This window comes from Natrix helvetica, assembly GCF_964273705.1.
Source record: "Natrix helvetica genome assembly, chromosome: 3".
Lineage (NCBI taxonomy): Eukaryota > Metazoa > Chordata > Lepidosauria > Squamata > Natricidae > Natrix > Natrix helvetica.
The window spans coordinates 32,186,134-32,474,491 of NC_138549.1; the positions used below are offsets into that span (position 1 = coordinate 32,186,134).

At 39.3% G+C, this 288,358-nt stretch overlaps 4 protein-coding genes across 9 annotated transcripts; all 4 read right to left on the reverse strand.

Annotated features, from left to right (window-relative positions):
* Nucleotides 1-21,238: 21,238 nt before the first annotated feature.
* On the reverse strand, nucleotides 21,239-51,109 carry CCDC138 (coiled-coil domain containing 138). The gene is made up of 15 exons (XM_081947085.1): nucleotides 50,917-51,109; nucleotides 50,330-50,390; nucleotides 48,697-48,826; nucleotides 48,409-48,527; nucleotides 45,501-45,679; nucleotides 45,233-45,391; nucleotides 44,045-44,164; nucleotides 42,353-42,430; nucleotides 42,159-42,263; nucleotides 39,604-39,768; nucleotides 38,167-38,283; nucleotides 37,319-37,511; nucleotides 28,011-28,187; nucleotides 23,495-23,633; nucleotides 21,239-22,855 (listed from the first exon to the last, which is right to left on the reverse strand). Exons 1-15 carry the CDS (start codon nucleotides 50,980-50,982, stop codon nucleotides 22,684-22,686), a joined length of 1,980 nt encoding a protein of 659 aa, XP_081803211.1. The 5' UTR covers nucleotides 50,983-51,109; the 3' UTR covers nucleotides 21,239-22,683.
* A 1,037-nt stretch (nucleotides 51,110-52,146) lies between these two features.
* RGPD4 (RANBP2 like and GRIP domain containing 4) lies at nucleotides 52,147-94,118 on the reverse strand. The gene is made up of 29 exons (XM_081946005.1): nucleotides 93,847-94,118; nucleotides 90,941-91,008; nucleotides 90,030-90,141; nucleotides 89,679-89,831; nucleotides 88,936-89,166; nucleotides 87,908-88,053; nucleotides 87,449-87,641; nucleotides 83,815-83,905; nucleotides 83,259-83,468; nucleotides 82,909-83,087; nucleotides 82,639-82,814; nucleotides 81,993-82,116; nucleotides 81,515-81,676; nucleotides 80,186-80,323; nucleotides 79,958-80,104; nucleotides 78,795-78,971; nucleotides 78,630-78,713; nucleotides 76,703-76,838; nucleotides 74,017-74,114; nucleotides 69,302-73,802; nucleotides 64,483-64,647; nucleotides 60,393-60,479; nucleotides 59,326-59,528; nucleotides 58,402-58,669; nucleotides 57,659-57,751; nucleotides 57,382-57,527; nucleotides 53,852-54,125; nucleotides 53,422-53,756; nucleotides 52,147-52,651 (listed from the first exon to the last, which is right to left on the reverse strand). Exons 1-29 carry the CDS (start codon nucleotides 93,919-93,921, stop codon nucleotides 52,346-52,348), a joined length of 9,078 nt encoding a protein of 3,025 aa, XP_081802131.1. The 5' UTR covers nucleotides 93,922-94,118; the 3' UTR covers nucleotides 52,147-52,345.
* A 4,932-nt stretch (nucleotides 94,119-99,050) lies between these two features.
* Nucleotides 99,051-198,417, reverse strand: LIMS1 (LIM zinc finger domain containing 1). Of its 6 annotated transcripts, none has more exons than XM_081948952.1 (11): nucleotides 197,913-198,417; nucleotides 119,777-119,936; nucleotides 116,447-116,513; nucleotides 113,533-113,653; nucleotides 111,855-112,004; nucleotides 109,859-110,009; nucleotides 107,883-107,975; nucleotides 107,499-107,547; nucleotides 104,178-104,253; nucleotides 102,848-103,041; nucleotides 99,051-100,622 (listed from the first exon to the last, which is right to left on the reverse strand). In XM_081948952.1, the coding sequence occupies exons 1-10, from the start codon at nucleotides 197,945-197,947 to the stop codon at nucleotides 102,894-102,896; spliced, it is 1,050 nt and encodes a 349-aa protein (XP_081805078.1). In that variant the 5' UTR covers nucleotides 197,948-198,417; the 3' UTR covers nucleotides 99,051-100,622; nucleotides 102,848-102,893. The 6 variants fall into 6 exon arrangements, with proteins under 6 accessions (XP_081805078.1, XP_081805076.1, XP_081805074.1 ...); XM_081948950.1 differs by lacking the exon at nucleotides 197,913-198,417 and adding an exon at nucleotides 147,636-147,862; XM_081948948.1 differs by lacking the exon at nucleotides 197,913-198,417 and adding an exon at nucleotides 121,900-122,188.
* A 13,271-nt stretch (nucleotides 198,418-211,688) lies between these two features.
* Nucleotides 211,689-241,201, reverse strand: GCC2 (GRIP and coiled-coil domain containing 2). The gene is made up of 23 exons (XM_081947086.1): nucleotides 241,052-241,201; nucleotides 238,144-238,206; nucleotides 236,295-236,379; nucleotides 235,966-236,033; nucleotides 234,619-234,723; nucleotides 230,440-232,920; nucleotides 229,052-229,112; nucleotides 227,895-227,995; nucleotides 226,146-226,244; nucleotides 225,458-225,577; nucleotides 224,741-224,905; nucleotides 224,555-224,659; nucleotides 224,170-224,332; nucleotides 223,584-223,684; nucleotides 223,404-223,481; nucleotides 222,455-222,592; nucleotides 219,793-219,908; nucleotides 218,546-218,722; nucleotides 218,066-218,283; nucleotides 216,772-216,966; nucleotides 215,761-215,900; nucleotides 214,165-214,366; nucleotides 211,689-212,284 (listed from the first exon to the last, which is right to left on the reverse strand). Exons 1-23 carry the CDS (start codon nucleotides 241,055-241,057, stop codon nucleotides 212,214-212,216), a joined length of 5,058 nt encoding a protein of 1,685 aa, XP_081803212.1. The 5' UTR covers nucleotides 241,058-241,201; the 3' UTR covers nucleotides 211,689-212,213.
* Nucleotides 241,202-288,358: the final 47,157 nt, after the last annotated feature.

The following is a 288,358-nucleotide window of genomic DNA, read 5'->3' on the forward strand; positions in this document are numbered from 1 at the left end:
AAGGGGCGGAAGTAACTTTGGGTTTTATTCTAAGCCTCCATGGCCTATAATTTAGTGCACAGTATGACTGTTCTGGTGGATGCTCAGTGGAAACCCAAGCAATCCCCCGTGGAATTAATATTTGCAAATACCACAGCTTAACCATTACATCATAAGATGTTCTACGGCAGAAGAAGGTTGCCCACTGTGACCTTCTCAACATCTGCTCTAAGGCAATTATCCAGAGGTAGGAGGCAACTGTCATAGCAGGTGGCATGATCTAGGCCAAGCTTGACTGATCTTCAATAGGCTAAGCAGAGTTGGGCCTTCTAGATCGTAAATAATAATAGGCGGATAAAAATGCCATAATAAGACTTTGACAAGCTGGTTGTGTACTGTTGCTAAGAAAACAAGATAAATGTATCAAGTATACATGCATTAGAGTAGAACTGAGGCACACTATCTTTTCCTTTTTTTAAGATGGTGACATAATAAAGTAATCCCATAGGTTCATTGTTGCGAACTGGATTTAGTTTTTATTCCATCTTTGTAGGATTAGGTTTGGTAGAATTCACAAGCACTTTAAAAAAGAAAGAAAGAAATACCTTTGGGTCATAATTTTGGGATTATAACATGCAAGAATTTTCTATTGCTTCTTCTGCATCTCCACATAAATGCAGCTCCAAGCTATAAATAATAATTCAGATCCCCATTTCCTACTGACAAAGTTATCTTGGAGAACTGAAAAATTGCCATTAGATTTGTTTTGGTAATTGTTTAAAAATACATATTTTATGTCTGGGGAATATCAAGGCTTTGAAATCCACAGTACCAATGTGAACAGAGGAATATTTAATATTTTGATTAAAATAGAAAGAAGCTTTTTACTGTAATTTAAAAAGCAGCAAAAGGCAAGATTAGTCTTGCTTTCTTAATAAATATTGTAACAATTTTGTGTAATTTTGTATATATAACTTATTGTTGCACATTATGACAAATAAATATGATAAAAACATAAAGCAACATGTGTGTTCTAATAATTTAGATGGCACCATTTTTTTTTATAAAACAGGCAAGTTTTGAAGAGTCCAATCTCCTTTGCCAAAAGTTAACATAAGTATGGTTACATTTTTAAAACATGTATTATCTTAAGGTAACGGTACAGGTTCCCGTCCCACATCTGTGCTAGTCATTCCCAACTCTAGGGGGCGGTGCTCATCTCCATTTCAAAGCCGAAGAGCCAGTGCTGTCCGAAGATGTCTCTGTGGTCATGTGGCCGGCATGATGAAATGCTGAAGGCACACAGAACGCTATTACCTTCTCACCAAAAGTGGTTCCTATTTTTCTACTTTCATTTTTACATGCTTTCAAACTGTTAGGTTGGCAGAAGTTGGGACAAGTAACAGGAGCTCACTCCTTACACAAAACTACAGACCTATCAGCCTAACCTCAATACCAGGAAAGATTCTGGAAAAAATAATCAAGCAACGAATTTGCGAACACCTAGAAGCAAACAAAGTAATAGCCAAAAGCCAACATGGATTTGTCAAAAACAGATCATGCCAGACTAATCTTATTGCATTCTTTGATAATGTGACAAAATTAGTGGACCAGAGGAATGCCGTTGATATAGTTTACTTGGACTTCAGTAAGGCTTTTGATAAGGTAGACCATAACCTACTACTAGATAAAGTAGAAGAATGTGGGTTAGACAGCATCACCACCAGATGGATTGGTAACTGGCTGACCAACCGCACTCAACGTGTAGTTCTCAATGGAACTGCATCTACATGGAGGGAAGTATGCAGTGGAGTACCCCAAGGCTCTGTTTTAGGCCCAGTACTCTTCAACATCTTCATCAATGATTTGGATGAGGGAATAAATGGGGAACTCATCAAATTTGCAGATGATACCAAGCTGGCAGGAATAGCCAACACTCCAGAAGATAGGCTTAAGATACAGAAGGATCTTGACAAACTTGAACATTGGGCACTATCTAATAAAATGAAATTCAATGGTGAAAAGAGTAAGGTTCTACATTTAGGCAACAAAAACGGAATGCACAGATACAGTATAGGTGATACCTTACTCAGTAGTAGTAACTGTGAAAGGGATCTTGGAGTCCTAGTGGACAACCATTTAAATATGAGCCAGCAGTGTGCAGCAGCTGCCAAAAAAGCCAACACAGTTCTAGGCTGCATCAACAGAGGGATAGAATCAAGATCACGTGAAGTGTTAATACCACTTTATAATGCCTTGGTAAGGCCACACTTGGAATACTGCATTCAGTTCTGGTCGCCATGATGTAAAAAAGATGTGGAGACTCTAGAAAGAGTGCAGAGAAGAGCAACAAAGATGATTAGGGGACTGGAGACTAAAACATATGAAGAACGGTTGCAGGAACTGGGTATGTTTAGCTTAAGAGAAAGAAGGACTAGGGGAGACATGATAGCATTATTCCAATATCTCAGAGGTTGCCACAAAGAAGAGGGAGTCAAACTATTCTCCAAAGCACCTGAGGGTAGAACAAGAAGCAATGGGTGGAAACTAATCAAGGAGAGAAGCAACTTAGAACTGAGGAGAAATTTCCTGACAGTGAGAACAATTAATCAGTGGAACAGCTTGCCTCCAGAAGTTGTGAATGCCCCAACACTGGAAGTCTTTAAGAAGATGTTGGATAGCTATTTGTCTGAAACGGTATAGGGTTTCCTGCCTAGGCAGGGGGTTGGACTAGAAGACCTCCAAGGTCCCTTCCAACTCTACTATTGTATTGTATTGTATTGTTACTAGGGATTCGAACTGCCAAACTGCTGACTTTTCTGATCGACATGCTCAGCGTCTTAGCCACTGAGCCGCTGCGTCACTTTATGTATTAGCTTAGTTTCATATAATATTGATATTTTATGTAATATTAAGTAATTTATCATTACCTGATAATAAAACATCAGTTCTAGCTGAAGTTCCCATATATTTGTTTTAAATAATTAGCTGTCAGCATCAGAGGTAGTTCTGTTTCAAGTCTGTTTCACTACCTACCAAAAGAATATCATCCCATGTTGTTTCCAGGGCATATTATGTGAAACCTTTAACAAAGGAATTTAACTATGTGGTTAACTTATGAACCACTTTTATTCTGATTAAATAATTGACCAGTCAATTTTGGTGCTGTCTATGGAGTGGATTTTCTTGTACAAGAAAGAGATTTCCCCCCCCCCCCCAATTTAAAGCTCCATGGACCCAATTTAAGATCTTAAGATCTGTACCATTTGTGACTAAGGGACGTAGTGGCTCAGTGGCTAAGACACTGAGCTTGTCGATGAGAAAGGTTGGCAGTTTGGTGGTTCAAATCCCTAGTGCCGCGTAATGGAGTGAGCTCCCGTTACTTGTCCCAGCTTCTGCCAAACTTGCATTTCGAAAGCAGGTAAAAACGTAAGTAGAAAAATAGGGACCATTTCAGTGTGAAGGTGCAAAGTGTTCCGTGCACCTTCGGTATTTAGTCATGCCGGCCACATGACCACGGAGATGTCTTCGGACAGGGCTGGGTCTTTGGCTTTGAAACGGAGATAAACACTGCCCCTTAGAGTCGGGAACAACTAGCACATACGTGCGAGGGAAAGCTTTACCTTTACCTTACCATTTGTGAACTATTTCTTCTCTAGAACAGGGGTATCCAACCCCTGGACCATGGACTAGTACTGATCGTTGGCCTGTTTGGAACCGGGCCACACAGCTGGAGGTGAGCAGTGGATGAGTGAGTAAACTGAAGCCAAGCCCAACCATGTCCATGGAAAAAATTGTCTTCCGAGAAACTGGTTCCTGGTGCCAAAAAGATTGGGGATCACTGCCATAGGAATCTTGATTTTTTTCCCCCAATAATTTTACTTGACTCACTACCTAATTTCTTTCAAGAGTCACCCATCTTTATTGTGCCTTTATGACAGCTACATTCCTTCAGATGGGTCTAAATTAAAGATGGTAAGTGCAGCATATGCCATTCTTACCGGACTATTAAGTCAGAACATTTTTGAGAGAATTGAATATCACGCTTAAGCTGAGCATTCCCCGTCATGCTCCATAAAAAATGGATCTCAGTTTTGTTTAAAAACAGTGAATATATGCATCAAACTGTGTGCTACGTTTTTTTACTAAGCTCTGTGGCTTCACTTCAATTGCTAATTGATGTTGAGATTCCCCTTGTCCATTGTTAATTTTTCACGTGTTCCAATATGAGATGCCTCAGTTGTGTATGTACGTGATTTTAAGAATTGCTTTGCCACTAAATGTTGACAGAACTTCATGTGGACCCCACTAATATAGAAGAGAAGCAAACAATACCCAAATATGGTGCTTGTTTCAGATTGTTGGGGGCAATATGCTGATTCTGTAAACCACTTAGAGAGGGCTGCTGTAAAGCACTATGAAATGGTATGTAAGTGCTATAATGCTATTTATTTCACGAACAAATAATTCAGAATATAACATCTTAGTATGAACATTAATATTGACCTCAATTCAATAGTTTAAATTAAAGGATTAACTATGGGCAATTCTTTTTGTGTTGCATTAAACAATAAGGGCTGTTTTGGGTCACTCGTGGTTACAAAGTTTTGTTTCACTCATCGTAGTGAATAGGACAATATTCAAGAAAGATGACATACCCACTGCATTTAAAAAAGGCATTAATACCTATCAGTTTGCAGAAGATTACAACACAATTTCTGAAGCTCTGGATGTCTCCAATTCAGTCAGATATGTACTCTTGAAATTGAGACCATTTGCGATAATACTGAGCTTTTCCAAGAGTGTTCATCTTATCAAAATCACTGTACGAATAGAGCATAAAATAGCCAAGGACAATCTATGGATCTGCAGGTCAATCTCATCTTGGTTAAAGTTCATGACTCGCTTTCAGAAAAAAATTCAGAGTAGAAATGGGATTCGTGGAAGAGTAGCAAGGCAGATGCCACATCAATGTTCACACAATTTGTGTGCATGAACCATAAACAATCACAAATGAACTCTTCTTCTTCTTTTTTTCTTCTTTTCTCCCAGAGATTAGTGACCATCAACAATATTTGCTCTTTTGCTGTTACTAAACAAGGAAATGCATTTTTGTCAAACAATACATATCGTTTTTTCAACTAGGATTGATGCCATCTGCCAGTGCTATGTTTTCTTGAATCTTTTCTTTATATTTCTGATTGCTTACCCTGTGTGCTTAATATTTTACTGTCCTTTTGGTGATGGTAGGCACAGTGTCCAAGCAGAGGATTTATTTGTCTTTGGAGGACCATCTCATTTTGTTTATATGCACACTATGATATTTTATGTAGCCTTCTATAAAATCCACATTTCAAAGTTTTCTAGTCTCTTTGCTGTCACACGAGTCATTGTATGCTTCTACCTTACAACTAAGAATGGCAAAAATGTAATGGCAGATGCTGGCAATTTTGCCTCAAAACACTCAGTGAACTCACTTCCATATTGCAAGCATTTATTAACCAACTCTTTAAAAACATACATGTGAAATCCAGTTGCGGTTTGTCTTAAACGTACAATATGTGCTACTATTAATGAATTGGAGTCTTTCTGATGAAGAACAACAACTGAAAGTGCAAGCTCTTTCTCTAGACTTTGAGAAAGGGTGAAGCTACCAGATTTGGACTGGTGATATTTGCACAGTTGCTAGATGGCAGCAAAGAGTTGAGGTTCTGTGTGTTTCTTTGTTGCCATCTAGTGATTGTTCAGATTTTTGCAGCCCTGATCTGGTAACACTAGGATGAAGGATCCCTGTTCTAAATCTAAGGTGAGGATTTGTCACCATCTATGGTCATTTTCTACTCATTTCATTCAATAGAGCACAATGGATTTCTTGGGATGTTGACAGATTTAAATTTTTGCTTTGAAAACAAGCAAACATTTGTTTGTGTGGTATTGCACAAACAACAACACTTTATGCTACAAGAGGTACTTCCCCACATATGTATCTTTATATCACAAGCATAAAGTAGCTGCATGCATTTGCAATCTCATGTCATCACTTGAATGTGATGAGTTAAACTGAGCTAATTTTCTTTAATTGTTGTTGTTCTGTCTCAGTTTGTGTCAAGAATTGCAGAAGAGGCATTTTTGTTGTTTGCAACACTAAAATTAGCTGAAGATGCCTTGTGGATAGGTCTCTTCCACACTGGTGGGCACTTCCCATGTTTCAGCCTAATCTCTGGCTTCTAACACCAAACAGGGATCATTCCCTCCGCCCCTTGTGCCAAGCAAGCTTTAGTATCCTGTTACTCATCTTTGGTGCTGGCAGTTTATTTTATTTCCATTCTGTTCGGAAGGCAGGGAAGGAGATGCACAATAGGATGTTGCACTTTAAGTTGAGTAATTGAACGGGAGGTGTTTCTATTCTCTCCTGCTGGGGAGCAGAAGGTGGAGGCTGATAGATTTGCGTTGTCTCTATATACTCAGCATTTCATGACATGCAGGGTGGCTTCCAATTTCTTTAGAGAATTTGGAAAGATGGGGGGGGGATGCTCTTAAATCCCCACCCCATCAATCAATCAGTTGGTCTTTTCCCTTCCTTTTTTTGCTGCATGTATATGTTTTAAAAGCATATTTCATACAAAAGAGAATAGAATAGAATAGACATTCTTTATTGGCCAAGTGTGATTGGACACTCGAGAAATTTGTCTTTGGTGCATATGCTCTCAGTGTACATAAAGAAAAATAAAATAGAACACATTCATCAAGAATCATAAGATACAACAATTAGAGATAGTCATAGGTTGCTAAAAGCAATCAAATCATACTAGGAAACAAATCAAACGATATAAATTTGAAAGATACAAGCAACATGGTTATAGTCATAAGTGGGAAGAGACCTAGGTACTAGGAACGAAGCGAGGAAGAATAGTAGTGCAGTCTTAGTAAATTATTTGACAGTGTTGTGGGAATTAGTTGTTTAGCAGAGAATTCGGGGGGAAATTGTCCTTGTGTCTAGTTGTTCTGGTGTGCAGGGCCTTATAGCGTCATTTTGAGGGTAGAAGTTGAAACAATTTGTATCCACGATATGAGGGTCTGTAGATATTTTCACATCCCTCTTTCTGACTCGTGCAGTATACAGGTCCTCAATGGAAGGCAGCTTGGTAGCAATTGTTTTTTCTGCAGTTCTAATTATCCGTTGAAGTCTGTGTCTGTCTTGTTTGGTTGCAGAGCCAAACTAGATAGTTACAGGGGTACAGATGACGGACACATCCAGGAACTTTTTCTTTCATACCAACTGAAATGAAAATTTACCAATTGTCTCCTTGCATATCCCTTTTGTCAAGAAAAAAACCTATCCTTCTTTGCTCAGCTTCCCTAAAAACCTGCAGCATCATCATGTTACCACCTAATGGGACCTCAGAGACACATCTGACTGGCGGTCGCCCATGATGGATTGTTGGGAGTCACATAGAATTATGGTGTGAGATAGGTGAACATATATATATCCTGTACATAAATTATATGAACAGGTAGTCCTTGAGTTACGACTACAATTGAGCCTTACATTTACGTTGCTAAGTATAACATTTGTCAAGTGAGATTTGCCCCATTTCACAACCTTTTTTTGCCACACTGCTGTTATTAAGTTAGTAACACTGTTGCTAAGTGAATCTGGCTTCCCCATCGACTTTGTTTGTCTTGTCAGAAAGTCACAAAGGATGATCACATCTTCCCTTTCCTCTGGAGGTTCTGGGGTAGATGGGAGATATCTGCCTCTCCTTGCTTTATCATTACAACTTTCTGAAGTAGATTTCAGTTAAAGACAATCAGGAACCAATAACTTCCCAAAGTCCAACAATTTTGGCATACAATGTATAAATGAAACAAATGTTAAAGGTGAATTTCTCTTTTCAACCTATTTTTTAATTAAACATTACCAGGGTTGGGCTTCAAAGATTTCAGCAATAGGTTCTCTACCCAGTTGCAGGGTGCGCGTGCCTCCTGCACCATGGTAGGGGAGTGTTTTCACCTTCCCCAAGCTCGGGGGGCTTTCCTCGAGCCTCTGGGAGGGCGAAACTGCCTCCCCGGGGCTCAGGAGGCCTTCCTGGAGGCCTGTTTTATCCTCTCCACGAACCTCCATGCGGGCCCTACGCTCACCTTGCATCCAAAAGGAGCTGCATGGAGACTCCTGGAAGGACAGAGGTGGGGAGGGCGGGCCAGCCAGGGGTGGGATTTGGAGGTTCTCTGAACTGGCCATAACGTTAGCTATGGGTTCTTCTGAGCCTGGGCGAACCTGTCGCAGCCCATCCCCTGAATTACTAACATTACATTCCTACAAGGTGTACAGAACTGGCTTTGGACAAGATAACAGCTATGATTCCTTATACTTCTTATACTGAGAATTATGAAGTAAACCCTTTTATAATGGAATGGCAATGCCTTTGGGACCTTCCATCTGAATTACTTGCAACACACTCTACATGGGGCTGTCCTTGAAGAGCATCTGGCAGCTTCAACAAGTGCAGAATGCAGCTGCATAGATAGTCAAAAGTGTGGGATATTTGATGCGTGGAAGGCCAATGCTTCGTGAACTGCATTATCTGTCAGTGTGTTTCTGCCTGTATTTCAAGATGCTGATTGTCACCATTAAAGCCCTTTCTGGCTTGGAATCTGTTTACCAGAAGGACTGTCTTTTCTATCCAATCCAGTCTGGCTGACAGGAGGACATATACTCCAGGTCACTTCAGCTAAGGCGTGTCAGCTGGTGAAGACTAGGAGGTGTGCCTTCTGTTTTGTAGCCCCTGCCCTCTGCAATATTCTCTCTCCAGAAATTAGGATGATTCTGACTTGGTTGGCCTTTCATAAAGCTTTGAAGACCTGGTTATGTGCCTGTGCCCCCGAGTGTGTTAAGGGTCTGTTTCCTGGTTATTTTAACTTCTGTGCTTTTGATTTCTCCGACTGCGATAGAAATTGAATAAATAAATGTAAATAAACTGTTGTTATGGGAATATGCATCCATATCAACTTTAACTTCTTATCTGAAAAACGAATCTGATTGAGAGTTTGCAATGCAATGTAGAAAACATTTTGGACTGCATTTTTATAAATGGGATAATACCACATCCAAATTTTGGGTTTCCTAACATAAGATTATAATATTTCATTGTTTTATGATTTGTTAAACTCATTAATTGTTTTAATGAGACAGAAATTAGTGTAACCCCTTTATCTTGGTTTGTACTTTATAATTTGAGCCATATTGGTCATAATGTTAATATTGACTTTAACGTTCATAGCGATGTAAGGCATTTCAGTATACAGATATCAATCATTGCTATTTTGGGATTTTATGGCTGTCAGGTCCACCATAGTATTCTGGTGTCCTGTAATTGTGCTGGGGAGAATTTGTAAAAGCAATAAATTATAAAGATAAAGAAAGAACCGGTTTCCAACTGATAGATGTAATTAATTGTCTTTCTTGTATCTTTTACCCCTAAAGAGTTGTTTTTAAGTAAAGAAAATACTAATTAAATCAACTGTTTGCCCGTGAGTTCATTTTGGTGTGATTATATTCTAAACCAAAGATGAATTTTTTATTAAAGAAATCAGCGCTGGAGCTGTGCCACTTCCTCTGTAGTTGATTTTGGAGAAGTGATTCTTCCCATTAAGCATTTGTCTCTAATCACCAAATTCCTGTAAAATGGAAAGGATGTTTAATTAACTGCTATTGGCCTGAAACATATAAACTTTCCATTTGAATAGATTCATATTATGTTCTGATTCTTGAGTCAGGAATAAAATGCCTTTTTACCTGTTCAGTTGATTGTTATCTTAGCTCCCCCCCCCCCCCAAATATATGGTATTACTTCCAAATTCACACACATCTGGTACTGCTAGATTAAATTTAGATGACTCATCACTGAAAGATGTTTTTATTTGTCCTTGGAAACTCTAACAGGCTGGTGTAATGTTATGGGCACATTTTAGCAGAGCAACTTAAAATGGTATGAATAATATGAATTCACATGTACTTGTGAATGTTTCCTTTCAAAACCTATCAACTAACCTCTAATAGGGATCGGACTTGTTCTCAATAAATCTTGAAAAGTTAACGTATTTCTGAAAAAATGAACTCCAGCAATTTCTCATGAACACTGATGTCTTTGAAATATCACAAGATTCTTGTAACTGTGATATGGGAAAGGCTGCCTTTGAAGACTGGAAGTTGAAATTGGGGTAAAAGAGTGAAATGCCAAGGGCATATTATATCTCTGCTCTGGTTCTGTAAGATCTGATGGTCCGAGAAGTCACTTGTAATGCTCCTCATAAGAAACTGAGTTTCTGCATGCTCCTTCGCCCCATGGAACTGGAATTCTAGTTCATGCTTTTTAGAAAGTATCCTTAGAACATTAAAAGTTTTTAATCATTATTACGCATAGAATAAGACAAAATTCAAAGTAAACTTTTGGCAATCAAAGAACTATCATGACATGTTTAATATCACTTCTTCTACTTCTTCTTCTGTTACTAATGAGCATCAGTCCCCAGGAAGTAAGATTTAATTTCCAGAAGGCCATTAATCTTCTTTCCCCAGCTGTTGCTATATTCAGGACACCAGTGACTGCTTTCTAATGGTAATTGTGTTTCTGACTCACTGAAAAGCTAACTCTACCCAACAGGCTTAACCTGCATTATTTAGAATACAAATATTAGTAAAGTTATCATTCATATTTCCCATTGTAGACCCTTCTCCTGCAGTTGAGCAAAGCATTCCCACTTCTTCAGAATGCTGTATTGTGAACAAATATATGTGGAGATTCTCAGTCATCCATGTCAGAGGTGGTATTCAGCAGGTTCTGACCAGTTCTGGAGAACCGGTAGCGGAATTTTTGAGTAGTTTGGAGAACCGGTAAACACCACCTCTGACTGGTCCCTTCCTCATCTATTCTCTGCCTCCCGAGTCCCAGCTGATCTGGAGGGAATGGGGATTTTGCAGTAACCTTCCCCTGGAGTGGGGCAGGAATGGAGATTTTACAGTACCCTTCCCCTGTCACGCCCAACAAGCCACACCCACAGAACCAGTGGTAAAATCTTTTGAAGCTCACCACTGATCCAGGTCAAGGCAACTGGATTTTCTTTGTTTTTCCTTGAAGACGTTTCACTTCTTATCCAAAAAGCTTCTGAATGGTGGAGAATGGAAGGATTTATATTCCTTGCAGGCATTTGCTCCTTAGCAATCTCTTTTGAGAGTTGTTGAGGCCACTTGGAGGCTTAGCTGTGGTCTCAGGGACACCTGAATAGTGCAAATGAGTGTGGCATCTTCTAGGAATTGCTGAAAGGACTGTGTTACAAACAGGAGATAGGTGGTATTGTATCCCCTCCCCCAATGTTGAGATGTGAGATAAACCATAATTAATAACAGGTCCTTCTGAACATTTATTATCATTTTTAGTAGTGAGGTGAACTTTCCTGCAGTTTTGGTTTGGCTTCAAATCTTGGTTAGAGAAATGATTTTGAATTAAAAAGTTTTTCCGAAGAGTGTAATAAATTAATGAATTTCTAGTAAAAGAAGGAAATGTCCTTTTAGATCTTTGAAACAGAGAAGTTCCAAGTTTCCTTAGTCTAGAAAGCATATGAGATGTTTCTTCATCTAGTTGAGAATACAATTGGTTCTCTCTCATTTCATATTGCCACAAGAAAGAAAGATAATTTTCCACTTAATTCACAAAAAAATGTTAAAATTGCCTGCTTAGGCAAACTCTGCAAGAGAAGATGAAAGGAGATGCATCATTTTCTAAGGGGATAAAAACAGAGGAAGAAATAAAAGAAAACCATCTCCTAAGGGTGTGGAAAGCTACTCAATTTATCAAAGCTGCCCTGTAGCAACTATGAATTATGAGCTCTTCTCACAACTCTTCTTTAATTTGAACTGATAAATTATATCATTCCAGATCATGACATGTAATATGAATGAAAACTCTTAAGGGTGAGAGGAGAAGATCGCCAGGGGCATACTTCCTATCCTTCAGTTAAAGGATCTTCTAACACTCTTTCCATTAATTTATTCTTTAAAGCAAGCTATGAAACATGGAAGAAAAGGAGCACCATCCTAAACTAAAAGCGGAATTGCTAGCTGGAGAGTTTACAACAATTGTTTTGTGAATTGGTTATATTGTCTTAAATTAAATGTGATGAATTGTTAAGACTGTTGCTGGAATCTGATGGTCTAGAGCAGTGGCACTCAAACGTTTTGGTCTTAGTTCAGGACCCATTCTGATTCTTAAAAATGATTGATTGCATTAGAAATTAAAACTGGGAAATGTTACAATGCTTATTTGACTTCACAGATACCCTGACAGGGTCTTGAAAAGTCCCAGAGGTTCCGGCTTCCGGTTCCGGCTGCTGATCGCGACGGGCAGGCTCTGCTCGCCCCGCGCTCTTCTGGTGGGCCCCTCACCACTTGGGGGGCACAGGACGCCCCATAGAGGCTTCTGCCGAAGGGGCGGCGTAGCGGGGGATCCCCTGAGTCAGCGGCGGCCGGGGGGGCCCCCGCATCGCCCTAGGCACCGGGAGGCATGATGGGGAGGCGCTGTGGCGTCTTCGTGAGGAGGCAGCTGGAAGAACACACTATCTGAAGGACGCGGTTGCTGTGTGGTGAGGTGGAAACTTCCCTCCGTTCCCTTGCTTGTTTAAAAAAAAAAAGAGAGAAACTGCCAGCTGTTTTTAGAGCTGTTTTCAACTCGGCTCGGAGAAGCGTGACTGGAGGGGGATTTCCCCCCCCCCTCGGACAGGTGGCTATAAATGATTCTGCTCTCGGCCCTAGAGGAGGAGGAAGGGAGAGAGCCATGCAACGATGTCATGCTCATAACGAAGGCGGATTTTGGATTGTAATTCTACAAATGAGGTGATGATCTGAAAACTTTGGGAACTTTGAAAACTTTTTGTTATGCCCTTCAACTCCGAAGCTGGTGGGGCAAGATGGCATGCTTCCGTTGTCTATATAAACATTGAAATTTGACTCCACCCATAGAACTTCAGGCTTCCTGTCTTTGTCTCCGTGACACTCAGATAAATCTCTTGTCTGTATTGGACTCCCTTGGAACAAAGGATTTTATTACTCTATTGCCAGAAGCTGCAATTAGAAAAAAACCCCTTCTGCTTGGACTCCTTGCCTCCTGATCTCTCTTGGCGGTTTCCCTCCCTAATTGCTTCCTCTCTGTATTGACTTTGAACTCTTTCTGTTCAATATAATGCCACCTAAAAGACCATTCCCGGGGAAGCCGGGCTTTGCTGTCTCCGCCCCAACATCTACAGTATCCAGTCCTAGTGGACAACAGACTCTAACATCCCTGATGCAGCCTAAGTCTTCAGAGACAGATTTTCAACAGATGTTTCAACAAATTTTAAAGGGACAGGAGGATATAAAAAGTCAATTAAAGGAGATGAAAGAGCAGCTTAAAGAGAACCAGGACCAGACGAGCAAAAACTCACAGAGACTGGATCGTTTGGAGGGGGGATGGCTGAGATGAGGGGGGAGATGAAAGGGGTGCAGAAGGGGAACCAAGAGCTTGAGACCCACCAGATGAAAACAGAATTTGAAAGAATGTCTTTTTTCCTTAGGTTCCAAAATGTGGTTGAGGCAGATGATGAGGATTTAAGGGACATCATGACAAACATTTTGGCTGAATAAATTCAAAAAGAAAAACAACAGATGGGGTGGGAACTGGACCTGGTTTATAGAGTAAACTCAGCATATGCTAGAACACACAATGTCCCTAGGGAGGTACACATTAAATTTCTTAGAAAGACCACAAGAGATGAGATTCTGAGTGCACAAAGGGGGCAAGTTTTGAAATATCAAGATAGAGAAATAACCATTCTGAAACAGATCCCTAAGAAAGTGAGAGAGAAAAGAAAAAATTATTCGCAATTAGCGAAGAAGCTTTACCAGAAAGGGGTGTGGTTCAGATGGTTGATACCTGAAGGTATGTTAATTTTCTGGGAGGATGCTAGAGTTAGAATCAACACAACCATAGAGGCACAGGCCTTTATGGAAAAAAATAAAGCACTCCTAGATAAAACTGATGATCCTACACCAGATCTACAGGACACGGGAGGGGCCGGAGCTCTGTTGGCGGGGGGAGAAGGGGCAATACCAAGAAAACTCAGATCACAAAAATGAACAAGAAAATCTGCTTGATAAAAATTGATTGAAATTATTATCTGAATTTATATGCTGACAAAATATTGTTATTCAGTATCAAAGTTTATGTTTAAATGAATACTATGAGTACGGGGGGACGGGACACCTTCTACATATTGTAACTGCCAACATTTGTAACCCATTCCACCACCCCTTTCCTTTTTTTTCTTAAAAAAACCAATAAAATTTTGTTCAAAAAAAAAAAAACTCCCAGTTCCCAGACCACAATTTGAGAACCACTGGTCTGAAAGAGTGGTAAATCCTTATTTTTATTTTATTTTATATTTTGTTGGGCCTTCAAATCAGCTCGTCACTATTGGCAACTGCTTGAACAAGTCCCTGAAGTTTTCTTGACAGAATTTCTCCAAACTAAATTAGTTTACTATTACCAGCTTTCTAGGGCTGAGAGTATGACTGACCCAAGGTGCCTTAGGCAGGACTAGAACTCATGGTCTCATGTTTCCTAGCCTTGTGCCTTAACCACCAACAAAAGTGATATTTGTCTAAACACATAAATCGATACATCATTGTGAAACGACACAATTAAATCATGAATGAATGGCAAATTTCAGAACAATTTGTGCTCTTGAATAAAATTAGTTTGATCTCTTGATGATCAATTTGACCCAAGACTTTTTCAAAAGTCTGCTGGTATTAGAAAAATTGAAATTTTGGTAAAGAGTTAAAAAGAAAAAAAAATGAATATTTTTTAATATAAATCTTTTATATGCTTTCGCTTTACATTGTATTATGCATTTTAATCTTGTAGATCATGTTGAGCTGCAGAATCAATTAGACAAGATAAAAATATTGCAATATAATAAATCATGTAAAATGACATCAATAGTAGAAATAAGTTATTTTTAAGGTGGCAGATAGCATAAATTGAAGAGTAATAATTTGTATGATAAAGTTCCTCTTGTCAGTATAACTTGAAGAACTTAGTTGAAAATACACAGTAGTGTGGAATGCCAACATCCAACCATTATAAGCTAAACTTGCTTTAGAATTTCAGTCTTTAAAACAATGATGGATCTGTTACGTGTCACCAAGTCATTTTTGACTCTTGTAGACCATATAGATCAGTGTTTCTCAACCTTGTCAACTTGAAGATGTCTGGACTTCAACTCCCAGCATTTGCTGGCTGGGGAATTCTGGGAATTGAAGTCCAGACATCTTCAAGTTGACAAGGTTGAGAAACACTGATATAGATTGATCCCCCCCCCCATGAAATCTATACTTAACCTGGCCTTTCACATCTTCCATTGGTGCACTCATAGTCACTGTAAGTCAGGAGCTCCCAACCTGACTTGTGCTCATGTGGACACTTGCATTCGTGCCGGCAGGCACTTGCACTCGTGTGCAAGCTCCATTTGTGCAAGTGGTGGGTACTCGCACCTGCTGCTTGTGTAAATGAAGCTTGACTAGCTTCACTATCTATGCAGCTGCATTCTGCACTAGTTGAAGCTGCCAGATGCTCTTCAAGGACAGCCCCATGTAGAGTGTGTTGCAAGTAATTCAGATGGAAGGTCCCAAAGGCATTGCCATTCCATTATAAAAGGGTTTACTTCATAATTTTCAGTATAAGAAGTATAAGGAATCATAGCTGTTATCTTGTCCAAAGCCAGTTCTGTACACCTTGTAGGAATGTCATGTTAGCAATTCAGGGATGGGCTGCGACAGGTTCGCCCAGGCTCAGAAGAACCCATAGCTAACGTTATGGTTCAGAGAACTTGAGTGCCCTCTCCACCAGTCCGCAAACTGGAAAGTTTGGAGACCTCTGTTTGTACCAGTAAGTGACTCCATCTAACTTGTTGCTAGTCATTCTCTTTCTCCCTTCTCTTCTCCCTTTCCTTTTCCAGCATTAGAACCCTTGCCAGAATCCCGAGTCTTCGCGCAGTGTGTCTGAAGTAGGATAATTTGATTCTTGTGTGTGTCTCGTGTGAGAACTCTGGGTTGATTTGTTCAATGATCCATTTGTTTGTTTTGTTGGCTGTGCACAGTAACATTTTGTAAAATTAATTCAAAATAAAAGGTAAACACTTTTTTTAAAAAAATAGCTTAATTAGACTAAAATGTTAGTATATCTCCCATTTATCACCTCTAAAATGGAACAGTCATCCTGTCAAACATCTAGGGTAAATCCAGATCGTACCATATTTAGTCAATGAGCCTAGAGCCATGATAGAGCCACACGTGCCAGAGGTGGCACACAGAGCTCTCTGTGTGGGCACACACACCATTGCTAGCTGTTCTTCTGGTTTCCGGTGCACGCATGCATGCTGGCCAGCTGATCTTTGCATGTGCCAGAGCTCTGGAAACCCAAAGACCAGCTGGCCACCATGCATGCGTGCACCAGAAACCAGAAGACCAGGTGGCCGGTGTGCGCATGCGCACTGGCCAGCTGGTCTTCGAGTTTCCTGGGCTCCAGCGCGCACATACGCGTTCCAGTTTGGGCACCTGCTGTCGAAAAGGTTTGCCATCACTGGCCTAGAGACTAAATATATGTGGATACCAAATAGATCAAGCGGCTGGTGTAATTGTGTGGTTACTGCCACTGGTCGGCGAGAGGTGAGTATCTGGGTCCTTTCATTGTGAAATGTTAATATTGTAAGTTGTCCAGAGTCACCATGCATGAATTGGGGAGCCATATGCATTTGCTTATCGGTAACAAATAAATATTTAAATAAATAGGAGTTAATTATAACGTCCTTGATTTCACTGGGTTTTCTTTTAAGGATACTTGCATCTTGATTCAACCCATTTATCACCTGGCTATTTTTAGATTTTTTTTCTCTTTCAATTAAGAAGAAATCAATGGAAACATGACACGCTACCAATCAAAGCCTTAGCCTATAGAAGCATATTTACATATATGGGCTGCAGGCACCACATGCTTCGTTGGGAATAGTCCGCCTACCACTCAAGATAAAAAGTCAACTTGGGGTAGAATCTCAGTTTGCCTTCAGGTCTCAATGGGTGTTTCCGAATGAATATACATCATAGAGGTCATGTTCTATGTACAGGTAAGCCCCCGTCATCCCCATGACATGTATTTTATGAGAGCACCCAGAGTTTCCTTTATTATGCCCCTTAGCTCCAAAAATATTATCTACTAAAATAAGGCTTCTGGCAGACAGAGGACAGTCGATTAGCAAGATTCTTTGAAGTTTCTTCCAGTTCAAAAGAAAGAAGATCAGTCGTGTCTTTTGAAGGAAGAGCAGCAGGCTGTTTTTTAAAAGGAGAAAAAGAAGAGTCCTTTTTCACGAGAGAGGATGAACAGATGCCTGCTTCTTTCACAAAAGCCAACCAAGAAAACACTGCGGCATCTGAGCAACCAGTGTGACCATTCTAAAATAAAAGTAAATGAAGCACACCCACACCCATTTAACACTCTTTTATGATGCGTTGCAGCTCTTCCTAATACATGAAGACTGTAGAAATAAATGTGTCTTTCACTGGAATATGTGCTTGCAAATATTGATAATGGCAAAACAATGCCCAGTATTTGCAGAAGGTATTGGCTGGTGAACCGAAACATCCACTTTAATCCAGAGTTGGCTTTGTTTCCAAGTGAAATGAAAACAAATACTAAACCATGATTGGTAGATTTTGAAATGCTAATGTTCTAGATAGATGATATAAATAGATGATAGACAGACAGATGAGGGGAGAAAGATTTGTATGGCCACTCAACTCTACATTGTGACTACTGATGGCAAACAGTCATAACTGCAGCAGACCAATATGTATCCTTATTGATATAGAAATCCAACAAATTTCTATTCAGGATGCAACAGCAGGTGGCTATACAGAAATTCATTCCAAACACTCCACCAAGTCCTTCTGAATCATGATCTCCCACTGTTGCCGTTATAGCCCTTTTGAACCACGGTGCAATTTACCGTGAAAAAATGAGTTAAAATATTTGAATACCTTCTAGATAACAGGAGACAGGAATAAACAATGGCTTTCTTTTTTAAAATGGACATCTTTCTATTTCCGTACTATAAATATTTATGTACACTATTCACAGAACCAAAGTAACAAGCAAAAGTAGAAAATACAGCTTTAATAAAGCAAGGTCCCAAAGAAGAAAATTAATGTTATTTGGGATTTTTTTTGTTTAGAAACATGGAATTAATGAAGAGAAAACACGACAACTTTATCACTATGCCTGCTGTGTAAAAAAGCTCCACTTAGTTCAAGTTCATCTTTCATGCCCCCCCCCCAATTCATGGTGGGAGATTCATAGATAAAAGTATAAATGTGCATATATTGTATCTAAATTTAAAGGGGTAAAGATGATTCTGTCAGACCTGGAAGGCATCTTTCAAATTGGGCCTTCAGGATTGCCACATTCAATGCTGTGGTAAAATGGGAGATGGGGATTGCCGTATTTTTCGGACTATAAAACGCACCGGAGTATAAGATGCACCAAGATTTTGAAGAGGTAAATTTTTAAAAAAGCTTTCGCACTCTGCGGGCTTCCCAAACCTTCTGCATGCCTCATTTTTTTGTGAAAAACACAAAAGTTTTTGAGAGGCCTGCAAATTGCTCCTGGAGGCTGGAGAGGCAGAAACGAGCAAAAAACGAACAATAAACTGCCCATTTTTTGGCAAAAAAAATGCATATGATTTAGGAGGCTTGTAGAGTGCTCCTGGGGGCTGGGGGCAAAAAATGGCCTGTGTTTTCCTCATTTTTGCCCTCTTCAGCCCCAGGAACACTTTGCAGGCCTCCCAAAACCTATGCAGGTCCATTTTTGTGAAGGGGGCAGAGTTTTGGGAGGCCAAAAATGCTGTACTCAAGTGTATATGATACATCCAGATTTTCACCCTCTTTTTGGGGTGAAAAAGGTGCGGCGTATAGTCTGAAAAATACGGTATATGGAGTATGGGAGATATATAGTCAAAATAACATTCCTTTCCAGAGTCAAGAACATCTTGCCCTGCCCCTGGAAGGGTCTTGACTGGGAGGCATCTCCAGTTGGGACAGTGCGTGATTGGGTCATGTGACAGACATGTGGGTGCTGGGCAGGAGCTTGGGACTTTCATCTGGGTGGGGAAAACCTGGAAGCTCAGATTCGGGTTTTCTCAGATGTGCCAATATGACATCTCTAATAAAATGGAAATTTGAGGACTTTTTGGAATCTTTTTTTGTTGGGGGGGGGGGGTTACTTGGAACCCTGACAGATTCAGAGTACATGTGAATTCACACCAAAGCTACCTGTAACTACTTAAGTCAAACGCCCCTGCTGTAAAATCCAGAAGATTTAACATCTTTTAAGACATCTGGTTGGTCACTGAGGGATCAAAGCAATCTAATCCTGCACAGCTATTCCATGTGCTTAAGGAGAGGCAGAGGACCAGGGAGTGCACTTCCTATCCACTCCTCCCCTTTCATGAAGTGGTTGGAGTACTGTCTTCCATCCTGCATGCATCAATTCATTGCACACAATTTTAACGACCCTCTACTCGTTCCGCTAGGTTGCTGTCCGTGGAAGGAGATAGTCAAGTGGAATGGAACAAAGAGCCATCATAGACTCAAGAGAACATTAAACCCATCATTGATGGTCTGGTCCAGAGGGAGATGCATTCAGTTTATGCAGCCTTTGGCTTGCTCCACTAAGCTCCTCGTCTTCATCTTCCTCAGCTTCCAATCATTGGATCTTGTATGTTAAAACAAAAACAAAAACCAGGAAAGCTGATATAATTATCCAGCGGCAGTAAAGCAGCAGAAACAAGTACAGGACAGAAGCAAACCAAAGAAGGGTGTAAGTAAGACATGTGAAAGGTAGCTGAGCATTTTATCAAAAATGTCTTCAATGTTCTGTTTCTCAGTCCCAAGCTGCATGTTTGCAATACAGAAATCATGCCTGGGCATATTTGCTTCACAGGTTGAGTGACACGATTAATTTACAATTATAATGTAGACTAATATAAGGTCTCATCTCCACCCCATCTATGCATTGGTTTATCTGTTTTAATATTAATGCTTTAGCTTTTAATATCTGATGTCTTAATGTTTAAATCCTGCTAATTGTTTTATTGCTATTTGTGCTAGTGTAAGCCGCCCAGTCGCTTGGCAGAGTGATGGGCGGCATACTAAATAAAGTCCATAAGTCCCAAAAGGGCTATTGAAAAACATAGCTCCAGGCACATGTACAAAACATGTGTAATAAAAATCACTAAGACGATCCTTCGTTTTCCACGCCGACATCTTATGCAAATTGATATTCAGATACGTTCACATGACAGGTTTGAAAATTCTACTGAAGCTGACTTATTCAGGACTCTAAGATCTGTTCTTGCTTCGGTGATCGATCCATTTCTTTTTCAGAAGCCTGCTTCTAACCGAGAAGGAAAGTATGTTCTTATATGCGTTTACTGGTGAGGGTTGGCACTGAGTGAAGAAACTAGTTGGCCCTCTCCACAAAGATGAGTCAGAGAAACATGTAATCAAGTGTTTGCATACCTACCACCTATTTTTAATGCAATTTACTAAGTGCTTCAGACTAATCAAGCTGAGATTTTTTTCATCCATTCCTCCGAAACCTGTCCCTTCTCCTTACAGTTGCTTTTAGAAACTAAGATGCTATTTTCTTTCCTTTCTTTACAAGCTGACACCCCCCACCCTTAAACTAATGATTAGGGCTGTGCAAAACATTCCAAAGAAATGTATTGAAGCTGTGGCAGCTTGCATGAAGACTCCTTTTCAGATTGTTATAGCAGCTGCATCATCTGTAAGGCTTGTTTCTTTTGGTTATGTTTTTGATTGCCTACGTGTGCCCAGAAAAAGCTGCTATGTGGGTTGGGGTGTTTCTATGGAACCAAATGAGATGCGATCAAAGGATATGGGCAGAATGAGGGTTCAACCAAGATCCCTCTTTTACCCAGCAGCTTCAGGATCCTCAGGAATTTCCATGAATGGAAGAAGCCCTTCCTATTCTCGGAAAGGACAATCTAAGTTCAATTCAATATATAAACGTATCAATGAATAGACTACAATAAAAATAAAAGTCATAGTAGTTCAAAGATTTTTTTTCCCAAAGAATAACATTGCCAATATAAATAAGGATTTTAAATTGTTATTTTATTACATTAAAATGACGCCTAAGGCCATTTTAGAGTGGTCACTGTAACATGACAATAAAAAAATAAACACACATGAAGGATAAAATAAATCTTTTTGTGACCCTTATAAGACCCAGCCTACTGTATAGAAAATATCAGAAAAAACAAATTAAGACTACGTTCAAAAACTGGGCTTTTTCTAACATAAAGAAATCAGGAAAAAAAATTAAGTGTTGTGTTCAATAATGATTCCAAAAAGGTTCTTTGGAATGCATTATAGCTAAGGCACAGAATCTCTTTAAAGCAGCTGTGTCTTTTAATGTCCTCCTTAAAGCAGCTGCGTGTTTTCAGGTTCTTTATGAAGATATACCTTAAATACTTGTGCATTGAAGGATGTATTTAAAATAATTTTTGAAAGTTGCACATTTCTATTATTGTGTAATCTGAAATGTTCTGGAGAAAAGAAGGCTTCTTCCAAGGATGTCTCACATAGCAACAATCTTCAGGTACTTCACATTCAGGTTTGGGATATTTCTAACACTGACAAAAGAGCTCTTGGAAACTCAGCTAAGAATCAATGCTTTCTTTTCATAGGCCAACACCAATCTTCTCAGCTACTAATAGCCTCCACAAAACAGTTAAACATGTATTTAATGAAAGGCCATACCATCAACCTCAGTGGTTATACAATATTTTCTCATTGTATTGCTGCAATAGAAGTGCTGGGAAATCTGATTCTGTCAATTACCACTGAAACCTTGGGGTCAAGCGTTATGAGGAGGAAAATGAGCATCTCTACAGAAAGCCCAGCTGCCCAGGTAAAAGAATATTATGATTCTTTCTGTACTGTCCTAGTGATCAACCTGCAGGTCATCAGACATTCAACTCCATTCCTCTGGCTCCAGTTAACTTTCAAAAATTTGTGCCATGCTTTTTTCATGGTTTCTAAACAAAGTTGGATGCATTAAACTTCTGGGAAACTCTGCAGTGCACATATTTTATCTCTTAGTTGCTCCACAAATGGACCAAGAAAATGGGCTGAAATATGGCCCCATCACTGTCATGCCTCAAACATCGTGGAAGGGAAGAAAAATCGAAGTGTGGTTTCTGCCCACAGATCACTTGCCCTGTCCTAGTGGATGCAAGTTTACTTATGCAAAATGATACTATATGATAACCAATATACTATTCAGCAGATCTCATTGCAAGAATAGTGTATTGTGCTGTCTTTTGGGCTGAAGACCAGTCTATAAAACAAGTAAAGTACTTAAAGGTAAGCAATCCAGCATTATAAAACAGACAATTCCTATTAAAGTAATTCTATCTGATGTAGTGTTCTGAAGACTGGTACAACTGAGAATGTGGCAATTCCCATTCCACATGTTGTTAATTTATGTAACACAAACAAGCCACTGGAAACAACCTTTTATAAAATGCAGTCTGCTAGTCCCTTGCATTTTCACTACTTTCAATAGGGTTGTTTTTTATTAAACCCAAATTAAAGAGAATTGAGTTGAGGTTAATGCACAAAAAAGTGTGATCTGGATGTGCTGTCCTCAGTAGTTCTTGAATCATCAGATGAAGAGTAAACAGCTCAAACATCTTCTTGTTACTCCTGCAATATATTTTGAAAAAGATGCAATTAAAAAAGTCAGTTCAGGAGGTCAATTAACGCTTGATTCTGAAATTTCAACTTTCCAAAGTGAAATAAACAGTATTTGCTGTTATTCATTGCTGTATTTTATGTGGTTATTTTTAATGATAATTTATTAAATTTATACACACTCCCAGCAATTCTAGATTTTTGCTTTTGCAACCTCTAAAATAAATTTCATAGGCTGCATTTTAACTAAAATGACTCCTAGTTGTAACACAATGATATTTGCAAGATGTAGGATTCATTATTGCAGAAAAGGGAGTAGAAAAAGAATAGGCCCAAACCAGTTAGAAAAAAAATAATAAAAAGCTATTATTTCTATAGTTTACTATTAAAACTTGCTTAGATTACATTACTGATCTTTAGCCACTAACCCTTTCTCGGTACCACCAAACTAAGTCTTTCCTTAATGGTTTGTGATTGGATCTGCCCTATTTATTTGGTTGATTGTTGTCAAGTTCAATTATTGCATCCATGTTTTTTTCTATTCGTTTTCCCACAAATCTCACAAGCTATATGGAAATCCTGGGTTGCCCCGATTCCAACAAACACATAATATCAATCCTGAGAGAAGTATTTCGAGGTTGGAAAGCTTACTTGATTTTTGAAAGTTTCTGAAGCAGAATGCTGAGTTTCTCCAGGAGCTGAATATCAAGATTAGAACTGCGAAGAAGCACTGAACAAGTCCGGAAAAAGAGTTCATTGCTACAAGTTTCCAGAAAACGATTCAAATACCCTGCAAAATAAAGTGCTCAACAACTATAAGGAGCTCAGCAATCATAATTTGTGTGTATAGTTGTAAGGCATGTTATATCCAAATGTCTTCAACCTGGGATTCTATCAAACCTTCTAAGTTAAAATTTCAGCAGATATTACAAAACTGATGATGTATTGTATTAACTGGTGTTGATTCAGGTTTTTGCTTGGAAAGCATTAGAATCCATTCCAGAAGAATTTAAATTCTCAAAGAGCAAATCTCTCATGCCCATCACTCATACATACAATTAGTTGGGGGGTGGGAGGGAGAAATGATGTACAGCACAAGTAAGTCTACAATTCTTTTCAAGTTTCATGGTCCTTAATGAATACTGAAAAATATACTCTCTTGCTCAAAGTCTTTGAAAGAACAATGGTATGGTAACTCTATCTTTAATCCCCGTCCTTTGAAGGGATGGTTCCTTAGAATATTTCACCACTATCTTGACCTGCCCAGCTCCACTTTGCTATGTAGATTTTGATATTTCAGCTGAAGAAGAAGAGGCATGAAAAAGTTCCCATCCACGTGCCTCACTTTTGACTTTAGAACACTGATCCACTGTTCTGATCAGCAGTTCACCGAGACACATTTTACAAACCAGGTCAATGATAATTCATGAAAATCTTAATCCTAAAGATTTAAAAAATATCTCTTATATTAATCTGTGCATGTAAAACATAAAAAGCTTGAATGCCTCAGCTTTCTTAATAGTGGGAGAGATGGCTACCTTGTTTAGCACAGTTCTGGGTTACAACTGCTTTCTTTAACGCAGTGCCTGCCTCCTCTCCTCCCGCCAAGGAAACACAGAGCTGGTCTGTTTGCTTTGTTGGATTTCTGATATGTATTAAGTGGAAACTTATTTTAGCTCTGAGATTTCCCAACAGTATAAATAAGGCAAAAATACCAGAAACATCCGTGTTTGCATATTCTTTGACACAATCATCAATATGGTGGTATCTTTGCAACATTATTTTTAATGAAGGAAGGTTTCATTCCTTAAGCAACTAGCTGAAGTTTCATTTTTAGCAGGAAATGTTTTTCTCTTACTATTTGTTTCCATATCCCCTCTTAAGCAGCTTGCAGCTATCACATTTATTATGCTACAACAATATATTTATGGCCTGCCTTTGTAAGCAAAATGCTGGAAAAAACTGAGCGCAGTCCATCCTGCATAAAAAGAAAAAGAAAATCCTATGAACACGTAAGAGAAAAAGAAAGATTTTGGGCATTAAATGTAGGAGCAATATTACAATCCTATTTATTTATATGCCACCCACATGCACAACTGTAGGTGGCTCATAATATACCCAGTAAAACACTATAAACATCCACTGTGCTTCCTTTAGGCTTACTCCAATCAATACACATTTTAAATATTAGCATGCAACAGTCCCAATGTCTAATGAGTTTATAAAGTGCTGTAAAGGTTTCTTATCCATGCAATTGGTGGTTTCAATGTGAGTGTAGATTTTCAAAGGAAGCATCTACAGTCTAATATTTAGTCTTATGTATACACTAAACATTGGATGTGAAAGCAAGATTCTTATTCTGCTTGTTTCCTTTGCTTCTGCTCTCCTACATAGGGTTAAGAATATCTTCTCAATTATTCTTTTTGCCCCCAATTAAAAGGGTATTGCCTTATTCAAAATAAGACTCTTTGCCTAGAAACCTCTGCTGCTCATTCTGTAGTAATATAGATGCCAATATACAAGGTACCTTAGAGTACCTTCCAGTATTACAAGATTAAGTTAGGTCAGCATCTCATCATTACTAAGTCAAAAGGCTACAGAAATAAATTGAATATCTACAGAAATATTGCAAACAGCAGAAGAAGAATCAGCAAAGGTTCAAACCCACATGTATCAGCCAATCTGGGGAATGACACACAAGCCAAAAGTAAAGGACAATAAGCAAGATGGGTGCATTCAATTTAAAAAATGATGGGTACACTATTGGGAGACCTAAAACGTGAGTTTGGAAACAGATTATTCTGAATTATCTAGCTACATGGTCCCTAAGAATCAACATAATCAGTCAATCAAATCCATTAAAAAAATCTTATCTAAATCATGCATGCCTACAGCCCACTGCTATTATTGAATTTTTCCAAGTTTAGCTTTGGTTTATTCATTGTTAGTTTTATTCCTGAATAAAGTTGCAGAGTTCAATCAAAGCCAACAGTATTTTAGTGTACTCAGAGGGGTGAATTCAGACAATTCAGTTCTGTTTTGGACTCTAAGAAGGAGCATTGCTTTAGTCATAGGCTGACCTCTGTCTTCAAATTAGAAGAAAAACACAATCCAAACCTCTCAGAGAGAACGTTACAGTCAGGGTGAGAAAGGAAAGTCTGGAACAGGAAACCTTTTTTAAAAAAGCATGCCGCTTATCCTATATAAGCTATAAAGCATTTTTTTTCATCTCTAACTTCAAATGCCTGTTTAAGATAAGTTTGCACTTGCCCTTTAAAAGAATAAAGGATGGGATGGATTAACCCTTGCAGCAGTGAACACAGCTAATGCGAAGGAGAAATCTTACTCACAAAATGAAGAATCCAATTCTTAGCCTTTAAAAAATGATGGTAAGAATGTGTAGGTTCCTTTTCAAATAGGTAAGAAACAAAAAAAGATGCATGCCAGAGGTTTAATAATTAAGAGAATGATATCTGTAGCTACATGGTGTTTAGTTTTAATTCTAGATAACTACACAGATTACAACCCTTTTAACCTTTCAACAAGAGCCACCCTGAATAAAAAGCAGCAGTTGAATTCTTGTTATCTGCTGAACCATTCGTCAGTGGCACTTTGAATTAGTTATAGATCTTAGCAGGTGAACTGCTTTTGGGTGTGAAAGATTATGCTGTTCAGCTTCCAAAGAAGCAGAGAGAAGAGAATAAAATTATTTCCAACGAATTTCATTTACCCCAACCTTTCCTCCTAGGATTTAGAATAGAAAGTCAAGTTGCAACAAACCTTAAGAGATAAAAGTCTCACAGAATCTTTTATTCTGAGAAACTTTAACACAAGTTTTATTCCCTCCACAAAACAAACACATGGGCAAGCTTTGAGGTAACTCCAGTACTTCTCTTCTGAACAGAATATTTAAATTGCAAGGGTAAAAGTCAAGTCATAGGTGAATAACTTATTTGTGATGAAGGTACAGTCCTTCAGGGACAATTTTGTGGAATGAAAGAGGGCAAGGCCAACTCTTCTCTTTACCCACTTTTCCTTTTATTTTCCTCTGCAACTTCGTTTAGTTATCTTGGGTTTAATAATTTCACATATACTACCACTTAAAGCCAAAATGTGGTAATATATAAAGCAGATCCACTGTGGTAGATGTTTAGCAAAAGTCTAAATTCAAAGCTACCACATGGATTTTTTTGTGCAACTGACATAAAAGAAACATAGTCCCGACAATGTAGTAAGTGTCAAAACAGCTCACTTAACATTAGGAGGCTAAATATTTTTTTTAAAAAGACAATTATTTCCTGGTTAAGATAAAACAGCATAATCACTCTAGGCAGAAATTGTGGGATGAATCCTTAGCAGTGATTTATCTCAGTAGAAAATCAAGCTGTCTTGTTTGTATAGGAATGCAGAGTTCTTTCTTTTAATTCCACTAACTGTGAGTTTTAAATGTAGCATGATTATTCTGTTTGGCTGGAGGCACATCTGGAGATCTTACTTAATTTGATGTTAAAATATGACCAGAGACAGGAATCGTGGCGTTCTGAGGAATGGAATCAACAGTTGCAGGACCAAAGTGTTTACATGTGAAAGTTTAAACAATTTAATCATCCAGGTATCAATTTAAGAAGCCATTAGTTAGAATTCCAATACAAGAAACAATCCACAAGACAATAATGTACACAAACCCACTGTGTACATGTTTATTTCTAGAGAGCTTACACATACTAAGTATTCAATCACCATTAGAAATCAGAAAGAATTTAAAGGCATCTTATTACTAGAATTTGTATTTACATAAACAGGTCTATGCTGAGATCTCAGAGCTTGTTGAAAAGGTCAGCCCTACAATATTTAGTTGGACATTATGCTTCCATACATCATAATTTCATGCATAAATATCCGATGGGCATAAGGCTTGAAATCCCTTCTATAAGGTATAAATGTTTTTTAAAGCATTCATTTTTTAAAACTAGCTGCCTATCATATTGAAGTACAGCAGAGGAAAACACATTTTCTTTTGAAGTATTTTCCATTCTGCCTGATAAAAATAATAGTAATCCTTCCCTTGCAATAACTTAGTGTGCAATTACCACAAAATCAAACGTGGAGGGCAAATAAAACAAGCTAAACCATGTAAAAAGTGTATGAAAAAAGGTTGATTACTTACTAGATTCTGTTGTCATCTGAAGTAAACTGTCAATGGCATTGGAAAGGAGGCCTTTCCTTGACATTCTTAGGTGAGTCAATATTATGGGCACAGCTTGGTAGTCCAAAAACAAGACTTTCCCTTCCTCTGTCTTCAGATCAATGCAAAGTGAATCAAAGGCTTGTGCCAAATAATCAGCTAAAAGATATATTTAAATTTAAATATTAGAGATGTACACCACTGTTTCTAGACATCCATACAGGGCATCACTAATGCGCATAAAATCCTGCACAATGTACTATATCAAAGTTTTTAAATTATATTGCTTACCAAATGAATTATTAAATGAATATGTTTGCTCATTATGTGTGTCAAGCAGTACCATATTAAGAAAATTGACTCGAAGCAAATTACACTCGCAAAATCCTGTTATGTTTTATTAACGACAACCTCAACAGCTATATAAACTTTATATTTACAGCATACCTAGGCTATTTTAAAATTAGAACCATCATATATAGCAACACAATCTTTGCCCACTGAAGGTGATGTTATTTACTGTATTTTTCGGCGTACAAGATGCACTCCCCCCCCCCAAAAAAAGAAGTTGAAAATCTAGGTGCGTCTTACACACTGAATACAGCATTTTTGGCCGACCGAAACCCTGCCCCCTGTGCAAAAATGGACGTGAAGAGGGTTTGGGAGGTTTGGAAAGTGCTCCTGGGGGCTGGGGAGGGCAAACATGAGCAAAATATGGTCCATTTTTGCTCGTTTTTGCTCCCCCCAGCCCCTAGGAGCATTCTACAAGCCTCCCAAAGCTCTGCATATTCCCCTCCCCCCCAATAATCGAGGTGTGCAGAGGCTTTGGGAAGCCTGCAGAGTGAAAAACTTTTTTTCAAAATTTACCTTTTCAAAATAATGGTGTGTCTTATACTCCAGTGTGTCTTAAGAGTCCAAAAAAATATGGTAGTTACTATACAGCACAAAATTTTTTTTTTTTGCTCTCTTCATAATTGGGAAAAGTTTTGAAAGACCAAATAGTCCAAATTTTAGAACTGACCAAATGAAAAATTCATCTACTTATGAAGTGGAACTCCAACTTTAGGAAAGCAACAAGCATTCTTCTATGACACACAGAACAGCATCAGCCCAAATGGTCTCGCATTTTAAGCCAACAGACTGTATGTGAAATGATTTATAATCCCAGGGTAGGCATATTGGAAACTTTGCGTACTCTGGATGAAAGAAGCCTTTACGATGTGACAGACAAAGATGACATTGCACCAAAAAAGCCACGCTATACAATCCCCAAGCTTTTAATTTTTAATTTTCGTTTTTTTAAAAATGTGCGAGCATATGTCTAAACAAAGCTAGAGCTGATGCTAGAAAATTTGGGACAGCAGGCCAATGTTTAATTTAAAATGTCTAAAGTACAGAATCAGGTAAGGAGCCTAAAAGGAGGACCTAATGGACCCTTTGCTGAATGCTCCTGGTTCACAGACCATTTAAAGAATGCTTTTTTAAAAACAATATCTTAATGACAACATTAAGATATTTGGACTTCACTCCCAAGATTGCTGGCAAATTCTGGGAGTTGAAATCCAGACATCTTCAAGTTGCAAAGGCTGAAAACACTGCATTAAAGTGATCGATGCTTAGTAATCGTCATACAGGTTTTGGGAGGGTTGCCTTCAGGTTGTCCTTCTGCCTTAGAAAAAATGCATCAGAACAAAATTGTACACAGTGGAGCTTCGAAGATGAAGGAATATAGAAAATTTTGTAGATTTCTTGTAGCATTATGATGATTCCATAGTCTATTTCTCTCCTTTCACCTTAACAACTAGGCCACTCTTTATAAACATAGATAAAGATTACCCTCGCACATATGTGCTAGTTGTTCACTACTCTAGGGGGCAGTGCTCATCTCCGTTTCAAAGCCAAAGAGCCAGCACTGTCCAAATATGTCTCCGTGGTCATGTGGCTGGCATGACTCAATGCCGAAGGTGCACGGAACACTTTTACCTTCCCACCAAAGGTAGTTCCTATTTTTTCTACTTGCAGCTTTTACATGCTTTGGAACTGCTAGGTTGGCAGAAGCTGGGAGAAGTAACGGAAGCTCACTCCGTTACGCAGCACTAGGGATTTGAACCCCTAAACTGCCGACCTTTCTGATTGACAAGCTCAGTGTCTTAGGTGCTGAGCCACCGCGTCCCTCTATAAACATATAATAGTTTAAATATGCCCCAGGATTTCCTGTTTTTTGTTTCAAGGTGGCTGGTCCTCTGGAATGGATATAATAATGTAGAAAAAAAAAATCAATAGATGTTTAGATGGTTGAAAAATACCAACACTCATCTACTCATGAAATTCATGACTATGAATTTTTCACTGGCCATTGAAACTTATTGTTGTACTGAGCTGTATTTAACCTTCAGTGAAAGAAAAAAATCATCCATACAGAAACTTGCCAACATCAATCTGAATATTTAAAGAATAACAGGAATAACAGCAAAATCCTATATTTTTAATAATAAATAATAAATAAATTGCCATAGTGTTCAGTGTAGGTTATTGGTACGTTTAAATAACCTAAAATAGTAGATAGGTAGTAACTCTACTCCCAGTAAATTTTTCACTAAAAACTCTGGCATCTTAATGCAAACTACACTTACTTTGGATATATTTCAAATACTGTAATATGTATGTAGGTTAATAATATAATAGTATTTTCCTGCAAGATTATATAACTCAGAAACTGCAAAACCTTACTTAGAGTGCCCCCTACTGTATCTTTAAAGCAACAAGTTATTTACTAATTATATAATAGTACACTTAATTTAATTTGTAATGAACACACATTTTACAATTTCATCTAAGAAAGGAATTTTGGCTTATTTTAAGGCTTTATTTTTCCTATGATGGATTGAAGGCATCCTTCACTGCTCATTCTTGCTTTAAAAGGCAGGATCATGGAGATCTTACATACATCTGTGGGAGGACTGACTGACTTCCAGTTCTGCACTTGAAAAGTAGAGAACGCAATCAGAAATATAACCTAAGAGGAGACAGTGAAAATATTCCCATTCCCCATCCTCTAATCATTTTATAGGCAACAATCTCCTGACCACACTATCCATCTACTATACAATAAGCTGGCTTCAATAAGCAATAGTCTCGTTCTCCTTAAGTGAGTTATAATAAAGCATCCTGCATTAAGAGCAGGAAGAGTGGCTGAAGGAAGACACTTTAGGAGGAATGGACAACCTATTGAAGGTTCTTCTGAAAAGAGGCTTCAAATGAAACAAAAGCAGCTAACTGAATAAAATTTAAATCATATGGCCAGTTAGATACCAAAACATGGCTCCCAAAGAACCATTGTTGGAAAAAGTACTGAAGTCTGGAACTCCCAATGGATCAACAGCCAGCAGAGGCTTTCAGCCGTAGGAGCTCACTGGGTAATCTCTAAAACCAATCTAGACTGGAAGGAGAGAACGTTATGCCCGAGGTAAAGGTGGGATAGAAATCTAAAAAGCAAATAAGCCAGAATGATATAACCCTTAATTCATCTATGGATGACTATCACCTCCCAATCTACATCTATTGAAGAAAAGTAACAAAATATGATCTGAAGATTTGTGATTCTAAGACATTAATCTGAGTTATATTTGATGCAATTGTTGAAGAGAAAACTGAGAGATTATTTAAGCATTAAGTGTAGGTTCCATGATGGAAACCTATGACTTACAGATTTGAGGTTCCTACAAAAATCTCTTTGAAAGGATTACAGGATTGGGGGGAAAAAACTTTCAAACAACCTTTCAAGGTAAACCAGCATAAAAAAACATACATGGGAGGGATTTCAGGAATGCTATTTAATAACAGAAACTAGAAACCTGTCCAAGTTTCCCCCTTATACTAAATGAAATGGTGGGGTTGAGTTTCTCTCATGCCTGCATCAGTTTTTGGACGTGTACTCTTTTCCATAGGCATCTTCTTAACTATTCTTTCAGACAGTCTTTAAGGTTATCTCTAAATTCCTTTACAATAAAGGAAATTGAGGCTAAAGCTATGTGCCAAGAATTTGGATACACCCTTTGTTCAAATATCAATGATTTTTTTTTGGGGGGGGGGGGAGGGAAAAAGGCATGAAATCTTTTACAATAATGGCAAAAAGGCCTTCAGGGAACTTTTAATATTAATTTTTTAAAGCCACCTATCTCCCCTACGAGGTGACTCTGGGCAAGGTAACTACAGGGATAAGCATCATGGATATCCTTCGAAAAGCTACAGTGATTTGGATTGTATACTTATACAACCAATTTACAATACAATACAATACTAGAGTTGGAAGGGACCTTGGAGGTCTTCTAGTCCAACCCCCTGCCTAGGCAGGAAACCCTATACCGTTTCAGACAAATAGCTATCCATCATCTTCTTAAAGACTTCCAGTGTTGGGGCATTCACAACTTCTGGAGGCAAGCTGTTCCACTGATTAATTGTTCTCACTGTCAGGAAATTTCTCCTCAGTTCTAAGTTGCTTCTCTCCTTGATTAGTTTCCACCCATTGCTTCTTGTTCTACCCTCAGGTGCTTTGGAGAATAGTTTGACTCCCTCTTCTTTGTGGCAACCTCTGAGATATTGGAATAATGCTATCATGTCTCCCCTAGTCCTTCTTTCTCTTAAGCTAAACATACCCAGTTCCTGCAATTTCATTGTAGACATGATGTACAATGACAATAAAACCTATACTATAACTTAAATCCTACAGTAGGAGCAATCCAAAACCTGTACATGTAGTTTTAAGCAGTCTGCATCTGGATGGTGAAAAGCCCAGAGGTTCTTGACAGGATGAAAGGGCCTGTGGGATTTCTATGAAAGGTTGGATTATCTCTAAAGCAAGAATCTCCAAGATGGAGTTACTAATAATTTCCTTTTGACAAAATTTGCTCCCTCTTGACAAATTTAGTACAGACCTGACCAGAAAAAGTAAAAAAAAAGCACAGGAAGATCCTTGGTCTTTTTCAAAATCAGGGTTTCCACTGATATTTGAAAATGGGATATGAACTCTCTGACATGGCGTTTAGTAGGAGCACAGAAATATTTCAATGGACTGATGAAGTGTTTTGTTCCCTAATGAACCGAGCTGAATCAGAGAACTTTTGATGTGTTCTATTGAAAATGTTTTTGCCTTGCTCAACCCATGGTTGTCTGAGAAAGCAAAACGTGTCAATCTGAAATAGAAAAGTAAAAATCCAACAATGCTATCTCCCTTATCTAAGAAGTCTATGTTGCACTTGGCTTCCTGTACATTTCAGATGTACAGTACTTAGCATGGTTGCCACGGCTGAAGGCTGACATTCAGCGGGCAGAAAATATTCCATATGGGAATATCTGTCATATTCGTTTGGAGATGCACAGCTGAGGAATCAAGCTGCAAGCCAAGTTCAAAATCAAACTTCAATGTTATTGAAAAAATAGGTTCAGCCTTGCCAGTTGGAACCATGAAGATCATTGACAGCAAGTATAAACCAAATGGAAGCAATCCGGAATGTGCTTGTAAGGAAAACACATGAATGAAGCTGAACCTCAATTAGAGCAGTTCAGCTTCATTTACACCTGCATAAGGATGAAAGAATGTTGGGTAGATATGGTATGACCACTCTAGAATTCATAACTAGAAGCACCTTTGTAGCAGCTCGAATTTTGACAGCATCTAACCTAAGATTCTAGGCAAGATTCAATAACAGCTACCATCTTTATCACATGCATATTATTTGGACTGATTGTGGGAAACTTAAGTTAGACCATTGCTACTGCTTAATCCACTGCAACTCTGCAACTCAGACAGAAACTTTGGGTGTGATTTATGACAGGCAGAGCAATTACAGTCACAGGTTTCTCTAGGTTTAAATAGCCTAGCCTGTTTTTTGTTTTTTTGCCAGTATTGAGTCAAACAGAAATTGCCTTTCTATACAGCAAGAGACAGCTGCAAATGAAAGGGCAAGTTATACAGCTCTTTAGAAAGAGAAAAACTTGGGGCGGGGGAAGGTCTCTCAGCATTAGCTTATTAAAATAGCAATAAAGTTTCAATCTCTAGAATAACTTATATTTGAACAGTAAATTTGATTTAGAATTCAACTCCATTTCAAAACCATTTGAGACTATAATTTACATTTACAATTTTCAATTTGTGAAAATTGAAAACTTGGGGTTTAGAGTTTATTTCTTGTCATTACCATATGAAATACGTATAATTCCATAGTATTGACTTAATTTATTATTCATTATCTAGTTGCTCTTTTTCCTTTTTTCTAATAATTTGAATTGTGTTAACCAAGTACTTCCAAAGTTTAATAGTTATTAGTCACATTTTGATCACTTCGGTAGAACATTTATTCTGCATCGCTTCAAAGCACCCATTCCAAATTCATGAACACAACCTTAACGATTGAAGTTTTTCTCATAAGCTTATCTTTCTCTGGTCGATGTAACTTTGAAAAGGAAACCAAACTAGTGTGTGTGAGGAATGGGGAGGTCTTTGAGCCAGCATTGATTCCTAGACAAATCCCTGTATTTTTCTGGATGAGATTTTCAGAAGTGGTTTACCACTGTTTTCTTCCTAGGGCTAAAAAGACAGTGACTGGCTGAAGGTCACCCAGCTGACTTCGTGCTTAAGCTGGGACTAGAACTCCTGGTTTCTCGGCTGGCGGATCTCTATGGTATGGATCCAGGCACACTTTTTTTTTAATCAGAGCCAGTGTCCCTTCCACTGGAAGGATGATGCGATTATTTTTGTTTGTGAACATCTCTAGGAAGGCAGGAGGAAGATTTGCCCTTGGAGTGTACTTGAGAGAGTTGCTACTTTGGTTGAGTCTTATGCCCCTTCCAATATGATCAGTTCCACTGGGGAAGGCTGGGGACCTTTTCCTTCCCAGACTCTAAATCAGGTGCTGGGCTTCTACAAGTTGTGGCTGATTACTTGACTGTATTAGAACTGCAGAATATACCCCAAAGGTCTTGTTCTTTCTGAGTTTCATCTGCACATAACTCTCAGACTGTTGGCTCCTGAATTGCAAAATCCGAACCTATCAAGCCCTCAAATTCAGATTTTTTTTTAAAAAAAATGTTTAATTACAGTAATAAAAATGAATGCAAACTAAACTCAGTGAAAGGAAAGTAAAAAGAGGGAATAAAAAGCACAAAGAAAAAAAAAGAAGTGTGAAATAAAGAAAAAGAAATATATAAAAAATTCCAATCTTCATCAAAGAAAGTACAGTACAGGTAGTCCTTGATTTACGACCACAATTGAGCCCAAAATTTATGTTGCTAAGCAAGGAAGTTGTTAAATGATTTTTGCCCCATTTTACAATCTTTCTTGCCACAGTTTTAAGTGAATAACTGCATCTGTTGCTAGTAACACAGTTAAGTGAATCTGGCTTCCCCATTGACTTTGTCAGAAGACTGCAAAAGATGATCACATGACTTCAGGGCACTGCAACCGTCATAAATAAATGCCAGCTACCAAGGATCTGAATTTTGATCCATTGGGATGCTGCGATGATTGCAAGTGTAAAAACAGTCAGAAGTCACTTTTTTTTCAGTGCCTTTGAAACTTTGAACGGTGACTAATAACTGATGGTAAATCGAGAACTATCTGTATAAACAGTAGTTGTTTACTCTCTGTAAGGTTCAACTGTTATCTCTTCATCCCAGATTCCATCCCTTATACTTTAGCTATAAGCAAATCCATAAAACATCATTTTTTTAGTTCTGGTATCAGCAAAAATTCTGTAAAGGTTTTACCAGGATTTCATAAGAACATGTCTTATTTTAACCTTGATGAAATAAAAAAAAACTTTGTATTTCTTCCTTTTACTGGTTAAAATCTTAATCTTTAATCCATTCAATTATTGTCATAGGATTTGATCTCTTGTCAATTCTTCTGTCCCATTGCATTGCTTCTTCTTGTAAAGCCAATAAAGAGACATTATCCAGGCCATTCCCTTGGTTTATTATTTGTATTTCCCTTTAAATTTGTAAAACTTCAGCTGGCTTCTTTTGGTTCAGTTACAACAGCCTGTTTGCACCACCCCCACAGTCACATGATCACAATCGGGTGCTTGGCAAACAGCTTGTGTTTATGATAGAATAAACACAGCATTTCCTTTCTTCTTTGCCAATTTTTGAAGGTTTTTTTTTTCAATTTTCAGCAAAAATGCCTATCAGGGGGAGCTGGATTTGTTTAAGAACCTGCATGATTTCATAACCACCCTAAAAATTGCCGTAAAATCAAGTCTGACTGGAATTACGATGCTATTGATTTACAATAGAAATTATGGGCCAAATTGTGGTCATAAAACAAGGATAATCTGTAAAGAATCCTCATCTGAGTCATTCTCTTATCACTTGTATTTCTACTTTAAATGCTTCCCTCTTTTATCCAATATTTCTCATTCTATTTTTTTAATCAAACAAGATTCATTTCATGTCTTTCATTTCTTTATTAAACATCCTTTAGATGTAACCTATGAAAGCAGATATTGTTACTGATATTGTTGATATTGTGGCTACTAATTTCTGGTCCTATCCTTGAAAAACTCCTTTAGTATTTCAAATGCTGTAGTGTATCATTATGCAGATCCTAATCTTCTGATGACAAGAAAAAGTATTGTATGGTCAACCAAACTACCATTTATGGTCATCAGAGATTGAGATAACAGGAAATGCATATATTATAGCCAGTATTTCCAGGGTGGTTCAGCATAACAGCTTAGACGAGTCTTTGCATGTACAACATAAAGAAGAATGGTTCTAAGTTGCACATTGTCAAGATGTAAATTGAGTTGATGTGTACACTAATGCCACTCTGTGAGATATCTCCAAGAAGGAAAAGGAAGATGGATAATGTATGCAACAATTGGAATCAAAGCTATTGGGATCCCTTTGCCTAATGAGATCACAACCATCAGAAGATATTCAAATATGTCTCTGAGAGAGGCATTTTCTGCCCTTGGCTTTCATTATGGACTTTGCTGAAAACATTGAAGAATGTAACTTTCAAAGAATTCTACAAATCAAAAATAGAATCCTAACCAGTGGTGAGTGGAACTAAGAATTTTGTGGTCCTGCCTGAAGCAGCAAGTGAGAGGAGCAAACCTAATAAAGGATAGCCTCTACCAATACTGTAGGAAAAAGACTTGCTTCTGTACCTTAAATATTTAAAATATTACTTGTAGGAACCAACAACTTTTAAAAAGTTTTCTAAAAACCCTAACAGTTTTCCTAGGTTTCTAGTATTTAATATTTTCAAAAATATTTATAAAGCTTACCTTGTGTGACCACTTTGATTATAATTAAAGTTGATACAACTCGTAAAGATGTATTACAACTTTTAAAGAAAGATGCAGGCTTGGGCTTGGAATCAGTAGCATGTTCAGAAGAATTGTGTTGACTTTCCTTAGGGACAACACCTTTAAATAAGTCTTCACCCAGTCGTCTCATGGTTGAGGTCATTGCTGCATGCTATTTATGCAAGCAATAAAAAGTAGGACATGATTATAGTATTCTGTGTTATGTATTGTCATAATATATTTATTCCATATACATTTTACTGTAATATAAATGTTATAGACAAATATTATCAATTCTGCAATCTGACCATTTAAAATATGCAAAGTACTTCCAAACAAGTGTTCTCAGAAGATAAATACTTAATGTAATAAACCATTTAATATGTTTGACACTATAGTTTATATTCAGAATTAGAACTGAACAGTTCACAATGTAGGTTTGGTTTTGGAAATGCTCCAATTTCTGTCTATTACAAATCTGTAATGAAGATACATTGTTCCATAATGATTAATTATAAGATTGATATGAACTTGCATCAAAGCAGAAAAACAAAAATTCTAGTGTTCTCAGAAGATGGATTCACAAAAGAACTGGGTCTTACAAGAAACATTGTGGAACATAACATTAATATTAAAATGATTTATCTATGATGAAATGATATTTAATCATTTCATTATTTATGCATTTATTAGATCTATGTACTGCCCATCACGTCTAGAAGCAGGTTAAAATTTAGATTAAGCAGTGCCATAAAAAGCGAGTTTTGTTTTGTTCAGAGAAACATCCTTAGTGAAAAGCGCATTTCCTGCATGAAAACATATTTTACCTGGGTACTTCCATCCAACTGCCTTACAGCCCAGTAAATGCACTTAACCACAGGGAAGTGCAGGTTAGGATTCACAAAGGGCAACCACTGAAGTTGTTCCACAACTAGAGGCAAAAGCTGCAAAACACAAACAGAAAATTGCAATTATTTTCCACATTATAGTCTTATAAATAGATTGTATTTGGAAGCTGGTTCTTGTAATATAAAATATTCACATTACGCTTGTAATATAAAAATTAAAATGATTAAAAGTTAAATATTAATACGCAGAAACGTATCTCAAACTATGAATTAGAGAAATGCAATTTAAATTTTTTTCTCACTAATTTTTCCTGCTTTTTTCCTTGCAAATCTTCCAAAACCAGCCCAGCCTTCCCAACCAACCTGTTTGGCTGATCCAGGTGCTAGGATTGTGCTGGACCTTGATTAGCTCCCCCCTCCTCCTTCCACAAATATTCATGTTTCCATATGTTTGAACTTTAAATACTTTAATTTTATTCAAGCAGTAATGAATTGCCTAAAAATGGTTAATTCTGGCTTTTTCAGTGAACATTCCAGTTTAAATGATATCAATCTAACGATCTATAACAGTCTACTTTTACTAGCAAATTCTAACCTAATGGTTTGCCATTGCCTTGAGCCCTGGAATTGGCTATGGTCACCCATCCAAGAATTAACCTGGACTGATCTGAGATCAGCCCAGATCAGCTATCACTTATCTGGGCTACAAACTGCTATTCAGGACAACATTGTAGGGACATAAATAGCACGTAGTCTTTTGGTCAGTCAGTATTTTGCATAATGAATGCCGTTTGGAACTGGATTTGTTTACGATTGCTGTTGATATAGCACTATCATTATGGAAGGTATTCCTCACGCAGGGAAGTTTTACATCCTCTTTGAGATTCCTGTACTAGGAACACAACCTGGATTGTAGTGTTAACAAAAGCCTGTTAATAACATCTGTACTGTAGCTAACACATAATTTTCGGAGAGATAGTATATTTGGCATTATGATGCCATTAACAGGTTTTAAATATTTTGGTATGCAGCTTGATTGAGAAATTAATCCCTTTTTAAAAAAAAAACTTTATTAAACTCATTCTTCTGGCATTATCACAACTTTTCTATTACAGAGCACAGGAAGAAGCTTACTTGGGCCTGTGTGGAATGGACGGTGCAAGGCTATGCATGCTGAATTAGAAACAAGTTCCACTGCAACCAATTGGGTTACTTTCAGGCAAGCATGTTTAGCACTGCAGCTAATGGACATACACGAGCACTTTTGTTTTGTAATTGTCTATCTTAAGTAACCATTATCTCTTGTTTAAGAAGAAAAAAATCATTCTATTAGCAGACCACTTTCATGTACCAGTGCTGAACATACAAATGATACCAATGTACTTTTTTATTACATTAAGTTGGAAAAAATTCTACCTTGACACATTTCTCCTGCATATAGTTTTTGCTGGAAACAAGTGTGCCTGTTAGCTTGTGAATGTTTTCTTTGTCTTCATCAACAATCAATTTGCATAGGTGCTGCTCTGAGATCCAGTTCATTAATACCGTTAATAAGTTATAAACATGTGAATTAAGTGGCAACTGCAAAAAAATAAAACACAGAAAGGAGAATCGAAAATATCTTTACTGTAAGATTATATTGACAGGACGTGCCAATTTAATTTAATTTTTAATTTAATTTAATTTGTTAGCCGCTCCCTCTCCACATGGGACTCGGGGCGGTGTACAATAAAAACATACATAAATAGATATAAACATACACATACACACATATACATACATATACGTACACGGAGGAGGTAACAATTACATATATCACAATAATAATAATAAAAATTAACCATTAAAAATACCCCATAATAAAATTACAAATTTAAAAGGACTGTCAGGAGGAAAAGATAAACTACGGTTGAGCCAGGCCAGATAATTGAAAAAGGTGGGTCTTGAGCTTTACGCGGAAGGAGCGGAGATCGGAAGTAATCCTGATGTCAAGGGGGAGGTCATTCCACAGGGCTGGGCCCATCACAGAGAAGGCCCTGCTCTTGGGTGTCGCCCCCCGACACTGTTTAGCGGACGGCACCCGGAGAAGTCCCTCCCTGTGTGAGCGGATTGGTCGTAGGGATGTATGGGGCAGGATGCGATCCCGCAGGTAACTAGGTCCTGTGCCATGGAGCGCTTTGAAGATCGTAATCAAAACCTTGAAACGCACCCGGTAGACCACAGGAAGCCAGTGCAGCTCGCGCAGGAGAGGTGTTACATGGGAGTACCTAGTCCTCCCCATAATCACCCGCGCGGCCGCATTCTGGACCAACTGCAGTCTCCGAGTGCATCTCAAGGGAAGCCCCATGTAGAGAGCATTGCAGTAGTCCAGGCGAGACGTCACCAGCGCATGGGTGACTGTGCGTAAGGCATCCCGGTCCAATTTGAATGTTTGGCTGTACAACACATACCCAGTTTGGGTCACCTGTTCCCAAAGTTCATGAAAACCATGGCTGGCACTGATAAGAAAGTGAGAAGGAAGGGAAATGTTGTTCCACCTTCATATGCATGGATAATATATCCGGTAATACTGTAAGTATTATATAGCTACAACTGGCTCTTCTTTTCCTGTGCGCAGCTGCTACTTGTATTTATGATAGCAATTGGGTGCAGAATTTATGTTGCTAAGTAATACAATCATTAAGTGTGATGCCACATGACCACATCACTTACTGACAGTAGGTCCAACAATCCCAATTGCCATTGTAACTCCAGGACTATAAAGTCTTAAAGAGGGAAGAGGCAGGAGCCCCAGGCAAGCAGGTCAGTGTATAACAGCTTGGGATGATATGTGGGAAAGACTATAGGGAGGATAGCATTTTTAGACCTGCAAGATTTTGTCAATATAGCATTACAATAAAGTAGAATTCACACATCAGATTGAGCCATTGTTTCTTTTAATTTCATACTTTAATTCTTTTTACTTTCTATTTAGAATATTCCTCAACTTACACTTATATTTCTTCTGACAAACCCAATCTTCTATACACTAAAGGGGAAATAAATGCTTATTTCTTGCAACACACCACAAACTACTTACTACTATTCAACCAGTATCTGCATGTCACAAATTCTACCACCCATTTTATTATCTTTAATACAGTCTTCCATTCATCTATTTGCTCTAATTTTAATCACTAATGAGCAATCATTCCCTCTATTCCCTTGCAAAGCACATTTATCTAAGTCTTTTGATATATTGTTTTTCATATTCATACTCTTCACTGCATCATATAAGCCTTCCCTGAAAATCATTTGAGGTGTCAGGATCAACACAAAACTATACAGATATTAACTTCCAAACCAATACACCACTAATGTAACCACAATCATTATTAGATTTTTTTAACCATCACACATCTTTGTCTCATTTCCTTCTCACTGCTGAACCATTTGTGAAGCTTTCCATGCATTATTTTAATGTTGGTTGGGACTTGGTTGCTAGAGGCAGAAGTATTTACAGATACAGCAACCAATTTTCATATTTGCAAAAGGCATTCTGTAATTTAAGAATATTCTACAAATTAATAAATGTATGCAAATATTTTAATTTCAATTTTTTTTAGTCTGTGATCTTTTTTACTTCTTTCTTCCTTGAACATATATGCATAATTAGTACATAATGTATATTAATGATTAAGATATATTTTTAAAAACTATTTAAAAAAGAAAACATCTTTCTTTTTTTTTAAATGATCACTACGAATTCTGAGAACTCGCTGATTACCTTCAGCAATACAAATGAATGTAACTCAATAACTTCTGCATACGAATAGTCAGTGTTCACAAGGCATCTCACATATAGTATAAAAAGGACAATTGTATATTCTATATGCACAGCTGCCCTGTCCGCTCTCACACAAAATAAGGTTTTCTGACTTTAAAATTCTGAGTTGGGGCATTGAGTGATTTATAGAATTTGCTTTACTTACTTTATAGGCCTTTGCTGGTGCTATTGCTCTTTCTGACTTCACAGATTTACGGTCTTGGAATGTGGCTTCTTTAGATCTCTGTACTGATAAAAATTCATGCTTTCTCTGAAATAGGGCAAAGACACAATGTGTAAGATTTCTGATGGTGGAATGGGCAGAGGACTAAGATAACAAAAGCCAAGATTCAATATTACCTGCAAATTCTCTAAACGAGCCTGTACTTTTCGAGACTGGACTTCAAGCTTTTTGTTTTGCTCAGTCACATCACTTAACTAAAAATAGGGAGAAAATGTTGAACCAAAGCTTAACATTAAATATTTCTACTATATGAAATCTTCTGTTTCCCAAGAAATGAACCCTGAACCAAAGCGCTGATTATGTATAGTTTTTTTTTCTGACATGATGAAAACTCATTTAAAGTTCTATACTCATTTAAAAAGGGCTGACTTCACACAGGCAGTTAGTCCAAAGTTTAAAATCACCTAGCTACATTTTCCATCAGTATGGAGATCAAAATCCTGCTACCAAAAAATTCTGATTTCAATCCTAAATATATTCAAAGCACATTTATCTAATGGCATGTTTTATTGAAACTGTCATGGATTTTTCAGCACTGTGGTTAAAGACTATTTCACACATATTTTCACATTTCCAAAGTTATATTGCCACAATAAATCAAACAAATCTTTATATTATAGTCATAGATTAACATAAGGGGGTGGAGTACACACATTTTTTAAAAAAGATAAAACTAAAGTGAAAAGATACATACACATAAGACATAAAAGGTATACAAATATAAAAAGTGAAAAATCTAAAAGACGTTGTAAAGAGCAAAAATGTATCAAATATAAAAACACGTATTGTCTAAACTAAAATGTATGACACATAAAAGGAAGCATTAAATGTTAGCACATGAAAGGCCATACTTGTTAGGTGACAGCACCCCAATATGGCAGACCAGGTACACCCTGAATGTAATTAATAATGCTAAGCCCTAGATCTGGCCTGACATATCTAATCATCTGACAATTTTTTGGTGCACAGAACAGAACCTGGCTGGCAATGGCTGTCTGTTGTAGCAAAGTTAGTATCTAAAAGCAATGGAATGGGGTAAAATTGTCCTTGTGCTCCAAGTAGGCTGGATGACACTAGCATGACGACCTGTAATGTACAAGCACTGGAGACGAACACATTCTGGTGCCTCTGCATGTCAAAGTCACGAGGGCACTGCTGCTCCAAGGATGGAGAGCTACTATTTTGATCTTCAAGGATGCCCGTGGGGAGGGAAGTGCATGACATTGTGTCCCAGGAAAGGGCTTTCTGAGGTTAGACAGTTTAAGGTATGGCATAGGGAAGTCAGAATAACTGTTGGAAGCTCTGGTGAGAAATCTTGGGGCCTTGGATAGGCTTGACTATCCATGTTGATTACACCTTTCCTACAGTGCTTTGAAAGCTACTTATATACCTGAAAACATCTAATAAGTAGCCACAATTCGTTAAAGTTTCCTGTGATGTGTTTAGTCCTTTTCAACTACTGCAGATGTCTCCAATCTGCAATAAAAACATGAGCACTTTTGCCCATTGCTAAAACATATTAAACTGTAACAGATTATGATAATTAGAAAACTTTAATTTTCAGACAGAAGAGCTTAAATAATGAAGACTATTAAGCTACAGTAATTCAAACGCTAATTTTTAAAAAGATACCACTATGTATTAGGGTTAAAATACATGAATCTTCCTGACAACTATATTCTTAAAACAAAATAATCTGTAGATATTTGTCACCGTCATTGTTGTAACATATTAATACTTCATATTAAAAACAACCTATTTATAGCGCTTAATGCCAGATTAATGATTCTGTTAAAACTGTTAATTGCCTGTTTTTTTAAGGTGTCATTCAGCTCCCTTAGTGTTTCAAATGATGTCTTCAGCCTTTTGTTCTCCTTTATTTTTTCTTTCAAGGAATCGGACAATTGCTTTATTTCAGCTCCATGTTGCTGCAAACCAAAGTAAGAACTTTTAAAATAAAATTAACCAGAGTTTTAAAAAAAACATTGTAAATCAAAGACCATCTCTGTATGTAAGACAGACAAGATATAAATACTATAAGGAATGAAATCATTGTACCATCCAGAGCCTGCTGTCTCAAATAAAAATCCAATCATCTCAAAATGAAAACAGAAAAAGATAAACATTCTAAAGGAAGACGAAACTTAATTTTCTTTGAGCAACCTTTCTGTCAACATTCTAAAATACAATTCTCCCTAGTGCAGGGCAGAAAAACTGGCTAAGAGACCACTGAAAGAAGGAAAAAAAGAAACAAACAAAACATAGTTACAGTATACTAAAAGAATCAATAAGATTAAACTCTTAAGCATGCATCTTAGATATATTACACTCTATAGATATACATGAGCATATACACTACGATCGCTGTATAAGCTTTACTATCAATCCCAATCTTGCTAACAGGAAAGTATTTCATTTGCTCTCCCCATAATATCTTATTTAATACCTCTATATCCCCCGATTACCCAGAGATTTGTTTTTCAGTCCACTTCCAATACTGATGCCCTATATTTAATGTTTTCTGTAAATTACCCAAGAAAAAGATTTCTTAAGGAGTGGAGAACTGATATATAACAGTGGGGCCCAAATCTCCAGCTGCACTGCTTTCACAACTGCCTGGGCAATGATGATATCTAAGAACCCTTTCTCTTATGTCCATAGGAAGGATAAATAGCAATAGCACTTAGAATTACATACCGCTTCATATTGCTTTATAGCCCTCTCTAAGCGATTGACAGAGTCAGCATATTGCCCCAAACAATCTGGGTCCTCACTTTATCGCCCTCGGAAGGATGGAAGGCTGAATCAATCTTGAGCCTGGTGAGATTCGATCTGCCAAATTGCAGGCAGAAGTAGCCTGCAGTCCTGCACCCTCACCACTGAGGCTCTATAAATCTATAAATTCACAACTTTTCTTCTGATGATATCAATACAGTCTTGTGTGTTTATTAGAATTATTTTCTCAAATTTAATAAGAATTTTGTAATTAGGGATACCTCCTTCATAATTTGAAATTTTGTATGAACTTCTTCTTCAACGCCCTTTATCTTGGTCAAAGCAGCTTCATGCCTACAAAGCTGGACTTCCCGTTCAGCTACGAAACATTCTCTCTTTTGAAGTCTCAAAGCATACTCACGCTGACTTAATTTTTCTTGCTGTACACCATAAAAGACAAAAGAAGCAAAAACAAAATATAGTAGCATTTGCTGATATTTGAAAGAAAATGAAAATGTACCCATCTCCGAACCATTATTAATATTTTACCTGTAGCTTCCGATGGATGATTGATAATTCATGGCAAATATCATTGAACTGGGGTGTTACTATGCTTTCCTCATTCAATTCTTGGGTTTCAGAAATGTCCACATTGTCTCTTACTGTATCACTGTCATTATTATAATCACAGTAAGCAGTCAATCCTAAAGTGGATGGCAGAGTAATATCTAATAGATGAAAATGGAAGCAGCATTATCAGCATTATATTCATCCATTTTATAAAAAGCCATTACAATTTTTTTTTTCATTATGGGAAGATTGTATGCTGGTTATGTGACTAGCCTCTTTTCCTGATGATGACATAAAAGGCAGAGTTTTGTCTGTCAATTAGTTCACATTATGAATCATTATCAACTATTCTCTAAACAGGGAAATCTAACATTTGGAGATAGTTCAAAAGAATTAAACAGCACAATTAAGTCTAAAAGTTTAGCCATAAATATACAGGAACCAAAGCTCCCTGCAAGGTACCTTAACATAGAAAATTAACAGAATACAGGTTAAAACATGTAACAATAGCAAAACTATGTAAAAACAGCAAAATTAAATTATTGAACATCCTAGATTTTATTAGGAAAGGAAATCATGTAGATATTGAAATTTATATTCAATTCTTTTCCCCCTAATCCCAAAGCAACGCTGGCATCTTTGTGGATCACTTTGATTTCTTAATCAGAGTGTTTGATATATGTGCATCTGACGAATGTAGAATTTTTTAGGGATGCCAGATCTTCTCTATACTTACACGGGTGCCAAATAACAACAATCTCACCTCTGAAATCTCAGATTAACATCTGAAATCTCTTAAGATTTGTGTTCTGACATGGGAGAAATTGTAAAATTTTAGTGAGATTTTTTTTAACTGGATGTAAATATGTGCAATGTAATTGTGCATGATTCAGTATGCCCATGGCTATTACATCACCTTTTAAAATTGCTACATCTTTTTACTTGGAATTACACACATTCTTGCCACAGCTTTAAAATTGCTATTAAAGAAATACATAAGAAACAAACCTTGAAAACATCAAGAATGATTTCCAGTTGCTCTTATGACTTTCTCAGAATGGAAAAAAAACACTTTTTCCCTCCCAATTCTGACAAGAATGACTGAAATTAAAAGTCCTGAATATGATCAACTAAACAACTTAAATGACTGTTTTGTTTAGACAGATAGATAAAATGAGTTATATAATCAGTATAATGAATGTGTTTTGCTACCGTGTTTCCCTGAAAATACGACCTGTCCTGATAATAAGGCCACGCCACATTTTTCTGGTGGGCAAAAATATAAGCCCTCTGCCGCAAATAAGCCCCCTGGACAACCCCCACCTCCAGCCAGGCAGAGCGCCGCTCACCAACCTAGCGGTATCCCAAAGGTGCCAAGCCGCAGGAACCGGGGGGGGGGGGGAGGCAAAGGTGGTCGCGTTGCTTGGTGCCTTTGGGATACTGTTAGGTCGGTGAGCAGCGCTGTGGCCAACTGAAAACGGGGGTTGCTGGGCGGTTGTTCTCTTGCGAGCGGGCTCCCGAAGAGCCGGGCACAGCCTCAGGGGCGAATGGCTGTGTTGCGCTGTCGCAGCAGCGCAACACAACAGCCATGAAGCAACCACGCTCACGAGCAGCCACCCGGCAAACCCCCTTTCCAGCCAGGCACAGCGCCATTCACTGACCTAGGGGTATTGCCAAGCCGCGTGAGTGCCTGTTCCCCCCCGCCCGGCTCCCGCATCTTGGTGCCTTTGAAATGCCAGTAAAAGGCGCTCTGCATGGCTGGAGAAGGGAGTTGCGTGAGCAGCTGTTCCGCTCCCGCTCGTGTGCCTCCCAGCCTCACGATACCCTGGCCCAGCTCTCCCCACAGAGCCAGAGTAACTTCACCACCGCATGGCTTTTTCGGTGGCTTCCAAATGGAGTCTTCTGGCAGTAGCTGCTCTGGGCATACGCTCTATGGTTGTGGGCCAGCTGCTGGCAGAGTGTACAACCATAGAGTGTACGTCCAGTGCGGCCACTGCCGGAAGACTCGGTTTGGAAGCCATCAAAAAGCCATGCGGCAGCGGTAGCAAAGAGAGCTGGGCCAGGGCTTCGTAAGGCTGGGAGGCGTGAGAGCGGAACAGCCACTCGCGCAACCCCCCTCTCCAGCCATGCAGAGCGCCATTCACTGGCATTTCGAAGGTGCCAAGCCGCGGGAGCCAGGTGGCGGCGAACAGGCGCTCACATGGCTTGGCGATACCCCTAGGTCAGTGAATGGAGCTGTGCCCGGCTGGAAAGGGGGTTTGCCGGGTGGCTACTTGTGAGCGTGGTCGTTTCATGGCTGCTGTGTCGTGCTCCTGCGACAGCTCAACACAGCCACTTGCCCATGAGGCTGTGCCCGGTTCTTTGGGAGCCCGCTCGCAAGAGAGCAGCCACCCAGCAACCCCAAAACAATAAATCCTCCCCTCATAATAAGGCCCAAGCCATATTTTGTGAGTAAAAAGAAGATAAGACCCTGTCTTATTTTCGGAGAAACACGGTATTCTGCAAAACACAGATTTAGTGAAGATACTTGTTAATTCAGAACACAAAATAGATACTCCACCTCACAAGATAGATACTCCACCCTCTTGTCTGGAACTAAGAGCAAACATTTCCTCCACAACGGAATAGCAACAATTTGTCATAACTAAGTCCTAGAAACCTCAATAGGGTGAAAAATGGAGTTTCCACGTGTGAAATGCAAATGTGAATTAAGACAGGGCACAAGGGAGCACTAAGAATGCAGTTCATCTTGCATAGAGTGACATTAATGTTGCAGTTAAAAGCCTAGAAAAATGTAGTAGGATCAAGCCAATGATACATTCTGCATAATTTCAGAAGTGATTATGTTATTTTGCTCAGGTTGTGTTAGAAATAAGTAATTGAATACCTGCTTCTGAATATATGCCTTCACTGTGGATTTCACCATTTCCAAGAAAATCTCCAATTGGTTCTGGCTGTATATGAAGCTGGTCTGAATCGCACAAAGAATCCAACTCATCATCTGGCCTAACAAACACAATTATCACGGTAATCACAATTATCACAGTATAAGACAATTCTAGAATTACCAGAAAATTTAGTACTTCACAGGAAGTTATTGAACTGAATTATTAAATGACCTGATAGGTTATGCATTATAAAAGGATGTATGTTTCGAAGAGTAGAGATTTCTTACCAAGCCAATTTTTTCAAAGTTTTTGAGGAGTCCAAAAATCTTCTATTATGCTTTCTTTTGCAGTACAGAAGCTTTGATTGTGAGGAATTTATAAGTATAGATGCAACTGTATCATCAAGTGAGTTATCTCCTGTGAGGAAACTTTACTTTACTTTACTGAATTACAGTTAAGAGACCATCATTAATTAGTTACAGAAGATCATCACTGCATTATGGAATGTTTTGCACTGTAATACAGCAAACAAATAAAGATAAAATGCTCAGCTATTAAATGCAGACATATACCCCAACTGTGCATATTGCTAATTTCTTTGATTTAAAGGAAATTGCCCACTTTTCCTTAATTCTTCCAAAGCAAATCTAAGAGGCACAATGTTGGGATGTTCTATCTTACCAGTATGCCACACCATCCATGGGAGATCACTATTAGTTAAAAGCCTGTTGCTTACCTCTCTGCACTATAACCAAGTAAAATATCTCCCTTCATAACATATCATGCCAGGTTTTTTGGGGAAGGTGCTGCCCCTCCTAAGTGAATAGTAAAATGCGGTGTGGAAAGGTATCTTTCTTTTCATCATTTTAGTCATTGTCTATCCACTGCAGGATGAAGGCCTCTTCTGCATATTTCCAACCAATATGGTCTTTCTCTTATTGTGGCTAAAAAGGTGCTTCCCAAACTCTTGATGATGCTTACATATTTTCTATAAAGCAACTGATTGTTTTATACAAAAACTATTATAAATCATTTTTAGATTAGTAGAAATTCTGCCATATCTAATTAAGTTCTCACATAACAGTATTGTTTAAAAATGTCAGAGTATTACTCTCTATTATGTGATATTGCAATTTTAAGGTATAGAGGAGGGCAACTAGTTTTTATTTTAATGTCTAGTTGCACAATTATGAAATTATCAATAAACCAGCCTTGGACTCTAAATGTTATGAGCATTATCCAGCCTCAAGAAATATGTTATCCTGTTACATAGGATCACCCATTTTCAAGCACACATTTCAACATTGGTATCACCATTAGGCCGAGGGCAGAGATCATAGGGCCAGGTTTTTTTTCAAACCTTCAGAGAACATGCACCACTAGGGTTCAAACCTGATGTCCTTTTTACAAGGCCATTCAAAAACACTCTACAAAAACCCTTAAATAATATTCCCTTGACCAGATTCCACTTTTCCATAGAAATATTTCATTATGTATGTGCAAAGCACCTCATGCTCAAGGCCCAGATCTAGAAGCACTTCTCAGTGACAACTGTGTAGGCCAAAAGACCTGTTTTGCATGTTTAAACTTATATACAGTCTTCATTCATAACTTTAGAGTTTGAAGCAAGTTTTCATACATTTGAAATGAGCGAGCAGGATCTCTGACAGGAAGGCATTGCTAGTAGGAACAAAATCAGTTTAGGATTCATACATTGGATGAAGTTCGGCAATTGGGTAAATTCAGTGGAATGTGCTCAGTAAACTGTTAGGTGTGTTGTGCAGACAAAGCTGCCCTTAACAAAGTGCCAATCATTACTCATTGCTTTTGATGGGGAGATACAACTAAATTTTAATAAAAGCTCTCTACTGTACCTTTTCTTGTTAACAAACTAAACGCATGTCGTTTTAAATGTCTTACCTGCCGCTTTCAGGGCCCTTCTACTTTTACTTTTGGCTTGTGTTACATCCAAAAGATAAGCCTGAAAAAGGAAGTGCATATCAGAATTAGGAGCACCATCTAGTGTTTGCTTCTTACACAGGTTTTTTTTTTAAAATGTTCGTTTGCTCTGGCATTTAATTTAAGTCTCTGCTACTCTAAACTCCTTTTAGAACCAGTTAATAGGGCCACTGAGTGGAGGAAGATTTGACTAACAGTCCAAGCCTCGAAATGAGGAACGCAAACCCGCTAGAAATCCTCTTTCCCCGAACCAAACTTGGGATAATGCTTCGAAGATGATCTGTCTTGCGCCGGGCAGGAACCCATAAGAAAAACGAGTCCGTCTGAACCCGTGGCCCGCTTTTTCCCCAACTCCCAAGTTCTATCTATGGTCACAGGCAAACCAAGGCCAGCCTTGTGTTTTAGGGCCGTGGCAAAACCGACATTTAGGAATTAAATAGCCACGTTTCTATCAAGCTCCACTCCACGCCCGGATCTCGTGAGGATGGAGCTACACGTATTCAAAGGAGCCCCTAAGCCACCCTTCCCCTCTCCTCGCGTATCCCCACCTCTCTACTCAGATAACGTCTTCTCCAACGTTCAACCGAACTGCTCAGCTCTGGGGAAGCCGCCATGGAAGAAAAGCCAGCCAGGCGAGCCTTCCCGCCGCCCTCCCGCCTGTTACAACAACCGCCTGCTAAAAGAGCGGGCCAGGCGGAGGAAGGAGGGGCAGCAGAGGAACTAATATGCGCTTGCGCGAGGTGACTGCTCCGCCCACCCCGCCTCTTCGGACGCGATCTTGTTTCCAAGACAACCGGCTAAGCCCGGTTCAGGCGGCTGGCGTTCGGTTTCGGCTACTGAAAAGCACGAAGCAGGCCGCTCTAGGCTTCCTTTCCATTTCTTCACTAAACCGCGATAGTACTAAATTCTGAACCACGATGGCCGCTCTAGGCTTCCTTTCCATTGCTTCACCAAACTGCGATAGTACTAAATTCTGAACCACGATGGCCATCCCACTCTAAGATATTTATAGATTCATATCCTTGTAAGGGTACCCTTACCCCACATATCTTATAAAATTTAACGATGAACAGAACAAACAATTCTGAATCTTGGCCCAGTCTTTTTTTCCTGATCCAACAGACAGATCACAACAGCACCAAGCTGTCATTATCTTCCCCCCTGTATTCTCTACTTTAATCAATAACCCTAGAATTTCCTGGCACTAACCAAGTACCAATCAAGGGCAAATCTGTTTATCCTTCAAACTCATTAAGTTCTACCAGATGTTGTCACCTGCAATTATAACTGATAGAGGACACGTTTCCTTTTGGTTTGAATATGATTTTGCTTTAAGCACTAGAGTTGTTATTGGCAACATGTACTGTATCTCAAATGTAAAAGCATGTACATGCCACCTATAATTTCAGGGAGTAGTCTATATTTCCAGAAAGCCCAGTTGCCTCTTAAAAAAGCACTTTTGCATCAACCATAACCTGGATGACTGAGAATCTTCATAGGCAGTAGTGTATTTTTTAAAGACATTAAATATCAAAATAAGGCAGCTAAATATTGCCACTTGAGCTACTCAAGCTGTTGCAGCATTTTATTTGCTATAGAAAATGATGTTCTAATACAAATGTATGTAGTATAGAAGTAGCAATTAAATTACCTTGTAATATTATTTGACTCATTCAGTTAAGCCAAGTAGCATACAGAAACACAGAACTCCAGACACCTGAGATTTCATTTTAAATTATTTAATACAAAATCAGGAGGAAAAAAAAGTACACCTGAAGTAGACTAGTGTTTGAACATTTATTTCACAACATGCAGGCAATTGAAACACATTTTAAAAAGTACTCAGCTATGAGCTGTAACTTTACATTTATACATCAGAAGTTGTTCATTTTTTAAACAAACAAAAAACCCTGAACATAATCTTGTCTAAATCTGCGGAAGGTTTGTTTAATCTCCAAATACGTCAGCAGAATCATTTTATTTTTGCCCACAATCTGTAATCACAATTCTTTTTGACACTGTTCCTTTGGGAGAGCCAAAAGATTCTATTTGTTTCACTATATCCATCCCATCCTTTACAAACCCAAAGACAACATGTTTAAAGTCCAACTGTTCTGCCTTTTTGAGAGTAATAAAGAATTGAGAATTGTTGGTATCTCTGCCACAATTTGCCATTGACAATAGGCCGGGACCAGTATGTTTTATTTCAAAATTTTCATCTTCAAATGAATTTCCATAAATGGACTGTCCACCTGTGCCATCATGATTAGTGATGTCACCTCCCTGGATTGGAAGAAATTGAGAATTTAGTAAAATATGCAATAGATGGAAACATCTCAAATACAACCAAAACATGTTTACCAATAATAATATATCCAGAAACATTGAGAAATCCACTCTCAATGACAATGGAATATAGGATCCTGGCTGATTTTTTTTTAAAAAATATATTCAGTTTATTCATATATCAGTAATTGGCAGCATTCAAACAAAAAAGTATGTTTTGCTTTTACATGGATTAGCCCAAAGGTTTAAACTAAAAGTTTAGATTATCTTTTAGAGTTAAGATTCAATACTGTTCAAACACAATGGCAAAGTGCAACTATAAATTTAATACTGTTCAAAGACACAGCCTAACTGCAACTATAATTTCCAGTTATATTTACTTTCATTTTTTACTGGAGGGCCTAAGAGTCACTTCAGGTGAGAAGGACAGCCATATAAATTTGACAAAATAAATAAGTAAATACTCAATGATAGAAGGTTGCTCATTATTACTAATTCAAATAAATTCTGTTATGCCACTGTTTAGAATTTCCCTTCTGCTTTTTCAATTTGTGATTATGTTTTCTGTATTGATAACCTTTTCTGCACTGGATCTAAATTGATTCCAATTTTTAAAAAAATACACGTATGAATTTGAAACAGTAACTCCACATTTTTTTCTTAGTCACAATTTCCTTAGGAACTCTGAAAATGATGCAGCAACAAGCAACAAATAAAATGGAAATTTTAATTCCTTTTGATCAGTCTCTCAATGTATTTTAACTTACCTGACAGACAAAATCTGGAATTATTCTGTGAAATCTAGAGTTTCGGAATCCAAATCCTTTTTCTCCTGTGCACAATGCCCTGAAGTTCTCAGCGGTTAGAGGAACAACATTGGAAAACAACTCTATTGTTACATGCCCTAGAGATTCATTATCAACAGAAATTTCAAGATATACTACAGGGTTAGATTCCTTTGAAAATTTTTCTGCAAGAGATACATGTCCCTTCTGTTCTTCCGACAAAATCAGTTGACACTCTTCAAATCTCCTCTTGAAGGTATCAGCCAGTTCTTGGGTTTTAAATCTAACTGCAAGCTGTTCTACTTTAGCTTCACCATCTGAAATTGAAATTCAAGTATTATAATAGCAGTGATCTTGCTGTGAAAATAGTAGATAGTGAAATTATGGGACAGCTCAAAAAAAAAAAACTCACCAGCATAATCTGTTACAGTCCAAACCATGGCATTGTTTGAAGAATTCAAGGGTTTTAAGTCTATTGTTTTTGTGATTATATGATTTGCACAGACTTTGAAAACTTGATCCCTTCTCATTAAAATTCGGTAACATTTCTTTTGCGTATGGAAGAGAATCTTTATTTCTCCAACACCACGTTCTTTCCACTGATTGACTTCTCTGTCCCATCTGTATAGTTTTGCCCTTTCCTTGAAGATAATTTCTTCATCTTCTTCTCCAGATTTTACTTCAACCTAGCAGGAATAAGTAATCATGTTGAATGTGGACACCACTGAAGCAATGTTTAATTGGAAGTATAGCATAATAAGGCCTCTTGTCACTCTATCCTTCCAGTGTTATCCCTGTGTGCATGTGTGTAATATGTGTGTGTGTTAATTACACACATGCACACAGGGATAACATTGTGAAGCTATATATATATATATATATATGTTGTAATTGTACTGATAAATAAATAAAGGGAGACTAGGATAGATCTATTTCGAGCTAATTAGCTCTCATCAGCTAGCCATACCCTTACTGGGATTAGAACCCGGGCTAATGAGAGCTAATTAGCTCGAAATAGATCTATCCTAGTCTCCCTTTATTTATTTATCAGTACAATTACAACACAAATATAAAAAGGCAACAGTAAAAATAAAAATATGGTTTTCTGCCTGCATGGTCTTCTGTGATAAGCCGAAGGACAGAAAGAGGGAGTAGTGACCTTCCTCCCATATTTAGTCATACCAGGGGTTGTAACACAAATATATTGTGTTGCCCAGGTTCAAATCCCAGTAAGGGTATGGCTAGCTGATGAGAGCTAAATAGCTTGAAATAGATCTATATTAGTCTCCCTTTATTTATTTATCAGCACAAATACAACAAACATACATACATACATACATACATACATACATACATACATATATATTTGTTTTTGTAGATTTTCACGGGTGTAGGTATGCTGGTTTTGTTGTATTCGGGTCTTTTCCCCATGTAAGATTGAGATTGTCTTTGCAACATTTTCGGCAAGATCTCACACACACACACACACACACACATATATATATATATATGTATATATATGTATATATATGTATATATATATATACACACATACACATACACATACACATACACACATACACACATACATACATACAGTGGGGCAAAAAAGTATTTAGTCAGCCACCAATTGTGCAAGTTCTCCCACTTAAAAAGATGAGAGAGGCCTGTAATTGGCATCATAGGTAGACCTCAACTATGAGAGACAAAATGTTAAAAAAAAACCAATCAATCACATTGGCTGATTTGGAAAGAATTTATTTGCAAATTATGGTGGAAAATAAGTATTTGGTCACCTACAAAAAAGCAAGATTTCTGGCTCTCACAGACCTGTACCTTCTTCTTTAAGAGGCTCCTCTGTCCTGCACTCATTACCTGTGTCAATGGCACCTGTTTGAACTTGTTATCAGTATAAAAGACACCTGTCCACAACCTCAAACAGTCACACTCCAAACTCCACTATGGTGAAGACTAAAGAGCTGTCGAAGGACACCAGAAACAAAATTGTAGACCTGCACCAGGCTGGGAAGACTGAATCTGCAATAGGCAAGCAGCTTGGTGTGAACAAATCAACTGTGGGAGCAATAATTAGAAAATGAAAGACATACAAGACCACTGATAATCTCCCTCGATCTGGGGCTCCACGCAAGATCTCACCCCATGGGGTCAAAATGATCACAAGAACGGTGAGCAAAAATCCCAGGACCACATGGGGGGACCTAGTGAATGACCTGCAGAGAGCTGGGACCAACGTAACAAAGGCTAGCATCAGTAACACACTACGCCGCCACGGACTCAGATCCTGCAGTGCCAGACGTGTCCCCTTGCTTAAGCCAGTATATGTCCAGGCCTGTCTGAAGTTTGCTAGAGAGCATTTGGATGATCCAGAAGAGGACTGAGAGAATGTCATATGGTCAGATGAAACCAAAATAGAACTGTTTAGTAGAAACACAACTCGTCGTGTTTGGAGGAGAGAGAATGCTGAGTTGCCTCCAAAGAACACCATGCCTACTGTGAAGCATGGGGGTGGCAACATCATACTTTGGGGCTGTTTCTCTGCAAAGGGACCAGGACGACTGATCCGTGTACAGGACAAAATGAATGGGGCCATGTATCATGAGATTTTGAGTGCAAACCTCCTTCCATCAGCAAGAGCATTGAAGATGAAACATGGCTGGGTCTTTCAACATGACAATGATCCCAAACATACTGCCCGGGCAATGAAGGAGTGGCTTTGTAAGAAGCATTTCAAGGTCCTGGAGTGGCCTAGCCAGTCTTCAGATCTCAACCCCATAGAAAACCTTTGGAGGGAGTTGAAAGTCCATGTTGTCCAGCGACAGCCCCAAAACATCACTGCTCTAGAGGAGATCTGCATGGAGGAATGGGCCAACATACCAGCAACAGTGTGTGCCAACCTTGTGAAGACTTACAGGAAACGTTTGACCTCTGTCATTGCCAACAAAGGATATATAACAAAGTATTGAGATGAACTTTTGATATTGACCAAATACTTATTTTCCACCATAATTTGCAAATAAATTCTTTCCAAATCAGCCAATGTGATTGTTTGGATTTTTTTTTACATTTTGTCTCTCATAGTTGAGATCTACCTATGATGCCAATTACAGGCCTCTCTCATCTTTTTAAGTGGGAGAACTTGCACAATTGGTGGCTGACTAAATACTTTTTTGCCCCACTGTATGTATGTATGTATGTATGTATGTATGTATGTATGTATGTATGTATGTATGTATATCTCCTATATGCGATCCTGCCGAAACGTTGCAAAGACAATCTCAACTTTACACGGGAAAAGACCCGAATACAACAAAACCAGCATACCTACACCCATGAAAATCTACGAAAACAAATATATATATATTTTGATCCCACGCTTGAAGATGGCAGGTGCGATCCTGCCGAAACGTTGCAAAGACAATCTCAACTTTACACGGGAAAAGACCCGAATACAACAAAACCAGCATACCTACACCCGTGAAAATCTACGAAAACATATATTATATATATATATATATATATATATATATATATATATATATATATATATATATATATATATATATATATATATATATATATATATATATATATATATATATATATATATATATATATATATATATATATATATATATATATATATATATATATATATATATATATATATAAAATCACAGAAGCAAGTCTAGTTTTTTTAAAAAAGAAATATATATCATGTAATCATGTTAGTGTTTCAGAATTCTGAACACAATAGGTTAATTGCCTCCATTCTTAATCTTGCATTTATTTCATGCAAGATCAATACTGACAAATGAAAATAATTAGGTTGACAAATCAATGGAGCAATATTGAATGTATCTTATGCCAGGAAACTGAATAAACTGATAATATTCCTGCTTAGATTCTAATTAGAAAACTTACCTCTGGCAGTGAGACTATTGGTTCAAAATGAATATCGTCACTGTGTATCACTTCTTCATCACTTGCATCATCATCACAATCTTCTTTAGCAGCTGCTTGTACTCCAAATACAGCTGCTCCTGTATTTGCCCACTTAAAATTTTTGTCTGTTTAGATGAGAAAATAAAGATATCAAAGCTTTTATACATCCACATCAGTTCACTTTTCCTATCGATTTTTAAAATAAAAACTTCAGCTAGTTTTCTCACATTGATGATAAACAAGATGTATATTTTACCTTTAGAACCAAAAGCAAAATCCCCAGAATTGCTTGAAGCCAGATCAGCAAATGACAAGCTTGATACATTATCAAAGGAAAAGGGATTATTCTCTATGAAAAAGGAAAATGTACAATTTTATCATCCACTATATACTAGAAGCCTTCTTTTTCATCTTACATTGCAACCCTAACCATATGCCAAAGTGCAGATACAGATATCCTCAACTTATGACCGGTTCATTAATGAATGTTTGAAGTTACAATGGCCTTGGGAAGGTTGCTTTACAGTTCCAGCCATCATAAAACTTCCCCTCCCCATGGTCACATGACTTCATTTTGGGTGCTTGGCGACTGAATTGCATTTATGACTGGTTGTAGCAGTCACATGACCACTTTTTGCTGATTTCCTTTGGCTTTTTTTCCCAGTGTCTATGTGATACACTTAATGACTGCTGTAAAAACAGTAGAAAATCGGGTCCACTCACATGGTGTCTCGACTTACAACCACAATGACTTACAACCAAAATTATTGTCCCAATTGTGGTCGTAAATCGAGGACTACTTAGGATACTGCTAAAGCATTAGGCATGCATAAAATCCATACTATTATCTGAACAAGCAAATTATCTCCCCATATCTTCCCCTTTGATCTCCATGTACATTGACTTTTAACAAACTTGGAATTATGTTTACAGTTAAGAGGTTGTTTTTGTTTTTGTCTAGCACAGCACATTCGACATTTCATACTTAGACAAATATACCTTGATTTACAGAGCCTTCAGAACTGGAATCACTTTCCTTCTTATTTGATAAATCAACAGGTTTGTCATCTGTTCCTAGTACATTCTGAAAGCTTTGTGTAGTTTCAGGAGTAGAGTTGCCATCTGTTCTTAATGTATCCCATGTAGTATACGTAGGGTTGGTTGTAGAATCTGATGCTTTAGTAATACTGCAGGCTACATCTGGTCCTTCTTCCTTACCGGAGCACACATTTTCAGTTGAAGTAGTTATTTCTTCCACCTGAGATTCCTGAAAATTGAAACCACATTTGTTTTTATTGGTGTTTTTTTAATGTAACATGTACCTGAAGGTTCTTTAGGTAACTTCATCAGATAACACTTGAAACACAGGCATGACTTAGGTAATGAAAGTGTGCACAAAACCAATTATCTTGGCTTCATATTACATGCCTACATTAGTAAAAAAAAAAAAAAGAATTTAAACAGTTACAAATTCCAAACTGTTATCCATAAACAATGTATTTCCACAATCAGAATAAGCCCTGAAAAATGCTGAGAATTATCTTGTGCAAATGAACCTACCCAGATGTAACAGAAGAAAGACAATATCCTAAGGATTACTGTTTCGAGCTTTTGCAAGTCACATCATAAGAATTCTCTATGCTGTTCAATGTAATATTAATAAAATGACTAATTATTGAGTTACCAGAAGAATCTGGAAGACTCTAGTTTACAGTCAACATGCCCAGGAAAAAAATATCCTGAATGCAGCCGTATGTATAGTACACATTTTTATATTGGTAGAAATGTTGTAGCACCAGAACAAAGTATAAACAGCAGATTGAGTATGGGAAAAAATGGAAAATAGAAAAGTGAAGCTAACACATCTGAATTGTGAGAAACTGACTTTGCATGGAGAGTACACCCAATTCTTCTGTTACTTACTTTTATTTCTTGAGTTTTTTTAAGTTCTATCTCAAAGTCATCTAAGTTGTCATTATCTTCATCAGTGTCACTGTTAATACCACAGAAAAAAGTTGGAGGAAACTTTAGAGCTTCTGCTTTAGCTTTTTCCTTTGGAGTTGGTTTCTTTTCCCAAACAACAATAGTTTCATTGCTAGTCTCTGGATCAGTATGTTCCACAGCACCTGAACAGATAATATATAAAATATCAGCAAAATAGAATAATAAAATAAAGCTGCTAAATATGCTAAGTAAATTGGAGAAAGCTCTTACATAAGAGTCAAGCTAACATAGTGACAAATACTTTGGAAACAATGTGAGCAGACGGGGGCATCTGGAACTTTCAGAATCACATGGAAATCAAGATGAAGCTTCTTTTAAGAACAGAAAATTTTGTGTCCAATTTATGGTAACAATTAAGAGACATTTAAGAAACAATACAGGTTCAGCCTAAGGCTGAGGCGTCAACATATTCAGTTGTAATGACCTTCAGTAACTTTAACTTTTAACTTTTATTTGATTTCTAGACCGCCCCTCTCCCAGAAGGGACTCGGGGCGGTAGCCAAACAAAACTGCCTGAAAGGTAATTTTGGAATCCAGGCCTCACAACTCCTAAGGATAACAAAGTCTAAAATACTAGTAACAGACTCCTTCTGTACTGCTACATTCTGAACAATGAAGATATTTTAAGAACTGCAATTGGTGAAGAGCTCTTGTTTCGGGATTGTCCAAATTTGAGGGTCTTTTCCCCATATAGCTCAAGAGTACAATGGAAAATCTGGCCAATTCATGGAAGTTCTGGAATTCAAACCTAACCATTCCTCTTTCTGCATCTGAAAGGATGTGGAATAAGATTCCATAAGTTTATAGCTTCCATAAGATTAAAGTTACAATAACTTTAATTTTCCCTTTTTCTTTGTTTCCAATTACCATTTCATTCTGAAAATCTGTGCTCTAGCAGAAAATTATCAGAAGAGTTCAAAATTTCTTCCCTAATTTGTTCTAAGAAACTATAAAATTAATAATTAAATTAGATTAGTATTGTTTACTTGTATTCGTTACTTCTGAGTTCTCTGTAGGTTCTTCTAAATACAATTTTCCATTAAGCCTTCTGACAGCCGTTTCATAGTCTTCATCTAAAATATGAAAACAAATAACCAGAGAATGATACAACTTGCAACTGAAATTTACATGCAAAATATCACTTAAACAAAATCAGCAACGCATAGTAGTATTTATTGTACATAAAAATGGAATCTGGAAATGTAAAAAAGAACAAGGGACCTTCTATCATATGTGGTGGACCTGCCCGGAATCACAAAAATCTTGGAAAAAAATTTGGAAGTGGGCGCAAGAAATCACAGGGGAACAAATAAAATATAAACCCGAAACCTTCTTACTGGGAATAATCAAAGGGAATTACACAAAAAAAAATTAAATATCTACTAACACATATACTAACCACAGCTAGAATAGCTTTTGCCCAATGCTGGAAGCAAAATAATACACCGCCGGACAAATTAGTGATAAAAAAAACCTTGGATTGTGCAGATGGACAAATTAATTCTAAATTTAAAGGACAAAGAAGAATCTGAATACTACGAAATTTGGAATAATTGGTATGAATGGTTGGAAAATAAGAAAAATAATTAAACCGAAAACAATATACATAAATAAACATAGAACTGTATATAAAAGTTGGTAAATATGTAAAATATCATAAAAATGTATAGATAAAATGACATAACGACTGCAATATATGGTAAAGAGAGAAAAAAGTGTATAGATAAGACGATGTAACAATGTACAAACTGTTGATATAACGATTGTAATATATGGTGAAAAGAGAAAAACAATAAAAATTATTTTTTTTAAAAAATGGAATCACAGCAACAAAGAAAGCCCAAGAACCTTGGAAAGGACAACCCACAGATATTCTCTCTTATCACTATTTGTGTTTTCCTCAGAAATAGAACAACAAAATTTGACTGGCTATAACAGATTAAGAGTTGGAAGGGACCTGGGAAGTCATCTGGTCCAATCCTCTGCCCAAGCAGAAGACTCTATACCAGTGGTCGGCAAGCCGCGGCTCGCGAGCCACATGCGGCTCTTTACACATTTTAATACGGCTCTTCTGTGTGCCGGGCGCCCGCTCCCCTCCCTCCTCTCAGGCACTTCAAAACAAGCGCCCCTTTCCCTTTTTTCTTTTCGACCCACAATGATTAGGGAGGATCCTGAAGTCGGGCAGGGACAAGAAGCGAGGAGGCAGAAAAAGAAACGGAGGCTAAGGAGCTTTCTAACCGGGGAGCCGGGCGGGCAGTAGCAAATTAGCCGATCACGCCGCATGATCGGTTAATTTGCTACTGCCCACGCGGCGTGATCGGCTAATTTGCTACTGCCCGCCCGGCTCCCCGGTTAGATTTTTGCTGGGAGGGGGCGGGGGGGAAGCTCCTTAGCCTCCGTCTCTTTTTCTCCCTCCTCGCTTCTTGGGGCTCCACCAATGGGGGAGCAAGGCCCGCCCAGCGCCAGGCTTTGGGCTAACACAGAGGTCTGCAAAGTTGGCTGTTTTAAGACTGGTGGACTTCAATTCTCAGAATTCTGGGAGTTGAAGTCCACCAGTCTTAAGAGCCAATTTTGCAGATCCCTGGGCTAATATGATTGATGCCCTTGGTGGACTTCAATTCTCAGAATTCTGGGAGTTGAAGTCCACAAGTCTTCAAGCTGTCAGGTTTGAAGACCCTGGGTTTTTTTTTTCTAAAGGGTTGGGGGTGCGAGGGTCTTGCAACTTGACAGCTTTAAGACTTGCATGCTTCAATGCCAGAGTTTCTGAGCCAACATGACTGGAGGAGGAATTCTGGGAGTTGAAGTCCACAAGTCTTAAAGCTGGCAGGTTTGAACACCCCTGGGGGTTTTTTTCCTAAAGGGTTAGGGATGCAAGGATCTTGTAACTTGACAGCTTTAAGACTTGCGTGCTTCAAATGCCAGAGTTTATTGAAACTAAAAACAGTGTACCATCCTATGTATTTTCGGTTTTAAAAATGTGGCTCTCAAAATAAATTTCAATCGTGGTTTTGGCGAGACTTGGCTCCTTTGTGATAGATGGCAGTCCATTTTATTTATTTCCTACCTTTATTACTTTTATAAATAATTCAAAGCGGTGAACATAGTCCTTCCTCCTCCAGTTTTCCTTCCCAATTACAAGCCTGTAAGGTGAACTGGGCTGAGAGACAGTTACTGGCCCAAAGTCATCCAACTGGCTTTCATTCTTAAGGCAGGACTAGAACTCACAGCCTCCTGAGTGCCTTTAATCACTAACAAAACTGACTCCATTATGTATGATATGATATATGATATTCAATGCCAAACAAATGGCAAGCTTTATAAAACAAAGTTTAAAGAGGACAAGAAACAAGGAGGGCCAAGATCAATTGAGTTAAAGACAAATTATATTGCGAATGTAGTTTTGTTTTAAAATTTTGATGGGTGGGAGAGTTTTGACATGATTTTTGCTTTTAAAAAATGAAAGTGGGGGAGGAGCCAATGTCGCGACGAAATGGATATGCGGTCTCGATGCTCCGAGACCACAGCCAATACTTTTGCCACTGGGTGGTCCAATTGGACCTAAACCGTCCCGCAGAGACGGTGAACAGGAAGAATACGTCTTGCTGTTCTCAGGGACATCACAAAGTCCCTGATCGATCCAAGAGAAGTTCTTCAAGCCGGCGACAAAAAATCTAGCCATTAGGCTGATGAAGTTGGGGTGGCTCCAAAACGGAAGGATACGGAAAGAGAAAGTGTTTCCAGCTGGTGAGGAATTTTTACAGTTTTAAAAGAGACTGCCTATAAAAAACTTAAAATTAATTTAAATTGGAGAACAGAAGAAATAAGCGGCGGAATTAAGTTTGGAATGGTTTTGGATAGTGGGTTATCTTACTTTTTAAATGCTATCTTCATGGATGGAATTTATGCAAGCCTTTTAAAACGAATGGATTAAGTTTTCTTCTTCTATTTTTTTTTCTTTTATTATTCTTTGTAACCTGTGGATTAAAATTCTCCTCTTTCATTACTGTGGGTGTTCTTCTAACTCATTCAAGAATCTGACTTTTTTAAAACTTGAAATACAAAAAAGATACAAAAAGAAACAAAGAAAATTGCACCAATTACACTGCTACTCGGAGGCTGGATGTTTGTGTATTGGAAACAAAACACTCTTACTTTTCTCACTGATTATCCTGGCTATTTTGTTATTAAATATTATAGATGTTTAGCTAGAATAGGACATAAGGATTCAGTGTTAGTGGAGGATTTTAGAAATAGTAAATGAAATGCCAGTATGTGGTTATGTATTAAATCTTGGTATATTTTATGATGAAGGACGTTTAAACAATTATAGTCAAATGAAAATGGAGGTATGATGATGTTAACATGTATAAATATCTGAGTTAAAATGAATTATGTTTGTTGACTGTGGAAGAGATGCACGAAAGCCCTTTTGTAACCAACTGATACACTTTCTACAGTATGTAAAGAAGGATGTGTTGTTTGTTTTGAAAATAAAAAAATAAAAAAATGATTAAAAAAATGAAAGGCTGGCTCTCTAACAGTTCAAAACTATTTTATGACACAGAAAGATTTCCAGACACTTCTAACATTCCTTTTCAGCTTGAGCTGCAAGGGAGGTGCATTAGCGTTCACAATCTGTATATGATCAGACTTGAAACAAGCTGATCTTCCCTCTTGAAAAGAAAGCTATTATTGTGCTATAGATCTGCACTAGCACCCAGAAAGTGCAAAGCCACAATAAATTTCAAGGATCCACAGACCTGTGGGACCAGGTTCACACTTTCTTATGCTCATCAAAGGCTGGAACTCAGGCCAACCTAGCAAATTGAATGATCAGATTCTGTTTGATGGTGTATAATTTAGAATTTGTCTTTTACCTCCTTTAAGAGAGGCAGATGAAAAATGGGGCAAGTATTATCATTTTCACCCCAAATCTTCAGATAACTTGCGTTTGAAGAACACACTGATGCAGAAAAGCACGAGAATAAATAAAACCTTGTCGAATTGGTCAATGCTTTATCTTTCTTATTCTTGGATCTTGTAAAAGACAAACGATTTTCAAGAAATCTTCCTTACCATCTTCATCTTCACTCAGATACCCAGGTTTATTCTTATAGCAGAAGAATGTTGGAGGTAATTTAAGGGATTCTGCAAGAGCTCTTTGATCAGGGGTTGGTGTTAACTCATACACGATCAATACATCATCTGATGGGATTGTATTTGGTTCCTTCTTAATCTCAACTGTAAAACAAGTTACAAATTAATTTCTTCAGCAAGTCAGAAATTACAGTACCAGCACATGTACAAATAAAAGTATACAATTAATCTGAAGACAATATATTTCATATTATTCAGAAAGGAGGGAAGCTTAGTTAATATAAGAATTTTTTTTCAGCCAGAAACATAGGACAAAATCATGCCATGCTTCTCATTAGACAACTGTATTCAAACACATGTTAATTCTCATTCATTCCTTTAAAGACAACAGAACAATTCAGCAGCATTTTGATACAGGCTGAAATCCAAAGCCTAAAAGTAATTTCATGTGACTGTACTTTGTTTCAAAACACTTCTCTAGGGATTTCAACCAAATTAAATAAATCATTCAGAGATGAAACTTGTAAAATATTAAAGCTATTACTCCACTAATTTTTATAAGACTTTTGGCACTTGTTTTAAAATCTAAAGAATGTTAACACATATAAAAACTTTAGACCATTTTATCTTCATGGACACCCCACCGCTTTTACAGCTTGATTTAGAACTGGCATATTTTCTTCTTTGGGGGAACACATGGAGAATAAGGGAGTTTTGTTTCCAAGACTTCCTGTGCTCTCTTCTTCTCTTTTCTTTTCCTAGCACCCAGCATACTGGCTCTGTTCTGTTCTTAGAGTCTGCATCTTTCCTCTCCTATGGAAAACAAGGTCTGAACTTTTTAATTTTGTGGATGTGCCTATAAAATTGTCTTCATTTGGCTATTTGGAATTCAATTTATTTTAATGAAATTTGCAATATACAAGTCACAATAAACTAACAAACAAATTTCCTGTGACAGAAGGTTTTATGGTAGAGCTCATTCTGAATTTTCAAATTGATTTTAGGTATCAATATTTTATGTATCAATTCTCAGGACCAGGACTAATTAGGGACAAGATTTGTCCAAAGATAAAATAATCCACCGATTTCTCACAGAACAGTATTAATAGAATTACAAACTAAAAAAGTAGTTTATTCAATTCAGGGACTAAAAATTGTCAGCTCTACAAGCCAGACTTGTAGTAGAATGTACTCGGGATTTTCAAGAGGGACGGTGTGCATTCCAGAAGAACAAAAGATACTGTAGTTTGTGTGGTAAGAGGAGTATTATTAATTTTCACTATTAATTTTCAGAATATATGTTTTGTATTGCAAGTAGCCTGCTTTAGTAGTTTGGCAATATTTCTATCTATAAGCGAGGCACAATAAGGGAAAAAGACTTAGAAGACCTCAGCATGTCTTTCTTAGTCTTTGGAGCCTGACAAGACCAGAGCACAAAATAGATTCCACAGAAGAGTAAAACTACTTTTATTTAAATTGTCTATAGTTGCAATCATCTGTGATATAAAAGCAAGATAAACTGGATTAATCAACTGTCTTGGCCTGTTTCCAAGCAAAACAGCACTGAAAAAAATCTGTCTCCTTTTACTTCTTTTCTTCTTGCACGTACCCCACCTACGGGTGAAGAGAAGGTGGTAAAAGGGAAAAAAAACCCACCAGTGATTAGAAACCCAGTTTGGATTAGTATTCAAAGGCAACAGACTAGAAAGCAGATACTATGATTTCTAGTCCCCCTTAGCAGGAAGGCAGTTCAATGATTTTGGGCCGGTCACTCTTAGCTTCAGGAAGAAAGCAATGGCAAAGTACTTTCATGCCTGCTTACTGGTATCAATGAGTGTGTTTCCACTAAAAATGCTAACCAAATCCTGAATAGGTGATAGGATTGAATGTTACAGAATTGTAGCAGAAATGTAGAATTAAGGATTCCAGGATGTATTTTTGTGCAAAATGCTTTAGTAAAAAGAAAACCTTAAGCGAATTAGATTCAACTTTAATAAAATCTAAGCCTATGAGCTTTTGCTTTTTAATAATTCTATTTTATAAGCTGAAAAATTAATCAAGACATGTGGCAACTTCATAATAATTTTAAAAAAAAACAATAAAATTCACTTCTGTTTCCAATTGCGTGACTCCAGAGTGCATGTATCTCTCTACTTATCTCTGCATGCAGTGCATACATGCACACACATGGGGATCGGTTGCAAGGAAGGCATAAGTTTGAAATACATGTAACTAGCATTGAAGTTTCCAAAAAGTTCTGTTCCGATAATAGAGAAAACTAGCATGAAAAAAATGGTTTCAAATAAATTTTGCAAATCTGAATGTTATCAATTTATAGAATTTTTGGATTGGATTTAAAGATCTATAAAACTCTATTTATAAGATGATTGTGAAGCAAATATTTACCAGAGGTTTCCTATGCTATTACCACCTGCTAACAATCTCCTCTGGAATATGAAGAACCTATGAAAAATAGAACAAGAAGTTACAGAAGGAAGCAGTCTCTTCCTTGCTGTTTTCTATTGTGGAGTCCTTGCTGCTTTCTGAGTTTGGTTGTTCGATGTTACCCAACTAGGTAACATCATCAATGCTACTGAGTGGGGTTTGCTTCCTGTTAATATACAGTAGCTTGCCCTATCAGTGTTCGTGGGGGTGTGGCTTTCCTCTTGAGAAGATTTCTTCCTTTCTTCACCCCAAGACAGGTAATGAAATATTGCAAGCAAATGGAGAGCACCAAAGGCTCCACAGTTCAACCCTGAACTACAGATATTCGCTTCTCTTGGTGCTCTCTTCTATCGATAACTCTTTCACTAAATAGAAAAAAATCCTTCTGTTAATCTATGGGCCAGTTTGGACTGAGGATATCATATTTGTAATGAAAATGTTTTTTTTTAACATGCCTTTTTTAATTGGATGAAAAGGCACCAGTTTTGAAATAGTAAAGAAGAAAAATAGAATTAAAAACAAAGACTGTGGACAATTAATAGTTTGGTAGTTGTGCTTGTTCATAAATAAGCCAAATCCTCTGGAAAGAATTTTGGAAAAGAGAAACCCCTTATATGTTAATACAATACACTCCATAATCAAAATTTACTTTAAAAGGATAATACAATTCTCTCAAGTTTCTTCTACCTTCCATCAAGACCAGCAAGCACCCTTGCTAAATTTCTATCATCGTAAGTCAAGCAACAATTGAAAGCCAATAGATAAGTGCATAGAAGATAAAAGAACTAAACAATCGAAACTGAGAAGTGTTTAATCAGCCTTTATATCACAAATCAATGCAATCTATTTTTCTTCAACGTGCATGTTAATCTTTCTGTTTCCATACTGTTAAAATAAGTTATTTGATGAGAATTTGAAAGCTGTCAGTGATTTCCAAGAAGTGATGCACCACTTCATTCATAGTAAATACCTTCACTACTGGATTGAGAGGGGGATGAACTCGTCCAAAAGGCCATTGGGTTAGATTTAAAAAGACTAAAATTAAATCCTAAAAAATAAATTGTATTAATATAAGTACTAAGTTACCATTACTAAAGGAGAAATGGGAGCTGATGGATAATTAAAAATGACAGTAATATTGCATGTTTACAACACTCAACAAGGATTGCATTATGTTATTTTTATATTTCTAACTGCAGTAGTTACAATCTTAAAGCAAAACTTGCAGTTCTGCAATTCTTTAATAATTTCTTCTCTATATCTTTTTTAAAGATTGTATTAAGATTTTTTTCCATTACAGTCATCATTAGAAACAACTGAATTGATTAGGTGAAAATGCTGATTCTACTTTCTATTGTCACTGAAAATAACAGCTGGAAGAACTCATATACTCTATGCCAGGGCTGTCAAACTCCCAGCCCATGGGCCGGATGCGTCACGCACTGGCCACGCCCATGCCCAGTTTAGGGAAAGGGGAAAAAAGTCGTGATGCCGCTGTGACACAATGAGATTGACACCCCTGCTCTATAGAGCTGATGCCTTTTATCAGTAAGTCATGATGATTATATTCACACACAATGCTTTGACTAAATCAAATACAATTTACTACACAACTCATGACCCGTTAGGTCAGCATTTCAGATATATTTTCTTACTAATCAGAGAAACAGATTGACCAAGAGCAAAAAAGCAGTGGAACCAACTTCTGACTTGTCTGACTGATCTAACCTTTGGGCTGAAGTGATCATAAATTCGCCAAATGTCAATTGTACAGAGTCATGGGTCCCAGATTTTGAGGTACCTTTGTTCAAAAATTGTTGCCCTATGATACATTAATAACCTCTATTCAATTTTCTGATTCTTGCCCCCACCATACTAGGCCTTTCTTGAGGCTTCTTAATCCTTAAAGGTGGCTTTTTTGGGGAATCAAATGAAAAGAATAAAGCCTGGATATAACCTAGGAATTATGTGCTAATAGATGCAATTCAATTGCATCTGTATCTCTAAAATTTAATTACAGAAAAATATCTATGAGAAATCCACATAACAAATACATTTACATTTTTAGGCCATTTCATTAATTACTTAAGGTGATTCGTCTGTTTTGATTTTTCAGGAAATAAAAAAAGCAGCAAAATATTAGCATCTAAAACCATATCCAAAGATGTAACTGTAGATATAAAAAAATCATCTAAAGACAATTATAGAAATCTATCTCTAACAGGAACATTTTAAGTTTAGCATTGCAGGTTTAGTAAAAAAAAATGTTTTGATAAGCGTCATAAATTTTTAAAGGCAGGTGATACAAAAATAAAGATACACTAAAGTAAGCTACAATTCAAGAAACGCTTACCTTTTTCTAGTAATTTGAATGAAAAGTTAGAAACTGCTTCGGCTTTTGAGGTAGCCACTGGGGATTCTCCTTGGCCTTCTGAGGGCTTCCAATTAGCAGCATTACTATTTTCTTGATGTTCTGCATGTCTGCAAACCGTAGCATCCTGCGAGCTATCTGTTTTTTTTGCACTCATGGTCTGACACACTGAATCATCAATTTCACCCTTGGGAGGGGCATTAAAACTGAAACCAAAGAGGGATCCTGTTGCTGATGTGTTTCCAAATGTAAAAGGCTTTGATTTTTTGTTATTAAATATAGTTTTAACAGACTCGGAGCCAAATACAAATTTAGGAGGGGAAACAACAGCTTTCGTTGGCATCTCGGCTGTGCCCTCAACTACTACTGAAGTCTCTGCAGCTTCGACAACTGTTTCCTCAGCCTCCTTTAAATCAGTTCTCTCCCTGGTGGTTTCTTCCAATACTGCAACAGCAATCTTTCCACAGGGAGATTCTTTTGGGGTGTTAGTACGGGAAGAGAGTGGTGTGATTAATATGTCTTTTTCTTGAGCATGTATTGCTTCCTCAAAAATGTTCTTAAATGAATCAGCAACATCCTGAAGTTTAAACCGCACAGCCAAGAGCTCCATCTTTCTTTCCCCTTCGGCAAAGTCACATGCAGTCCATACCCAGGCTCGCTCTGCTCCTTTCATTGGCTGGATGCTCATATTGGGGGTTATTCTATGGTTGGCACAAAGCTTTAACACCTGATCCCTTCTCATAACTACCCGGACCTGCTTAGTATCATAGTTCTGTAAGATCTTTATATCCCCAATGCCCTTCTCTTTCCATTGGTGAGCATCTTTATCGTATCTATACAGTTTAGCTCGGTGACTAAAGACCACTTGCTCATTTTCTTCACCACTGGTTACTTCCACAAGGTCAGGTAAAGGTACAACTGGTTCAAAGTATGGACCATCTCTTTCATCTTCTTGGGTGACATCAGACTCTTCATCTGTACCAACAGAAACCCTACTCTGATTCTGTTTGGAAGGAGATTTTGAAGGACTTAGTGCGGATTTGAAACTGAAGTTAAATCCTGTGGTAGACTCTCCAAATCTAAATAGATTTTTCCTCACAGGACTACTTGTCCGAGGCATTGAATACACTGAACTGTTGGTGTTATCATCTAGAGCTTCTCCACGCAAGTCGTAGTTGTCCCACTCTAATGTAGGTCCAGTACTTTCAGCATGTGGCTTTATAACTAGATCAGAACTGTTAGAGGAAGACACTAAAGTTTTCTCTTCGTCTGTGAGTTTAGTTTTATCGTCTGTAAGGAAGGTTTTGAGATCTTTCCATCCAGTTTTCATTTCTTCTGCTTTTTGTATCAGCTCAGCTGTCTTTCCACTGTCTACAAGTTTGTGTGGGGTTTGAAGTGGTATATCCAGCAACAGTCTTTGACATTCTTCAAATTTCAGCCTGAATTCCTCAGCCTGTTCTGAAGATTTGAATTTAGCTGCTAATTGCTCCAGCTTTGCATCCCCATCAGAGAAGTCATTAGCCAGCCACATCCATGCTTTGTCTGAGCCAGAGAGAGGTTTCAGATTCATAGTAGTTGTGATCCAGTGATTTGCACAAACCTTCAATACTTGTTCACGCCTCATGAGCATCCGGAGTTTACCATTAACTTCATTCTTAAGGATTTTCAAGTTGCCCACACCACGCTCTTTCCACTGCTTAATTTCTGCATCAAACCTGAACAGTTTCACTCTTTGTGAATACAGTGTCTTCTCATCCTCTTCCCCTGTTACAAGTTCCACTTTTTCAGGCATCTGAACAACAGGTTCGAAATGAATATCGTCACTATCTTCTGTTTTATATGCCTCATCATCTTTTTCAAGGTCAGCAGAAGTATTTAGCTTGGAAGACATTTTAGAAGCCTGAGAAGAAAAGAGTTTTTCACCTGCACCTGAGAAGCCCTTAAAATTAGGATCTTTTTGACCAAACTTAAATCCTTCACCTGATTTGGCAAGATCAGCAAAAGTGAAAGTATTGCTCTGATGACCAAAAACCAAATCACTGCTTGGTTTGTTACATGCACTGGGCAGCTCTGTTTCAGTCTCTTTCTCACCCATCTTCTCTTTATCATCAATACTTTTAAAGACATTAACTTCTTTCTTTTGTTCAGCATTTGCGGCCTCTTTACTAGAGTCCTGAATACCAAATTTAAATTCTCCTGGTGGGATAGGCATTGAAAAATTAAATCCTCCCTTTATAGCCTTTGGGTCAGTAGTAGCAGGAACCTGGAATGGAAAGGGAGACTTTTCTTGCTCTGGGGGACAGCCAAATTTAAAAGTCTTGCCTGCTATTTCACATTTAAAACCTGTCTCTTGTGGTTTGGCAGGAGATTCAGATAACTTGCTCTTGAAGCCAAAAGCAGCTGGTGGGCCACTAGCAGACAGAGGGGCAGCATCACAAGAGGGATTTGGAGACTGACAAGCTGCACAAGTTAGCAAAGAGCCTTCATTGCGTACTAAACATATGCCACAGTCCCACTGTCCTTCCTTCTTCATAAAAGCAGACCCAAAGCCACTCTGTGGAACTTTTGAAGTATCTTTTGAAGTATCTTTTGAAGTATCTTTTGAAGTATCTTTTGAAGTAGCCGTTTGGCCAAATTTGAATGTGGTTTGAGAACCAAACGCTGGAGTGCTGATTCCACTAGTATTCTTGCAGCTAATGCAATGAGAGGCACTTGCTTCATTTTTCCAAGAACAATTCTTGCATTGCCACTGGTTCTCCTCAGTAGTATGAAGAGGTCCAAATGTATTCTGTGTTCCCTCACTGCCAGGCTTTAAAGATGCAGATGATTCTTCTGGAAGGACAGCCTGGGCTTCCCAATTAGATGGGTTTGGAGACTGACATGCTACACACGTTTGTGAGGTTATATCATTCCTAACTAAACACGTGCTACATTCCCACTGGTCTTTCTTCAACATGAACTGCTCTCCAAAGCCATACGTTGTTTGTGTTCCAGGCACATCTTTCCCAAATGAAAAAGATGTTGGTGTAGTTCCACCTGATGCAACTGAGAAAGTATTCCTGGCATTGGCATTTTTTGCTGTGCTGTTAATGTCAGGACTAGGAACCTGAGAGCTACCACCGAAGGGGGTCCCCCCGCTCTTGAAGTGAAATCCAGAATTCAGGAATCCAGTTTCAACTTTACCAGGCTCTTTCCTATCCTGTGTAGCAGTTTCTCTTGATGACCTAATGTTTGGAACTACTTTCCGACCAAGGTCTGATCCAGCACCTTTCAAACTATTTTGTGCTTCCTGAAATTTATGCTTGAAAAGGATTGCTTCTTCCGGAGTTTTAAATCTAATGGCAAGTTGCTCAGGTTTTGGCGATTCATCTGCATAATCCAAAGCATGCCATACAAAAGATTTGTCTGACCCAGCATTTGGTTTCAAAGCCATATCAGGATTTATATAATGATTTGCACAAATTTTTAGCACTTGTTCTCGTCTCATAAGTAGTCGAATTTTGCCTGTTATTTTATGCCTCAGAATTTTGACATTACCAACACCTCTTTCTTTCCATTCTCGGCATTCACTGTCAAAACGGAAAAGTTTTGCTCTGTTACAGAACATCTCTTCTTCATCTTCTTCACCTGTTTTTACTTCAATCTTATCAGGCAGAGGGACAACAGGCTCAAAATGTGGGCCATCATCTTCTTCATCACCGCCACCATGGACACTGCCACCCTCTGTTTCACAACTTCTGTTTGCTCCATCTGAGTTTGGCGTCCCAAATACAGGTTTGCCAAATTCTTGACAACCGAACACATCATCCTTGCCAAATCCGGAGGGCTTGGATTGAGTATGTCCCATTTTATCTGTTAATGAAACACCGGAAGAATTTTTACCACCAAAACTGAATATGTTGCGCTGTCCTGCGACATATTCAGGAAGTGGTTTCTGTCCCAAGTATCGATCCTCTTTGATGGGTTTATCTGATGTCAAAAGACCCAATAGGCTGTCACTGTTGTTATAGTTTGCATTATGGGGCTGTCCCACAACTTGAGGCGATGAAAAAGTGAAATCTCCATCATTAGATTTGAAATTAGAATTAAATTTAAAAGTGGTTGGCTGGGTAGAAGATATTAATGAAGGTTTTGTTCCATCTGCTGTTGCAGGAGGCTGTCCAAAGTTTGACTTCCCAAATTCGATCACTTTTGTTTCTGCAGATCTGGAAACAGGAGGTGCTGTGGAAGGTTTTGTAAAGTAGCCTGGTTCGGGGAGGGGTGGATTCGTGCTTGTTGGTGGCACACTGTAATTGTAGTAGTCTTCATTGCCTCGTGGAGACAAAATTCCAGTTGCAGAAGAATCAAAACGCAGTGGTGCACCATACATATCTTGTGAAAACATACAAGCAGGGGTATTCTGCAGTGGAGGAGTATGCATGGGCTGTTGATATGGATATATATGTTGCTGGGGCGTAAGTCTATTCATGGCATAGACAGGAGCCTAAAAAAGGACAAAGCTCCATATTAGGTTTAATGCATCCTTTATCAAAACTGAATACTATTTTTATTTTAAAAATTGCTTTGTTTTCATTATTTTCTGCTAATTTCTACTGTGTTTTTGCAAACTATGCAACTGCCTCAACTTTTAAAAGATGTAATAAAGAATACAATTGGAAGCTTACCCCCCCCCCCTTTCCCGAAACACTGAACATTACCTTTGTAGGAGTCACATTGGTTGCTGCTGTTCGTAGAAGATACTGAGAATTATATGCTGGTGATGGATTGTAATAGACTGATGGTCCTGTAGTAGCAACTGAGCACACAGAAAACATCAGAGTTAGAAAATGTATACATTTCCCTGCCATTGTTACCATAATACGATGGCATAGTCTAATACTTAGAACTTATGATCATTTTTAAACCAGATTTTAAGATTAAAATATCAGTAAATTGAAACTTTCTTAAATTCCCCTTATCCCTAAATAAATTATTTTAATAAAAAACCCTTCTAAACAAACTATTATCCAATTAAAATTCCTCATTGTTGGAATGTCATTCATTATCAATCTTCAATGAAATCTTCTAAAAGTCTTTAATAATACAGGAATTTTATTCATTGTGCTATTATGGTAAAACACAATAAAGGTAAATCAAAATTAAGTATAGTATAACTCAGTATTATGATATAAATAATTTAGGCACATTATTTTTTAGAACATAATAAAGCATAAATTCAGTATTAGCCTATAATAAACAGTAAAAAACAAAAACAAAATATTTCTTCAGTTTCTCAAGGTCTTGCAAAAAGAAGCATTTTAAGAGATTTTTTAAACTGAGCTTTAAAAAAAAATTGAACCCTACAGGTTACTCAAGAGAGAAATCAATTCCAAAGAGTAGTAGTTAAATGAGTAAAAGCCCTAAAATGTGAGGTGGCAAAGTTTTCATAGAGACCAAATGACCTTGAGTACATTACCAAGCTGAGAATAATTTCTAATCAACTTTTTGATTAACAGCTATTCCTCTATGCCTGATTCAGAAGCTCAACATCAGCAATTTAAACTATCAACATTCCCAAAGGCCCATCCAACAAGGGAAAATAAGGTATGTCAGGGAGATATCAGGAGATATTCGGGGTCATTTAGATTCTTCAGTAAGATTTCTTTGATTTTTTGCTAGTCTAAACTTCATATAAACAGAACCATCAACCTCTAGCAAGTCCACTATAGCCCTAACTTTTAATACCTCAACTTTAAATAAAGCATTTAAAATTTATTAAAATTTAAAAGTATTAAAAAGTTAAAATCTTTCAGCAACACTATCATAATATGAAAAATGTAAGACTTTTTATACTAATAAATACCCATCATAAAGCTACCCATTAATGTTATTTTGAACCTCACGGAAGCATAGCCTAGAAACAATTATTTAGCTAAAAGGTACAGTGGAGACAATAGGAATATGATTACCAAGTACGATAACAATTAATTAAAAACCTAACAGTATCATTAAAACAATTATTCTAAAATGTTCAGAGCCAGCAAACAATATCTTTAATGCAAACTCTGAGGCTAATCATTAAAATTGAGCAAAAAAATCTAACTGTTCCATTAAATTTAACCTTAAGACCTCAAGGACATCTAATCCTAACAGCAAAAGAAATATATCAATGGGTTCTCTCAGAAAGCGCTGCCTGCTGAAACATGAATTTAAGTCTACCATTAACCAGAAAACTCAATGTAAAACTAACCATCAAATCAAATAAACTACAGATCTCAAGGAAGTCTAAGTTTACACTAACTTTAATGTCAAAATAAAATTTGTAAACTGGTGTCTTCTCAGATAGGATTCCCTACTGCAAGATGAATTTAAGACTGCTGATAACCATAAAAATAGATCCTAAATCTAACCTTCGCTCCAAATTTAATTGCCCACAGTTCACAGCAGCCAACATTAACCTTACTGATGCTTATTGAAAATAGATTTGTTTTCACCTCAAAGTTACCTTGGAAACATTCCCCATGAGAAGATGACTATCAGATTAGCAATACTGATAAAAACTCATTATAATAGCTTCATTAAATATAACTATGAACCTCAAAGAAAGATCTAGAGTTAGGCCATAATATGCCCTTCTAACTTCTATCAATAAAAATAACATAAAAATTTTTATAGCAAACAAAATCTATAGTAATGTGAATGCAAAGTTGCTATTTATAAACATTAATAAAAATTAATCATCTTGTAAAACTAGCTACAGATTTCAAGAAATTTTAAGGTCAATACTAATTTAACCCTAATTGCAAAGCATGTCTATCCTAAAGCTAAATTCAAATCATACCCTGATCCTACTGGCAACCATAACAAAAATACCCTTAACGGTACCCCAATAAGCAATTCCTACTATAATAGGAAACTTAAGATTACTGCTAATAAAAAAAATATCCAAGTGGTACCCATAAATAACTAAATGGAAGCTTAAACCTAAACCTAATACCAAAAGAAAATTCCTCCCAGAGTTTAAAAAGCTAGTCACTGACATTCAGTGCTGATTCTTTTACATGTGTTTAAAGTGAGAATCTTTGCATCCTTGGTTGAAAGTGAATGTGTATTACTCTTTCATTTCTGAGGGTATCTTAAGTACCTTAATAAATTATGATATTCTCCATCTAAAAATTCTAAATTGTTTATTCCACATAGCTACCAAGTGCTTCTTTAATGGTGAGAGAGGCTTATCACTGTGTTTCAACCCTCTCAAAATGACAGTCCATTTTTTTTTGTCCCCAAGATAATACTGTGTATTTCGATATTAGTCTCTCCTACCAAATAAATTGGTTGTGTTGTGGGTAAGTACACTACTGTTACTAGTCCCAGTAAAATTCTTTATTTTCATTATATACATACCAGTTAATGGTGCTCCATGGAAGTTTTGTGCTCCCTGGTACCCATCCGGCATCGTCTCTGTTGCATAGCTTTCAGCTGGCCACCGATTAGACAGATTTGTGTTAGAGTTGTTAAGTTTCATTTCTTGCATTTCATGCTATGAAAAAGCAGAGGGCTGACATCAGTGATCCTAACACTAATGTACTTTCAAAAAATCATAATACAAGAGAAAAAGGAAATCAGTGCACATATATGCTAATACATCCTTCTTTAGGGAGGTAAAATTTTCATTAATGCTGTGGTGCTGAATCATGGATCATGAAAAAATAAAAAGTGGAATTCACCACAAAATGTTGTTATTAAAAAGGTTTCTTTATATTGAAAATGTCTAGGCTGGCCAGATCAATTCAGACTTCAAAAAGAGAATTAAGGGAGACAACAGGCAACTCTTCTCCTAATCCTATCTTTGCATAGCTTTACCTTTACACTTTATAACATTTAAGGGTTCCTAGACCCAAATCTGAGCATTTTAAAGCAACAAATAAACAGGAACATGGTATACTGAGGAACATGGAAATGATGCTCTCAAGTATAATTTTGCGTGAAATATAGCCTTCCTTCCATAATTCAAGTCAGAGAGTGATCTAATCTATCAATGATATTTTATATTCATCTCATTCCCCCCATTCTAATATCTTTTGCTCATTTTTTTCAGAATTGGAGCCTCCCAAAAGAGCATGAAAACATATCTCCCTACCTTCTTCCACATCCACTCTGAATTCCTTGACTTCTTTTCTAGCCAGGCTCTCCATCCGCTAGCAAGTAACATTTTGAAACAGTGGAACTAGAATGGCTATAGATAACTCTGGATCAGCAACTTCTCCCTGCTTTTATTTCAACTAATCCAGTCACTGTTCCATAGTTCCCGTATTAGAAAGAAATTACCCATAAAATGTACCATGGGGAGCAGTGGTGGGATACGACTGGTATGCCCCGGTATGGGCATACCGGTGCCTGCTGGGAGCACCAGGTACTGTTCCGGTACGGTGTTCCGGGGGGCCTGCCCTCCTTACCTGTATTTGAGCTGATCGGGGCTTTCGCAGACATGCACCAAGCGTACAGCGCCTGTGTGACGCTTTGCCAAGCAGCTGGAGCGTCACGGAGCATTGTGGGTGGTAAGTACTCATGCACGCGCTGTGCACATGCTGCACGAGTGCACATGGTGGATGCCCGGCCCCGTTGCACCGTACCAGTTGCAACGGGATCCGGAACCCACCACTGATGGGGAGCCACCAAGCTTGCAGATATTCCTATCTCCTGAACATGGATAGTGCTGTTTCACCTGTATTGATCTAGGCAGTGGTTCTCAACCTGTGGGTCGGGACCCCTTTAGGGGTCGAACGACCCTTTCACAGGGATCGCTTAAGACCATCGGAAAACACATATTTTTGAAAAAATACAGAAAACATAAAATAATTTTATGGTTGGGGGTCACCACAACATGAAGAACTGTGTTAAAGGGTCGTGGCATTAGCGAGGTTGAGACCGACTGATCTAGGGAATCAAGTTCAGTAGCACTAATACTAATAAACCTAAGTGCACATCAATTGTTAAAAAGGATACCATAATTAGTAATTTGCCGAGCAAAGTATTTAGTCAAATTTGTTATCAAACTTTGATTACATTTTAATCAGATTAGCAAGAGCTTCTTGTTCTAAATAATTCATCTGGTAATTTTAAAATACATTTTCTTTCTTTCTTAATTTAGGAATCATTGTCCTCCAAAAATCAAATCATAAATGTTTAGTATATTATTATAATTGTTTGCATATCATCTTTTGGGATTTTTGACACCCATCTCAATTCTGCCTGATAACATTAAAGTACCATACGGCTGTTCTAGAACAAAACTTACAACTTATGCTTAGTGTACAGTTGTTTTGTTTACCTTAATGGACTCCACTTGCTGACAAATCATCTGCAGCAGAGACTTCTGATCCTCGACCCAGCGAGGGGGAGTTTTGGGAGAGAACTGAAAAAACAATTGTTAAACCAATTAAAACTAATCAAACTAATGGAAATACATGAGCTTTCAAACATGTATTTGACATACCTTGTAACTTTTACTTGGAGATAATGAAAATGCTGTGGGGGACGGAGTAGAATGTTTCACTTCTGAGTCCACATGGTGGCTCAAATTATTCGCAAGACTCCTTTCTTCTCCATTATCTCCAAGATCCTGCATTATGCCTTCCAGCATCTCCTTAACTGTTCTGATGGATACAGGTAACTAGGGAAAAAAGTATAGTATATGTCTGATTTTAGATTCATTGGACATATAACTGTGTAACTGAAGAAATTATGTTCTGCTTTTATTCAAGCATATTTGATTTTACAATTTTCTACCTCACTGCATTAATTTAGATCAGTGTTTCTCAAACTTGGCGACTTTAAGTCCTGTGGACTTCAACTCCCAGAATTCCCCAGCCAGCTATGCTATGCTGGCTGGGGGATTCTGGGAGTTGAAGTCCACAGGACTTAAAGTCGCCAAGTTTGAGAAACACTGATTTAGATGATCATAGAAACTTAAACCAGAGAGTTTTTATAGAAGTGAAAATATTCTAATTGACACCATTGAGAGTTTTTTTTTAGTATGATTTGAAACTTCTTCTAGGATAATTTATAAATCATAATTCTCACATCTCCTTGATCCAAAAATATCATCATGTGTTATTTAATGTGTGACCCACAGCAAAATGTCAAAGCATCTAGTAAATAGGGAAGTTAAGTCACCTCATAGAGTGGGTTGAGAATAGGACCACTGAACAATCTTGGAAGAGCACTGGAATTCAAGAGAAGTACAGAACTGAAAGGATGCATGTGCTTGTATAAGAAGCTCTATTAAAGTTATTTTTTTAAAAGCCTGGGATGAGCCTAAAACAGATAAGTTGACTATGTGGTCTTGGAAGGGATTATCGCAAAATGGTTCTTGTATGGTGTTGAAGAAACAAACCTGATGGGGTAAGAAGCTCTGAGAAAAATAACTGGGTGTCTTTATGGGAAATGGGCTTCCATTTGAGTAGGAAATTGAGTTCAAAGGAATATGTGTTGGGGCTCAAATGCCATCCATCTTTGTACTCAAGTTTCTTGCGTTTCCATATATTATAGCCTCTTTTAGGAAACTACAGCTATGCTTACTAAGTCGTCAAACCTAAAAAGTTTCCACATAGAGATATCCCTAAGAATTATTTTTAAAAACTAAACTAAATCATTAACCTTCTCAATGACAGATGAATCCATGCAGCTCTCATCAATTATCTTTAGGAGATAATCCCTGCTTTTTTTCAAATATTTCCTGCCTTCTTCTTGTTCTTCTGGTGACAGACCATCATTTTCTATCTCTTCAGCTTTCCTCTGGAAAATCTATCAAACCAAAAGAGATTGTCATTCTGTATGTCATTCATAAGGAAAGGGTAGAGATCCCATTTAGAAATTCATACTTACCAAAGCAAGATTCCAATATGCAACAACATTTTTAATAGCTTCAAATGCATGTGTAGCATCATCTGTTTTACCATCAACAGCATCCAAAATAGCAAATGCTATACGTGCTTCTTCTTGATATTCCTCAACCTGAGAAAGCTAAAAAAAAAACACCAATTTGTCAGTTTTACCTAAACAATTTCTCATTATACAAATGTTTTATAAATGTCAAACTATGGTAACTTGGTAATACCTAAAAAAAAAAGTCATTCCAGTGACAGAGTAGCTAAACGTGAACAGGCAGTCCTAGACTAATGACCAGTTGACCAGTCAAAATTATGACCTACCTGAAAAAAGGGACTTATAACCTGGATCTGTAATTCCAACATTGGACCCCCCCCCCCCCATCTTCTGGTCGCATGACTGCAATTCGGGTACTCAGCAAACAGTCATTTGCATCATCCTGATGGTCACCCAACTACATTTTACAATGGTTTTGTTGAAAACCAGCACTTACTTCTGGTTTGAGCAAAACCATAAAATAGTGAAGAATGGGGTCGAATGACTGCAGTGTTCGTTTTACAACTGTTGTGTTCACTTATCACTGCAAAAAACTTTGTGACCAACCTGTTTCATGACTGTTACGACTTACGACTGTAATGGTTGGGCTCCAATACTTTTGTAATTCAAGAACTTCTTTAATACATGCAGAATTATTATCAAATCTGTTTCTAATTAAGCAGAATGGAGAGTTCTTCACTTCTACTTCATTCTTTAAATACAGGGGAGGGCAGTTTACTGTCACAAAGACTTTGAAATCATGCTTACTAACATTTGGTATACTAGTACATAAATATCTGGATATGTTTTTGCCCTTTTTTATCAGTACCATGAGTTTCAGGTAAACAAAGCACTGAAATCGCTTTTGGGTAAACCACATGGAAGACACACTTAACAATACTTTATATTATCACAAGCGTATTTCACATAATACACAGGGAGAATTTTTATACCAAATTTTAATAAACTTCAAAAAAAATCCTTCTGGTTGTGAATTCTACATAGTTCTGGTACACCATTCCTTAGACAATTTAACTTTTTCAGATAATCCAGGAAAAGTTGAGAAACAATGATAAGTACTTTATGATGGGATAATAACTGAAACTCTATGCACTATGATAGTTAATTCTGTGGATATGGGCAGGGATATTTAGCTTCCAGTTCTAAAGTGTAGCAGATGACCTTTGCTTATAGGATGGAAAGTAAGCAGGTAAAATTAGAAACTGGACACATTAAAAAGGGGGTCTGCTGTAAGATGCCTAGTCCAGAAAAATTCTTAATCTTCATTACCTGGATATCTTCTCTATGAAAATGTTTGAACAATGGGTCAATAGGTTCAGAAATACTCCTCTTTTTCTTTATTGTTTCAAGCATTGGCAAAACTTTCTTCCAATAATAAACACTTCGTCCAATGTATTCCCTCTGATCATAGAAAGAATTGAGACTACAGCCCTATGGAGTAATACAACATAGATTATTCTTTATTAGTCGTAATTCTTGTTACCTAGCTCATATTTCTCATAAACATAATTCTGTCTACATTGCAGAAATATACATAATTTTTGTTCTTTTTGGTAATCATATGTAGATCTCATTAGATATTTTTTGGAATCAATCATTAGATAAATTATACTAAAACACAGTACCTATTAACTTCAAAATCTGGATTTACTCTATCAGATCTAAATATCTGTGCATTTAAATGAACGGAATTTACAAATTTAAACAATAATTTTACATTTGCTGAAAATGGCAGTAGCCTACTTACTGTTTTAAGGAGACTTTTTGCCCAGTGTACTATAAGAGATGGCTGAAGGCCATGTTTTCCTAAGGCCCGGAGGATGTTCAGTTCATGTTGAACCAGAAGTCTTACTTTTGCTGCTGTTCCAGATCTGAAAAATAATATTGATACAGAAAACATTTCAACTGAGTAATATTCAAATTGTTTTTTCTTGATTAATAAGCCAATCTATTTTAAATATAAATGACAAAGTAAAAAAAAAATCTAATAGCATAAATATATAAAAGGCAGGCTTCTCAAATTATTTATGATGTCAGACCAATAGCAATAGCACTTAGACTTATATACCACTTCATAGTGCTTTACAGCACTCGTAAGCGGATTACAAATGTCAGCATATTGCTCCCAACAATCTTGGTCTTCATTTTAACTAACCTCTCAAGGATGGATGGTTGAATCAACCTTGAGTCGGTCAGGATCGAACTCCTGGCAGTGGGTAGAGTTAGTCTGCAATACTTCAGTTTAACCACTGTGCAATACAAATCTAATATAAAATTTCTGATAAAATTAAGAACCCATTTGAATTGACCAATCTGAAAATGGTGAAGAAGCAAAATCAAATGTTGACTTCTCTGGCATATCTACAAGAACATCTACAAGCCAGGCTACTTACACTGCTTGCTTATGAATTAGTGTATAAACTGCATCCCACCAGGCTCTTTGTCTTTCAGTACAAAGTTGCTTGCATATTGGCAGTGGCAAGAATCGAGGCTGATGTAGAGTGTACTTCGTATTAAATTTCTCTTGTAATTGCAAGTTACTGGTAAATATTACCCCAAGTAGAAACACCTGTTCATAAAATATACATGTTAAATTTTATTAAAAATACAGTACATGCTCATGATATTTCAGTAAATTTAATGTAGAGAAAACATTTTCTTACTTCAAGATCCAGCATACAGATGGATTCAGGAGCATTGGTTTCAAGTCTTGATGTCTCCTGGGGCAAATGGAAAAGCTGCTTTAGCCATTTACGAATGGCTGGCACAGCTGATGCAGAATTCCACTGCAGGCCAAGCCACGTGATATGCTGGAGACTACCATCATGTGCTCTAATGGCACCTTTGAAAGAAAAATTGACTTCTGAAGACATGTGGCACAATATAAGAATACAGGGATGAAACTAGTGTTGTTGTTGTTTTAATTTAAAATACTTTGAATTCCAGTTTAATTAACTATACCTTATGTATGTAGTATACAGTAAAAATTAAGCATTCAAATCAAATATCTTACCAATATCATATCTAGCTAGTTCTACACATTCTGGAGCCTGTACACCAACATTTTTGATATCGTCTGTGCCGAGAAATGAGTTCTCTTTAGAGGAAGCATCCCCAAAGAGAGCATAAAATAAAGCAGAGTGTCCACTCTCATTTGCAAATGACTCAACAACCTCTGTTAAAAAATCCTGTTTGCCATAGCTTAGGTTTAAGAGCATATAGCCTGAAAAATGAAAAGACAGTGATTAATTACAATAATAAATTCTATTACACCAAAAACTAATTAGAACTCTATAACTTGAATTCAGATATCTTAGATTTTTTAAAAGTATCCTTAAAATTAATAAGGAATTTAAGTCTAAAAATATCTCAAATAGAAATGTGATCTATTCTCAATGAGAATAGACTATTCTCAAGATAGGTTTTTATCAATTTCTAAACCTATGAAACAATTTAATATTTTAAAATTGTAACTGTTACTTAAAATTTCTTCAACTTTCAACAATTGCATATTTTGCTTGATGATGCACTGATTAATTCAACAAAACCGCTATTTTAATTTATATTACCAGACTGGCTCTGTCGGTCACAGGCTAACATTTCCAACTTTTCTTGTTCAGCATGATCTCCTTTTATTAGTTTTGACTTTGGCTTTGGAACCTGTTAGAAAAATTATAGACAAATATAGGGAACTCTTTTGGCAGGAAAATATATGAAAAAAAAATATTTTCCCCACAAAGTTCAGATATCCTGGACAGTCATATAACCTTATTATATTACTGGATGAAAACAGCACTCATTCTGATTTTATGCTACAGCCAAGAGATTACTCTATACAGAATTATCTCAATCTCATAACAAAACCCAGTACTTAGCCCACTAAGGATTGATTTTGCACTTGAAGGCATTGACATAATATTTAAAAAATAAACGAAGAGAACCTAAAGAAAGTTTAGGATATAGGGAAAACACAGGAAATATAAACCAAGACAGACCTCTCACCCTAAATAGACTCAGGAAGAAATTCACAAAGATCCAAGAAGAGGAGAAATACAGATGAGTTACACTCTTTTATCTCTCATTCCATTATTCTCCCCATAGCATCCCCATTTAGGTTGAATTATCCTTCCACCACCAGGAGATTCCTTTGCGATAGTGGTGAATATTTGTAGCTCGACTGTAGGACGAGAGTGGAGATTCATTCTCCGAGCTTGGGGGTTGGTCTCTGAATGTTTTGTTACCAGACTAGGTAACATCTTCAGCAAGATTTAGGGGATGTCAGTGTCGGTGTTCTTCTGCTTATAAGGGCTTCATGTAGTCCAGTGGTCGGCAAGCCGCGGCTCGCGAGCCACATGCGGCTCTTTACACACTTTAATGTGGCTCTTCTGTGTGCCGGGCGCCCTCTCCCCTCCCTCCTCTCGGGCACTTCAAAACAAGCGCCTCTTTCCCTTTTTTCTTTTCAACCCACAATGATTAGGGAGGATCCTGAAGTCGGGCGGGGACGAGAAGCAAGGAGGCAGAAAAAGAAACGGAGGCTAAGGAGCTTCCCCCCCCGCCTCCTCCCAGCAAAAATCTAACCGGGGAGCCGGGCGGGCAGTAGCAAATTAGCCGATCACGCCGCGTGATCAGCTAATTTGCTACTGCCTGCCGGCTCCCTGATAAGATTTTTGCGGGGGGGGGGGGAGAAGCTCCTTGGCCTCCGTCTCTTTTTCTCCCTCCTCGCTTCCTGGGGCTCCACCAATGGGGGAGCAAGGCCCGCCCAGCTCCAGGCTTTGGGCTAACACAGAGGTCTGCAAAGTTGGCTGTTTTAAGACTGGTGGACTTCAATTCTCAGAATTCTGGGAGTTGAAGTCCACCAGTCTTAAGAGCCAATTTTGCAGATCCCTGCCTGGGCTAATATGATTGATGCCCTTGGTGGACTTCAGCTCTCAGAATTCTGGGAGTTGAAGTCCACCATTCTTAAGAGCCAATTTTGCAGATCCCTGGGCTAATATGATTGATGCCCTTGGTGGACTTCAATTCTCAGAATTCTGGGAGTTGAAGTCCACAAGTCTTCAAGCTGTCAGGTTTGAAGACCCTGGGGTTTTTTTTCTAAAGGGTTAGGGGTGCAAGGGTCTTGCAACTTGACAGCTTTAAGACTTGCATGCTTCAATGCCAGAGTTCCTGAGCCAACATGACTGGAGGAGGAATTCTGGGAGTTGAAGTCCACAAGTCTTAAAGCTGTCAGGTTTGAAGACCCCTTGGGGGGTTTTCCCAAAGGGTTAGGGATGCAAGGATCTTGTAACTTGACAGCTTTAATACTTGCGTGCTTCAAATGCCAGAGTTTATTGAAACTAAAAACAGTGTACCATCCTAAGTATTTTCGGTTTTAAAAATGTGGCTCTCAAAATAAATTTCAAACGTGGTTTTGGCGAGATTTGACTCAGTTGAAAAAAAAGGTTGCCCACCACTGATGTAGTCAATAGGTCTTGTGCTGGGAAGGTCACCTCAGGTGAGGATTTGGTATAGAAAACTATTTCTGAAAATCTATTTCCCATTTTTTCATCCTAGTCAATCGCTTAAGCACCAGAATAGAATTTATGCCTCAACTTGGGGAAAGTAGACTAGGGGGGAGGGGGGAAATCTCTTCACATGTCTAATTTTATCTCTAGAGAGGATATGAATAAGAACATATTTCTTTAATTCCTACTCTTACCGTGTTTCCCCGAAAATACGCCAGGGGCTTATTTTCTTTTGCCCCACGAAATATGCCCTTGGGTTTATTATCAGGGAGGGCTTATTGTTTTGGGGCTGCCGGGCGGCTGCTCCCTTGTGAACTGGCTCCCGAAGTGCCGGGCACAGCCTCAGGGGCAAAGCAGCCATGAGGTAATCATGCCCACGAGCAGCCACCCGGCAAATCCCCTCTCCAGCCGGGAAGAGCGCCATTCACTGACCTAGGAGGTAATCCCTAAGGTGCCAAGCCATGTGGCGCTCTGCCCGCTCCCCAGCTCCTGCGGCTTTGCACATTCGGGATACCCCCTAGGTCAGTGCATGGAGCTCTGCCCGGCTGGAGAAGGGGGTTGCGCAAGAGCCTGTTCCGCTCGCAGCTTCACCAAGCCCTTGACAGGCTCTCCCAGGCCACCGCCGCTGGCTGCTGCTGCCCGCCGCCGCCGCCCCGCTCCGCGCAACTTCAAAACTCGGGGCCGAGTCTTTCAGCATCGGCCGCTCTAGGAGTGCTCTCTATGGTGGGCTGGCTGCCGGACAGGGAGTCTTCCAGCAGCCGGCCCACCATAGAGAGCACTCCTAGAGCGGCCGATGCTGAAAGACTCGGCCCCGAGTTTTGAAGTTGCGCGGAGCGGAGCGGCGGCAGGCAGCAGCAGCCAGCGGCGGTGGCCTGGGAGAGCCTGGCAAGGGCTTGGTGAAGCTGCGAGCGGAACAGGCGCTCACGCAACCCCCTTCTCCAGCCGGGCAGAGCTCCATGCACTGACCTAGGGGGTATCCCGAATGTGCAAAGCCGCAGGAGCTGGGGAGCGGGCAGAGCGCCACATGGCTTGGCACCTTAGGGATTACCCCCTAGGTCAGTGAATGGCGCTCTTCCCGGCTGGAGAGGGGATTTGCCGGGCGGCTGCTCGTGGGCATGATTACCTCATGGCTGCTTCGCCCCTGAGGCTGTGCCCGGCTCTTCGGGAGCCATTCACAAGGGAGCAGCCGCCCGGCAACTCTCCCCTTCGGCCAGGCAGAACGCCACTCCCCAACCTAGCGGTATCCCGAAGGCAGCAAGCAACGTGAGCGCTCCCCCCCCGGCTCCTGCGACTTGGCGCTTTCGGAATAACGCTAGGTCAGTGAGCGGTGCTCTGCCTGGCCGGAGGGGGGTTTTATTTTCGGGGGTGGGCTTATATTTTTGCCCACGCGAAAAATGTGGCATGGGTTTAGTTTCGGGACAGGTTGTATTTTCGGGGAAACACGGTATTAATACTTTTCAAACTGCTGCCTTTCTATTTCTGTGGAAGAGAAATAATGGGCAGAGAAATGGGAATGCCAAAACTCTATAAAGTTGTTGAAAGATGCCTTTATGTATACCATTTTATACATATGCAATACATAACAATGTACCAACTTGGAAAATAAAATGTATGCAAAAATAAGAACTGATCCAAGCCTTATCCCTATTTCCATAGTATACCCCACACAAATCTGAACAGAGGAACATTTAAAATAGTTTACCTGAAAAGCGAGAAGATAACACAAAGCTGCTAGTTCAGAAACAGCTCTCCATTGCATCTCACTCTGCTGGGCCATTTTCAGCAGCAGAGTTCCAGCATGCATATAGAAATGTCCTCTCATCTCCAGGAAAATGACAGAAAGTTCATCACTTCCATCTGCATGTGATTTTACCAAATGAAGTGTATGATCAAAGCTACCAAAAAAAAGTAACAAGTAAAAATAGGATTTGGTCACATTACAAAAAAATAAGTTGATTCAAAATTGCAAATATGTAGAGAAGCATCCCTCCCTCTCCCCTCCCCCCCTCTCTCACACACATAGAAAGAAACATGACAAAGTGATTGATAAAATATCAGACTGGGCAAAGTGTCATTATTGAAGAGGCAGCATAGAAAGACAATGCTTCTGCATCAAAAGGGACAGAATTTAAAGTGTTCCATATGATGCAAATTGAAGTACCTTTCAAGTGATGATCTACTTTCTTCTACATCTCTAGCAGAAAGTTTCATTACTACCAGATTACAGTATGCCAGTAAAAGATCCCTTTGAATCTTTCTCCAACTAATTTTATCTGATTCAGAGTCCTCTACAGATTCCAGGTATTCCTATAGGAAATAATTCAAAATAAGAAGCAATATTGTAATACTTATTTAAACATTAGATTTTCATTACATTTCATTTCATTATGCAAGGAGAGATTGTAGTTCACTGTGAATCAATTCAATAATATTTACATAAATAGATATGCAGGTTCTAGAAATTATTTTTCAAAGGAACAGCAAAAAGCTAACTTTTGGAACACAAGCGGTGCCTCATTAATCCATTTAAATGCCTAAAAAACAAAACTAAGGTCTCGGAAGAATGTTATTCCCGACAAACTCATCTGAAACAAGGAATGCTAATATACTTTGTGCATTCCAGATGATTCCTAATATCTGCCTCAATGCCTTAAAATCAACCACAATGTAGATCATGGAAACAAATTCCACCGTAGATAGGTGGGCAGATATCCTGGATCCCAAGTATTGCCTGCAAGAAAAAATAGCTACTAGACCCATTCCACAGATGCTTCATAAATCCATTGATATTCACTTTTAGAGCTGTTTTTTATGCTTTTGCTTCAGGCTGGAGAAATGCAATATTTCTGGCTATAAATTCAATTTTTGCATAATGTTCAAGGGAGGCAGGCAATGGATGTTTTCCAGATATTTTATATTTCAGCTCCATAACTGTCCTGCCACTGGCCATACTGTTTAGAATAATTGAGTTTTAAGTTTAAAATATCTTTAGCCTACCAGGCCATTTATGAGCTGAAACAACTTCAACATATGGGAGTAACTATAAGATATTATTACCACAATAACAGCCATAACTATGTAAAACTAAGACTATCTTTATTTGCTTGCTCAAGGAAAAGGAAGAATGCATGCTATAATATTTCCTATAGAATATTTTTTCAATATCTGTCAGAACACAAGTAAACAAACCTTAAATGTTTGAACAACACAGGAACACCATTCTAAATTTGACCGTAAAGATATTTTCTTCTCTGCTTCCTGGCAATGTGCCACAGCATCGCCAAGCCTGTTATTTGATAGGTATAATTTTACTAATCTGATATTAACATATACATCATCTGGTCTAGTGTACAATTCTGTTTGAATCAAGTCAAAAAGTTGGTTCCATCCATTTTCACTTCTACAATCCAAGAAGCTTTCCTGTATCAAAAATAAAAAAGGTAAAGAGTTTAACATTTTTTAATAAGCATGACCATTTGAAAAATAAATAGTATCATTTTTGAGTTTTTTTCTAGAAAATTACAGATAAAATATGTAGATTTTAATATTGATTACAATATAAAAATTATCAAGGAAACCATTGCTGTTTGAAGATGTAATATTATTGCTAGGTAGCATTAGATTTGCTTTTCAAAATTAGTAAAAAAATCTCCAGACTATGCAAGCAATTTTGATAAACTATTAGATTATTGCCAGATTTAATTTTGATTATAACAACATCTAGAATTCCTGACCAAAACTTGTGTTTCACATTCACTATACACACAGTCATTTGTTGCCTGCTGCAATCTTGCAGCTATCAATGGATATGTTATAATCAAACCAGGAATTAGACTAAAGCAACATACAATCTGTTGCCCCCCAAAATACTGAGAATGCTTGGAGATTGTATAATGATGTTATGTTACAACCACATATACAAAAAAAATTACCTTCAACCGGAAAATTGAAGGACTTCCAGGGAAAAGTTTGGCTGCTCTCTCAACCCAATATTTTGCTCTTCCATCAGTAATATCATTGCTACATAATAGTTCCGCAATCTTCAATACAAGATCTTTCTGTGTTGGATTCAATTCCACTGAACGCTAAAGCCACAATTAAAATAATGAAATGTGTGTTCAATTAGGTTTTGAAATATACACCAAGATATTAAAGAGACATTAAAAGTATGGGAATATATGTAATTATGTTATTATAAGGGTAGAAAATAAGATTAAAATATTTAAAACATACTTTAATTACTAACAGCAATGTTGAAAAAACACCAACTCATAATTTCTTACTTTATAACAGCCCACTGCTTTTTCAATATTATTTTCAGCTTCATATAGTTGACCCAAGAATTTGTGCGCTTTGGGATCTCTTTCTTGGACACTGAGATATATAGATATATACCTTCCGAAAAACATAGCATGTTAATATTGTGGCAATTGATGACTAAATCAGATCAGTCAGGACAAATTATACCATTATTTTTCTAATATTTCTTTAAAGTAGAACTAGCAGCCTTAAGTTTTATATAAGCCCAGTTATCCAAGATCACAGTACTTGATATTAAGCAATGTATATCATTAATTTTACATATAGTAAAATGACAGCACCTTGATAGAGCTACTGCAGCAGATCATTCACCATAAAATAAATTGAAAAGTTGGAACCCTTTAAATTAAAATTAAAATCTTAAAAATACAAACAAAGCTTTAATTTAAGAGACTGATGGGAGTAAGGGATGTCTGTTAAAGATGGATGTGCATTAGCCAAGTGGTTTTTTTAAGGCACCAAACACATTCACAGATAAAAACAGAAATTCAAGTGGCAGCCAAAGGGTCCGCATGATGGAAGATAAATTTAATAAGAAATAAATGTAATAATATGAATAAATAAATTATACACAATCATTTAAGAGGCAACCAACTGGCATACCAATGACGTTACACCCATAAAAACCATGTGAAAGATGAGCATCAAATCTAAGAAACCCTGGAGTCAGAATGACCCCCACCTAGTCTTAGAGACCTGGGTAACCAGAAACCCTTTAGAAATAGTGAACCAATCAGTGTCATAGCATTAAGCATTAGACAATTTCAAGATACAATACTCTCAAGACTCAGATTTTTTCTGTTAAATATGAAGCCTCTTGAATCTAAAGTTTACTTATGTGTTAAAGCAACTATTTTGAAAAAAGATTAATTACCTTTTAGCAAGTTCATATTCCTTTGCTTCATAATATAGCTTAGCAAAAAAGAATCCTTTCATGGATTTCTAAGAAGAAACAAGCAGTTTCTATTAAAATATTGCTTTTGATGTAAAAAATGGAACATTCAGAATTCTATGCACATACTCCTATTGTAAATATTGAACACATACACATTCTACGATAAGTAATTGAAGTTCACTCCTAAAAGATATTTGAAAGAAATTACAAACACATTTAGATTAAATGTTAATTTCTGTTCATTGCTGTCTTTATCAAGTGTTTATATTGATCATATTTTCCTCTATAAAGTTTATACTTTATTAATCTTATTGAGCAGCCATTATCCATATAAAATGTGATCAGACTGGCTTTCTACATTTTAAATCTTAAATGTAAAAAAATCATATGAAAAGTGTTTGTGGCTATTCCACAAGTCCATATAAAAACTCAAACTGTAAAATCACCTATTCATCTTAAGTGAACACTTACTTAATGCCTAAGATTTATCAAACTCGTACACCTATCTCGCTCAAAGTAAATAGACATCATTCAAGCACTAAACAATCTAAACAAATATTCCAGATTAGATAGGCATTAACCAAGAGTAACAATTTTTGTACTCTTTTGCTGACATAAAAATTGATTGGATTTTAGATGTTATACCCATAAATCCATGCAAAAGATGACGATCTGCAGATTCGATAGCCCTATTGTTATTTTGAATACTTGAGTTACAAATCTCGTTTACACCATTTTAGGAATGATATATTCTGATTTAAGATCAGAAAAGTCTCATTTATTCCAAATTTTATTTTCTGTTAATTTTAAAATTTTAAATTCAGAGATTCTCCAACAATTTTGGGCTGACAGATGTTTAGAATTTTCAGAAATGGTTATGAGAAACCTCACAAAATGGCTGTATAGATTGCTGAACCAAATACCCATTATCCAAAGACAAATTTATGAGGGTGTTTCAAACTGCTACCTACTCTCTACTTTAGTATTTTTCCTTGGAAAGCCAAAGGTAGAGGTCAGGAAACAGACATCACAAGCAATATTAGAGCTCTTATTTTACTGATATGTTATAACAAACTCAAAAGTCTGTCATTTTCTCCTTCCTTCCCTCTTATACCAGAAAGTCAAGGCAAGATAATTCTGAGTTTCCTTCTCTCATCTTCCTGTTTATTCAAGTAAGTCCATGTTTTCCTAATGACTGTCACACAGTTTCAAGGAAAGCATTTGGTTGCAACCACCTACCATGTTATTGTCTAACACACAGCAATATTTTATGCTTAAATATAAACTTATGCTTTGAAGCACGATGACCCATTTTTAAAAAGGTCAATGAAACACTAAGAAGTAGATGGAATAGAGTTTTTAAAATAACTTTTTTGGGTGAGGGGGACTGCCTAATGCGAGTCTGAAATGGAGAGAAGTCTATTATCATTTGGTAATGGCAGAAGGCTATTCCAATTCTCTAGCCGTATATCACCACCTGACCTGTCCTGGTTTATATCAACCCCAAGAGAGACCCCAGAGGTTGGGTGTCATCACAGAAAGTTGGTTACAAAACTTCCTTATAATTCAAAGTTGTCTTATATTTCTATGTTGTCTCAAAACAATTTCTAGATACAAATAAAAAATGTCAAAACACAAGAGGACCTCTTCCAGAAGTTTCAAGTTTCATGTTGCAAGTAAGATGTGCAGAGGACGTGGTGGCTAAAATGCTGAGCTTGTCGATCAGAAAGGTTGACAGATCAGCAGTTCGAATCCCTAGCGCAGTGGTTCTCAACCTGTGGGTCGGGGACCCCTTTGGGGGTCGAACCATTGGAAAACACATATTTTCGCAAAAATATGGAAAACATAGAATAATTTTATGGTTGGGGGTCACACAACAGGAGAAACTGTATTAAAGGGTTGCGGCATTAGGAAGGTTGAGACTCACTGCCCTAGCGTGTTACTTGTCCCAGCTTCTGCCAACCTAGCAGTTCGAAAGCATGTAAAAATGCAAGTAGAAAAATAGGGACCACCTTGGTGGGAAGTTAACAACGTTCCATGCGCCTTTGGTATTTAGTCATGCCATCCACATGATCACAGAGATGGCTTTGGGCAGTGTTGGCTCTTCGCTTTGAAAGGGAGATGTGCACCGCCCCCTAGATTCGGGAACGACTAGCACATATATGCGGGAGGAACCTTTACCTAAGGCAGTGCCCACAAAAAACATAGCCACCTTGCAGGACTTTCTCTAGACTAAGAACTCTGAAACCCTACATCCCGTCCAAAGCCATCCTGAATGGACGGCTACCACACTGGCATCGTTAAAGTCCAGACCAGTGTTTCTCAAACTTGGCGACTTTAAGTCCTGTGGACTTCAACTCCCAGAATCCCCCAGCCATCATAGCATAGCTGGCTGGGGAATTCTGGGAGTTGAAGTCCACAGGACTTAAAGTCGCCAAGTTTGAGAAACACTGGTCCAGACCAATCAACACAATGGCATTCTTCCCTTCACTCGGAGAAATATCACCCACCAGGGTCGTTTTAGTCCTTCGTTAAAAGCTGAAACTCAAAGAATTCATTCATGAAATTTGGCTTGAACTGCTCCTGGACCGCTGCGCAGCCCGTGTTTTTGTTTTCTATTCCACAAGATATATACGCCAAGAGCCAACGGAGTTCAAAGCCCAAGCCATAAAGTCGCAATCGGCTCCTCTCCCGATTTAAGCCCCGAAAAGACATGGCACATGGGACGCTCCCGCCCCCATCTGCCTCCCGCCCCCTTCAAGAGGCGCAGCGTCCGCTCTTCCGCTCACATGCGGCAGCGTCTTCGCTAATTGGACAGCTCGAAAACGGCCGCCTTTGAACGCCTTAGGAACGAAGGCCGCCCCCACATAACTGCCCTCGCTCACCTCCTTCGGCGAAGGGGCCGAGGCCTGCAAGGAGGAAACATAGCGGTCGACTTCCGCCCTGCTGCGCCTCATCATGGTGGCGGCCCGGTGAGCGCCCGGGCCGCAGCGCCCTTCTCGGCAGCCGAGGCCGAGAGAAAGAGCCCAAAGGAGCCGGAGCTAGACTGAACGCAATCACCTCTCCCGGAATGGTGACGCCGTCAGACGCGAAAGCTCGCGCAGAACTAAATACCGCTGCTACGTCATACGGATCGCGACGGAAAGAAGAGGGAAACAAAGCGGAAGTGACCTATAATAGGCGTCGCATTTCATAAAGATTTTTTTTTTTAAAAAAAGACGGTTTGACTCGTTTTCCTGCTGTCTGGGGAATTCTGGGAGTTGAAGTCCACGCGTCTTAAAGTTGCTGAGATGGAGGCTGGCCCGGTGGGGGCGACGCTTCTGTGGTTTAGGAAGTGAAGTGAGAATTAGCGTTTGGAAACGAAAGCGAAATCCAGCTATTTCGGAATATAAGGCAGCAAGGAAAATCTGCTGCTGTTTTTTTTTTTAACCTTCCTACACCCTGGAGAAATTTAGCTATCTGGTCGCTAAGAGGCATCATTGGCTTGATAGCACAGAATTCGTAAATTATGGAACAGTTACCCATATAGAGGCAAGGAAGGGAACGTACAGTAGTGGCCATAATTGTGGAAACCTTTTGGGAAAAGTGTATTTTCTAAAACTAGCTAATAACACCACTTTTTGGGGGGAGTAGTACCATAAAGTTTTGATATATATCAATAGTTTAATCAAGAATGTAATGCAATAACTTTCATGAAGGATTTGCTATTATAATAGCATTTATAAAGAAGAAAAGTGAAACAAAATATACAAAAATTGTCACCATGTCAGTTAATACTTAGTTGGGTAACCTTTAGCATGAATTACGGCCTTACAATGTCTTCCCATGGGGTGAATCAAGTCTTTCAGTTCTGCAGCTGTTATAATGTGAAACCAAGATTGAATGATTGCTTCTATTAACTGGGTTTTATTGCTGGGTCGCTTCTGATTTAACAAGTTTCTTTAGTTTGGTCCATAGATTTTCAATTGGGTTATGGTCTGGGCTATTCTCAGGCCATTCCAGCAGTAGAATATGATTATCTTGCAACTCCAAAAGAAAGTGGTGTTATTAGTCATCAACCTCAGAAATACACTTTTCCCAAAAGGTTTCCACAATTTTGGCCACTGCTGTAGGTGATAAAGCTGCTGCAACTTTCCTACAAATCTTTTATTCATTTGTCAGAAAATGGATATTTGAATTGAAACACACAAATTTGGCTGATATTTTCTTTTCCACATATACCCGGGATGGTGAACCTGTTGCACGTGTGTCACAGGTGTCATGCGGAGCCATTTGTCAAGGCACGCAAGGCGTTCAGCCTTTTTAAAAGCCATTTTTCACCGTCCCCAGGCTTTAGAGGCTTTAGAGGCGAAAAGAGCCCCCCCCCCCCCCAGGCCCTCCAGAGGCTTCAGGAGCTTCCCTGAAGCCTCCGGAATGCAAAAAAAAAAAAAAAACCTGTGGGCAAACCGGAAGTTCGGGGACAGAGTTCTGGTTTGCTCGTAGGGTCGGTTTAAGCTCTCCGCATGCTTCAGGGAAGCCTCCTGAAGGTCCCTGAAGCCTCCAGACAGCCTCAGGGGTGGGGGGGGGAGGCTGTTTTTGCCCTCCCCAGGCTCCTATAAAGCCTCTGGAGCCTGGGGAGGGTGAAAAAAGCATGAGAAAAATAGGGGGGAGCGCCTCTTATGCGTGCATGCACTGGGGAGAGGTCGCGTGTTGCATTATGGGTGCAGCATGCCCGCACACGACCCCCCTGCGCTTTCCCCCTTATGGCACACGAGCCAAAAAAGGTTCACCATTGCTGACATATACTATAGTGGGGCAGTGTTCTAATGAAATAATATTTTATGTACTGTAATGAAACCTAGTTTACTTAATTTTACAAGCTCTACTGTATGTGCCTCGCTTAACAGAAATTAAATATTAGATAGTTATAGAACTTAGGTGAGGTATTGGCAAAATATTCGTATTTTATTTTAATTCTAGAATTAATATTTGTTTTCTCACAATATTTCATCAGTCTTGGGGAGTGTATCAGTAGGACTTTTGTCTTCTTTCTGATAGGGTTCAGCATGAAGGCTTATATTGTCCAAGACCTTGCTACCTTCTTAGCAAAACTTCAGTATTATTAATGGTGTGGCTAAATGGAATGTATTTATTTGCAGAAGGTCTGGGTGACTAGAGCCATATTCAGATCACATATAGCAATAGCACTTAGACTTATATACAGAGTCATCATGTTGCCCCCAACAATCTGGGTCCTCATTTTACTGACCTCAGAAGGATGGAAGGCTGAGTCAACCTTGAGCCAGAGAGGATGGAACTCCTGGCATTGAGCTGAATGAGCTTGTAATACTGCATTCTAACCACTGCGCCACCACAGCTCATATGTCAGTTAACCTAAGTATCCTAGGATAGTATCTAACCCACTTGGTAAACCATGTCATCTCTTTTCCATCAAACCTGAGAAATAATAGTCAGTAGAAGATTGTGAGAATAATGTTTAGGAATGTACCTAGCTCCCAGCCATTCTTGCATTGTTCGTCAGTCTGGAGAGTATTAGAAATAGCAAGAATGCCATGGAGATGGCTGAGAATTGACTGATATCAATAGACATCAGTAAACTGGCAGTCTTTGTCATTTTTTTAGCTGTTTTGTCAGGCATGCATCTACTGAGCTCATTGAGTGGAGGGCACAGGCTTGCTAAACTGTGCCTCTACGATTACAAAACATTGCTATTGTTTCTGACATGTATCACAGTTCATATAATTGCAGTGCTATACTTCAGATTGTCTTCAGTGAGTTTCCATCCTCAGCCTTAGGACAAGGGCCTCATTTTAGCATCAGCTATGTGTCGAGATCATGGCAAAAGTAAAAGTTTAGTTTTGGAAAAAGTAAATACCAAGATATTTCAAATAATGTACTTGTTCAGTATATTGTCATCAAGAAACCATTTAGGTTTTTCTTTTGGCAACACCCCCCCCCCCCATTATCTTGGTTTTCGGGTAAATGGGCAGGTGACATGCCTGATTAGGTCATTATAAATATTGAGGTTCTGGGTTTTTTGTTTTTGTTTTTCCCAATGCTACACTTTTTGCCTAATTAAAGGCACCTAAGAGCAGGTATATTTAGGTTTTAGTGGAAATAGATAAGGGCAAATGCAGTAGGTTGGTAATGTGTGAATCAAGGAACAATTGGAGAAAGAATCTGCAGGAAGGATGAATCTGCAACTGAGGAATAAGCTGAATCAGAAAAAAAATGTGCGGAGTGGACTGGCTAGTGGAAAATGAGTGAAGCATTTGAAGAGGACAGTTTGGGAGTCCATAAGGAAAGCTTCACCAAGGGATTGGAATTCCCAAGAAGTTCAAGGAAGAATTTATTTTTATCCACTTTCTCTGAGTTAAAAGCAGGTCTAAAAGTGAAAGCACCATTAAGCTGTCTGAGTGAGCACACCAAAGTAGTGATAGGGATCTCGAGTTTGAATGAGAGAAATAGTTAAAGCTCTCTTTGGAAATTAACATGTATAAAGAAGTAATATGTTAAGGCCACTGAATATATTAGTAATTAGAAATGTAAAATATTTGCTGGAGCGCACTGTAATCAAAAACACTATAGTAATTAGGAGAGCTCCTGTTCTCTTTTCCCACCCACTGACATTTAATTATGAGTGACTGTAACCTACAATTTGCTCAAGCTTTTCAAAGTCGGCATAAACCAAATTGTGTCCTTGAAAGCCATCTTATCTGCATATAACAGATTATAATAGCCCCTTAGCCACTGATGATGAGATTAAAAACGAGTGGGGGAGAAATGGCACTAGGATACAACTATTGCATTTTACTTATTTTTTTCCAATAAATAGCCATATTTGATCTACATGCAGTTGCATAGAAATACCATTGTAAATTTTATGTAGATCAGACCGGTGGGGGGTTCCTACCGGTTTAGACCGGTTCGGCTGAACCGATAGTGGTTTGGCAGCCTGGGTCCCTGGAACAGGCAGCGACCCAGGCCTGCCATGCCCTTGAACCAGTTCCCTGATCGGCACCATTGGCGCCGCTATCTTGTTTTTCAGTTCTGTGCATGCGCAGAACAATTTTAATTGCACATGCGGGCACAGCATGCATTAAGCACACGCGCAAGGCGCACACACACAAGTGAACTGGTAGTAGTGATGGCCGGAACCCACTCCTGGATCAGACACATTCGTTTTCTCATGTTTGTGGCCATCAACCTAATTAATTTCGTCTACCAATTTAAAACCTAAAGATAGATGAACACGTGCCACATAAAGGTACCTGGACGGTTGTTAAATAATTTCTAAACCAGATACTGCAAAGTCACCGTAAGTATTTATTCCCTCTGCCACAAAAGAATCCTTTCTGTAGGATGGAAAACCTGACTACTCCCAAGCTAGAATTCTTTCCCTGAAGATATCTTCAGTAGAGAGAATTGCAAAATTCCTTTCTTCCTCTTTTTTCTATATAAGTATCTCCATATCAATTATCTTTAAGATATCTATCTCCATGGGATGGATGTAAATGAATAAGGCAATTGGCCACTATTAAAGTTGGTTAGTTGTTGTTGAACTTTGGTGATACAGCTTAGGTGTGCTGGGGCAGTACCTGCCCTTGGGGTTTGTCCACCCTGCTACAGGACGTTCTGGATGTTACAATTCTCTACAGCAGGATGCTTTAATTATTGTTCACACTATAGAAATTAAAATAGGATTGAGGTCTCTGCTTAAATCTCTTTAAATATTTGATATTGAACAAGTATGTTATTATTAAACATTTAAAAAATTATACCATAAGATTTTTAAACTTCAGAGTTGTAAAATTCAAAATAGTTTATTAGTGAAAATATATATTGTACTTCGGAATTCAGAATTTTTTTAAACAAAAACTGCAATCAACATTTTTACTTATAGGTAAATCCCTTTGAGTTCAAAGTGCTTATTTCAAATAAGAGTATTATTAAATAGCCTAGGTACCATTGAACTCAAAGAAATTTATTTCCGAGTACTGAAGATTGCAATATTCATTTAGGTTCTGTCCAAGTATAAATAACAAATGATTGTCACTATATTGATTCATTAACACAGTACATGTCCATAATTGAAATACGTTCAGTTTTTATTTCATGTAAAATTTAAAAATAAGTGAGCTGAAGAGGGAAAGGAAGTGTACTTTGCATCCTTAATACTTTCCATTATTTTAAACAAAATTCAAAATGTTTATGCCACTTCCTAGAGTATAAGATGTATATTTCCTAATAAAATGAGTAAATATTTTGAATAATGTTGTAAATATACAGCATAATTAAGGCACAGGGAAATAAAATATCAAAGGATCCAAGAAAAAAATCCTTATAAAATTCAAGTAGTTGAACTCTGTTGACACAGAAATATGTTGGCATCTCACACTTTGGGCTTCAGGCTTACCAGAATGTGAAAGCATTCACTGCCGTTCTCAAACAGTAACCATTATCAGAAACTTTCTGAACAAATCATTTCTGCGCTTGTGATAGCTTGGGTTATGGTTTGCTTACAATTCATCCCCAATTTGACTACTTTTTTTAAAAAGGAATCTCAATAACTTAAATTATTTCTGTTGAGCTGAAGACAGAATCAACAAGATGTCCTGACAGAATATAAACTTCCTAAATCTTGAGAATATTTTCTATTGCCATTTTCTTAACAATAGCAATATAATATTGGAAAACCATTTTCTTATCAGTTCATAAGCTAATATTAAACAAGAACTCATTGCTTACAAAAAAATCTGTAGTCTTTTGTCTCATAGTTTTTAACACCAGAGGTGACAGTTTAGAATAAAAGGAAATGCATCTCCTTTCCTGATTCTAAACAATATGAAGTATAAAATTTATTAGTTAAAATATACTTCAAAGCCCTCGCATCACAAGTCTGATTTTGGGGTGGGGGATGGGGATTATTCTGACCCGTATTGGTAAATATTATGGCCACCAGCCCATGAATTTTTCTATATACTTAACCATGTAATCCGATATCTGCCTACAGAGCTGAAAGCCATTGAATTCAATGGGATTTTAGTGTTTATAAATTGCCAGCTTTAACAGTTTTACTTTGTTTTGCTCCAGGAGTCACTCCCTGTCAGACACATGATCTTAAGGTCTGGATTATTTGCCAAGAGAATTTGCTTTCCTAATCTGCTGGGCTGGTTGAGAATTTTGGAAATTAAAAGATCAGCACATTTGGAAAATTCTAGGTAAGAGAGGCTGTGCTGGATGATGTTCATTTGAGATCAGCAGCAGTAGTCCAAGAGAGTGATTTCTATTGCAATTTAAAGGCTATGTTTTAATCTTCCACTTAAGACTGAGTTCTCTAAAAATGTATATAAACACAGAATACATAATCTAAAAGTTCATATAGCATTACATAAGACATTAAAGGTTTTATGGCAAGATATATATTTTTGAATTAAGCTAGTCATGCAGGAGGATTTTTTAAGAGCATAGATTTCATAGACACGATGAAAGTAAATGGGGATATGAATCTTGTTTTCTTAATTTTGCATAGCAAGATGAAATATTTCATTTCCTTCCTAGAGTTTCAGCCAATTTTTTCAGTCTCTTCTTGAGCTCCAGTGGGAACTTCTCATAGCACTTCTTACAGACAGGCTTCATATCAAATTCCACAAATTTATTTCTGAAAAAAAATTACATTGTTGAAAATTAACCTTCACAATACAAATTAATATTCACAATTCACCATAAGTAAACTTATTTCTCTTTATATATATAAAAAATTTCAGTTTAAATCAGGAGAAGCAGAACATTATACAATCTGAGACTTGGTTAACATCTGTCAGAAAACACATTCCAATAAATCTTATTAAAACTCAAGAAAATTCTTATTATTTTTTCAGAAAACCACCCTACCTCAGCATAAATACCATGTTTCATTTCTGGCATGATTCTCTTCACCACCATGCCTTCCAACATATATAGAAAAATAAACTTTTCTATGACTTGTCCTCAGTTTCATAACTTTTGCCATCTTGATGTTTAGAAACCATGAAAAATCCTGAAAAGCAGTGACAGCTTCGGCCAACTGCTAAAGGTGGAAGGTGAGCATTTTAGACACTTAATTAAAACTTCCAACTCTTTGGAACAACAGCTAACGGGAAGAGCACATCAAAGAATTGTAGATCAATGAAATCAGCTGCTAAAAACAAACTGTAATGCTTGGTCAACCTTGACAGATGATAAAAAGCTGGGAGAATTAACCTGTTCAGTTAATTTATGCAATGCTGCCCTGCTTCCCAAAGTTGTTGAAAATTCTCAAAGTGCGGCAAATGTCTGTTGATAGCAAAAGTATGACCAATGCATTGAAAAGTTTCGCAGAGACACCTGTGCCACGAATCAAAGCAGCATTGCTCACAAGCTCTATCCATTTTATAATCACATTTATCATATTGTGCACACATGGCAACAGGAAAGGGGGGGGGGGTTCATTGAGACTTATATTATTTTGATCAGGGGTGTCAAACATGTCATGTCATCACGTGATGCATCGTGACTTCCCCCCCCCCCCTTCACTAAGATGGGAATGGGAGTGGCCAGTGCATTATGCATTGGGCACGTGGGTTTGATACCTCTGATTTTGATGAACAAATTGGATCCTGGCGATACAACTGCAACTTGGAGAAAATATTGGTATTTGGAAGGCTAATAGTTCCCCATCTCTATTCATTTCTATTTTTCCTTTGGGTGCTTTCATGCTTAACTTTTGAGTGGGGGCTTCTCCGTATAATCTTGATTATACGTGTAGCTATGTATAGTATTTGAAAGTGGTTTTTTAAAAATGATTTTAAAACCACCCTACTGTGCAGCCATGTGTGAAATAGACAGCTACAAGCTTCAGATAATGTCTAACGAAACATTTCTCTTTAAAGGGCAATTCTTTTTTCATCTCTTAACATCTGCGTGTAGAATTATATGGATAGTGTTAATGGAAGAAGTCATATACAATGACTTTACACGTCCTGCGACTATATAAACTACGAGTTGATTTCCAGGTAAAAGCCTAATTTTCACACACAAAGCAGATGATGTAAATATCTCTCATATTAGAAGAATGAATTGATTACCTTTAAAAAGGCATATGTTAAGTTAATATGCTACAGGTTTTTCAGTAGATTTGTTCTGAATGAATGTTTGTGATTGATGAATTTCAACCAATAGTTTCATAAACTGCAAGATAAATAACGCTCTAGGGATCCATCAAAAGATTTCATGTAGCCATTTTATCTTTTCCTCTTTAACTGATGTGGAACAAATAGGTTGGATACAGCAGAAATTACAGGACTATCACAAATTAAATTACAAAGTTTCACACATGCACTTCTCCAATGAATGATGCAAAGCAAAAAACAAACTTATCTGGAAGAATCCATTTTCTATATAAATCTCCATATAAATTATAAAATAATAATCTGCTTTAGCGGAAAGAGTACATCCTGCACTTGCAGAAAAGCATTTTTCCATCAAAGACTTTTCTTGGCAGGGCCAAACTGCTGAGGTGGGAGCAGTGGTGAAATTCAGCCGGTTCTATCCGGTTCGGGCGAACCGGTAGTGCTAGCGGCGGGAGGCTCTGCCCACTCACCCGGACGTCATCACGTCCTGTTTTTGATGCTCTGCGCATGAGCCAAAGGCCCTGCGCATGCACAATGGCGCTTACATTTGCAAACTGGTAACAAAGATAAGTTGATTTCACCCTGGGTGGGGGAGGAAAAGGCAAGTCTGATCACAGGGAACAGAACCTATTGGTCTAGACATGGGGCTGAATGTGTTGAAATTCAACACATATATTTTAAAAACACCGTTTTGCGCACCAGAACAAAAGCATAAAGAAAAGTTTCACAAACTAACCAAAGAAAAGGAGGAGCACAGTTGGTGAAAGGTAGAAAGGAGAGCTTTACAGACAGACAGGCTTTTTCTTTTTATGTTTATCCTTGTCCTTGGCTTCACGCTCCCGCTTGGCAAGCCTCCGTTTAAATTCTTCTGGCATTTTTTCATAACAGTGTCTGCAGACAGGTTTGAGATCGATTTCAACAAATTTGTCCCTTTCAGGTTGAGCAAAGAAGGAATGGAGGAGAGAAGAAGAAAGAATCAAGATACAAGTAAAGGAGAAAGAATCCTTCAGAAAAATAGAAATAAAAAGAAAGTAGTGAATATACTCATAGGAAAAGATATATCCTTGTTTATTTTCCATGGACTGCAGTATTACAAAATACTTCTATCACAGCAAGCTTAAAAAATAAGTGCATTCTTCCATGGAGTACTAAGATTTTAAGGGAAGCTCTTCTAGAGATAGTTCTCAACTCATTATCATTTATTTAGTAGCAGTTCAAAGCTACGGCAGAACTAAAAAAAGTGACTTATGACCAGTCCTTGCACGTAAGACAGTTCATCCCCACAATCACATGATCACAGTTCAAACACTGGTTATGTAGTTACATCAGGCTCCAAAAACCAAGAAAGACACATAAGAGTTACTTCTAAGCAGCTTCCTTTGTTGTTCCTCATCCATAGAACCTTGCCAAACTAAACACACCATTAAAGATATACTCTGAGACCTTCTAGATAGGAGCTATGTTGATCCTTTTTCTCCAAACCAAATAGATGCTAGATTTGCTTAACAATTGTATGGTCCGTGTGACGACCATAATCGTAAAATCAGGCACAAGTCAATGGACAACTGCATTACTTAGCAATGTAAGGTCCAGACCCAACTGTGGTCTTATATCAAGGACCACCCGTGTTTCTAAAGACAGGAGACATACCCCAAATGCACTGCAGTTATTCCAGATATTTAGCACATCTCTTGTGCTAAAAGAGCAACCTGAGCAACTCATTAAATTTACAGTTGCTGTGTCCTGAAGTGCTCTGTGCTGTTGAACTTCTTTGACTTCCATCCAGCTGCAGTCAATAGAAATTTATAGTAATCTGTTCTCCACAACACCTTTCTACTTGTTCTACTCCACAAAGATTCAAAGCAAACAATATTATGAGCACCGATGAAAGACAGAAGCATTAAAGAACATAACCTAGCTTCTGTCTTGTTTGGACACGGCTCTGGTGTGCCTCATCTCTTCCTCCAGACTTGCTGCAACAATCATAAATATTTTCCAAGGGAGGCCTCAATTTACAAGTGACATCATCAACTCTGTGATTATTTTCCCCAAACGCGTATACTTACTTCAGTGTTAACTTGGTGTTACAAGTAGAACATGCAAAGCAGTTTACACACCATGCTTTATTCAAGGCAGAGACAACTACAAAAGAACAAAGAAAAGACAAGGTGAATCAAAACAAAACGGACTGCAGGTATTATCATACATTCATAGCCTACGTCATGGAACGAATATTGACAAAGACAAGGTTGTCCGAATCATCACATGTGGTCTAACTGTACATATTTCCATAGGCAAAATTTAGTATTGACCCTGTGATGATGGACATTTGTACAGCATGTCAGCACCAACACAATCGTACTTAGCCCTTACATCAGGACACATTACATCTTGATATGGTGAATCAACAGCTGTAAGCCTCACCTTGAATGGCCAGGAGAGAGGGATTACAGGGCTAGCGGTTCAAAATTCTGGAGAGCACTAGCCTTTCTAGTCCTGTCCCAAATGCTCTGATTCCAGGCTAAAAATTCAGGAACTGGTATCACAGGACAGCTGACAGAGCTGAAACAGATGTCTGTTGCAGGCAGTATTGCCTGGAGCCCAGACATGGTAAGCACCGTATTTTTCGGAGTATAAGATGCAACTTTTCCCCCCAAAAAAATCTGGGTGTCTCTTATACACTGAATAAAGCATTTTTGGCCTCTCGAAACCTCGCCCCTTCACAAAAATGGAGGTGCAGAGGGTTTGGGACGCCTGCAAAGTGTTCCTGGGGGCCGGGGAGGGCAAAAACGAGCAAAAAATGGACCCTTTTTTGCTCGTTTTTGCCCCCCCCCCAGCCCCCAGGAACACTCTACAAGCCTCCCAAAGCCTATGCATGCCTTGGGTCTTTTGCTCATTTTTGTCCCTCAGCCCCCAGGAGCACTTTGCAGGCCTCTCAAACTCTCTGCATTGCCCCATTTTTCACAAAAGATGAGAGGCGTGCAGAGGGTTTGGGAGGCCTGCAGAGTGCAAAAACTTTTTTTTAATTTACCTCTTCAAAATCTTGGTGTGTCTTATAGCCCAAAAAATATGGTAGTTGTTTCTTCTGCTGTTGCCACAGTGTTAAATATAGGGATTAAGCTTGGCTTCCCTTATATTATCTTGTAACTATCTAATCTTTTCCAATTGTTCACCAAATTGGTTCTAAACATACAAAAATTGTACAAAGACTGAAAACTTGCCTTTATATTCTACATTTGTTATTAGCCAAAAACAAGCGTGCAGAATTTTTTCCAAGTGTTGTTTTCTTCACTCCATTTGTCTAAGCCTACAGTTTTTAAAAGTTCAATTTCAGGAAAATCTTTCTTCACCAGTCTGCCCTATGTTATGTAGTAGAAAAGTCTACAACACTCCACAAAATAAGGGTAATTGCCAGGTCTTACTCTTGATGATATCTGTATTCCCCCAAAGTTAGATGACCAGACTGAAGACATAATTCTAACTCTGTTGGCACCTACCCATATTTTTCGGAGTATAAGACAAACCTTTTTCTCTCAAAAAAGAGGCTGAAAATCTGGAGGCATCTTATACACTGAATACAGCATTTTTTTGCCACCCAAAACGCCGCCCCCTTCACCAAAATGGCAGTGCATAGCCTTTAGGAGGCTTTCAGAGTGCTTCTGGAGGCTGGGGAGCGCAGAAATGAGCGAAAAATGGGCCGTTTTTTGGTCAATTTTGTCCCCCCCCCAGGAGCACTCCACAAGCCTCCTAAAGGCTATGCGTACCCTTTTTTGAGAAAAAATGGGCCTGTTTTTGCGAAAAACTGGCCGTTTTTGGGAGGTCTGCAGAGTGCAAAATCTTTTTTTTTTATTTGCCTCTTCAAAATCTTGGTGCAACTTACACTCCGAATAATACGGTAGTAGGTCTCCTAAATTTTTCAGCACAAATATGGTAGACCTACTAGAGCTACCATGCTATTGCCTATGTTTGCAAGGCATTCAAGATGAAGTACGATATTAGATAAGCAAAATATTCTAATTCATTTACTAAAAAAAATCACTACTTACTATAAATCAATAGAAAAATGGTCCAAAGGTACAATTTCAAGATTATGAAACCTCCATAGTTTCCATAGTTTTAAAAGCCTTACTGAAGATAAGCAAGTCCATTTATATTTATTTTACATTTGTCTCGCTACTGTTATCTTTTTCCTTGCACCAAGAATTGATTGGCTGGCTGGTTGCCAAATGGCTGACATTATGGCTGAGAGAGATTAACTGGCCCAGGTCATTCAACCGGCTTTCACTGTCTAAAACAGAATAGAATTTAGTCTCCCAAAATCAGTCTGGTTCTCTAAGTCTAACCCTAGTTTCCCAAAATCAGTCTGGTTTTCTAAATCTAACCCTAGTCTCCCAAAATCAGTCTGGTTCTCTAAGTCTAAACCTAACCATTGTGCTACAACTATTCTTATTAAAAGGCAACTTATGGACATGTTTGATTGAAAGGATGGGTGGGTGGGGGCGAAGCAATGTCTGAAAGATCCATTCAGAGCTGCGTTAGGGATTAAGTCTGGTAGGCTCTAGCCACATTTATACTGTTGTTGGTATAATTATTATCTTCATTACAGTAATAATCTATATGTTTAGGATTATAAAGATGTTCCCTGGACTTAACATTCATTAATAAGTCACATGGAATAAGGCTCAGCAAGAATATGCATAAAAAGTAATAAAATTATCTTAGATAAGATTTAATTTTAAAGGGCACACGTTTTGATTTTGTTACTTTCGTATGTTTCATATCTGAATCATATATTTTCATAGGCTCAAAACTTATGAACGTATCAGGCACTCTGCATCCACTGAGGGAATGGGCGGTGTATCATTTTTTACAATATATAAATAAAATATATTAAATGCTTTTGGACCCATGTTCAGCATCTTGGGTATATAATGACAATGGTATTTGGGGTATTTTACTTTGAAATGAATGTTTTAATGATGAGAAAAGTACAGGTAGTCCTCCACTTACAACAGTTTGTTTAGTGAGACCATTCAAAGTTACAACAGCACTAAAAAAGGGGACTTATGACAATTTTTTTCACATTTATGACTGTTGTAGCATCCCAGGGCTTACATGATCAAAATTCAGACACTTGGCAACTGACTCATTTTTATGACCATTGCAGTGTCCCGGAGTCATGTGATCCCCTTTTGCGACAAGCAAAGTCAATAGGGAAGCCATATTAATTTAAGAACCATGTCACTAATTTAAGAACTGCAGTGATTCACTTAACAACTGTGACAAGAAAGGTTATAAAATAGGCAAAATTCACTTAGCAACAGAAATTTGGGGCTCATTTGTGGTCATAAGTTGAAGACTACCTGTACATATTCATAGAAACTCACCATCTCCTTCAATCACCCGGTTACAGTGGAAACACACATCACCAAAGAGCTGTGGAAATGGAAAATATAAGTCCGAGTCAGAATTTGAATCAGAAGTAAAATTAATAACGAAAGATATTTTAAAAAGCTTGTGGAGAAAGCTGTAGGAGAAAGCCGTTGGATGGGCAGCTAGACAGTCTTAAAGGAAATGGATTATCTGGAGCTGTATCCGTTGAATTTCAGGCTGCGGAATAGTAGGGAGATAGCCACAGTTGCTATCAAGGATCTTTGGTGGAGCTGCAACAGGGGTGGTGCATTCATCCTGATGCTCCTGCAGTTTTAGATTTAAGGTATTAAGTGTCCCTGGATGAGATTTAAAACATAAAAGGCAAGACGCAACCATACCTGATTATAATGGGTTTCACAATACGCCAGCCCCTTCCTTTCATAATGACGATGGCCCAGGAATGGTTTCTCACACTTGGCGCAAACAAAATGCTGTGGGATAAAAAGGTGTGTCCTTTACTCTTAAAATAATTTTCTATATAATTATTAAGGTATCAAATTAAAGTTCACCTTTTTAACAAATATACAGGAACAAATTATAGGAAGGCTGGCCTTCCTCTTGCTCGTGTTAAAAAATATATATATCCCACTAGCTTAGCATCTATTTCTTTAGACCAGGGGTGTCCAAACTTGGGAACTTTAAGACTTGTGGACTTCAACTCCCAGAATTCCCCAGCCGGCTGGGGAATTCTGGGAGTTGAAGTCCACAAGTCTTAAAGTTCCCAAGTTTGGACACCCCTGCCTTAGACCTTATACACCTCAGTTTTGAAAGGCTACTTTCTAAGATTTCCAGAGTAAATTCCAAAATTTTAATTAATAGTTTAAAAAGTGTTCCTCTATCCAACTAACGCTGACTTAGTCAAAATTTCTAGAGGACACTTTCTAATAGTTATGTGAGTAAAGAAGTAAAATGCACCATATATCTACAATCTGGAAATAAATGACCCTCTTTCTCTTTTTACTCTTTCCTGAATTCACATTGCTATAAACAATAATAATGTGATCCAGAAATTCAGATCGATCTGATATATCAAAACAGAACCTGCTGTCTGCAATCCTTTGTATAAAACCATGTGTGAAATTCAATTTTTTTTACTACTGGTTTAGTGGGCGTGGCAGGGGAAGGATACTGCAAAATCTCCACTCCCACCCCATTCCAGGAGAAGGATACTGCAAAATCTCCACTCCCACCCCACTCTGGGGCCAGGCAGAGGTGGTATTTGCCAGTTCTCCGAACTACTCAGAATTTCCGCTACCGGTTCTCCAGAACTTGTCAGAACCTGCTGAATTTCACCCCTGTATAAAACTCTGTCTATGGATATATAATATTCTGGGGGACTTGCACTTTCTCTTAGCTTAATACCACAACTGTGTGCAATGTTCCCATTAAATAATTATTCTATAAATACTAGAAAAGTTATTTTTAAAATCCTAACAGGTGATAAAAACATATGTACTTGAAACCAACCACTCAGATTTCAAATACATGCAAATTAGTTCTACTTCTTTCTTTATTTTTTGTCAGAAGCACCCTCAAAATTATAAACAAATAATATACAAAACTGGGCAAATCAGATGGGTATAAAATAGATCATAAAAATAGAGCACATGTAAAAATATGTAAAATAAGTAGGATTAAAACTAAATTAAATTCACTCAGTATTGGGCCATACCAATAGCATTTTCTCTGGCTAGCATGAATTCCACTAAAATGAACACGAAAAAATTTCTGATAGCACTAGCACTAATTTTTTGCTATTAGAATATTCTTTCTTTTTTCTATCAGTTCAGGAATTTCCATTCATGGAAAACCTTATGGATTAGACCATTACAAAGACGCCTCACTATAAAATGACATAAAGGTAAAGGTAAAGGTTCCCATCGCACATATGTGCTAGTCGTTCCCGACTCTAGGGGGCAGTGCTCATCTCCATTTCAAAACCGAAGAGCCAGCACTGTCCGAAGACGTCTCCGTGGTCATGTGGCCGGCATGACTAAATGCTGAAGGCGCACAGAGCGCTGTTACCTTCCCACCAAAGCTTGTCCCTATTTTTCTACTTGCAATTTTACGTACTTTCGAACTGATAGGTTGGCAGAAGCTGGGACAAGTAACGGGAGCTCACTCCGTTACACAGCACTAGGGATTCGAACTGCAGAACTGCCGATCTTTCTGATCGACAAGCTCAGCGTTTTAGCCACTGAGCCACACATCCCATAAAATGACATAGGGTTTATTAAATGTTTTGAAGATTCTTCTTGAATTTTCCAGGTTGAATATACCCATAAATACACTAACAGAGAAACAAAAAGCTTACTTCAACATGCCACTGCTTGCCCATAGCGTTTACCACTCGGCCCTCGATTGGCCTCCTGCATGCCCCACAGATGGGTACCCCCATTTTATCATGGCAAGGCAAGCAATACAGCTCCCCTTTCAGTTCTCGAGCTTCTGCAGTCAGTTCCTTTCTGTTCACAAATCAAAGAAAGAATATATAGTTATGGCAATTGAAATATAGTCACTTCAAATGTGGCTGGACGTTCTCTGAAAAAGTCATTTTTCTTGTCAAAAGTTATAGTAATTGGTGCGTGTACAGATCACTGAGCACACTTTATTAGGCATGGGGCAGGCTTTTAATCTAGGTATTGGTCTAGAACAGTGTTTCTCAAACTTGGCGACTTTAAGTCCTGTGGACTTCAACTCCCAGAATTCCCCAGCCAGCTATGCTGGCTGGGGGATTCTGGGAGTTGAAGTCCACAGGACTTAAAGTCACCAAGTTTGAGAAACACTGGTCTAGAATGATAAATGTTGGTCAGACTGCTTACATCAGGCTTGGACAATTGTAATCATCCTATTGAAGAACCACTACTGCTCATTACTGGACATAAAGTTGTTGGAAATTCAGGAAAATCAAGAAAGACAAAGTTCCTCATCCTGATTTAGGTATAGAATTTGGGAGCGCATGACCTTCAAAGTGAAATTTTAATCTTGCCATGAAACAGAAAACATAGAGTGCAGTTGAGTGGTTGCATAAGCAATACTGAGCTCTTCACATATACTGGAATCCCTTATCCTGAGAAAATGAGACATTTTGAGAAGAGCCAAAGATGAACAACAGGCCTGCACCTAAACAAGACCAACTACTTTTTACATAAAATGGTGTTACAGAGGAATGAACAGCGATTAAGGCTACAATACCTGACCAGGAAATTGGCTTGGGATCAAGGAATTAGCCAGTGGGGAAATTCAAATTTGTTTTTACTACCGGTTCTGTGGCTTGGTGGGCATGGTAGGGCAAGGATACTGCAAAATCCCCATTCCCACCACACTCTGGGACCAGCCAGTTGATATTTGCCGGTTCTCCAAACTACTCAAAATTTCCACTACCGGTTGTCCAGAATCTGCTGGATTTCATCCTTGGAATTAACCTAGATATAACTTTAGAAAAATAACATTTATTTCTTTGTAACTAATTGGAGAACCCACACTTGAACTTTCTATGGGAGTAATTTTTTGCTAATGTGAAATCCAGATGTGAGCTTTTGTAATCCAGACTGGAATTGGGTAGGAAATGAATTCAGAAAAAAACCCTGTCGGATTTATTGTTAATTAAAAATAATTCACTGGAGAATGCAATTATAGCAATAGCACTTACCGCTTCACAGTGCTCTACAGCCCTCTCTAAGCAGTTTAAAGAGTCAGCATATTGCCCCCAACAATCTGGGTTCTCATTTTACCCACCTCGGAAGGATGTAAGGCTGAGTCAACCTTGAGCCTGGGGATATTCAATCTGCCAAACTGCTGACAGCTAGCGATCAGCAGAAGTAAACTGCAGTACTGCACTCTAACCACTGCACCCCGTGGCTCTATGTTGTAAAAATTAGTGGAAACCAGGCTGTCAAAGAACATGATGGCTAGACACCATCAAAGCTGACACTAACCAGAGCATAGAAAAACCTCTAAGAATTAGTACAAGATTGGAAGATGTGGAGAGACTTGACTCAAAGAATTGCCAAGAGTGGGACTGAATGGATAACATCATCATGATCAAAAAAAAGAAATATAATTACAGTTATATATTGTTTGATCCTAACATAGCTATATGGTGTCAGTGCTGTGCACAAGTAACTGGTGATTTAATTATTGAATACAATGGGATTTACACAAGATTGGGATGTGTATCACTTATGGAATATCTTGTTTATTGTTTTGTCTTCAATAAGAGTGGATATTTTGCTTTCGAATTTGACTATCAAGCATTGTGATACCAACACTTAAATGTTAAACTTTATTTCCTAATAAGTTTCCATTACCCGCAGTTGGCACAATTGAAGTGATCAGGATGGTAAGGGTCATTCTTGAAGATAAGCGGCTGTTCCTCAATTATGGCATGGCACTTTTGGCAAATATATTTGCCAAGACCTCTGGCTTTCTCCCGATTATGGCAAGGACGACAAAGATGTCTATGAGAAATCAAGGAACAAATGTAAGAAATATTAGATTATTGGGGAAAAAATGTTCAACTTGAATTTTTATTTCTGTCTTGTAATCAGAAAATTAACTACAATTTCTGTAAGGAAAAACGATATAAGAAAAGATAAGGCTAGCTGCTCGCATTAAGATATCTATTTTTTTTTTGAATAAGCAATGTCAAAGACTACATTGCCTTGATTTTTACATAATTATGTAAAAGTGATTTATCTATTTAAGAAAATTTATATGGTTGCCCAACTTGTTCTCGGTGACTCTGAGTGGCTAAAGGATAAAATCCCAATGTAAAAACAATACAAAAAGCAATAATTCCCCACCCCACTGGCAATAATAACCAAACAGCTGACTTGATGGACTCTGTACCAGGCCTTTGGCAGAACTTTGTTTTCAGGGCTTTGCAAAATAGTGTCAAAGTGGGAGCCAATCTTATCTTTGCAAGGATTATGTTCCATAGAGATGGAGCTGCCATAGAGAAGGCCCTTTGTTCTTGGTCCCATTAGATCAGTGTTTCTCAACCTTGGCCACCTGAAGATGCGTGGACTTCAACCCCCAGAATCCCCCAGCCAGCTCTGCTGGTTGGGGGATTCTGGGAGTTGAAGTCCAGGCATCTTCAGGTGGGCCAAGGTTGAGAAGCACTGCATTAGATGGACCTCCTTAGGAGAGGGAACCTGAAGCATTCCTTGTCTCCCTGCTCTGGTGGCTCAGGTAGATCTGATTGGGAAAAGACCGCCCTCCAAATAACCTGGTTCCAAACCATCTAAGGCAGGGGTGGCGAACAAGTTCGACAAAAAGAGCCAAAATTTTAAACTGTGAGAGTCAGAGAGCCACACCACGCGCTCCCTTTCGGCGCTAAACCCGGAAGTACGGTCTTGCCCCGCCCCTGGCGACGCGACGACGCTTGCCTGCGCTCCACCAGCTCGGCTGGGAACGGAGACGTTTCCTCAGCGGAGCGGAGCGCCTGAAAGGGACGCAGGCTCAGCCTGCCAGGCTGCCACCACTCCACTGAAGACATTGCTGAGCAGAGAAACGTCTCTGTTCCCAGCTGAGCTGGTGGAGCGCAGGCAAGCGTCGTCGCGTCGCCAGGGGCGGGGCAAGACCGTACTTCCGGGTTTAGCGCCGAAAGGGAGCGCACGATCCGGGTTTAGCGCCGAAAGGGACAAAGTCCAAACTTGGCAAAGAGCCACAGTATACAAAATAATGATAAGAGGCAAAGAGCCGCATTCATTTTGGCCGGGAGCCGCATGCGGCTCGAGAGCCGCGTGTTCGCCACCCCTGATCTAAGGCTTTGAAGGTGACAAGTATCACCTTGAATTGGACTGGAAGGAAATTGGTGGCCAATGCAAGTCCAGTAGAAGAGGTGGACACATGTGCAAATCTAGGCTTGCACAAAACCATGTGGGCCACCAGATTTTGAACCAATTGAAGCTTCCAAATATTTCAAAAGTTATAAAAATTCACTATGCTCAAATTTATAATCAAAGGAGGAGAAGTAACACTGACCTGCCAGCATTCTTCACAAATCCAATGTCTGCCAGTACCTGTTGGCAGATATCACAACAGAAGCATTCTGGGTGCCAGCTATTGTTCATAGCTTTAATAACCCGACCGATAATAAACTCCCCTAAAATTCAACAGGAGATATTAAAATAAGTATTAATTTATTAAAAACTGGGAGATTATGATAGCTTAATAAATAAATAAAGCATTACTGCCCTCTTACTGTCACTGTCTACTTTCATAGCATATAACTATATTTAGATAAATGATGTTTAACAGAGTAACAGACTAAAAGACTTGGAAGGGACTTTGGAGGTCTTCTAGTCCACCCCCCTCCTCAAGCAGGAGACCCTATACCCATGATGGCGAACCTATGGCACGCGTGCCACAAGTGGCACGTGGAGCCATTTGTCAGGGCACGCAAGGCGCTGCCCTGTCAGCTGGCCAGCACGCATGCGCGCGCTGGCCAGCTGAGTTCACCTTTTTAAAAGCTATTTTTCGCCTTCCCCAGCCTCCAGAGGCTTTATAGGAGCCTGGGGAGGGCGAAAAGAGCCTCCCCCGCCCCCCCGGAGGCTTCAGGGATGGTCCCTGAAGCCTCCGGAGGGCCTCCGGGGGGTCGGGGGAGGCTCTTTTCGCCCTCCCCAGGCTCCTATAAAGCCCCTGGAGCATGGGGAGGGCAAAAAAAATGTAAAATTGGGGGGGGGTCGCGCGTTTTGCGCGCATGCGCACTGTGGGAGGTCGCGCGTTGCATTATGGGTGTGGCACGCCTGCACTCGACCCCCCGGCGCTCCCCCCACTTGTGGCACGCGAGCCAAAAAAGGTTCGCCATCACTGCCCTATACCATTTCAGACAAATGGCTGTCCAATCTCTTCTTGCCAAAATATAAACTGATATTTAATTTTAATCCTATTTATATCCTATAAATATCAGATATAAAGCAAAAAAAAAAAGAATATAACTGTTGCATTACAGATTGCTGGAAATTCTGGGAATTATATCATATTTAGATAGTAAATATGGCACTTTGGATTTAATCTATCAATATAATTTGATATATTTAGGTAGATTTAGAAAAGTAATTGGCATGTCAAGGTATATCATTTTGTTTCAATTGTTCAATATGCATATTAAAATCCAACTTTTATCTAATGGGAAGATGCCAGAAAGATAAAAAGACTGGCAGCAAGATGGATGGAATATTAAAAATAACTGAGCTTAACATAAAAATCAATACAAGTTCAGAGCTATGATTCTCAGATGTCCCATTAACTACATGTTCCTTCTATTAGGAAGCTATTTCTCATTATGGAGCTTTGATAGATAATATCCTTTACTCATTTTGGCTGGGGAAAGGCAAGCCTTAATAGAAATAAACAGTTTCATTTCTCCTTTTCCAGGCCACTGAATCTAACATTATCTTGGGTCTCCCATGAATGAGTAAAACAACAAGAATCTTGGGGCTCCTTAAAGACTAGCCTATTTTTGTGGCGTAACTTGTAGGTCAGAATCTATCAGATGCAGAAAGTATTTTATATATGATTCAGTTAACTCAGGGGTGGGCTTCAAAAATGTTACAATGGGTTCTCTGTCCAGTTGCTGGGTGTGTGCATGGCCTGCTCAGCCTCCTGCACCATGTTGTGGGGGGGGGGGCTTTTTCACCTTCCCCAGGCTCCGGAGGCTTTCCTCGAGCCTCTGGGAGGGTGAAAACTTTTCCCCCCAGGCTCCAGGGACCTGTTTCTGGCATCCCAGAATTTCCAGGAGACCTAATTTCCCCCCCCCCCCCGAGCCTCTGCATGAACCCTGCACTTACCCCACATCCAAAACAGGCCACATGGAGACTCCTGGGAGGGAGGGACCAGCCAGGGGTGGGATTTGGAGGTTCTCCGAACTGGCCATAACGTTAGCTACAGGTAATCCCAAATCTGGGCTAACCCTTAGCAGCCCACCCCTGAGTTAACTGTGGAAAAAGATCTAATAATTGTAGAACAAGCACATTTATGGGTAGGTAGAGCAAATTACTCTCTTTTCAAAGATGACAGAAAGGATTGACTTGGGCATGAATGCTGTTTCAATAGATCCCAACAAACAGAATCAAAATGTGTGCTATTGATCTTTTTTCACAACTTGAGTGACTTTATCAAGAAACTTATATATATATATGCAGGTGCAAAACACAGATACCTGCAAGCATATTGGTACACCCTAATAATTCCTAATTTGTTTTTCTCATAATATTACTGAAAACAATTCTGATTTTTTCCCTCTTTTATTTTATATATTATAGCAGGAATTTCCATTCTCCTGGAAGCAACATATTTGCACTTGATAAACAAACTATTATCTCACTCTAATTAAATTATGTGCCTTGATGCTCTTGTTTAAGGGCAGACCAAGGGAAAACAGATATTCAAGTCTGTTTTTTCCTTAGCAACATCCACTTCACATCAAAATGGTACAAGCTTGGGTTTAAACATTATTGTGTCCTAACAAAATCTCCAGCTTAGTTTCATGGCATAAAAATGTACCCACAGAAGACTTTCAGGCAAGATTTTCTGTATTTTATTACAGAATGAATGTTTTTTTGTGTCAACTGATTGTGAGTTTGGAAAAGTGTTTAATATGACTCTTCCTGGATGAATACGACGTGCCATATGGTGGCCATATTCTGAGAAAAGCTCTTCCCAGCCAAGATTTTAATATATTTTAGATTTTATTCTGTTTTCAGATCCAGGGTGGAATTACAGAGGTTGGAATTTTCAGGGTAATACTTGAAGACAACAGGAAACATTTTTAATAGACACATGCCTTGTTTTTTTTTTATAACTATTCAGCTTTCTTTTTTAAACAATATATACTTTCTCTCTCCTTGTAAAAGACCTATCAGACCTTTATAAAATATATTTTTCTGAAACTTACCACATTGATGGCAGCAAGGGGCAAAAAGCATCTGAAAATCATGTTCACAGTACTTCCTTCCTTCAAACTGAAAAAAGACAAATAGGCCAGGCTATCAGAAGAGGTAAGTATGTTTCCACATATACTACGGCTATAGCTTTAACTGCTAAGGTTTCTAATAAGAGAAATTCCAACACGATTTCATATTTGAGCAAGCTACACTTACATAGCATGGATTATAATGTAAGTAAAAAATGAATGAATGAATGACGCTTCTGATGAAATGATCTACACCTGGGAGCAAATCAAGAGATATTCTCATCATGAACATCTGTTTTAGCGTCCAATGCAGGAAACATATTTTGTTAGCCATATATTTCTTCCGTTTTTTACATTTCCTGAAGGGCAGCGCCAGGCAAATGGTTTTGGAAAGATGGAAATGTTTGTGTCATATCTTTTTTTGCCCAGGAGAACATCACCTTCTTTCCAAATCATGTGATAACGGACTAGAATAAACAGAGTTATATTCAAGCAGATGTGAAATGAATAAGGCATTCCTTTGGCATCATCATGATATCAAACAGTCTGATATTTTGGACAGTCCTAGTATGTATATATGTATGTTTGTTTAATTGAGTTCTATCCCATTATTACTCTAGGACCTCTGCTTCTCTGGACTTAAATTTGTTAAATGGAGATTGCTCCTATGTAACTCTATACAGAAGCATTACTTTGATAATTGCAGAGAATATTTCCACATTAATTAATTAAATTAAATGTTTAATTAAATATTTAATTAAATATTTAGCACCACAAACCTGAACAATTTAGTGCCTGTTTAGTAACAAACATGAAAGTGTACAGTAAATCTGGTAGACATAGAGCAGCAGTTTGAAGCCTGAGAGGACATTTCAGCAAACTAAATATCTTAAATATAGAATAAATTTAGTGGCAGGAGTAGAACCCAGTCTCCTGGTTTCTAGGCCATCACCTTAACCACCACACTAAAAAACTGTCACAAAAAAATTCACAGTTAAATTGGTGAGTGCGTATAGTTGAATTTGATTCTGAGATTTTCTTCCTAACAAAAGTTTATCTGAAGTTTAGTTATTTAAATAGTTTATGATTTTTAAATGAGTAACTATACCAGAGCACACTGTGGATATTCAGATGTAAGATTTAATCCAAATGGCCTATAAATGCTCTTATTTACAATACTTTTAAGAGGGCATATGTTCAAGGAATAATATATTCTAATCCCACTTTAGACATGAAAGTCATTTGGGTGATTTTGGGCCAATCACTCTCACTCAGCCCAATTAACCTCACAGGTGAATTGTTTTTGTGGGTAAAATAGGAGGAGACAAGAGTATGAGATATGTTCGCTGTCTTGAATTATTTATAAAAACAATAATAAAAACAATAATCTAAAATAAGAATAAGAATAAAAACAAATCAAAAAAATGCAATGTGTAAGGAAACAGAAGGATAAAATACTTCCTGCATTGCTAGCATTAATTGGTCAGACTATTTGCAGGAATTAAGAAAGGACTATATAGTTCAAATACTATATGCTAATTCAGATAAATATATGCATTTTTCCATCTTGTACAGCAAAAAGGAGTTTCTAAACAGACTCATTGCGCCTGATTTCCAGAAATGTCTGCTTTCATATAACTAATATTAAAAGACTATTACAAATACCTATTTTTGCAATGAAGTTTGTTTGACACTGAGACATGTCCAGGCTCTCAATACTAGAGATTCCTAAGGAAAAATCATATCTCAAGTTGCTGTAAAAGAGCTGTATATCTTTAGAACTTTTACCAAAAGTCTGGATACTCCCTAAACTAATGCAATAAAACAAATCTTATTAGGATTGTACTTTAGGTCTTTCAAACAAAATAGTCAATTGTAAGGTATTGGAGCTACCAATACATAAAATGTTGTAATAATAATAGTAGTGCACATTCTTAGTTTGGGGCAAAAGAAAGTAAACCATTAAGTAGGGTTCAAAACCCTTGAAGGTGAGATTCTTGTACATACTGTGGATACATCCTCTGGGGAAATGTCAGAAAAAACTATCCAATTTTGAAAGAGATTGCAAACTCTGGATTAAACCAAGGGTTTAGGGAGCTCATTGCTTAAACCAGAACAAAACCAGTAGTAGGCTGCTTAAAATTTTACATTGTGAAGTACAGTGCTGCCCCATTGTCATGGCAGAGATATTATACTGGTTATGTATGTAAAGCTAAAACTGGCTTTTATCTGTCTCCGTTGGTTGGGTACGATCATTTTGTACTAGTTCAGGAAACAATATTTCCTCTTTAGGAAGCTATCCTGACCAAGGTAAGCAGAAATATTTTGACTGTTGCAAAAGTTTTCATCAGGGTTGTATTTTAATTCCTGTCCTCTCTATGATTCACTGCAAGTGTCTTAGAACAATCACTAGCTTGTAGGAAACATCTGAATACGTTTTCAGGTTGTGGCACAATACCCAAAATGACTCTGTTTAAAAATTAATTGAAGATGAGTTCCAGACAAGGTGAAAAACAAGAACCACAATCCCCTTTTGAAAACTGAATATTCCATATTAAAAATATTGCATGGTTAGCATTTATAGATAGCTAATAGTTGTTTTACTTTAATCCTCTATTCTAGATTGTGATTTTCTTATGTAGCAGGGCTATTATAAATATCCCTAGCCAGTGTAGCTGACCTACCATTCATTAAATCTCATGATAATGATTAATGTGAGAGGCAACCTTTTTTCTCACTGGCCTAGTTCCTTGAACTTCCTTTCTTGTATGGTACTAACTTAGATTCCCTTTGTCACTCTGGATTTTTTGACACCAAGATACTAGCTATAAAAAAACTGCTATTAGTTATTCATTTGTGAACCGGTAGCAAAGGTCAGAAAATTTCACCCCTGACCAAAACTAAGTATTATATGTATCCACGATAATTTAACACATCATAAATGGATACGTATATTTACCTGCAGTCTTTCTTAACACCAGTTGCTAGAGGTATTAAGTCTGGCAAATTCTAAAATCACAGTTATCAGAATCAATAGCAATATGAATAAGTAAATTTATATTATCTCGGAATTCTAGCAATAATGAGCCCAGCATTCCAAAAGAGAAGCAAGATGGTGAAGCCTGATCTAATGTGAGGCAACTGGTTTCCAGAATGCATTATCAAATGATAAATCTGGGGTTTCTAATATAACTGGGGTCGCAAGGCAAGATACATCACTGAACTCTACCCGATTTTAAAAATGTCATCTCTGCTATTTGAAACAAAATATTGGAACAAGGAAGGCAGAAGCAACAAGTCAAAGGAACTGACCTCATAAAAAAGTCCCTCGGGGAATTGCTGGAAGCACTGGGCACAAACAAAGCACTGCTCGTGGTACAGCTCTCCATTGCTGTTCACAATCTTTTCTGCAGGTGCAAAGCCTCCTCGGCAGCGTTCACACATGGCATTGGCAAGAGCATTGGCCATGTTGCTGTAACAAAAGAGAACTTCATGAGAACCTAACTGGATGATCATGTGTTTGCGACAAGAGACAGCTTATTCGGCTTGGCAATAAAAAAGTCAAGTCTTTTCTATGGATTTTATTTTAAAAAGATAATCATTTGTAGTATGCTGGCCCTACCCCGAAAGCCAGTGGGGAATTCCCCTTTTCAGTTAGCATTGGTTCCTCTTTGAGAAATCAGACGTTGGTAGCAAAGGCAGATTAAGCAGCTAAAGGAGAGTAGCAGTCAAAGGGGAAGCTCATTCTCATAGAAATCCTTCACAGTGTTTTACAGCCCTCTCAAAGACGTTTAGAGTCAGTATATTGCCCCCAACAATCTTAGTCCTCATTTTATGGACCAGTAATCATACCAAAAGATGTGTATGGCCTAGAGATCTCATATTTCTTTCCCTTTGTCTTTCCTCAGCGGCATGGGGCAATCACATAAGGGTACCCACTGATTATGGTAGATTTGATTTAAACATGCTATATATAATAAAACAGTATTGAGATAAAACCCTGCCTAAATGATGCATCAGTGTTTGAGTTGTTTTGCTGTGCAACACATATATAGATCACACCTTTCGTGAGTGTATAAGATGCAGGAACAAATTGGAAAATCATATGCACAGGTATTTTGTCAGCATATTTTGTAGCTTTCTCCAGCATATTTTTTATGAATTACATAAAGAAATTCAAATTCTCACATCTCAGTGTATGTAGCATATCTCATAAGCTGGGTCAATTAATCAAACTATAGAAAATTGTTACACATGAAATAATCTGAAATCCACTTGAATCTATGCAACGTAAATATCTGACCTAACACATTAAAAATATTTAAGTAGATTTTGATTGTGGCAAAAAAGCTATCTGAATTTTTCCACATCCCTGTGTGATGACTGTACAAGCTATTCTTAACGTTTTAGAAGAATACTCAAGTCAGTTTCCACTTACTGCAAACACTAATAAATAATTTCAGAAGTGCCAAGCATTCTAATGTTATCTTAACATAGATTAGAATCCATAATAAAACACTTTGCTTCTAGCTACAGACAACACGCCATGCTTGCAATGGAAATCTATGCTTAAAGCAGTTTGTAATTTAAGGAACTGTCTCACATTTGGTATTAAGTGAAGTAGACTGCAGTATTACCATACAGGATTGAGACAGCTGCAGAATAGCTTATTTTGCCAGCATTTCCAAAACAATCTCTCTATAATACTCATAAAGTGAAATGCACATCGGCAGCTTCCTCTCATTTTTGCATTCCTTCAAATTAAATTTTGACTGCAATATTGTTGTGAAAGTCTGAAATATGTAGCTTGTGCTGTTAGAATATGACAGGGTCCATCTCCCCCCGCCCCAAGATAACATTCACTATGATAAATGGAATTTATATTCTGCTAAAAGTAGCCTGGATTGCAATTTAAAACAACAATCCTATATATATACTTCCCTGGAAACAGTCCAACATTTCAAAGTAGTTATGTATAGGATTTTTCTGCCAGGATTCAACGTGGTACATATTTACTAGGAAATGAGCTACATGAAATGAGCTAAAGTTTCTCTTTGTGTACAGGATTAGGATTCACAGCTATTTGTACACTAGTCAATCCAAATAAGGAATTTTCAGTTGAATTTAGAACATTTTATTTTCATTGCAGACACGTATTTCAGGCTACATATGAAATAACAGACTATTGCCACTTCATATTTGTAATACACTCGAAGAGCACATCAAGAGTCCAATAAGGATGTTAGTTCTGGAACCAGAAACAAATACACATTACATAATACAGTACACACAATACCCAGATTAATTTACAAAACCTCCACACATCTTGTTATCGAGTCATGCCTTATCACTCAGTCACATGAACATCAACCAAGACTATGCTTGAAGAAACACTAGTAGCCCAGGTCCCAGATCAATTGAGAAGGTAAACTCACAATTTTGCATAGAAGTCACATAATTCTTTGTATACTTTTACGTCACTATGCCTGCGCTGCAACTTTGACACGGCTCTTTCGCCCTCGTTTGCATAGTTATCATGGGCAGTTTGAGGAATGTCGGATATTTCTTCATTCTCTGGGATTGCACAGGAATCTCCTCTGCTTCCGAACTCCATTCTTAATTTGCAACTGTTTGAAAAAGAACTGGAGCAGAGAGCTCTGAAGAAACCACTGAAAGTAGGAATAAGGAGAGGAACAATTCCCAAGAACTGGATCGAGCTGTGTGCAGTTTGAAGAGCTTCAAGTTAAAAGTTCAGCTACAGAACAGTTTGAATGTCACTGGGAAGTTAGGGATGTCAGAGGAACCAAGCAGCAAATTCCATTGGAAGGTAGTAAGAGCAACTTACAGAGACCAGATGATCTTTTCTACTTACTGTTATTAGCAAGAGTTTGATTAAGGCAATACTATTAGAAAAAAATGTAAGCTGGTTGTCACTGACTGTTTAATGTGGAAAAACTTACTCCAGTATGCTGGCATGCCTTTATATTTATATCAGGACTGCTAATGCCTTTGCAAAGATTAGAAGGAAATACTGTGTTAGGAAAACCACATCTAGGAAAATTGGCTTTACTCTTTGCAAATTCTCCATCTTCTATTGACTAGAGAACACATGAATCTAAGGTTGAATAGTTTGGATCTTTTCTGCTTTAACACCTTAGCAACATTGGACAATTGCCGTATTTTTTGGAGTATAAGACGTACCTTTTTCCCTCAAAAAGAGGATGAAAATCTGGCTGCATCTTATACACTTAAATACAGCATTTTTTGCCTCCCGAAACCCCACCCCTTTGCAAAAACAGCTATGCATAGCCTTTAGGAAGCTTCCAGAGTGCTCCTCGGGGCAGAGGAGGGCAAAAATGAGTGAAAAATAGGTCACTTTTTGCTCATTTTTGCCCCCCCCCCCGAGCACTCTACAAGCCTCCTAAAGGATGTGCATGCCCCTTTTTTTGACAAAAAACAGTCCCGTTTTTGCGAAAAATGGACAATTTTTGGGAGGTCTGCAGAGTGCAAAAACTTTTTTTAAAATTTGCCTCTTCAAAATCTTGGTATGTCTTATACTCCAGTGCGTTTTATACTCCGAAAAATATGGCAAGATGCATGACCACATCATCTGCATAGGATGCCTTTTTATATGAAAGAAGCATTTTCATGACAATAACAAGAAGAATAACACTATGGCACTTTTCCTAAGAAACTCTTTTGCAAGTCAGAAGATTTTAAAAACCCACCATCAGCAATACCATTACCAGCATCATATAATCGTCCTAAGATTATCCAATGAATTTCTGTTCTAATAAACTTTTAGATGAGATTTGAAGCAGGCATTTCCTATTGATGGTATCTTTTAACAAGGGTCACTGGGTTGTGCTACGTTTCTATAGGAATAGTTTTGTTTACTGTAATGTATTTGTGGGAAGATACTTGCGTTGGGAATGTTTCAGCAGGAACAGCGTGTTGTTGGAAGGAAATTTTTATAGCAGACCTAACTCTAGGCATGAATAACTCAGATTATACGGAAACTCATAAAAAGATACAGATGGTAGCATAAAGTACAAAGGAGGTACAGATAGAAGAATTGAGTAAAATGGAATGCCAGGGATGTGAAAAAATAATTTAAGGAGTACGATTATGAGTGTGTGTGAAAAAAGAATACCCAAATATTACTTCATTTTTTTATTATCCCAACAGGGCCATAAAACCTGAATATTACCATATTTTTTGGAGTATAAGACACACCTTAGTTTTTGGGGAGGAAAATAAGAAGAAAAAAAATCTGCCTCTGCCTATCAGCATCCATGGTATTCAGCTGACACATGGTAACAAGGTCAGCCATTGAATAGGCATAGCAACTAAGTCAGCCAATGAGGGCTATTTGGACTCTGAAATTTGCCATGTGAGCAACAAGGAGACAGAACAGGGACGTGCGGTCAGGGGAGGCAAGGGAGGCAGAGCCTCATCTCTCTTCATGAAATAATAGTATATAATATTATATACTATATCTATATCTATATCTATCTATCTATCATCTATCTATCTATCTATCTATCTATCTATCTATCTATCTATCTATCTATCATCTATCTATCTATCTATCTATCTATCATCTATCTATCTATCTATCTATCTATCTATCTATATATATAATATTATAATATTATATACATCCATCCGGCCGTGCCCGGGAGCTGCGGAGGCAGAAATGTTGTCAGCGCTCCCGGATGATGAAGCCACGAAAGCGACTGGGTCGTTCCCCAGTCGCTTTCGTGGCTTCGTCATCCGGGAGCGCTGACATTTCTGCCTCTGCAGCTCCCGGGCGCGGCCGGACAGAGGTAGCCAGAATGGCGCCGAGGCAGTCCGGCGGGCGAGCAACCGAGGATCAGGCTGCTTCGCTCACTCTTTCGTCCGCCCAGACCGCCTCGGCGTCGCTGTGGCTACATCCATCAGGTCCCGCCCGGGAGCTGCGGAGGCAGAAATGTTGTCGGCGCTCCCGGATAACGAAGCAGTCGCGAGGAGCGCGAGAAGTCCAGCAGAGGCAGGAAGGTTCTTGTCATTCCCCAGTCGCTTTCAAGGACTGCGGAGCGCGAGCCGGCGGAGCACGCTCAGGAAGGCGGGGAATGGGATCACGTGTGCTGGAGGCTGAGGCAGCCTCAGCCTCCAGCACAAGTGGTCCCATTCCCCGCCTTCCTGATGACGTCACCAGCCATAAACCTCACCGCACGTCACTGAGACAGAAAGGAGCCTGGCTTAGCCGAGAACTGAAAGTGAAACTGCTTGTGTGTTGTTTGTATTTACTGCTACCTTGGAAAACCTGCTTTTGGTATTGTATTGTATATTATTATTATTTTGAATCCCGCTGAACCAGCTACTGTGCTTTCTGAATGTGATTGCTGCTGCAAACTCTGACCAGCCAGGTTAGCTTCAGTACTTATTGCAGCCTGATTCAGCACAGCTGATTGGTGGGGAATACACCCAATCAGCTATTCCAGGCTGCAGGGATTGCTACAGATCATCGGTGCCTTCATACATTGCATTTTTGGCCTCTGATGGGGGGGGGGCTACATTTGGTGTATAAGATGCACCAAAATTTTCACCCTCTTTTTTGGGGGGGGAAAGGTGCGTCTTAAAATACAGTATATATCTGGTTGATTGTTTACACACCAATTGCTGTAGGACTTGAAATTTCATGAATACAGGTAGTCCTCAAGCTATGATGGCAGTTGGGACTGGAATTTCCTTTTGCAAAGCAATGCAGTCATAAAGTGCAACTACAGTCCTGGTTGCTGTTGTTAACCGAATCCCATGGTTGTTAGGTGATACAACTTTCTGCCAGCTTCTCACAACCAAGTCAGTGGAGAAGCAAACAGGAAGTTGCCAAGTCCTAGGCAACTTGCAAGCAGGTTGGCAGACAGGTAAGTGACTGCTGCCAGGTGGAGGTGGGGGCACAAGGGAAACGCTAGGAGGGGCTGCAAAGGGCATCAGTGAAAGTGTGGGCGCTGGTCAAAGGTGTGAGGAAGGCTCAAGGAGGGTGCTTAGGTGGGGGAAATTTATCCAAGGGGTGTGCATAATCAGCAAATCATGGCAACACGGCAGCATAATGATGAGGAAGCAGCCGCAACCTTGCCGCGTTTAAGTTCCATGGGAATAATAGGACCCAGAATTTGTGTGCATTCGCCTTGATTCAAAAACTGTTGTCCTATAATGCACTTTTTGCCCAACTGAAGATTACAAACAATCAAACAGTTTTAATAGGGCCTTATATTTTTAGTCCACCACATCCCATGTTCTGAATTCCCTTGAAAAGCAATTTGCCTTAAAAAAAACTCCCATTCTTGTTTCTTGAATAAACATGTCTCTTCCTTAAGAAAGAGAACTTGCAGCCTTTAGGTCACTGATGGTGAACCTTTTCAGCACCAAGTGCCCAAACTGGAATGTGCATGCATGCATGTACATGTGCCAAACTGCCGGAAACCCAAAGACCAACTGGTCAGCGTGCGCAGCTGGTCTTCAGTTTCTGGCACGCGCATGCATGCCAGGCAGCTGGTCTTTGTGTGTACTGGAGCACCAGAAACCCAAAGACTAGCTGGCTGGCGTGTGCATGCCTGTTTTGGGGGCTGTTTTCTGAGCCTTTTTCAGCCCAAGAAATGGACCAAAAATGGCCTGGGTTTTTTGGGCATTTTTAGGCTGTTTTTTGGGCTATTTTCTGGCGCTCCAGTGCCCGCAAAGACCAGCATGCATGCGGGAAACCAGAAGGGCGCCTGGATAATTACTTCAAATTGGGTAACAGTGGTTTTCCTTTGGGTATTGACACATGAATCCACTAACCAATCACAGCAGGATATTTAAATTAATGTATACTGTTTAACCTACATTAAACAGTAAAAAGGATTTTCTGTCAAAGCAGTTTTGGATAAGGAAAGAAAGCTTAGCCAGGATTGATTTAATGGGTGTGACATTTGGATACACTGGTATGGAAAATATGTTGAATAAGCATTGTGCCCCTTCAACATTGCAATTATCCAACAATGCATCTTAACGTTTTTTTAAACGGAAGGCAGCATGAAAACAGTTGGAAGAGCTTGTGGGAGCAGTGAAATTTAGAGATTTCACTCTTATTTCTTAACAGCAAAGCTTTTTAAAACTATGGCTTACGTATGCATTTTTTTACACAGCTGTATAGTAATACACACATCCTTTACCATTAAAGGATAAAATATTTAAGAATATGGCAATCATGCAACTAAAGCCTCAGATGTTGTTAGTCACCTACTCGTGCCTGTCTCTTCAGCATTTCAGGCAGACAGAGGAGAACAAATAACAAAAGAAGACAACTTCCTTTGGTTTAAAAAATGAAAGATGTTCATCATTGCCAATATTTTCCACAAGCAAATAGGGAAATGATTTATACTACATGGCCCACATTTTAAAAACTTGTAACTAGCATTGGACAGTTTCTGAAATTCATGTTGTGAACGTTTCTTAGAATGTAATACAATACAATACAATAGTAGAGTTGGAAGGGACCTTGGAGGTCTTCTAGTCCAACCCCCTGCCTAGGCAGGAAACCCTATACCGTTTCAGACAAATAGCTATCCAACATCTTCTTAAAGACTTCCAGTGTTGGGGCATTCACAACTTCTGGAGGCAAGCTGTTCCACTGATTAATTGTTCTCACTGTCAGGAAATTTCTCCTCAGTTCTAAGTTGCTTCTCTCCTTGATTAGTTTCCACCCATTGCTTCTTGTTCTACCCTCAGGTGCTTTGGAGAATAGTTTGACTCCCTCTTCTTTGTGGCAACCTCTGAGATATTGGAATAATGCTATCATGTCTCCCCTAGTCCTTCTTTCTCTTAAGCTAAACATACCCAGTTCCTGCAACCGTTCTTCATATGTTTTAGTCTCCAGTCCCCTAATCATCTTTGTTGCTCTTCTCTGCACTCTTTCTAGAGTCTCCACATCTTTTTTACATCGTGGCGACCAGAACTGAATGCAGTATTCCAAGTGTGGCCTTACCAAGGCATTATAAAGTGGTATTAACACTTCACGTGATCTTGATTCTATCCCTCTGTTGATGCAGCCTAGAACTGTGTTGGCTTTTTTGGCAGCTGCTGCACACTGCTGGCTCATATTTAAATGGTTGTCCACTAGGACTCCAAGATCCCTTTCACAGTTACTACTACTGAGTAAGGTATCACCTATACTGTACCTGTGCATTCCGTTTTTGTTGCCTAAATGTAGAACCTTACTCTTTTCACCATTGAATTTCATTTTATTAGATAGTGCCCAATGTTCAAGTTTGTCAAGATCCTTCTGTATCTTAAGCCTATCTTCTGGAGTGTTGGCTATTCCTGCCAGCTTGGTATCATCTGCAAATTTGATGAGTTCCCCATTTATTCCCTCATCCAAATCATTGATGAAGATGTTGAAGAGTACTGGGCCTAAAACAGAGCCTTGGGGTACTCCACTGCATACTTCCCTCCATGTAGATGCAGTTCCATTGAGAACTACACGTTGAGTGCGGTTGGTCAGCCAGTTACCAATCCATCTGGTGGTGATGCTGTCTAACCCACATTCTTCTACTTTATCTAGTAGTAGGTTATGGTCTACCTTATCAAAAGCCTTACTGAAGTCCAAGTAAACTATATCAACGGCATTCCTCTGGTCCACTAATTTTGTCACATTATCAAAGAATGCAATAAGATTAGTCTGGCATGATCTGTTTTTGACAAATCCATGTTGGCTTTTGGCTATTACTTTGTTTGCTTCTAGGTGTTCGCAAATTCGTTGCTTGATTATTTTTTCCAGAATCTTTCCTGGTATTGAGGTTAGGCTGATAGGTCTGTAGTTTCCTGGATCTAATTTTTTCCCTTTCAGGAACATTTTCTATTAAATAGATACGTTTGGGAACCGTATGTTGTAGTAATCATAGACTGTACTTCAAATTCCCGAACTTGACACAAAATCAGCTTAAACTTCATATTGGGCTGATTTATACCAAATGCTCTACTATAGGCTAATGTTATGTATTTATTTTCAGCTTATAGGACGTTTAACTATAAGATGGGTTGCTTGTTTTCAGCTTGTGATCCTTGAAATTATAGTGTAACATTCTGTGTGAATCTGGTCATATAATGAAAAATCCAGATTTAATACTATAGGTGAACTCAGCCATAGAATTATTTCAATAATAAATCAAAACAATATCAAAATCCCTTTAAATACTACAGGAAAAAATGAGAAGGTATCATGAATAATAGTTTTTTTCTGTTTCAGTTCTTGTGTATATTTAACATTTCACATCATTCTATTACAATTTTGCTTAGGAATCAATGCATAAGACGAGGCACATGATACTAGGAATTTGACAGAACTCATTTCAGTTCATTGATTTAATTCACTCAGTTCACTGAGCTGCAATTTAAACTTTCATGCTACAGTGAAAGTTGGATACACAAAAATACTTCTTTTAATCAGAAGCTTTTAGAGTATTAAGCTGCATTTGAGACAATATTGAGACAATGAATGAACTGAACATTTCATTTAGTGCTATAATTAAAACCTTGATTAATCTAGGTGAAGCTTGCCATGAAATACTTCTCATATGTCTGCCATATTCCTTATAAGGCTGGAGTAAATGTCAACACCAGACTTTCTGGCTCGATATTACATTCTTATTATAGTAACGACTCCATTGGAGATACCACACTGAAGAATGACCTTCATCAAAAATGGAAAGGGCATTATTGATTTGATTGTTTTGCTAAACAGAATGCAAGAACTCTTAGAGTTCTCTTTGTAAACAAGTTACAATATACATATTTTATATTGTAAATTAAATAATACTTTAAGTAGCAAGTAGCACATGTGTGATATATGAAGATAATAATAGAGGAGCTATTTCCACCTTAATCTACTTCTAGCCTATCAAAATATTTGTAAAATCACTACTGTCTGAATAATTATTAATTCAATGTAAAACAATACTTCAACAAGACATGAGACAATCATGGATTTGAAATGTAGTTACAATATCACAGACTGTATGATAGCTATTTTTTCCCAACAGAGGAAGAGTGTTGCCAAATAAACTTGTAGCATATTAAAGATGGGCAAATCTACATCTACATGTAGAATGTGCCATCAAAATGGGTCCAACTTTAATATGCTACAAAACTTGTAGTATTTACTTATAGAGAGATGGAGAATATACAGGTAGTCCTCAACTTACAAGCATTTGAAAAACCAATGTTTTTTTAAGTTACAACGGCAGTGAAAAAAAAGGACTTACAACTGGTCCTCGCACTTATGACCACCTCAACATTCCCATGGTCATGTGATCAAAATTTGGGCATTTCGCAACTGGCATGTATCTAAATCAGGGGTGTCCAAACTTGAGAACTTTAAGACTTGTGGACTTCAACTCCCAGAATTCCCCAGCCAGCACCCTCGGATCAATGTGATCACTATTTGCAATCTTCCCAGCTGGCTTCCAACAAGCAAATCAATGGGGGAAGCTTGATTTGCTCAATGACATAATTCACTTAACAACTGTAGTGATTTGCTTAACAACCATGGCAAAAAAAGGAATATAACAGGATACAACTCACTTAAGAACTGCATTGTTTGCCAATGGAAATTCTGGTCATAAGTCAACGACTCCCTGTAAAACTGTTCGATTGTATCTCAGTCTGGTTCCAATTAATGATATCTAGCTTAGATCAGGGGTGGGTTCCTGCCAGTTCTAACCTCTTCTATAGAAGAGGTTCCACAAATCTACAGTGCCGTTTAAAACCGGTTCCAGCTCCCTCCCCCCGCCTGTCCGCATATCAAGATGAAGAGCGAGAAGAGGAATTCTGGGAGTTGAAGTCCACAACTCTTAAAGCTGTCAAATTTGAACACCCCTGGGGTTTTTTTTCTAAAGGTTTAGTGGTGCAAGGGTCTTGTAACTTGACAGCTTTAAGACTTGCGTGCTTCAAATACCAGAGTTTCTGAACCAACATTTTGGTTGCTAAGCAAGAGCATTGTTAAGTGAGTTTCACCACATTTTATAAGTTGGCCACACCCACCCAGTCACATGAATGCCAAGCCACTCCCACTTGGTCACATGGCCGGCAAGCCACACCCACCCAGTCACATGGCCAGTAAGCCACTCCCACCCAGTCCATGGCTGGCAAGCCACTCCCACTAAGCAGGCCACACCTACAGAAGAGGTTCTAAAAAATTTGAAACCCACCACTGGCTTAGGTGTACAGTCAACTCCCATTATTTGCTTTAGTTATGTGCAAAGTTGTGGTGAACACTGAATTAATGAATACTAAATACTAAAATATCAGCTGGGAATTCAAAGTTTTTATCACTCTGCGTGTCCATGAATGACTGCAAAAAAACTGCAAGTATGGATTTTTTCATACAAATAAATATTAGTGAGTACTTGAATTTACAAGTACAGAATCTGCAAATAATGAGGACCGGTTGTATTAAATTCAGAAAGTTATTAATTAATTCTGATTAATAAACTCGACAGTTTAAATACGCTTCCAAGTATGGCCTAATTTGATCCAGTCCGTTGAGAATGCAAGTATATATCCAGTTAATGGAAAAGAAGCTCCATTAATGACAATATACTTACTAAAAAGTAAGTCCCACTGTGTATAGCAGATTTATATCTGAGTGGACATGGATAAAATCTGTTGTATATTGATGAGCCTGGCCAGCAGAGGGCGTTCAGTGAGCCCTCTGATTGGTCCAGGCACGCGCTCCAGCCGGCAGGAGAATTGGTTGAATTCTATTGGTTAGCCGTCTGACAGCTGCGAGTATAAATAGCTGTCAGACGGCTCGTGTTCTGCTCGTTCCTGTCAGCCTGTTAAAAACAATAAACGTGTTGAACTAACAGCCGCCTCAGTCTCCTCAGTGCGAGATTTAACACTGGCGACGAGGACGGGCGACACGGATCCTCACGTAGTGCCTCCAATGGCCACCAATGCCGTTTTCTCGCCGTTCCGGCCAGAGGCTGAGGCTTGGGAAGCGTTCCTCGAACGCTTCGAATGCTTTCTGATAGCCCATGACCTCACCAGCCTCTCCCTCGACCGTAAATGAGGCATCTTCTTAAACTACTGCGGGCCGGAGATGTTTGCCACAGCAAGAGCCCTTGCTCCGCCTGATCCAGCCCACACGCTGCCGTGGGATGAGCTGCTCCTCCGACTTAAGCATCATTACGAGCCCACGCCATCTCGCTTTGCCCGGCAGCAATACTTCCGTCGCTGCATCCAAAAGGAAGGACAAACGATCGCCCAGTATGTTGCCGCCCTCTGCGCGGAAGCTATTCAGTGTGAATTCAGCGACCTCGAACAATTTATCTACGGCCTCCGCGACGTCAAGCTCCATCGCCGCATATTAGCTCGGCCTGAGCTCACTTTAAAAATTGCGGTCAATGACGCCAGGGCTTATGAAATGGCTGATCAATCCACCCCGGATTTCAGCCACCTCAATCAACATCCACACGCCGCCTACGCGCCGCCCTCGCCCTATGCGGCGCCTTCCAACTACGCTCCATCTGCGGCTACCTCCTTCCGTACCGATGTCGAGCAGACAATTGATCGTCTTCAATCACTCTCTATGAGGGACGGCCGTCCCTGCCTCAGCTGTGGCGGCCACCACCTCCGCTCACAATGCCGTTTCCGCGCAGCCCTCTGCCATCAATGCGGCAACAAGGGTCACCTCGCTGCTGTCTGCCGCTCCACGCCGCCTGACCGTCGCACTCAACAACAAGTACCTCAGCAGCCCCGCAATCCAGCTCGCTTGCCAGCTCGACGCCAGAATTCCCTCTCCGTTGGTGACCCTGCCGCAGCTTTCCCAGAATGGCTGGTTGACTCGGCCTCTTCCTCTATGGAGGGCTGAGGTAAGCTGCACCTACCCATCTTCATTGAGGGAGTCCCGACCTCTATGGAAGTGGACACAGGATCAGCCCGATCCATCATGTCCTGGGACACCTTCCACTCCTTACTACCAGCTTTCCGCCGCAAATGCCTAAATTCCCCAGACTGTCGTCTTCGAGACTACCAGGGAAATCCCATTGACTTATTAGGCTGTGGGAACTTTAACATCACCTACGGTTCCCATAATGCCATATTACCCCTATTAATTGTTAAAAATCCACTATCTTCCTTATTAGGATTAGATTGGTTCAGGGCACTAGGTCTGTCTATCTCTGGGGTCCATTCTCTATCCCCCTCTCCTCTGCCCTCCGCTACTTCCCTCTCCTCTCTCCTAACCGAATTTTCTGACGTTTTTGACTCCTCCCTCAGCTGTTACACAGGCTCCCCCATATCTCTCAACCTCGACCCTCCATCGCTCCCATACGCCTCAAAGCTCGCCGGTTGCCACTCGCTCTTAAAGCCAAAGTGGACGCGGAGCTAGATAAGCTAATCAGGCAAGGCATTCTCGAACCTGTTGACTTCTCCCCATGGGAAACGCCGATCGTGGTTCCCTTGAAGTCCGACGGATCCATAAGGATCTGCGCGGACTTTAAGTCAACTTTGAACAAGGCCTTGCAATCGCACCCATACCCTGTCCCAGTGGTGCAACATGTATTGCACTCACTGGACAAGGGCCGAATTTTTGCCAAATTAGATCTTGCGCAGGCGTACCAGCAGCTGCCCGTGGACGAGCCCACCGCGCTTGCGCAGACTATAGTAACCCACCACGGCGCATTCAAATGCCGCCGCTTGCAGTTCGGAATTAGTGTCGCCCCGGGAATTTTCCAAGGCTTAATGGAGCGTTTGCTCCATGGCATTCCCGGGGTCACCCCATATTTTGATGACGTTTTAATCGCAGCCCCAGACACAGTGGAACTCATTAAAACATTGCGCGCAGTCCTACAGCGTTTCCGCGCTGCTGGCCTGCACCTGAAAGCAGCTAAATGCAAATTAGGTGTCCCTGCTGTCATGTTTCTGGGGTACCGCATTGATGCCGCCAGTATTCACCCCGATCCCGACAAACTCGATGCTATTCTATCTGCTCCCCCCCTACTAACAAAACTGAGCTGCAAGCCTTTTTAGGTCTCCTAAACTTTTATTCATCCTTTATCCCCCACAAAGCATCCCTGGCAGAACCTCTCCACCGCCTCCTTGACTCTACGACACCGTGGAATTGGACAAGCCGCGAGGCGCAGGCGCTCGCGGCTGTCAAACGCTCGCTTACTGCCCCTCCGGTCCTCGCCCAATACGATGAGACTCTTCCTCTTGTCTTGGTGTGTGACGCCTCCACCTTTGGGGTTGGGGCTGTCCTTAGTCACTCTTTCCCTGATGGCTCAGAACTTCCCATCGCCTTTTACTCCCGCACCTTATCAAAGCCTGAGTGAAATTACAGCCAGCTTGATAAGGAGGCACTGGCCGCCGTTGCGGGAGTAAAACGGTTTCACCATTATCTCTACGGCCGCCCCTTCTCCCTAGTGACAGATCATAAGCCCCTTCTCGGCATCATTGCCGGTGACCGCCCCACCCCTCCTATTTTGTCCCCACGCATGTCCCGCTGGGTAGAATTCCTATCCTCCTACTCCTACTCCCTTTCTTACAAGCCCGGCGGTCACATCGCTCACGCAGACGCCTTAAGTCGTTGCCCACTTCTTCTTCCAATCACTGACCCAGCTCCTACCCACTCCATATGTCTCCTTACTGACCTTAGCCTTCCAATGTCCGTTTCGGACATTGCGCAGGCTTCCCGCACCGACCCCTTAATCTCCCGCGCTATGGCCGCCGTAACCCGAGGTTGGTCAGCATGTGCCACAGATCCCCTTATGCTTCCATTCTTCCGCCGCCGTTTAGAACTCTCCGTTCTTCAGGATTGCCTTCTATGGGGATCCCGAGTAGTCATTCCCACCTCCCTGCACAGCGCAGTGCTGTCTCGCCTCCATGACGGCCACCCAGGCATCGTCCGTATGAAGGGCCTCGGCCGTGGATATGTCTGGTGGCCGTCCATGGACGCAGACATCGCCTCCTACATCCAATGATGCGCTTCCTGCCAGCGCGTGCAAGCGGCACTTCCCATCTCTCCACCCAGGGAGTGGGAACAGCCAATGGCCCCATGGAGTCGATTACATATCGACTTCATTGGTCCTCTTGACGGTCATTCTTTCCTCGTCGTAGTGGACGCTTGGTCAAAATGGGTGGAACTTTTCCCAATGACCAGCTCCACCTCCACGGCCACTATCCGCGTTCTTGATTCGCTCTTTACGACACACGGGCTGCCCGATGTTATCGTTTCTGATGGCCCCAATTCTCCTCTGCTGAATTCAAATCCTTCCTTGCTTCACTAGGTATTCGCCACGCCCCAGTCGCCCCCTACCACCCGGCCAGCAATGGCCTGGCAGAACGTGCGGTACGATCTGCCAAAGACGCTTTTGCCCGTATGTCAGCCCTCCCTTGGCCCACTCGAATTCACACATACCTCCGTTCCCAACACTCTACTCCTTGCCCCTCCACCGGCAAAGCTCCCTCAGAACTATTAATGGGCCGCCGCCTCAGGTCTACTTTAGACCGCTTTCACCCCCTCTATTCTCCCCCTCCCTTGTCTCCTTCTGCACCCCCGAGGGCCTTTCTGGTGGGGGAGGGTGTATTCGCTCGCAATTTTGCAGGGGAGCTGAAATGGGTGCCGGGGCAAATTGCCGATGTAACAGGGCCCTGTTCTTACAGGGTCCTCGTCCACGATGGGAGATATTGGCGGCGGCATGTAGACCTGCTGCGGCGGCGACCTACAGAAGAACCGGCGAGCGCAAACACCGGACCAAAACAACCAGGCCCTAGCAACGCCGCCTGCTGGCCCGACCATGCAAAAAAACCTGTCTCCAAGTCCGCGCAATCCATCCCCGGTGCGCTGGCTACCTTACCTGTTCCGTTGGGTTCCTTGCAGGGGGTTGGGCCTGCCAGAGCCACTCCACTGACTGTTCGTCACGAAGGCGGAGCCGACACTCCTTCCACCTCGGACAATGCGCCATCTTTGCCGAGGCGTTCGCAGCGCGTGCGCAGACGCCCCGGTTATCTCGAAGATTATGCATGCGCGATCTGGGGGAAAGGGGTGTTGTATATTGATGAGCCTGGCCAGCAGAGTCCCACTGTGTATAGCAGATTTATATCTGAGTGGACATGGATAAAATCTGTTGTACATTGATGAGTCTGGCCAGCAGAGGGCGTTCAGGGAAGCCCTCTGATTGGTCCAGGCGCGCGCTCCAGCCGGCGGGAGAATTGGTTGAATTCTATTGGTTAGCCGTCTGACAGCTGCGAGTATAAATAGCTGTCAGACGGCTCGTGTTCTGTTCGTTCCTGTCAGCCTGTTAAAAACAATAAACGTGTTGAACTAACAGCCGCCTCAGTCTCCTCAGTGCGAGATTTAACAAAATCATATTGTACATCTTCTTTCTACGTCTGCTTATCAGGAAAACCAATCCATGATTATGAACACAATGTTTAGGACTTGGCTTAAAACATACTTCTTTTTTTCTATGCATCCAAAAGTGAGCTAAAAGGGAACACATTGGAAAAATAATCATGAACACAAAGAAGTCTGCAAGTTCATTGTGTTTGCCTCCATCAATCATATTCTGAGTACATATTTGAGAAAACTGTCATATATCATGCACAGGTATTCAAATTATTAGGTCACAGATACTATGTCACCAGGCAAACTACATACTGTAATTTGTGTCAGGCCTGTCACAACCCAACTGAAGCATGCTACATAATCTATGTCATTTATGCAATTATATTAGCCAATAATGATTTTGTAAATAGAGCATAATTAAATAGAGCTCTGCAATTTTCTCTAGAGAATCTCCCCGTCTTACAATTAAGCAGAGAAAAAGATTCCAACAGTTTATTCTATGACATGCAAGGGATTTTTAAATGAATGTAATATATATATATATATATATATGTATGTATGTATGTATGTATGTATGTATGTATGTGTATATATATATATATATGTATGTATGTATGTATGTATGTATGTGTATATATATATATATATATATATATATATATATATATATATATATGGCCGTGTGTGTGTATATATGTTCCAGCATAACTCTGAAACGCTTTGAGCAATTTCAACCAAACTTGGTACACACATGACTTACTCTCTGGAGAAAAATACTGTGGGGTATGATACCCCTAACACCCCTCAGAGTGTGTGTTCTGTTTTTTTTTTTTTTTTTGTGATAAAATTTTATTGGTTTTTCAAAATTTATAGGGAAAAGGGTAAATGGACAGGTATACAAATTTTGGCAGTTGCAAAGTGTGTGAGGCCCCCCTCCCTCCATACCCATAGCGTACATTTATATATAATGCATTAGTATATAATTGATTATAATCAGCATATTAGTTCTATTATTAAATTCAATCAAATTAAACATTACAATATAAAATCCAAATATAATTCCATTTTCACTTTCGGTCAATTTATAATAATATGATTTTCATATTTATTTCTGTGATCTGAGTCTTCTTGCTATTGCCCCATCTCCCTCCACTGGCAGAGCTCTGGCCCCTCCCGTGTCCTGCGTGTCCGTTGTAGTGTCTGGTGGTTTCTCTAGGAGTGTTTTATTTTTTTCCATAAAGGCCTGCGCCTCTATGGGTGAATTAATTCTGATTCTTGTCTCCTCCCAGAATATCAGCATACCTTCAGGCATCAACCATCTAAACCACACCCCTTTCTGGTATAATTTATTCGCTAATTGCGAATAATTTTTTCTTTTTTCTCTAATCTTCTTAGGGATCTGCTTCAGAATGGTTATCTCCATATCATGATATGTCAATGCTTGCCCCCTTTGTACACCCAGAATTTCATCTCTTGTGATTTTTCTAAGGAATTTAATGTGAACCTCCCTGGGTAAATTGTGTGTTCTAGCATAAGCTGAGTTCACTCTATAAACCAGATCTATATCCCACCCCATCTGTTGTTTTTCTTTGTGTGTATAGTCAGCCAGAATGTTTGTCATGATGTCCCTTATATTTTCCCCATCTTCTTCTATAACATTTTGAAATCTAAGATAATAGGACATTCTCTCAAATTCTAATTTCATCTGTTGGATGTCAAGATCTTTGTTCCCTTTCTGCACGGCTTCCACCCCCCCCCTCACCTCCTCCACCCCCCCTTCCACAAGATTCAGTCTTTGTGAGTTCTTATATATTTGGGCTTGATTTTCTTTAATTTCATCTTTCATTTCCCTTAACTGTTTCTTGATTTCCTCCTGGCCCTGTAGAATTTGTTGGAGCATTTGTTGAAAGTCCATCTCTGTAGTCTTATGTTGCATCAGTTCTGTTATCTTTGACTGTGTGGCTGGACTGGATGTTGCGGATGTTGGAGCAGAAGTGGCAATGCCAGGTTTTCCAGGAGGGGGTCTTTTAGATGCCATCCTTTATAACATTAAAAGTTCAGTCCAAATATGAAGTAAGCAATTAGAAAAGAAGGGTAGCCAGGTGAATCCGGGAGCAGAATAACCAGGCAGAAGAGAATCTCTCCAATAAGTCTGGCAATAGATAGAAAATTTCCCCTAGAAGGTTAAAAAAATACCAATCCACAAGAGGTTCCTCTGGGAGACACGGAGACAAAGACCGGAAGCCTGAATTTTAAAGGTGGAGTCAGGTTTCAGAGTTCATAAAGACAACGGAAGTGTGCCATCTTGCCCTGCCAGTTTTGGGCACAGAGGCGTAACAAAGTTTTAGAAAGTTCCAAAAGTCCTCAAATCATTGTAATATGTAAAATTAAATTGAAAAGAAAATCATCTCAGCCTAAGTGAGGCTTCATTCGTTGGCTCTCCCCCCTCCTCCTTCCCCGGGGGCTGAGAGCAAAATTGTTTCTTGCCGCTTGTCCAAGGGGGGGGGGAAACCCCCCTCCCTCCAGCCGCACCTCCAAAATGCTCCGAAAGTTGTTTTAAAGTTTTAAAAGCTGAATCAAATCTTCATGCAAAGTAAGGGATGAAGAGAGAGGCAACCTCACCGCACCGCAGCTGCTTCCTTCAATTGTAGCATTCTCCAGTCGGCTTGTAGCGAGGCGCGAGGCGTGGAAACGCGATGCGCCCTCCGAGCTTGCTCCCCGGTGCCTTGGGCGCGCGAGAGAGCCCCCGCCGGCTGCCGCCGCTGCAGGAGACCTCCGCGATGCCGCCCCTCCGGCAGGACCCCTCTGCGGGGTGTCCTGTGCCCCCCAAGGAGTGGGGAAGCCCACCGGGGAGCCGGAGCGGGCAAAGAGCTGCCCGTCGCCGCCGCCGCCGGAACCGGAACTCTCCGAGTGTGTGTTCTGTTAAGATGTGCCTTTAAATGGCTTCTACTCAGCGGTGAAATCTTTCTGGTTCGGCCCGGTTCAGCCGAACAGACAGGCATGATTGGCATTCAGTTCTCTGAACCAGTGGCAAAAATCCCTGGTGGCCCTGCCCATGCCCGCCTAGTCATCCTGTTGCCGCTCACCTTTTCTGGCCACTTGCTTGGCCCTTCCGGCCACTCGACCTGCCCACCCAATCTGAACTGTTCCCCCTCCATTCACAGCAGAGCTGCTGCAGCCTGTTCCTTTAAGGTAGACCCAGGGAGGGAGGGAGCTTGGGGGACCATAAAGGGAGCAGCAGCTCCACTGTAAATGGAGGGGGAAGCATTCAGATTGTCTCTGCCACAGAATTCAACATTAAATGCAGCAGAAACAATCTGAACGTTTCTCCCTCCATTCACAGCAGAGCTGCTGCAGCCTGCCCCTTTAAGATAGTCCCTGAGAGGAAGAGGGCCAGGAGGGCATAAAGGGAGCAGCAGCTCTGCTGTGAATGGAGGGAGAAACGTTTGGATTGTCTCTGCTGCATTTAACATTGAATTCTGTGACAGAGACAATGTGAATGTTTCTCACTCCGTTCACAGTAGAGCTGCTGCAGCCTGTTCCTTTAAGGCAGTTCCTGGGAGAGAGGGGGCTGGGTGGGGACAATAAAGGGAGCAGTAGCTCTACTGTGAATGGTGGGAGCAACGTTCAGATTGTCTCTGTCACAGAATTCAATGTTAAATGCAGCAGTGTCAATCCAAATGTTTCTCCCTCCATTCACAGCATGCCAGCCCAGCCCCCTCCCTCCCAGGGACTATCTTAAAGGGACAAGCTGCAGCAGCTCTGCTGTGAATGCAGGAATAAATGTTTGGATTGTCTCTGCTGCAGTTAATGTTGAATTCTGTGGCAGAGACAATCCGAACGTTTTTCTCTCCATTCACAGCAGAGTTGCTGCAGCCTGTCCCTTTAAGGTATCGTGACCTCTGGGAGGGAGGGGGCCGGTGGGACCATAAAGGGAGCAGCAGCTCCGCTGTGAATGGACTCACACACACATTTTTTCCTACCGGGTTCTGTGGGGGTGGCTTGGTGGTGGTGGCTGCATGTGATTGAGTGGGTGTGACCATGAGTGACATCAAGTTGGCCATGCCCACTCAGTCACAGGACCCCACTAAGCCACACCCACAGAACCCGATAGAAAAAAAAATTGAATTTCACCACTGCTTCTACTGTACTGCTGTAAAATGACTTCTACTGTACAGCAGAGTGGAATTGCCATGGTAACAGCTTCACAGTACTCCACATGGGGGCTCCCTCTGGTAAGGGAGAAAATCCAACATTAGAAATTACAATTGGTCTGGACATTTTCGCCTTTATAAATACCCAGGCAACGCCAGGTTATCGGCTAGTTTAAAATAAATGTATCCTCATAAACATTGTAAGAGATGAACTCTTGGAAATGTTTCATTAATATCTTGTTATTCATGGAAGGCTTTAAATGGAACATGATCATAAGCTTAAAGTCAAACCATTGCATTTTATGTATTTATTTGTATCCTGTCTTCATTATTTTTATAGCTAGCTCAAGGCACTGAACATATCTAACACAGCTTCCTCCTCCTATGTTCCCTGCAACAACAACCTTGTGAGGCAGATTAGGCTGAGAGCCACTGGCCCAAAGTCACCCAGCTCAGCTGACTTTTAACGGCTAGAGTGGGACTTGAACTCATGGTCTCCTGCTTTGTATCCCGTCTTTGCCTTAGCCACTAGACCAAACTGATTCTACTTTGCTGCAAATAATGCTCAAAATAACAATGCTGAGAACAGCTGCCAGGCTTTTGCTGTAATATGTTGCTTATACCAATGATATCAGAGGTGTTTTTCAGCAGGTTCTGACCAGTTCTGGAGAACCAGTAGCGGAAATTTTGAGCAGTTTGGAGAACTGGTAAATGCCACCTCTGACTGGCCCCGCCCCCATCTATTCGCTGCCTCCAAAGACCCAGCTGATTAGGAGGAAATAGGGATTTTGCAGTAACCTTCCCATGGAGTGGGGTGGGAATGAAGATTGTACAGTATCCTTCCCCTGTAACGCCCACCAAGCCACGCCCACCAAGCATGCCCACAAAACCAGTAGCAATTTTTTTTGAAACCCACCACTGAATGATATGTCATGTTGCAAAAGCAATAATTTGCTCCATTTTAAAATTTTTGAAAGGACAAGTCTTCCATTTCAGTATGCTGGGAAAACTCACTGTTTACTAAATCAGAATGTAAACAGGCTAGCCAAGGCTAATTCATATTCAGCAGATAACCGATAAGAAGTTTCAGTAGTTGTTTAAGGAATGTTGAGAGAGTGGATTTATTAAACAAACTTTTTTCAAGGACACTGGGGATGTGTACAAAACACTGAAGTATATAGGATCTCTCTGTGTGTGTGTGTGTGTGTGTGTGTGTGTGTGTCTCTACACACACACCAGCAGAGCAATATATATAAAACTTAAAACAACAATAGTTAGGAATTAGATCTAGGCTAATTGGAACATTTTCAAAATATTGTGCTCCTGGGTGCTTAGCGGTCTTGGCAAAATAGTGACTTTTACTTCTCTATAACTTATTGTATCTTTGCTGCATTGTATTGTATCTCTGGTTGGCTCAGGAATTGTGGGAGTTGAAGTCCAGAAGTCATAAAGGGGCCATGGTTTCCTACAACAAAAGCTTTGAGGTCTACAGAAGACACTAAAAGCTTCACATAGAATATGGACTTTGCACTGCTCTTATATTCATTATGTTGTTGTTGTTAGTTGTGAAGTTGTGTCTGACTCATTGCGACCCCATAGACAATGTTTCTCCAGGCCTTCCTGTCCTCTACCATCCTCTGGAGTCCATTTAACCTCACACCTACTGCTTCAGTGACTCCATCCAGCCACTTCATTCTCTGTCAGTCCCCTTCTTCTTTTGCCCTCAATCTTTCCCAGCATTAGGCTCTTCTCCAGTGAGTCATTAATTATACTAGCTTCTAATTTGTTTGGGGTCATAAATTCAAAATACATGCTCTTACTGGTAAAATCCCAGCACGTTGAGTTCGCAGTAGACTGCCTTTTCCAACATGAACCTGTTCAGAAATTACCATTTTTATCTAAGGCTTTTGATTAATATGGAAATGTAGGACAAAGCCAATTCTGTGGCAGCATAAAATGAAGGGAGATTTGATTAGAAATGAAATGTTTAGTTTCTAGTAGGCAGAATCTCTCCCAAACAATATATGAGAAAATATTGAAATACATTTTTAAAAATGTCAATATAGAAGTCAATATAGAAGTCAATATAGTCATATATGGATATCTAATAAGCCAAGCACAAACAGCTTAGTTTAAGTTCTCATTTGACAGAATGCATAAAAACCTATTTCATCATTAATTTAATGAGACATAGTATGGCTATATAGTATGTTTTGCAAGAATCTATTGGAAAACCTTTTCCCTTACTAAGGAAATAAACTGCTGGTTTTCACATTAACCCAAGCAGATATGGTCAATGGAATTGTGAGCATCAGGAAAAGACCAGGCTTGCTACTGCTTGCCTAAAATGAGTCTTCCTTGAAAAGGAATGACCAATAAAATAAAATAAAAGCAAATCAAAGAAAGGGGGAATCTTAGAATTTCTTAATATTGTGGAAGAAGAAATATTTTATCACATGATTCTCAAATTCTACATTCCCCCTTTGGATTGCCTCCAGGCCGCTCCTCATCCCAACAGCACCCTCCTCCAGTACACCTATCCGCTGCTCATTCTGTGTAGTTTTTTGTCCTGCAGCTGTTTTTTCATTTCATCCTGTCCCTTTAAGAGGGCCTGAAGCATCTGCTGAGTAGAGAAATCCTTTGAACTCTCTTCAGGGGCTTTAGGTTGTAAAAAAGACCCCAATTGTGACTGGTGGGCAATGGGGCTGCACGTAGAAGATGTCGGGGCCGATGAGGCCTTTCCAGGTGGTAATTTTTTTGGACCCATCATGAAGCTCAGAGATAGTTATTGTTCTATACAGGGAATGGTGTCCGTGGGAAAGCACAGCCGGTAGAGACCACCAAACAGGCAGATCCAAAGGAAAATAAGTTGTTTAGTTCAAGACGAAAGCAGATGGGTGGATCAAAACATTCCAAATCTAGGGAAAAAGTTTGTTTGAAGAGGCTCCTGGAGGTCTCTGGGGTGGAAGAAGAAACATTAACCTGAACCAGCTAAAACTAGCCTAAAGTTTCTACATCAACTTCCACACAGAATGTCCTAGTTTGTTTGTGAATTGCCACATTTGTCAGGGGAATGCTAATCTGTACATTAGCTTTCTACCAGATTAGATTTTCATTTGTTTATATAGCTGTGGTCACAACTCTAAACTTTCAAGAGGTCTTCAAATCAACTGCCATCTGATCTTTACAACTAGAGATGCTAGGAATTATGGTAAATCAGAACTCCTACATATAAAAAAGATACAAACAATATTCCTTTGAGCTGCGATTCCTCCCTTATGCCACTTCCTCCCCTATGCTACATTATACCTATCAGATGATCGCAAAAGAAAGGGGCCCATTTATCTGAAATGAAATCAAATTTCCTGGCCACAAACTAAAAAAAGGACGAAAGTCCTTTTGCTTAGTTTACATTAATTTTCTAGGAAGAGAACAGCAAGTTGAGAATAATAGGGTGTGATTATTCTTTTTTCTTAACAACTGCATGAAATTGACATTAAAATTTAAAGTCTGAATCTAAAATGCAGTTGCTTCTAGGAACAGCATTCCAGAATTATAATATCTGCAGTCTCTCAGGCGTCTCTATGTGCATTTTTTTTTCTAACTTCATATTCAAAAACTTCTTTGGGTCAATCTATCAATCACCCTTGGCTTTTTCTTAAAAGTGTATAGGCCATAAAATGTGCTGCACAGGACAGATAAGCCAGTTTCACTCAAGGTGTTGTTGCCACATACTTGTTCTTCCATCTGAAAGGAGGCTGACTTACCTCCTGCACATTTTTCCCACCGTGAGTGACCAAGCACAACATAGCTGGAGGATCTGCTTCTGGCATGGCAGGCAGCCATATCAGAAAGTGCAGTTTCTTCTACTGTACACTAACTCCTTGTTGCTGTCATCTTGTACTCTGGGGCTAGTGAGTAACTCTGAAGGCATTTTTAAAGAATGATTAAGCAACATGCTACGGGTAAAGACAAGGACAAGTAAGAGGAGGATGGGAGGAAGGGCTGTGATGCTCATTGGTGGGTTTCAATTTTTTTTAGAACCTCTTCTGTAGGTGCGGCCTGCTTTGTGGGAGTGGCTTGCCAGCCATGTGACTGGGTGGGCGTGGCCAACTTGTAAAACGTGGTGAAACTCACTTAACAACGCTCTTGCTTAGCAACCAAAATGTTGGCTCAGAAACTCTGGCATTTGAAGCACACAAGTCTTAAAGCTGTCAAGTTACAAGACCCTTGCACCCCTAACCCTTTAGAAAACAAAACCCCAGGGGTGTTCAAACTTGACAGCTTTAAGACTTGTGGACTTCAACTCCCAGAATTCCTTCTCCAGTCATGTTAGCTCAGGAACTCTGGCACGGAAGCAAACAAGTCTTAAAGCTGTCAAGTTACAAGACCCTTGCACCCCTAACCCTTTAGAAAACAAAATGCCAGGAGTGTTCAAACTTGACAGCTTTAAGACTTGTGGACTTCAACTCCCAGAATTCTTTCTCCAGTCACGTTAGCTCAGGAACTCTGGCATTGAAGCAAGCAAGTCTTAAAGCTGTCAAGTTACAAGACCCTTGCACCCCAAACCCTTTAGAAAACAAAACCCCAGGGGTGTTCAAACTTGACAGCTTTAAGACTTGTGGACTTCAATTCCCAGAATTCCTCCTCTTGCTCTTCATCTTGATGATATGCGGAGGAGGGAGGGAGGAAGCTGGATCCGTTTCTAAACGGCACTGTAGATTTGTGGAACCTCTTCTATAGAAGAGGTTAGAACTGGCAGGAACCCACCCTCCACACTTAGTCAAGCCTTTGAGCAATAACAATACAATAGATACAATCGGGCTTTGCAACCTCATAAAACCAAAGTGAATGTCAGTAATACAAGGAAAACAGCAGGCAGTGTTTTTAAAGGAGAAATGGAAAAGGCCACAGCAGAAACACGTATTTTTGTAAGACTCTCTCTCTCTCTTAGAATATCTGTCTACACATATATAAACACACATACACACCCCTTCCAAAATAGTGCTTTCCTGCTCTCAGATAAGGCCTAAAGGCACAACTGTAATTCATATCCTAATAACAGGCTACATTGAAATTGTCTTAACTTTTAACTCCAAAGCTAGTGGCAACTTGTATTGAACTTCAAATGCGATCATTCAGTTTGCATCAGAAAGGCATTTTTAAAGTGGGGGGACAGGAGAAATACAGTGAAATCTGTCTGTCTGTCTGTCTGTCTGTCTGTCTGTCTGTCATCTGTTGGCTGTCTCTCCATCCATCCATCCATTCTTTTTAAGAGATAAACACAACATCATAGTTAGGCCTTTATCAAAGTTTTCTTTAAGAAACAGCTTCATCCAAACTGTGGTTTTCTTGAAGAATGACCCAAAACTGTGAATTTACTGTATACACCCACGGGAACACTATTGTGGCCTCTATTCAGCATAGAATAATTTCTCAATGTGCAGCCATAAAGTCCAAGATAATGCACTTTTGCACCAACTCTATTAGCATGCCCATTTGCACGAAACTCTTGTAATTGCTGTTATAACGGAAGTTTCCTGAGCTGCACATAGCTAATTGCACATGTTTATTTATAAATGGATCACTTTGTAATTAAGATGCAATATATCTCAAAGAAGATAGATAGTTGGGTTTAATCATGTCTAAAAGGAATCACAAGTTTTGTGAATAAATTTAATGTTTTCCCTGAAAAGTTAATTGAAAGAAAAAGATGACCAATGCAACTGCAGAATACTTCCAAGATGCACCACAACTATTTTAGTCAATACTTAAATGTTGACCTGAAGATTAGATCTGAGAGTTACATCAATGTCCCTCCCAAAAAACATCATTCTTATTCTAATTTTTGAAATACTCACAACTTTGTAATATATTCAGTTTCTACATTCATTCATTTTTAAAAACAAACCCAAAGAAGATAAAAACCAATTCATAATGAAAAACAGCTTTAAAATTTATTTTTAAAGAAATAATATTTAAATTAAATAAAGCAATCTAAATCCCCATACATGTAAGTTATATATATGTCCCACCATTTCTTTAAAGAACTTGGATTAGCAAAACGATCATTATTATTCTCCTCTACAAAATAAAGACAAAACTGAGATGTAGCAAAATTTATATTATGCTGAGTGACAATTTGAATCTGGTCTTTCTTATATATCTAATACAAGACACTAAACCAGCAATGCCATTTCCCACAATTCTTTGCAACTGACCAATCTGGCTGAGTCTGAAGAAGAACAGAATCTATAATGTTTCAAGGCTCATGAGTTGCCTATCATTAGTCTACATATGATTTATTCATTTATTAGAATTAAATCCTCTTCATTTTATCTATACAAGAACCCTGTGAAGGAGAAGTCAATGAGCTGTCAATACATGTTGGCTGCCAAGCAACTAAATCGTGATCACGTAACTGCAGGGATGTTATGAAGGCCACAACTTCAAGGACCACCATAAATCTCCTTTTACGGCAATGTCATAACTCTGAATGGTTGCTGAACGAATGGTTAGTAAATTAGGACTATTGGTATACGAAGCTGCATTGGGATTCCCCCAAACCTTGTGACATTTCTCATAAGTAATAGATGGTGTTTGGCTAAAAAAACCTCTCACTTCTAGGGCTGGGGTGGGGCTGGGGAACATAGTGGTTGTGGCTACCAGTAAATCAGCTATCCTCTAAACCTCTTTCTGAACTGGGCAGGTTTTTTTAAGGAGTATCTTTTATTTTTACACGCTGTTTTGTTTTATTACGCACCACTAACAGTTTTGCAATTTTATTATTGACATTAAAGAATTGAGCAAACTATAGTTCTATAGACATCCTTTCCTTTCGATTCATCCCTTTGATAACATTTACTTTATAGAGTTCTTTCTCCCCCCCCTTTTTTTTTGAATTGTAGGATAAAAGGGCACTAGTTATGATCCAAAACATTGAGTTCATTTTAAAAAGAAACAGGATTTTTCACTGACCTATATTTTAAAAGTCAGTATTTTAAAAAGAATGTATTTATTGGTGGAAGGAAAAAAAAGTTATGTTGCCTTAAAAAAGGTATTTAATTTTTGGACTCCAGCCCGTATCACAAATATTACTTTTTTTTGTTATCTTCCTGCTGCAAGTGGTTTTACTGCATTCTTTTGTCAGAAGCATTTCAATAAAAAATATCCAATCCAAAAAGGGAAAAAGAAGAGCATGATCTAACAAGTAACCCATCTTTTTAAAAAACGAAATCCCCTCTTGAATAATAGATTAACCCCATTCAGTTCCCTAAAGGAAGTCTCTCTTTCTCTGCAACCGTGTTTTGCTGACTAAGTATTATTTTTAAAATATTGTCCAACACTCAAACATTGTGAAGAAAAGTAAACTAATCCAAGGTCTGTGGCCACTTTGTACTGTCACTTGCTAATACTTGTGTAGCATTTAGGTTAATGAACAAACTAATGAGCTGCTTTCCAAAAGCCCTTTCCTCTTAACTCCACCCAAAATTATCTGCTTTGTGACTATTTCTGATCATGCATGTCTTGCAACTAACGTTCTCACAATCCACCGACGTGTAAGTGATTCTTTTTGCTAAAACAATTGCAGAAATAAACCATGTGCTGAGCTCTTGTTAGCCATTAATACATTTTGCCTACCACTCACCTTAGCTTCTGCTCAGGTAACTCCTGAAGACCCAGACTATCTGGGCGATCCCGTCTTCTCCTGTATAGACCTGAATGAGATAATTCTTTCAGCTGCAACGTAGTCATTCTGCTCTGCCCTCTTCTCCCCCGAGAAAAGTTCCTGCTGAATGGCAGCCCAGCTGCCAAGATGCTTGGAAAAAGTACGTGGAGCAGTGCGTCTACACACCTGCACAGACCAGCACTAGAATTCACTTTACAAAGGCAGTTGCTGAGCTGCTTCCTGTTTCTCATAGGTACACACCCTCTACAAGAGCACTGCGTTTCCTTTTAACAGCAAGCCTCATATCTAAGGGATGCTTGCAGGGTAAGTGGAGGGCAACTGATTTGAACCTAGAACAAATGCAAATCAGGCCATTTAACTGTGCTAAAAGGCTGCTGCAAACCAGCTAAGCTAGCAGCAGCAAGATCTCTTCAATTCTATTTCTGCCTCTCACAATCAGACAAAAGTTTCAGCCAACTAAACTGTTCCCCCTACCTTGAATTGGTAGAAAAAGAAACGTGAGAGTACTTTATTGATCTAAGGAAGCTTTAAGTCTAGTATGTATTTATCTGATCCATCAAAATGGAACCTTGGTGTAATTAAGTTTAGAATGAATTAATCTGATCAGCTAAAACAGAAGGAAAGAGTAATGAAAGGGAATGAATGGATGAAAACGTTATTTTTTTCTTCAACATTCCTTCAAAATGCAAAATAACAACAAAAAATGAAGCCAAATTGAGAGGTGGGTAGAGGACAACTTTGTCAATAGTCTGGTTCTGCACAGCAGCATCAAAAGCTAACCACAAGAGACTATAGAAACTAAAAAGAAATAAAAGGATTTCCTGCTAAAGAAATTGATAGAGATTTTCAAGTCATTTAACAAAGTCATGAAACAAAGAACCGGCTCTTCTAATTTTCAGTAAGATACAAATGGACTAAAACTGAATCCAAAAGTTAAAGGCAACAGTGTATCACTATGAAAATGCAGAAGCAAAATTATTTCCAACGCCCACGTTGTAAAGATAATAAGGTGTCACAGGATGGGATGTTATTATTTAAAAAAAAACAATTCATAAAACAGGTTTTTGCACAAAAGATTCCTACAAAAGAGATTTTTGGGAACTATTCAGTGACATAAGAGCATAAGAACAGTTCTGGTGGGACAAATCAAAGACCTGTTTAATCCTTTATCTAGTTTCATTAAGTGCCCAGTTGTCTTTAGGAGTCCTCAAAAACAACATGAAGTCTTTGAAACACCCCCCCTCCCCTATTTTTTTTTTTTTTTTTGCACAACTGATATTTCCAAAGTGAACTCCTGATGAACAGGTAACTTCTATCCAGATTTTAATGGTCATGGATAGATTTATCCTAAATAGAAATACCTTATTCTTTTTAAAAAACCATTAAAGAGAAAGAAAACCCCTTGAGAAACTCCATTAATATATTTTATAGCAATATCCACATGTTGACTAACCATGAAAGGCTCTGAAATCTCGGAAAGGTTAGATTTTATCATTTTTCTGTTCCCTGGAGGGAAAAAAAAACCACTTAAACACTAAACACTGAATTTATCCACATATGAGTAAGTCCAATGACATCTAGTGGTTAAATTCCATAATGACACTACCCCAAAATATATTTTGCTTTTCTTGTACCAGAACAGTTAGGTCTTTTTATTTCAAATTCATTTTTTAAAAAGCTGGTTCAATGAGTTACTATGCACAGAACTAAAGAGAAATATCATATAGCACCTTTACTTCAGAAACAGAGAATACTTAGCCCATACTCTTTATGATGTTATAATTTTAAAAGTGCTAATTACCGTGTTTCCCCAAAAACAAGACAGGGTCTTCTTTTCTTTTGACCCTCAAAATAAGCACTTGGCCTTATTATTATTTTTGAGGTGCAGGAGGTGGCGAGTGTGGTCACCTCATGGCTGCTACTGTGTTGCAATATTTTCGGGGAGGGCTTATTTTAGCGTATGCGCTCCAAAGCCTGATTGGGATTATTATCCGGGGAGGACTTATTTTTGGGGAAATAGAATATATTCATTGTAGGTAATAAACCCAGAATAAAATCTGTGGGAGTAAAACTGACACAACATTTTTGTTTTAATGATACTATTAAAGCCAAATCACATAATGCAAATTGTATTTATTTTAATGACTGGTTGCCAACTGTGACATCTGCATGCTTCTAACTGTATCTATCAGACATAGTTAGATCACAGCTAAATTCAAAGTTGCAATGTAGCTTAGAAAAGAATTTATAGAAACTTCCAGATACAAAATGAAAAAGAAATTATGGCAAGAACCTTGAGAAAAATTTCTGTTACTAAAGTAATTTTCACCTAGCACAATTTATAATGTAATATTCATAAATCTTTTGTTTTTGGCAACTGGGACTTGTGTGTGCATTCACCCACACACTTCTCTAAAATTTCATACTCTGCCTAGTACTGTTCTCCCTGTGCCTAAGCAAACAATGATTAACAAAAGAGTAAGGTTCTGGATTTAGGCAAGAAAAACAAAATGCACAGGTACAGTATAGGTGGTACCTTGCTCAATAGTAGTAACTGTGAGAGGGATCTTGGAGTCCTAGTGGACAACCATTTAAATATGGGCCAGCAGTGTGCAGCAGCTGCCAAAAAAGCCAACCCAGTTCTAGGCTGCATCAACAGAGGGATAGAATCAAGATCACGTGAAGTGTTAATACCACTTTATAATGCCTTGGTAAGGCCACACTTGGAATACTGCATTCAGTTTTGGTCGCCACAATGTAGAAAAGATGTGGTGACTCTAGAAAGAGTGCAGAGGAGAGCAACAAAGATGATTAGGAGACTGGAGACTAAAACATATGAAGAATGGTTGCAGGAACTGGGTGTGTCTAGTTCAGCGATGGCGAACCTTTTTTGGCTCGCGTGCCACTAGTGGGGGGAGCGCAGGGGGGTCATGTGCGGGCGTGCCACACCCATAATGCAACACGCGACCCCCCCAGTGCGCATGCACACATAACGCGTGACACCTCCCCATTTTCACATGCTTTTTTCGCCCTCCCCAGGCTCCAGAGGCTTTATAGGAGCCTGGGGAGGGCGAAAAGAGCCTCCCCCGACCGTCCGGAGGCTTCCCTGAAGCCTTCAGAACACTTAAAACCAGCCTCCAAGCAAACCGGAAGTGACTTCGCCATCCCTGGTCTAGTTTAATGAAAAGAAGGACTAGGGGGAGACATGATAGCAGTGTTCCAATATCTCTGCGGTTGCCACAAAGAAGAGGGAGTCAAACTATTCTCCAAGGCACCTGAGGGTAGAACAAGAAGCAATGGGTGGAAACTAATCAAGGAGAGAAGCAACTTAGAACTGAAGAGAAATTTCCTAACAGTTAGAACAATTAATCAGTGGAACAGCTTGCCTCCAGAAGTTGTGAATGCCCCAACACTGGAAGTCTTTAAGAAGATGTTGGATAGCCATTTGTCTGGAACTGTATAGGGTTTCCTGCCTAGGCAGGGGGTTGGACTAGAAGACCTCCAAGGTCCCTTCCAACTCTGCTATTGTATTGTATTGTAAATCTCTGGGCTTAGTGTACACCAAGCAACTTATGACAGTTCCTCATTTAGAAAATGTATAATCTGATATAGTTAACTAACCATTTTAAGGAAAGTCTTAGCAATTTGTGCAAACAGTCTGCAAATATTTTCATCAGAGAGCTTCTTTAAGAAGGGGTTAGATTGGAAACAACAATCCCTAAATGGCTTATGGAAAATAAAGTTGTTTTTTATTGTGAGGCATCTCAAATCTTTCTTCTGGAACATTAAACAGCTTATTGGTTTCCAACGAATATTCACAGAAAACTGATTCACTCTTCGTGCTAAGTATATAGAACACGGGTATCAAACTCACTGTGTCACATTGCTGTCACATGACATTTCGCTACATTTTCCCATTCGTAGAGCTGGGGTGGGTGTGACCTGCACTTGATGCATCCACCCCACAGGCAGCCAGTTTGACACCCCTGATATAGAAGATGGTTAACTGCCACTGGAGAGACCAAGATTCATGTCTCATTTGATGATGATATCTGCCAGTTGAGTGAACCAATGATTATTTCTCAGCACAGCCTACCTATTTTAATGGTGGGAATAAAATAAGATGGGATGCACTTCTATGTATAAGACAAGGCAGAATATGCATGTAACCAGTGAAATGTACAAAGAATAAACAAACAAATAAGCTTGCTTTACTGCAATTTAAAGAATAAACCACAATTGGTTGACTCAGGCAATATTAGTTTAAATTGAAATTGTACCAATCACATTGTCACTTAGTACAATATGTGACTCCAGTACAGTGGTGGGTTCTGGATCCTGTTCCAATCGGTACGATGCAATGGAGCCTGGCGTCCACCACCTGAATGCGTGCAGCGCGCATCTGCGTCCTTACCTCCTGCGACACCTCCGCGATGCTTGTTGCTCGCCGGAGCGTCACGCAGGCGTTGTATGCTCCGTGCGCGTGTGCGGAAGCACCAAAGAGCTCAAATACAGGAGGACGGGTGGGCCCTCCAGAGCACCATAACAGAATGGTACCCGGTGCTGCCAACAGGCACTGGTACGCCCATACCGGGGCATACTGCCTGCAACCCACCACTGATCCAGTAAATAATTAAAGCTTTATTTAACAGTATAGTTATATGAACAGAACATACATGGTGTACTGTAAGACATTGTTTCTCTTTCAATAAGCATATCAACAGAACTACTCTTGTGTGCATTATTATAGAATGACTTTTAAAGCGAATTGCTTTAAAACTGCAAAACTGCTTTTTGTTTTCCTCCTTTTTTTTTACTGTCCAGTGTGAATAGTCTTGCCCTCTTCTTCAATAACTTCTAAACTAAACTAAACTAAACTTTAATTTATAAACCGCGCCCTTTCCTAAACAGGACTCGGGGCGGTGTACAGTCATATTAAAACAGTATAAATACAAAATATGGGTATACTTAAATATACAAATAGGTAAACGGAGGAGGTAGGATGTGGACTGTACAATATTTAAATTAAAATACAAATAAACATTAAAATACCCTTAAAATACCCTTAAAAACTACCCAATAAGATGTTTGCCAGGAGGTTAAATGGGACTATAAATCAGTTAAGCCAGCTAATTGGAACAGGTGGGTCTTAAGCTTCTGTCGGAAGGAGCGGAGGTCGGTGGTAGTTCTAATATCGGGGGGGAGGTCATTCCAGAGGGTTGGGCCCATCACAGAGAAGGCTCTACTCCTGGGTGCCGCCAGTTTCTCTTTGCAAATTCTCTTGCTTTATAGTTATTTCCCTTTTAGGAAGTTGCTAATTAACTCTTGCAATTTAATGGCAGCAAAGAAGACAATAATTCCATTGCGATAATTTAAAGGCAATTTAATTTCTCAAAATAACAACGTAGATCTTCGTCAAGAAATGCTAAAAAGATAATGTAAAAAGTACATTATCAGTGTTTTCAATATATTCTTTAAACTAATAAAAAAAAGGTCCAACTGATCCAAAACTGCCTTTGTAACAAATTTTATTTATTTTCAGGATAAATATTCCATATTGACACAAATCCATGACTCCTTCTTCCCTTATCATAGGCAGTTTTGGTTCTCTTCCTGGACTTCTTACATGGAAGTTTCTCTTGGTTACCTTCAACATCACATTCTTTAATAATTTTTTAGAATTTTTATGCAACCAACCAGAGGAAATGGGAAAAATAAGATCATTTCATTTCCGCTGAAACATTACCTCTGAGCTATTTCTATTCAGGTTATTAAGTATTACTGTATAATATTCCAGAATTGGCATTTTGCCTCTTTCCTCCCTCTATCCTTTTTCCTGTCCTCCCACTTAGATTGTGCCTAAAGGCAAGGACTGTCATGCTTTAGTGGTTTTAAATAAGCTGCCCTGGGTGTCTGTTTTAGCTGAAGTAAAATGCTTAGATGAATATGCAGGTAATATGATTACCTGCATATTATGGGAGTTGAAGTCCACAAGTCTTAAAGTTGTCAAGTTTGAAGACCTCTGGCTTAGACAATGGCAATTCATGGGGAAAAAAAGGAAAGAAGCTCATGGAAGGAGATATGCTGGAAGAAGATAGGAAACTGGTCACATTGCTACAGTTCCTGTTATAAAATGTGTTTCTATTTTGTTGCCCCAAGATGGTAGGGGTGGAGCAGCCCAACTGGCAAGCTCAGCTCAGTGCTTGTTTTATTTGGCTTGAAACAATTTTTAATAGTCTCTTTCATAATATCCTTGATTCATTTTCTTTTATTCCCATATTTTACTTATCAGACAAATCCACAATTTTGCTCCACGCTTTGTAAGTTCCTGGTGCAACAGGCAAGAATAAACAGAGAACCAACCCTGGAACTTTGAAACCAGCCAAGGTAGCAAAACAATTTAAGATTAACCAATTCTTGACTAGAAAGACTCCTACAGAAATCACAATCTCCTGAAATTCAGTGAGTTCCGACTGTGTAATCACATTTTACTAAAGATTTCAATAGGAAGAAACATTTGCTTGGTAATTATTCAAGGCACTTAGGTATTAGTAAAGGTAAGATGGAACCTTATTAGCTTGTCCTAAAGGTAAAGGTTCCCCTCGCACATATGTGGTAGTCCAGTGATGGATTTCCAATTTTTTTTTGCTACCAGTTCGTTCTTGCGCACTTGTGCGCAGAAGCATCCGGATGGGTTGGTGGAGCCTCCTGCTGCCGCTACTACCGGTTTGCCCGATCCAGGCCAAACCAGGAGCAACCTGCTAGTCATTCCCAACTCTAGGGAGCAGTGCTCATCTCTGTTTCAAAGCTGAAGAGCCAGCGTTGCCCAAAGATGTCTTTGTGGCATGTGGCCTGCATGACTAAATGGCGAGGGCGCAAGGAGTGCCGTTACCTTCCACCAAACATGGTTCCTATTTTTCTACTTGTATTTTTACACGCTTTTGAACTGCTAGGTTGGCAGAAGCTGGGACAAGTCACAAGAGCTCACTCCATTACGCAGTGCTGGGATTCGAACCACCAAACTGCAGACATTTCTGATCGACAGTTGTAGCTTTTCCTACAAGCGCCTTAATTTAATTACAAGTGTTTTACCCTGCATTAGAGATTGTATGGTGATATCCTACTAAGATGTGAAACCACATTCTGTTTTTTTAAACAATAATGAGAACAACAATGCCTTTTCAAGCGAGGCATATTCAGAGCACAACAGTGTCAGCAAGGTGTAATGAAAGTCAATGTTTTCCCCGCACTCGATCATATTTTCAAGTGTCTTTCCCATGCATGGTTTAGACTGAAAGTTTACACTAAGGCAATATGTTTTGCAGACAGGAACAGAGATATTTATCAATATAAAACAGCTAAAATTAAAAGTGAATGAAGTAATGACATGTTATAAAATTATACACAATGAATTATTATTTGCTTATTTTTAAAATGTTAATTTTAACAAGAACAATCAATATATATATGTGTAGGTGTATTAGTGGTGACAGTGTAGCCATACTACTAACATAACAAAAAAAAAAAGGAAAGCATTGTCTTTTCAGGTCTATACAAAAATTCTTTTGAGCTTCCTTATGCAGAAAAGGTCCACAATTCTTGATATCCTAGATGAGTCTAAATATTAGAGATATAACCAAGAAAAATATATGCATTATGGGTAAGCAGTGAGCAACAATCCTCTCTGCTTCCACCCTGAGATTTTCTCTCTTTGCTTGTGATAACATTTCCTAGGGCCACAGTGCCGCAGTGGTCAGAGTGCAATACTGCAGGCTACTTCTGCTGATCGCCAGCTGTCAGGAGTTTGGCAGATCTAATCTCACCAGGCTCAAGGTTGACTCAGTCTTCCATCCTTCCGAGATGGGTAAATTGAGGACCCAGATTATTGGAAGCAATAGGCTGACTCTGTAAACCGCTTAGAGAGGGATGTAAAGCACTATGAAGCGGTATATAAAGTGCTATTGCTATGGTAAGTTTTGCAACATCTCCCTCTGCTGATAGAACAGTTATTACGTTTCATGGCAACCTGAACCATACAAAACTGTGTACCTATTACACAGTTCAATGCTTCAACCCACACTCTCTTTAGGTTCCTTTTTATTTTCACTGGTCTATAACATTTGATTTCCTATGATTCTCAATTAATGTTCATTTCATATGTATCAAGTTAGTTTTAACTCTAACTCTAAAGCTTTTTTATAGTTCTAGAACCTACTTTATATAAAGGATTGATTGATTGGTTTATGTGTTGTCAAGTCAGTGTCAGCTCTTAAGAACCACCTATTTTTTCCAAGCAATATAGAGAATGTCATTCTACTTTTGCAGAAAATGAATTTTTAACTAGAATAATTTTTATTTCTGGATTCCAGGGAAAGGAGACAGGATAAATTTGCTACTCTCCCCCTATACCCATGGATTTCTTGAATTTGTCTTCATTAAAGTCACCAAACCTCAAACACAATGAAATTGGAAAATTTACATTCACAAAAGTTTGCAGCATTGATCAACTTGAAAACATTATTGAATAAATAAGTAAGTTTCGGACTTAGTATCTTTCTGGAAGGCATTAGTCAGAGAAAGAACGTTGGTCTTACCTGAACGTTTTTTTCTGGAGATGTGGAGGGAGGGGTCACGGCAGGGTTATCGCAGCCTGATTGGTCCATTTGACTGAGAGAAAGCTTCTTAACCTTCGGCTTCTCCCGTTGGTTCCCAGTTTCCGCAATGTCACGGCCAGCACCTGTAAATTAAACACAAACAAGGACAAGCCCCCCCGGGGCCTCCCGATTCTACACCTCCCGGACCCTGTCTAACTAACTAGGGCGGGAATGTGACCCCTCCCTCCACATCTCCAGAAAAAAACGTTCAGGTAAGACCAACGTTCTTTTTCCAGTAGTGTGGAGGGAGGGGTCACGGCAGGGACATACCCACGCTACGTCCCTGGGCGGGCCGACTGGGTCCCAGGTGAAGAATCGGCCACCACCCTCTGAAGGACCCTCCGACCAAACGATGCCTCAGCCGAAGCATAAACATCCAACCGATAATGCCTAATAAAAGGCGTGGGGGAAGCCCAGGCCGCCGCCCTACAAATATCCTCTAAGGGCGCCCTGGTGGCCCAGGCCGCAGAAGTAGCGGCACTGCGGGTGGAGTGAGCAGTGATCCCCGATGGGGGGGGCTTCCCGGAAGCCCCATAAGCCTCAACTATGGCCAACCTTATCCACCGTCCTATGGTGGAAGACGACACCTTGCGTCCTAACGAGCCTGGGTGAAAAGAAACAAACAACGCCTCGGTCCTCCTAATGCCCTCCGTTCGCTTTAGGTATATGCGAACCGCCCGGCGGACATCTAGCTTATGCCACACTAACTCCTGCTCCCTTGAAGGATTGGGACAGAAATTCGGGAGCACAACTTCCTGGGCCCTGTGAAACTGTGAATTCACTTTCGGGATGAACGAAGGATCTAACCGAAGGACCACCCTGTCCTGGTGAATTACACACAGGTCACTGCGGGAAGAAAGGGCCCCCAACTCTGAAATGCGCCTGGCCGATGTAATGGCCACTAAAAACACCACCTTAAGGGTAAGCAGACGCATATGTATCGTTCTAAGCGGCTCGAACGGGGAGCCCGTCAGAGCCTGGAGAACCAGGGTCAGATCCCAGGTCGGAAATCTATGAACCGGAGGCGGACGGATATTGGCCGCCCCTTTCAGAAAACGCTTAATCAGGGGGGAACGGGAAAGAGTCGGAGAACCCTCCCCCCCCAAAATGGTGGCCAAGGCCGCCACCTGACGCCGGAGAGTATTATGCGACAAGCCGTCCTCCAATCCCTTCTGGAGGAATTCCAACACATCCGGGACGGTAGCCCTAGAGGGATCCAACCCCAGTGGAATACACCACTTTGCGAACGCCCTCCACGTGGCGTTGTAAATCCTAACCGTGGAAGGCCTCCTAGACGCCTCTAAGGTGGCAATGACTCCTGACGAGAGCCTCCGCCCCCTCAACATCCCCCGTTCAAGAGCCAAGCGGTCAGATGAAGCCACTGTGGCTCTGGGTGATCCACGGTACCCTGACGCAAAACGACCTCCCCTGGGGAAATCCTCCATGGATCTACTACCGACAGCTGGACCAGGTCCGCAAACCACGGTCTCCTCGGCCAGTACGGGGCTAGCATGACCACGAGAGCCCTCTCTGTGACTACCTTCCTTATCGTTCGGGGAATGAGGGGAAGGGGAGGAAAGGCATAAAGAAGGCCCGGAGGCCACCGGCTCCTGAGGGCGTCCGCTCCTTCCGCCGAGGGAGTCTGGAACCGGGTGAAAAAACGCGGCAGCTGGGCGTTCTCGGGTGAGGCAAACAGGTCCACCAGCGGCAAGCCGAATCTGATGCAGATTTTCCGGAACAGCTCCGTGCCCAGTTGCCACTCGCCCTCGTCCAGAGTCGTGCGGCTGAGCCAATCCGCCTGGAGATTCGACACTCCCGAGATGTGCTCCGCCACGATCGAGGCCAAATGCCTCTCCGCCCATAGTCCCAGCAACTGTGCCTCCCGCCAGAGAGCGCGGGAACGAGTGCCCCCTTGGCGATTGACATGGGCCTTCGCTGCCACATTGTCCGTGAGCAAAAGAACATGTTGCCCCCGCAGGTGATGACGAAAAGTCCTGAGGGCCAGTCTGGCGGCTTTCAGCTCCAGCCAATTGATGTTGTGGCGGAGATCCGAGGCAGACCAACGCCCCTGGGTCATGTCGGAGTCCATCACGGCCCCCCAGCCGAAAAGGCTGGCATCCGTCGTCACTGTAACTCTCTCGGGCTCCCAAAAGCAAGCCCCCTGTTGCAGCGCTGGGGACAGCCACCACCGAAGAGAGAGTCTCACCTCCGCTGGTAGAGGAACTGGCCGCAAGGAGTTGCTCATCATCCTTCTCTGGACTGGGATCAAGGCCCACTGGAGAGGTCGCAGATGGAGTCGGGCCCAGGGCACTATCCCTATACAAGAGACCATCTTCCCCAGGAGCTGTGACAAGGTCAGGATGGAAACAGACCTTCTTTTTCGTATGGAAGAGACCAGCTGGCGTAGGCTGGACAAACGTTCTGGAGACAGGCGGACCCTCCCTGACTCTGAGTCTATCACTGTCCCTAGGTGTAGGATCTGCCTGGATGGGGACAGGTGGCTCTTGGGAAAGTTCACGGAAAACCCCAACACCTGAAGCCAACGGATCGTCAGCCGAAGATCCGACCTGGCTCTGGATAAGGATCCTGCCTGAACCAGGACGTCGTCCAAGTAACACTGAAGTCTCACCGGAACGGAACGCAGGTAAGCCGCCAGTGCTGCCAGGACTTTGGTGAACGTCCTCGGAGCTGAGGCCAGACCAAACGGGAGAGCCCGGTACTGGTAATGCCTGCCCCGGTGAGAGAACCTGAGATAACGCCGGTGAGACTGAAGAATGGGGACATGGAGATAGGCCTCCGTCAAATCTACTGAGGCCATGTAATCCCCCTTCCGAATGCCCTGCAGAATGGATTTCAGGGACGCCATCTTGAACCGCCTGTATACTAGGTAGCGGTTCAGGCGTTTCAGGTTGAGGATCGCCCTCCAACCCCCCGAGGATTTTGGAACTACGAACAGGTGGGAATAGAAGCCCCGCCCCCTGTCCGGCTCCGGAACGACCTCCACTGCTCTGATTTCTAGAAGATGGGCGACCGCGAGGTCCATGAGGCGACGTCGCCTCGGGTCCCGAGCCGGGGGAAAAACTTTGAAAAAACTTGGGGGTTTGGAAAGGAATTCTAACCTTAGGCCGTGGCGAACGGTCGCCCTGACCCAACCGTCCAACGTGACCCGATCCCACTCGTCCGCATACAGTGCCAGGCGGCCTCCGATGGGATGACTCGGGTTCGAGTCATTTCCCTCTGCGGAAGGGGCGGCCGCCCCCCCCACGAAAGGGCCGCTTGGCCTGCGGCTGATATCTGGAACGGTCCTGAAAACTCTGCCTATTGAAAGGCCTGTCCTGCCTATACGGTTGGTATCGCTGGTCCTGATCCCTGTCATAAGACCTGAACTGGGGTCTGCGATAGGGATGACTACGGGGCTCCGTCTTCTTGGTGGATGTAGGCATAACTTTCTTCTTATCTTTATTTTCCACCAAGATCGGGTCTAAAGAAGCCCCGAACAAATTTTGACCCTCAAAGGGGGCAGCTACTAGATCCCACTTGGCTTTATAGTCCATCTGCCAGTTCCTGAGCCACAGGAGCCTACGAGAGGCCACAGAGGTGGCCAAAGCACTTGACCCAAATCTAACAGCGTCTAAGGTCGCATCAGCCGAATACTGACACGCTGCCATTATTTTAGCCAAATCCTGGTGTACCCGCTCATCTTGGATCGGGATACGATCCTGAAGCTGGCGAAGCCACATAACCGTTGTACGGTTGAAGTACGAGGCGGCAGCCGCCGCCCGCACCGCCCATGCTGAGGCCTTGAAATTTTTACGTAAAGTGAGCTCCGCCCTCTTGTCCTCTGGTTTAAGCTTGTCTGCCGCGTCCCCCGAGACCACTGGGGAGGATGAGACTAAAGCTGCTATGGGCTGATCTATACTCGGAAGCTGAATAGCCTGCACAAACGACTTTTCCATGTTATAGGCGCGACGGTCGTTGCTGCCCGGCGGAGAAAAGTTAGAAGGACGGGCCCACTGACTAGTAGCTACCTCCAAAAACAGGGGGGGAGCAGGAATCTCCTCCTTATTGGTGGCAGTCGCTGAGAACATGACCATGTCTGGATCAGTGGGCGGAGGGACTGTGGGGTCCCCAGTGCCCACCTTGGTGGTCCTCCTAGCCTTCTTAAGCAAAGGTTTGAACATGGCCTGGAGGAACAGGTTTGAGGAACGAGGCGGCTCGGGGGCCGCATCCTCCTCCTCCGAAAACCCCCAATCATCCCTCCTCGCCTCCCCCCTTGAGGAGACCTCACTCATGAGGGAGGGGGAAGAAGCCCTAGACCTAGATCTACCAAAAGGAGTAAGCCTACTGTGATGATACGACCTGTCCCTTTGGGCTATGCCCCTAGAGATGGCCGCAGAAATAAGCCTTTTGAGGTTCTCAGGAAGGTGTTCCAGATCCTCCTCATCGCCCTCTGAGTCATAATCTGGTGCCACATGGGCCCTGCTACGTTTACTGCCCCTACTCGGGCCTGCAGAGGTACCCTCCAATGGGTCCTCCCTATCTGCCCCTCTAGTCCCCCGGGAAGGAGAAGGAGAGCGAGGAACCCCCCGCCCCAGACTCCTATCAGATCTACCTGAGGAGTCAGATGAAGATGAAGGGCTAAACCCCCTGGCCACAGGAGGAGAAGGACAGGAAGCCAAAGGACGTGGGGATCTGGATCTAGGCCCAGGATCCCGGGCCTGCCTTTTCTCCGCCCTTTCAATAACTTTTTCAATGGCCCTTGATCGCCTGAGCTCATCTCTTTGCAGAGCTCTTGAAGGCCTTTCCTCTGCGCAAGGCCGAGGAGCTCGAGGCCTAACTGTGGGGGTGGGATCCGCCCTATCTTCGCCCGCCTGGTGTGGCGCGGCCTGCTGGGACTCCGATCTCTCCGCCATCGCCCCACTCACGTGCTCCAGGTGGAAAACAGTCGAAAAACAGGAAAAATCAGCAGCCACAGCCCTTTAGCTGGTGAGAAGACGCCTGCTCTGGGCTGCCTGCGATGCTGTACTCGCACCAGCACGATCCTCCGGCCTCTATGTGCTGCAGGCCCAGCCACGTGTGACAAAATGGCCGCCGGCTTCCGTGGGCGGTCCTCCGACAAAGCGCGCTCAAAAATGACCGCCGACCTTGGCTGACGCTTCCTGAGCCTCTGGGCGACCGCTCGCAAGCTCGCCGCCCCGATCCAAGCCTGCACTCACTGGGGGAGTCTAAAAACCCCCGTAGACAAGAAAAAATGCCCCCGCGCCTCTGCCGCGAGCCGCAACCGGCCCTGGGATTAAGGCGACTTGAAAGGAAGCCGATCTGCCGCTTTCGCGCCGAAAAACCCCGGCGCGCTGCGGCTCCAGTCAATCCGGACGTATCGCTGCAAAACTAGGCAGCCAACAAGGTTATAGGATCGCCCAGCACGCCCGAGACTCCAGGCATCAGTCCGGGCGATCCCCTGGGAGAGGAAAGGCATGGAACGCCCCCCCCCCTGTCTCTCAGCCTTCCGAGGGCAGTAACAACAGCCCTGCAAGGCAGACCATCTAGAAAAAAATCTTTAAATTTAGACTGTTCAATTTTTTACAAATCCAATACTAAAATACTATAAAAACTCTCTAACTAGGAACCAAACCTGAGTCTTGGACCTGACTGAGAGGAAACTGGGAACCAACGGGAGAAGCCGAAGGTTAAGAAGCTTTCTCTCAGTCAAATGGACCAATCAGGCTGCGATAACCCTGCCGTGACCCCTCCCTCCACACTACTGGAAAAAGCTATAAAAAGAATTAAAAGCCTTTCTTGTGAAAAAAGGATTCATGTGGCCATCTGTAAAAATATATTAAAACAAGCAGAGAAAAATAATTTTCAGCAATACAGAAATAATGGATTAGTTGGTCTATGGGGCCAAGAAGGACTAGAGATGACCTGATAGCAATGTTCCAATATCTAAGAGGTAGCCACAAAGAAGAGAGTCAACCTATTCCAAAGGCAGGTTGAAAGGAGGACAAGAAGCAATTGATGGAAACTAATCAAGGAGAGAACCAATGTAGAAATAAGTAGAATTTTCCTGACACTTAGAACAATTAATCAATGGAACAACTTGCCTCCAGAAGTTGTGAATGCTCCAACACTGGAAGTTTTAAAGAAGATGTTGGATAACCATTTGTCTGATGTGGTGTAGGGTATATCCTGCCTAAGTAGGAGGTTGGATTAGAAGACCTCCAAGGTCTCTTCCAAATCTGTTATTCTGTCAGTTGAATTTTTTTCTTTGCAATGAGTAAAGAACAGAATATTTATCCCTGTAATCGCCAGAAGGAAAGACATAAATCATTAAAAGCTATGATCATGCTCCTCTTAAAATTTATTCACTTTTCTTGAATTGCTATTGCCTTAAAACAAGGAGGAAATTACAGACTACTTCAGGCTACACATGATTATCAAGATACTTCTTTTAAAATATTACATGCAAATGTAACCATAATGATCTGTCTACAAGGTTGCTTCAGATATCACAGAAAAGCTAAAACGAATTTACACATAATCCTTGATTTATGACCATTGAAAGTTACAACAATGCTGAAAAAAGTGACTAATGACCAGTCCTCAAATTTAGGACCATTGCAGCATCCCTGCAGTCAAATGAAAAAAAATTAGGCACTTGGCAACCAATAGGTATTTATGGCAGTCCTGGAGTAACGTGATCATCATTTGCAATCTTCCCAGGGGGCAGGCAAAGTCAACGGGGAACAAGCATGGTGACTCACTTAACGGCCACAATAAAAGTTCATAAAATTGGGCACAACTCACTTAACAACCACACCCATAGCGACAGAAGTTCCAGGTTGAAGACAGTGGGACGAGAGCCAGATGTCGCGATGACACAATGTGCGGTCTCGATAGTCCGACACCGCCGTTGATTCTTTTACTGCTGTAACGGTCCATATGGACCTAAGCCATCCCAGAGAGATGGTGAAAGGGAGACAAATCCTTGCTGGTCACAGGGACATGGCAAAGTCCCTGTTTGACCCAAGGGAAGCTCTCCAAAGCGGCGGTAAATAGACAGCCCCCAGGCTGACAAAGTCGGAGACGGCTCCGGAGGAAAGGCGGTGAAAGTGAAAGTGAGTCTATTTGGTGAGATTTTTTTTTTCTTTGAGAATGATCGCCCAAAGAAACTTTTTTTTTCTAGGATAAATTAGTCCTTTAAGCTAAGAATAAAGCAGTGAAATTTATCTCTATTGGACTGCCTTAGAAAGTTTTTCCCCCTTTTTTTTTCTATGTAACAACGCTTTGAGGATTGAAGTGATTGTAACGCTTCCCATTTCTCCTCTTAAGTGAATGAATTGATTTTTTTCTTCTATTCCCTGTTACCTTATTTTTTGGCTGAACTAAAACCTCTTTTTTATTTTAACAATCCTTCCTCCTACTGTTTATTAAATTTTATTAAAGATATTTAGAGACTTTTGCTTTTTTTTTTAAGCCTGAAACGAATAAAAGAAAGTTGAATCTGCCATTCAGAAGCCAGAACTTGGTTTTTCTTTTTCTTTTGAAACAATGTATCCTTTGTTCTACTTTCCTTGATTTTACTGAAGTTGGAGGGTTTGCAGCTTGTTTGTGGACTGATAACATCTCAAGGACACGGACTGTTCCTTTGCAAGTGTCTGTGAGAAATATTTTGGGCAAGGGAAGGAAAAGAAAAGATAGGACCCTCCATCTCTGAAAAAAATTAGAAGAAACTTGTGCATAAGTGAATTCAAAATAAAAGTATTTTTATAGATCAAAGAGATATTGAAGGCAAGAGTGGCAGTGGAATTTAGATCTTTTTTTTCTTTTTTCGGAAATATGTATCTATATACAGATGAGGAAGCCTTAAGCCTTCAAGATGTTTTGGATGGACTTCAAAATTTATTGGAAGGATCCGAGAGATTTGATAAGGAGTTGGATAAATTATTGTTATGCGTAGCAAAAGTTGAAGGGGTTGGAGCTCCAAAAACTAAAGAAGAGAATGAAGATATAGAAGATATAGAAGATAAAGGCAAGACAACAGATGAACCTACTAATGAAGCACACATGAGTGAAAGTGAAAAGATATTGAAAAGTGAATTTGACTATCTGGAGCTCTACCTCTCTTGTCAAGATATGGATTTGATGATGGAATTAAGAAGAGAAACAGCTTTAGAAAGACGTCTGATAATCAAAGACATATTAATTTTAATACCAGCTGAAGGGCAATGAGACTATATGAGAGATCTTCTGAGCAAAAAAGTGCGGAGAGAAGTTTTAAAGAATTCTATAAAGAAGCTAATAAGAGAATTGATGCAACAACTGGCTAAAGAGATACCGTAAGATTATTTTATTACTGGAAAAACACAGGTTGATAAGGAGTGTTGATAATTTATTAATTTTACTAATATTTTTTTGTTTGGATTTTGTTACAAAGATTGAATCTCTCTTCTGGGTACTTATAAATTCCACTAATAAATTTTTGTTTAGATTTATTATAAAGATGTTAGATAACTACAATAACAATAACGAAATGTTACTGGCTAAAGAGATAAGATTGTTTTGTTACTGGAAAGACACAGGTTGACAAGGAGTGTTGATAATTAAGAACTTAGTTAATCCTTGGTGATTAATAAGTAGAATTTTGTAGATGATTATAGAATGTCTTTGTTTTTAAAATGTTTATTCGTTAACAAATAATCCATTATGATAATAATAATGAAATAATAACTTTAATTAGTAAAAACAATTTGGATATAAACTATAACTTGGGACCTGGGAAAAAGATTTATCAATTTTACTAATACTTTTTTGTTTTGGATTTTGTTATAAAGATGTAATCTCTCCTGGGTACTTATAAATTCTATTAATAAATTTATGTCTAGATTTATTATAAAGATGTTAGATAACTACAATAACAATAACAAAATGTTAATGAATAATGTTTAATGATTTTATATGTGTTGACATTGGTGAAAGCAATTGGGTATAAGCCTGAGGTTTACAGAAACAGCTAATGAATGCCAGTATGTGGTTGTGTCTTTAAATATAAATGATTCTAGATAAAAGCACGTTTAAACAATTATAGTTAAATGAGAATGATGGTACATTGATGGTAAAATACATAAAGATCTTCGATTTAAAATGTACAATCCAATATGAAGGAAGTATAAAGAATGATTGTGGTAGTAACACACGAAATTTATTTGTAACCAATCGACATGCTTTCTGGAAGATGTAATGAAGAATGATTTTTGTGTGTGTTTTTTTTGTTTAATTAAAAAAAAGAAGAAGTTCCAGGTTGAGGACTATCTGTAATGTAATGTGACTGTGCCAAGTAACAAGATATTAAACTTTTCCTGTGCTTGGGATAGCTTTGAAATGATTTTAATAATTAAAATCATCTAAATACAAGAACATTAGCATCTATATATGTATGTATATGTTTTCAAAAAGTAATTGAGAAACAAAGCTAGTTTTTCTCTTTTTCTATTCCTTCCATTCTAAAACTAGCCAGATAACCAGCCAGCTCTGCTTTCCCATAAGAGTAAAAGTGGCTAGCCCAGAACTACTTTAGACTATCTTGACTCTTCCTGTGGGAATCAGAAGTACTGTAGAGTAGGTGCAATAAGAAATCCGGTCCATAATACTATTTCCTGCTTGTCAGAGAATCCCTGAGTTGGAAGACAGGGGACCATTGAGTACAATCCATTTCTTAGTTCAGTAATCTAAGTTAAAACCATCATAACTGATTATCTAGCTTCCAGTTGAGCACATTATACAAAGAATACCCTGTTACAGATCTTCAGGAGAAGGTGTACATTGTCTGTCTATCCATTTATATCTATCTACACACACACACACATTCTGCAGATGTTAAATAACATTCAAAGAGGCATAATTAAAAACATAGGATCAAAAGCCCAACTGAAGGCAGTACTACCAGATATAAAGAGATTAACTGCAATAACTCACCCAACAGATAGTCTGCTTCTCACTTCTCTAGAAATGTTTAGATTTCCATATAAGGCTAAGATATATATTTTTTGAAACAAGAAGACAAAGCTTTAAACAGTCATTCAAAGCAGAGGAATTTTTCTTCTTTTAAAAAAATAACACAGGAAAGTGCCAATACTCACATAGTATTACTGGTCAGTTGACAAAAGATCTAATGAATAAATGTGATCCGTACATTGCTTTAGGCTAAGCATTTAGCATTGACCAGACTTCCTCTTGGTCACTGCTGGGAGGTGATAAAAGCCAATGTGACTGTGCAAACCACTTCCCATTATTTTTCGTACTGAACTTAACTTAAAAGGAAATAAACAAAGGCTCAAACTCTCTGATTGCATCAGCATCATTTTCAATTACCCTTTTTAAAATTGTTGGCACAGGGAGGTTCTACTTTCTTGCTCAAAAATTTATCCTCCTTCTCCCCTCTATTCCAGAAATATATCTCACAACATGACGTAATCTCAGACATAACAAGAGTGTCATGTCCTTCAACCATTTGAGTTCCATGAAGGTGATGGATATGATATGTAACTCAAGGCCTGACTTTGGGAGAAAAGCATTTTCTATTTAGACGGAGATGAGAAGTGTTCTTAAAGCCAACAGTATAACAAAAGGACAGGCAAAGTCCTGCAATGCTACCATCTACTACTTTACAAATGAACTTTATTTTTTTCTCATAGTATTATCACTTCCTTAATTTGCTGCCATTAATAGGGGTGGGGACAGAGGTGCACAAAACACATGGGACATGTTCCAGGATCAGGAAGGAATGGAGAAGAACTGGATGAAATTTCAATGTGGCTGTAATTTGGCTTGACTCAAGTATTCCCAGAGGAGGGATTAAGAAATTCAAAAGTTCCTGGAGAAAATAGGAGCATTCTGGAATTAGGAGGGGATGTGTCTATGGGGGACATTGGGAAACATTCAGCAGCAAGACCGGATGTTTGGTGGCTTGAAATAATTACTAAGTGGGAGCAGCAATTGAGTTTATTATAAGGGAACTTGGCCTTGGGCTAAAAGCCAGGCCAATTGTCTTGGTTATGATTTATATAACAATTAAAGTAGTGTTCTAAGGAGATAATTAACCTCTCCATTTCCACATCTGCCTGTGGATGGTAGACCAAGCGCAGGTGGATCTTTGCATTTAAAGCTGAAATATCCCCTTCAAAAACATGCCTTAAATCAGAAGTGTCCAACCTTGGTGACTTTAAGGCATGTGGATTTCAACTCCCAGAATTCCCCAGTCAGCCATGCCAGGAATTGAAAATTCACAAGTCTTAAAGGGGCCAAGGTTAGACACCTCTGTCTTAAATTGGGGACTTCTGTCAAAAAATGATATTATTTCTTTCTGAAAATTTGTTGAATGAACAGATGAACTGTTTCAGAAAAGCAGTGGAAATCATGATGGAATGAAATGGCTCAATGGCCATAAGAAAGGTTCCAGACTCCTGACATATGGTTATGTCATTACTGTATAAAGTCCACAAAGCTGTTTCCCATGGCACCTGCAGATTATCTGCAACAATATAAAGCAATGAGAACAAATAGCCTTCCTCAAATGTTGTGTCTCATAATTCAGGCTTTGCTGCTACAGATTCTACAGAACAAAATGACTGTAGCACTCACTTTGAACTCCCTACAGATTACATTGCTGTTATATTTACCTAAATCAAATTGCACTTCTTTGTAATTATTATATATTATGATTTTAAAATGTTTTCAAGATTATATTCCAGGAAAGTAGAAATATGGAACATTTTTTTTAAAAAAAAGGCTTTCATATAAACTTTGTATAACCTGCTGTCAATGTTGTTCAGGGAACATAAGCATACATGGAATTGGGTAAGTTCTTTTGTCTGAAGGCAAGGACTGGAATTGTAAACATATCCAGGGTTTAAAATCTGAAATATCTCAAGCTAAAAATGCAATTCAATTCATGGGAAGATTTAAACAGGTTCGCTAACAGTTTGCAAATGTGAGTGCATGCGCCACCTCCTCACATGTGCAGGACCTTCCATTCATGTGCAGAGCATAAAAAATGGATATGATGACATCTGGCTGGGTGGGCGGAGCCTGCTACCAAACACGCCTGCAAAGGTAAGTAGAACAGCGAGGGGAGGAATCCTCTGTGCCACGCAATCCTGCTTTCTAGCTAATATAAATCATGCATCACAGCTGATCATCAGAAATACCGGTTTGCCCAAACCAGTAGCATTTTTTTACTACCAGTTTGGGCAAACTGGTAGCTTTTTTTACTACGAGTTCAGGTGAACTGGTAGCATTTTACCCCTGGATTTAACTACATGCTTAAACAAGTATATAAAAAAAGGATGGAACTTCAAAGACCTTAAAGGATTTCTTGGGTGCCATTTCAACATGTTTTGGAAATAAACCAGCAGCTCATTATAGATGAAAAATGTATTTCTGCAAGAATATTGTGTAAGGCTTCAGAAACTAACCACAGTAGAAGACAGGAAATATGGAATGTTGATTCATGGTGACACTAACATTTTCTGTGTCTTAAAAAGAAAACTTTGATAAGATTTAACTGCAAGACTCGGGGGCAACTGTGAAATTTTCCTCATCTGTTTTTCAAAAAGTAATACACTCCAATCTTCAAGCCATTTGTTGTTGCTTTTTCAAAACACTATGTCTGAAATCAATGGAGCAGTGTGTGACTGTGTGTGTATAATTATAACGCTGATTGCACAGTAAGAAATTAATGTCTCAAAATGAGTTTAGCAGCTAGAGGTAGAAAATATTTAAGCAGTACAAAAGTCAGTGCAAAGTCCAGTTGACTAAATTGTGCTTTCCTGACAAAACAAACAAAAATATAATACAAGGCATTTTGGATTTGTCATCCTGGCTTGAGAGGTGAAGCACTATTATTATATTCATATTCAAACAACAATACACTCAGTAAAATTAAAAGACTATAATAACGAACATCAGAAAACAGGCTTCTGACAAAGATAAACAGACATTTTCCAAAATGCAAATCCTGTAATACAATCAAACCCACCTTCAAGAGAAGGTCACAAAAAATGAATGATGGAAGAAATAAGCTATGATCCAATGGGGTAAAAATATCTAGCCCGTTTCTTTTGCACTGGGACATTCAGTAGTAAAATCAGTATGCAGAAGTCCTATACAGATTCCTTCTTTGGGTCTAGAACAGAGATGGGTTCCTATCAGTTCAGACCTTGGCCAAGTAGGTAGTAACTCGGCCTGCCAGGCCCCCGAACCGGTTTTATCGTTGGTGCTTCCCATCTTGATTTTTGACTCTGTGCATGCACAGGACAATCTTCATTTCAAAAATGTATTTCTCCCCCTTTTCTAACATTGTGCGTATGCGCAGACCTTTTTAGGTGCAAATGCGCACATGTGCGGAGCCGGCAGTAATGCCTGCAGCAACCCACCCCTGGTCTAGAAGTGAGTTTGAATTTGTATTATAGACAAAGCTCTGGGCTAGGTAGAAATCCTCTACTATTGCAACCCCATTCATGAAGTCAATTGCCTGATTTTATCAACAAAACCTCTTAAGTTTAATGCATACGCAATTCATTTAACAAACAGAGTTGACTCAGTTTGCTCCCTCTCAGAGAAATCATATCCTGATCCCCCCCCCTGCCCCCAAGAAAGAGGTGTGACATGGTCAGCTGCCGTTTGACTCAGATTTATTTGATTTGATTCAGGGAACTGCGGTTGTTCTTCCAACATTTTCACAAGACCATTTGCAAGAACTGAAATGTAAGAAAAAACCTCTATGGAGGTAGGATTTTTATGATTGGAATAGGAAATTCTAGGAAACTGAATGGGACAAGTCACTGCAGCCAACTCGCCACGGTCAACTCACTATGGCCAACTCACAGTAGGGCAACTCACTGCAGGGTAATTCAACAATTCAATTTAATTAGTTAAAAAATATTTAAAATTTTGACATTCACATTTCATTTTGTCCCTCCTTTGGCATCCTTTCTTTAATTATTCTACTCCATTATTTCTTTGATATTAGCGTAACTCTTGTCCCCCAGCATTACTGTCTCCTGTGTTTCTTACTGTAAAAGACCGCACAACATGAGGCATCTTACTTCTACACCATACTTTTTATTACCTACAGACGCTTTCAAGACTTGCATAGGCTAATCTTATCGTTGTGCTCTGAGTCGTAAAACTAACTAACACAAATGTTGGTTTCTTTTGCACATTTGTTGAAGATCTTCCGATTTTGGAATATAAATTCTAATACAAAAATATTCTTTGTGTGTATGTTTGTGTAGCTGGAAAAAAAGGTCACCAGTTATAGGTGCTGATTTTATCAGCTTTGTAAATACAAAAATCAAAAAGTATAAAGAGACAGTGTTCAAAGATTATTAAAAAGGCAAGAAATAGATATGTGTTATGTCTATGAGTTTAAAAAAAAAATCCAAGGGGTGGAAATTTGAGCGTAAATCTGAATAAATCATGCCAAGTGCCAAGATAAACACATTAATTTTTGTAAAAATAGATGCAAAAGCCAAACCTTTTTGAAAAAGAAGCACATAGCAGCCATTCTTGAGTGCCGTGTGGCACTCAGGATAAACATCCTGATCCATGTTGATCAATCACTAAAGAGGCCAGCACATTTCATAGAGAGAAAAAGGCGACACTGCTACATTTAAAAATAATCATGGGCCACAAAGGAGCTGTTGGCACACTAATCAGCCATTTGGTGGCTAGTAGAATCAGAAAGGCCTGGAGGTGTTGAAAAGTATGTCTTTCAGAGCAAAAATCGTTGTGAAAACACAAGGTGTGGCAGCAGATCTTTCCTGACAGTGACTATGGTTGGTGATAGTGGGCTTGTTCGGTTTCAAAAGATGGTGGAGTACCTCAAAAAACTGTTCGGTGGATCCTACAACGTGAGCCCTCCAAGGTAAAGCAGACAAGAAACAAGACTAGTTGAACGAATTCTACTTTATTATAAGGCTACATTAAACAGAATCTTGTAAGTCTGTAGATCTATGATGGCAAAGTCACTTCCGGTTTGCTCGTAGGGCCGTTTTTTCCCCTCCGGAGCCTTCAGGGAAGCTCCTGAAGCCTCCAGAGGGCTTCCAGAGGTGGCTGTTTTCACCCTACCCAGGTGCCTAGAAAGCGTCTGGAGACTGGGGAGGGTGAAAAAAGTGTGCCGGGGGTTCCCGCTGGCCGCACGAGGGTCACACACATAGCATTATGGGTGTGGCACACCCGCCCACAACCCCCCTGCGCTGCCCCCGCTTTTGGCACGCGATCCAAAAAAGCTTAGCCATCACTGCCATAGATCATCTTTTCTGAGGTGATTAATGATTTGGAAGTATTAAATGGATAGAATTGTCCAAATATCTAGTTTTTCACTTCATATTTGGCTTTAGTGGGGCCAAAATTCCTGACCAGGCAAGCTTTTGGATTGATTTAAAACCATTTCCCCTCAAGAAGCTTAACTCCAATAAAGATAAATATTGAATCTTGATAGAAATATTATTTATTTCAATACATTCCTACGATAATACTCAAAGACAAATGAGATACTGGCAATGATGGAAGGAAAAAGGTCTGTAATAAAATTTAGCCTTATATGGGAAATAAGGAAGAAGGTTCTCATTTTCAAATCTGAAGGATATTTGGAAAATATTGTGGAAAATTCTTTTCTTCTGGGGGAGAGTTGAGGAAAAGGAAAAACAATCTATTTTTTCCCTTAGAAATAACAACAATGAAATGAAATAAAAACCCATGTATTTGTTTTGATACACAGAGAAAGGGGGGGGGGGAATGCAGTTGTCAAATTCTTAAAGCAACAGAAAGTTAAATAAACCTAGATGGAAATGGAAATATGCACCAAAATAAAGATGGCTTATAGTAGCTATATCAGAAAATATTATGTTTAAAATGGAAATAATGGCATTAATAATATAGTAATGTCTGAAATTAATTATTTGTGGCGCTTCATTTACTTCCAAAAATGATTGTTCTGATAAGTGATGGCCTGAACATTTGTTCTAAAGTCTGGTCTTGCCAACACCATTGCTTTGCAGCTGAAGAGATCTAAATGAATTCGATTAATGAAAAAGATTAATGAAAAATAAAATGTTGCTAGCAGCTTTTCAGCCACCAGATGGAACTAGAGTTCTATTGTGTTTATTACCTTTATGCTACCTAATAGCAAAGATAAAAATGTGACAGAGATGCTTAGCATGATGTTGAAATCACAAATACATTCTAATTTCCTTTAAGGTTTCTCCTTGTTTTCATCTTGTTGTTCAGCCTTATCATTAACTATGTAATTTAAGCATATTTTAAAGCTTTAACACATTTAAGAAACCAGCAACTGCAAGTCTAAACAACTCTAGAAGTGATCTTGTAGTTGAATAAAATTAATTCATTGTTGCCTTTCAAAGAGAAAGCAAAACATAGCATATGGTGCAGGAGAATGCAATATTAATCTACAGGCATTATACTCTACCACAAAAATAGCATCCATTCTTTCAATAATTCAAGAACTAAGCCAAGGAAAATGCACTGGATTTTATTTTCTAGCCACTTAACTGGGAAGTTTATGAAACTTTTTTAACCCCTTCAGAATTTAATGCTATGAACTCTTTTTTTAAAAAAATGCACATTGTACTTGATGGGTTTTACTCCCAGATAAGGTGTAGAGGTTCAGTTTTTTTTCTAAAATCCAAAATCAATGGATCTTTTTTTTTAAAAAATCCCTGCAATAGTGTTTGCTTAGTGGATTAAGAATAGAGCCTATGAAACAAGAGATCTACTTTTGTCTTTTGATTCTCTGCTATTTTAAGAAAAAATAACCAGATCAACATATTCCCATAATTGTGAAGCAGTAATGAGCCTGTTTATTTATCTTGTTTGAAAAGGAGCACATCTGCAGAAGCTGGGAGGATGCCAAGACCTGCCACTAATCTCAGCAGAGATGGCCTTTGCCCAGGGAGTAGGAAATTTCAGATCAGCAGATGACTGTAGTCTTCCTGAAGGATGACAGTGTAGACATCAGCATAAGGACGGGGAAGAAATGCATGTAAAATGTAGTGAAAAGTGGAATAAAAAGCAAAGGTCTTTTTTTGAAAGGTTTGTTTTTAGCATCTGATGCTTATTATGTCTAACAAAAAGAACTGAAGCTTCAGGCAGTTGTGGGTTAAGAGCCAAAGCAGATACATTAATAGAAATCTCATTTACTGCTACCTATAATTTAAAAACGAGCAACTTGTATTAGGCAATAGAGTTGCCTCGTTTTCTTTTCTCATCAAAAACCCAAGAAAAAAAATCCCCTTCTACTCATGCACAGCTACTACCTATTATTATAATTATATTATGTTTATTATTATGATTTATCATTTATATTTTTATGTAGACTGAGAGCTTATGCACTGAAGACAAATTCCTTGTGTGTCCAATCACACGGCCAATAAATAATTCTATTCTATTATAGGGAATGTTCTCCTGTAATTCTCCCTGGATTTTCACTTAAAAGGGTACAGAATCTACGGCCTTCCTATTGGCTAATGACAACTACCAGCAGCCCAGAGGTGGGTTGTTCCTGGTTCGGCCAGATTGGGTGAACCGGTAGTGGCAGTAGGGGGAAGCTCTGCCTACCCGCCTGGATGTTTCTGCACATGTGCGAGCACGAGCGAACCGGTAGCGTTGGGATTTTCAATCCACCTTTGCAGCAGCCTTAGTCAAGACGGCCAATAGCAAGGAATGCTAGAACTGCCCTTAAGTAACATCTGTACTGCAAAAACAAGGTTAACAATGACTCCACAATCCAGATGAAATGCAGCCATGACTGGGCTTATCCTAACATCATCTTTATAGTCAGTTTCATTTGTTGGCTGTGTGACCGCATGTTAAGTGTCGCAGTTGGCACTTTCCCCTCCTCCTCACAATTTCTCTTGTGAGGACATCAGGAGCCTGCATTCTTCCTATTAAACAACGACATTAAAACAGGTGATCTTGTAATTAACAAATTGGATTCCCAGGATTTTTCATCAAGGTCTATCTCTTAGCTACTGTAGGCTTAAGCTCTGAGTTTTATTTTCCTCTTCCTAATGCATATTCCTCTCCTAATCTAAGTCTACTGGAAAGTTTGTCTCACACAATTGTAACTGAGTTCCCTTCAAGGCCCCCTACAGTACAGCATTTCTGCTTATATCCTGTATTGTTGAACTGAAAGTCTTCCTTTTGCTTGTCAAAAATCCCTTCCCTACAAGCTGAAATATATCACTCAAAGCCATGAGGCATCCTCAACTTTGCTGGAAGGACACATCTAAAAAGTCTTTATGAGTCACATTAAAAGAAAGTAATGCTTCGACTAACTACAGTTCATTTAGTGACTGAAAAAAGTGACTTATGACCATTTTTCACACTTAGGACCTTTGCAGCATCCCCATCATCATGTGATCAAAATTCATACGCTTGGCAACTGACTCATCCTTATGACCGTTGCTGTGTCCCAAGGTCATGTGATCTTTTGATATCTTTTAACAAGCAAAATCAGTGGGGAAGTTAGATTCACTTAACCTTTTGAGACATTTTGGTCTCAAAGGTAATACAATACAATAGCAGAGTTGGAAGGGACTTCTAGTCCAACCCCCTGCCCAGGCAGGAAACCCTATACCGTTTCAGACAGATGGCTATCCAACATCTTCTTAAAGACTTCCAGTGTTGGGGCATTCACAACTTCTGGAGGCAAGCTGTTCCACTGATTAATTGTTCTAACTGTCAGGAAATTTCTCCTCAGTTCTAAGTTGCTTCTCTCCTTGATTAGTTTCCACCCATTGCTTCTTGTTTACCCTCAGGTGCCTTGGAGAATAGTTTGACTCCCTCTTCTTTGTGGCAACCCCTGAGATATTGGAATACTGCTATCATGTCTCCCCTAGTCCTTCTTTTCATTAAACTAGACATACCCAGTTCCTGCAACCGTTCCTCATATGTTTTAGACTCCAGTCCCCTAATCATTTTTGTTGCTCTTCTCTGCTTTCTAGAGTCTCAGCATCTTTTCTACATCATGGCGACCAAAACTCAATGCAGTATTCCAAGTGTGGCCTTACCAAGGCATTATAAAGTGGTATTAACACTTCACGTGATCTTGATTCTATCCCTCTGTTGATGCAGCCTAGAACTGTTTTGGCTTTTTTGGCAGCTGCTGCACACTGCTGGCTCATATTTAAATGGTTGTCCACTAGGACTCCAAGATCCCTCCCACAGTTACTACTGTTGAAGTTAGGTGTTACTAACTTATCAACTGCAGTGATTTACTTAACAACTGAGACAGGAAAGGTCATAAAATGGGGCAAATTCACAACAAATGTCTCACTTAACAACAGAAATATTGGGATCAGTTGTCCTCATAAGTCATGGACTACCTGTACTCCTTTAAAGGTGGAGACTGTTGTGTTCCCTAACACACAATTGGCAATATAAAGCCTGTCCAAAATAAGCATGAGTAGAAAGGAAGAGCATTCAGTTGTGAAAAAACATGAGATGGTTACAGCTCACAAAGCACCAGGACTAGTCTAGCCACATCTCAGGGTATAGGGCAGTGTCTCTCAATTTTGGCAATTTTAAGATGTGTGGACTTCAACTTCCAGAAGTCATGCTGGCTGGGGAATTCTGGGAGTTGAAGTTCACACATCTTAAAGTTGCCAAGGTTGAGAAACACAACTCACTATAGAATAAAAAGGGTGTATAAGAATACAGAATTTTATCCTTGCAGTCTTAACATGAGGACTTAACATCCTTCAGCAGATGGGAGTCTTTTGTATTCTGCATCCAGTAAAGCCTGCTGTGTACCATATAGACAATAGTATTTGGCATTCTATGCCATGTTTATAAATCTGTGCCCTAGGGCACATCTGTGCCCTATTGCACAAGAAGAGGGTTGCTGAGGGATGACTTGATCCCTTTTCTGAGATCTCCCTCTGCCGAGTACCAGATCCTGTCTCCATGTACTGGTGCATCTGTGGTTGTATCAAGCTATGATGGCATTTTAAAGTATCCAAGTTAATTTTCAAGACATCTCTACCACAGGACATGAAATTTGGTCCAAAGCATAAAAAGACAAGAAATATACCTTGTTCCTTTAAAAAAACAAAAACTGGGATTTAGAATAGTTCATAAAAAGATGCTTACTGATAGAGAAGCAGATAAATTATACAACAAACCAATTTAAATTATTAAATGGAGTTATTTTTTATAGAAAACAAGAATATTGATATATTCAAGAATATCAGTCCATATAAAATGTGTAATTTGGATTGTATTAACCTAATTTACAATATAATTTAATTATTCTTGGAAACTTGCATTTGTTATGTTTGTACCATACATCTTATTTTATAATGTCAAAACAAAGTAGATTTCATTACTAAGAATGTGAGTATTTTTAATCAAATCATTGACTTCATTTGCATTTCCAAAAATAAGTGACACAAACTCATTTATTTTAATAACTCTTTCATCATCTCATTTTCCTGTTCTTTTATAAAATGTTGCTTCCTTCACTGTAAAGGAAGCATACAATATTAGTCATTTGAAGTTTGCTTTTTTTAAAGAAACAACAAGACAAATCGTTTATTTTTACAAACGTATCTTATTTAATTATAACTATCTTGAAGGAAAATTATAGTACAGGAGCCACACAGATAAAAACCAGGAGAAAAAGCAAAGAAGAAAACATTTGCTAATTTTCTTCAGCAAACAAAAAATACTACCACATTTATTCTCTTTCAAAAAAACAAATCATTTTAAAAAAAATATTGTCAATTAGAATAGTAGTGGTTGCTTTATGCTGAAAGCCCCACCCAAGCTGTGGCTCGAATCTAAGGGCATGAGAAAACTATTTATGGGCTAAGCCAGCAAAAATGTCAATGGGATAGAAAAACATTCTAAGAAGGCACTCTTCTAAGACATTTGCAAACTGCAGAGTTTAGATAGCTTCACTTTTACACTGTAGTATTAGTATTCCATCTGGAATCTTCTAAATGTGTTGGATATCAACTCCTAAAATTCTCAAACAGTACAAGTCTTTTGATATACGTTGGGGGAAATTGCATCTTAACTTGAAGTCTTTTTCTAAGCTTCTGTGCTATTGTAATACTCCAAGATCACATGATGCTATTCAGTGGTGGGTTTCAGGCGGTACGCCCCAGTACAGGCATACCGGAGCCTGCCCGGAGCACCAGGTACCGTTCTGGTACAGCGCTCCAGAGGGCTCACCCGCCCGCCCAAACTCCTTACTGGTCTTTTAAGTCTTCGGCACTTCTGTGCACGTGCATTGTGCATACAGTGCCTGCATGACGTTCCGCTGAACAACTGGAGTGTCGCATAAGCTCACGGAGGCACTAAGATGCATGCGCATGCTGTGTGCATCCATGTGGACACCGCCGGGCCCGTTCCAACTGTACCGGTTGGAACGGAATTTGGAACCCACCACTGATGCTATTAAATCAAACAACTTCTAGTGATTTTATTTGCCATGCTATATAATATTTTTAGGAACAGTAAGAAAATGTTTTGTCATGCTTTCTTCTGGTTTGCAGTACTATTAAGAAACACAAATACCCTGTTTCCTTGAAAATAAGGCCTTCCTGGATAATAAGCCCAATCGGGCTTTTGAGCGCATGCACTAAAAATAAGCCCTCCCCCGAAAATATTGCAACACAGCAGCAGCCATGAGGTGACCACGCTCGCCGCCTTCTGCACCTCATAAATAATAACACCTCCCCGAAAATAAGGCCAAGTGCTTATTTGGGGGAGGGGCGGGAATCAAAAGAAAATAAGACTTGTCTTATTTTCGGGAAAACACGGTATGACAAAGTAAACGTATCAATAGCAGGCACAAAGACACTTGGTGGAAAAAAGAGAATTGGCTTTAAAAAAACACCTTAGTAGGCACAAATACAGGTCTACAACACCTGCTCAAAAGAAGGGCAAAGGAGGGAAATAACCATTTCTTAAATAGACCATGTCTTGTGTGGTGCCTTTGTTTTTTAAGATACGCACGGAGAGATTTTACAATATGGCATTAACCCAAACAGCCATTTAGTGCTTGGATTTCTGACAAATTCAGTCCAACTACTAATACACATATACTTAAAGTCACAAGAGTTGCTTGATCATCAGAAAAAGAGAAGCGCTGGGTACTTGCAACCCCCATTGCTCAGCATTAAGTGAATCATCACACGATTGGATCCAATTTTACATGTATTTTTTGCCATCATTAAGTGAATCACAAGGTTGTTAAGCAAATCCAGCATCCCCAATTGACTTTGCTTGTTAGAAGCAGGCTGGGAACGCTAGAAATTGCAATCACATGACCACAAGACACTGCAGCTGTCATAAAAATGAATGCTGTCAAGCATCCAAATTGCGATCACATGACATGATGATGTGATGGTTGTAGCTTTGAAGATAGGTTGAAATCCACTTTTTCAAAGCAGTCATAATGCCTTGCCATTGTTGAAAGGTCATACCTTGAGGAATATATGTAGTTCGTTACATCATTTTGATGGCTCCTTGGTGCTTTCTGAGCTTGTTGTTTTCTTGCAGATGTTTCATTACCCATTGCACTAGCAGTGATGATGTTACCAAGTTTGGGTAATGAAACTGCAAGAAAACAATAAGCTCAGGGAGTACCAAGGACCCCTCAGAATGATGCGATGAACTAGAGGGAGTCCTTGAAGTACGACCATTCAACAATGGCATGACGTCTGCAAGAAAACAAGAAAGCTCAGTGAGCACCAAAGACCCTTCCTTCCTTCCTTTCTTTTTTTTGAAAAGAATTTTATTGGTTTTTTTAACATTTATAAGGGAAAAGGTAAATGGAAAGGTATACAAATTTTGGCAGTTGCAAAGTGTGGCAGGAGCCCCCCCCTCCAAACTCATAAAATACATCTAAGTATAAAACATTGATACATAATCATATATAATCAGCATGTTAGTTCTATTAATATTTTCAATCAGCTTACACGTTGTAGTATATGTTCCACATATAATTCCATTATTACTTTCGGTCAGTTTATAATATGAAATTTTCTTTTTATTTTTGTGATCTGAGCTTTCTTGGTATTGCCCCTTCTCCCCCCGCTGGCAGAGCTCCGGCCCCTCCCGTGTCCTGCATATCCGTTGTGGGATCTTCTGTTTTTTCTAGGTTTGTTTTGTTTTTTTCCATAAAGGCCTGTGCCTCTATGGGAGTGTTAATTCTAATTCTTGTCTCCTCCCAGAATATCAGCATACCTTCAGGCATCAACCATCTAAACCACACCCCCTTCTGGTATAATTTATTCGCCAATTGCGAATAACTTTTCCTTTTTTCCCTAATTTTCTTGGGGATCTGCTTCAGAATGGTTATCTCCCTGTCGTGGTATGTTAGTGCCTGCCCCCTTTGTACACCCAGAATTTCATCTCTTGTGCTTTTTCTAAGAAATTTAATGTGCACCTCCCTGGGTACATTGTGTGTTCTGGCATAAGCAGAGTTTACTCTATAAACCAGATCTATCTCCCATTCCATCAGTTGTTTTTCTTTGTGGATGTATTCAGCCAAGATGTTAGTCATAATGTCCCTTATATTTTCCCCATCTGCTTCTATAACATTTTGAAATCTAAGATAAAAGGACATTCTCTCAAACTCTGTTTTCATTTGCTGGGTATCAAGTTCCTTGTTTCCCCTCTGCACCGCTTCAAACCCCCCCCCCCCTCACCTCCACCACCCCACCCTCCACAAGGTCCAGTCTCTGTGAGTTCTTGTAGATTTGGACTTGATTCTCTTTAATTTCTTCCTTCATTTCCTTTAATTGTTTTTTGATTTCTTCCTGGCCCTGTATAAGTTGCTGCAGCATTTGTTGCAAATCCATCTCTGTGCTCTTGGGTTGCATCAGGTCTGTGATCTTAGATTGTGTGGCAGGACTGGATGTTTCAGATGTCGGGACAGAAGTAGCAAAGCCAGGTTTTCCAGGTGGTGGTCTTTTAGGAGACATAGTTTATGAGATAAAGAGATCAGTCAGTAAGGAGAATGGACAGCTGGAGAAGCAGAGCAGCCAGATGGGTCCAGGAGGCAGAAGAACCAGGCAGAGAAGAATTTCTCTAGTCAGTCTGGCAATAGAGAAAATTTTTTTCCCCCAGAGAGTTCAAAAAATAACAATCCACAGGAGATTCCTCTGGGTGACACGGAGACAAAGACCGGAAGCCTGAATTTTAAAGGTGGAGTCAGGTTTCAGAGTTCATGAAGACAACGGAAGTATGCCATCTTGCCCTGCCAGCTTTGGGCTCAGAGGCATAACAAAGTTTTAAAAAGTTCCCAAAGTTCTCAGATCATCCATAAATTATGGAGCTAAATTCAGTGAAAAATCACTTTTGCAGGGGTGAGGCATCGTTGGTTGGCTCTCCCCCTTCCTCCTTCCCCTGGGGTTGAGAGCAGAATTGTTTCAAGCCGCTTGTCCAAGGGAGGGGGAAAATCCCCCTCCCTCCAGCCGCGCCTCCAAGGAAATCCGAAAGTTACAGTTATAGAGTGCTGAAAAGTTCTTTAAATCCAAAAAGGGAATGAAGGGGGGAAGCGCCTCACCACACCGCCGCTGCTTCCTTCTACTGTTTCATCGTCCGATCAGCCTGTTGCGAAGACACGAAGCGCCCTCTGAGACTGCTCACCGATGCCTAGAGCGAAGCGGGGGGGGCCCCCACCAGCCGCCAATGCCAGGATCCCCCGCGAAGCCGCTTCTTCGGCAGGACGCCTCTCCAGGGCGTCCTGTGCCCCCCAAGAAGTGGGGAAGCCCACCGGGGAGCCGGAGAGGGCAAAGGACTTGCCCGTCACCGTCAGCCGCCGGAACCGGAAGTCCTCAAAGACCCTTCCTTTCAACCCTGAGCTACAAATATTCTCCTTTATTGGTTACATCATTCTATCAATTGGAAGGAAAGGAGGACCTAGAGGAGATCAACCCTGACTGCTCTTTAGAAGGCCAGATCCTGAAGATGAAACTTAAATACTTTGGCCACCTAATGAGAAGGAAGGACTCACTGGAGAAGAGCCTAATGCTGGAAACGATTGAGGCCAAAAGAAGAAGGGGACACCTCAATGAGGTGGCTGAAGTGACTTCAGAATGAGGGAGATCATGACAAAAATGTTAGCAGAATATATTAAAAAAGACAAACAGCAGCTAGGATGGGATATTGACCTGGTTTATAAGGTTAATTCAGCCTATGCTAGAACACACAATGTTCCAAGAGAGGTTCACATTAAATTTCTTAGAAAGGCTACAAAAGATGAGATTCTGGGAGCACAAAAGGGGCAAACGTTAAAATACAAGGACAGAGAGATAGCCATCCTGAAACAAATCCCGAAGAAAGTAAGAGATAAAAGAAAAAAATATGCACTATTAGCAAAAAAAATATTTGATAAAGGATTCTGGTTCTGGTGGCTTCTGCCAGAAGGTATGCTGATATTCTGGGAGGGCAGCAGAGTTAGAATTAATACAACTATGGAGGCGGAGGCCTTCATGGAAAAAAACAAAACCCTTCTAGATAAAGCGGATGACACTATACAAGATATGGGAGGTGCCGAGGTTTTGCTGACAGGCGGGGGGGAGGCAACAATGAGAAAATTTAGATCACAGAAGTAAGTTAGAAAAATAGTGCAATTGCTGATATAAGAAACCTTTTTGTTTGATACAAAATAAAGGATTGAAACTATTGAAAGATACAATGTAAAAATAAGCTGTCAAAATCTAATTAAGCAATAACATCTTGTTTACCATTATGTAAAAGTTATGAGAATTGGGGGGAATACCATTTCCTGCATGATGTAGCTGTCAAAATTTGTAACCATACCCATCACCCTTTTCCTTAAAATTTTATAAAACTAATAAAAAAAATTTTTTCAAAAAAAAAAAAAAGAATGAGTCACTGAAGCAATAGGCATGAGCTTAAATGGATTCCAGAGGATGGTAGAGGATAGGAAGGCCTGCAGGAACATTGTCCATGGGGTCGCGATAGGTCGGACATGGCTTTGCAACTAACAACAACAACCTCAGGTGATCAGGAAAATGGAAAAGGTTAAAGAAAATGACACATCCAGAAAGAATAATCATAAAATACGCTGTGTACATAAACAAGGCATTGCAGAACCTGTAAACATTGGATGAAGAATTCTACTCAATCAATTGCTTTTTTGCAACTCCAGGTAGGCAACAGATATGAAGATGAAAATGTTGTAGACTGCCTTACTTGGCTCTAGACTTTGCAATCCATGGACCCATGACCTTGCACAGAGGCAGATGAGCACACTATTGGTTCTGCTATGCTTGCACAAATATTTTGCAAATGAAATAAAAGAATCTTTTCACTCTGCTTTACTGAAGGGGAAACCAGCTTCATCTTGTTCATATATGCCTGGACTGGCGTAGAAAAACATCTAGTCATAATTTCTAAAGACAATATATAAAGATGACATGACTGAATAGAAACATGCCAAGAAGATCAGTTCTCCAGACATTAATACCAGCATCAGAACCAATGGAGTTCTGAAAATGAGTTGAAAGCACAGCATGGAAAATACTTCAGTGTTACAACCTGGGGTAAAATTGTCATCCAGTTTGAATATTTTTGCTTTGCTCTTAATTCTTTTATTTTCCTTTCCTGTAATGTTATTCTAATGTGCTCCAATGCTACAAAAATGTTCCCACGGGCATCACAAAATCTGATCTCTCAAGCACAATATTGATCTATCTTCTGAGCAATAACAATGACATTGTTCTCACCAAACAGTGATGGGAGCACAATGACATTGAAATGAGAGTGAAATTCTTTCTTACACATAGTTGAAGATTTAAATCTTTGTTTTGTTAGATAACCCACAAGTATTTTGGCTTGATGGTACACAATTAAAGCTGAATTTACTTGCCTTTCCCAAGGCAGCTTACTATTACTCCATACCCATTTGAAAAGACAAATGTAGGCAACATATATTTTATTTATTAAGAAAATTTATATAGCCACCAAACGCATAATGACTCCAGGCAACTTACAAAAATAAAATCCTAAACACAAAACCCAATAAACCCTCATCCCCCTGGCAACAACAAGCAAACAAACCACTTGAAGTGCTCCTTAGCACCATGGCATCCCCAAGTCCACTGGCAAAATCATGTCTTCAGGGCCTTTCAAAAGAGTATTAAGGCGGGGGCCTGTCTTATCTCCATGGTGATGATGTTCCACAGGGTGAGAGCTACCATGGAGAAGGCCCTTCTTCTTAATCCCATCAGATCAGGGCTGTCAAACTTGGGGCTCGCGGGCTGGATGCGTCATGTATTGGCCATGGCCATGCCTAGTTTCATGAAGGGGAAAAAAGTTCTAATACATCATGTGATGCCACCATGATAACATGAGTTTGACACCCCTGCATTAGATGGATCTCCTTAAAGAGGGGGCACCTGTAACATACCCTGCCTCCCTGCTTTGGTGGGCTGGGTAGCTATAACTGATCTTGGTAATCAGAATTTACCAAGCTCTCTTAGCTTGGTGAAAACAATGCTATTCAAATATGTAGATGTCAAAAAGCCTAACTTCAAGTGATTTCATAAGTTGCAGTCAAAATGTTGTTAACACTTCAGAACAAAATTAACCATTTTTTAATCGTTAACTACCACCACCTGATTGCTACATTGTATTTTAAAGAGTTTCCTTTCAAGACCACCACTTTGAAACTGCAGTTAGTATTGAAAGTACCATGTTTCCCTGAAAATAAGACAGGGTCTCATTTTCATTTGATCCCCAAAATATGGCATTAGCCTTATTATTGGGGGAGGGGGCTTATTATTTTGTAGCCCAAGTTCTTTGGGAGGCCGCTCGCAAGAGACCTGCAACCTGGGAACCCCCCTTTCCAGCTGGGCAGAGTGCCACTCACCGACCCAGTGGTATCCCGAAGGTGCCAAGCTGCACAAGTGGGGGGAGGTGGGACCTGCACTCTGTGGCTTGGTGCCTTCGGAATATCACTGGGTCAGTGAGTGATGCTCTGGCCGGCCAGAGCGGGGGTGCCCGAGTGCCTGTTCTCCCCTGCTCATGTGCCACCACGACCAGCTCTCCCTGCAGGGCCCTGGCTGCTGCCGCCGCCAGGACTAAGGATGGCTTCTTCTGAGAGGCCGGTTGGCCCCGCCTGCTGAGTCTTCTGGGAGCCAGGGAAGAGTCTTCCGGCAGTGGCCATTCTGGGAGTGCGCTTCCAGTTCTATGGTTATGGCCTGGCTGCCAGAAGACTTTCTGCCACGCCTCCTGGAAGACTCGGCAGGCTGGTCCAACTGGCCTCTCAGAAGGAGCCAACCTCAGTGCTGGGATGGTGGCGGCAGCAACCCTGGCCCTGCAGACAGAGGTGGCCCATGTTGTGGTGAGTACTGGGAGGTGCGCAAGCAGGGGGGGAACAAGCACTTGTGCAACTCCCCCCCTGGCCGGGCAGAGTGCTACTCACCGAGCCAGCAGTATCCTGAAGGCGCCAAGCCATGTGAGTGCTGGTCCCCCCTCTCCCCGTTCACATGGCTTGGTGCCTTCGGGATACCGCTGGGTCGGTGAGTGGTGCTGTGCCCAGCTAGAGGCTGGGGCATGTTGTCCACTGGGCTACAGGGAGGGCTTATATTTTTGCCCACCCCAAAAATCTGGCATGGCCTTATTTTCAGGACATGTCATATTTTTGGGGAAACATGGTAGCAGTTCATCATTGGCGAGCAAGAGACACCAGTGTCACACAACTCTATTTTGCAGATGTTGCATCCAACTCCCATTGGTTTTTGACTACAATTCAAAGATCTGGTTTTAACCAGTAAAGTCATTTATGCTTTGGTACCTGGTATTTACTGGTATTCTTGTATGGTGATATTGAGAGCACACCTATGTGATCAGAGGAGGGAACAGTGTATTAATGTTGTTATTTTGGTTGTGCTCCCATATTGTGGAATACCTCACCTCTAGAGGGTATCTGACTGGTACCCTCCTTTAAAGTTTTTGGAAGGCAGTTAAGACCGTTCTTATTGGATGTTGAGTTGCTTTGGAGTTGAAGTTATTTTATAGTATTACAGATTTTATATTTAGCTGTTGGGAGACTTATAAAGTCATTGGTATTAAAAATGCCATAATTAAAATTAAATATATTCTCATAAATGCTGAAAATGCCATTTAAAATAAATTCCCTTAGATATCTATCTAGCTGTAGATAGTCCTTCACTTTTAACAGTATGCTTTTTCAGTTCCCAAACAAACAAGCTATTATGTAAATGAAAGTACTAAAATTTCATTCCAGGCTTTGTATCGATGGTAGCTGAAGTTAATTATCAGCAAAACATGGCTTCTGCACTTTTACTATGTAGTATTCACATAATATTTCACCATTTCTCTGGGACTAATCAGCCAGAAAAAAGACTGCATGTTTATAGCACATTAATTATTTATATAAATATTAATATCAAAAAGTTCTTAAGGATTTTTCATAGTATTGAAACGGCATCTTGACATACCCGTTTTTTAAATAGTAGAGTTGTATGTTATACATTATCTGGAAAACATGCTCAAATATGTGAGTGTGTTATCAATAACTAGCTTCTTTGGGCTAAGTACTATAACTGCAAAACCTTGGAATGATGAGTTAGTCTTTCCTAACTGATTTCTCATTGTAAGATCTAAACTGTTTCACAGAAATTTTATCCAATTTTTTGTCTTGCAACTTCAGTGCTGTAATTTTTCTTTTTAACTGCAATCAATTTTTGGTATAATTACAAGAAAGATTTTAAGCAATAGCCAATTCAGACAGGGAGCAGGATTCAATGTACAATATTCATACTAATATGCATTTCAAACACATGGAAACCTTCATGCTCAAATAATGCACCCCTCATTCTAGGCTGAGAGGTAACTCATTAATTGAATCCATTTTAAGACATAATATAATTTTCTCATATTGTGTCATGCTCTCCAAAAATTAATATTTTTAACATGGAAATCACAGAAGATAATTATTTTATATAAATATATAAACATTTGATTTTAAATATAGAAATTTAATTTGATAAATTAAATTAAAAATGTAAGTTAAGTGCTACAATGTTGGGCTTGTTCTTGGATTAAGGACAAATGTTTACCATCTTGATCTGTCTCTGATGAAAATTCATAATTCTTCTCAAGAGCATCTGTCTTTATTTTTGAGACCAAAAAAATACCAGGATCTTTTGGGCAGCCTATCCAAATTAATGGACATTTGGACATTTATCTGATGTTGGGAGACAACTGACCCCTGTTAATACAATGGTTCTCTTTTAGCATGTAGTCAGGAAGCTTTGTCTTGGTAGCTTCATTTCTCAAACCATATAGATTAGACAGAGGTTGGGGTAATATGCAGTTTTCCTACTCTGAACCACCTGTTTCTTCAAATTCACTTATTGCAGATTTGTTTCCCAGAAAAAGAATCAGTAAGTGTTTCATCTGCACCAAGTACTTTCCTATTTCCTTACTTTTTAATGGATCCAGTTCCTGAACTTTCTCTGAATTCTTTCTAATGTTTCTGTTATACTGTAATTCCATTTATAAAAAGTTTTACTGTATTAATTCCATCTTGCTTTATGTAACAAATTGACAGTGGTGAGATGGAACTTTCTGATTTGATTTACAGTATTCAATTTAACAAGTCCTTATTGATAGTCAAACAATAGAGACACTCCACCATAATAACTATCTCAAAAAAGGGTGAGTATTAAGTCTCTTGATTGAGTTGGCAGCTATAGAAATTGAATGAACAAATAAATAAACAAATATCTTAAACTTATTCACCAGATGCACTAAGAAAATCTCTCATAATGCCAACATGTTGATTCCTATCTCCATACTTTAGGGAGTTAAGCAGGGATATATTTTGGCCCACTTATTATTTAAGTTTTAAATAAGTTTATTTAAATTTAAGCAATTTTTTAACCAAATGGGAATTACACATACATGACCTTAGCCCACAAACCAATTCTTTTTTTATAAGGCTGCCCAACCTTTCTGGCTCCACAAACCAACAGTGGCAGTGTACGTGAGTAGATGGAGAGGGGATGGTTTCGTGCATGCAACCTAATGAAGCTTTGCACAATTACCCACCACATGTGCAGCCCAGTTCACAATGGGCTGCTGACCAACTCAGGGGTTGGGAGCCCCTGTGTAAGGCATTGCTGTTGCTATCCTACTGATATCCTCATTATGTTTAGGTTGATACTAGTATATTATTGCAACAAAAAGTCAACAATCAGTTATCCTTAAATGAACATGGTTGTATTCTTTCAATGCCATCTCATCAGTTGTAATGTGTGTGGGAATGACCTTGGGAAACAGGAGGAAGAGCTACAGACTTGACAACATCAAGCAAAAGACATCTCAGCCCACAGAAGGAAAAGGGGTGGAAAGTATCTCAGAAGGTTTTCTGAGGTTCTTCCTAATTTCTGGAAAGTAAAAGTTATAGTGGGGGAGAAATGCTTTCAGTATCTGCAAGATTTTGTTACTGCAATATTATTGTTTTGTTTACAGTAGTGTTTATGGTTTATGCTTCTTGTCTGGACTACCTTAAATGATTGATCCTTAGCCCAGTTTTTCATAGCTGATAAATATTATCTTCTTGGAAGAAACCAATAGATCTTGATTTGGTTTCTCAATGACTCTCTGCATATGTAAGGGTTAGAAAAAGCCATGGCTGAAGCAAAGTACAGAGTACTTCATTTAAACCAATAAAATTATACATCCAAAGCTTCCACAACATTGCTCCGTTGCCTTCCAACACTCCTCCTATCATCTTAAATACCCCTAAGATACCCACTCTGTTCCACACAGAGGATTTGATGTCTTATCTTGATGGATTAGAGATTCAACATCCCCTTTCCAAAGTAATTTGCATCTGCATTTGTACAGTTACAGCAAATGTGCCAAATGCAACCTTTGTTGAGAGAGCCAGGCACGCCAATAGTTATTCACATCTTGACTGGAATCCAGTGCAACTATTGCAATTCTATTTGGGGCTAGCCAGAAATTGCAGTTGATATAAAATGCTGCTCACCACTGCAAAAATATGCTGCTTGTATCAATTGCTTCCCTGGCCCAATTCAAAGCATTGATACTGATGTTTAAAACCCATCTGCAGAATCACCTCTCCTGCTTTGAACCTGCCTCAATACTTAGATCAGCAGAAAAGGAACCTTTGGAGATCCCGCAGTTGTTATGGAATTGACTTTTTAGTAGAAAAAAAGCACTTTATCTGGCACAGCTCCAAGGCCATGGAATTCATTCTCTGCGGAGATACATTCAAAGTTTCATTTTTTTGCCATTCTTTCTGTCCCTGAGTTCACATTCTATATAGGCTGCTTATTATACAGAAAAATGGCTCACTCATAAATCATTGACAAGAAAAATGTTTCCTTCTATCACGGAAGGTCTCATGATCCCTGCATGATCCCTCAGGACTCAAATTAGTTATACAAGCAGCAAAGTGTCATTATCCTCCCCATTCAGTTTGAGTAAAATAAATAACTGAATCTAGAAAGCATTTGCTTACTGACAAACATGAGTACCAGCAATTTACAAGTATCTTTCTAACCTCTTTTGTTAAAATTTTCCCTATTAGTCTGTTCTAAAACTTTAGTGAGAGATTATTTTAAGCACATAATCAAAGTCCGCACATACATATTTCCTAACGTTCTACACATTTATGTCACTGAATTGTTTTTCTTGCAATCAATTTTCTAATGTTCATCCATCATAATATCGTAATGCCAAAGGTGTTGTTGAAAAAGGAAGGGCTCGCAATGAAGAGAATTTCAAAATTGCATTTCCCTTGCTTTATAGAAAGAATTTTTTTTCCTGGATCTGACAGCCAAATCTCCCTCATTCCATAAAACTATTTGTTCCACCCTTATTCCTTTAGCTCTTCTCCTATGCCTAGAAGACTACTGGGAGAAAGACTCTCACTTAAGAGATCCAAGCTAATTGCTAACGTTCAGTTTTGGAAAAGAGGCTAAGGGCTGCACAAAGCTAGTTGTGAGCCCTAGGTTCCTTCAGTCCAAAAGGAAAGAAATAAGAATAAGGCAGGAACAATTTCCAAACTCATCTACAGTCCAACTATGTTAGTGGAGGCTTTCACAGTCCTGCAACTTCAGTTAAAAGAGGAACACGCCTTTCAGGAGGCTGGCCTAGGCTGCTACAGTGAACTCCCAAATCCCATGCTCTGGCTCATTAACCTTTTGCTATTGCTTTGGAGGACTGCTGGAATTCTATTGCACCAGGAAACAGCCATTGTACTCACACTGTAAGAACTCCCATTCATTCAGGCTTCCGTGCTCCTTTCTTTTAATCTGGTCACTTTTTCCTGCACAACTTTTAGCAAATTGTTTGAAAATCAGCTTCAGCTTAGCCGATTCCATAGCTTTACATTTATTATGATGCAGCAGCCCAAAATGAATAAAAAAGCAGGAGGCAAAATTGCTAATGCAAAGTAAATAAGGGCTAGATTAGATTTAATGCCTCGTTTATACCAGTCAGTCTGTTTGTGAATCAGTTGTATTAGTTATATTATGCATTACATTTTATATCAGTTATCTGTTTGTGAAAAAAACACAAAAGGTGGGACTAAATGTAAAACAAAATGGGAAATGGAACATCCTTCCATTGTTTACTTTTTCATATTTGACAAACTGATGGCATAAAGAAACAAATCCTGTTGACACTTACAGGTCATAATAGCAATAGCACTTAGACCAGTGGTTCTCGACCTTTCTTTGCCATGCCCCACCTAAGCATCTCTAAAATCCTGATGCCCCCCCCCACCCCTGTGAGATATAATTCTTACTTTACTCAAAAAGTGAACTTTACTCACGCAGAAGAAGCCTAAAAGGCCATTAACTTGGTTTAAACAAGGTTCAAATTTCCCCCATTAAAAATCAAATTGCCCCTCTCTGGGGTGTGGGCCCCATGTTGGGAACCACTGACTTAGACTTATATATCATTTTATAGTGCTTTACAGTCCCCTCTAAGCGGTTTACAGTAGCATATTGCCCCCCAACAGTCTGGCTCCTCATTTTACTGACTTTGGAAGGATGAGTCAACCTTGAAGCAGTCAGGATTGAACTCCTGACAGTGAGCAGTGACTTAGCCTGCAGTACAGCATTCTAAACACAGTGGCTCATAACGATCCACAAAGGGAGGAAGTCCAAACTATTTAAGGCTAATAAGTTCAAAATTAGAACTCTTAATTGTAAAGAGTCCATAACTAAGACTTTTTCAAGAACTATGACAACAATACAAAGGGAAAAGAAACAATCTACATCACAGTTGAACTGAGATACAATGTTTAATTCCAGAGCAAGAATTAGGATACTAGGCTATTAGGAAACAGACTGGTCATTTCATGTAACTTTGTTACCTTTTGAATGTGTCTAGGAAGCTGTATTTAATTTTGCAAAAAAAAAAAAAAATTCTAACCATACAACATCTGCCAATGATGATTTGCTATTTAGATCCTCGGAATGTGAATATATATAAGCTATTTAGGCAATTAAAACCTAACAAAGGCCAACAACTGCCTAGTGAGACTATTTAGACTCAACTGAGGCACGGTAATTTCATTTTAAACTTGCATTATATATGGCTAAACATACAAATAACAGTCTTTGGCATTTTCTCTTTGGGTATTTAATATCTTGTCATCCATGTTGGAAAATCCCTAAAAAATCTCCTATGCTGAAACGCTTTCTCCCTAACAAACAGGGGAGTGCTGATTCTGGGAACATATTCTGCTATACTATAACTTTTACTAAGACACCCAGAGTGATTTGTGAGCAGTTCTTCTTAGCTCATTTTCAAGTCAGACAAAAGATACTATATGTGGCTTCTTTAGGGCAGGTAGAAGTCCCAATCGGCCCGCAGGCTGCGGGTTTGACACCCCTGTGCGAGATGGATAACATGAGCATGTAGGAATTTGAGGCACCAAACAGTGACTCTTATAAATCACTTCATATGTTTTCTGAGTATATGGAGTATATTATACGGATATATTAAATGGAAATGTTTTTTTCCATTAAAATGAATGAAGTGAGAATGATGCACATAACTGCATGTAGTAAAATATAAAGTCAAATTTCCCTCATTCAAAAGTACAAAGGGTGCATTTGTAGCATAATGTATGCATGTCTATTGGATAAAAATGAGTGTAAAAGTAAAGGTTCCCCTTGCACGTATGTGCTAGTCGTTCCTGACTCTAGGGGGTGGTGCTCATCTTCATTTCAAAACCAAAGAGCCAGTGCTGTCTGAAGACGTCTCCATAGTCATGTGGCCGGCATGGTTAAATGCCAAAGGTGCACAGAACACTGTTACCTTCCCAACAAAGGTGGTTCCTATTTTTCTACTTGCATTTTTACATGCTTTCAAACTGCTAGGTTGGCAGAAGCTGGGAGAAGTAACGGGAGCTCATTCCGTTACAGGGCACTAGGAATTTGAACCACCAAACTGCCGACCTTTCTGATTGACAAGCTCAGTGTCTTAGTCACTGAGCCACCCTTTAAAAACGAGTGACTAATATGTAAAAGTTATGCTGAGGTATATTAAGAGAATGGATGAATATTGAATTATACTCAAAGAAATATATTAAGAAAAAAGGGAATGGTCTAAAAGAAAAAGGAAGAGTCATGACTGAGGAAACTGATGAGATCCTTTAATAGAGAAAAATGAGAAGTTTAAAGAAGAAAACATGAATGGAACTGGTGGAGACATGGTGGAAACAATCATTGTTCGCAAGGGGAAAAAATATGTGAATGGAGTTTAGAGGTAAATTACTTTCATTGTATTTCCTTTACAGCATGATTTTAATTTACCTTTTTGTGTGTTTGGCATACCCCAAAAGTGAATCATGATGGGTAAGATGTGGAGAAACTGTTCTCTTTGGCTGCTTCACATATTATTGTTATTTTATTTTACAGATTATGTCATATAATATTTTTTTTTTTTTTTTTTTTTTTTTTCAAGAAGTTTTATTGGTTTTTTTAAAAACATTTATGCGGAAAAGGGTAAGTGGAATAGTTACAAATTTTGGCAGTTGCAAGTATGGCAGACGCCCCCTCCCTCCAGACTCCTAGGTTACATCAAAATATCAAACCTTATTACATAGTCATAAAAAAAATCAGCATATTAATTCTAGAAAAAATACTTTTCAATCAGTTTATATAATTATAATATATAGTCTAGTTGTAAATTCATTAATACTTTCGGTCTGTTTATAACATTGTGGTTTTCTTATTTATTTTTGTGATCTGAGCTTTCTTGGTGTTGCCCCTTCACCCCCCGCTGGCAGAGCTCCGGCCCCTCCCGTGTCCTGTATAACCGTTGTAGTGTCATCTGTTTTTTCTAGGTTCGCTTTGTTTTTTTCCATAAAGGCCTGTGCCTCTATGGGTGTGTTGATTCTGATTCTTGTCTCCTCCCAGAATATCAGCATACCTTCAGGCATCAACCATCTAAACCACACCCCCTTCTGGTATAATTTATTCGCCAATTGCGAATAACTTTTCCTTTTTTCCCTAATTTTTTTGGGAATCTGCTTTAGAATGGTTATCTCCCTATCGTGGTATGTCAGTGTTTGCCCCCTTTGTACACCCAGAATTTCATCTCTTGTGGTTTTCCTAAGAAATTTAATATGAACCTCCCTGGGTACATTATGTGTTCTGGCATATGCTGAATTCACTCTATAAGCTAGATCTATCTCCCATTCCATCTGCTGTTTATCTTTGTGTATGTAATCAGCTAGAATGTTAGTCATAATGTCCCTTATATTTTCCCCATCTGCTTCTATTACATTTTGAAATCTAAGATAAAAGGACATTCTTTCAAACTCTGCTTTCATTTGTTGGATGTCAAGTTCTTTGTTCCCCTTCTGTAAGGCCTCTACCCCCCCCCTCGCCTCCGCCACCCCACCCTCCACAAGGTCCAGTCTCTGTGAGTTCTTAAAGATTTGGGCTTGATTCTGTTTAATTTCATCTTTCATTTCCCTTAACTGTTTCTTAATTTCCTCCTGGCCTTGTAAAATTTGTTGAAGCATTTGTTGGAAGTCTATCTCTGTAGTCTTGGGTTGCATCAATTCTGATATCTTTAACTGTGTAGCTGGACTAGACGTTGCAGACGTTGGAGCAGAAGTAGCAAAGCCAGGCTTTCCAGGAGGTGGTCTTTTTGGAGACATGGTTTATGAAGCAAGGAGATCAGTCAAAGTAGAGACTGGGCAGCTGGAGAGGTAGAGCAGGCAGGCGAATTCAGAAGGCAGAGGATCCAAACAGATGGGGATTTCTTTAGTCACTCTAGCAGTAGATGAAAGTTTTTTTTCTCCAAAGAGTTCAGAAAGTAGCAATCCACAAGAAATTCCTCTGGGTGACTCGGAGACAAAGACCGGAAGCCTGAATTTTAAAGGTGGAGTCAGGTTTCACAGTTCATGAAGACAACGGAAGTGTGCCATCTTGCCCTGCCAGCTTTGGGCTCAGAGGCATAGTAAAATTTTTAAAAGTTCAAAAAGTTCTCAGTTCATCCATTAGTTCTGGAGCTAGGTCGAATGAAAATCACTTTTATAGGGGTGAGGCATCATTAGTTGGCTCTCCCCCCTCCTCCTCTCTGGGGATGGAAGGAAAGTCTTTTCAAGCCGCTTGTCCGAGGGAGGGGGGGAAATCCCCCTCCCTCTAGCCGCACCTCTAGCAGGGATCCGAAAATTTAACTTTTTAAAAGTGCTGAAAAGTTCATCAATTCAAAAGCGAAGGAATGCAGAAAGGAAGCCTCTCACCATACTGCCGCTGCTTCGTTCGGAAGTGTGTTCTCCGATCGGCATGGGGCGAGACGCGTGCGCACGCACGTCCTCCAAAACTGCTCCCCGATGCCTAGAACGAAGCGGAGGAGCCCCCGCCAGCCGCCGCCGACGCCAGGACCCTCCGCGAGCCGTTCCTTCGGCAAGACGCCCCTCCAAGGCGTCTTGTGCCCCCCCAGAAGCGGGGGAAGCCCACCGGGAGAGCTGGAGCAGGCAGCGATCTGCCTGTCGCCGTAGCCGCCGGAACCGGAAGTCCGATTATGTCATATAATATTTTTATCTGTATGTACGTCACAGAAAATGAATTTAGAAAAAATGTATATCACGGAAGTAGTCTTATAAAGACAGCTGTGGAAATGGAGGTTGCTGCCTGCTAAGTGTATACTTTTTGCAAGCCATGATTTGCTGTGTTGCAAAGGAATGTGTCAATTGGCATCCATTGCTGAATTCCAAAACCTGGCAAAGTGAAGCCCTCAGGGCTAATTTCACTTCAGCTCTTGTCCTAACTTCAAACCATATGCCATTAATCAGTTCAGACTCCTGGAAGAGCTATTCGTCCCTTTCCTGTAACTTTGGCTTGAGAAGAAACAGGGCAGGGAAAGCATGCAGAACAGTGGCCATAAAAGGCATCTGCCTATTCTTCTCAGTAGTGAAGCATAATGTTGCATTTGTCTGTATATTTCTGCTCTGCCCTCATACTGAGTCATATGCATGTCTGTCTAGGGGAAGAACAGGGGGAAAGTGTAGGGTGCTCACAGAGTCACATGAATGGAAGGGAGGAGAGCAGAGAATGGAGCAGCCACCAACCTTCTGAGCCACAGCCTCTCCCAAATGGTGAGATTTTCTTTCCTTGATTTTTTTTTAAAAAAAATCTGAAGCCCCACGGCTGATCGACCCTATTTTCAATATGATCTTTTTCTCACAAACTCTGCCTGCCATAGTACATTTCATTCCATTTGGTTCAGCTTTTGAACGGTAGCCAAAGTCCTGCATTGTTAAGTATTTGTTATGTTTATTATTATGGTTTGTCACATAGTCAGACAGATGTTCAGACTGGAGTTGGCAATTTTGTCCACCTGTCTAGCCCTTCCCAAGGACAGAAGATAAGCAGATGGGGATGTTTGATGGTGTTAAAGGTATTATTGCAGGATGTAAGCTGTTCTGAGTAAAGCTGCCTTTTGCAATTGACGGATGGTGACTCTGTCAATGCCGATGGTGTTCAAGTGCTGCTCCGGTTGTTTTGGGATTGCACCCAAGGCATCTATTACTATTGGTACTGCCTCTGATTTCTTTTGCTACAGTCATTCTATTTCTATTTGCAAGATTTTGAATTTTTTTGCCCTCTTCTCTTCAACTGTCTCGAGGTGCTACCACCTCCACTATCCAGACTTGTCTTTCTTATTGACAATTGTTAAATCTGGCATGGTATGTGGCAGGTGCTTGTCTATCTGAAGTCTAAAATCCCAGAGCATTTTAGTTTCTTCATTTTCTATGACTTTCTCTATTTTATATTTTTATCTCACCATTTTTATACATACCTTAAGGCAGTGATGGTAAACCTTTTTCTTACGGTGTGCCAAAATTGTCTGTGCGCGCACTGTCGCACGCATGCCAACACTAATTAAATCCTCCCCACCCACTTGCACATGCGTGTGCGACCCCTCCCCACTGCATATGCACACACAACCCCCTCCCAGGCTTGGAAGCTTTTCTGAAGCCTGGGGAGGGCAAAATGGCCTCCCCTGTTCCCCCCGGAAGCTAGAAATGGATCATTTCTGAACTTCTGCTTGGCCGGTTTTTCACCCTCCTCAGGCTTCAGGAAAGCCTCCGGAGGCTGGGGAGGACGAAAAATGGTCCCAACGGCCCAACCGGAAGTTCAGAAACAATCCATTTCCGTCTTCTGGAAAGGCCACTGGGGGGGCCTTTCAGGAAAACCTCTGGAAGCCAGGGAGGGTGGAAAATGGCCCCAACGGCCCAACTGGAACTGTGGAAATGATATGTTTCCGGCTTCCAGAGGGCCTCCAGGAGGCCGGGGGAGGCCGTTTTCACCGTCCCCAAGCTTCAGGGAAGCCTCCGGAACCTGGGGAGGGCAAAAACGGCCTCCCCTGGCCCTCCGGAAGGTTGAAAAATCAGCTGGCCAGCACACACGGCTGGCATGCCAGCAAATATGGCTCCACGCGCCACCTGTGGCACGCGTGGCATAGGTTCACCATCACAGCCTTAAGGCAACAAACATATCTAATAATACCATTCCTGTCCCCACAACAACAACAAACGTTGGACTGAGAGAGACCCCTAAAGTCACCCAGTTGGCTTTCATGATTAATGGCAGCCTAGAACTCTGAGTCTCCTGGCTTTTAGTTTGGCATTTTAACCTCTATAGGTAGTCCTCGACTTACAATGGTTCATTTACTGACTGAAAATCCTGAAAAAAAGTGGCTTACGACAGATTTTCACACTCATAACCGTCACAGCATCTCCACGGTCAGATGCTTGGCAACCCATTCATATTTATGATGGTTGCAATGTCCGGAGGTCATGTGTTTACGTAACTTTGCAACCTCCTGACAAGCAAAGTCAATGGGGAAGCCCGATCCACCTAACAACTGTGTTACTGCAGTGATTCACCTCACAACTCTCAAGAACCCTTGTAAACTGGGGCAAAACTCACTTTATCAAATGTTTCCCTCAGCAAACAACAGAAATGTTTTGCTCAATTGTGGTCGTAAGTCAAGGACTCCCTGTGCACCAAGCGGAAAAGAAAAAACAAATAGTTTTATCTCCAACCCTCCGTTAGATTACAAGGAATAACGAGAGAAGGGAAAGGATCAAAGGAACAGAAGGGCCGCCTTTGATCTCGGCCCCGCCCACTTCTTGCTTCTGCCACGCCCACCGCATGGCTCCCAACAGATTCCCACCTTGAGGTAAACGTGGCTTTCCTCACCGTTGCTGGCAAACTGCAGCCACGTCGAATTAAGAGAAAGGAAGGGGGGGGGGGGAGAAGAAGGAAAGCTTCCGAATCGCCTCCCTGAATTCCTTCCCAGGACAGCAACTGCTCTAAACTTCTCCTTTACGGTTCTACCGTTTCTAAATCGCCTCCCTGCGTCTGACACAAGGCGTCTGCTGGCGCCACGAACGCCAAATATCGCTCACTCCTCGGCACTCGCCCGGCTCGTCTCCACTTCCTCAGAGAAGTTGGTTCTCTTGGCCCCACTTTGGCCGCGCTCTCAGCTCGCCGAATCTCCCTGCCATTTGCTCCAGCCCCAGGCGGCATTATTTGCTCGGCCGCCCGCCCTTCCTTTACAACACTCCCCATCCCCCCGGCTCGGTCCCTTCCCAGCCCTTTGGCAGCACAGCCCTCCGCCCTCCCCCGGCCCCCTTCTTTTCAGGAGCCTCCGCCGCCTTGGCGCGCTCCCTCAGGAGAACCTGGATTCCGCCTCCCCTCAGCGCTGCGGCTTGTGCAGGAGGAGGGCGCGGTGGGATTATCTCATCCCTCCTTTCTCCGCCCGGGAGAGAAGGGGACGCAGCCTCCGAGAAAGTTACCACAGTGCGGAGAGGAGGAAGCTACATTTTCTCTCCTCCAAGCAGCCGGGAGGGGGAAAAAAAGCGACAAGAGAGATCCCGGGATTCGAGCAGGGAGGGCGGCCCGGTGGGTGACTTTCAGCCGAAGGCTTCCAATGAATGAAGCGCTCGGGCGCTGTCAAGAGGTAAACGGAACGGACTTACCTGTTGGTCATCCCAGCAGCCGCGACCCCCAACATCGCGAAAGCCAGCGAGCAAGGGAAGCCCCCTCAGCGTAAACCAACTTTCTTCCCTCCCTTCCTGGCTGGTTCGGGCGCTCTTCGGCTTTCCCAGGCAAGTTCCGCGCAGCAGCTGCAGGCGGGGCCGCCCCCGCAAGGCAACGCAGGAAGCAGGAGGAGGGAGCCGGGAGGCGGCGGCTGAGGAGGCAGCGGCGGCGGGAGCAGCAATGGCGCGTCACTGCCCACACCAAGCCAGCCCTCCTCCGCGTCTCTTCCCGCGCCCGTGAAGAAAGGAAGGCCGGCGAAGTCTTCTCGGGACGGCTTGGTAAAGCAAATCCCCACCCCCCGCCTCCCAAACTCCCCGAGAGAGAGAGAGCGAGCTTCGGATGAGCGGCTGCGGCTTTCTGACCGTGGGAGTCTTTCTATGAGTTTTTTTCCCTAGCCATGCGAGAGAGAACTGACCACCCACCGCTGAAACGTTACCTCAACCCACAAAAAGGGCTGGACTAGAATTCATGTGTGTGTGTGTGTCGGTGTGCTTCTAGTGCACTTTTGAGTGGGGAGGGGGAGTTTACACACATGCACACACTCACTCACTCACAAATCCTAGACTGGAAGTTCTACAATGCGTGGAAAAGGTTTCCCTTCCTAAATCCTATTTAGGATTTAGGACGCTTCAAGGCAAATAATTATAAGCAGGAAACCTGGTCCAAATCATAAGAAATCCTTCTGGACATTTCTTCCTATTCTTAAAACCTCCCCCCCCCCCCTCTTAATGTCAGAGTTGTCATTTGGAAAGATCAATAATGGGTGGAGTCCGATGTTCCCATCTGAAGAATCTTGAAGAATAGAGATGGTAGTTGTTTTTCTGGATGTCCATTTACTTAAGAGTAAGTATTTCTGAATAAAGACTTTGATTACCTAAATGGCCTACTGAAGTCACTGAATTTTATTATTTTTGTGGTCTAGGTTACATCACCCTTTTAAAAAAGAAACCATTAAGACTCGGAATAGCAGTTTTGATATCTTTACATCGGTAGCATCTTCGTCCTTCAGGGATTTCAATAACCAGGACAAGAATACGTATTACTTAAATGTTTTTGAGAGCTGGTGACAGCAGTAGTATGAGCTTAACAAGAATTTAGATAAATAGTGTACTAATAGTTCAAGGTTACAAAGATTTGGAAGCAACTGCAACAACAAATACATGCCCAGAAGCAGTTATATACTTCCTTCTTAGCACAGCAAAAATGTCATCTAAAAAACTAAATGTCTCTAAACTGCTATTAAATTGAGCCTAATTGCATTTAACTAGAAGAATGATTATAATGGCAGTCTGAGGAGAGATTAGATAGAACGTAAATTGTGAGTGTAGCAATATGAGAGAAGGAATATCCACAGCTTGCAGACTGAATGAGTTGAAAAGTATTGGCATTCTAATTCATACAACAGATTTTCCAGAATAATGTTATAATAATAGAACAGCATTCAAACAAGATTTAAAAGTTCAGGTAAGTGATCATTCAAACTACCAGTATATACCATATTTTTCAGAGTATAAGATGAACCGGAGTATCACAGGCACCAAGGTTTTGAAGAGGCAAATTAAAAAAAAGTAGGTAGGTAGATAGACGGATAGAGAGGGAGAGAAAGAGAGAGAGTAGGTAGGTTGGTAGGGAGAGAGAGAGAGAGAGAGAGAGAGAGAGAGAGAGAGAGAGAGAGAGAGAGAGAGAGAGATACAGTAGATAGATAGGGAGAGTGTAGGCAGGTAGGTAGGGGGGGAAGAGAGAAATAAAGTAGGTAGTTAGGGAGAGAGTGAGTAGATAGGTAGATAAGAGGGAGAGAAATACAGTAGATGGGTAGGAAGAGAGAGAGTAGGTAGGTAGGGAGATGTTTCCAGGTGTATTTATCCATGTGTTGGAGAAGGAAATCACTGACAATCTGCAGCACCTAAGACTTTGTTTCTGCTGACACAGCACTTGATCAATGTAATTCTCATCAATCAGTTAAAGAGCTTTCCAAAAGGAAAAAAAAGTTTTTGCACTCTGCAAACCTCACAAAAAAGTCCCTTTTTTAAAAAAAACAAAAGCATGAATAGCCTTGGGGTGGGGGCAGAGTGCTGAGCAAAAAGGCCTGTTTTTTTTCAAAGACAGCCCCGTTTTTTGTCAAAAAAATTGCATGCATAGCCTTATGGAGGCTTATAGAGTGCTGCTGGAGGGGGGGGCAAGAAACAGCCCGGTTTTTGCTCATTTCTGCCCTCCCCAGCCCCCAGGAGCTCTCTGAAAGCCTCCATAAGGGTATGCACGGCCATTTTGGTGAAGGGCGGGGTTTCGGGAGGCAAAAAATGCTGTATTCGATGTATAAGACGCACTCAGATTTTCAGCCTCTTTTTTGAGGAAAAAAAGGTGTGTATTATACTCCGAAAAATACGGTACCCTACAAAATTCTGCAAGCATTTGGGAAAGTGAAGGTAGTAGATTTAGTTGCTTTTCACTGCACAGTGAAACTGCAGTTAGTCATTATGACCACAATTGAGTGCAAAATTTCTGTTGTTAAGTGAGACATTTGCTAAGTGAGTTTTGCCCCATTTTATGACCCTTCTTGACAAAGTTATTCAGTGAATCACAGCTGTTGATAAGTTAGTAACCTGGTTGCTAAATGGATCTGGATTCCCCATTGATTTTTTTCCTGTCAAAAGGTTGCAAAAAGTGATCACATAACCTTGGGACACAGGAACGGTCATAAGTATGAACCAGTTGCTAAGCATCTGAACTTTGATCACATGATCATGGGGCTGCTGCAGTTTGTAAGTGTGAAAAATAGTCGTACGGTACTTTTTTCAGTGCCATTGTAACTTTTAACGGTTACTAAATGAACTGTTTTAAATCAAGGACTACCTGTAATCAGAACTCTCATCACTCACTCACCTTTTACCACAGATATTCACATTTATTTACTTGGCACTTTGATGATTTAAGATAGTAGGAAGAAGGGCACAAAATATAAAAAACAAAATGAAAATAAATCAATATCAACATAACAATCCTGCAGTCGGAAAGGTAGTGGTATTTTAATCTTACCATTATATTTTAAAATGATGGATTAAAAACCAAACTGAAAACACAAAGCCATTCAATGCTCTGAAGAATTCCCTTGAGCATCTGGTATACAGAGTTGGAAAAGGCCCTTTTGAGAAAAAGGCTTTTGCAATTTTCATCTCGGAGAGTAGTAGTTCAGCTGGAGCGTTACCTTAAAATAATCTAATTCAAAACCGCACAAAGCACCTGGAAACATATACAGGGGAAATAAACAGTCATCATTCACCGTGTTAAGATTTTTAGTTTGGAGGTACCGATGCCTTCTTAAACCAAATTCGACAATTGAAGCAACGTCCTGAATAAAAATCTTATTCACTCCATCCCAGCCAAAATGTAGATATCTGCATGCAGAATCTACTGCACAGTACATGTATGTGTATGCATTCACATGTATGTGCACCTTCAAGTAAATTATTTAACTCCTGGTGACTGTCTTAACTAGTCCCTGCAGTTTTCTTGGCAAGGTTTTTCTGCAGTGGCTTGCCATTGCCTTCTTCCTAGGGCTGACACAGAGGGACTGGCTCAGGGTCACCCAACCGGCTTTTTACCTAAGGCAGGACTAGAACTCACATTATTCCAGTTTCTAGCCTGATTCATTAACCACTGTACTATCAAATATTTATAATTATACAATTTAATATTTATTACATGATTTTATACACATTCATAGAATATTGTAAGTATTGAGTGTTGTAAGTCGAGGACTACCTGTACTACATTCTAAGTATTTCCCCTGAGTAGAAATCAAACATATGTTTTGTATTTTTTAAAACAAGGCCTTAATATATGTATTTTACTGTATTAGATTTAGCTGTTTCTGGATTCTAGAATTACTTTAGGTAACTCGAATCTTAAAAGAGTAAAATAAAATAATAAACAGAGGAAAGCATGTACATCGAGACAAACTCCACATCAGAGGTGGGATTCAGCCGGTTCTCTCCAGTTCGGGAAAACTGGTAGCGGCGGCTGTGGGAGGCTCCAACCCGAGGCCCCGATGTAATGTGTGAGCACTGCGCATGCGCAGATGAGGCAAGTGTGAGCAAAGCAAGCGAGCGTGCTCACATTTGCAAACTGGTAGGGAAGGTAAGTGAATCCCACCTCTGCTCCATACATTATGAAAAGTGCACTCAACAGGATATCACACCAATGTCTGGAAAAAGTCAGTTTTTAAAGACTTTGCGAACATCATCAGGGTAGGAAAAACATGGATACCTGCATAAATGTTTCCTCTGACTTTGCATCATAATTCCAAAATCTTCCCTCAAGATCTGTTTCCAACCACTTCTAAATCAATCTGAGAATTGAATCCATAAAGCTTTTCTTTTGTATCACAAGCCATTCCAAACCATTCTATGCTCATGCAAACGGTTACCACACTGTGAGAATCTTGAGATCATTACAGTATGACTTGAGCCTCAGATTTCATTGCATTTGGAGGAGGAAAAAACCACTTAAAAGTACATCAAGCTGATGGTTAGGAAATGGTTGTACATGTAGCATGTTGGTGACACAAATTTTATTTACAACGATTGTCTCATCATCTTATTCTACAGCTGAAAGAATCAAGGGAATGAGATATCCAACAAATGTTCGGACTCCCAGATGGCTCCTGCCGGACATTTTTTTTCAATATACAATCTGGTAAATCCGTGGCATGGATATAGAGCCACAAAAAGTTTCTACCCAATTTTAATGGCATTTGGTATGATGAATAGAATTTATCTTTTAATTTCTCTGCAAGCTAATACTTAAGATGTTTTATCGTGCTATGTCTCATATCTGTATTCATTGAGCCCACTTGCTAGAAATGATTGAGTCTTCACCCAAATAATTTGGAATGCTCTGAAATAAAACGTGGAGAGTAAACATGTACACAGATTTAATTTTTGAAGGGATCTGAAAAAGAATGGAAATACCACCATATGAGAGTCTGCAGTGAGCCCTTCAGAGAATTAGCCATGCATGTTGACATTTCACATTGTATTTGAAGGAGTGAAAGCAGATTCATCTGTTTCCTAAAATAGCTCTTTAAAAGGTAGGCATGACCGAGTGATGTATTATGCCCCACTGAAGAAAAATAGAGCAAGATTACTCTTAATATATTGACAAAGGTATGTTAGTGATCACTTTGACTTCCTTTCTGATTCACTGCCAATGTTCAGTCTGAACTTTACTAAAGATCCACCTTAAAGAGTTCTATTTCAGCCAGTTGCCTGGGGAATAAGCAAAACAAAACAGCTAAAATGGAATATTGCCCTTCATTACCCCACCCATCCAAATCTATGTTTTAAAGTATTTATGCATGAAACAAACCTTCAGGATTCATGCAGAAATTAAGTAGCATCCTATGTTGATTCCTGTATTAGTATTAAAGAACTATTTGTTTAAAATATTAGATGAGTGTTCCACAAACCTAAATACATTATGTTAGTATATAACTGATGATGGGCTCATATGTAGAACACTGCAACTTCTATAGTATTTAAGGGGTATTTTCTGTTAGTGTAACACATTAGCTTTAAGAATATTTATGGCAGTAATCCAATAACTTTGACACAAAAGTCAAAGTTATGCAGCTGTGCAGTATTGGCAGCTCCTGATGTTCTTAGTAGGTATTTGGTAAGAATCCAAAAGACACATAAACCCAAGTCAGTAACTCACAACTGACACATCACAGCCACATGTGAACTAAATATATTGCAATATACTCCATCTCCATCTGTATCTTCAAATCCACTTTCTCTTTAAATATCTCAGGTGCTTTTTGATGCATGAGAAAGGCAATCTGAACGAATGTGTTTTCTAAGGGAAGTTGGGGCTATTGTTCTTTAGTTCCTCCAGTTTGAACAAGAACCTAAGCATTTTTTTGATGATGATGGGAAACATAATGAAAACAATTTTGGACCACTGTCCTGCTAACATTGATAAGTATCAAATAATCAAAAATATTTGTGCAAATTCAAAAAGATGTAGTCCAGAGTTAGGCTACTTACTCTAGTCAAGTGTGTGGAAATGGCAATTTTACTGTCTTTACAAAAGCAATTGTTCCTATCTGAACTGTATAATTTTCCACTGGTCCCAACACGATCCATAATTCTATTGCACCAGCAGAAGATAAAAAGTTTGTCCACATTTGTGTTCCTACTTAAGGTTGCGGAGGAGTCAGTATTGAAGTTGTTGTCCTAGCACTACTGTTCAAGAGGAGAAACAGAGGGAAGTTTCAAGTGATCTTGTTGAAAGTGATAAAAGTAGTCCTCAACTTACGGTGACAATTGGGATCATAAAATGAAGCAGTTGTTAAGTGAGTTGCATCCAATTTTACAACCTTTTATGCTGCGGTCATTAAATGAATCACATGGTTGTTGAGCAAATCCAGCTTCCCCCACTGACTTTGCTTGTGGGAAGCTCCCTAGCAAGGTTGTAGATGGTGATCCAGAACTCTGCAACCATCCTAATGTGCCTGTCCCCAAGCAGCTGAACTTTGATCACATGACTTGAGGGGGGAGCACTGCGATAGACAGAAGTGCAAGGACTGGTTGTAAGTCGCTTTTTTCAGCACTACTGTACCTCTGAATGATGGTTGAACAAATGATCAGAAGTTGAGGACTACTTATTTGGGACAGGGAATTTGACAAGATAGTCTCGGTTCCCACTTCAAAATGCATGGAAGACTTTAAAGCAGGGCTGTCAAACTCCCGGCCAATGGGCTGGATGCATCACACACTGGTCACACCCGGTTTAGTGAAGGGGGGGAAGTCCCAATACATCATGTGATGCCGTCACAACGTGACTTTGATACCCCTGCTTTAAAGTATGCAGGTGACCAGTGACAGTTAATATCTGTCTTGGTGATAATGTTATATTTAATTATAGAATTCTATTATTTTCCATTTTGGTCTATTAACAAAGTAATTTTTGTTCCTCTATAGCTGCAGTGTACATTTTCTGTTCCTGCAGTATTTCCATATAATATTTTTTGCATTAGTGCGGTCCTTAATTTGACACAGGTGATTAAAAATGGGCTATAACATTCTAGATCAGTGGTTCTCAACCTGTGGGTCGGGACCCCTTTGGGGGTTGAACGACCCTTTCACAGGGGTCGCCTAAGACCATCAGAAAAGACATATTTTCAAAAAAATACAGAAAACATAAAATAATTTTATGGTTGGCGGTCACCACAACATGAGGATCTGTATTAAAGGGCCGCGGCATTAGGAAGGTTGAGACCCACTGTTCTAGATAAAGTTCACCAATATTCTGTGATATTTCTCTATGTATAGCTTTGATGGTTCATATAAAGTATTGTCTAACTGCCTTCCTCTCTCTTTTTAAAGATGCAACAGGAAGCTATCGTAAATTGTGCTAAAATTACCTGGGAGAAGATGACATTTTTTCATTTGCTCTTCCATCAGCTGAAGTGGAGTTCCCCAATGTTTCCGGCTTTGCGGACTGGGGTGGGGGAGAAATAGTTTGCACATGTGCACATGCACTCTCCCATTTCTTACTTGAGAATGAGCTTGCATACATGGCCCAGTTTCAAACCACTTACTGTTCACTAGTGGGCCGCAGCCCACAGGTTTGGGACCTCTGAGCTAAAGCATAAACTCATAGGGGAGGAGTCAATCGAAATGTATATATATAGGAAGCTACTACATTAAAACTATGCAATAGCTCAGAACATATTTTACTCAGATGACACTTCTTAATCTAAGATAACTGTTCCTGTTTGAATGCTTTTGCTTCAGTAGGAAATAGAAAACACATGTGGAGGCTAATCCAAAACAGTTAACAATTACATTAAGAAAAAGCACTGAGGCATCACTTTTCTGTGTTGGTTGCTTAAATCCATTCAAATTATGTTTCATCTGGTATTATCTTGCAAACAGGCAAATAGTTTGGCTATATCTACAACAATGTTTTCTAAAGAAACCACATACAGAGAGCTCAGAATGACTCTTTAGAGACTTCAGTGACAAATCAGCCAAACTGGAAAGGACAAGAAAGCAAAACTTCTCCACAGAATACATTACAGACAGGAATATAGCCATGTAGCTAGGCTTTGAGAAAGTACATTGGATATTATGTCTGCTCCCTTTTGTAATTTGCAACTTTGGTAATAAATTCAGATTTGAAAACAAGGCTATCCTCATCAGTATTTCAGTTTGGTCATGAGATTTAACTAATACAATATTCTGCAAAACAAAACTGAAAAGTCTCAAGTCCCTTCAATTAGAAAAGATGAACCATAATATTTATGAAATAAGAATGTAGTCAATTCTTGGCGAATAAATTATACCAGAAAGGGGTGTGGTTTAGATGGTTGATGCCTGAAGGGATGCTGATATTCTGGGAGGAGACAAGAATCAGAATCAATACACCCATAGAGGCTCAGGCCTTTATGGAAAAAAATAAAGCGAACCTAGAAAAAACAGAAGACTCTACAACGGTCACACAGGACACGGGAGGGGCCGGAGCTCTGCCAGCGGGGGGAGAAGGGGCAACACTAAGAAAGCTCAGATCACAAAAATGAATAAGAAAATCACATTGTTATAAACAGACCGAAAGTACCGTATATACTTGAGTATAAGCCGACTCGAGTATAAGCCGAGACCCCTAATTTTACCCCAAAAAACTGGAAAAAGTTATTGACTCGACTATAAGCCGAGGCTGGGAAATGCAGCAGCTCACGGTAAATTTCAAAAATAAAAATACAGGTAGATAACAATAAAATTGCTTTAATTGAGGCATGTGGAAAAGAGGCTCACTCACTATTCATGCATCCTCTCGTAATACAGATCATCAAATAAAAAGCTCTTCTCTCTTGAAGGGAGAAAGGCGGCGTGTTGAGGGATAACGAGAGGGAGACTACATTTCCCAGAACGCTTTGCCTAGGAGCTTGCTTTTGGATTGGCCGCCGCCCGGCCCAATTCGGGCCGGGAAAGTGGCGTGGATAACGGCCGCTAGCAGGTAGACGGGAGGTATTGAAGGGCACTGTTGGGAAGCCATGGTATCGCTACGGCTCTTAAGGCTGCACCTGTCTGCGGGGAGCTGCCTCCTCTTCCTCCTTTGTTTCCAGTTCGGGGGAAGCCAGAAGAAGAAGGAGGTAGATCCCTCTTCACCTGCCCCATCTTTCCTTCTTCCCTGGGAGCATCGATAAGACTGGGCAATTGTGTTCCCCACCCTTCCCTCCACGCTGCTGGCGCCCTTGCTTTATTTGAGTGCATCGCTGCTGCTTTCCTTTCTCGTCCCCACTTATGCCATTCTGAGTCCTCGCTTTCCTTGCCCTGTGAGCGTTTTGTATTTTACGCCCACCGCTGCAACGCCACAGCGTCCTCCCGCTCCGCCTGGAGCGCCCTGGGAAGCCGGCGGTGCTGCGCTCCGTCTGCCCGCCGCTGCAACGCCACCGCGTCCTCCCGCTCCGCCTGGAGCGCCCCGGGAAGCCGGCGGCGCTGCGCTCCGTCTGCCCGCCGCTGCAACGCCACCGCGTCCTCCCGCTCCGCCTGGAGCGCCCCGGGAAGCCGGCGCCTTCCCGAAGCCCCCGGTGCGCCTCCCACCCCCGCGGCACCTGCTTCCCTTCAGTCGAGCCTTTTCCCGCTGCCCTTCGAGCTCCTCCTCGGGAGGAAGGCAGGAGGCCAGCATGGAGAGGGAAAAGGTCCAGGCGGAGCGGGAGGACGTGGTGGTGTTGCAGCGGCGGGCAGATGGAGCGCAGCGCCGCCGGCTTCCCGGGGCGCTCCAGGCAGAGCGGGAGGACGCGGTGGCGTTGCAGCGGCGGGCAGACGGAGCGCAGCGCCGCCAGCTTCCCGGGGCGCTCCAGGCGGAGCGGGAGGACGTGGTGGCGTTGCAGCGGCGGGCAGACGGGCATAAAATACAAAATGCGCACAGGGCAAGGAAAGCGAGGACTCAGAATGGCATAAGTGGGGACGAGAAAGGAAAGCAGCAGTGATGCACTCAAATAAAGCAAGGGCGCCAGCAGCGTGGAGGGAAGGGTGTGTTACCCCTGCCCCCTCCTTCTTCGCCGTGCTTTTGAGGAGCCATGAGGCCGTGGGAGCCAGTAGGAAGGTGGCGGAGGGGGTGGGAGCGATCCCGGAAGCACCGAAGCCTCGGTGTTCTTTTTTTTTTTTGTTCACTGGAGTATAAGCCGAAGTGGATTTTTCAGCCCAAAAAGTGGGCTGAAAAATTCGGCTTATACTCAAGTATATACGGTAATAATGAAATTATATCTAGACTATATATTATAATATATAAGTTGATTGAAAGTTTTTTATAGAATTAATATGCTGATTTTATACGATTTTGTATTAATGTTTTATACACAGATGTATCTTATGAGTTTGGAGGGAGGGGGCGTCTGCCATACTTGCAACTGCCAAAATTTGTATACCATTCCACCTACCCTTTTCCTTATAAATGTTTTAAAAAACCAATAAAATTTTCTGAAAAAAAAAAAAAGAATGTAGTCAATTCTCAGCCATAAATCGCAGATCTATTACTATGTAAATTTTAAAGGAAATACAATAAGATTAGAGGAGGGAAATCCAGTAGTATAATTCTCCTTTTATTAAAAAAATGCCTTTTATTTTTTAATAAAAGGAGAATATGGTGGAATGTTTAAATATGTGTTTGGAAAAATAAGCACACAAGTTGTACTGTGGTGGAACAAGGGTGATTTTGTTCCTCTACATTCCTCTTCTCTCTCATCATTGTCAGAATGTTAACTTTTAAGAAGGGTATCAATGGAAATATCTGCTCCATTGAGATGATGATTTATAGATGTAGCCACTGGCCATGATGCTAGTCATGATGATGTCCAAATAATGTACAGCATTTTGTCATTACATCAGCATGCAAATGACATGATTATGTAACTAGCTCTGTAATGTCTGACCCTTATATCTACAATGTGTCATTTGCATGTTATGACACATGCTGTTACCTCCCAGCACCATCCAGTAGTCACAGATATATATATCTCTCTCTCCTCTCGCCTTCTCTCTCTCTCTCTGCCAAGACAGAAAGAGTTTCACTATATCCAGTGAATATTTGGAAGTGCTCCTGGGACAAGAAAATTGTGCCTTTAAGTTTGTTTTTCTATTTTTGTGGAAACAGCTTTACATACTTTAAAAATAGCAGTTCAATTAACTTTTACAAAATACCACATTTTGCATCTATTATTTTAATTTGGAATCCCTGCCCTGTCACATTACCCAAAATCTTTCTCTGTAGTGTAAAATATATTTAAGGCACGTGGATAATAAATTACATTTACAAGTTTTGCATTTTAATATATCGAACATACAACCGAAAGTGAAAAGTAATAAACAGAGATATATGTATACTTTATTCACAGTCTGAAATTATTTAAAAAAAGGATTTGAAATGACCAGACAATTTCATATTGTCACAGCTATTAATAAAAGTGTGCAGATAAGGAAATAATCAGTAGCAAGTTTACAGGTATGCTAATTCTGGCATTAGTAAACTATTAATGATGGTGCAGAAATTTTCCTTCTCAGTTTAAGCATGTAATGTACATGATAGGGGAGAAGTCAAATTATTGACTTGTGAAATTCATACTTTTTAAAAAGGAAACGACACAACCAATTCTAATATACGTTATAGTGGCTGTCCAGTTCCACCATTAACATATAAAATGTTTCTTTTCAGTAGTAATAATTGTGTGACATTTCTTGATCATATCAGAAGTCTATTTGCTTAGCCTTGATAGCACTGACAGTAGGAGAGACAAAAGCTAAGCAGCCTTTCTTTACAAGTCAGCACATTTTTCATCATCCTGGTCTCTTCTAAATGTGTTGGAGGTGAATGAACGACAAAATTAGTGACAAACTTTAATATGTCAAGCAACCTTCACCACTCATTGCTCCTCAGATATTCTCTTTCAATTCTTTGAGACCACACTGGCTAAGAATTCTGGGAAAGGACCTCCAACACATTAAGAGGAGACCTGGACGATGAATGTTGTGGCTCACCTGTGAAGAAAGCCTGGGATCTGATAACAGACACAATACTTAGTTTTCCCTCTCTTACTCTCAGTGCTATCAAGACTAAGCAAAGAGACTCCTGATATGATCAAGAAATGTTACACAATTATTACTATTGAAGAGAAATGTTTTATACACTTAAACTAAGCTCACTTTCCAAACATTTTCAGAATGGTGGAACTGGACAGCCACTACAGCATATGTAGAAATGTGTTGAACTAGACAGAAGAGCTAAGGGCTGTATTCTCATGTTATACTTCAATGACGAGAGATGTTTTCTCCTAACTCTTATGTCTGAATGTCTATGAAAATTGATGATGACCAACATATTTTGTTGAATAGGCATTTTTGAAATGGCCTTGCCATTAAAATGTCATCTCTTAACAACTAAATATTTCTTCTTCCATATAATAATTACACTATTTTCAGATACAGGATATTCATTGGAGCAAGGTGGTGAATAGGCACTAAATCATTTCTCTCAAGAAGAGTTATTTCCAAAATTTCAGATTTCATTCACAGACACCACAGGGCACAATAGCATCAGCAGTTTTTTCCCTATAGACAACAAGATAATTGTTTCTTAATCCACTTTGATCTTGTGCTGGACTCCAGCAGTAACCCATTTGACAGCACATACAGCTGGATACCGAGGTATTCTTTAAACAATAAGTTGCCCCAACCCCAACAGCTTCAATCACATTTATTCAAATAAATGGATTTTAAATTATTAATGGATCTTAAATTTTGTGAGCTCTAAATCCAAGCTTCTATGCATGTCAGCATCTTTTTTGTGCACATTACACAAAGAGATCCAACTCTGAAGTAGAATGCAGATAAAGAACAAGGGTCACAAAGGTAAATCTGGATGTGACAAAATGGTATCTTGACAAACCCATAAAAACTACATTTCAATATTTTTTCTTTGGCTAACATCAACTTAGATAATCCCAAGCAATTATATTTTGGATTCATCATTCATAGCAAAACATCATTTTTAATCTTTAGATACTACTAACATAAGCAAAGTTTCAATGTTTCCTTTGAATGATAGTAGAATGCAGTTTCCAACTGATTTTTAAATGATGCATATTTGTTTTCAATTTGATTTTTAAAAGTTTGCTCTTAGTCTTTTTCAAGTAGTGATTGAATGGAAAATGGAATAATCTGTCAAAGCAGTGTCCCAAGACAAAATGTATATTATTAGTCTAAAGAATCATTAAATAAGCTTGGGAAATGTCTTGCTGTTAAAATAACGTCAATGTGCAGAAGACATTCACTTTATTTTTGCATTCGGCTTCCAGTTCCAGAAGAATAAGCATTTTAAAGCTCAGCAAAATCTTCTCTCTCTCTCTTTAGTTTGAGGTACTAAAGAAAGCTTCAGACAGCATAGGAAGTCTGTAGTCAGCATTTTCTGTCAATGATAGGCTTACCACAGATCACCATACTGAATCATACTTCTCCTAGACAGATAAAAAGGAGGAATGCAAGTGGTAGCTCAGCCAAAGTTAATATCCTCTAGATCAGTGTTTCTCAAACTTGGCGACTTTAAGTCCTGTGGACTTCAACTCCCAGAATCCCCCAGCCAGCATAGCTGGCTGGGGAATTCTGGGAGTTGAAGTCCACAGGACTTAAAGTCGCCAAGTTTGAGAAACACTGCTCTAGATGTTTTGAACTGCAACATATAGAATTCCAAGGCTGAATGTTTTAGAAGTTGTATTGAATCTACTGTGGAGGATAGCAGATTATGGAAGCCTCCTACTGCCAGAAATTCCAACCTGGGAGGGTGTGTGTGTGTGTGTGTGTGTTTGTGTGTCTACAACGTACATAATTTTGCTCTGTGAAAGCTTACATATTCATTTTCATGAATGACACAGTCACAAAGTATGCTATGCAAAATTGTCTCACCAGTCAATGAAAAGGATAGCTCTTGCTAGGAGGGAAGTTCACTGAAAACCTCCATACTTGCCCTAAACAAGGAGTCCTGAAACTACAAGATATTACTCCAAGTCCTTTAACAAGTCTCATTTCGAATGTTATTATTTCTTAAAAACAGAACAAAAAAAAACAAACAACTGAGGCAGTTGTGGGAAAACCCCAAACAAAAGTTACCCGGCTATATGCTTCATTTTTGTGGTTGAAATTCTTCCCAGTGCAGCTGCCGATTTTGCATGCCCAAACAAGGAAAACTCATCGGAGTCCGGACCAGCTGTGTAAATATGATGCCCATCCAGAAGCTTGGGACAGGGTCTCTTCGTCACCTTACAAAACACAACACAACCCATATTGGTTTTAAATATCCGGCCCCAGATTTAAATGACAAGACATAAATCACAATTCAAACTTTTAAGAAATTACACTATACCTTAAATGTGTACACTTGAGAAGATTAGTTTGATTAGAATCACCAATGGCAGGAGAGCTTTACTTTACTTTACTTTTATTTAGATTTTTATACCGCCCCCTCTCCCCAAAGGGACTCGGGGCGGTGTACAGTCAAATAAAAACACATCAATAAATAGAAAATACAAACACAAAGAGGAGGCAATAAGGAAAACTGTACATATCTAAAGCAAAGCAGTTAAAAACAATATTTAAATAACCCTAAAAATACCCAATTAAAATATCTGCCAGGAGGTAGAATAAACTATGAATGGGCCAGGCCGGCTAAACGGAACAGGTGAGTCTTCAGTTTTTGTCGAAAGGAGCGGAAGTCGGTGGTGGTTCTGATATCGGGGGGGAGGTCATTCCAGAGGGTTGGGCCCATCACAGAGAAGGCTCTACTCCTAGGCGCCGCCCGTTGGCATTGCTTAGTGGACGGCACCCGGAGGGACGGCCTTCCCTGTGAGAGCGAATCGGTCGCAGGGAAGTGTGTGGTAGGATGCGATCCCGCAAGTACCTAGGTCCTGAGCCATGGAGCGCTTTAAAGATAGTAATTAACACCTTGAAACGCACTCGAAAGACCACAGGTAGCCAGTGCAGCTCGCGCAGGAGCGGTGTTACGTGGGAGTACCTAGTACTCCCCATAATAGCCCGCGCGGCTGCGTTCTGGACTAGCTGCAGTCTTCGAGCGCGTCCCAAGGGAAGCCCCATGTAGAGGGCATTGCAGTAGTCCAGCCGAGACGTCACCAGTGCATGAGTGACCGTGCGTAGGGCATCTCGGTCCAGTAGGGGGCGCAATTGGCGCACCAGGCGAACCTGGTGGAACGCCCCCCTTGCCACGGCTGCCACATGGTCATCCATTGACAGCCGGGCATCTAGGAGGACGCCCAAATTGCGCGCCCGTTCCACAGGGGGCAATTGCTCGCCCCCTATGGTCAGTGATGGAATCAACTGACTGAACCGGGGTGCCGGTAGCCACAGCCACTCAGTCTTGGAGGGGTTGAGCTTGAGTCTGTTGTCCCCCATCCAGACCCCCACGGCTTCCAAACACCGGGTCATCACCTCGACAGCCTCGTTGGGGTGGTCTGGGGTGGAAATGTACAGCTGCGTGTCATCAGCGTACAGATGATACTCCACCCCAAAACCACAGATGATCTCCCCCAGCGGCTTCACATATGCATTGAACAGAAGGGGCGAGAGGACCGACCCCTGAGGCACCCCACAAGTGAGTGACCTCAGGGTCGACCTCTTCCCCCTTGCCAACACACATTGCGTCCGGTCAGCCTATGTTAGCCTATGATAGCAAATGACCAGGATGCATCCGATAGCACCTTTACTGACTAACATATTGAATTGAAGGACATCATTTTTGTGAGTGGAAGAGATCCAGCAGATTTAAGCAAGAAATATCAAGAATCTGCCATGAAACAGGCACTCGCTTGGTCCATACAGATCTATTGGATAATGATTTTAAGGCACTTTTGCTCAATGTTTTTTTAAATGAATAAATTAATAAATATTGAGAAAGAAAATCACTCTATAGTAGAATGTTTTGAATAATTTGAACATAAGCAGTCACAGATGGTTTCTTAGGAGCAGCAGTATAGACTGTACTATTGCGTTTGTTAAATAGTCTTTTTTCAACAGTGTCAAATACAGGAAAACAATGGTTGGAATTAGTTGCAGATATATTCAAACAAATGTTACCATGTGTCCCTTCCTTTAACAATGCTAGTAGTAGCAAAACAGACTGGCATACCTTGAGCAATTGCAACAAGTTTTCCTTTTTCTTCTGGGCTTAGTTGCAACATGGTGTCTATTACTGGAAGAAGTCTCTGTCTTTCACTGCCTGATTTTAGAAATATAAACTGCAATAGAACATTCTTCAAATACTCCAGATTAGCAAGAGATTTCTCTCGTTCCTGGTTTCTTTCTAATCGCCTTATTTCACTTTTAAGAAGCTGAGAAGGAAAAACAAAAACAAAAACCCAAAGAAATATATTTCTCAGAACGAAGACAAGAAAGCACAGAGTTTATCAGGCCAACTTATGCTAGAAAAATAGCCCTGAAAACAATATAAGCAGGTATTCCATGTTGAAACATCCAAGATAAATATGGTGCAACCATGAATACGTGATTGTGGACTTTCAGGTATTGCTGAATAAATTTCTCACAATTCCTAATCATGTGTCTCAGGCTAAAAGGAATAAAACTCACATTTCCTGATTTCTCATATAATAAATTCCTTCGCTGTCAAGCAAAGATTAACTGAGAACACCAACGATCTTCAAATCTGCCAGGGACTTGGCACTGTGTTCCTTCTGATTTCAAGGGTCCCATCTGATGGCAAAATACAGAAGCTTCTCTTGAGTTGTAGGGGTAACAGCACATCTATTGGAGCCGTGGTGTCACAGTGATTAGAACACAGTATTGCAGGCTAACTCTGCTCACCGCTGGAGAGGAGTTTGTTCCTGAACAACTCAAGGTTGACTCGGCCTTCCATCCTTCCGAGGTCAATAAAATGAGGACCCAGATTGTTGAGGGAAATATGCTGACCTTTGTAAACTGCTTAGAGAGTGCTGTAAAGCACTATGGAGCAGCACATGAGTGCTATTGCTATCACTTTTTTAGGCCTTAACAAAATAACTGTCATGGCCAGGTTCTGAGGAAGAGTTGGAACCGGCACTGGCCGATGGAGACGGCACATCTTCCTTGGAATGCTTGGAGAGGCCAGGGGCTGGGGACGATGGGGATTGGGGAAATTTGCCTTTGTCATGAACAATTGTTTATTTTGGTTTACACTCCCCTGGCTTTGACTAGTGCTCTTGCCCGTGACTTGGCTTTGCATATCCCAGGTTCTATACAGCCATAGTTCTTTATCAGATGACAAATTCTACATTTTATAAACACATTGAAAAGCTGAACCCCAATTATTTTTAACATACGTATTCATTTGAAACCATAATGGATAACAGACCAGGACGAAATCATATGTCTTAATTTAGTAGTTAGACAAATGTAGACTTCTTAACTAAGAAATTTAATGTCCATCTCTTTTTAAATATCTTGAAGGATTCTAAACATTATTTCAGGAGCAAAATTCTGTAATGGGCAACTTCTCTCCCCTCTTCCATCCTTCTGTATTTTATTTGCTTATTTATCCACAAAATTACCTGTTGCCCAACCAACGAAACCTCTAACAAGAGAATCACTACTTACAGGAATAGGAGTCAAATGAAGGATGGCATGATAGTAGAGTGTGTGAATTATTGTTGTGTAAATAAGAGCAAAATGTCATCAACTTCACATATACTTTAAATCTAAGTTGAAGCATGGTAAGTACAAGTCTGCTAACCTTAATTTGTTCCATTAGGATGACATTGGTTGCTTCTGACTCACGAAGCAATCCACTTAAGTGATCAGCACTCTTTGATGTTGTGTTTAACTTCTGGACCAACTCTTGTTTTGTAAGTTCTGCTTCCCATTGTGGAGGTTCTAAAATTGTTTCCAAAAAGCAAATTTCTGGTTAGCTCAGTATTTTTTTTAACTATATGGATTCCAATGTATGGCTGTAACCAAAAATAGTATGCATTTTACACTTATTTTTTAAAAAACATTAAAGTCCAAATTTCCATTCTTACTGGTGCAAACAATATCAAAAGCAAACCTTTTTTAATTTATGAACCTTCAGAATGCTAGCCATCAGTTGTCTATGTATTACATAATTTACATTAGCCACAACTGTTTTAATTAGTTAACATTATAAAAATAATATATGAAAATTCTACATCTGTTTAGAATACTATTAATTGGCACCATCAATTTAAGAACAACAGAGATTTGTAAGACAAGCTACTTTATCACAAAATGAAACTTAGATGGGGGTTTGTTCACTTCTCTGCTTCTCTGTATCTCTAACTGTAGCACAATGTTTCCCAGAATACTCGGGAGTTGACGTCCACACACCTTAAAATGGTTAAGATTGGGAACACTGCTGTAATGGATGATGCAAAAGACCTCCAATACAAGGTAGATGAAGAAACTTGCACAATGAAAGGCTATTTTGACAAAAATAGCCAGGCCAAGGCCATTCTCCAAAATTCAAAAACAGTCCAGCAAAGGGAGCATTTGAATATCCATGGAGAAATGTAAACAAGGTTATTTCCATAATAATATGTAACCTAATGATTCACGGGCAGAGTAGCAGTTACTCTATCATAATAATTTTTCTACTGGTTATATTTTAAATGCATAATATATTATATTTCATTTGTTGCTGAGCTATAACATATTCCAAATGAATGATTCTGATAATATGTTAGAAACAAACTCTAATCTGCCATGCCCCACTGTATGGCCATCTTACCAAATTTCATTTCTGGAGTATTGAGAAGCTGTTCCAAGGATGGTACATGGGTACTGGCAGACGACACAGACTCTGTGTCCGTGGTTTCCATTCCTTCACCTTCTTCTCTAGTTACAGCATGCACGTCAAGAAGAGGAAGGTCAGTGCTCCTTCTTTCTCGCAAACTTTTGGTTGATAGAATGGAAGGAACAGAATCTGAAAAACAAATGAATAGAAAATAATTGAGACTATTATTTGAGAGTTACAAGAGCATTAGAAAATTACCATATTTTTCGGAGTGTAAGATGCTCCGATAGCATTAGTTTTGGGGGAGGAAAAGAAGAAAAAAAAATCTGCCTTTGCCTATCAGCATCCATCCATATTCATCTAGCTAGCGTCCTTGCAGCAAGCAGCAAACAGCCTGGTCAGCTTCAGCACGTTATCGCAGCCTGATTCAGCACGAGCAGCTTATTGGCGGTTTGATTGGCCTCCCAGAATACCACCAAGCTCTTTCAGGCTGTTTGCTGGATCGCCCCAGCCCATCACAGCTTCTGTGTGTCATATTTTGGCTTCCGCGCATTGCATTTTTGGCCTCTGCATACCTGTTTTAGACCTGTTCCAGTCTGCGGGGATTGGCACAGCACATTGCCGCTGATCACTGAGGAGGCCAAAGATGGGGCATTCAGAGACTGAAAATACGACACATGGAGGCGGTGATTAGTGGCAATGTGCTATGGTGATCCCTGCAGGGGATCAGGTCTAAAATGGAGCATACAAAGCCCAAAAACGGGATGCACAGAGGCTGAAAATGCCCGAAGAGTGGGCGGGGCTTCGGCAACATTAGCTGTATAAGATGCACAGACATTTCCACCAACTTTTTTTTGGGGGGGGGAGTGCGTCTTATACTCTGAAATATATATAGAACATAATAAAACAGCATCAAAAACATCAAGTAGCTTTCCACAGAGCTGCTCCAAAATATTTTAGGAAAATCAATCACTACTCGTTTTTATTGCAAATGAAGCCATTGCATTAAATTATCAATTATACACAGTAAATTACTCTTTCAGATGCCTTTAACTTTGCTACCTGAACTAAACTGTCTTCAACTGAATCTTCCCAGACCATAATAAAATAAGTCACTTGATTTAGTGACAAAAATTAAATTTCACCTTAAAATCATTTATTTAAATGCATGTGACTTACCAAGAGAATAATCTTAATTTAAATTTTGGCATATGAGTATAGTGGATTAGGTAGCCTTGATGGAATTTACATCCCCTCCCCCCACAATGAAAAATGGATCACTGCTTACTTTTGATGCTTGGCTCACTTTGGAGTTGAAAAAGCTGGGCTTCAACTTTAGACAGCTGCTGTTGTAATGTTTCCACTGTCTTTCTGTGGTCCTCTTGAAGATGTCTGACTTGATCCCGGAAGCTATTCCGAAGAGCTTCATTCTGGGCTGTCAGCTGACTCACAATCTGTGCATGTTCTGACTTTATTACCACATTTTCAGATTGTATTGTGCAAAGTCTGTAAAATATCCCACCCACCCAAGTTTCAATATTAGAAAAAGTAACCAATACCTGGTACTAAAAGGAAGGAGTAGCTATTGTACCACTGCTGACCATTTCTATAAACAGATTACTTTATTAAGAGATACATCCATTACAGGTATATTGGTTTTTAGATATAAATATTATTAATGAAGAAAATATTTGGACACGTAATTAAAAACAAATCATGGCTAATCATAAGCCAACAGTAAAAATATATATATGCTAAAGAAACTTACTTTTCTCGGAGTTCTGCTTCCTTTGCTACGGTCTCTTGAAGAATCTTATTGTGCCTCTCCAACAATGCATCATGTTCAGACTGCAAAGTCTGAAGGTCTACCACGCTTGTTTGTAAATTATGTTGTGTCTCTTGCAATTTAATCTTCAGTTGTTCTATTACTTTTTCCATATGTTCTCTAAAAGAAAGGAAATTTCACAAAACATTTGAAAATGTATAACTTGCCTCTTTAAAAGTTACAAGTTATTAACATAGAGATGAGCAATTTGAACAATTTTGAACAGGAAGCTTCATGAAAAATTGTCTCTCAAGTTGGAAGTGGGTCATTTGATGATCTTTAAAGTGCTGCACATTAAATGTTTCAAGGCATTTTATTTATTCCCAGGATCACTGTGAGTCGGGTGGCATATACATTCAATATTATTTATTTATTTGTTTATTTATTTATTTTCAGGCCTCTAAAACAGTTTATTCCGTATTTTATTGAATATGATCATGAGATCAATGTGGTTGATTGTTGTATAATTGAATTGTAAAATAATAGTGACAGAAATAATAAATGGATTTGGGTTTTCTAAAATATATTCACAAAAATGTATTCCATGAAATGTACATGGAATGAAACGTTCCGCTATTATTATTCTGGAGAACATTTAGATCAATATTTCTCATGGCATCCTGGCTGGGGAATTCTGGGAGTTGAAGTCCACATATCATGAAGTTGCTAAGGTTGAGAAAACTGATTTAGGTAATGGGGATTTTTCTTGATTCCCACCTCTTGGACAAGTGAATCCTTTGAAACCTAATGCATTGCCATCCAGTTATATGGATATTATATGAACTTATGGATAGAGACTGAATTGTAGCTGTAGGATCTGAACACACTAAAATGACATATTTCACATAAAATACAAACCTAGGTCAACTACTAGAACTGCTTTACGTTGTTTTTTTAGATGTGACTTCAGTTGTGGTGAGATTTTCACAGAATAGAAAGGAAAAGAGATTTTTTTAAAAAACTGTAAATTTTCTTTTATATTTCTTTCTTGAAAAAAGAACAAGAGGAAGAGCTAACCAGTTCTTTAGCATATTAGCCCATTCAGCCAATTTTAAAGGTAAAAATAGCCAATTGATTAAATATTTTGTTTAAAAAATCAGAACAGAAATTATCCAGACTTTATACAAAATAGTGGATTCCAGATGATCACTCTTCTATCTTCAAAGATGATTCTTGAGCCAGGAGCTTACCTTTCTTGTTTGGTCACATCAGTTTCAGATTGTGAAGATTTATTCTTTTGTTTCAATACATTATGAACTCGGACTTTGTAGTTTTCAAATTCAGAGGTTACAGCAGAATGTTCTTCCTGCAATAGACACATGATAAAATGAAACTAACTACGGTTAGTCCTTGATCTATGATCACTTGTTCCATTCAAAGCTATGATGTTGCTGAACAAATGATGGCTATGGAGATCTGCCCATGCCAGCAACTCCAAGATCACCTGATCATTATCTGGCCGCTTGACAATTGGATCTTACTTATGACTGGCTGCAGCACTCTGATTACCAACCAGAAAGTCAATGGGAAAGCCAGCAGGAAAGATTGCCAGCATCTCTGAATTGGCACTCCTCCCTCCCCCAAACACACTCTACCTGACTCCCATTGGCCCCCATAAACCCTGCCTGATGTGAATTGCCCCTCTCACACACCCGCTGACAACCTTGTTGATCTTCACTGTGCCTCTCATGCATCCCCCATGCATCCTCCCTGACCTTGAGCTCTATCCATACTCCTTGACTCACTGCTTCATGATTGTACTACTTAGTAACAGAAATTCTAGTTCCAATTGCCATAAGTCAATAACTACCATACTTTCTTTATAAATAATTAAGTAACCACTTATTCACTAAGGACGAGTTAATATTTTTTCTTTCTCCACCTTCATAAGATAAACTGTTTGAATGTAATGAATATATGCCTAATTTTATTGGAATAACACAAAAAAATTCTTTCAAAACAAAGACCAATGTTATTTCACACCCTCCCCATACACCATAAATGATAGAATAAGTACAATGTTATTTGTAACCAAAGTATACCCAGGTGCTTCACAGGACAATTACTGTGCAAACTAGCACAACAATTTTAGAAGTTCTGATTTTAACATGACACATCAAGACATAAACCAGTCCCTTTTTAAAGCTACATCCATCCAAAACCTAGCTATAATTGCATTCTGAGTCATTCAATTTTGCAAAAACAAACAAGATTGGAAATTGCACATTGCTCACAAGAGCACTCTGCTATAAACAGAGTATCTATCTTTTAGCCTAGTGCACTGCACAGATTATTCAAACTGGTCTCCCATAGTACAAATATTTTAGCATATTTTCCATCTGCTTTCCAAAATAGTCTTTGGTAAATAGAGTCTACACTTGTCCAACTACTAATATCAAGTACAAAGTAGGTACTGAAAATGTAAATTGTTTGTTTTTAAAACAGTCCCCACAAACGGTGACCATTTAAAAGGCGTTTTTATGGTGAATATTTATAAGCCACCTTTTAATACACTCTTGTGAATCAAACTTTGGTAATTTCTGCTAAAAACATACACACGTAGGGCTTTTTACAGCGCCATACTTCATTTAAGTGCCTTACAATCAAATGAAAGTCACTCCTTGTCTATGCAGCCTTTGGAGAAGAGTTATGATATGTAGGAAAATATACTAAATGCCTATAATATTAGATGTAAGAGATAAATAGTGCATCAATCAGCCTAGTTGTGACAGGTCCAGATGATGAATAATATTTCTTAAAGAAAACAATATATCATGCTGACCATGTTTGAACTCTTCTACTGCCTTTTAATATGCACATCTCAAAGCTGCCCTCATGGCATCTATTGCATGGAAATCAGTGGTGGGTTCCTACCACTACTGGTTCAGCCGAACCGGTAGTAGCTTGGTGGCCTGGGTTGCTGGAACCGGCAGTGACCCAGACCTGCCATCCCCCTGAACCGGTTCTCTTTTGCTTCTACGCATGTGCAGAGCAATTTTAGTTGTACTGTGCATGCGCGCGGCGCAGCCCTGAGCATGCTGCGTCCCTGAGCGAACCAACAGTAGCGGCTGCCGGAATCCACCCCTGATGGGAATCTATTTCTGAGGTCTTTAATTCCAGGTGCTTAAACACTATGAATGGTCCAAATAACAGAATGCAAACTGTGAACAACTAATGTCAGTCCCACCTGGTAGGCCAGACTGGAAAATCTACAAGGAGGCCACAACTACTTTTACCGAGATTGCCTATACAGGTCGTCCACGACTTATGACCATAATTGAAGCCAACATTTCTGTTGCCAAATGAAATGCATGTTAACTGAATTTGCCCCATATTATCAGCAAGTGAAATAGTTGTTAAGTGATTCACCACAATTCATGTTTAAATGAATCTGATTTTCCCATTGACTTTGCTTATGTGAAGATTGCAAAAGGTGATCATATGAACCCAGGACATTGCAACCGTCACAAATGAGTCAGTGGCCAGGCGGCCAAATTTTGATCATGTGACCATGGGAATGCTGCAATGGTCATAAATGTGAAAAATGGTCATAAGTGACTTTTTTTTGCTGCCACTGTTAACTTTGAATGGTCACTAAATCAACTGTTGTTAAGTCAAGGGTCACCTGTATTAACAGAACCTCTGTGCTGTGCCTCCTCCCTCGCCCGTGAATCTGCAAAAACAGCTTCTGAATGTGATCCAAATGCTCTGGACTTACTGCTTTCAGCCCTGTTTGTCTAAATAACAACACATCTCCATTAAGGCCACCTGTCCCTTACTATCTAAGCTGTCTACTGAATTGTTCGCTGAGGAATTGTTAAGGGGCAACCGGACGAAGTTGGCTTGAAATACCTTTGCTGCATTACATTCTTCTTGGAGAGCAGCTACTTTCTGCTGATAAGTACTCAAAACTCGCTGATGCTGCTCTAGCGAAGTCCGCAGATGTTCCTGAATTTTGTGTCTTTCGCAAGTTAGTTCAGACAGCTGGATCTGCAAAGATACCTTTATTTCAGTACAAGGATTCTCTTTACTCTGATTTTTAAGGCCAATAGTAAACTGAGTCTGTATTTACTGTTTTCAATTGTAAGCTAATTAATTAATTAATAAAATTTATATACTGTGCATTTCAAGAAAAGTGTCTTGTGACATATAGCTGTGGCAAAAGGAGTTTAATCAAACAAAACTTAAGATTGGCAAAGTCATGAAGTGCTGCCTCCAAGTAAGCAAATCAAATTAACAGAGGAATGACCGAGAGGCCACTTTTGCTATATAGCACAGGAAAAATCCCCAAATGTAGATCTTGACATGTACATCACAAAGGGATGCGAAAATGGTTGCTGCTGCTTTTTTACATACATAAAATGGAGGCTGTCATATTGTATTTCTACATACATGCAGCCCAAGATTCAAAATACGTAAAAACGGGAATGCGAAAGGAATTCCTGTGTAATTCAGGAACTCATGCATCCAGAACCAGTTCAGGGATCTTCTGTGAAAGGCCTACAGCTCCTTATATTTGGGGAAATTCCTCTCTAGCCAAATGTGGGGAAATTGCCCTGAATATCTGAGTTCCAGTTCTCACAATGAAAATAAATTTTATAGCCATTGCAATATCCACAGCATCACTGGTGATGAAACAAACATACAGTATTCACGCAGTTCAGATTTATTCGATGAATTGAAAGAGGAGTGGAAGTTGTAATACACACATCCCAAGCAGACATTGGATGCAATATCGATATGGATATAATACTCTTTTTTTACTAGTCTGAAAGTGGAGGGGGTGGTGGAAGGATCTTGCCTTATAATCTTCCATTTGTTGCTGATTGGCTTCTAGTTCTCCCTTGAGAGATGCCTGAAATCTTAAAAGTTCATTTTCCTGGAATAAAAAAAAAATTCATAATAACACCATGAAAACATTATTATAGACTGTTGTCAGAAGGCAGTAAAACTGAATTAATAGTGGAAAACATAAACTTACTGCTTGTTTTGAGTCTGCCAACTCTTTTTTTGTTTTTACCAGTAATTGCTTGAGTTTGCCATTCTTTTCCTCGTACTCCTGTACAGAGTTCTGTAAGGATTCTAAGGAACAAAGTAATCCTTGTTGCTGACTTGTTTAGAAAAACAAGTCATTTAGAAAAGCTGAAATTTAATTAAACATGATTTCCCTACTTAGGAGTTTGTGCAAATTCTACTTTGATAATAAAGCTTCTCTTTTATTGAAATTTCTTTTTCTTGTACTTCTTTTAGTTTATAACAGCAGGTCACATCATTGGACAAAAGTTTGCACAAAAATTCAATGATCTGTTTTTAACTCTTAACAACATAGTTGTTAGAGTAAAGCTTGTTTAATAAGCATTTAGCTGATTAGACAATATTAACCATTGCAACAATATTCATTCTGGGAACATATATTCCTGTCTGTTAACGGACTACTGAGTTTCACTGTATTAAAATATGCCAGTTTTATAGCACATTACTTTGAATCAGAATTCAAAGCCTTCTTGGACTGATATATATCCTTTTATAGGGAGAAAAGGAAGCTTAAATTCTAAAAAGCTGCTTACTGGTTTCTTCCTCTAGAATTTCTTTCTTCTGGTTTTGTATTTTAATTTCTTGCTCGAGATCTTCAATTCTGCTACTTTTGTCGGTAATGTTTTGATTAAGTTCTTTTACAAAACGCTCATAATCAGCTATTTCCATATCCATCAATGTACTTTTGTGAGCATCCTGTATATTAAAACATTTCAGCATCATGTAAAATTAAAACATGCAATTTTTGATGTTATTCCTTGTCTATAAGTCATTAGCTATTTCTCTCATACTCTAAATTAATATGCTATTATTCAAATAAAAGTTAGGATTCTGAAACTATCAAAACCAAATAATGTCAAAATATGACAAATATTTAACTAGAAGTATGACAAGCAAATAAGAAAACCACTCATCTACCTTCTTTGCCAATTCTAGCTCTTCCAAAACTTTCTGAAGATGCTTTTTTTCTTTCTGTAGTAATGTCTGAAATTCTTCCACTTCTCTGACAGAGTTAGCATGGTCCTGCAAAAATAGTTTGTGCTCTAAATTCAAATAATCAAAGTAATTGTTTTATTTTCTGCTTTTATAATTTGTACTGTTTACCTTTATTTTTTGTTCTTTTAGAAGCTTTTCAGCTTCAAGTTCCTTATCCACTTTCGCTTTGGCTTTCTGGATTTCTAGCAGTTGGGTTTCTAACAGCTTGACATTAGTCTGAAGAGTCTCAACACGAGTCAAGAGGTCTTCATTTGCAGAATGCCACTGTTCTTGCTAAAATAAAGAAGTAATACAATGTTGATTGCAAATCATTATTCCATTCTGTATATGGGAACTTTTAACAAGCTATCGTTTAAACATTTGCACTGCCTGAAGCAAGAGCTAAGTGTGCTACTAATTTTCCATTAAGAGCTGAGAAAGCGTAAGGCCAACATTGTGTACACCAGGCAAAAATGTGTAAAGGGCTTCCTCCCTCCCTCTCTGTCTCCTGTTGTTCTGTCAAAAAAACTGCCTGCCTGATGATGAAAGATGAAAAGTATTAAATAAATTGGCAGAACAGAAAATTCTCTTTAAAAAAGAAAAATCAGAACAGTCAAGAGCAGCACCTCAGTAAGCTTTCCACAGACATTTGGCTACTCACTAGTGACAATAGAGAGCTGGACTAAAAAATCAGAAGTCTATTGTCAAAGGTTGTTTTTACAATGGAGCCTTAAACAGCAGTCTGTTTTCCCAATTTCTCTCTCCATTTCTTCCACTTTAGTTTTATCCTCTGCTTTGCAAATACAAGTAGCAAATTATTTATTACATACGTTACTAAATAAATACCTGCTGAACAGAATTCTCCAACTGTTTGGTCAGGTCATCAATCTGACGTTCAAAATTACGAGCTCGAGTCTTTTGAAAATCCAGTTGTTCTGCTTGCTTCTCATATTCTAATAAAAGATTCTTGGGAAGCACATGTAATTTAAAACATTGTTGGAACAGATATAGGCCCATAATGCATTACACATGTACAAGGGAGATGCATCGTTTTCTTTGCCCCATCACTATGTTAGACAAATTGACTTTTTACCCCAATGAAAATAAGTCTACATTTTATTTTCTGTAATCTTGTCTGAAAACTATATTGCTGGAACACTAGCATGCTTCATAGAAAAACACTGTGTTTATTTTGTACAATGACAATAAAGGCTATACTATACACCAGCTTCAGCATCATATGTATTTCTAAAAATGCCTCCAATTGTATATCTTCCTCTTTAGCATTGCTTCAGGATGGAAAATTGTTGCTCAATGACTTCTGGGTTCACAAAAAAGTGAAAAGAGATAGCATTTGGGGAAATATCTACGTTTTTTACCTGATGAATGGATGTTTGGTATGTGATTGTATCGCACCAGGACAGCTTTTTGGTGAGGAAGCTTTTAACATGTTCTCAAAATTCTACTTCCACATACTGGACCAAAAGAGTTGCCTGTTACTGAAATACACCTGGTAAAGATGAAGATTCTTTACCTTATAGTTCTCAGCTCCCTGAATGATGTCTGCCATTGAAGAAGAGAGTTGCTCTTTTTCTGATTTTATTAATTCCAGCTCTTCTCTAAGTGACTGTACCTACAGGCAGAAAAAAAGTTAATCACGGTGGCAAAGATGATCTGAATGGGGGGATATATTTTTCACTGACCCATTTTTTCTTTGAAATATCCCACAGCACTTCTGCAGTCTTTCAAAGACTCTCAAATTCTACAGGAGCATTTTTATAGCTTAGGGAGAACCCAAGACACAGGAATGTTCTATTCGATGAAGATATTTGGCCCATTAAATTCTGACTCTCACTCAAAAGTTTTACAATTATAATTTGTACAATTGACAACAAGTCTCCAAAATAATGCATCTAGCTTCTTTCAACATGAAAATATTCAAGTGGAAAATCTATTAATAAAGTTTGTGTGTATATGTATACACATACACACGTTTCCCAGAAAATAACACTCCCCCAAACACTCCAAAATAAGCACCAGGCTTATTTTCAGATAAACACAATTTCATTCCCTGTCCAAGCAGCAGATACGGAGGCAGAGGCATGGGGAGGCAGGTGATCCGGGCGTGCCGTGGGCTGCAGGAAAGCCGAGAGATGCAAAGACAAGCTTCCTGTAGCTGCCTGACCACTCTGATCCACCAACTCTCAGATTTCCTGCAGCCCTGTTTTGTTTTATGCAGGCAATGCTGCGATATGAATGAAGGCGAATATATGTGTCCCAGAATAATGTTGCAGGAACCAATCTGGGTCGATCACAGGAAGCAGCGGTTTTGTCTTCCAGGCTTTCGGACTCAGAGTGTGCTAGAGAAAAGTTCCCTGAAGATGGGCTCAAATACAAGTCCGAAAGAAAAAAAAAGCTGGTTCCAGTGACCAACCCAGATTGAACACAGTGATATTTTCAAGAACGTCTACTGGGTGTTCAAAGTATTTTGAATGCTTTTTATGCGCCACCTACCTTATTCTGGTCTTTGACTGTAATAAAGATTTGATTTTAATTAAATCAAAATATTTGAAATAAATAGAAAGCAAGTAATTGATTATTTTAGAAGTTAAAAAAAGAACAATTCTAGAGTTGTCCTTAATATGTGTTTACTAAGCCAGTTCAAAAAGTGATTAAAATATGCTTCCAACAAATTGTACTGAATATGTAGACTACTGTTACTGTGTGCTCACTGCAAAATCAACTGTAAACTTGCCACCAAATCCACATGCATAAATGTATGTAAATTAAGGAACAAGAGAGTTTTTAGTGATCAAAGAAACTAAAACCAGATCTTCATATCATTTCATTTACCTTCAATGAAATAAGATAAAAGCAGGCCTTAGAAACTTTATATGGTGCCAGAATGACATTTACTTATTTATTTGATTGACTGATTTCTATACCCGCCCATCTCAACAAATGATTTTGGGTGAAACACAATTCAGAAAATATAATACAATTAAAATTGTATACGTTACTTTTAACATATTGTAACTACATTACCGATGTATTTACAAAGTAAATGTAATTTGTAATGCAATGTAAATTGCATTACCAACACTTCAACTGAATGATAGTGTAGAGCAGGGGTGTCCAAACTTGGGAACTTTAAGACTTGTGGACTTCAACTCCCAGAATTCCCCAGCCAGCTGGCTGGGGAATTCTGGGAGTTGAAGTCCACAAGTCTTAAAGTTCCCAAGTTTGGACACCCCTGGTGTAGAGGTTTCCTTTGACAACTTACCTCTTTCCTGCTAGAATCCAGTTCTTTCCTCAATTTCACAGCAACAGCTTTAATTTTATTTGTTTTTTCTTCCTTCTCTTTCAGCTGTTGTTCCAAATTTACTAAAGCAAACCAAATTAATATTTTAAAATGTAAAAGCAAAAATCTTCCTATAGCCAATAACTGTATTAAAAGCATTCATTTCATTATTTGTATCGCCACTTGAATTGTATGCTGCATTTAGTCACCATTTCAAAGGACTTCAGTTTGAAATGGTCTAAGATTTGACAATTAGCAGCACCAATTCAACAACAAATAATGCACATCTAATATATTAAGTGTGTGGTAAAAATGTTCATAGTCATCGAATTGAAATAAATGAAGTGATCACTTGCTACTTCATCTCAATCTCTTAAATGCCAAATCACAAAATTATATATATATGTTTTAAAAAATTAATGTTCAATATTTGCCTGAAGGCCTGTTATTTAAATTATCCTCTGCATGAGCTTTGTCTATTAAGTACATTTACTCTCAAGAGCATTATACTAAAACTATAATCGGTAATTTAAGGCAGATGCATAGGTTCTTGCTTCGCAGAGACTGGTAGGGTATTACTCCATATAACAAACTCTAGAAAAGCATTTACCATATTTTTTGGAGTATAAGACAAACCAGAGTATAAGAGGCAACAAGGTTTTGAAGAGGCAAATAAAAAAAAAGTTTTTGCACTCTGCAAACCTCCCCAAAACAGCAAGTTTTTCACAGAAATGGGCCCGTTCCCCCCCAAAAAGGCATGAATAGCCTTTAAGGGGCTTGCAGAATGCTCCAAATACAAGCAAAAAACGGCCTGTTTTGTTGTGAAAATGGGCCATTTTTTGTTTTTTAAAAAAAGGGGGGGCATGGGGGAGGTTTCGCTCATTTCTGCCCTCTCCAGCCCCATAGAGGAGTTCTCTAAAAGCTTCCTAGAGGCTCTACACGGCCATTTTGGTGAAGGGGGGGTAAAAAATGCTGTATTCAGTATATAAGACGCACACAGATTTTCAGCCTTTTTTTTGAAGGAAAAAGGTGCGTCTTATACTCCGAAAAATACGGTAATGATTTCTGTACAAACTTTTTTGAAAAATAAAAGAAAACAAAGATATGAAAAGAAAGCAAACAAAATGTATACAAATTACCTATTTTCTCTGTTTCTGATAATTGCTGATCGCGATCAGCAGAAGACTTCTCCACAGACTCCTGCATTATAAACAAAAATAAATAAGATGGGCATTTCAGCAGATGATTCCTGTTGCTTGGTGAAGGAAACAAGTTCTAGAGACAGAACATCCTATCATAATCTTAACATAAAATGGTCAGACTGGTCAATTTTCTGTTTTTATACAATAAAAAAATCCCAGCAGGATGATTTACAGGTAGACCTCAGCTTATAGCAGGTTGTTTAGTGACTGTTTAAAGACACTGAAAAAAAGTGACCTGTGACTGTTTTTCACACTTACAACCATTGCACCATGGACACACAATCAAAATTCAGAACTTGGCAACTCACTCATATATATGACAGTTGCAATTTCCCAGGGTCATGCAATCACTTTTTGCAGCTTCTGACAAGCAAAATCAATGGGGAAGTTAGATTTACTTAACAACTATGTTACTAATTTAACAGCTGCAGTGATTTGCTTAACAACTGTAGCAAGAAAGATTGTAACATCAGATAAAACTCACTTAACAAACTTTTCATTTAGCAACATAAATTGTTGGTTTAATTATGGTCATAATTCAAGGACTACCTTTACTTGGCATGTAAGTCTTCTACGTAAATGGTAGACATTACAATTTGGGCATTATTAAATTACAAAAAACAAAGTATTATAACATGTTTGCAGGTAATCCTAATTTAGCAACTTCCTTGATTAGTGACATTTTACAATGTACAAGTGTTAAAAAATTAACTCTGCAACCAACTGTTGGTCTATAAAGCAAAAGAAAGCTGAAGTAAGATCATAAGGAGGGTTGCAGTTTCATTTAGTGACCATTTTGCTTAATGACCACACTGCCAGCCTCAGTTGTAGTCAACAAACAAGTACAAACTGTATTTTGGATCAGCCAATGACAAAGAAATCTTTAAATTTATTAACTTTCAAACTTGAAATCCATCTCTGAAAATTAAGGAGAAAAAGGCATCTTTTGAATTGATGTAAGACAAAGGTTAATCTTTCATCATTCAAAATACCATTATTTTTATTTTTTAAAAAACCCTTCTCTGACTCCTGAAAGAAAACTAAGTTAAATGCTACCCATTACCCAATTGTGATCATTTTGAATTTGGTAATGTACACATATACCTACAAATATACTCGTTTTGGGATTAAAACAATCTTGTTTGCTAAGATGAAAAGGAACCATTGAAAGTTCAAAGAAAGTACATCTTTGTACTTATTCACTTATAAACATGAGCAGTAGAGAGAAATATGTTTGCATACACTTCCCCAAAGCTTTCCAACTTAAGTCTTGGGGTCTAAAGATTTCAATAATAGAACCTAGATTTCAATAATAAAAGCCTAACCTTTAGCAAACAAAGTTCAGCTTGCACATTTCTCAGTTCAGTCTCTTTTTGCTCCAAAATTAAGGTTAGATTTTTCTGTTCTTTTTCCAATTTTTCTTCCTGCTCTTTCATTTTGTTTTCTTGATTTGCATATTGTTCAGAAATATTTTCAATATGAACTAGAAGATCTTGGTTCTCCTTGCTGATTTTCTCACAGGTATGTTTCAACTCTTGGATGTCAAGCTGAAGTACTTCTTTTTCTGAGAAAGCTCCTTCTAATTCCTCCTTTAAGAGACATTTTTCTTTTTCATAATCATCCAATAGAGATCTTAATTCTGTGCAACGAGCTCCATTTTCTTCCTGGACTCTCTGCAATTCCTGCCGCAGATTAACATTTTCATCTTTCTCAGAGATCAGAGTTTGTTCATCTTGCTTCATTTTTGCCAAAAATTCATTTGCAGCCTGCAATGTGCCAATAATATCTTCTTCTTTGTTTTCATCTGGGTATTTGGAGCCCATCTTTTCATGGAGACTTTGCAGCTGATTAACAACAAGAGATTTAAAGGCCTTTTCTTCCTCAAGTACTTTAATCAAATGGCTTTTTTCTTCACAGGCCGTATGTAGTTGAACTTCTAAGCTCTCTGCTTTATCTTTGGATAGATTCCAGTCTCCTTTTTCAGATGACAAGCGGTCTAGCTCCTGTCTTAATTGACCTTGTTCTTCCTTCAATTTGTTGTTCTCACTTTTAAGAGCCTCTATTTCAGATAACAGCCCTATTCTACCTTGTTCCATGGCTTCCATTTGTTGTTCAAATTTAATCAGCTTCTCCTGGTTTGTTTCTTTTTCTCCAGAAACGCTTTCCAGTTTCTCCCCCAACTCTTCTGCCTGTTGCTTTAATTGATGGTTGCATATGCTAAGAGCTTCAACTTCTTGCTGAAGTTCCATGACCGTCTCTTGTTGTGTTTTGCATTTTTTCTGCAGGTTTTCTATTTTCTCAGCTGAATCTTGCATTTTGTCATGGAAGCTACTATTCTGTGAGGAAAGTTCATTTTCTTTCTCTTCCATTTGTTTTAGGTCAGACTCCTTTTGATGAAGACAGCAAAGCAGTTGCTCAATCTCTTCTTGAAGTGTCCCTATTTTATGCCCGAGCTCTTCTACCTCTTTTTTTTGGGAGGAGAAATGTTCTACCTGTTGACGGAGAGAACTGACCTCTTCTCGGAGAACATCCCTTTCATTGAAAGCAGTTCGGAGCTTTTTCTGTAATTCATCAACATCAGAAGCCTGCTGTTGCTTCATACATTCAAATTCTCGGCTTATCTTCCCAGCTGATTCCCCCAATTCAGTCTGCAAAGTTACCAGTGTTTCTCGCAAGTTCTCATAACTAGCGATGGCTTCTTCTTTCTCCTCTATATGCCTCTGACATTGTTCTTCTAGGTCCTGTATTTTAATATCAAGTGACTGGGTTTTTTTCTCTGCGCTTGATGTTATAGCTTGATTCAGTTCACATATTTCTTTTTTGTGTGTTTCTACTAAACCCTCCATTTTGAGGCTATTCTCTTTTATGTGTTTTTCGTATAGTTCTTTTGCTGACTGGAGCTCTGATTTCAGTTTTTCTATTACACAACAATGATCTTCTTTAGCAAGTTGCAGTTCATTAATTTTGAATTCCAAATCTTCCTTTTCATGAAAATACTCATCTTTTATATGCTGGACTTCCAATTCCAGTTTCATTTTAACATTGTTCATATAAGTTAATTCATCCCTTAATATACTATGCCGAGATTCCAATTCTTTGAAAGCTTGATCTATATGCCCAGTCTTTTCTATTACTTCTGGTTCTGTTTCAGCATTTCTAGTCTCATTTTGATTTTCATCATCCTTAGTCAAGGTCTGCCTTATGCATTCCAATTCCTGCTCATATTTCTCCTTACAAGCATGCAATTCAACCTGCATCTCTTTCTCTTTTACCTTGCATTGCTCTATCAAGTCCAGCTTTAGCTTATCTGCTTTAATTTGCTCCTCCTCACATAATTTAGCAGAGGCCTCAAGTTTTTGTAGTAGCTCTGATAGCTCATCTTGGTGAGAGGTTTTCAGTTTGTCTAGCTCTTCACCTAACTCGTCAATTCTGTTTTGATACTGCCTAGAATGACTTTCAATAGTACTTTTTAGTTTGGTAATTTCCTCCTCTTTAGATGCATTGGAAAATTCTATCTGTTTCTTTAGATTTAAGATCTGGTCTTCATAAGTGATCTTTGTCTGCTGGACTTCTTCCTGTAGTCTTCTAATTTCATCATGCTCATTAGTATGGAAGTTAAGCTGTTCTGTGAGCTGTTCTTGTTTTTTCAGTTCTATATGCAGCTCCTCTTGCAATGCGGCTATAGTTTCATTGTATTTGGACTGTGCAATTAATCCTTCATTTTTAAGGCTTTCAATTTCTTTCTGGTGATAGGTATTCAATTGGGCAAACTTCTTCTGCCACATTTCTTCCTGAGCAAGAGCAGCCTAATTAAAAAAAGTAAATCAAATATGTGATTAAGCATCCTAAAAGCATCAGGTCCATTTTATAGAACTAACGATCAAACTTTAGTAGATTTTACAAGAAATATGCATATGCAATCTGCAGGGGTGCTATTATTGTTTTATATCTTTATCTCAACTTAGAGCCGGGATGGCAAGCCTATGGAGCCATTTGTCAGGGCACACGAGGCGTTGCCCTGTCAGCTGGTCAGCGTGCACAAACAGCCTCCCCCTGCTCCCCCGGAGGCCCTCCGGAGGTTTCAGGAGCTTCCCTGAAGCCTCTGAGTGCAAAGAAATGGCCTATGGGCAAACTGGAACTTCAGGAACGGACTTGTGGTTTGTTCATAGGGCCAGTTTAAGCCCTCCGGAGCCTTCAGGGGCCTTCTGGAGGTTTTCCTGAAACTGGCCCTACGAGTGACTTCCGGTTTGCTTGTAGGGTCCTTTTTTGTCCTCTGGAGTCTTCAGGGAAGCCTCCGGAAGTCTCTGGAGGAATAAAACCGGCCCTACGAGCAAACGGAAGTCTGTTCCCAAATTTCCGGTTTGCCCGTAGGGCTGGTTTTTTGCGCTCTGAAGGCTTCAGGGAAGGTCCTGAAACCTCTGGATGGCCTCTGGGGTGGGGGGGGGAGGATGTTTTCGCCCTCCCCAGGCTCCTCTAAAGCCTCTGGAACCTGGTGGGGGGGGGGAAGCATGCAAAAAATTGGGGTTGCGCCTGTCATGCACCCATGCGCACTGGGGGTGTTTGCTCATTGCATTGGGGGTGTAGCACGCCCACACATGACCCCCCGCGCTTCCCCCCGAATAAAGGTTCGCCATCACTGACTTAGAGCAATGATTTTTCTGATAAGGGGAAAATGTACATTTCATTTAGCAAGACGGGATTTCTAAATACAACTTAATATACTATAGAGTCCGTAAATAATATAAAATTAATTGACTTAGTTCCTTTCCAATTTATTCCATTTGTAAAACTGAACGTGAAATGTATATAGCAATAAACTTTATGTCTGATGATAAATATAATATGTGTCAGAGAAATGAGTATCAGATTAAATCCTAAATTATTTTTGAAAGTATTTCACATACTTTTTCCAAAACAGAGAGATCAGAGAACAGTAAAATGTTTAACAAAGTAGAAGAATAATGCAAATTTAGAATAAAAATTTAGAACTTCTATATTTTTATAGTATCTGAATGCCCCATATGTAGAGTATAACATTTTCACTCAACATGTATCTGTGCATTAGTGTTTAGTTTTGTTTTTCTCTGTCATTAAAATATTTTTGATCACACTAAGATTTTACAATGGCACAGTGTTGACCCACATTACAGGACTGGAATAATGTAGTTTCCCAATCGTGACATTAAGATGTGGACTTTGACTCCCAGAATTTCCTGGCCACCAGGATAGTGGCTGGCTGGGGAATTCTGGGATTTGAGGTCCACACATCTTAAGTGGCCAAGATTGAGAAACACTATCCTATAAACAGATTTCAATGAACATTACACGCTTGTGTGGTTCATTCCTAGCATCTGTACTTGCCTGTTTGCAAGAGAAAATTGGGCAGTTCATATTAACCAGAATTAGAAGCCAAAAAGCTTAAAGGAAAGGGTTTTCTGTGACTCAACTCTATTTAATAAACTATGTTTTAATGTCAACAATGATCAAATCTTCTTATGGAATACCTCTGCTTCTTGCTGCTTTTTCACATGGTCTTTTTTCAGAGCTACACACTGCTGCTGGGCTTCTGCTTTTTCCAAAAGAACCACATTCAGTTTCTCTGTAAGTGCCTAGTTTTGAGAAGAGAGAAAAAAATTGTAATTATCTTTCAAAAGCAGAGATACATTAACTTTATTAAAAACACACACGCACACAAACACAGCATTTTCTCTAAGTTGTCTTTTTTCTTTGCCAGAGACAATACTAGAACCACTCTCATCACCTGGAGTTATTGCTTGCTTTGACATAACACCCAGAAGTCTGAGGGGGGTGGAAAGGAAGTTATTCATCATGTGTTCTCTTATGTGAAAGTTATTCAAAAATATTTGTTTCCATGTTAATTATGTCAATGATCTTTCAGTGAAATTCATCTGTAAACATTCTTCACAAATAAATGACATCTTAACAGGGGAAGGAAAATAATCCGGTCATTACCATTAAAATGAAAAAAATTAACAAAAACACAACTTATCAACACATATCCTACAGTCAATTTTGGTTATAGAAGGTATTCATCATTAATCCCAAAATATAGAGTAAACTTTGTTCATCAATAAACATCAGGCCTACTCTATCATATTAATTTAGGAGAGAGGTGACAAAAGAAAGGAATGATAAAAGTACTTACATTTTTATGATTAGCCCTATTAGGAGACTATGGTTTCACTTGTGTTTTTCAATTAGTGCAATTTTTAATCCTACCTGAGTCTTAAATTGCAGTCCATGTGAGCCAAGCAAACCATGGTTAATTAAACCATGTTTTAGTAAACCTTTTTCATTTTAGAGTTTGAATGCAAAATTGAACTGAGGTTAAAAGAAAATGGAAAACAGTTTTTTGTAGCTACAATGAGGAGGGGAGAGGAAGATGAGTATGAGCCTAAGTTTCTGCATATAGTATTCAATTATAATATAGTATTTCATCGAAAAGTTGCCATTACATCTTAAAGTAGGTAACACCTTCTTATGAGTTGTAGGGTGAGTTGAATAATCGCAGCTAACAATTCCTTTCACTATTTCAATTTTACTTTAAAAAATAATTACATTTTTATACCAGACATAAACAGTATTCAATTCCAAGAACACAGAAGCAGCTAAAAAGCAATTCCTGTGAAGTAAAATTCAATTTAAAAGTTATTCACAATCAACCAGCAGTCTGTATTTTATTTTATCTCTAGGTAAATGATGCAAAAGACATAAAGAGCAATGTGAGCTACATAACACAAGCCATTATCATTCCCACTGGACCAAACAATGAATTTCTTGGGAATTAAACATTATTGCACCATATGTTATGCATTATTATGGATTCATACCTGAATAATATCATCAGTTCCTCCAGCCACAGATGTTGTTTTTAGTTTCTCAATTTCCTTTTCTAATTCTAGAGAAAATTATTATTTGAGTATGAATCAGTATCTTGTGATATTTATATCTTATTTTTACACAATACCAAAATATAATCTATATAACCTGTAGAGTTCAGCATTATTAACAGGAACATGTCTAATCAGGAAGCTTCATATCATGCAAGTTATGGGCAGGAGGGTGGGGAGAGAATATAGAGGAAGGATTTGCTAAATTTCTCCAGAGTATCCTGCTATATAGCTTTTAAATAAATTTAAATACGTTTCTGTAAAGATACCTGCACATCTGGATTTCACTTTCTGTAAAAGCATCATTTGCTTCTTTGAAAATTTGATAAGATCTTCTCTTGCTAATGTGTCCAGCTGTAAAATCCATAAACGCAAATTAAAATGGATGCATATTCAAATTTCATTTAATCATACAGATAATCATACAGAACATATTTGGTTCTGCTCTTCAACCAATATATTACTACAGATGGCTGTTGACTTCAGGACTCATAAGAAAACATTATAATGTATGATGTAATCTTTTTGGTTTAATATCATTGTAAAAGACGTTCCAATAGACCTACAAAATGAGATCAACCGTTCAGAACAATAATACTTAAAGCACTTACGTCTTCCAAAATTACAACAGACCTCCATATTCCTTCATGATATATTTCAAAATATTACTTTGGCCAATTAAATAAAGCAAGATAGCTTGAAGAGCTACATTAATACTGTTCTACGGGTCCAGTAGAATAAAACCTTCAGCTTCCAAATCATTACTAAACTACAACAGACAATATTGAGGGGTACTAAATGTTTCAATAACAAAATTCCTGATCCAGAAAAGAAACCCTTTGAGGGTTTTGATCTTACAGACTGAAGAATAATATACCGTTTCCCTGAAAATAAGACCTCCCTGGATAATAAGCCCAATCACCCTTCTTAGCGCATGCGCTAAAATAAGCCCTCCCCGAAAATATTGCAACACAGCAGCAGCCATGAGGTGACCACGCTCGCCGCCTCCTGCACCTCAAAAATAAGACCTCCCTGAAAATAAAGCCAAGCGCTTATTTCGGGAGTCAAAATAAAATAAGACCCTGGCTTATTTTCAGGGAAGCACGGTACCTGAATAATTGGACAACATTGATTTCCAACTGAAATTTCTGCAGTTTATCACGTTGGTTAAGATTAAGATTTATTTAAGGACTTAGTAAATAAAACTATCCTCAGATATTTATAATTCTTTGATTTTCCAATCCAATTACACAAAGAAGGAAGTTTAAAAAGAATATCGGAACATTGCAAAAGCTATATTTTATTTTAAAAAGATTATTGCATGAAAGACCAATTAAAAATAGCATTTTAATTATTTTCCTGGTATGATTGGAAGATGTTTCCGCTAAAAACTATATCTATTATTTCTTGCCAAATAAAAAATAAATAAAGAATGGCAATGGCTTTGTATTTATATTTAAAACAAAGTTAATGTTTATATTTGAAAATGAACCAATTTATTAAATTAGACCACTTGCAATACTGTATCTCATTCTGGGCACCACTGTTAAAAAACCACAGTGACAAATCAGAGGAGATTCAGGGGATTACTACCAGTGGGGACTTGTTATTATAATAAAATAAAGCCATATAATGTTCAAAGAATCTGGGTATGTTCAACTTACAGAAGAAACAACTAATAGATGATGGCAGTCTTTAAAAAAATCTGAAGGCTTGTCATATAGAAAAGAGAGAAAAATTATTATTGATTGCCACAGAGGTCAGGTCCAACTAGTTAAAACTACAAGGGAGCAGGTTGTGATTAGACATCAGGACAAATTTCCAGCCAGTGAAATAGGCTCTGATATGAAATGATAAATTCTCCTTTATTCGAGGTTTTTAAGCAGAGGCTGAATAGTCACCCATTGAATCCCAGAGTGGGGTGGTAGTAGCAATCTAGATCAGTGTTCCTCATTTTCAGCAACTTTGAATTGACTTTAACTACAGCCTTCTCCAGCCAGCAGGTTGAAATCCATATATTTTAAAGTTAGTGAAGCTGAGAAACATTCATCCAGATGACCCTGATAGCAACTTCCAACTCTGATTATAAAGGTGTCAGAAAAGTTTGTAGAAATATACCTTTGACTTCCCTGATGTGGCTGAAGGAGGAGAAGCTGCCATTTCTTGTTCATTATCTTGCAGCTAAGCAGAAATAAAGTTTTATATTGAAAAAAGCATGAAATATCAGAGTTTTATATTATCATAGCTATCATTTTTGTCAAAAAAGCAGTTTACAAAAAGAAATAGCATTTAAATAATTCCATTATTAAACCAGTTCAAAGAATAATTGACATTTTAAAATTACCGAATGGAATCTTAACAATTCTGCATTATATTTACCCTAAAATATTCAGTTAAATGTTACATAATACTTTTAAAAATTTGACTAGGAAGAGGTGAATGCAGGATCTGTTTGTTAGTTATTAAATTAGGTGTGTCTTTTTCTTGCTGTTGCAAGATTTCTGCTTTAATGACAGAAGGGAAGGGGTGCTGTGGGCCAGTCTGATACAGTGATTGGGCCATCAGACTAAAAACCAGGAGGCTAGAATTCTATTTCTACCTTATACAAAAAGCTATTGGATTACTTTAATCTAGCCATTCTCTCTCAGTGGCAAAACCACTTTAAAAAATGTTACCCAAAAAACTGTAGGGACTCCATGAGGTCATCAGGAATTAAGACTAAGTTGAAGGCACAAATTTCTTTTTGTGGAAAAGCATTAGACCTATTTGCAGGCTTTCAAAGCAGCCTTACACTCTCAGAAAAAGATAGACTGTTAAATGATACACAAGCATGTGCTGCATTTATGCTCTAACATATTGCAAAGTACCTTTCCCACATCTTATCAAAAGCACTGCAAAGTCCTACTGTACATAGTTTACCCTGGGAAGAAAAAATTGCAAACTGTGTATACTGATGTTCAGTTAGAAAACCAATCACCTCCTATGGATTTGGTAAAAAGAAAACTGTATTTGGATGCTGTGAGAAACGAAAGTGTATTACAATACAGAACATTATACCTAGGCTCATCTACTTCTTATCTTTCTCTGGGATAGCTATGAGGAGAAAATATCATTTTTTCTTTTGTTGTTTTAAATTACAACAACAAATTCTGTTGTTTCATAACCCACAATTTGAATGGGCCATAGTTAACATTAACCAGAGTTGTCACACCTAGATGATATGGTAACTTAATAAAAAAAATTGGGCAAGGGAATGTGAAACTTTTTTTTCAACTATGACAAATTGTAAAGGGTACACACTAAACTAATTCCTTTCGTGATATGCTATGATATACTATAGTGCCCACATAACTGGGTGATATTTGAACACCATAGCATCTCATTGTAAAAGCTCTGAATTACTTATATTAACATTACAACACTGAAAGATAAAAGCGAATCTTAAATTATCCTACAGAATAAAAGCATCAGTCTCTCAGCACCACCTTCTGGTAGAAAATCTGTAGCTCAAGACAAGAATGTTTACTAATAAACCAACATATTTCTGGAATGTATTGCTTGTAGGTATGGCAAGGAAAGTTTAGTTCAACTTTCTCCCTATGACATTTAGAATTATTTTTTCCTGTATTTTTGTCAATACTCTTTTGTAGATCATTTAATACAAATAAATCAGGAGTTATCAGGACCAAATCTGATGACAACCAATTTTTAAAAATTGGTCTTGTTTCAATGCAATACACTGACACACAAAAGCTTAGAACATAAACTTATTGCAAAGACAGTTAACAAACTGTTGGAAGTACTGAGGAAATTATATTCAGCATTCAGAGCACATTATAACGTCTCAAACTTTTTTTTTTGATGTGTGTGTGTCCCGATTAGCCTTTTAATAAGCCACCACACTGCTTCGTTTAGTGGCGTGATGGGGGAAGAGTCCAGACATTACCATATTTACTTGAATGCATGTTCTGTACTACTGGCTTTCCTTTCCACAAATCTATTACTTAAAGATTAAAAGCGAAAGATAATTGCAAGGTGCTAAAATAGAATAGAGTTGGAAGGGACCTTGGAGGTCTTCTAGTCAGGAAACCCTATAGCATTTCAGACAAATGGTTGTCCAATCTCTTCTTAAAAACTTCCAGTGTTGGGGCATTCACAACTTCTGGAGGCAAGTTGTTCCACTGATTAATTGTTTTGTCAGGAAATTTCTCTCTAAGTTGCTTCTCTCCTTGATTAGTTTCCATCCATTGCTTCTTGTTCTACCCTGCTGTTTGATTATACTACCCAGAGTTCATTATTTGTCAAAATCAGAGAGGGCTTATAGTACATTACACTAAATCAGTTTACTGAACAAACCACAAGTTCACAAGACGTGAAGCCAAAATCGAACAACAGACCGTGCCCACATTTCAAAAAGTTGTGGTTTTCTACTGTGAATCTGAAGGAAGTGAGAAAACCCAACATGTAAGCAACTTAAGTAAAGTTTTGGTTGCAGCCAAAAGAGTCCTTTATTGCTTCCTTCTTAAGCACTGCGCCCTCCTTGATCTCGGTCTGAACCAGGAAAGCTTCACTTGTTGGGGCTGCCAGGTTGCTGCTAAAGTCATAGGTAGGCAAGACCAAAGACGATTCGGCACCATCCACAATGCAACACGCACACACACACACACACACACAAAATATCGGGCTGTGGTGAATAGGACCCTAAAAGAATTTTAGCCTCTCGGGTCAATCACTTTGGCGGTGTTTCCAGAGGGCTTGTGAAAAGCGGACAGAGGCCACGGGTTCGGGTCGGTCCAGAATACACCATCCAGCCACTCCGAGCATCACTCAACGGCATTTTTTTATCGCCCCCTCACCCAGAAAAACGCCCCCCCCGCCCACTAACGGCGGGGACGGATGCCTTTTTACAGCCGGAGGGAAAGCGAACCGGGAAAAGCCAACCTCGTGGGTCGCAGGCGAGCGAAACCGGGCAGGCTCAGTTCCTCAGGCGGCGCCTCCCGCCCACTCCCTCCCCCCCGCCGGTTACCTCCATGGCAGCGCTGATTCCGGCTGAGTTGGGGGAAGCGGAGATCGCCTTCACGCCAGCCCTTGAGCCACTTCCGCCTTCGTCACCGTTCGTCCGCGCGCCCTCCGCTGACGTCAGCGAAACCGCCGCGAGCGCGGCCCAAGCGGAGTTCGAGCGAGGGCCGGAAACGTCCAAGCGGCCGCTAGATGGTAGCAGGGAGTGTTCTGCGAGCGCTTTGTGGCCCCCTAGCGGCCGACTGATTCTTGCCGCCCGGATCTACTGTTATAATTTTAAGCGCTTGCTTAGAAGTTTCGAATTTTAGGGCCTCGAATTGCCATGGCAACGGGCAGGCTTCCTTACCTGTTTCTGGTCTCGCTCTGTGTGTACAGTAGGCGTTGGCCTTCGATTGCCTTCTCTGGCATCTCCATAGTTAGAGATGGTTCGGCGGCGGCGGAGTATATCCCCGCGACCACCAAGATCCCTGCATAAAATAAGTGCTTTTATATTACCCTTAAAGACTTTGCAGCGCTGGGCTTCAATTTATAACTTCCTTGGAAGCAGCAGGGGGCAGCACTTAGCCCACTTTGACAGAGGGTGAAGAGCTAAGCAGGCTTGACCCTAGTTAATAATTGGATGGAAGAATAGCAGAGCTCCCAGTGCTGTTGATTAGATTGGAAAGATTAAAAAAAAACATTTTGGAAGGAAGCCAACAAAAGCAGGATGTCAGGAAAATTGCATACTGCATAGATGGAATCTTTAGGTTGCAGAGTTACCATGAAGACTTAATTTATGTTTAGCCCTTGAGACTTGAATATAAATAAGTTACAAACTTGAACAGTATGGATCATATACTGTACTCCCGGCTGAGTGTGCAAGTTGTCACTACAATGAAACCAAATGAAATGTATGTTGCTGTACAAAGATATAAGCTAACATGCTTATCCACATGGTCTGCCAAACTAAAAGGCAATGGGGAAAATAACTGAGGTCAGGCAAAGGCAATTGAATTATCAAGTGGGCTAATTTTCTCCCATGTAAGATTTTTGAAAAAGAAAAGGAGGTAATCTACTTCCTATTAAATTCCCATTCTAAGCATACCCACTCTGAAGTAATTTGTATTGATTTTAGATAATGATTGCATACAAAATAGGAAACTCTTGTTCCTTTCCGGTTAATGATTATCGTTTTATTTGCAAAAGTATGCCAAAATTTATTTTCCTTCAGTAACCACAGGTTAGTCGTAATATGGCCAAATTTTGTCTCCTTCTACATCCTACATAAAGCATCCTTGCTAAAGGATAGAGTGCTTTAGATGAAGGTTTATTTGCAACTATCTTCTAGTAAACATGGATTTTACTAGTTTCAGGGCAAGAATGTTTTCAATTTGTAATCCTCCCATATTTCTGAGTTCCCTTTCATCCTTTTTGTTTAAAAATGAAATATGTCAAAGAAAACAACATCTGTTTGATTGGTAGCACTAAAAGTGGCCTAGAAACACCTATATAGCCTGAGAAAGTTAACAATAGATACAGATTTTTATTGTCTGATTATTAAGTGCTACATACAAGAATTGATACTAATGTGAAACAAATAAAAAGTATTTTAAACTATGTTGAAGTCTTATTGGTACTTTTTATGCAGTTCAACAATATAAACCAGAAGATTAATATACTAGAAACAGCTGCATATAACTTTCTGAACAATTTCATATCTGAAGGTGAACCATGGAAGTAAAATGTGATTACCCACAGAGATACAAGTAAAAAAAAAAAACCCCACCATGAGCAAAAATATGAAGGCTTCATTTAAATGCTTCAAAGTTAGTGATAGACTTTTCTGGCTGAAGTTTAAGAAACTTTTTCATTGCAGGGAAGTTTTGAAGGATATGGAACACTAATAACATGAAGGATTGATATCCCAAGATGGTGATTGTAATAATAAACAATAAATCAATACATTTATTTATTAATTAAATATTAATAAATTAATTAAGCTATGCATATGACTGTATACTGACTGTATAATTATATATCCTATCAAGAATCATGTAAGGGCAATATACAGCATTTGGCAGGACATAGCTATAGTGATTTTACTTGAAAATCCTTGTGCACAGACCAAGTTGTCTGTGGTTCTGAAAACAAGAAAAAAGCTAGGAAAAGCTGTAACCCCCCAAAATCCTCAAGTTTACACCTGAGACCTGATGTTTTAAGACTTGATGATGTAATCTGCATTACAATGTCATACCACAAATGATACAAATTATATAACTGGTGTTAATTTATGCAATGATGTTATTACAATATAGATGTTATTCCTTTCCTTCAGGCCCCAGATGCTCAAATGATCCCGAATGTTCCAGAAAACATAATCAAATAGAAGTTGCCATGTGTCTATGGAGATTCTCAGTCTTCCAGGCCATGGTTGTCCCAAAGGAGCTGAAGATAAGAAGCGAAACATCTTCAAAGAAAAACCAGAAAGTCCAGTTGTCTCTTGAAAAAGCACCTTTGGGAGAAGTTGCCATAGTGTATTGTCAGATTCTCATGGGACAAACCTACATATGCTTGCTTACACGTTTCTAACACATGCAATATTTATTATGCACTTTTATTATTTGTATAAATAACTCAAGAATGAATGTTTCTTAGTAAGCTATGAATGCAAATTTAGTAAATCTTAAATTTTAGCTGCTTGCCAATGATGTAGCTTATATGCTCAGAAGAAGCCAAAAGTCACCTATGCGCTCCAACTAATTTGGCATCACACTGAAAGCAATTATAGAAATATACCTCCTAAGAGTGGCCAAGCTTTCAACCAGCTATGCCAATTTTACTGAAACACATTAAAGCTTCTGATGACTAAAAGTAAGCCCAGTCAATGGGAATTCTTCAGCTTTATAATAACTTTGCTATCTGAGAAAAGCAGGTTGAACAATAACAGTTACCATTAATAATATTTTAAAACAGTTTTTAAACCAGGACAGGGCAAGGAGGATGAGAAGGGTGATAGATGTGTGCATTGATGCAAATTGCTTCCTGGGCTTGTCTCTAGGATGTGCACATCAATGTATGAACATCCTCTTTGTGTTCAGTTACCATGACTGTATTGTGTTCAGCTAAGAGAGGACTAGTAAAACAGACTGAGATGACCAATGCAGAAAGAATATCTGAATGCATTTCATGATGAGTTCCTTTCAATGCAGCATCTCACAAGAAAATAGTTACCTGTCTATCATGTTTCAGTTCCACAAGCAATAAAGGATGGAAAAACAATTAACATAATGTGAGAGACCTCTTATGTCTGGGCATTTAGACTGGCTAGTGTTTTGTCTGGTATCATATCTACTCTAAGTAAAATAGCTGCGTGTTTCCAGAGAGCCTGAAAGGATATGTATGTGTGTCAAAAAAAAAAAAAATGTCCAGCTCTGCCCCTTTCTATGAACATTGTGCACATAATGCATGTGAAAAGACCCAGAGGCTTTGATTGTGGGGTTATGGTACCATCTTGATTATACCATACCCGCTGAGTCTCCTTCTAGTTTCTTCCCCAACTTATTAATTTACACCTTTTCTCCCAAAAGGATGGAGGAACCAACTGGACAGGAAGATGTGTTTTCAATTTCTTGGTGAAGGCATAGTTTCAGCTTTATCCAGGCCTATGAACAAATCCCATTTTATTCGAAAACATCCTTTAGCTTCTTTAATGTTGTTTTGTGAAGCTCTGAACTAGACTTCCCAAACCTCATGTACATTGCCAATGTGTTGCTACAGGTTGTCCTACATTGAAATTACACTGATCTTTATGCCCTTCCCATGATCTTCGTAGCAACTATAAATATTGCTTTCTATTTCCATCTAACCTTGGAACATCCAAGCTCATTTTATCTGTTGGGTAAATTTGTTCAGCATTCCCACCTTCCCATGTTTATAGTTTTAATCTATTTATATTTTTATCCTTCTGGATATTATATTTTAAAATCAGTTTGATCTTTGAACAAAACTTTTATGGTGAAAACGGGGAGTTACTTATGGCCTTAGCTTTTGTCAGCTAGGAGCCTCAGAGGTTGTGTGACAAAAGAACTGACTGCCATTTCTTATGAATATTTTTGTCACTTGATATACCCTAAAATTGTTGCTTTTTTAACAGCATGGTCAAAATTATTTAACATAGCTTTGCTTGTACTTGTTGATTACCTAAAATGGAGCCAGAATAGAGCTGGTGCTTCCATCCTTGGATTCCTTTGTCCCAAAATATTTTCATGGGCAGATTCAGACATTGGAAATTGAGAGATTTCTGGATTATTTTTACACTTCCCCAATCAGGAGTGAAGAGCAACTTAGGGAGGAGGATTTCTCTCAGAATCAAAGCGCCTGCTCAAAGACCAGCCAGCTTTGCACTAGCAAACTATCTTATATGCTAGTGTGTCCTATCCAGGATCACTCATGGCCTTATTTCTCATGGTTTGCCTGTTGGAAATGGCTCTAGCTTGGGATGACTTTGAAGTCCAATTGTAAGCTTCAGCTGGTTATGAATGCAGAGGTGTGAGTACTTTACACTGCATGCCTTCATGAGTCATTCACAAGCGGCACTGGAGTTCAAGGTGCTGGTAATCTATCTATATATAAACAGCTTTGGGTGTGTGTATGCTCCAGCATAACTCTGCAACGCCTTGAGCAATTTCAACCAAACTTGGCTCACAGATGACTTACTTTCTGGAAACAAATACTTTAGGGGGTAAGACACCCCTAAAACCCCTCGGGATGTGTGTTCTGTTAAGATACAGCCTGTTGTGCCTTAAAATGGATTCTACTGTACTGCCGTATAGTGGCTTCTATAGTACAGCTCAGTGGAGTTGCCATGGTAATGGCTTCACGGTTTGCACAAGGGGGCACCCTCTGATAAGGGGGAAAATCCTACATTAGAAATTATGTTTGGTACAGACATTTTCCCCCTATAAATAAATACCTGGGCAACGCTGGGTAGTTACCGTATTTTTCGGAGTATAAGACGCACCTTTTTCGCTTTCAAAAGAGAGTGAAAATCTGGGTGCATCTTATACTCCGAAAAATACAGTACCTATAAACCCCTTCACAGAATAGGAACCAGTTATTTGATGGATTATTTGTATCACTTATCCTTGAATGTACAGGGTTATATTTACAGATCTAGAAAGTGCAATTTCTCTGCAGTGGCACCTGCTCTTTGGAACGAAGCGCCCCCATTCTGGGAGTTCTGGATGGCCTTGAAAACAGACCTTGGGGTAGGGTGGATGAGACTCACTTATCTGTGATATCTTATACTTTGGTTAATTGTTTAGCTTGTCATCTTGTAATTATTTTGTAAATTTTCTGGTCTGATTTATTGTAGTTCATAGTTTTTGTATTGTTCTTTATTCTGTGAGACACCCAGAAGTGGTTGGAGTGAGAAGGCATCATGATCAAATTCATCCATCCATCCAGTCTGAAGCATTCTTCAATGTTGGTTTGATTTATTCTTCTCTGTACTTTTTAAAGCATATATTAACCTTTATGGAAGAACAAGGTAGGGATTTTAGCTAGATTGTCAAACGGCAAACATGAAGCAATAGAGGACAGACAATCTAAAAGTGCAATAAATATAATGGAAACAGAAGGTGAAGGAAAGAGTAATGAAATCTCCATTTCTTGATAAAAAGTTATGCCATTGACTGCACTGTTCTGCCAAGAAATTCTCATCTCATCCATGGAAAGCTTTTACTTTAATTAAATCTATTGATTTTTCAGTATTTAATGTGATTGACTATGATTAAAATTCATTAGTAGGCATTTTTTCATTCTAAATGTTATATTTAGACTTCCATTCCCTTAAAACCATTTAGAAAATATGACCTTAACTCCAACTTCTTTATATTTATTTACTAAATTAGCTGTACTAAAATATTTTAGGCTGGCTTTAAATATATAAATCTGAAAAAAGGAACTGGGAGTTTGTTCTTTTATTTTTCATATTCTCCCTTCAGTACAATATTACAACTGAATGAATTATATGGAACTGATTTATGCAAAATGTGGCACCATTGATGGATATGCCAGACAGACATCAAGTATTTTTTTTACTTGGTTCTAATTTTGTTTTGTTTACTATATTTCTTTTAATCTATATCTATGTCCCATTGGTAAGTGAAAATTATAAAAATCACATGCAGTTTTTGTTTATAGTCTTTTTAAAACAATGATTACACACTTAGAATATATTGAGATAGTAAATAGTGAACAATTTATACACCAAATTTATAAAGGCAGTGCTGACTCTGTTTAGCTTGTTAATTGATTTTTATTCTAATTTATGAGATAGTTGTATCTCTATAATCAAACAGATTGCAAAATTGTATTTCCAAAATGCAGTTGAATCTTTAATACAGTATTAAGATCAATATGAATCTAATGTCCTTTTCATCCCTTCATATCAGAAAGTATTATGTTAATGCAAGCTACAATCCAATATATCAGCTACTTACATATCCAGATGCAAGTCCATAAAATTCAGTGGGGCTTACTTTCTAATGCTGTACAGAAGTATATGCTTGCTTGTAAATAATTATTTTCAACTGCTATAATGTAAGGGCTAAATGACTTATTTACATGTTAACATATAGGTTTGTCAGTATTATGAGAAATTGCAGTTATGTAGTAGGCTCATCTGGTTATCAGAGGATGTTAAAACATTACAAATTGAATTCTCAAGCTTCTTGGTTCCTATGGCCAAGATTGTATAGTTTGGCAATGAATGTGTAATGTGATAACCATTTCTATTTTCACCCTTTCTCCATAAAGACACATATGGAATCATGTTTATTGTATTAGCCTCATGGTAGATCTTTGAAGCAGAGTGCTTACAGCACCCAGTGAGCTAAAATTTGGATGTCTTTTTTCAACAATGTGCAATTTAGAGTGGAAAAAGTAATAGATGAAGCTTCTTCTGACATGGGTTCAAATCCATTTTTAGCCATGAAATATATTTAGCCAGCTCACTGGCTTAATTGCCACACCCGATCCAGTGTCCTCTTATAGGAATAAAAATGACTGAGCCTACTATCTATGTTTAAAACAAAAAAGAAAAGAAAAGAAAAGAACCAAGAGTGTCACTGAACATTACAGAACGAAACAGAAAAGTCATAGAGTTGAACGAAAAAGCACTCGAAACTCCTTTCATATTTGGATTTTAAGTTAGACCCTCCATGCCTCATTGGGTCATTGTTCCAGAGAGATTTTCTTACCAGATTCTTTAATGCCTTCAAAAATGACAGAGCTTCTAATGTACTTCCTTCACTGGAAAAGTTAGGATACATTCAGAGAAGTATCTGCCTTGTTGAACTATATAAAACAATCAAACATCAGCACAGGAACTGTCTTGTGCTGTTTAGTATTGTGTCATAAACAGTCCCAAAGCTGCTTTTTCAAAAGGCAACTGTACTTTGTTTTTCTTGAAGATGTTTTGCTTCTCATCCAAGACGCTTCTTCAGAAGAACTGAAGAACCCTCTTGAATGAGAAGTGAAATGTCTTCAGGAAAAACAAAGTCTGGTTGCCTTTTGAAAAAGCATCTTTGGGACAACCATGACCTGGATGATTAAGACTCTCTATAAACATATGTCATAAACTGTTTAAATCTCGTTGAACTGTATAAAAGAGCTAAACTTCAAAACAGAAAATGCTTTATGACATTTTGTATGTCACTCACTGCTTTATGATAATGTTTATGTTTATAAAATGTTTTATAAAGTTTGTCAAATTTTAATTCCATGGGAGTCATGCGTCCCAGACCTTGGACATAATCTGCATGTTAGCCAAGGTATCTTGAGCCAAAATGGTTTGTCATATAGTGTACCATTTTTCCCAGTTAAAAGTTACAGGCATCACAGCTTTAGTAGTATATAGATACACTTTTTTCCATAGCCAAGGCAAATTTTGGCTCTCAACCATCAGTTGAGAGAGAGACTTTTTATTATGCTCAGCAGGAAACAAGACTTTGCTGCTTGCATGTAGCCTTCAATGTGCTAAAAAAATGGGAGGGGGTATTAAATGTGATAAACAAGCTAGCTGTTACACTTCTCTGGTTCCTTCTGATGCTATGTTCTTCTGCATTTCCTCTGGAAGACAAATGAATTACGATAGTTTGCCGGGCTCTTCATGTGCTACAGGAGGCACCCCAACATTAAGATATAATATTATAGACAGCAAGGAGACCAAGATAATAAAATCTCATTAGGCTCCTACAGCTTTCCAAAACACTTTCTTGAAAGATATCAGTTTGTGCAATGATTCATTTTCCTCTCAGCACATGACCTCAGGGATGGTTCTTGTAAAATGCTATATATATATAGACATGGCTAGAAATGGAAGTAGTAGCATGAGAATTTCTCATTAGTAAGAAGAGATTTGGTCTTTGAAATCCAGGAGAGGTAAAAAAAAGAGTAATTAAAATAAACATTCACACAACCAGATATCCTTCATCTAGTCATGATGCTTTTCTTAGGGTGAGATGACAACCATTTACTGTAGGGGCAGCTGGCAGCCCTGTGAAGAAAAAAGAGAACTTTTCATCAAAGAAGGATGTTAGGTATTGAAATGAGTAGCTGAAACTAGTTGCTAGTTGAGAGCTTAGGCAGGCACATCCCAATAAGCAAATTGTTATCTTCCTTTGGTGGATCTTGTCTTCTGCATTAGCTTTCATGGGGAAAATAGCATGGATTTTACTAGCATTAAAATCAAAGGGTTTCCCTGTCTGATGCTCAAATGATTGGCAGAGATGCCTAAGTGTGACCAATCAATGTGCATGCTGATGACTCTCTCAAGATGGGGACTGGAGACTAAAACATACAAAGAATGGTTGCAGGAACTGGGTATGTTTAGTTTAAGAGAAAGAAGGACTAGGGGAGACATGATAGCAGTGTTCCAATATCTCAGGGGTTGCCACAAAGAAGAGGGAGTCAAACTATTCTCCAAGGCACCTGAGGGTAGAACAAGAAGCAATGGGTGGAAACTAATCAAGGAGAGAAGCAACTTAGAACTGAGGGGAAATTTCCTGACAGTTAGAACAATTAATCAGTGGAACAGCTTGCCTCCAGAAGCTGTGAATGCCCCAACACTGGAAGTCTTTAAGAAGATGTTGGATAGCCATTTGTCTGAAATGGTATAGGGTTTCCTGCCTAGGCAGGGGGTTGGACTAGAAGATCTCCAAGGTCCCTTCCAACTCTACTATTGTATTGTATTGTATTAAGATGCTGTAGAGCCCTATTTTTGGAGAAAAGGTGATGACACATGAAAAGTCTTTATATGTGAGGGTGCATACTTTTTTTAAAGGACACTGTAGCTCAGTGGCTAAGACATTGAGCTTGTCGATCAGAAAGGTCAGCAGTTTGGCAGTTCGAATTTCTAGTGCCACATAATGGAGTGAGCTTCCATTGCTTGTCCCAGCTTCTGCCAACCTAGCAGTTCGAAAACATGTAAAAATGCAAGTAGAAAAATAGGAACCACCTTTGGTGGGAAGGTGGTAGGAAGCATTCTGTGTGCCTTCGACATTTAGTCATGCCAGTCACATGACCACGGAGACATCTTCGGACAGCCCTGGCTCTTCAGCTTTGAAACGAAGATGAGCACCACCCCCTAGAGCCGGGAACATCTAGCACTTATATTCAAGGGGAACCTTTACCTTACTTCTTTTACCTGGCAATTTGTGTTTTACTTGGAGTTTATGGCTGCACCACCCTTAGAGTTCTATTACATCTACTTTAAATGTGCTTAGTTCTACTGTAGAGCCACCAGTTTCATCCACATTTCCACTACTAGGTGGGAAAAACACTTTACTGGGGTCCTGTAAGAGCACTTCCATTAGGACTTGGAGCACCTACAGCCAATGCTTCCTCTATGGGGTTTCAACCAACCTCAGCATATGTTTTTAACTACTGCATGAGAAAATCCTTTCATTAAGGTCAAAAGGCCACAACGTTAATTCCATGTGCCGATGTAGCATGTTAAGCCGAATAATAAATGGGAATCCTTCAACACCACATATTTTTTAAAGCACTGCTTGTTATCTAGCAAAAGGATTGGAAAGTCAAGGAAAAACGATCTACTATATTGGGCACATTTACTATTTCAAATATCATGAAGCTGAACTCTAAACTTTGTACCTAAAGTAAGCATGTGATTAACAGCCTATCAAAGGGCTTTCAAACTACAGTAGTAGCATTGTAGTAAACTGGAAATAGATGCTATTAACTTTCACTGTTACAGGAACCATGTCTTACTTTTCCACATTCTTATTAACAAATTTGAGTATGTGGTTACTGTTGTTGCTAAGTCATCTGTGACTTTTTGTGACTTCCATGGTTCTCCACTGTCTCCCAATGTTTGCCCAAATTCATGTTCCACAGTGACACCATCTAACCATCTCCCCCTTCTCCTTTTGCCTTCAATCTTTGCCAATATCAGGACCTTTTCCAATGAGTCCTCTCTTCACATTTGGTGGTAAGAGTTTTTGAGTTTTATCTTCAGTATCTGTCCTTTCAAACAACAGTCAGGATTGATTTATTTGCTATCTTAATTATTAATTTAGGTATACAGAAGAAAGAAATGAAATAACTACCTAAGCCATTTATGAGTCTCTAGATGCAAATGTTAAATATATAAAATATTGCAAGTGTTTTATTTTTTTTGCTTTCAACCAGCAATAATGTTTAAATGCATATATTCAAGTAACATTAAAATTACATTTAATGCATATCAAAATATCTGTCTCATATTTTATTAAATATTAGTAAATATAAGTTTTTAAATGAAATGTCAAGTTTTAAACATGCATTTTATTAAAGATATTGAATTATTATCAATATGCATCATTTATTTTCCTATAGATATAGCATACATTATAAATGCCTAATATTTAATATGCTGCATGCAGTTAAAATTCAACAGTGTCAGCATATCTTAATGTTTCTTTTGTTCATCTCAAATCTATTGTCCTTCCTACAATTGTAGATAGGATCCAATACAACTGAAAAGTACCATATTTTTAGGGTGGGTGGCTATTCCCTGTCACATACTGTAGTACTTATCTTAAAACTGATTGAACAAAATCAGAAATATGTAAACATTCAAACTTTATTTGAAATTAATAGTCCAAATTCAGTTATGTATGATCAATTTAAGCATTTGTTCCTTGCCTCCTGGCCCTATTATTCTGCTTTATCTCAAGCCAATGTTGTGATTTTGTTTGTTTGTTTGTTTTTCACCACCTGGTTGGAATCTGTATTCTTGCTAAGGGTCCTGCTTCCCCCCATCCCCCAAGATAACCATAAATCTTACCGGATGAGTTCCCTTGTATGCAAATGACAGACATATGGTCTTCCCCTATAAGTAATATTAAAAAGAGGCTATGTTTTGGCAATTAAATTCATTAAACCATGTATTATGGAGAGCCAGATTAATTTAGGAAGAGCTCTTAAACGTCTGGTAGATCAGTGCATAAGATACCTTTTAAATCCTGCCTCTTTAAAAATCCTTACTTAGGAGGAAGAAGAGCTTTTACCCTGGCAGTGCCAGAGGGAAAATGTAATTTTAAAAAACCCTCCCATCCACAATAATTGTGTTCCTGTGGGGGGAAGTAGAAACAGCTGAAATTATGCTACTTACATGTCAATATCTTAGCCATATACAAAGTGCCTCTGATAGTCTGATAACTACTGCTAAGTGGACTTCTCAGGTTGTCCCAGGTATCTATAGCAGTGGTGGCATTCAAATTTTTTTGCTGCTGGTTCTGTGGGCATGGCATGGTTTGGTGGGTGTGGCAGGGGAAGGATACTGCAAAATCCCCATTCCTTCCTCACTCCTGGGGGAGGATACTATAAAATCTCCATTCCCTTCCCACCCCATTCCAGGAGAAGGATATACTACAAAATCTCCATTCCCTCCCCACTCCTGGGGAAGGATATTGCAAAATCTCCATTCCCACCCCACACTGGGGCCAGTCAGAGGTGGCATTTTCCAGTTCTCCGAACAACTCAAAATTTCCGCTACCAGTTCTCCAAACTACTCAAAAGCACTCGGGAGGCAGCGAACAGATGGGGGCGGAGCCAGCCAGAGGTGGTATTTGCTGGTTCTCTGAACTACTCAAAATTTCCGCTAGAACCGATCAGAACTGGCTGAATACCACCTCTGATCTATAGGCATGTTTCCTATTGTCTGACAAAAGCTACATCATAACATATAATGTAGCCAAAGTTTGTGTGCCAGTGTACCAATTCAGAAAGATGTCAGTTCCTATTCTATACCCTCAAAAGATCCTTAACAAGTCCTCTGGCCAGACTACATGTAGTCCTTGACTTATGACCACAATTGAGCTCAACATTTCTGTTGCTAAGTGACACATTTGTTAAGTGAGTTTTTACTCATTTTATGACCTGTCTTGCCACACTTATTAAGTGAATCATTGCACTGTTAAGTTAGTAACACAGTTGTTAAGTGAACCTGGCTTCTCCATTGTTTTTGCTTGTCAGAAGGTCAGAAAAGTTGATCACATAACCCCAAGACACTGCAACCGTCATAAATATGAATCAGTTGCCAAGCATCTGTATTTTGACCATGTGACCACGGGGGATGCTGCAATGGTCATAAGTGTGAAAATCAGCCATTAGTCACTTTTTTCAGTGCCATTGTAAATTCAAACAGTCACTAAATGAACTTTTGTAAGTCAAGGACTAACTGTATTCTTGCAGCTGATGGTTCATGATGTTGAGGCTACTTTCACTATTGTGAGGGTTTACTCAATTGTTGTATAACTTTTGAGATTTTGGAAGTGATATAAAAAGTCAGAGGTTTTCTCCTCCACAGAGTAATCGCTGCAATAGAATCCAAAAATTAATTCAGATTTAAACAGACTTTATTTCATTGCTTTTCCTTATTGAAACATGTAAAGATAAATGTTTTGGGGAAACCCTTCTGGATTAAAGGACCGAGGTCAGAAGATGAAAGAACCTTTTTAAAATCTAGGAAAGAAATATATCAAAATTTCAAGTTCTTTATGTACAGCTTAGATACTGGTCTATGACGATAATAAATATTTGATTTGATTATAGACAATTTTAAATATCTAATTCATTAAAAATAACACCATACTTGCTATCTTTATCTCCATAGATCAGGGGTAGGTTGCTGTTCTACCCCTGTTTGGTGTGCATGTGTGCGCATTTGCAAATAAAGAGGTCTGCGCATGCGCAAAACATTAAAAAAAATTAAGGGCGAACCAGGCCGAACCAGTAGGAACCCACCACTGGATAGGATGTGTGTAAATATGTATATGCATGCATTATGAAAGTGACAGAGATCTCCTATGAACCTATTCTGAATGGGTCAAGATTGATGGCAATGTTGTGTTTGTGTTCCGGACCATTGTTTACTGCTGTATATGTCCTTGGTCTGAAAATACCATGCTAGCTTCACAGAAACATTCCCAGTATTATGATTAATGTGTTTTCCAAGAGACTTAAGCAGAGAGCAAAATAGTAGTATAACAAGTCAGTAACCAAAAAGCTTTATCTTGTAATAAAATATATTAATGAGATTGCAGCTCAGAACAAAATGTCAGGGCTCTATAAAGTTGATTTACACAATGAAGTTTATAAAGACCAATGTTTCCCCTTCGTGAAAAGTAAGGAATAATTTGTTAAATGCTACACTAGTTCAGATAAATTCATCCATTGATTATTCAGAAAATTAATACAAAACTAGCTGATCCAATTCCTGAAATGGCTTTAGCTGGAAATCCACAGACATGTACTGAATCAGTACAGAGAGGAATCTGAACATCTGTATGAGCTAGTCCTCCCAGCAATGATATTGCCTATCATATTTAATTACCAGAAATTAAAGCAATATTGTAGGACAACTGGAAGAGTAACATCACAGAAACCTCAACAATCATATAAACTGGGTCATTAAAGAAGTAAACAAGTGTTTAATCAAAAGCTTGTGGAGTTTGGCAGTAACAGCAACTGAATGTGGGAAGGATTCTACAGTTTTGCCCTCTGTACAGGAATTGAGAACATCCTATTGTGAATTAGCTGAATGGCTAAGAGATTATCCTTGTTAGAATGTAGCTAACATTCTAGCTACATGGAGGAGCTTTCTGTAACTATATCTGAACGGGAGATTTTTTCCCCTGAATGAATGTTGTGTTGTATTGTATTGTATTGTATTGTATTGTATTGTATTGTATTGTATTGTATTGTATTGTATTGTATTGCATTGTATTGCATTGCATTGCATTGCATTGCAGTGTAGTTTATGTAATATAGTTTGTGTAGTGTAGTGTTTATTTTATTTTATTTATTTATCTTATTTATTTTACTTATTGTTTTATTTATTTCATTTCATTTTTATTTTATTGTTGTGTTGTGTTTATTTTATTTTATTTTATTATTATTATTATTTTCCGCCCATCTCATCACGAGGAGACTCTGGGTGGCTTCTGAAATAGGCAGCCATAATAAAATATAAATAAATGAACCACATCTACTTGAAGAACCTGATGGGAGAACCCAGCAATGGTGGTGTAAAGCAGGTCTAGAGTATTTTATCCATTCAAAATGTATGCCTGTAATAGTAAATATATAACAGCTTACTCACACATACAAATCACTACTTAATATGCAGCAATGAGCCAAACTTGAAGCAATATTAGTAACTTTATTATTTGCTACATCATTTCTCACCATGAACTTATTCTCTAGCAGTCTGGCAGCAATTTATACTTGATTATGAACTTTGTCTTTATTAGGGTTATACAAGGTTTTGGGTTTGAGTCAAAATGTGTTTCATACGTGCCTGAAGATGCAAATTGAGCATCTTTAAACTCTTTAAAGTTGTTAGGCTTCACACAAGGGTGCAGCAGTAAATCTAAACTCAGCAGAGACTTAACCCCTTATTTATATTAGGCTTAATGTCAGATGACATGGTACTCTGATATGACTTGATTAAATTAGAAGCTAATATTGCAGACAAGAATGAAATCTTTGTACAGCTAATTTGCCCATGATTCTGCAAGGAAGTTATTTTCAAATTGTAAGCCCTTTCTACCCATCTTTTCAAGTTAATGGGTCATTTACTGGTCTCTTGCGGATCTTGACAGGCAGCTCATAAATACTGGGAACTACTGGTGCCTACCTTACAACTCTCAACCCTCACAAAAGCAGGCACACATTTCACCAAGACCATTTATCAGCTGCAGAGGTAAGCCCCATCATTCCAGAAAAAAAAATGTAGGGTAGATATTGTAAGGACTTTTTGTGATAGATGCTAAGCTTGGGCACCTGTGTGCTCTAAAGCACCATTCCTGAAATACTGCACACCTTTTTTATAGCTGCTTTGCAGAACAACTATAGATATACAGTTCATCCAAATAAAATGTATTTATTGATTTACAGTATTACTCATATTTCTCAGATTGTTGCTCCAATTACAGAGAAGTTTAGAATCCTAGTACAATATGGTTTAAAAAACAAAAAAAAAAAACAAAGATCAAGGAACATCAACACATAAATATTCACAGAAAATACCATCCAGATGTGCTCACCAATCATCTAACCCATCCAAAAGGTCCTATGATAGATCCAAATGTTCAAGGTTCTTCAGAAACTTAATAGAAATAGGGCAATTATATTAGCAAAGAGGTTAATCCAGAGGAAAGGATATGTTGTCAAGAAATCTCAGTAGTGGGTATTTGGTGATCTAGTGATCTTTAATATAGTATTTATACCTCTTCTTCTCACAAATAATCTCACCTAATAGCTTCAGATGGATGCTAAACAGCAAGGAGAAAGGACTGAGCCAGTGGCACTCCTAGTGGAAGGACCAAGAATTTCCTGATCAACTTGGAAGTTGCAACTCAGGAAGAAGCGTTTGATGGATATTTCATTGATTCTTTTCAAATCTCACAATCTTGGAACTGACTATAAAGTAACATTTAAGAGAATTAATCCATAGAATTGTTTTCTAATAGGAACGACATGACCAGATAGCTTTGTTAGCATTTTTCAACAATTCTTTCATATGCATGGAATACTTAAATCTGTCAGAAGCTTTGAAGTACTGACAGAACATCCTGAGCAAAGCACGGTACTTTTGACAGACCTGTTTGGTTTTCTACTCCTGCAGCTTTGCTTCACTGATCAAGGAGTGCAGCTATGTTTGTCTACGTTCCCTTTTTACTTCACAAGGGTTGCAACCCTGAAAACTGAGTGACAAAGGACTGTCAATCAACACGAGACGGCTCTTGGCTCAAGATCTAAATTTTAAAAAAAAAGTTAGATACATGACAATCACAATTTAACCTTTGAAATAAAAATACTTTTGAAATATTGACAGCTTGTTGGCTTAGATTCACCATTTTTGACAATGCTGTTAAGCAGTTAAACTCCCCTCCCCTCCAAACTAGCAGCTTGCTAGATGGATGTGCAAGCAAATAATGTATTATTGCTTCTGGGGTTTGAGTTCCTTTCTACCAATTTCAAAAAGTGATCTAGCCCCTAATCTTTGGGGCACCGGGGACCTGTTCCATGGAGAGAGGTTTTACCATGGCCTGGAGAAGGCATGGTTTTTGTGTGCTCCCTTTATCTTGCAAGTGGGGCTTCACTTGTTCGTGTGGCCTGGTTGCTGGCATGCTGCAGCCCAGTGCCAGTCCATGGAGCAGGGGTTGGGGACCGCTGATCTAGGAGTTTTTTCTGGTGAGACTGGTCTATCAGGACAACCTGGTCTATCCAACTATGGGATGGAAGCATGCTGCTTCCACTTTTGCCTTTCAGCCCCAATGCAGGAGCCTTTGCAGGCAGTTGCTTTTGCGACAAGCTATTTTAGTGTTAGATTTATATTTCACCCTTTATTTCTTTGTCAGTAAAAATATAAATTCAACCCTGATCTAGGAGTTTAGTGGAGAATTTCACAACTATAATGTATTTCTTTTGGCCCATTTGCCACTGTAGATCATGACCAAAGAGTGGAGTGGGACAATCAGCATTTTTTTCCTGTGAACTGCTTTTCTCTGGAACAATCTGACTCCCACTCGACTGCCTTCCAGAATCTTGCAAAAACTTGCCTTTTCCAGGGGGCCTTTGAGGTTTGATTAGAAGAGCAATTATCACCAGAATGCCTTGATTCCTCTTTGTTCCATTATTACTAATTGTTGTTACTAGAAATTATAATGAGATGCAGTGCTGACCACCACCTTGGCCGGCTCCCAAAAAAGATTGGACCAGTTCATGGACATCATGGGGATCAATGGCTTGATGACAGTATGATTGCCTCTGGAGACCATTTGCCGGGACATGATGGGTTTCCTAGTGCAGGTGGTTAGCCACTCTGAGCACAGATTCTGATCCAGTAGGGCATGCTTATGTTCTTACTCTTTTGTATTTGCAAATTGTCCTGTATCCATACGGACTAAGATAAATTTCATAATTCAAAGGAATGAACAAACAAATAAATATTCTAACAGCAAAACAAAGGCGCAAGAAATCCCAATGTAGTCGAATAAAGCAAAAACCCGCTTTCAGAGAGGATGTAGTACTGATCTGAAGCTATGTTCTGCTCACAGGCTGTTAATGCTCCATGTAATAAATCCTCAGCTTTCTTCTTTGTTTTGTTGCCAAAAACATCAGCAGAGGGCGTACAAACTTAATGGAGGAAAAAAGCCAGTGGCAATCAGCCTTACAAGAGGAAATGTAACAGGAGAAGTCGTTGTACATAGCATAAATGAAATTCTACTTTATCTTGCTTTCTTTATTATTAAAGGATGAATATATTCCCATATCTGATAAACTCCCTTTGGGCCTGGAGGGATTACACTGAGTCTGAATCTATCTTCATTTATTTGATGAGACACAGCTAAATTTGGATGTGCTTTAAAATACATATGTTAAAATAATTATATATGGTAAATAGAGTGACCTATTTATACTGGCTCTGATTCATTGAACAAAGATGCTTCCAATTTGTTGTGGTGGCTTAGCTCATGAGTTTTTTGTTTCCTGGTTCTATTGGCCATGGTTGTGACAGCTACTACCGTTTTTCTTTTAGAGTATACTACCAACAATTTCAGAATGTTAGTGGCAAAATATTTTTTGGCATGGTTCCTCTGTATAAAACTATCCACAAAAATTATACAATTTCCCCAGAAAATATCATTGTAATATGTTATTAGAACAAGAAGCAATGGGTTGAAACTAGTTAGAGAGAGATCCAACCTGGAACTAAGAAGAAATTTCCTGGCAAATGAGAACAATTAGTCAGTGGGACAGCTTGCCTCCCAAATTTCTGGGTGCTCCATCACTGGAGGTCTTCAAGAAAAGATTGAACAACCATTTGTCCAGATGGAATAAGTATTCCTGCCCTGGGCAGAGGGTTGGACTAGGTCCCTTCCAGCCCTATGATTCTGTGAATCTATGAAACTATGTATTAGTATCTGTGATATAGGGAAAGTAAAGGTCAAGGTTTCCCTGTCCAGTTGTGTCCGACTCTAGGATGCAGTGCTCATCTCTGTTTCTTGGCTGAAGAAGTCAGCATTGTCTGAAGACACTTTTGCGATCATATGGCCAGCATGGCTATATGCCAAAGGCTCATTGAACACTGTTAATTTTCCACTGGAGTGGTACCTATTAATCTGCTTGCATTTTCATGCTTTCAAACTGCTAGATGGCCGGGACCTGGGGCATAAACAAGAGTTCACCCTGTTGTGCAGTGTTTGGGTCTCAAACCCGGGCTGTCAGTTTTCCATCTGACAAGTTCAGTGTCTTTAATTGCTGACGTCCCCTATAGGAAAACTAATATGAAACAATCAGAGGCATTTCCCCCCTTTTGGTAAATGTTTTCAGTTGGTAGTTTATATTGTTAAATACATTTTATTTTATTGATTGTTTTACACATAACATAAAAAGTAACACAAACTAGTAAAGAGCAAAAAAAGCTAATAGAAAAGGGAGAAAGAAGTGCAGAAAGAAAGATCACACAGAAACAGAAGCAGCTTCCAATTTCTCCTTCAGCAAAATAAATACAATTCCAATTTTAACATTTAGTCCATGTTTACAAAACATTGCTCACTTTTTCTGTTTTAGTTTTAATCAAAATGATAAACCATGAGTGCATTTCTTTCTGTTTCGTGTAAAAAGTCTATTATGGGTTTCCAGTCAATTATAATTGCCATCTCCAATGAGTTGTAATAAATGTATACTTTTCCTCCTGCTCTCTATATTTGACTGAATATATATCAACAATCAAAATATAACATCTTTAATTGTTGCTCCAGACTTGGGTACCCTTGAGTTGGTGTGGAAATGGAAAGAATCTAGTCTCTGAACTTGGCAGAGAAACATCCAATACCTTTGAAAAGTGTGTGTTTTTTTGCTCTCCAGCAACACAAACCGCAAATATTTCAAGCAAAATAAAAAGCATTGATTAAATGTGTGTGAGTGTGGATATCAAATCCTTACATATTGCAGATTACAAATAAATACATTTTATATTTGTGCATCACATTCAATAGGTGCATCACAGATCAAACAATAAAAAACACTGATGTGCAATAAAGGCTTTGTGTCATTACATTAAAAAACCACAAGGGGTAAATTTCTGGGTCTTAAGATACACCCCTCCCTTTCTCACCCTTTGTTAACACTTGAAACTTTAATTAAGGAATTCAGAATCTATCCTATTGTTTCACTAATCACTAAAAGAGTTAGTTTTTGAACACATCAAAGGAAATGACTTTGCCTCCAATAGAAAACATGGCTTAAATTTCAAAAGGAGGCGTAGACTGCCATGATGAAATGTTAATGTTAACTTTATGAAAATGCTAATCATAAAGCCTAAAATTCCCCTTAATACAAACATATAGCACCATAATATAACTGAGTGCAGGATTTCCATCTAAAGACAAAGGTATGGGAAAAATATAGTCATATTACAAGGAAATTGGTTTGAGAGACTCATGATACTTTGAAAGAAACTATTGTGCTCAAGGTTGCCTTCCATCCTTCCGAGGTCAGTAAAACGAGGACCCTGATTGTTGGGTGCAATATGCTGACTCTGTAAACCACTTAGAGAGGGGCTGTAAAGCACTGTGAAGTGATATATAAGTCTAAGGGCTATTGCTATTTTGAAGTCTAGATTCCCATGTTTGATTGCACTAGGGGATTTTTAGCTAATACATTTGGAAAACAGTAAATTGTGGAAGGCTATATAAAGGAAGCTTACTAGAAGTATCCTTTGGGAATGGTTAAAATAAAGTCAATGTGGCAGCCACAAAATGTGCACATAAAAATGGGTGGAATTCTAATTGCACCATTGGGAACATCATCTTGGATTTTTTTTACTGTTCTCTGCAGGTATATCCTTGTCCATCTGCTTGAGTTATCCAGTTGCAATTTAGTTTGGTTGGGTTGAAATTGTTGGATCCTGGAGCAGCTCTTTGCTTCCCAGTCAGTTTGAATAGTGAGATATTAAAGCATATTCAATCAATCATCCATCCATCCATCCATCCATCCATCCATCCATCCATCCATCCATCCATCCACTATTCTCCTTGTGGGAAATAAGCTATGATGAAGTGGGCTGAAATGTGCATTATTTTCTTTTCTCTGAATGGAGTTAAGGAAAAATTTCTCTGAAAAAAATAATGTGTGGTAGAGCGAATTGATGCCCTCACAGTGAACACCACTGTTTTTATAATCCTACACTTTGGGACGTTCAGCTCACACTTTCTGATTTCACAGACTTCCAAATGGTTCATTACGTGCCAATTTTCGGGGTGCTGCTGTCCAACCCCCCTCAGCTATTATTTGTATAACACAAGAAGCCGGATGGGGAGGCAGTGAGAATGTGAAGATCGGCCCTTGTACCTGTCATAGTATGTCAGCAGCTTAGCAGGTCATTCTGTGCTGTGAAATGCCAAAGATGATTTTTCCTCTAAAGTTTTAAAGGTTAGAATGAAACTTGCAGTGTACAAGTTTTAAAAGTGTCACAGTTTACTAGTCTAAAATGACTGAGAGATTTAAATTAACCATAACATAGATAGTCTAAAACAAAAGAGGGTTATTTATTTTAGAATTTTTAAGTAATCTGTGTCTTAATAGACATTTTTTGGATTACTATTTTTAAACCCAGTTGTGTTGGGATTGGGTCTGGAATTGAGCCAGTGTGTGATGGGCAAAGGTTCAGATTTTATTGTGTGTGTGTATGTGTGCCTTTGAGCCAGTGTTTATTTACTTATTTATTATTTAAGATTTATAAGGTTACCTAACTCAAACAATATGACTCTAGGCAGCATACAGCATAAACACACAATAAACCAAAGAGAGGAAAAAACAAATGGAAGCATAGAACAATATTTGTTTATAACAGTATACCAACCATATATAAATACAAAACCTCAGATGGTTACCATGCATACAACGAAATCACCAGAGGAGGGATTCCCACTCAACTGGTTCTAATGCCTGAGGGCAAGCGTTGACTCCTGATGAATCCCTGCAGTTTTCTTGGCAAGATTTTCAGAAGCGCCCTTGCCTCTTTCTTTCTAAGGTGGAGAGAAAGCGACTGGCCCAAAGTCACCCAGCTCATTCATTGCCTAAACAGACTAGAACTCTTCATCTCTTGGTTTCTTAACTGCCATACCAAACTTCAGACAAATTCAGAGCAAGTTTAGACAACTATTTCACCAAGGGCATTTAATAAAAGCACAATACCTTTTTGGTACGCAGTGCAAGCTAAGGCTCCAATTGCACAGTTGTGGCTGTCATCTTCAAACACACCCCATCTCACTATCTCTCATGTCTACCTATACCATAACTTTGTTGTTATGGAGAAAAATTGGAGAAGGAGAATTCGTGCAATACTTTGAACACCTAGAGATAAGACAGAGTACAAATCTGTTGAATGAATGAATGAATGAATGAATGAATGAATGAATGAATGAATGAATGAAATCCATCTAGCACACCAAACTCATATATCATAGCTGGGTTTTTTTCTGTACTTTTTATTCCCAGAATTCTGCCCAATTCATAAATAGAAGGGTGCTTAAATGAAGAGAAATGATACTATCACATTCATATAACAATTGCCTCCTAAATAGAAAAATAAAAATCACTTGAAGGGACAGGTTGAGTAATAATTTCAGTTTGGTTTAACAAATGTCTTGTGTCAAGGTAAACTATCCATTTGTGGTTGATTTGGAGTAAAATACTACCCACCCTTAAGGTTAGCATCCTTTCTGATTCTTTGCTCTGCTATTCTATGGTCTGATGTTTATTAGATTTGATAAACAGAAAGTCGCTATTTTACTCAGCCTTTTACTGTATTAAGATATCATTTTTTGTTGTTGTTCGTATTACCATTTTCTGTACCAACTAGTATCAGGTCATTTTAAAAAATTGCAATATCTTTTTTAGAATATAAAATTCTTGGTTTGGATTGTGTTCATGTTTTGCTTCACTGGATGCTTTCAACTTCATTGGTTGCTTTGAAAGGCAATTTAGAGCTTCGGTATAGAAATGCAACAAATGCCTTCAGGAAATTCAGTACTATACAAAAGAAGACAAGCAGCCTTCAACAAAAGACAGGATAACGTGCACTTACAAAATGTAAGCTTTGCAGATTATTAACATGCTAACAATCACGTATTCCTGGGCAATCTTTTTCAAGTTGGATGACAGTTCTTAAATTTATACAATTTCAGGGTTACTTTAAAAATCAAGGCTGTTTTTTCATACTATATTTTCTTTGCTCCCATGCAGGATTAAACTGGTTATTTCTCCAGGGACAGTCTCACTTAAAAATATTGATTTGAGATAAGTGCTATTTGGTTTCTCATGAGCCAGGCAGCTGACATTTTTGTTCCTGCTATTTTCCAAATGTGTTACTCCAGTGTTTCTCAACATTGGCAACTTGAAAATGGGTGGACTTCAACTTTCAGAAATCCCCAGCCAGCATTTTGAGGAGTAGATTTCTTTTATCAGTACAAGGCGGCTTTTCTATTTTGAGGTATTTGATGCTAAATTTATATTGTCTTATAAAAGAATAAACCTTTATTACAGTTTTAGACCATAATACAAACTAAAAATGCAGTCAGTAAAACACAAAGGAATACATAATATAATAGTAATAAAACAGTAAAGATTCAGCCTAATTAGACTTAAAAACATAACATCAGAATTCATACGATTAATTCAATTCAATTCTGTAGAGGCTACAGTATGTGAAGAGTCTAGGAGTTGTAAAATAAAAATTTACAAGAACATATGCAACTTTAAGGTCTCTGCCAGCTTATAGATATATTGTCTATACAAAAGGGATAGATTGGTTACTGACTCAAAGTGATTTATATGACAAATAGGTAAGGTCATGTGTGATTTTTGCTATCTAACATGGTTACTGACCCTTTGTCTAGGTTATTGAATCAAATGTTGACCTGCTTTTACTGACATGCATGTCCTCTGTTGTTCAGATGAGTCTACCTGCTTCTACTGCTCTCTAGGGCAATAAAGAATAAATCTCATTATAGCTTTATAAAGAGCAATCAAATTGTTTTCTGTGCTAAACATACCCGGTTTCTTAATGTTAATGGGTCTCATAGCTTGGCTGGATAAAGAGTTGCATTCTATACTGTGAAATTAGTTTTGGTCCAGTTTGATTTTAAAGTGCCTTTCTGTGTGCATGTTTGTGTATGTATGATTTTAGCTTCTATATCATCCCATTCCCTTGCATATCAAGAGCTGCAATGTGGATATATTTAGTCTTTCTTTTTCAATAGAAAAAAAAATCATGTAATAATTTTACAAAAAGTATAAGATGACAATGTCTCAAAAGCTATATGAAGAAGGAAGGATATTGAGTAATAATGACTCAGAAATATTTGGAAAGTATCTAGAAATTCCAGGCAACCAAACTAAGCCATTATAGCCTGAAGATGTTAGGAAGGATTATGGATTGATAGAGAACAAGAGTTTAAAAGAGGACAGACTATTGCTTCAGATCTTATTATTGATTCACTTTTCTTTCTTGTTCATAAGATAGTAATGTGTTATCATGAAGAACTGAATTTTCTGAAGTTTCTGAATTTAGACAAAAATTCTAGGAGATTATGTTTAATAGACAATCTGTGTTTTATTAACTATTCTTGGAAAAAATGGTAGAAACTGCTCCACTTAATGAGTTCGGTTTTATTGGAAGTAACAATTTTCTTTGAAGTAATAACCTTGGTTGGAATGTGGTGGTCCTTCCTGTTAACAAAAGGTGAGATGGGATTTGTTGAAGGTGATAGCCAGTGCTTTCATGATCAATTTACACCAATTCTTACTAGTTCATCAGTTAATTACTAATTAATCAGTTAATTACTAGTTAATCAGTTAATACTGATTTTTATTGCTCTGGTCTTTATACCATATATATATATTTCTTTTTACCTTAATAATGTTTCAGTAAAGCTGACATTTTTCTGCAGGATACTTAGGTATTCAATGTTTCAGAACCTTCTTAAATTAGCCTGCAAGTCATAGCATATTTTCAGTGTCATCAAGCTTACAGAAAGAAATCTGCATATGTCCTCAGATATTGCTGCATGGCATTTCTTCCTTCTCCTCCTCCTCCTTCTGAAGGTAATCGGCAAATGAGATTACAGTGGTCAGAAGAGAGAGGGGCAAAGCATGTGACAGCTTCAACTTTGCTCCTGGTGTTTCTTATCTCTCTATGTACCATTTTTGCAGCCAGAGGTAGGAATTGATGAGCTACCTTTTGAGTTCTAGAAAACGGAGAGAGTAAACAGGTGATTCAACCATCCAGATGCCTATTGCTTCTCATAGCTCTTCATCCGGACAATTCAGTTTTGATAGGAAGACCAACCAGATTAATCCAGTGATCTGAAAAGTTCATTTATCTTCCTTGTTTCACCTCCTCCAGACTGCCAGTTGTGATGCAACTAGAGGCAGGCTATATATTTTCTATGAGGAAATTCAGTGAGAAGGAAAGAAACAGATGAGTAAATGGGAAACTTGGCTAGAATATCTCCAGAGATGTTTAACTGTATCCTTTTATCCAAAGTGTAGAAGATAAATATTGGGAGATTTGGGTGAAAAATGACTTCTTTATGCAGGGCATACTTAAGACCAAGGAACTAATTACCATTTGGCATCCCTCATCTGATAGCTTTAAATGGTGATTAGATTAGATAAGTTAGATGGGACATTGGAGTCTTATGCAATATAGTTATTATCTTCTAGATAAAAGATAGCATACTTCTGAATGCCATTTGTTGATCAGCAGCAGAGGGAAAAGAATTATGTATGCATATGGGTTCATTGCTGTCATACAGTGTCATTGTATGAATGAGAATGTTGCACTAGAAGGGGCTTTATCAGATCAAAGATGATGATTTGAGGGCTGGTTAACCTATAAAGCCCTACATGGGCATGTTTACTTGAGGGACTGCCTGTCTCCCATAATATCTGCCTGGGCAATCTGATCTGGCAGAGTTGGCATGGTTTGGGTTCCTTCAATTAAGTAATGCCTCCAGAAGTTGTGAATGCCCCAACACTGGAAGTCTTTAAGAAGATGTTGGATAGCCATTTGTCTGAAATGGTATAGGATTTCCTGCCTAGGCAGGGGGTTGGACTAGAAGACCTCCAAGGTCCCTTCCAACTCTGCTATTGTATTGAATTGTATTGTATTTTATCTATTGGAACAGTAAAAATGTGCCTTCTCTGTAGCAGGACCTGCGCTTAGGAATGGGGTTTTCCCTGAGATCCAAACAGTCATCAACCTACTGGTATTTCAAAGGGCCCTGACCTTTGGTGAAGGTGAAGCTCCCTTTGCTTTTTACTTCATTTCCATTTGGGTTTATTTTATCTTGTATTTTTGTTTCTAATATTGTGTTGTGTTTGTGATTTTTGTGTTGCTTCTTCAACTTTGAATGTTTTTAACAATTTGTGCTTTCACTAGAAAACAGTGCTCTCTTAGGTGAAATGGGGGATGTTACACAAGAAACAAAGGAGGGAGGGGCTGAGGCTCTGCCAGTGGACGGGGGGGGGGGATGATGATGCAACAACCAGAAGACTCAGATCACAAAAGTGATTTGAAACATTACAAAACTGCTAATACCTATGTAAATGGCGATATTTTTCTATTTTTATCTGTAAAAGTTGTGAGACCTGGGGGGGGGGGCTTCTCCCCCCCCCCCCCGCACGATGTAGCTGTCAAAATGTTCTATAACCTTTTAACCCCCTTTCCCTGTAAAATTTCTAAAATCAATAAATCTTGGACAATTAAAAAAAAACAATTTGTAAGTTCCCAAAATTGGTGAGAGTCATGTAGCATATACATTTAAACTACTACAACAACAACAATAATAATTAATGTTTCTGTGTTAATGCATTATTAACACAAAACTATTTGTTTTGATAATCAGCTTTTTTTTTGGGTAGAACAGACCTAACCCTCGGTTGACATACCTTGACTGGATCCACATAACATGTTTAACTAATTCATTTCCTAGAACCAGAATGTGGAAGGCATGTTCTGTGACTGCTAGCCAGTGAGATTTGAAACAGAGAATCCTGCTTTTTCTGCCTCCCTATAAAATAATCAGTTTCACTCACTAGGACTGACTAGGTGGGACTTGACTCTATCTTCACAATTATCTGAGTTTTTCAGATGCCTAACTGGAGAGGACAGCCACAGCAGAGTTTGGGATTAAAGTAGCTTGTCACACTACTGACTGAATTGATGAATTCATGAAACATGCTGCACCTAACACTGTTCTGGATTACTAGTTTATGATAACAAGAAGTTTTGGGTGGTTGATTAGGCAGAAGCAGACCTGGCTACTGGAATATTCTGCTTCAGAATAAGGCATTGAACTGGATCAGGAATGGACAACCTTGGTCCTTCAGATGTTCAGTTCAAAGCAAGTGGTAAACTACAACAGCTGGAATTCAACATCAAGAGAATTGTACATTGTCCCCTCTTGCTCTAGATAGTTTTATAGTTCTAATTTGCTTTTTAATTCTCTTCCAAAGAGAATGGTCTCTGTTAGATCTGGGCAACAAGAGACAGACTGCGGACACGAAGTGACTTAACAGCTCTTTATTAGTAATAGTAGTGATCCAGCTTGCTCTGTGGTCGGAGGGTTCCCCTTTTATAGGGATCGGGTACGCCCCTCGACCAATCAGAGGGATACCTGTTTCCCGCTGTAGTAGCGGACCAGAGGGGAGACTTATCTCGATATATGCTAATATCTAACACCCCTCCCCTCCTAGATGGAACGTTGCAGTAGGTAACATAGTCTTTTAGGTATGTGGGTGTTTGTCTTGCTCGGGAGGAACGTCGTAGTTCGGGTTGGTTTGAAGTGGTTGCAGGACCGGGTGCGGGTTGGTTCGAAGTAGTTGCAGGATCGGGTGCTTTTCCTGTTTCCCGTTCTGGAGGTCTTGTGCCTTCGTTGCTCGGGCGTTCAGGAGTCTGTTCGGCTGCGTTGTCTGGGGGTTTCTCTGCTTCGTGCGTGTTGTCTTGTCCCACGCTTGGCTCGCCGGTGTCGTCGTTTCCTATGATGGGGCTTTCGCGTGGCTGACTTTCTGTAGACAGGAAACTCTCGTCTTCGTTTCGAAGGTCGGAGTGTGCTAGGCGACCCCGAAGTTGATCGATGTGCCTTTTCCAGTTCCGCCCATCTTCTAGTTCCAGCAGATACGATTGTGGACCCGTGATGCCAATGACCTTTGCCGGCATCCATAATATTCCCCCTGCGTAGTTGTGGGCGTATACTGAATCCCCTACTCTGAAAGACCGGATTTTGCTTGTAGAGTCTGGGGGAGCCGAGGCAGAGTAATTCGGGTGAAGCCGGTCCAGGTGAGACCGTAGGCGGCGACCCATGAGTAGTTCAGCGGGGCTCCTACCCGTTGTTGCGCTTGGGGTAATGTGCTGAATTAGGAGGTAATGGTCAATGCGTGTTTGCCAATCACCCGGACCCATCCTAGCGAGGGCCTCTTTTGCGAATCGCACCATTCTCTCCGCCTGTCCGTTTGATGCTGGATGGAATGGCGCGACGAGGGCATGCCGAATTCCCAAACCTGCTAAAAATGTTTCAAACTGCATGGCCGTGAATTGGGGCCCGTTATCGGATACTAGGAGATCTGGCAGGCCATGGGTGGCGAAAAGTCGCCGTAGAACCTTTATGACTGCCTCTGCCGTGGTTGAAGTCATTAGGACTACATCTAGCCATTTTGAGTATGCATCCACAACTATAAGGAAAATCTGACCTTGGAATGGCCCTGCGAAGTCGATGTGTATTCGCGACCAGGGTGCTTTGGGTTTCTCCCATTCTGTGGCGGGCGCTTCCGGGGGTGCTGGTCTCGATTCCTGGCATGGGTTGCACGTGGCCACCCACTCCTCTATTTCTTTGTCCATGTTTGGCCACCACACGTAACTTCTTGCTAACGCCTTCATTCTAACAATCCCCGGATGACCCATATGTAAAGCATCTAATACATTTTTACGTAAAGCATACGGAATAACAACTCGATCCCCCCACAACAAACATCCCTGTAGCACTGAGAGCTCGTCCCGTTTTGACCAAAACATTTTGAATTCTGGGCCCACATTTCCCTTCGGCCACCCCCTCCAAACCCAAGTTTGAACTTGTTTTATTAAATTGTCTTTAGAGGAGAACCTTGCAACATCGTAGGAAGAAACCGGTCCCGAATCCAAACAGTCAATGAGCAATACCGGTACTTCTGGAGTGGGGTCTGGCAGAATGTCAGGTAATGGGCAACGGCTGAGTGCGTCTGCGTGTCCAAGAGTGGAGCCCGGTCGATGAATCAATTTGTATGAATACGCAGCCAGGAAAACAGTCCACCTGGTCATGCGAGGAGAAAGGGAGACCGGAGTGGGGCGGTTTCCCGCCAGAAGTCCCAGCAGCGGTTTGTGATCTGTAATCAGTTCAAAATCGCGGCCGTAGAGGTATTCGTGGAAATGCTTTACTCCCGCTACGGCAGCCAGCGCTTCCCTGTCCATTTGGCTGTAATTCCTCTCGGCCGATGAAAGAGTTCTGGAGTAGAACGCGATGGGTGCTTCTTTTCCGTCGGGCATCCTGTGGCTGAGGACTGCTCCAACTCCGAAAGGTGATGCGTCGCAGGTCAATACCAGCGGTAGGGTCTGGCTGTATTGAACAAGCAGTGAGTCAGTGGTGAGCAGGCGCTTTACCCCGGCGAAAGCTGCAGCTTCGGATCGTCCCCATTTCCATGGTGCGTTCCTCTGGAGTAGACGGTGTAGTGGCTCAGCAACGGTCGCCTTCTGCCTCAGAAAAACGCTGTAGAAGTTAAGTAATCCGAGGAAGGCCTGCAACTCGGTCTGATTTCGTGGTGTGGGGGCGTCCTGGATCGCCTTAATTTTCTTTGAAGTGGGGTGTATTCCCTGACCATCGATTCTATAACCCAGGAATTCTACGCTAGGCACGTTAATTTGGCATTTTTCTTTTTTAAGGCGGAGACCCTTTTCTCTGATTCTGGCCAAAACAGATCTGACTCTTTTGTTTAATTGCTCCTCATTTGCAGCGGACACCAAGATGTCGTCAAAATAGGGGACGACTCCTGGTATCCCTTGCAAAAGTCGTTCCATGACGCTCTGGAACAATCCTGGGGCAATGCTTACGCCGAATTGTAGCCGGTTGCATTTGAATGCTCCTCTATGCGTCACTATAGTTTGGGCCTCCGCTGTGGCGCTATCAACTGGCAGTTGCTGGTAAGCTTGTGAAAATGTCTAATTTTGCAAATACCTTTCCTGGCCCCAACGAGTGCAATAAATGCTGTACTACAGGCACAGGATATGCGCTCTGTTGTAGCGCGACATTAATTGTGCATTTATAGTCCGCGCAGATGCGGACTGATCCGTCTGGTTTGACTGGGGTCACGATGGGCGTTTCCCAGCGCGCGTGATCTACCGGCTCAAGGATTCCTTGCTCCACTAACTTATCTATTTCCTTATCTATTTTTGGGCGGAGTGCAAAAGGCACTCGTCTCGGTTTAAGTCGGATTGGCGCCACTTTGGGGTCTAAATTGAATGATATTGGTTTACCCACATACTTACCAAGACCGGGGCTGAACACATCCTCGAACTCCTTAAAAATCTGTTCAGCGCTGCTGTTTCTCACGGCGTTGATTCCGGTGACTTCTAACCCCAGGGCTTCAAACCAATCAAGCCCCAGAAGGTTCTGCAATGGCGCGCTGGCGATGGTCACGGGCAGCTGGGCTTCGATGTCCTTGAAACGGATGTGGAATGTGCCTTGGCCCACGATGGGGACTTGGTTCCCCTGGTAGTCTCGTAGCAGGACCTCTGGAGCGCGTAGTTGGCTCTTTCTGAGGCTAGGGATAGCCTGTTTCATGGATGCCCATGAAATGATCGTCAGGGTCGATCCTGTGTCAACTTCTAGCTCGCAGGGTGAGCCCTCCAAGAGGACTGTGACTCTCAGCCTTTTTGGCCGCTTAGGGCGGACCTGATGTATTGTGGTGAGATACGTTCGCAACTCCTCTCTCTGGGTCAACTCTATCTCATCGTCAACATCCTGAAAATACTCTCGTTGAGCATCTTGATAGAACGCTCTTTCAGCTCTTTGTGTGTATTCTCTCTGGGGATACGCTCGCTCAACTCCTTGTGAGTAATCTCTCTGGGGATACGCTCGTTCAGCTCTTTGGAAATATTCTCTCTGGGTAAACACTTGTGGATTTCTCTCTGGGCGCCCTTTTTGATTTCGCCAAGCCCCTGGGTTGGGCTTCTGTTGGCGGTACATGGGTGGCTGCCGTGAGGCAGGGACTCCGCTCCGGCACACTCGTGCGATGTGCCCAAGTTTGTTGCAGTGCGAACAAACAACGTTCCTGAACCTACAAGTAGACCTGGGGTGATTCCCTCCGCAGCTTGCGCAGGGCGGCAAACGGGATCCGGGTCTCCCCCCAGGCCTCAAGTGACTGCTCTGCATCAGGTGACTGTCCTCGAACTCGGGATTCTCGAAGTCGGGGCTTGTGTCCTCGTAGTGAACTCTGGTTTGTCTTGGTGCTGGCTGGTTTACGTTGGCCCCTCGTTGTATGGTCACTGATGATTTCTCCGCTGACTCTGACGCTCTTGCTTCGTTTAACGCTGTCTGTAGGGTTAAATTCGGGTTTGCCAACAGCTTCTTTTGCAACGAAATGTCTCTTAACCCACAGATGAGCTGCTCTAAGATGTGCTCTTCCAGATCCCTGTATTCGCAGTGAGTTGCTGCTTTTCGTAGGGCTGCAACATATTGATTGATGGATTCTCCCGCCTTCTGGGTCCTCATGTTGAATTCCTTGCGGCAGACATGGCGGGAAGGTTTTGGCGCGTAATGAGTTTGCAGAGTCTGTTGCAACGTCGTCCACGATACTGCCTGTATTGGAGTAGGCGCGGTGAGGTCTCTGGCCGTATTGAAGACTTCCTTTCCGCAGTAGCCGAGGAAGATGTTTTTCTTCCTCGCATCGGTGATCCCCGTGTATTCGTTCGCTTCGAGGAAACACTCGAAACGAATCATGAAAGCTTCCCATTCGTCGTTTGCTGGGTCGAAAGGAGCGGGGGGAGCATGCATCGCCATCTTCTCAGTTTGAATTTGCCGCGCTGCGGTGATCTGAGATGGCTGTCGGAATTACTGCCGAATTCCTGGGCTGGATCAAATCCGGAGATTCTGGAGGTAGCGTTCTTCGTCCTATCTGTCTCTCAATCCCATCCTCGTCGCCAATGTTAGATCTGGGCAACGAGAGACAGACTGCGGACACGAAGTGACTTAACAGCTCTTTATTAGTAATAGTAGTGATCCAGCTTGCTCTGTGGTCGGAGGGTTCCCCTTTTATAGGGATCGGGTACGTCCGTTGACCAATCAGAGGGATACCTGTTTCCCGCTGTAGTAGCGGACCAGAGGGGAGACTTATCTCGATATATGCTAATATCTAACAGTCTCAGTTTGTTCTTTTTGATCCAAACAGCAGAATGCATACATATTGTGTTATGTATGAAATGGGTTTCCAAAGTAAGAAGATTTAATTGACCCTGATTACACTTTAATCTCCCAAATTTAATTCTCTTGCAGTGATAGCAAGGAAAGGAAATAATAGAGTGCTCTGCCTACAATGAGAAATAGAAGAAATTATATCAGGGCAGATTGAAGTATGTTTAAGAACTGGAGCAGAACTTTCTGATGGGCTCAAAACCTTGGCCTGAGGTCCACCATGCTTACAAACTGTCAAACAGACAAACTGTCGAGAATTACTAAATTGTATATAATTATAAAAATAAAAAACAAGGAATCTAGGATGTCACTTCAAGCATTGGTGAAACAAGCATAGAAGAAGGAGGCTATAAAATGAAGGGATTTTTTTTACAGATGCAATCTGGTTCTCATAACAACACACATTTGAGTAAAGAAAGGATTCCAATAAACAACAGTTCTAAAATAAATAATCACTGAATGTGGGGTTGTAATCACGGGAAACCATCCCTGCCAGCAATTGGCTTTAAACTTGATTGCAATCAATGGGACTTGATTACATGATTGTATGAGTGTTGGACTGAAATCTCACCTCTGCATTTTTCTTTTATATTGTTTATAATAAAATATATAGCTGTAAGAAAAATAACAGATTTAAAATACATAGTCCAATGACTGTATTACAGACAGATAACTTTTCTATGGCATTGCAGTTATATCTGTAAAAATTGTATTATTAAAGTTGAACTAATTCAGTTTGATTGAGAGCCAGCTGCTTAATTTAAGATGCTTTTGGAGTAAAGATTTCATTAAAAGCAAACCCTCCATAAACTAGAATAAGGGCCACTTGATCTGTACTGCACAACTCCAGATAACCATTACATGAAAACAGAGATCTTGTGTGTGGGAGGGAAGTCAACATTTTGCTATTCTAGAATTTGCTATGGTTATTTCTCATGATAGGATCAATTATTGTTGTGAATTTCATGAAAATCTTCCTCAAAGCAACCCAAAAGTTATAGGTATTTTAAAAAGATTTTAAATGGTGCTACTTGAAAGCCATTGCTTTGTTTCTATGAAATTCCTCAACACTTTAGACCAGAGTTTGTTAACTTTGTCAACTTTAAAATGAGTGGACTTCAACTCCCAGAATTCCACAGGCAGATATGATTGCCAGGTATGTTTAAATTGATATATAAACTAAACAATTCTCTTAGGTGATAGTGCAAAATGCAAAGGCAGTCACTCTCATATTAATTAGATTATGGGAAAAATACAAGGTCAAGTATTTTCCATCCTTTACTTTTGCCTTTTTCAAACAAAATCAGACTTAAAAGAGAAATCATGCTTGTACTTTTACACTGATTACAAGTGTGTTCTCTGTGTAGCATCAACACTAATAAAAGAATAGGTTAAGGTGTTTGGTCTGTGTGAAGTTTTAAAAATAGCTACTAGGAAGCCCATGTTACTAATGGCAGTGAAAGGGATAAACAGTTATGTGACTGACAGAACAGAAGACTCCTCAGTATTGTTAAATCAACATATAATTCAAGATTTACATGTTGAGTAAAGTTTCCCATAGTTCTCCTATTATCTATTACAACTTTTCCGGCTCTGCAAACTGGCAGTGGGTGGGTGGGAGGGATGGTTTTGCAAGGGCAACCTAATCCTGTGCATGTGCAAATGGAGTGTTGTGAGCTCATCTGCTACTTGTACGTCCCAGTTTTCAACAGGCCATGGACTGGTAGCCGTCTGCGGACAGCGAGTTGGGGACCGCTGACCTACAGCTAGAATTTTCCCATGGTTATTCATAGTGGTATGCTGGAAGGAAACAAGGGGTTGGAACTTACCTCCACACACATAGAGGTTCTTCTCCAAACATGTATTGTTTATTATATAACAGTGGCTCTTCAAATAAACAGTTGCTACTCATTTCTATTGTACAGCAGCCTTACTTCACAGTTCATTAACAGCTTCGTTCCCTCCCTCCCTCTCTTATTCATACAGATTTTATTTATCACTGTTTTATTGTGCTAACTCTTTTATTAGCTGTTTCACATTGGGGAATGCTCTTACCCTATAGAAGAGAATGGAAAGAGAGCAAACTATCTCTTTTCTTAGCTCTTTGGAAATCTGACACCTTGGTCATACTTTTCTCCATTGGGTAGAAAAGGTTGGGTCATACTTTGACCCAACCTTTCCAAATCTGCTCAGTCCTTTTCACCAGATTCTGTCTGTAGATCTCCCTGCTGGCTCTTCCTGGGTCATCAGCTCTATGTTCCTTCTTCTACCAATGATCTTGTCTCCATCTCTGGCTTGCTTTCAGCTTGCATTCTCCCAATGACTCCAAACCTTATTCCTTTATTCACACAACCCTTCTAGTCCTCACAACAGAACCCAATCCCAACTCTCTCTCCATTGCCTAACAACTTTTCTCTGGAAATATTTTCACCCTACATTAATTTGAGAAACTCTGAGGGGACTATATGACACTTTTCATGGAGTCAGACAAAAACCCTAACCAATTTTATAACTCAGTTTCAACTGGTCCAGCTCATCCTACTATATAATGCAATTAATAAAACCGAGATACCTTTGATTCAAATGTAATTCCTGGTTCTACAAAGTTACCTCCTCTTCTTTTCTTGGTAACACTATGGAACATATCAACCCAGACTACAATCCTGGATTATCCTGGTAACTTCTCATCCAATTATCTAACCATGCCAGGCCCTGCTTAGCTTTTCAAGCTCAGCTGCAATTTCTGAAGGTATACCTGTTTTGATAGCTGATCTGATCCACAACATTGTAAGTTTCCTACATCCCCCATGGCTTTGATTCTTGATTCTCAGAAGAGTCTGACATGGTTAGTACTGTTAGCAAAGCTCTGGTGGGAAGTAGAAAAAACCAACCTGGAAGAAGATTTTTTCAGTTTATGTCTTCCGTATTCCTGCCAAGAAAACTAGTAATTTTCATGGAATTACGAATTGAGCTTGACCTAGGAGTCTTTGCTTTTTATAGAAGGATTAAACTGCAACACTAAAACTACCATCAATGCTAACCGGAATCATATTTTTAACACTTATTAATTCAGGCTATCTTCTCAGACTGAAATGAAGTTAGCTTGTGAAATAAATGACACTTTGCTAGATTCCTCCACCCCACCCCCCTGACAGCACAGTTCCATGAAAAATGTTATGATTTGACTTATGATGCCACAGCATTACTCTGAAGTATCCCTATCCCTGCCTTTGCCACCATTTCCTATTAGGCATCTTGTCATACTCTGTGCCTATCATTCATTATAGTTGATGGGTCAATAGTGGGAAACCATCACTCTCTTGCTGTCCTTTGGTGGATTTTATCTCAGGCTTTTTGCATTCAATCATGGCTAATGGCTCTTCTGGCACAAATTCAAAAAAAGCAAACAACATAGTGGGTTTAAAAAAAACCCTTTATTTATTTTTAAAATGAATATATTTGCATTGGCCAAAATGGGAAGTGTCAAAAATGAGGCTGTGCGTAATAATGCATTCCCCCATTTCAAAATTATTTTTAAAGTTTAAGAGTCTCTGCTAAGAATTTAACTCCTCCCTAATAAAATAATCGTTTTTTGAGATGTACATTTTTTGGCTAACACCAACAAAACACCAACACCAACAACAATAATAAAAGTACTATTTGCCTGCAAGCATGAATTGGTGGGAGCACAAAATAGATAAAGTAATAGAAAATGAAGGCACTAAAGTGCCCTGGGACTTTAGAATTGAAACAGATAGGAACCTGCAATAAAATAGCCCAGATGTAACAATTGTTACAATTGATAGTAGATATGGTAGTATCTGGAGAAGGAAGGGAGAAAGAGAAAGAACTAGAAAATAAGAAAATGCAAAGACCTGCAAATTGAAATAGAACAACTATAGCAAAAGAAAGCAGAGATGGTAATTGACTTGGGTGCAATCCCAAAACAACTGGAGCTGTTTGAACCCGTGTAATGGAGTGAGCCCCTGTTACTTGTCCCAGATTCTGCCAAACCTAGCAGTTCGAAAGCATGTAAAAATGCAAGTAGAAAAATAGGGACCACCTTTGGTGGGAAGGTGGTTACAGAAGGCGCATTCTGGATGCCTTCGGCATTTAGTCATGCTAGCCACATGACCACAGAGATGTCTTCGGAGAGGGCTGACTCTGTCCGCTTTGAAACAGAGTTGAGCACCTCCCCCTAGAGTTGGGAACGATTAGCACATATACTATGTGTGAGAGGAACCTTTACCTTTAGTGTTCTTCAGCATTTTAACAGACAAGATATGGTTATTAAAATATTATTATATTCCTTCTCTCCCCCCATTTAGGATGCATAAGAGTAGGATGCAACTGTGATCAAAATAGAGTCTACATTTGATAAAACCATTGGAACCAACAAACATTACTATAATATTACTGTAAACATAAACCTTGTTTTAGTAGCTTGGAATCTGCAAACATTTTTGCAATGTCATAATTGTAAACTCCATATACAAAAGCCATAGGCCATATACCATCAATACTTCAGTCTACTTAATAAGCATGTATTTTCTACAGAACTGCTATAAATGTATTTATGTATGGAAGTTAAAATCACTTATATTTGTAATTGATAACCATTATAAGTTATCATAGGTTATAATAAGAACCAAAGCAAGATTAATCACAACTAATGCTACAGAGCTTAATGAAGCTTACTTTTTAGCATTTTGATTTACATCACACTTTAACACAACTCAAGGCAGAATACATTATTCCCCCTCTTTCCTTTTTATCCACAACAACAACCCTGTGAAGTAGGTTGGGTTGAGAGAAAGTGATAGACCCAAAGTCTGCCAACTTGTGCCTAAGGGAGGAGGATTAGCACATGTATTATCCTAGTTTCTACTCCAGTATCTTAATCACCAAACTAAATTGTCTCTCATTTTTAGGATATATGTGCGACAACCGTAGTTCCAAACAGTTTGCATCATGCATTTAAATGCATAGCTAGAAGAAATGAACGCTTCATTTTTCTTTAATTTGTTGCAAAGTGTAAGAACTTTGGCTCAAATGAAAGATAAATAACGTGGATGAAATTTACATTCAAAACTGTTTCTTTAATGTAAATAACTTAAGAAGTAATTTGAATAGGAAGAAAGAATAGGAACTATACAGGCAGTCCTTGACTTACAACCATTCATTTAATGAAGTTACAACGGCACTAGGAAAAGTGACTTACAATTGCACATGTAAGCATCCCACCATCACATGATCAAAATTTAGGCGCCTGGCAATTTAGCAAGTATTTATGATGGTTGCTATGTCCCAAAGTCATTTGATTACCATTTCTGACCTTCCCAGCAGCCTTCCAACAAGCAAAGTCAAAGTAGGTTTGCTTAAGATCCATATTATTAACAACTGCAAATGATTTGCTTATCAACCATGAAAAAAAATTGGGTGTGACTCACTTAACAACTGCCTTGTTTAACAATGGAAATTCTGGTCTTAATGATCTTAAATCGAGGACTATCTGTATCAGTGTTTTTTAACTTTGCAACTGCAAGATGTGTGGACTTCAGCTTCCAGAAATCTCCAGCCAGAATGCTTGCTGAGAAATTCTGGGTCCAGATATCTTCAAATTGCCAAGTTTGGAAAACACGAAACTCTATGTTGTGAAATCCAAAAATGTGCCATTCTTGTTCCATGGCTCAAAACCTTTTTCAAGAGAGAATTTCTGAAGAATGTAACTAAATCTGCCTTTGCCTGGATGAATAATGATAAGCATCGTTTGCATCGATGTCTTACCAGACCTATCAGTCAATAAGGGAATGTTTCTAACATCCTGTCATATATACTTCCTGAAATGAACATCACTCAGATAGAATAGGCTGACATTGCCAGCTATGCCTAGTTAAATACTACTTCAATGAATTCAGCAGTTTTCAAAACGTGCTTTGTATGAAATAAACTTCAGGTTGCTCAAAAGCGCATTAGGGACTTGTCAATAAAATTACAAACTTACTGGACAAATTCATATAAAGATATAACTTAAAAGGAAAGGAACTTGGTCAGGGTACCCCTCTATTTGAAGCAGTGGGCACATCTGCATTTAAAAACATGTAAGAATCCACCCAAAATGTTTGATATTTGCCATTCCTTAGTTTTGTCTTCTATAGATGTGCACACTTTTTGACAAAACTTAAAACTTAGCACCACTTAGAGGGTGACTGTATCTATGGGGAACCCAGATCTAGCTTTACTCTAGTGTTAGCTTAAGCTTCATTTATTTATTTACCTTTTTATTATGCTATTGTAAGTCTTAATAAATATATATTTTCCACTACACTGGAGATTTGTACAATATTTGTACAATATTGATTAAAATTACGGTACACTTGAATTCAAGTGAAGCAACAAAGAGGAGACTTGTGGAAAAGGAAAAGTGAGTAATTGAATAGAGTGGCTAATGCAAGCAAAATGCAGGGCGAGGAAGTATGGCTGGGTATATAAACCATCTGTGAATGTAGCAGTTAAGGGGATGTCAGATTAAGCAAGACGCTGGGAAGATAGACCGGTTGGTAGGGCCCAGATCATGTAGAGGAAAAGGGGAGAAGGGAGTGAGAGTCTTCAGCCTCACTTTACTAGCCCCATAGTCTCTTCCAGATTTTCTTCAAAGCTGGAATAAGCTAACAAGATTTTGGATTGGCTGGAACACAACAGGTCTGGAAAAGTCTGGGTGAACTTCTGAACCACAATGCATTTTACGTTGAAAGTGCTGATTGGGCTACTTATCCTCTCTCTTCTTTCTCTCTCCCCCTCCCTGTGTAGGCAGGATGAGGGGGATTTTTGTTACTCTAGAAAGGGATGGGATCTTTTTTGTAACTCTCTTCTTGGTCAGCCAGAGAGAGAGAGAGAGAGAGAGAGTTGATAGGCTTATGGCATTCCTTGTCTGTTTACAGTATTTCATGGTCTGCTGAAGACAATTGAAAATCAACTTCAAGCTTATTCTGGGAATGGGAAACAAAACAAAAAGTGTTTCATGTGCAGAAGTGCTTCAGTTCTGAGCTTTGGAATATACCCTAGACTTGTGTGCAATAAGATGGGAATTTGGGCCAACAAATCTTCCATTAATATAACAAGTCTAAATACTGATTTCATGTTAACAACATTTTTAACAGAGACATTGTGCAATGTATTTTCAATTTCCACAAGGTTGGCTGCATAAATAACCTCACCCCTCCAATCCTCAAGGGAACTGTCAAGCAAGCAAATAAGATTTTACTATGGCTGATGTAGACCGTGGCTTAAAATATGTTCCCTCGGTTGGATTCCATTAAGTATTCCTCTATTTAGTTCAATAATGTAATTAACATTGTGGATCTCCTGGCCCTTTTTAAAGGAATTATGCACAATGACTCACTTGGGCTTTATGAGAACAAACTCTCCTGACTCAAAATGATTCAATCACTAAAATTGAATCTGGCAGCCTTTGGAGATATATCTAAAGCAGAAGAGCCAGCACTTAACCTGATTTAGGGTCATCCTCAGTGTTTCTCAACATGCACCAGAAAAGTAAAATAAAAAAATAAATAAATAAATAAGAGAATGAGAATGTGGGATACATTATTTTAGTTATAAGTCAGAGCCTTTTCCCTCATAACAAATACAAAACAGTATTTAAAATTAAAATCCAAGTAAATAGAATAAACTTTATGAAGTAGCAATTTGTGATAAAGTGAAATTGAAGGGGAGAGAATATATTAGGAATGTATTTATTTCATATCTGTATAGGTATTCTTTAACATACAAATACTAATCTGCAATTGTCTGTGTAATCCAACAGGCTAAATCCATGATCGAGAGAAACTATTAGTTTTTTTTAAAAGCATTTAAGTACAACATATGAAGGAATCTTTGTTATTTGATGTTGTTGTTGATGCTGTTATTCTTTTATATAGATAGGAAAATGATCATGGGAAAACTTGGTGAATCTGAGATAACTCAATGGATATGATTTGTATTTAATACACAAGCTCTTGTGTGGAGCAAAAGGTGGAGAATAATTTCTGTATAAATTAAGAAATAAATATGATTTGTGGTATAATGAAGGAAAAAAAGTTTCCAAGAATTATTTGCAAATATTCACGATCCTAACAATCACCAGAAACGGGGATAAATTGCTTTCATATTTTTTTCTATCAGATGACAAGGGGGGTCCTTAGTAAAGAAAACTATATCTATAGATCAAAGGCTTGGGAGGGAATAACATTGCATGACTCCTAAACTGAGGTCATATCTGGACCCCATAAATCACACAAATACTGCATGGCAACAGAAAGTAATATTGTTTTCTCAATCCTGCTAGCTAGGGTTATCCACATTTCTGCAGCCAGATACTGTAACCCTAATGTAGGAATTAATCTATAGATCTCCATCTGCATCCATGTACATAGCCCAGTCAATGCCAAACACATTGGGCCCTAAACATAGGCAATGAGTGATGATGCAATGGAAATTCTTCAGTCACTTTTTTGCCCGATACTGCAACCATAAGAGAAGTCCTTGGTTTTTAACTACTAATGAAACAGCACTTGGTTTATAGGAGCACTAATGAACTGGCATTGAGCATTAAGTATATGCACATTTAACCTAAAAAAAACTTCTGCTAAATTGAGTTACTTAGTGACATTGACCAAATCTTTATCTCAAGACATCACAATCTCACTTTGTATTCTAGACTTCCAAGGACATTTGTAAAGGAGAAGGTATGGGATACAATTACATCTATATCTGATTTAGAGAATTCCAGTTAGTGCAAGTGATGATAAAAGAAATTGCCTTCATTTAGTGAAGTACATATATTGAATATTTAACATCGGGTTCAAATCGGTTCTTTAAAATATCCTACTTTGATTGTGAGAAGCCCTTTTGAGAATAATTGCAGTTTAAATTTTCTAGCAGAATGTACTGTATCTACAGTAACTCATAAGAAAATCAAGCTTTTTGTTTAAGCTTCAGCAGTTGCCTTATGTATAATAATATTTTATGAGTAAGCAGATAATATCTGAAATCTATGTCTGTTTATTAAGAGACATTTATCAATATAGTTAAGATGAGGATTGTATATTACTGCTACTTGAACTACCACGTTTCTTCCTGCATCTGATGAATTTGTAGGCCATAGTAAACAAATTAGTTTTTAAAATATTACACATTTTTTGAGGTGGCCAATAAACTTGCTTTTTTCAATTTAAATTGATTTGTTTTGTTTTGTTTATGACCATAGTTCTTTGTTTTTAGAGACTTTTTTTCCAGATAAATCACTTCCCACTGCTTTCCGCACATCCAAATAATTAAAAGATGCCAATAAATTGGAAGAATGTCAGATTGTCTATATCAACTCATACAGTATCAATGATTTCTCAAAGCATTTCATTGACATTAAAGTACTGGGAAAAGCAATTGCCTGCAGAAGCTTTCTGTTTAATGAAGATATTGTGTATTTTCTTTCCAAACTCGTGGAAAATAACTATCTTCAACAAGCTTCTATAATAGCTCTTGAAATTCATTCATCCAGCCTAAGATGTGAAGTTGGTCCCTTTCCTTTTGCCATGGTCATATCCTTGTCTCCATCGTTATAGGTAATTTGAAATTTGGTTTAAGATGTTCTCCCATCAGTGTAATATTTTCCCAGCTATGCTATCCCAAGACCTCCCATGTCAACATTTTTAGTCGCGTGGAGGAGGGAGTCTTCAGAGGCTGACAATCTTCTGTGTGATAATTGGTCCATTGCCAGATTGCACCCGCTCATCCCAGCACTCCCATTGGCCAGTTTTCTTGTAGCTGCAACAGAAGCCAGAGGTGTCACCGTCACGATCTGTGTCTACTGTTTTTGTGTGATGAAGTCATGGGTGTATTGACTTTACAGAAGCTCAGCTGTAGGTCTACAAGATTGTTGATATTCCTTTTGGCCAACAAATGGAAAGCCTTGGCAGAACACATGGATTTCTGCTCTCAAAAGAATATTCCACAAACATTTGTCATCCCAAAGACACATTCAGCTCCATAGTGAGAAAATAGCCTGCTGCAGCCATTTGTTTGAGCCATTTGTAGTTCATGTGGCAGCAATGTCCTTCATTTATTTGTTTTTGTCTGGCAACAGAGTTGCCCAATTTGATATCGGCCTGTGTGGGGAAACACTCTCTGTCCTTTGTTTCATTGAATCAGTTGCTGCACTAAAAGAAACCTATGTTATTTTCTGGGGTGGCCTTGCTGTTGATATGAGGTAAAAAGTAGTCTGCTTCTAGGACACAATAAAGTACATGCATTCTCAGCAGGGGCATCTGGTGTGTGTGTGTGTGTGTGTGTGTGTGTGTGTAAAACAAATCTAGTTGGCAGCTGTCGAAGTCTCACCCCCTTTTTAATATGCATCACAAAAACAAAGAGCAGGGATGTGATCGTACAATATGGCTGTACAATCAAAAAGATTTTTTAACTTCCACCTCCACCCCCCCAACAACCCTGGCCCTCAGTGTCACAAACTGATTGTTGTTTTTCAAATTTTAATCATATTTCTGTCTCTCTCCCCCCACCCCAGGGAAAGCTAACAGTTTTTTCCAGTGAGTATAATTATTCTTTTAAAAACACATTTAAGCATATTTTCTCCTTAACTGAAATCTATGAGGGATAAATACCACTTTATAATGCCTTGGTAAAGCCGCACTTGGAATACTGCATTCAGTTTTGGTCACCGCGATGTAGAAAAGATGTGGAGACTCTAGAAACAGTGCAGAGAAGAGCAGCAAAGATGGTTAGAGGACTGGAGACTAAAACATATGAAGAACGGTTGCAGGAACTGGGTATGTCAAGTTTAATAGAAAGAAGGACTAGGGGAGCATGATGGCAGTGTTCCAATATCTCAGGGATTGCCACAAAGAAGAGGGAGTCAAACTATTCTCCAAGGCACCTGAGGGTAGAACCAGAAGCAATGGGTGGAAACTAATCAAGGAGAGAAGCAACTTAGAACTGAGGAGAAACTTCCTGACAGTTAGAACAATTAATCAGTGGAACAGCTTGCCTCCAGAAGTTGTGAATGCCCCAACACTGGAAGTCTTCAAGAAGATGTTGGATAGCCATTTGTCTGAAATGGTATAGGGTTTCCTGGCTAGGCAGAGGGTTGGACTAGAAAACCTCCAAGGTCCCTTCCAACTCTGCTATTGTATTGTATTGTATTGTATTGTATTGTATTGTATTGTATTGTATTGTATTGTATTGTATTGTATTGTATTGTATTGTATTGTAAAACTACCTTGGCTATTAGTGTGAAATGCTATTACCAAAATCAGAAGAAACATGTCTCTAAATACAAGTTCTAATGCAACGGCTATGTGGGCTTCCTGTTGGAACTTCAGAGTCCCGAGTTCAAGTTCAGCCATGGCCATGGAAGCTTATTGGTGATGCTAGGCCGGTCACTTTTTCTTAGGACAGCCCAACTCGCAGGGTTGTTCTTGGATTGAAAAAATGAAGGAGATTTTCAGGTAAGCCATACTGAGCATACTGAGCTAAAGGACAGGTGGGCTATAAATCTAATAAAGAAATATTTAGTTTGACTAAATAAATGGTAGGGGCGTTTGGAACGGAGTGCCATTTCACTCAGGAGACATGTTTTCTTGATTGCAGAATCTGCCCTGCGGAACAATCTTCCCTTGGAAATTTAAATGGCTCTGATCCTCGTGGCCTTCCAGAAAGCTTTAAAAACCTGGCTTTTCTCACAGGTATAAGGGGCAGTTTATTAATGGACTCTAGCAATGGCGAATGCTATTGATTTAGGGTTATGTGTAAGGGGCCTCATGTGCTTCCCAGAATTATTGGTTAAGACTGGTGGCCCTACACATTTCTTAAATGAAAATAATAAAAGCAACATAATCTAAAGATGGTATCTTTTTAAAAGAAACAACAAGTTTATTCGTTCTCTCTTCCTAATCTTATTTATTGGTATTTAAAATACATTTTTAATACAATACAATAGTAGAGTTGGAAGGGACCTTGGAGGTCTTCTAGTCCAACCCCCTGCCTAGGCAGGAAACCCTATACCGTTCCAGACAAATGGCTATCCAACATCTTCTAAAGACTTCCAGTGTTGGGGCATTCACAACTTCTGGAGGCAAGCTGTTCCACTGATTAATTGTTCTAACTGTCAGGAAATTTCTCCTCAGTTCTAAGTTGCTTCTCTCCTTGATTAGTTTCCACCCATTGCTTCTTGTATAATCTGTTTGAATTATAGCTGAAATTCCATCTACTCACTGTCCATACTGTGGGTTTCCCTGTGAAATCATTTCCAGTCTGGAAATGATGATATGCGTGTTGCCCTAACTGGTCAACTTTCTCTTGTTTCTTCTTCCAGTATTCATCCAGTATCCTTTCCAGCCACGTTTAGGGAGAGGGGACAGAATGGTCACTCAATTGGGATGGTGTTTTATTGAAAAAATTGTTTCCCCTCAGAAATGCTGTATTCTAACTAGCATAGCAATAGAGACCCATGAAGAAAAGGCTAAAGCCAGGGATGTTATTACTATTTTGGATACTTTCAATAGTGATTTCTTCTCCTTATCTTGTCTTTCCAACAGAAGCACTTGGGAGATTCAGTTTTCTGCAGCTTAAAGAAGGCAAAATGACTACAGTTTCCTTTTGCTGGCTTCAACAAAAGGTAAGGAAACCTCTTGCTTCTGTTAGGATCAGTGTCCATTCCATGGCACCGCTGTACTGTACTTCTATTGCAGTGTTTCCTGGCTGAGAAATTCTGGGAGTTGAAGTCCATCCATTTTAAAGCTGCTGAGGCTGAGAAACACTGTTCTATTCATTAGATCAGATTTGGCAATCTGTAACATTCCAGAAGTTCCTATGCTGGAAGTCACACAATTTCTTGCCATTGGGTTTGCTTTGTAAGGATATTGCAAGATTTTAGTCCTGCAACATCTGGAATGCTACCACCTGCCTACCCCTTTATTAGATCTCATAAATATGTTGAAAAGGAAGGAATGGGTGCCATAGTGTTTTGCCAATTCACACCAGATAGGTGAGCATGCTAATAAACAAAAAAACAAATTTTTAACACATTAATAAACAGCTACTGTGCAGGCTGCACTAGTTACCAGTTTGCTTCCAGATTTAATTCAAGGTGTTGATTGCTATCTTTAAAGCCCTACATGGCACGGGTCCAGGGTATTTGAGGAGCCATCTTTCCCCAATGGGACTAGCCCATCTCATTTGCACCAGCAGAAGAGGCCTGCTATAGATCCCATATGCCACGGGTGTCAAACTCACGATGTCACGTTGTTGTCACGTGATGTATCATGACTTCACCCCTTCACTAAACCGGGACTGGGTATGGCCAGCATGTGACGCATCTGGCCCATGGGCCGTAAGTTTGATACCCCTGCCATACACTAAGGAATTCCAGCAGATGGGTTCAAGGAGAAGGGCATTTTCCATTGTGGTTTCATCTCTACCACTCTACGACCAAAGGTGAAAACTGCTCCCACACCTTTGGCCTTCCAGAAGAGGAATAAAACCTGGCTTTGCCAGTTGGCCTGGGAACCTGAGGGGGGCATTCATCGCTGAAGGTGGCTATTGGGGTAAGAAGATCTTATCCCCATCCCACCCATCTCTTTAATTCTGGTTTTAGAATAATTTTAAAATCTTAATCTTGTCATTTTAAACAATCAAACAAATAGGTTCTCAGGGTGAAGATTACCTTGAGTGAAACTGTATTCTTTTTTTTTTAAACAAAATTTTTATTTAACTGTATTCTTGGTAAATATATAGATATGTTCATGTAATTTTCTTTGGAAATAATACAACAGTAGTTTGTCATTTCCTTCTTCCGGAAAATTATTCAACTTCTCAGTCCACATCCATTCCTGCTGGTCTTCCATTCAAGTGCCAATCCTATTTAGCTTTGCATATTATCTGGATGTGACCTCATAATAGCAAACACTCATAAAACACACACACACGCACACACGGTCTCTCGGAAACACTAAGTATGTAAGGGATATCAGTTTCAAATGAAATAGCTAATATTGATCATTCTTTTTGCAGATACCTGAACTTCCAGTTTGGGTGTTGGGTCGTTTTTCGCCCTCCAGAGGCTTCACTATTGAGTAGAATTTCTGTAATTACAATGAATACCTTACCAAAGATGCTTTTTAAATTTCAGATGTTATCAAAACTTACAAATGATAATCCACTTAAACAATGGCAGAAGGATATTTCTAAGTTCATATGGCAAGGGAAAAAACCCAAGAATTAGATATAAGCTACTGCAAGATGCTAAGGAAAGAGGGGGTTTGGGTCTAACAGATATGAAACTGTATTTTGAGGCATGCTATTTGACCTGTTCAAAAGAATGGGCGAGCCTCCAGAATAAGAGGTTACCTGAACTGGAGGGCCATGAATGAAGATTTGGACGGCACGGCTACTTATGGAATGATAAAAGTAAAGTTAATATTGATTTTAATAACCATTTTGTTTCATTCTAAGAGCTTGGAATAAATATAAAACAAGGCTCACTACAAAGCTGCCCCTTTGGGTGTCACCACAGGAAGCATTTTTAAAGAAAAGAAATGGTGCCAAACAGATGGGGTGGGACATGGACCTGGTTTATAGAGTAAACTCAACATATGCTAGAACCCACAATGTTCCAAGGGAGGTACATATTAAATTCCTCAGAAAGACCACAAGAGACGAGATTCTGAGTGCACAAAGGGGGCAAACATTAAAATACAAGGATAGAGAAATAGCCATTCTGAAACAGATCCCAAAGAAAGTTAGAGAGAAAAGAAAAAAATATTCGTTTTTAGCAAATAAATTATACCAGAAAGGGGTGTGGTTTAGATGGTTGTTTCCAGAAAGTATGCTAATATTCTGGGAGGACACAAGAGTTAGAATTAATACAACTACCGAGGCTGAGGCCTTCATGGAAAAAAACAAAGTCCTCTTAGATAAATCTGATGACACTACACCGGACATACAGGATACGGGAGGTGCCAGAGCTCTGCCGGGGGGGGGGGGGGGGGAGAAGAGGCAACATTGAGAAAACTCAGATCACAAAAATGAAACTGAAAATCTGTTTGATATAAAATGATTGAAATTATTTTAAGATAAAAGTTTATATGCTGACAAAATATTATTAAGTAACAACAATCTAATGTATTAGTAAATGAAAGTTATGAGAAGGGAGGGGAGGGCCATTTCCTGCACAATGTAACTGT

Excerpts from the sequence above, each read along its gene's own strand:
- CCDC138 (XM_081947085.1), bottom strand. The coding sequence starts at position 50,982 with ATGGCGGCTTCCCCAGAGCTGAGCAGTTCGGTTGAACGTTGGAGAAGA. Across the intron at positions 42,264-42,352 it reads CTCGTTTAGAGAATTTGCAG|AGAAAGCATGAATTTTTATC; the intron begins GTAATATTGAAT and ends GCCCTATTTCAG. Across the intron at positions 38,284-39,603 it reads TGCAGGAGAAATGTGTCAAG|CTTTTGCCTCTAGTTGTGGA; the intron begins GTAGAATTTTTT and ends TGTGTTTTGCAG.
- LIMS1 (XM_081948948.1), bottom strand. The coding sequence starts at position 122,078 with ATGGAGTTCGGAAGCAGAGGAGATTCCTGTGCAATCCCAGAGAATGAA. Across the intron at positions 119,937-121,899 it reads TGTGACTTCTATGCAAAATT|CAACATGGCCAATGCTCTTG; the intron begins GTGAGTTTACCT and ends CTTTTGTTACAG. Across the intron at positions 104,254-107,498 it reads CCGGGTGATTGAAGGAGATG|TTGTCTCTGCCTTGAATAAA; the intron begins GTGAGTTTCTAT and ends GTTCTTTTGTAG.
- GCC2 (XM_081947086.1), bottom strand. Across the intron at positions 223,685-224,169 it reads AATTCTAGAGGAAGAAACCA|AATCCTTACAGAACTCTGTA; the intron begins GTAAGCAGCTTT and ends TTTGTTCCTTAG. Across the intron at positions 222,593-223,403 it reads AACAAATGGAAGATTATAAG|ATCCAGCTGTCTGAACTAAC; the intron begins GCAAGATCCTTC and ends GTATCTTTGCAG.
- RGPD4 (XM_081946005.1), bottom strand. The coding sequence starts at position 93,921 with ATGATGAGGCGCAGCAGGGCGGAAGTCGACCGCTATGTTTCCTCCTTG. Across the intron at positions 82,815-82,908 it reads TCTGTATGCTGGATCTTGAA|GTGTTTCTACTTGGGGTAAT; the intron begins GTAAGAAAATGT and ends TTTTATGAACAG. Across the intron at positions 80,324-81,514 it reads TTCATAGAGAAGATATCCAG|CTTTCTCAGGTTGAGGAATA; the intron begins GTAATGAAGATT and ends TTTTTTTTTTAG.